The sequence below is a fragment of the Antechinus flavipes genome, chromosome 4 (assembly GCF_016432865.1).
Source record: "Antechinus flavipes isolate AdamAnt ecotype Samford, QLD, Australia chromosome 4, AdamAnt_v2, whole genome shotgun sequence".
NCBI classification, from domain to species: Eukaryota; Metazoa; Chordata; class Mammalia; order Dasyuromorphia; family Dasyuridae; genus Antechinus; species Antechinus flavipes.
Window position 1 is genome coordinate 193,808,632 of NC_067401.1, and position 288,358 is coordinate 194,096,989.

The window sequence follows — 288,358 nt, forward strand, 5'->3', positions numbered from 1 at the left end:
ACATATTGAGTCATGTCCAAGGAAATGGGGTCTACATATTAGAGATCAAATAATGAAAAAAAAGTACATCTATGTAAAAAAATATTTATTGCAACTCTTACAGTGGTAGCAAAGAATTGGAAAGTGAGGAGGTGCTCAATCATAATAGAAAAAGTTATGGCACTTTATAATAAGAGAAATCTGCATAAACTAAAGCAGAGTAAGGTAACCAGAATCAGGAAAAAATATATAATAACCATATTGTAAAGATAAACAGCTTTGAAAGAGTTAGGAACTTTGATCAACATGAGACCAATCACAATTCCAGAGGATTTATGAAATATGCTGGCCCCTTCATGATAAAAAGGTCATGGACTCTAGAGTACAGATTAAAAGATTTTTATGGAGTTGGTCAATCAAGAATTTATTCTGCTTGACTAATGCATGTTTATAACAGAAGGGGGGGGGAAGCAGAAGGATAGAGTGGCTCTTCCTTTGAAAATAAAATAAAATTGAATTTAAAAAAAAGAGGAAGTATCCTGATCCCAAATTTGATTAGCATCCTTAATCCAGTTTCTTATAAATAGGCCATTTGTTCTTGACTTAACCTATCAAAGATAAAACTCTAGAAAGAGTTTTAAGCTGGAGAAATATTTATTTTTAAAACCTTTAGAAAACTTTAAAAAAGTATATTAAAATATACTTACATAGATATCAATGAACACTTACATCTGAACAGAATCTCTTCTACAATATTGCTTTTTATTTCTATTCCATTTGGTTCCTAATTCTGGTTTTGGCTTGCTTTTTTCTAGCCCCAAAGAAAGTGGTCCAAAAAAAAAAAAAAAAAGCATCAGATAGTGGTACTTTGTGAGGTCAAATCAGAGGAACTGAGTAGTGAAAGTTAAATTTATTTCTATTGTTCATCTATTTGATAAACCAAACTATTAATCATTCTGAGTTCTACACAATTTAAAAAATGTTCTCTCAGGTCCTCTTATACGCAAAGATCACAGGACAACTCTTAGTCAAGAACCTAAGTTCAGAGGCCATATTCTACCAGTAATGTGATTCTGGACAGTTTCACTTAATCTGAACTTGATTCCTCGATTATACAATAGGAGTAATAAAACTTGTCACTCCTTAACTCACAGGATTATTGTAAGGAAATCTTAAAGTGCCAGAGAAATGTGAGTTTTTATTAATACTGCCAGAAGTGAAATTCAGTCAGTGACTAAAATTCCAATCCACATTTTCTGACTCAATTTAATTCTCCCTTTGAATGATCCATAGCTTCTAGAGAAGGAACACACTCGGTCATTTTACAGGCCGCTTTTGATTTCCTTGGTCAGTGAAACTTCAACACAACAGGAGAAAGAAAGCTCACCTGACCCCAACTACTCTTTCCTAATAGCAGCTATCATTTATATAGGCCTTGAAAGTTTGCAAAGTGCTTTATGAACATGATCTTATTTTATTCTCACAGTCTCTCAAGGGAGGTAGGTGCTACTATTACCTCCCCTCACCCCTTACAGATGAAGAAACTGAAGCAGACAGAATATAAGACTTGCACAGAATCGCATAACTAGTAAGGAAATGTAATCTTAGTTCTTCCTGTCTCTAGGTCTAGCATTCTAGTTTCCAGACAGCTTTCACGAATTGTCAGGTGTTTCAACCAGTATTTTTAAAAAATTACTTATTTGGCTTTACCATCCACTAACTTCCTTCGTGGTCAAATTATTTCCTCTCTAAAGAGTCTTGATTTCTCATCCATAAAATTAGTTTGGACCAGATGATTCCTTCTAGCCCTGAATACTAGAAGCCACTTTTGGTGGTACAGTTGGTCCAATTCCGTTTCACTAAACATTTATTACAAAATATGTTATAAAAGGAACATTTATTAAGCACCTACTATATGCCAGGCATTGTGCTACAAAGAAGGAAACTGAGGATCATATAGATTAAGACCTGCCCAAGATCGCGCATGAACTAAGAGGCAGAATTTCAATTTGAGCCCCTTGTGTCCCAACTCTATTGCTTATTTCTGGGTTTTTGAAATCCAAGGTGGGAGGAGGTAGAATGAGCATATCCAAGAGTGCCTCTCAGCACCAAAGTGGGAAGAGAATGATCACACCATTTCTTCAGCTTAGGGCAGCAATCTCTAGGAAGTATTTCGCCTGGTCCTTACTCCTAAACCACGCCCCTCTTGCGGACCCAGCCACACATCTCCCGCTCGTATTGTACTTTCCCGCTTAGGTAGGATAAGGGGCGGGACGTCCGTCAGGTCCGCGATTAGAGAGAGGGAGGGGCGCAGTGACGTGAGACTCCGGATGCCGGAAGTGACGCGTTCTCGGGAGGCGGGGTGGGGGGAAGGGGAGGGAACGGGTAGGGGGAGGGAAAGGTGGCATCCCCGGCGGTTGGGGGGGGGGGTGCGTTGCCCGGAGACAGAAAGTTTGGGATCAGGAGCGGCCGCAGTGGCCCCGGAGCGGGGTCCGGGGGTCCGGGGAGGAGGACGGCGGACCCAGTAGAATGGGGAAGGAGCAGGAGTTGCTGGAGGCGGCCCGCACCGGGCACCTCCCGGCGGTCGAGAAGCTGCTGTCCGGGAAGCGACTCTCTTCGGGCTTTGGCGGCGGCTCTGGCTCTGGCTCTGGCGGCAACTCTGGAGGCAGCTCCGGAGGAGGTGGCGGTGGCGGCGGCCTGGGCTCCTCCAGTCACCCCCTCTCCAGTCTCCTCAGGTGGGTGTGAGTCTTGCGGTAAAGGGGGGTGGTGCGCGGCGGGCCTCCTCCTTCCCTCTTTCCTTCCCCACCCCCCGCGCCAGAGGGAGAGGGAACACCAGGGAGGCCGGAGTACCTGAGGTGAGGGGAAGGCGAAGGTACTCTAACCTCCTTCTCCCACGCACACCTTCCCGGGAGCCGAGGCGCCCGAACCCAGCGGGACAGGGTGAGAATAGCGGGCTCGAGTCCAGCCCGAAAAGCTGCGTGGTCCAGTGCATGACCACCGTGCATGCCAGGAGTGGCAGTCTGGGTCTTCCCGGGTGTGTGCGTGGAGAGGGGATGCACTTAATTTCTCTGTGACCTTGGGCAAGTTTCTCATTCATTCCTCGGGCAGGGTAACTCATTTTCCTTAACTGTCATGTAACAGTCTGAGGTCGGTCCTTCTCTGCTCTAAACAGCATATTTGGATCGAGTATCCGAGCCTCACTTTTCCCATTTAGGGAAACCGGTGATGATAATTACGTTATTTCTACCATGTTGGGTTGTTGTGAGAAGAGGATTTGGAAACCTTGAAATACTAATAACGTGAAAGCTTATCTGACCCCAGGTCTACGTTTCTATCAATTTGATGCCACTGGTGAGATTAAAGTTGTGCTCAGGTGGCATCCACCACCTCATAGCACGACTAACTCTATGTCAGTTGTGGGTCATCAGCTGTCACATTTATCAAGCTACTTCCTTTGCTTCCCAGATGCTGACTCTCTTTTTTCCTCCCAATGGGAATTTTGTTGATTTTGTTCTCTTAGGAGGACTTACCACCTGTCTCCTCCTTATCTAGCTCAATATGATTTGGTTTATGTTGCTTGCTTATGTGCATATTGTGAAATTGAATCCATCAAGTTTCATATTTTTTCTTTTAACTCACTTTAAACATAAAACATTTTGAATCCCCAAATTGAACCACAATTTAAGGATTAATTCCTGAGCTCACTTATTAAGGAGACAAATTGAAAGATGTTTAGAAAAAAGGAAAACTTTCACTGAGATTGTTTTAAAGTGTAAGTGTATGATAGTTGGAACAAGTGTTTAAAAAACTTTTTGTGACTAGAAGACAATTTGGAGTGCTTTGTCATCGTGTGTAGAATTTGATAGTGATTCAGCAACTTTCTTTTACAGTTTAGCTTCTTTTCCTTCCCTGGTTTGTTGTTGTTGTTGTTGTTGAGATTTTGAAGAAGTGGAAGTTCATTTAGAAATGACTTTTTGTTAACATTTGTTTCCTCATTAGGCCTTTTGTTCTAGTTGTTTGAGTTTATTTCATATGTTCCAGTTTCCCTTATTCTAATAAACTATTTATTGAGTACCTTCTGTGCCTACCATCATACTAGGTACTTTGGGGATATAAAAGTATAATTTCACTCTGTCCTTTTTTGAGACAAGAGGAGCAAGTGAAGAACAAAAGGGTACTAAATAAAACTCCATTGAACTTCCAGTTGCCTTTAGTTATATAATAAAGTCCACAGGTATTTAAAGCTCTTTACAATCTGGCTTCAGTCTACCTTTCCAAACTTAATACACATTACACTTTCACACGTTAATTTTCCATGCAAATCTCCTGCCTCCATACTTTACTTTTGCATGTATTCTTTTCCACCTTCCTCATCCTTGCCTCTTTGAATCTCTTGTTATTTCATCTTTCAATTCCTGATGCCTTCCACAGTATCTGGACTATAGTATAAGCTATGTTCAAAAGAGAAAAAGATATACTGGGCTGAAATGGCCAGGGGAATCTTCACAGTAAATGGGGGACTTAGGTAGAACCTTACTGGATAGGTAGGATTTGGATAGATAATGGGGAAAGATTATGGCATTCCAAGTGCTATTAATAGTAAATAGTAAAGGGAAGCCCTATAAAACCCAAAATGAGGCCATAAAGAGTCAGATACAGCACCAGCAGCAATTGGTGATAACATGAGGGAAGGGATGTTAGTTAAAAAGACAGGCATAATTGGATTGGAAGGTATGATTTATTTATACAAAGTTGGATAAACAGGTGTCCAAGATAAGTGAACCCTTACTCCAAATGAATCATGAAATATTAAGGTGTTTGGCAGTGACATCAATAATATGAGATGTAACAGAGTTTCATAAGATTTTCAGCTTCTGGGTGGTTGGTTGGTTTTTATCCTTTCTTCCACAATGACATCACTATGTTAGAGTTGAGTTACTATGTGTTCAGCTGTGCCTGATCAGACCAATTCAAACTCTGCTACAGTCAGACACAAGCACATCTTGAGTTTTCTGAGCTAATTCAATTCTGCTTTGCTCACAGAGGATAGCACCTTCTCTGATGAGAGCACCATGCTAGGTGCCCCTGTGCCAGTGTCTCTTATGTCATACATTCATTCTAAAATTCTTAAGAGAGATCTTGAGGATATCCTTGTATCCCTTTTTCTGACCACCTTGTGAGTGCTTGCTCTTTGTGAGTTCTTCATAAAAGTTTTTTTGGTAAGCATGTGTTTGGCATTCAAATAATGTGGCCAGCCCAACAAAGTTGTGCTCTCTGCGGTAGAGTTGGAATGCTTGGCAGTTTAGTTCAAGAAAGATATTGGTGTCTGGTATCTTATCCTGTCAAGTGATTTTTCAGGCTCTTCCTGAGTTTCAAGTAGAGATACATGATACTACCTGGTTATTGATATTTTATGAAAATTCAGCTTCCAATGATACAAAAAGACTATGAAATTATAGTTAATTTTGTGCTATTGTGGTGGGCATTTTTTTTTTTTTTTTATTAAAAGGCGGGTATTACCGTCTTTATTCTTCTAGTGTAAGATTGGGTTTACTTGCTCATTCTTCTGTTGATATGATAATAGAGATGCTTAAGTGTTGTTCCAGACTCTTGTTCCCATGGCTCCTGGGGACAGGCAGGATGATACCTTAGTTGCAAATTATTCCAGGTGTGTCATTAATAATGACCTTAGAAATATCTCTGATTAAAAGTATTGAAAGATTTCTTACCAAATGAGAACATAAATATTACTTAGGTCAATGATTCTTTCTCTTTTGTGTAGGAGTTTTTAGAGGGTGTTCTTTTTCAAAACACTTGAATGTACCACATAAAGAACTGTACTTTTATTTATTTATTTTTTTCATAATTTCTTCTACATCTTCTTTTATTCCTAGACTCCCACATTCCACTGTCCCCTTATATAACCTTTGGACCTATAATTTCTTCTTTCTACACTCCTCCTTCCTCTCCCCTCCCCAGCATCCATCCATTTATCTATCTCTAGCTACTGATATACAATCCATGTGCATATGTTGAAAAAGTCCCAGTGAAGAAATTTTTTTTTAAAATAAAGAAAATTGGAACCTCTTCTGCCTTGTCTTTAGTAGTTACCAGGTGACTCTGAGAAACTAAGTTTTTTATTTTAACAACACTGATCTAGTATGTAGCAAGAAGCCACACTTGAACCCAAGCCTTATTAACTTTGAATTTGGCGTTCTGTCTACTCTGCTGTGCTGCCTCATACACAAATAACGAAATGCTATTTATCTGTCTGAAATAAGACTGTAGATCCGACTGAAATCTGTGACTATAATATATATATATTTAGAAATTGATATAACTAATGCTTAAGATACATTTGGTTTATAAGTCTGTGTTCTAATTCCTTATTTATATATTTGAGTGCTTCAAGACCCTATTGAAGACTTCAGGGTAACATTAATACTGTCTTTAACTTCTTTTGCATATCTTGACAATAGTACTCCACTTGCACTTTAAAAAATTTTTTTTGTGCTGAGGCAATTGGAGTTAAGTGACTTGCCCAGGTCATACAGCTAGGAAGTGTTAAGTGTCTGAGAACAGATTTGAACTCAGGTCTTCTTGACTGCAGAGCTGGTGGTCTATCCACTGCGTTACCTAGCTGCCCTCCACCTGAACATTTTAAAATTGTGTGTGTGTTTGTGTGTGTGTATTCTAATTGTGCTATGTAATTTATTTATTCTAAATTTACAAAACATATGCATGGGTAATTTTCCAACACTGACCCTTGCAAAACCTTTTGTTCCAATTTTTCCTCTCCTCCCCTAGATGGCAGGTAGTCCAATGCATGTTAAATATGTTAAAGTATATATTAAATCCAATATATGTATACATATTTATACGATTATCTTGCGCATAAGAAAAATAGGAGCTAGAAAGAAAGAAAAAAACTTGAAAAGGAAAACAAAAATGCAAGCAAACAATAATAGAAAGAGTAGAAATGCTATGTTGTGGTCCACACTCAGTTCCCATAGTCCTCTCACTGGGTGTAGCTGATTCTCTTCGTTACTGAACAATTGTAACTGGTTTGAATCATCTCATTGTTGAAGAGAGCCATGTCCATCAGAATTGATCATGGTATAATTTTGTTGTTGCCGTGTATAATGATTTCCTGATTCTGCTCATTTCACACAGCATCAGTTCATGTAACTCTCTCCAAGCCTCTCTGAAATCACCCAGCTGGTCATTTCTTACAGAACAATAATATTCCATAACATTCATATACCATAATTTATTCAGCCATTCTCCAATTGATGGGCATCCATTCAATTTCCACTTTCTAGCCACTACAAAAAGGGCTGCTACAAACATTTTTGCACATGTGGATCCCTTTCCCTTCTTTAAGATATCTTTGAGTATAAGCCCAGTAGTAACATTGCTGAATCAAAGATTATGCAGAGTTTGATAACTTTTTGAGCATAGTTCCAAATTGCTCTTCAGAATGGTTGGATTTGTTCACCAACTATTCCACCAACAATATCTCAGTGTCCCAGTTTTCCCACATTCATTCCTTCCATCATTCATCATTATCTTTTCCTGTCATCTTAGCCAATCTGAGAGGTGTGTGGTGGTATCTCAAAGTTGTCTTAATTTGCATTTCTCTGATCAGTAATGATTTGGAGTACCTTTTCATGTGACTAGAAATAGTTTCAATTTCTTCATATGAAAATTGTCTGTTCATATCCTTTGACCATGTATCAATTGGAGGATGGCTTGATTTCTTATAAATTTGAGTCCATTCTCTATATATTTTGGAAATGAGGCCTTTATCAGAATCTTTGAATGTAAAAATGTTTTCCTAGTTTATTGCTTCCCTTTTAATCTTGTCTGCATTAGTTTTGTTTGTATAAAAACTTTTTAACTTAATATACTCAAAATGAATAATGATTTCTAGTTCTTTGTTTACAAATTCCTTCCTCCTCCACAGATCTTAGAGGTAAATTATCCTATGTTCTTTTAATTTATTTATAATCTCATTCTTTATGTCTAAATCATGAACCCAATAATATTCCATCATACTCATATACTCAAACTTATTCAGCCATTCTGTAATTGATGGACATCCTCTCAGTTTCCAATTCCTTGCCACTACAAAAAGGACTGTTACAAACATTTTTAGACATGTGGATTCTTTTCTCTTTTTTTATGTTCTCTTTGAGATGCAGACCCAATAGAGACATTGTTGCATCAAAGGGTATGCACAGTTTGATAGCCCTTTGGGCATAGTTCCAAATGGTTCTCCCAAATGATTAGATCATTTCACAACTCCATCAGCAATGTATTAGTGTTCCAATTTTCCCACATCCCCTCCATCATTATCTTTTCCTGTCATCTTGGCCAATCTGAGAGGTGTGTAGTGTTACCTCAGAGTTGCATTTCACTGATCTGTAGTGATTTAGAGCACATTTTCATATGACTAGAAATGGTTTTAATTTCTGAAAATTATCTGTTCATATCCTTTGACCATTTACCAATTGGGGAATGCCTTATATTCATGTAAATTTGAGTCATGTTTTCTGTAATAATTTAGAAATGAGACCTTGATCAGAGACACTGGATATAGATTATTTCCCCAGCTTTTTGTTTCCCTTCTAATCTTGGCTACATTGGTTCTATTTGTATAAAACCTTTTTAACTTAATGTAATCAAAATTATCCATTTTGCATTTTATAATGTTCTCTAGTTCATCTTTGGCCATAAATTCCTTCCTTCTCCACAGATCTGAGAGATGTAGATTATTTCTTCTCCTAATTTGTTTATAGAACACCTTTTAAGTCTAAATCATGAGCTCATTTGTATCTTATTTTGCTGTTGGATGTTAGATGTTGATTAGTACTTGGTTTCTGCCATAACTGTTTTCCAATTTTCCCAACAATTTTTGTCAAATAGTGAGTTTTTATCCTAGAAGATAGAGTCTCTGGGTTTATCAAATACTAGATTACTATAGTCATTAACTATTGTGTATAACTTGTTCAACTGATCAACTATTCTATTTCTTAGCTGGTACCAAATGGTTTTGATGACCACTACTTTATAATATAGTTTGAAGTCTGGTACAGCCAGGCCACCTTGGTTTGCTTTTTTTTTTTTTTTTTTCCTTTCATTAATTCCCTTGAAATTCTTGACCTTTTGTTTTTCCAGATGCATTTTGTTGAAATGAATCTCTTGTTGCTGGACTTTGTTGGTAATATATAAAAATGATGATGATTTCTGCTAAACTTGTTAATTGTTTCTAGTAGTTCTTTAGTTTTTCTCTAGGATTCTCTAAGTATATCATTTGTGAAGAGTGATAATTTTATTTCCTCATTACCTATTCTTTTTCTTTTTGCTAAAGCTAACATTTCTGATACAATAGTGAGTAGTAATGGTGATAGTAGACAACCTTATTTCATCCCTGATCCTATTGGGAATGCTTCTAGTTTATTCCCATTACATTTGATGCTTTTAGATAGTTTTAGATGATGGTTTTAGATTGATATAACTTATCATTTTAAGGAATACTCCATTTATTCCTATGTTCTCTAGCGTTTTTAATTGAAATGGGTGTTGGATTTTGTCAAATGTTTTTCCTCATCTACTGATGTAATCATATTTCTTTAATTTTTGTTATTGATATAGTCAATATACTAATAGTTTTTCTAATACTGAACTAGCCTTGCATTCCTGGTATAAATGCTACTTGGTTATAGTGTATTATCTTGGTTATAAGTTGCTGTCATCTCTTTGCTAATTTTTTATTTAAGATTTTTGCATTTGTGTGGTCTGTAATTTTCTTCTTTTTTCTTTCTCCTCTGGTCATGGTAGGAGAATTTACTAATTTCAGATTTTCTCTTTGCGTAGCAATTTTCTTTTGAGATTTATGCAATCCATATTTACCACTCAATCCAGATTCTGATAGCTATTATTTGCTGATCCTTCAGAATTCTCTCCCTACTTTCTTTTTCTTCTTCTTCTTCTTCTTTTTTTTAAAATAGCTTTTTATTTACAAGTTATGCATAGGTAATTTTACAGCATTGACAATTGACAAGCCTTTTGTTCCAATTTTTCTCCTCCTTCCCCCTGTTCCCTCCCCCCATGGCAGGTTGACCAATACATGTTAAATGTGTTAAAGTATAAATTAAATACAATATAAGTATACATGTCTTAACAGTTATTTTGCTGTACAGAAAGAATAAGACTTGAAAGTGTACTATTAGCCTGGGAAGGAAATCAAATTATTTCTGAAGGAATCTCATTTTCAGAAATATTTGCATCTCTGGGACATTTGTTTCTGTTTCTGATTAGTATTCTCCTTTATAAATATCAATGGCAAAAATAAATTATCATAAGTCACATTTACTTCTTACAGTCTGAATTCTTTATTTAAGAACTGCCTTACCAGCCAAAACAAACAAAGGAAAGGGACCTGTATGTGCAAGAATGTTTGTGGCAGTTCTCTTTGTAGTGGCCAGAAACTGGAAACTGAGTGAATACCCATCAATTGGAGAATGACTGAATAAATTGTGGTATATGAATATTATGGAATATTATTATTTGGTAAAAAATGACCAGCAGGATGATTTCAGAAAGGCCTGGAGAGACTTACATCAAAAAGAGCTAAAAATATTTTTATACATCTTAGAATTTATTTTACTTAGAGTTAATCCATCCCTATAATTCCTCTTTCCCACTTTTTCCCTTTCCCTTCTATTTTATTGTTGAGTCACATGTATTTCTGAACCTGACCTTCTGTGTGTATGTTTCTTTTCCATTTTTTCTATAGTGCCTTGATCAATGAATAAAAAAAATTTTTTTTAAACTCTTGCATGATAATTTTGAAAGTATGTATAGAAGAATTATATAGGTTTAACATATATTGGATTACTTGCCATCTAAGAGAGGAAGTAGGGGGAAGAGAAGGAGAAAAAAATTTGGAGCACAAGGTTTTGTAAAAGTGAATGTTGAAAATTTATCTATGCTTAGGTTTTGAAAATAAAAAACTTTAAAAATTAAAAAAAAGAACCCCAAACCCCTCTTGCTTCAGCTTTTCATGAATTCTATTGAGGTGGTGATGGGACAGGCCTATAACATATGAACAGAAAAGTAAATATCAGGTAAGTTATAGAAGAATTGTTGAGCTAGATGCTTTTGGAGAGGTATTTTTTGTGTGTGCAAATATATTTAATATCTTGAATAAGAATAGCACATATAATTTAAGTGGCAGAATATCCTGGAAACTGATATGAATAGCATTTGTAAGCTTTTTGAGTTTAACATTTCCTGCCTTTAAAGATTGCAAAGTCAGTCATGCATACTATGCCTGTGGTATCCTGATTCTTCTACGTAACTAACTTACCTGCTAAAATGTTTTGGAGAACTTACTAAAATATTTTGGTATAATTTTGCTGAATTGATAGTTATTTTTCTTCATTTTACATCTGTTTTAGGTTTTTGCTCTTAAAAATACACATTTTCTTAAATTTTTAAAAATGGAAATGACTAATTTTTTGGTTACTTTATATGTAAATATAATAGATGTTTTACTTTTTATAAAAGGAAACCCCAGTAGTGTATACATTATGGTTTTCTCTTTGCTAAATACTATAACTGAAATTTAGAATTTTTTCACTTAACTTATAAATTTGGAAGTAGGAAACTGAAACAATACAGTAGTAAAGAATTTTATTTGTGTCCAGTTAGTTTCAGCATGTTGATTTGTTTAGGAGTGGTTATGATTACAATCCCAGTAAAAGTTGCATCCTTGACCAAAAACCAAACATCAACATTCCTCCCCCTAAAATAATCTTCCCTTAAACTCATTCTTCCTGATATATACACACTAAATATGTGTTAAGATTAGTTTACAAAAAAAAAAAGTCAAATCTATTTTTATTTGGCGTATAGAAAACAAATTAATAGGTTTTATACCCCAGTGACACTGAGAAAATCCGGATGTAGATCCAACTTTCTTTTTTGCACCAAATGGATCTTATTGTGGGTATTTCTCTACCAAAGATAAAACAGCAAGTCAGAAAGATGGATTCAAATCCTACTTCTGACAATAATTGTTACAGGCATGTCACTCATTTTTTCTAAATATATATGATTTCTGAAAATTACATTATATGGTCACATATTCTCAATTGACATGCACATCAAATTTGTTTATCTTAGAGAACAAAATATTTTTAAAGCACTTTTGTTTTATGATAATGCTATTAATAAAGGGTGCAAAGGCAAAATAACTATGGACATGTATACATATATTGTATTTAACATATGCTTTAAATATTTAACATGTATTGATCTACCTGCCATCTGGAGGAGGGGGTGAGAGGAAGGAGGGGAAAAGTTGGAACAGAAGGTTTTGCAAGGGTCAATGCTGAAAAATTACCCATGCATATATCATGTAAATAAAAAGCTATAATAAAAAATAAAATAAAATAAAGAGTGCAGAGATAATGGTGCAGGAATAATGACCATTTACATTGGTGATATAATCTCACGAGAACTACCTAATTATAGAAGTTATTTGGAAATACTTGTGCATCTTGCAAAATGAAGTGATCAGAACTAAAACATTATGCACAATAATAGCAATGTTGTAATTATTATTAACTGTGAAAGACTTAGCTATTCTGATCATTATAGTGATCTATAATTTATTTTTATTATTATAGCTTTTTATTTTCAAAACATATGCATGGGTAGTTTTTCAACATTGACCCTTGCAAAACCTTGTGTTCAACTTTTCCTCTCCTCCCTACCCCTTCCCTTAGATGGCCGGTAGTCTAATATATGTTAAATATGTTAAAGTATATGTTAAATCCAATATGTGCATACATATTTATACAGTTATCTTGCTGCACAAGAAAAATTAGATCTAGAAAGAAAGAAAAAAAAAACCTGAGAAGGAAAACAAAAATGTAAGCAAACAATAATAGAAAAAGTAGAAATGCTATGTTGTGGTCCACACTTATTTCCCATAGTTCTCTCTCTGGGTATAGCTGATTCTCTTCATTACTGAACAATTGGAATTGGTTTGAGTCAAGTGATCTACAATTTCAAAAGATTTATGATGAAAAAATGTAATCTGCCTTCACAGAGACTCTGAATAGATTGAAATGTATTGAAATGTTTTTTTATTTTTCTTGCTGCCATTCCCACCCTCCTAACAAGGCAGCCATAATGTAGAAATATTTTCTATGACCTCAAATGTATAATGGGTATTGTATTTTTTTGCCTTCTCAATGGGTGGGAAAGGAGTTGTAAATGAAAAATTTTTTTTAAATTATGCTTTTTGTTTGTACTTTGCTTTCTTTTATAATATCCACTGATTTTGCTCTTTTATTGTTTTTAGAAAGGATATGGCATTCTCCTTTAGCTCCATTCTATAATTTTCCAAATGGAAATTTTTTTTTATCTTCTTATTAAAATATAAACTCCTTGAGCGTGAGGCCTAACTTTTTTATTTTCATGCTCTGTTATTCATTCATTCATTCATTCATTCATTTATTTATTTTACATTATCTTTTTTTAATTGAAGTTTTTTATTTTCAAAACATATGCAAGGATAATTTTTTCAACATTGACCCTTCAAAAACTTTGTGTTCCATTTTTTTCCCCCTCTTCTTTCCATCCCACTCCCTTAGATGACATGTAATCCAATATATGTTAAACATGGTAAAAAATATATGTTAAATCCAATATAAGCATACATATTTATACAATTATCTTGCTGCATGAGAAAAATCAGATCAAAAAGTTAAAAAAAAAAAAAGAGAGAGAAAGAAAATAAAATTCAAGCAGACCACAACAAAGAGTAAAAAATGCTATGTTGTGATCCACCCTCAGTCCTCCCTCTGGGTGTAGATGGCTCTCTTTATCACAGGATCATTGGAACAGGCCTGAGTCATCTTGTTGAAAAAAGCCATGTCCATCGTAATTGATCATTGTATAATCTTCTTGTTGCCATGTACAATGATCTCCTGGTCCTGCTCATTTCACTTAGCATCAGTTCATGTAAGTCTCTCCAGGCCTTTCTGAAATCTTCCTGCTGATTGTTTATTACAGAATAATATTCCATAACATAAATATACTATAACTTACTCAGCCATTCTCCAATTGATGTGGGCAACTGCTTAGTTTCCAGTTTCTTGCCATTACAAAAAGGGCTGCTACAAACATATTTGCACATGTGAGTCTCTTTTTCACTCCTTTAAGATCTCTTTGGGATACAGGCCTATAGAAACACTGCTGGATCAAAGGGTATGCATGGTTTCAAATTGCTCTCCAGAATGGTTGGATCATTTCACAGTTCTACCAACAATGTATCAATATTCCAGTTTTCCCACATCCTAACATTTTTTATTATCTTTTCCTATCATCTTAGCCAATCTGAGAGGTGTGTGGTGATATCTCAGTTGTCTTAATTTGCATTTCTCTAATCAATAGTGATTTAGAGTACCTTTTCATGTGACTAGAAATGGTTTTAATTTCTTCATCTTCCTGTTCTTATCCTTTGACCATTTATCATTTGGAGAATGGATTGAATTCTTACAAATTTGAGTCAGTTCTCTATATATTTTAGAACTAAGGCCTTTATCAGAACTCTTGAATGTGAAAATGTTTTCCCAGGTTATTGATTTCCTTCTAATCTTTGTATAAAATCAAAATTATTTATTTTCTGTTCAGTAATGATCTCTGGTTCTTCTTTGGTCACAAATTCCTTCCTTCTTCACAGATTTGAGAGATTAATTATCCTATGTTCTTCTAATTTATGTGCCCTGTTATTTAACACAGTGCTTGCATTTAACAAAGTGCTGAATTTGGATCAGGAGAACCTGAGTTCAAATCCAACTTTAAACAGTTAAGTGTGACTCTTGGGCAAGGTACTTAACCCAGTTTGCCTTAGTTTCCTCATTTGTAAAATGAGCTGGAAAGGAAATGGCAAACAATTCCAATATCTTTGCCTCCAAAAAACCAAACAGGATCATGAAAACTTGGACACGACTAATGGATTAAAAAAACAAAAAAACCCCAACAGAATATCCATTTTTTAAAAATAATTTTTTATTGATAGGACCCATGCCAGGGTAATTTTTTAGAGCATTATCCCTTGCATTCACTTCTGTTCCGATTTTTCCCCTCCCTCTCTCCACCCCCTCCCCCAGATGGCAAGCAGTCCTTTACATGTTGAATAGGTTGCAGTATATCCTAGATACAATATATGTGTGCAGAACCGGACAGTTTTCTTGTTGCACAGGGAGAATTGAATTCAGAAGGTATAAATAACCCGGGAAGAAAAACAAAAATGCAAGCAGTTTATAGAATATCCAAATTTGGAAAGTCATTTAGGTTCATTGGAAATTGGAGGTGCAAAACACCATTAGTAATGCAAATGTGAAATTATCTTTGACTTTTCATAACCAAAATAAACAGTTCATTAAAAAATACTTATGAAGCTTTCTTTGAATATCACCTGCATCATATTAAGTAAGATAACTTGTTCTAATATATATAGTGTGTCATTTAAATGGAAGAGGGACAAATGGAGAGCTCAAGTGCTATAAGGATGATCATGAAATATGAACCCTAAAGGAAGGCCTTTATCATGTTGAGTAGATTATCTGTGGAAGAGCCTGAAAAAGAATTGCATGAAATGAGAATGGGTACCTGTGACTGGAGAAGTACTTTACTTTGACTATAGTGAGGACTAGAATTCTTGGGTAAGAATTTTACATTGTTTCATAGATCAAATAAGTGTTAGCATCACTTTTAAATGGTCTTCCATTAATTTGGACTGAGTTTGTGTGATTGGGGTATGTCTAGATGGTATACATATATGCAAATAACCATGTACTAATAACTAAAAGTCCTTAAATGTGATTCTAGAGTGATCATCATATGTTCTCTAGTAAATAACTTAGGAAGAGGCCAGTATGATAAATATCGTAGACATATTTTAAATTTTTAATGTAAATTATGAGGACTTTTTTATGGAATTATTTTTTATTCAGTTGATGGTACTACCTGAGTAAATAAATACTTTCCTCTGCTAATTTTTTCCTGTTTATCTTGTTTATTTAACTTGCTTTATATTGGTTTGCATGTTGTTTCCTCTATTGAATTATAAGCTTCTTGAGAACAGGGATTGTCTTTTGCTTCTTTTTGTATCCTCATTACTTTTAATAATAATACCTAGAATAAGTGATGATGATGGTGATAGCAAAAATTTATATATTGCCATGTGCCAGGCACTTTGCTGAGTACTTTACATTTATTTGATCCTCATACGAATCATGGCTATTATTATCCTCATTTTAAAGATGAGAAAACTGAGACAAATGGATTGTGACTTGCCCAAAGTCAGATAGAATCTGAGATTGCATTTGACACCTCCCCTGTCTTGTTTTTCTGACTCTAGGCCCAGTGCTCCATCCATTGCTTCTTTAATCGGCACTTAATAATGTTTGTTGATTTACTGATTGATATAATCTAATACATGTCAAATAGAAAATAGTAATGCTCTATTCAGTGTTTTAGGCACAAGTGTGCCAGAAATAATTTTATTTAATATCATTTTAAATTCAGGCATTCCTACTTTAGAGATAAAAAATGTCCATGAACTCAGGCATGTTTCTTTAACTCAAGATGATTTGAGATAGCATCGATAGCATCTGTAGGAATTTTAAACAAGGAAAAAGTTACAATATGTTAAAATATAGTTTGGGATTAACAATTCAGAATTTATCATCACTAAAAATTATTACTTAATCTTCAGTAAGACTATTACCACTAGCATTTTGAAGAGTTTCTTTTCTGAATATTAAAGTTAGGCACTTTTTCATAGTGGAAAAGAGGGCATTTTCTTTGGTGGATAGTGATTTTTTTTTAACAAGATTTTGCTTCTAACTCATTAATGCCTTTTTCCCCCCCAAATGAAGGTCTTTTGTTCAAACAGGGAATAGTCTGGATGGTTTTAAAGGTAGAAAAAGGAATATTTCTTTCTAAGGAAGTAGAAAAAGGAGATTTTTAATATGTTTCTGTGTATATAAAGAATGTTATATTATTTTATAAGTAAGAATTTTGATTTTTTTTGTAGTACATTCAGCTTTTTGTGATTTTTGCCAGGTCCCAGATATAATTCAAGATTGGCACCCTGGAAAATTTAAATCTCTTTTGATTATTTTTCAAGTAAACTATTTTATTCTAGTGGGGAAAAATACTACCACCAAGACACTTTAATTGTTAAATTTTGAACCCAGCTACCATCTAAATAAAGATTACATCTGCCCAATAATTTTTTATTTTATAATTTGGTCTTAGAATGGCTTAATAGAAAATAGCTTTTATTCATTCGTTAAACAAGCATTTAAGTACCTATTAGTATGTGTAAAGTATACTAGCTATACAAAGACAAAAACAAAATAGCCAATCCTTAAGGAAGGACCTGATATAAGCCAAGAGAATCTAGTGATGAATAGGAATGTTAAGAAAAATATAGAGGCAAAAAGAAAAATCTTCCAGAACTATTTTTCTTTGTATGTAGATTGGATTTCATTTCATTTTTGCCTAAAATTGTTTTCCTAGACATCTGCAGAACTGTCATTAGAGAAGAAACAAATGTCCCCAAATGTCGGTACAAAACATATAATCATGAAGTAGCTTGGAGGACAACAAGATACTAACAACTCATGAAAATTAGGAATGGCCTTGTTTAAGATGAGGAATTACTTTAATTCATCCTTAAGGAATATAGGGAACCTTTACTGGAAATAAGGAAAGAATTCATTTTAGGCATGGGGCTGATCTATGCAAGCTGCGAGATGGAATGTTCTATATGGTGAAAAGGAAAAGTAGTCCAGTTTATTTGAAACATAGAATGCATAACAAATGTGAAAGTTTAACAAATTTAAGTTTATGTTAAATTGTGAAGATCTCTAAATGCTGAAGTTTTTATTTTTTCCTAGTAATAACACTCCTAGTAGTAGTAGATCTGAAGTTTTTAGAGCTAAGACACGATCATTTTTCTGCTTTAGGAATATCAGTTTGATATGTGGGGGATAGATTGGAGAGATGAGAAACTAGAAGTAGGGTGTTAATTAGAGAGAAGATTTAATGAGGGCCTAAACTTTGGAAGTTGGGTAGGAGGAGTTGAAGTTGACTTGAGGTTATAACCTGGGTGACTGAAAGGATGGTAGTGCTGATGAGGTTTGGCTCTCCTCAATTCCTGGTCAGGGAACCAAAAATGATGATGTTTGGCGCATGGCAGGGAGTTGTGGGAACCCCCTTCTGGTTGGCGCAAGTCCTTGATAAATGAATTTACGAACTCAAAAAGTTAGTCTGGCAAAAGAAGTTTATTGACACTGGGAAGTCAGCTTTTGCAGGCTGACTTCTTTAGTGGCAAGATTAGGACAGAGAGGTAAAGGGGTAAGGTCCTGTTAGGGAAATAGGTGAGAGAGATAGAGAGGAATTAACGCTGAAAAGAGAATGTCCTCTCAGTGGGCAGAGTCCCACTATAACTTGTAAATAAAAAGCTATGAAATTAAAAAAAATAAAATAAAAGAAATAATTATCAGAAATCTTCCTCAGTACTGTCATTCCAAGAGTCAGGTTTTAGCCGGGTGAGGTTAATATTAACAGAAGACAGGCCAGTCAGCCAAATAATAAGATTTAATAAAAATAATTTTAAAAATCTTTTAATAAAGATGATAGCTTGGGAAAGACTCTCAAAAATAACAATTAAAAATTATTAGAAATTTTAAAGGGAATATTTTTAATTAAATAAAGATGTTAGATGTTTAGAATGTTTAGAAGCAAGTGAAGAAGAGGAGAGGAAGCAAAAGACTTCTCTTTTCTTTCTTTTTTTTTTTTTTAATAGCTTTTTATTTACAAGTTATATGTATGGGTAATTTTACAGCATTGACAATTGCCAAACCTTTTGTACCAGTTTTTCCCCTCCTTCCCCACCACCCCCTCCCCTAGATGGCAGGATGACCAGTAGATATATTAAAGTATAAATTAGATACACAATAAGTATACATGACCAAACCATTATTTTGCTATACAAAAAGAATTGGACTCTGAAATATTATACAATTAGCCTATGAAGGAAACCCAAAATGCAGGCAGGCAAAAATATAGGGATTGGGAATTCAATGTAATGGTTCTTAGTCATCTCCTAGAGTTCTTTCGCTGGGTGTTGCTGGTTCAGTTCATTACTGCTCCATTGAAACTGATTTGGTTCATCTCATTGCTGAAAATGGCCAGGTCCATCAGAACTGATCATCATATAGTATTGCTGTTGAAGTATATAATGCTCTCCTAGCCCTGCTCGTTTCACTCAGTGTCAGTTCGTGTAAGTCTCTCCAGGCCTTTCTGAAATCATCCTGCTGGTCATTTTTTACTGAACAATAATATTCCGTAATAGTCATATACCACAATTTATTCAGCCATTCTCCAATTGATGGGCATCCACTCAGTTTCCAGTTTCTGGCCACTACAAACAGGGCTGCCACAAACATTCTTGCACATACAGGTCCCTTTCCCTTCTTTAAGATCTCTTTGGAATATAAGCCCAGTCGTAGCACTGCTGGATCAAAGGGTATGCACAGTTTGATAACTTTTTGAGCATAGTTCCAAATTGCTCTCCAGAGTGGTTGGATGTATTCACAATTCCACCAACAGTGTATTAGTGTTCCTGTTTTCCCACATCCCCTCCAGGATTCCGCATTATCTTTCCCTGTCATTCTAGCCAATCTGACAGGTGTGTGTAGTGGTATCTCAGAGTTGAAAGACTTCTCTTAAGACACTTTCTTAGTCTTTTTTTGTGTCAGGGATTTGTCTTTGTTGAAACCTTATCAAAACAATGTTTTTAAATTTACAACATGTAATCATTTATGCATTTAAATACTTTCATTGTGGTTGGTTATCTTTGTAATTATATTAAAATGCAGTTATCAAAATATTTTTAAAACAAGTTCACTATTATTGTTTTGAAGACTGGTAAAGAGATGAAAGATAAAAGCAATAGCTTCAGGGGATAGGAGGGAGAAAAGGATGGGAACTAGCACTTATTTAAGTGCATGTTTTGTGCTTGGCACTGTTTTAAGCACTTTACAAATATTATTTCATTGATTCTCACATTTGAGACAGTGGTTAATGAACTTGCCCAGTGTCACCTACCTAAGAAAATAGGGCCAGATTTGAACTCAGAACTTTCTGATTCATGGTCCAGCACTCTGTCCAAAAGATTTAGCTGCTTAAGTAGGGTCTAGTGATGAATTTTTTTCTTTTTTTGTATATGATAACTTTATTATAAATTTAAAAGTTAAGTTGTATGTAATAGATTTGCAGTTTCATGTGCAAACATTTTAAAATTATTATCATTATGATGAAATGTTTGTTTTTAATCTCTAAAGTAAAAATAAATAAAAAATTTAAAAAATTGTTTATAGGCTTTCATAAATTGGACTCTCTACCTTTTCAGTCTCTTTACACCTTATTTCTCTTCATTTACTCCATGATTCAGTGGCAATGACACTTCATCAACTAAAACCTAGTCTTTTCACTGATGATCTTCTGTGCTTGGAATGCTTTTCCTTCTCATATTTGTCTATCTGATTTTGTTTTTTTGAGAGTCTGAGAGAGAGGTAGCTAAGTGGCATAGTGTATGGAGCACCAGCATTGAAGTCACTAGGACTTGAGTTCGAATGTGGCCTCAGACACTCAACACTTACTAGCTGTGTGACCTTGGGCAAGTCACTTAACCCCAATTGCCTTTTTCACACTCTCTTGCAGAGCTTCTCTTTCCTTTCCCCATTTTTCTTCTAGTTCTCTTTTAAGATCTTTTATAATTTCTTCTGGGAGAGCTTTGTGTGAAAGGGACCAGGCTCTATATATCCCTCTTTGGGGTTTTGTCTGGAGACTGTCTACTATTAGTGTCTTCAGGGTTGGAAACCTGCTCTCTTTCAGTATAGAAGCTATCTATAGTTAGTATTCTATTGGCTTTTTAAATCATTTTTTTAAAAGCCCTTAGGTTCTGCCTTCAGGGCAAGGAGGTTACCAGCTTCCTCTACAGAGCAGGGATAGATGGACAGTAGCTGTCTTGCAAACAAGCTGCAAAGATCGCCTGAACTGTGGAAGTGCCACTGCCCTGGGAACAGCCTTACCAGTGCCCTAGGGCTCTGCCCTCCTCCCTTCTTCCCCTCCCCCCAGAAGTGTGGCTATAGCGGTCTGTATACAACTGTCTTGGTCTGATTGCAATTAGAATACTATCATCAGGCTTAGAATATAATTTTTTAGTATGGACATGAAAAGTTTATAAATAACCAGGATGGTGAAAGATCTCAAGATCATGCCATGTGATAATTGCTTTAAGGAGCTGAGTATATTTAGATCAGAGAAGAGAAACATGGAGTTTTCTTGTAATTGTTTGAAGGGTTGACTTGTGGAATAGAATATTATACTTATTCCATTTTGTTTCAGAGGGCAGAAAAGTTTTGAAGTTTTAAAAAGGCAAATTAAGGCTTGGTATAATAGAAAATTTGCTAACCATTAGACTTATCCAAAACTGGAATGAGCTGTTTTGAAGAGTTTTGGGCTCTTCTCCTTCTTTGAGTGTTTTCAAGCAAAGACTGGATTCCTCACCTGTTACATGTGTTCTGGGTGGCACTTTTGGTCTAGAATGGGTTGGATTAGGTATTTCTTGAAGTTACTTCCATTTTAGATTCTATAATACTATATGCAAGGCACTAGCAGTAGATTAAAACTATTTAATTTCATTTTGTCTGTATAATTTGGGAGTGAAAAATACTTAACTTTCCCTTCCCCATTCTATTATAGAGTATTGCTATATCCTTTGTATATTTTTCAACCTAAGATAAATGGATCAAAATTAAAGGGATATTATTTAGTTTTAAGATGTCACAGTAATATATATGATGGATTGTAAAACTTGATATAATGTTGTAGAAAAGATGGTACAATCTGATACTAGTTTTGTGAAATTCACTTATCTTTTTAGCACTAGTTTTCTCATCTGTAAAATTGCTGTAATTCTTGAACTACATACGTAGTTAATAGAGTTGAGGAACACACTTTCTAAATATTAATGCTGTATTTAAATTTTAGTTCCTATTTATTACTAGATTCTAAGCTTCAAAACAAGGGGAGCTCTTTTTTCAACAATATGGTGATCTACCAAAGAATCTATGATGGAAAATGCTATCTACCTCTAGAGAAAGAACTGATGGACTCTGAATAGATCTCAAAGCATACTATTTTTACACGTGTGTGTGTGTGTGTGTGTGTGTGTATGTGTGTGTGTGTGTGTTTGTTTTTGGCCTCTTTTCACAACATGATTAATATGGAAATGTTTTATGTAATTGTTCATATATAACCTATATCAAATTGCTTACTATCTTAAAGGTCAAAAAGGGAAAGGGGGAAATTTGGAACGCAAAACTTTTTTTTTAAATGAATGTTAAAAATTGTAAAAAATTACATGTAATGTAATTGGAAAAAATAAAATGTTATTTTTTTTTAAAGGAGATATCATGTCTTAGCTAATCTTTTTATCTTTCCCCTGGCAAAATGTTCTGTACACAGTAAGCACTTAATAAATGATGGTGGTTGTTTAACAAATAATATGACATCTTTTCCTAGGAATAATATTATCTGTCTGTAAGATTCAGAAACCTTATGCTGATGAGTCAGAGAAGTTGGACTTAAATTCACATTCTGTTACTTAAGTGTGTGACTTAGGCAAATCAGGTCTTCATAGTGAACCTTTTCATTAATTGGTAAAATGAGGCCTTTAGGCATATGTTAATTCCATCTAAATCCTATTTGGATCTAAATTAAAACTAATGTAGTGATCTCTGAAATATGTTTATGGTGTTTTCTTAGTTTTTGTTTTTTTGTTAGAAGTAATCTTGTTTGTTAGTCTATATAGTTCAGGATGCTGATTTGAATTCAACAGATTTCTTGGTGTTGTAAGAAACTTAAGGTACGTGAACACATGAACTAATTTCCTTATTAGACATTTTTTATTTTTAGTTATGTTCTCCTTTCATCATCAACCCCCCAGCCCCTCAAATCCCTCCTCCCTCCCCCACCAGAATAAATGTCAAATGAAATTGTCTTACCAGGTCTTCTTCACCTTCTCCCTTTTCCTGTTAAGGAAATAAATTCATAGTTGATTTTTTTTTTTTTTTTTTTGGTATTAGATTTAGCTACAACAGCTCTTAAGTTTGACTGAATTACTAAGTTTTTCTTTGAATATTTATCTTTACTGTGAATTACAGTGTGTTCCAAAGTCTTAGTATAACTTTAAGCTTTTATAGCTAAGATTTTTGGGACACTTGGATTTGGGAGTTTACCGACTTTCTCATCGGCATTATTACTAAGTGCTTTGAATTTGTCATTCTCTAGCTGTAACATGCTTCCAGCTTACAGGATTCAAAGAATTAAGAAATATTTTAGTACATATAAAATAAGGGAAAAGGACAAGATATTCTCACAGATCCTTTTCATAGAAACTTTCTTAAACATTGATTATTTTACTTTGCAGATGAGGCATACAATAGGCAATTAATTGATAGTGTCCATAAAGTTGTAGTCTCTACTAAATCTTAACTATTTTTAACCATGCTGAACTGCTTCTTTGTTCACCATATTCTTTGCTGCTGTTTTTAAGTCAAGTCTTCTCACTGAATAGAGTAACTTAATTGTTCTTTTAATTCATTAGGTTATGGAATTTTTTTATGGCACAGTTTAGATTCCCAAACAGGGAATCTTAGTTTTAGTTTGATTTCTGGATCTTGCTCATTAATGATCCTACATATTTGTAGAGCATTTGTAGATCACAAAATAATTAATAAGGATGAAAATTTTGTTTAGAATTGTAGGATTTTCAGAATTTCTGTTCAAAATATCCAAAGGTATAAAATATTCATTCTGGAGTTGATCTTGTGTAGCACCGAGTGTACATACTGACTTAATTATGAAATATTTCTTAAAGAAATAAAGCACAAGGGCAGAAGTGTAACTTAGTGGATAGAGTACTGGCCCTGAAGTTTGGAGGACTTTAGTTCAAATCCAGCCTTAGACACTTAACATTTTCTAACTGTGTGACACTGAGTAATCCACTTAATCCTATTTGCCTTTTAAAAAAAAAAAAAAGGAAAAAAAAGAAATGAAACAAAGATTAAATAATTGTTGGCCTTGGTTAATATATGCCAATATCATAAAAATCATACTAAGATTAGTTAGTTTACAGTTTTTACGATATTGAATCAAAACTACCTGAGGGATGCTTTGCAAAACTTGATGATTTCAAGATTAATAGAATTCTTTTGGAGGAGTAGAAGTTCTGGAATATCAAGGAATGAAGGGGAAATAGCACTTTGAAAATTCAAATTATTGGAAAGCAGTAATCAGCAAATCTACATGGTTTTTGTTAAATGATAATAAAGTAGATCCATGAAAACAAGGATCAGAATCAGAAATAACAAAGCTCAGTAAGCCAGTGTTTTTTGATGAACATGAAAACAAATTATTTTAGAAAGTACTTCGCATTTGATAACACCTGGGGAGGATATTACTAGAATATAGTATGCCAGAAATTAGAAGCAGATTCTATATCTCCTATCACTGTGGATAGGAGATTAATTCTTATCTAAACAAATTACAATTTTTATTGTAATTACAATAATTACAAAAGATAAAATAGATAATTTTTATTGGATGAAACTGAAAAATTTTTACATTAATACAATGTATGTAGTATACGAAGAAAAGTAGTCAATTGAGGAAAAATCTTAATATAAAAAATTTTCATATTAGGGTTTAGCACCCAAGATATAAACAACAGAAATATGTAAAACCAAAAGTCATTGTCCAGTAAGGTTAGTCAAAGGATGTAAACAATTGATTTATTTTTAAAATTTATTCAGTAGAATATTTAAAAATGATTAACAACCATATAAAAGAATGCTCTAAAACAAATCAAAACAAGCCTGAAGGTTCACTTTACTTTTAGCAAGTAGGCAAAAATGACAGATGGAAATTGTCAGTGTTGGAGTGGTTGTGAAAAGATAGGCAAACTAATGCCTTGTTTCTGAAGCTGTGAAATAGTGTTGCCATTCTGATAGGCAGTTTAGAATTATGCATATGATATGGCTAAAGTTATTATGCTCTTTTACCACAAGAGTCCTCTGCTAAGTGGATATCTCAAGGAAATTATTGATAAAACAAAAAGTTCCATATATTTCAAAATATTTAAAGAGGCATGTTTTATGAATTGGAAATAAAATTTTAAATAAAGGTTAAATAAATTTTATGTGAATGTAATGGAATATTTTGTGCTATAAGAAACGATGACTGTGGTAACTATGTAATGATAAAAAGTGGAGTAAATAGAACCAAGGAAACAACATGTACAATGACAATATAAATGAAAAGAAAAATAAAAACAAAATAGCCAAAGATGAGAATTTCTAAAGAACAAAATATAATATTAATCCCATAGAAAAGATAAGAAAAGATATTTCTTCCTACTCCTTTGCAGATTGGTTTGAAGGGAAGGAGGTCAGTGGATTTGGAATATTTCAATTATTGCCAGATTTACTGATTTTTTTTTTTTTTCGTTTTTCCTCTTTTTCTTTTTAAAAAAATTCTTTTTCATAAGGATGTTCTGAGAGAGGGCAGTGGGAGAGAAATGGAGAGGTTAGTGATGTAAAAGAAAATAATTAATTTATTTTTTAATGTATTGATTCAAAAAGTTGTACATTCATAATCAACACAATTCCTGAATTAGGGCTGAGAGATTCTTGTAGTTAATTGAAGACACAAATACATATGGTACTGAGTTTAACTGCTTATCAAATATTTGATTGTTAGACTTCCTAAATTTCTTAGCCACATGATATCAAATTTTTGCTTTTTCTCCTTGTTTTTAAAAATTTCAATTTAATATAATAAATTAACATAATATATAACTATAATATATTATTATATGTATAATTATATATAATTAATATAATAAATTAAAATAATAAAATCTACTTTCTCTACTATACCAGGTACTTTCGAAAAATAAAACATTTCTTTGAACTCTATTTGAAAGATAAGTAATTAAATATATGCTGTTATATATTAATTTCATTAGCAATTGACAAAACCAAGTGCTAAGTGAAGACTTAAGGAGGAAGATTCTTAATAATGAAAGAAGCCCTTGATTCATGGAAAGATTTTTGGAAGCCACTTGGCTTTTGATCTGTGCAGTAAAACATTCATCAGGCTGAGTGGATTCCCATCAATTGGAGAATGGCTGAATAAATTGTGGTATATGAATATTATGGAATATTATTGTTCTGTAAGAAATGACCAGCAGGATGACTTCAGAAAGGCCTGGAGAGACGTATGTGAACTGATGCTGAGTGAAATGAGCAGGACCAGGAGATCATTACATACTTCAACAACAATACTATATGATGCTCAATTCTGATGGATGTAGCCCTCTTCAACATGAACCAAATCAGTTCCAATAGAGCAGTAATGAATTGAACCAGCTACATACAGCAAAAGAACTCTGGGAGATGACTATGAATCACTACATAGAATTCCCAATCCCTATATTTTTGTCCACCTGAATTTTTGATTTCCTTCACAGGTTAATTGTACACTGTTTCAAAGTCCGATTCTTTTTGTACAGCAAAATAACTGTATGGTCATGTATACTTATATTGTATTTAACTTATGCTTTAACGTGTTTAACATGTATTGGTCAACCTGCCATCTGGGGGAGGCGGTAGGGGGAAAGGAAGGGAAAAATTGGAACAAAGGGTTTTGCAATTGTGAATGCTGAAAAATGCATATATCTTGTAAATAAAAAGCTGTTAAAAAAAAAAAACATTCATCAGGGCTAGAGATGGGAGGAAAATCATTCCATATATAGTGCATATTAAATAAAATCATGAAGATAGAAATGTTCAGGGCATATTCAGGTAATTCAGAATCCATTTTTTTCTGGGCTATTGAGAATGTGTATTATTTGGGTAAGTGGGAGCATGGGTGTTTTTGAGAGTAGAAAATTAACTGTTGAGATCTAGGTTTTAAACTTTAAAAAGCAAAAAAGTTAAAGTTAATTTTCTTTTAAAACAAGCTTTTGTTACTGTTTCCTATTTCTTGTATCATCATACTACCTCATATATGCCTCCCTGTTCCCTTCCCAGAGAATATGTTTTTGAAGTTGAAAAATAAGTCATTATAACTGGTGGATACTTTGAAAAAATCCCAAATATGTGCAGTGTGTAGACAACTGTGGATCTCCCACCTTCATAAAGGAGTAGGTTATAGTTATTTTCTTAAATCTCATCACTTGCATCTTTTTTTCTATATTTGCTTTTAATTTTTATTGGGGGGGATTATGTGTTATTTACATTGTTGTAATTATTGTGTATATTGTTTTCTTGGTTCTGCTTTATTTTTACATCAGTTCATATAGATTTTCTATTCATTTATCACACATTTTCTTGCAGAACAGTAATATTCCATTATATTCATTTACATATCAGAGTTTGTTTAGCCATTCCTCAATCAGTGGACATTGACTTTGTTCTCAAGGTGTCATAGTTATTTTTGGGAATAAAGAACAAAAAGAACAATTTTTAGGTATTACAGAAAAAGTGCTACTATATTTTTAAGTATGTGGGCATGTTTTTTTTTTTTTTTTCTTCCTTATCTCAGACTTTCTTGGGACTATCATCTAGTAATAGAACCTCTTGTTCAAAGGGTTTGGATATTTTAGTTCACACTATTCAGTCACCATTTCACTCCTGTGCCAACAGTATAGTAATTCTTCCAACCATCATATTGTTAGCAGACAGGGACAGTTTATTCTTTAGTCAGAATTAATTTATAATGAAGGATTTTTTCCCTTGGAGCATTTTTTTTTTCTTTAGTGAGATCTTAAGCACAAACAAATCTCTTGTTCCTTTAATAAAGTGCTATAAGTCCTTGATCATCATTAAGATATTTGCTTAAGTTTTTAGTTATTTAGAAAAGGCATAAAGCCTGGGTATTAGATGTTTTAAAAAAGAGTTTGTTTAGAACAGTTATTTAGACACAAAAGATACTTGCTGAAAATTACCCAAATACTTAAAGTATATTCTAAGAAAACTGTTAGTTATGTGATTTGGAAATAAGCTGTTGGAGATAGTTTAAAAAACAAAACAAAACATTTCTCTCCTACTTCTGTAAAGGAACCATTGTTCATAGTGTATTGATCAGAATTTTTCCCCCTTCACATTTTGACATATTATTGGAGTCATGTAATTTTTTTTTCTCCTGTCTTTATTTGCATTACTTTGTTCAATTCTTCTCTTATTTTTCAAATTTTTTCTTCTTTCTCATTCCTTTTAGTGTAACGATATTCTATCATATTGTTATACTAGAATTCCTTCAGCTATTCTTTGGTCATGTGTTTTGCTTCCCAACTTTTTGCTAATATATATAATGCTGCTCAGAATATTTTTGAACACAGATCTTCTCTTTTGATGTCAGTATTCTCTTTGGATTATAGTCTTGGTAGTGAAATATTAGAGTAAGAGGATATGAATTATATAGTGACTTTTTCTACATAATTACTGATTGCCTTTTCAGAAAACAAAATGAGTAGTATGGGGAATGGAAAGAAAAGTTGTAAGGAGTATTTAGCCACTTGACTAAATTTATGAAGGACCATTAAACTGAGCTGAGTAGAGTTGTTGAGTCCGGGTTTATAATTAAACATGCCATATAAAAGAAAAGTAACTTGAGAAAACTTTGGAATTGTTGATTGGAAATTATTAAGTGGGTGTAATATTCATTATATCATGAGAAAATACATGAACATATTTTTTTGTCTCAAGTTAGCTAAAGAATGTAAAACAACACAAAAATGGACTTCCATAAAAGGGCTTTTTTTTTTTTTTTTTTTTTTTTTTTTTTTTTTTTGCTTATGTGGGTCGTTTCTCTCCTTTATGATCTTTTTGGGATATAAGTATCATAGAGACACTGCTGGATGAAAGGATATGCACAGTTTTTAAACTCTGTGGGCATAGTTCCAAATGCCTCTTCAGAATGGTTGGATCATTTTACAATTCCACCAACAATGTATTAGTGTCCCAGTTTTTCCCACATCCCCTCCAACAGTTATCACTATCTTTTCCAGTCATGGTAGCCCATCTGAAAGGTAAAGTGGTAATGCAGAGTTGTCTTAATTTACATTTCTCTAATCGATAGTGATTTAAACATTTTTAATAAGACTAGAAATAGCTTTATTTCTTCATCTGAAAATTGTCAGTTCATATCCTTTGACCTATCTATTGGGGAATGGCTTGTATTTTTATAAATTTGAGTCAATTCTCTATATAATTTAGAAATGAGACCTTTATCAGAAACACTGGATATAAATTTTTTGCTCCCAGCTTTTTTGCTTCCCTTCTTATCTTGGCTGCATTAGTTTTTGTTTGTGCAAAATGATTAATGTAATCAAAATTATCCATTGTGTATTTCATATCATTGTGTATATTCATGACCATAAATTCCTCCCTTCTTTACAGGTGTTAGAAGTAGACTATCCCTTATTCTCCTAAAAACTCCTGAATTTTTGTACTATGCAATTACAAAGATTGCAAATAATGTGCATAGTCAGAAAACAACCAAATAAGCATATAAAGAAATAGGCACCAGCTTATTTGTATTCCTATGCTTACCACACTTACTTTTAAAAGTCATCCATTTATATGGTAAGAATGAGAGCATTAGGACATGAAATTTGAATCTCATTTCTTATTATTTTCATATCAGTGCTGAGCTTCCTTAGCTTCATTGACTCTAAAACTGTTAATGCATTTCAAAAGTAAAAAACAATTTCTTCTGTTTTTTTTTTAAGGTTAAAAAAAACAAACAATTTTTTTCCTGTACTTACAAGTATACATATCTTATATCCCCTCCATTTATTGATTTATTTACAAGTTTTCCCCAGTTATAGTAAAGTTTTTTTTTTTTTTTAACTTTTGTTTTTGTAATTTTGGAGTTCTAGGTTCTCTCCTTTATCCCCACTTCCAATTAAGAAACCACATGTGAAATTATGCAAAACATATCCATAAAAGTCATGTTGTGAAAGAAACCGGAGATCTCTCATCCTAATGAAAAAAAAAAAAAGCCCTCAAGAAAAGTAAAATTTAAAAAAGAGAGAGAGAAAGCATATGCTTCAATATGTATTGAGACACAATCAGTTCCTACTCTGGATCTGGAGAGGATTTTTTATCATTAAGGCCTTCAGACTTTCTTCAGAGTAGTTATGGATCATTGTACTGCTGATAATAACAAAGTCATTTACAGCTGGTCATCCCAGAACATTGCTATTACTTTGTATTCAGTGCATTTTACTTTGCTTGAGTTCAATCAGGAACCCATTTTAACCTTTTTTAGGGTGTTAGGTGTTGGTCAATATCTAGTTTCTGCCATATTGTTTTCCAGTTTTCCCAGCAATTCTTGTCAAATAGTGAGTTGTTATCCCAGAAACTGGAGTCTTTGGGTTTATCAACACTAGATTACTGTAGTCATTGACTATTGTGTCTTGTGAACCTAACACATTCCATTGATCAACTACTATTTTTTTAGCCAGTATCCAATAGTTTTGATAATCGCTGCCTTATAATATAGTTTTAGGAATGGTATAGCTAGGTCACATGCATTTGCATTTTAAAAATTCTTTCTCTTGAAATTCTTGACCTTTTGTTCTTCCAGATGAATCTTATTTTATTTTTTAACTCTATATAATTTCTTGGCAGCTTGATTGGTATTTCCTGCTTGGGTCTAAAATTAATATAGGAATGAAACGAAATATTACAAAAACATTAAAATTAAAAAATTTCAGCCTACTCCTACCTAGATTCAAAGACTTAGCTTGCTGAGATCACATAGTTCATTGAACAAATATAAAAAAAATGAAAAGGTTTTATTAGATCAAAACCTTCCAAACTGGACTTTCTCTAATAGGTTGATTTCCTAGATCTTTGAGTGTAGGGAAGTATTTTCCTGGTTATACTCCTTTCTTTCTCATGGAACATAATTAAGGGAAAGAGGTCAGCATATTAGAAACAAGAAAATGAAAAGATGATGAGGAAAATAAATTTTCCAGACCATAATGGGATTCAAAAATTCTGGATTTTTATTTCCTTGTCCACTCTGTACTTCACTTTCCTTGCTCTAGGCCAATTTCTATTTGGTTCTATTTCTGGTCTTTTGTGCCTTTCTCTGAGCTCAAATTTGTAGTCCTTTGTTTTAGGAAGACACTGAAGCAAGTCCTTGCCTCCTTTCCAGTTGTGCCTTCCCACCCTCGAGTGAAATAGGATCAGAATAACCTCCACTGCCCTGTCTCTGTTCTAGAGAGGATAGGGATCAAACAAAAAGTGGTGTGTCTTTCAAATTCTTTCTTTCATTGAAAGACTTCTGGGACCCCTAGTTTCTCCACAGAGATGAAAAAGGTATTGGTTGTAGAAACATTGGCTGCTAGTGCTTCTTAAACTTTTACTAACCTAGAGATTACTGATTTCTTTGATCTCTTTCCCAAGAGCATTTAGGATAGATATTTACTTTTCAGATAGGATATATTAGACATCACTAAGAAACAATATAGTAATTGAATAAATTATTACTTTTTCCAGGGAAAGAGAGGAAGTAAAAGAGTCTTTTAATGCACGCTGAATCCAGAAATAAATTAACCCAGAATCTCTCCTTTATTATCTTTAGGAACCTAGAGGCAGGTAGAGAGGCAACTAAGACATAATATAGGAATTAACTTGATACTACAGGGATTTTTTGCTTTTGACCTTTTCTTAAAAGAAAGCAAGACAGACTTTTTTTTTTTTTTTTTTTTTGGCTGAGGCAATTGGGGTTAAGTGACTTGCCCAGGGTCACACAGCTAGGAAGTATTAAATGTCTTGAGGTTGGATTTGAATTCAGGTCCTCCTGACTTTAGGACTAGTGCTCTATCCACTGTGCCATCTAGCTGCCCTTTTATTTTCAAAACGTATACATAGATAATTTTCAGTATTTACCCTTGCAAAATCTTGTGTTTCAAATTTTTTTCCCTCCTTTTCCCCACCTCAACTTTTATTCCAACTTTTACATATGAGTCTTGAGTCCCAGAGCAAGGCTATATCTTTGCCTCATGGTTCTAGGTAATCAGGTTGCTGGAGATTCTTTTATAATTGACTTGATCCCTCATCCTCCTGTACTTGAGGTTGTACCATGATGCTATGCTTTTACTATTGGATACATGTCTGACCTGGATGATTGTGGTCCTCTTTTTTTTTTTTTTTTTAATTAAAGCTTTTTATTTATAAAATATATGCATGGGTAATTTTTCAACACTGATCCTTGCACAATGTTTTGTTCCAAATTTTTACCTCCTTCCCCCCACTGCCTCCCTTAGATGGCAGATAGTCCAATACATGTTAAATATGTTAAATCCAAGATACACAAACACAAACACACACACACACACATTTATACAGTTATCTTGTTGCACAAGAAAAATCAGATCAAGAAGGAAAAAAAACTGAGAAAGAAAACAAAATGCAAGCAAACAACAGAAAGAGTGAAAATGCTATGTTGTGGTCCACAGTTCTCTGGGTATAGATGGCTCTCTTCATCACTGAACAATTGGAACTGGTTTGAATCATCTCTTGTTGAAGAGAGCCACGTCCATCAGAATTGATCATTGTATAGTTTTCTGGTTGGCATATATAGTGCTCCTGATTCTGCTCATTTAAATTAGCATCATTCATTTAAGTCTCTTCAGGCCTCTCTGAAATCAGCCTGCTGGTCATTTCTTACAGAACAATAACATTCCATAACATTCATATACCATAATTTATTCAGCCATTCTTCAATTGATGGGCATATAGTTTCCAGTTTCTAGCCACTACAAAAAGGGCTGCCACAAACATTTTTGCATATGTGGATTCTTTCCCTCCTTTAAAATCTCTTTGGGAGATAAGCCCAGTAGAATGTGGTCTTCATCTTGATTTTCCTCATCATGATTTTGATATATCATGGGTCAACATAAGAAATTAAATAGGAATTTTAGGGAAGTTTTGTGGAAGTCACAGATGATGTATAATGGCTAGCAGATGCCACATCCTGTGACTACATACTTAACCCAGATTTTATAAGTTACTGTAAATAACCCATAAAAGAAAAAGAAAAAATTCAGATCTGGTAAGAAGAGAGAGCCAAATTTTTATGCAGATTTCTAAGATCTTGTGGGTGTCATATCTCTCACCTCACCCCTTTCCTCCCAGCTATTTAGCTCTGGAGTTATACTTCTATTTCCAAGCTTTGATGGGCAATTAGGTGGCATAGTTAGATAGAGTGCCAAGTCTGGAATTATGAAGACTCCTTGTCTTGAGTTCAAATGTGGCTTCAGATATTTACTAGCTGTGGGGACCCTTAGGTATGTCACATTATCCCTGTTTCCCTTGGTTTTTCCCATCTGTAAAATGAGCTGGAGAAGGAAATGGCAAACCACTCCAGTATCTTTGCCAAATAGATCCTAAATGGGGTCTAGAAAAGTTGTACATGCCTGAAGCAGCTAAATACCAGCCCAAACCTTTGGTGCCTACACAGTATAGCCATAGGAGGATTGACTTCTTTATAAGCTCAACTCAGATTCCGTATCCTAAATAAGGCCTTTCCCTTGTCTCACTTCCATCCCTTTTTTTCAATTAGTCAAAAAATCATTAAGCTCCTACCAAAGGTCATGCACTGTGCTGGGGTTTGTAAAGGAGACAGAAGACAATTTCTGCCCTCAAGGGACTCACTGAAAATGATTACTTTTGTATTTTCTTGGCACATATCCTTTATATATTTCTGTATCTATGCATATCTTGTATCCCCTGCTAGAATATATTCTCAAGGAGAGAGACTGTTTAATTTTTGACTTAAAACCCTTTGCATTTTAGGATAGTGACTTGGCACATAAGTAAGAACTTAAGTGCTTATTGATTTTAGATGGGTAGTGTCCTATCAGCAGGATAGCTGACAAAGTCTGTACTCCTTATGAATACAATAGAGAAATATGAGCTGATTAGAATATGATTAAGTGGATTTCAGTTATTTTTAAAATAAATTGATAACCTGTAGGGAAGTCTTCAGTGGTATGAGTCTTATCAACAAGTATTTATTAAATGCCTTTGATGATAGATTCTGTGCTAGATGGAAGATGCAAGGATAAAAGTTATCAGATCTCATTATTATGGAATTGTTTTTCAAATTCTTTGACAAACATGTTTATAAAATTCTTTAAATATTTGGAGGATTGTGATCAAATAACTTAAAACTAGAAGAAATCTTATAAATCATCTGATTTAAAAGACCCCAGCTTTTGGGATAAGAACTCACTATTTGATAAAAACTGCTGGGAAAATAGGAAACTAGTATGGAAGAAATTAGGACTTAACCCACGCCTAATACCACATACCAAGATAAGATTTAAATGATTTAGACATAAAGAGTGATATTATAAACAAATTAGAAGAAAATAGGGTAATTTACCTCTCAGATCTGTACAGAAGGAAGGAATTTATGTTCAAAGAAAAACTGGAACTCATAATTGAACACCAAATAGATAATTTTGATTATATTAAATTAAAAAGTTTTTGTACAAACAAAACTAATGCAGAAAGATCAGAAAGGAAGCAATAAATTGGGAAATCATTTTACATTTAAGGGTTCTGATAAAGGCCTCATTTCTAAAATATATAGAGAATTGACTCAAATTTATAAAAATTCAAGCCATTCTCCAATTGATAAATGGTCAAAGGATATGAATAGACAATTTTCAGATGAAGAAATTAAAACTATTTCTAATCATATGAGAAGATGCTCTAAATCACTATTGATGAGAGAAATGCAAATTAAGACAACCCTGATATATCACTACACACTTCTCAGATTGGCTAAGATGACAGGAAAAGGTAACAAGGAATGTGGGAGGAAATGTGGGATAACTGGGACACTAATCCCATGTTTATGGATCACAGTTGATGGAGCTGTGAACAGATCCAGCCATTCTGGAAAGCAATTTGGAATTATGTTCAAAAAGTTATCAAACTGTGCATATCCTTTGACCCACCAGTGTTTCTGTTGGGCCTATATCACAAAGATATCTTAAAGAAAGGAAAAGGACCCATATGTGCAAAAATGTTTGTGGCAGCCCTTTTTTTAAAAAATATTTTATTTTATAATAACTTTATATTGACAGAATCCATGCCAGGGTAATTTTTTTACAACATTATCCCTTGCACTCACTTCTGTTCCGATTTTTCCCCTCCCTCCCTCCCTCTCCCCTCTCCTCTAGATGGCAAGCAGTCCTATATATGTTAGATAGTTGCAGTATATCCTAGATACAATATATGTTTGCAGAACCGAACAGTTCTCTTGTTGCACAGGGAGAATTGGATTCAGAAGGTAAAAATAACCCGGGAAGAAAAACAAAAATGCAAATAGTTCACATTCGTTTCCCAGTGTTCTTTCTTTGGGTGTAGCTGCTTCTGTCCATCATTTATCAATTGAAACTCAGGTCTCTGTCAGAGAAATCCACTTCCATCAGAATACATCTTCATACAGTATTATTGTTGAAGTATATAATGGTGAATGGATGTCTATCAGTTGGAGAATGGCTGAATCAAGTTATGGTATATGAGTGTTATGGAATCTATAAGAAATGATCAAGAGGATGATTTTAGAAAGAGACTTACATGAACTGATGCTAAGTGAAATGAGCAGAACCGGGACATCATTGTACATGGCAACATCAGATTTACATGATGATCAATGCTGATGATAGTGACTCTTTCCAACAATAAGATGATTGAGGAAAGTTCCAATGATCTTGTGATAAAGAGAACCATCTACACCCAGAGAGGGGACTGTGGGAGTTGAATGTGGATCACAATTTAACATTCTCACTTTTTGTTATTGTTCACTTGCATTTTATTTTCTTACTCATTTACTTTCTTTGATCTGATTTTTTTGGGTGCAACAAGAGAATTGTATAAATATGTTTATTCAAATTTCAAATTACTTATTTATTTATTTACAAAACATATGCATAGGTAATTTTTCCAACATTGACCTTTGCAAAACTATTTGTTCCAAAATTTCCTCTCCTTCCCCCTACCTCTTCCCCTAGCTGGCAGGTAGTCCAATACATGTTAAATATGTTGTAATACATGTTAAATCCAACGTATGTATAAATATTTATACAATTATTTTGTTGAACAAGAAAAGTCAGATCAAGAAGGAAGGAAAAAAAAACTGAGAACGAAAACAAAATGCAAGCAGATAACAGAGAGAGTGAGAATGCTGTGTTGTGTTCCACTCAGTTCTCACAGTCTTCTCTCTGGGTATAGATGGTTCTCTTCATCACTGAACAAGTGGAACTGGTTTGAATCTTCTTATTGTTGAAGAGAGCCATATCCATCAGAATTGATCATGGTATAGTCTTCTTGTTGCCATGTATAATGATCATTCTGCTCATTTCACTTAGCATCAGTTCATGTAAGTCTCTTCAGGCCTCTCTAAAATCATCCTGTTGGTCGTTTCTTACAGAACAATAATAGTATTCCATAGCTTTCATATATCATAATTTATTAAGCCATTCTTCAATTGACCGGCATCCCCTCAGTTTCCAGTTTCTTGCTACTACAAAGAGGGCTACCACAAACATTTTTTCCCATGTGGATCCTTTTCTTTCCTTTAAGATCTCTTTGGGATATAATCCCAGAGTAACACGTCTGGATCAAAAGATATGCACAGTTTGATAACATTTTGAACATATTTCCAAAATGCTCTTCAGAATGGTTGGATCCATTCACAGTTCCACCAACAATGTATCAGTGTCCCAGTTTTCCCACATCCTCTCCAACATTTGTCATTCTTTTCCTGTCATCGTAGCCAATATGACAGATGTGTAATGGTATCTCAGGGTTGTCTTAATTTGCATTTCTCTGATGAATAGTGATTTGGAGTAGCTATGTGACTACATATAATTTAAATTTCTTCATCTAAACTTTGACCATTTTTGGAGAATGGCTTGAACTATTATAAATTTGAGCCAATTCTCTATATTTTAGAAATGAGACTTTTATCAGATCATTTGGATGTAAAAGTGTTTTGCCAGTTTATTGCTTCCCCTCTAATCTTGTCTGCATTAGTTTTGTTTTTACAAAAACCTTTTAACTTAATATAATCAAAATTATCTATTTTCTGATCAGTAATGGCCTCTAGTTCTTCTTTGGTCACAAAATCCTTCCTCCTCCACAAATCTAAGAGGTAATTTATCCTATATTCTTCTAATTTGTTTATAATAACATTCTTTATGTCTAGATCATGAACCCATTTCGACCTTATCATGGTATATGGTGTTAGTTGCCTACTAACTATGCCTACTTTTTGCCATACTAGTTTTCAGTTTTCCCAGCAGTTTTTGTCAAATAGTGAATTCTTATCCCAAAGTTGGGGCCTTTAGGTTTGTCAAATACTAGATTGCTAAAGTCATTGACTTTTTTTTTTTTTTTTCTGTGAACCTAATCTATTACACTGATCAACTAATCTATTTCTTAGTCAGTACCAAATGGTTTTGGTGACAGCTGCTTTATAATATAGTTTTAGATCTGGTACAGCTAAGCCACCTTCATTTGCTTTTCTCTTCATTAATTCCTTTGAAATTCTTGACTTTTTGTTCTTCTAGATGAATTTTGTTGTGATTTTTTCTAGGTCAGTAAAATAGTTTCTTGGGAGTTTAATTGGTAAGGCACTAAATAAATAAATTAAGATGACTTATCGTTCGACCTATCCAAGAATACTTGATATTTTTCCAATTACTTAGATCTGACTTTGTGTGGAAAGTATTTTGTAGTTTTGCTCATATAGTTCCTGACTTTTCCTTGGCAGATAGATTCCCAAATACTTTACACTATATAACAGTTATTTTTAAAGGAATTTCTCTTTGTATTTCTTGCTGTTGGATTTTGTTAGTGATATATAAAAATGCTGAGGATTTATGTGTATTTATTTTGCATCCTGCAACTTTGTTAAAGTTATGCATTATTTCTTTAGAGTGTGTGTGTATTATTTCTAATAGTTTTTTAGTTGATTCTCTAAGGTTCTTTAAGTATACCATCATATCATCTGTACAGAGTGTCATTATCTACTCTAATTCCTTAGCATTTCTAATACAATTTTGAATAGTAATGGTAATAATGGGCAACCTTGGATTTATCATATATTTTATCATATTTAATATATATTGGATTGCTTATCATCTGGAGGAGGGAATGGGGGGAAAGATAGAAAAATTTGAAACACAAGGCTATGCAAGGGTCAATGTTGTCAAATGCATATATTTTGAAAATAAAAAGCTTTATTAAAAAAATCATCTTTTTCCTTGGCAGATGAGGAAGTTATCTCAACTCAAGAAAACTAATAGGAACTATATTTATTTCTAATTCTCTGATTCCAAATCCAGAACTTAGGTAGCTTGACCCCTTCAGTATAGTGCTAAGAAAGAGCTTTGGATTTGAGTTGAAAGAAAACTCAGTAGGCATCCAGTCCAAACTATACCAGAAAAATAACTCCTTTTACAACATACCAGCTTTTAGTTAAAAATCTCCAATGAGATAGACTCTTCTTGTATAGTTCTGATGTATGTTTCATTTGTATTGTCTGCATTTGTTTCTTTGCTACTTTTCAAACACTGCTTTAGTTTTTCTTTTGGGGTACAAATAGAACACTTTTCCTTTTACACGTGATATTGCTTGTTATTGTATGCAATATCACTTTTAAGACAGTTATTTTTCCTTCTTATTATTACTATATCCTTCAATTGGGTCCTCATGTGTCATGAACTTGAGATCAATACTGTTCCAACCAAAAATTTGTAAATTTTGATCATATCCTTTTTCATCATCTTATCCGTATTTTATTTGTAATCACACCTAAAACAACAACAATAATAAATTATCTGGCCCAAGCAGAAAAATTTTTATACTTTTCATGTTTTTTTTTGTTGTCTTTAGACTTTTTTCAGTTCTGTTATGTTTATATTAAGATTTAGTAACCAGAATTCCATGTAGTCTTCCAGATGTTTTGTCTTAAGATAAGCTAAGGTTTCCTTCCTTTATTTCTTCCTCCTTCTATATCTTTTGCCCTTCTTGATCATAGTCCTATTCTACCTACCATCTGTTCTGTGCCAGGTATTTAATTTAAGCAATAGAGATGTTAAGAAAGGCAAAAGATATTTTGCCCACAGAAAATTGGGAGTAGTCTCATCGGGAAGGCATTAAGATTAAGTAAGAAGTGGGGAAAGGCCCTTTACAAAGGTAGATTTTTAGCTGAGATTTGAAGGAAGCCAGAGAAACAAGGAAACAGATGAGGAGGAAGAGCATTGTAGTTATGGGCACCATCCAGTGAAAATACTGGGAATTCAAAGTGAATTGTCATGTTCAAGGAAGAAAAAAGAAGCCAGTGCTTCTGGATCTCAGAGTATGAGATGTTGGAATGCACGGGAGAGCTTCTGGAATACATGGGAGCCACCTGACAGTGGCTGCGGAGATCCAACCAAGAATGGATCTTCTCTTGTGAGAGGATGATACAAGAAAACTGAGAGGCAGTTGCTGTTTTCTGACCTCTCTGATTGAGAGGCCGTTGCGTTGTCTGACCTCTCTCCTCTTCCCTCTGCCTCCAACTTATCTCATTCCTAGTCCAAAAGACCTGTGTCAGCAAAGGCTACCCTGCAGTTCCTTCAGATGTTATGATCCACAGCTGTGGAGGCTTTCGGAGAATCGACCTGCCCCTTAACAATGAGGGAATTAGATATAACAAGATTTGAAAGGTAGGAAGAGGCCATATCAATCTGAGAGGTATGTAATGGTACTGCAAAGTTGTCTTAATTTGCATTTCTGTAATCAATAGTGATTTAGATCACTTTTTCATATGATTAGAAATGGTTTTAATTTCTTCATCTGACAACTTCATATTTCAGGTTTTTTTTTTTTTTAATCTGTTCTTGTCATCTCATACATCCTTGTATAAAAATCTATTTGGCTTTCATTATTTTTATCTGGTAAACCATTCTTATTGATCAGGAAGGCTTCTGATATTGATGATTAAAAGGCCCTCTAATAATGGCAAAACAAATACACTAGGCACTTTGTATTTTCTGAATGCCTATTATCAGGACCCTCACAAAATGAAGTGATGAAATTGAATCTAGAGGGAGGGCTATTTCCTGCTTAATAAGTGGTAAAGACTTTAGGAAACAGTTTGGATTTCCTTTACATCTCATGTTTCCCTGAGGTGATCTCTAAATGGTCTTGTGATATGCCCCATTGACCAGGCAGTGCTATAGTTCTCCTTAATTCTGGCATGCCATTTGGAACTCAATGGCTTCTGCTGTTCTGTGTCTGGTCTCTGCTACTTCTCAGCTGATGATCAGAACAATCCCATAAGTATTGAAGAAAAAAGTAGACGTTCTAGAACTGTGGCAGGGAAACTTTTTTTTCTGCCAAGGGCCAGTTGGATTTTTATAACATCATTCACAGATTATACAAAATTATCAACTTACAGAATTCAAGCTCAATGGGAATTTGCTCTATATAGCTTTTCATCCTCACTTGTGATTGCCTTAGTAAATGCTTTCACAAGCTTTTTATAAAATGTATATGGCCAGACATTCCCCATCCTTGTTTTAGAACATGCTTACCTAGCTGAAAAATATATGTTCTTGACCTGATGAACTCATGTTAGAGGTTAGAGCCAAGTGATGGCTGCATTCAGAAAATTTTCCCTATCGTTGATATTTGGATGATTGCTATGCTGTTAAGTAAAATTAAAATTAAAGAATTTGAAGGAACTGTGAAAAATCATTTAATTTAGATGTCATAATTGTGTCAAAAAAATAAACAGTAATAAACATGGATCTTTTAGTGGCTACCCAGAAGATATCATGCTAAAGGAAAAAGATATGTAAACAGGATGATGATGGACTCTAAATAGCAAAGCAATTGGGTTATAACCTTTACCTTTTTTTTTTAATACTATCAGTGGCCTTCTTTATCTAAAATTTTTGTCATAAATGGGACCTTAAACTGCTGATTTTAAGGAATCAGCCATCTCTTAGTTTTTTGTTAGTTTATGGGAAATGCTGTAAGATTTGGGAACAGAAGACGCTATCAGCATTATCAGAAAATAAAGAAAATTGTTGTTTTCTGGACTTAGTGTTCTTCACCTATCAAGTAGATAAGTAGAAAGCATTCATTTTTAAAAGAGGAAAAAGAGGAGAAAAAGAACTTTAATAATTTTTAAATACAGCTTCTACTGCAAAGAATATTGCCTCATGTATATTTAATTTGATTTTTTTTTTTTTTTTTTTTTTTTGCTAAATCATGGGTTTTTTTTTTCTTTCTGCAGAATAAATTGCAATGTGGAAATGCTTTTGTGTGTTTGAGGCCAGTCTCAACATTTTGCTGAAAGGGAAAAAAGAAAAATATAATTTAGTGATGTTAGCTTGGCACACACAGATTTTGTGTGGCCCTCAAAGGTAACTATAATCTATATTCCACTCCCAAAATTGGCATAAATTTTCTAAAAATCAAAACAATAGATTATTAGTTCAGTTGTTTTATGTAGGTTATAACAAAGGCTAATCTAGCTAAATATGTTCATCTTAATAACTTAATCTTTTGAATTCAGTTTCAGTTTGTTTTTAAGAAATATAATAGTATCTATATTTTGACCTTTGTCTTGTGATACTTATTTTCTTCCCAAGTTTTATCTCAAACTTTTATTTATGAAACCTGTTAAGATTATAGGATCCTGTCAGACGAAAACCAACAAAGTGGATTGTATGTATCTGTTTATTCTTTATTTGCATTTCTCAGTCTTAACAATGTAATACTGAGGATGCCTAAATTCTATTTAGATGTTCCAGTCAAGCAGAATTGCCTTTTAGTTTTCCTGATTCCCACAAACCTCTTCTTTTTGTAAGCTAGGAAAGCGTTAAGCACTCATTTCTGCTCTATATGGGTTTTACCTTGAGATTCTTCTTGGTAGGATTTCACAGGCCTGAGTTCTGATGACAAAGTTACAGGCTCCATTGCTTATAGGAGTTTTTAAAATAATAGTAATGTGATTAGTGGTAGTGCAGAAAATTGTGTGAACCCCCTCTGGTTGATGCAGGTCCAATTTAAAAGAATTCACAAACTCAAAAAGTTTGAATGGCAAAAAGGAAGTTTATTCTGTTGGCACTGAGAAGCCAGCTTTGCTAGGAAGATAGACTTCTTAGTGATAAGGGCCTGGCAGAGAAATAACAAGAGGTTATCACTAAGAAGAAAGCTTCTTCATAGCTGGGCAGGAGTCCTGGTAAGCAGCTGTGCCAAGAGGAAAGGTCCCTTGACAAAGCAAAATTCCTACTTTGGAATTCTGCAAAGATTTGGAGTTTAAAATTGTCTTTTATAGGAAATCTGAGACAGGAGTATCAATTGAATGAGATTCCTTCAATGTCACTGTCCCCAGGCCTAGATTTCCAGTTGAATGAGATCACTTAAGTTTGAGCTAAGTAGGAGTGGTCCTGGACTGATTTTCAACTTAATAGAGGGTGTAGCTAGTCACCATCCATATAACAGAATGAAGCCTCTTATCTTGATTTCCTGAGGTGGGCCTCTCCTACAGGAGAGTTTCTCAGAGTTCATCCCCATGGCTTCCCCTCCAAAATCAGGGAGGACAGTTTCAGGGTTCCCCCTGTCAGTAGCACACTGGTTTTCCATTTTCCCAAAGTTTCCTAAACTGTCTAATTTTCAGTCTATGCTCTTCTCATTCATACATACTTAAACTTTCTCACTAACCTTTCTATATACATATATTTCTTTTCTTTTAGCTTGCTTTTTTCATCTTCACTGCATTAAATATGTATTCCTCTTCTTTTTCCCATCTTCTGCAAAGCTGAGTCAGCCAGACTCAGGGGATAGAAAGAAAAGGTTCTCTTTCCTTGGGCTAAGGACCCCAGAATTAGCTCCTAAATTACCTTACCAAGATCAAAAACCAATACATTGAAGCATCCAGAGTGATTTCAATTAAAGATCTTATCTTGAGCAACTCTGAAAGAATTATTACTTTGAATTCTAGCAATTCCACCAATTCAGCCTGATCTTTGCCAAACCAGCAAAACAGGCTGAATCTTTAGCTATCATAGGCTTGCTAACTTTTAACTCAGAACACAGAATGTAAAGCAGACATACCCACAAGAAATCTATTTTATATATAGATTTAAGCAGGACCTACTCAGCCTTAGGAGAGTCCTGCCATATAGAGCAACAATATTTAATAATTTTCTTTTTACTTTTTTGCCCTTATATTTTCCCAAGGGACTATCTACCAATATCTCTTTTCTTTTCTGTGGAGAGAGGCTTGGGCCTGAGGCACAGCCGATTTTCATTCCATTTTTAGAACATTATCTTCATCTTGCAAGATATATTTCACAGATCACTTCATATTCTTGCAAAAAGGTAGCTCCTAGATGGAGAGAGTCCTTCAGAGCTAGAGATTACCAGCTGTTGCATCTTGACCTGCATCAAACTGAGTACTGTTTGAATGGGACCAGGTAAAGATTTCTCAGAGACTGGTAGGACCTTATGCCTAAATTTCAGGAAGTCACATGACTCCTAGGAAGTAGACAGCATTGCTGACCATTGGTCAATGGTTACTTCCTTTTCAATCCATCCAATGAATTTTAAAATCAACAGGAAGGTGGAGGGTATACCCACCTCTTTTCTGCTATATAATCCATTCTCTGTTTCTGCATCTTCTACACAATCATTTGATGTGCTTGGACCACTTCTTGCAAGGACTAAATAAATGCTTTCTGTTTGTATCTGGAGATGCCTCCAAGTCATCAATTTGGGTAAGGGGGAGTCTAGCACCCCGTTCTATCATGTTGAAGATCTTACTTAAGCCAAGGTCTGCCTTTGCATCCAGGGCCATCTCTAGTCGTCTTGATCTGTATCTTGCCACTGGACCCTGATGGCTCTGGAGAGGAAAGTGAGGCAGGTGACCTTGCATACAGCCTTCCCTCATTTAAATCCATTTCACTTGCTTGTCATGGCATCAGCTCCCTGATGTCATGGTCCTATTTGATAAGGAAGGACAAACAACAACAATCACCTCATAAACTTTAAATACAAGATGCAAGATGAAATCAACTCTGAAACTCTTACCTTGTCAGCTACCCCAGCCCCTCCCTAACCCTCCTCCATTGAAGAGAATAGAACGTGGGCATTAGAAAGCTCCTCCCAAATTCTCTACCTTTTAAGGAGTACCTAAGACATACACCTCATCATTTCTGCCCTGAATGGTTTCCAAAAACTCATTATGGTCCACAGTGAAGTCAGCTTTCTAATTCATACATTCTTCGAGTATTTCCCGCCCTGGCTGCAGAAATTTAATATGTCCCCATACATAGTTCTCCTCTCAGTTTTTGTTTTTCAGCTTTTTTTTTTTTTTTTTTTTTTATGCTTTGCTTTCTGCCATTAGATTGTGAATGAACTCTTTGAGACCTGGGGCTATCTTATGGCCTTTATTTGTATCCCCAGAGTTTACCACAATGTCTGGCATGTAGTAAATAAATATTTATTGACTCTGACTCACCCTAAAGAGAGACAGTGTTATTTTATGCATCCTTCTTTTTATCAGTTTTTTCTCTTGATGCAGAGAGTGTCTTTCTTCATATGTCCATTGTAGTTAATTTGGGTGTTTATAATAGACTTCTATTAACTTATTTGCTCATAGTTATTCTTAAAACAGTACTGTATACAGTGTTCTCTTGCTTCTGCTCATCTCAGTCTTTATTTTTTCCTGCAAGTCTTTCCATGTTTTTCTAAAATCATTGAGTACATCATTTCTTATAGCACAGTAATATTTCATCACAATCATGTACCATAACTTGTTCTGCCATGTACCAGTTCAGCATCCCTTCAATATCTACTTCTTTGCCATCACAAAAAAAGCAGATATAACATTTTACAATATATAGACTCTTTGGGCATAATTTCAGATTATTCTCCAAAATGGTTGGATCATTTTACAGTTACACAAATAAAAAATCAATGCCCAATTTTTCCACATCCTCTCTTAACATTTGTTATTTTCAATTATATTGGCTAATCTAGTAGGTGTAAAATGATATCTCAAAGTTGTTTTATTCTGCATATCTCTAATCTGTAATGATTTTAGAGCATTTTTTAATATAACTATAAATTGTTTAGATGACTTCATTGGAAAACTGTTTATATCCTTTGACCATTTATCAATTGGAGAATGATTTGTATTCTCTCTAGAAGTTCATATTCTTTTTTGGATGTACAGTAAAGAATTTTAATGATTCCATGACTTGTAAATTAAAAATTTTCTCTGCAAAAATGAAGATTCAATTAATAGTTTGTTTGCAGAATTGTATTTTTGCTTTATAAATGGATTAACTAGTTTTGCTATTTTGCTTAATATTTGTCTTTTATCAGCTCCAATTAATCATTGAAATCCTCTTTTATATGATTGCACATCAGAAAACACAAGTGGTGCTAAAATATCCAGAGTATTTAATAACTGTTTTGAATCTGATAGTTTATTCCTTATACCATTTAAAAGCAATGTTTGGTAAAACTACTGGTATGTGGCATGAATCAAGGCAATGGTACCACAAGATGCTAGTAGTCATCATTCACAATCAAGATAATGCCAGTTTTATTTAAGAATATCCTTTATGAACCCATAGAAATATTTCTTTTATTGAATTTTGGCTTATCAGTGTGACAAAACAGCAAGTACACACAAAATATTTATGTTGTACACAGTAATATGGTGGGTGTCTCCAGAAGAGGAGAATTGTTGGAGTTGTAAACTGACCAGACCACTCTTTTCATAAAACAACATGTTTACTTGAAAGACAAAGTATGTTGAAACTTGGTTATTTGACTCTCAAAAATGGAGTATCTGTCACTTCACAGAAAAAAACCTGACAGGCTTTCTAATGATAAAATTCAAGCTTTCAAGTGAAAATTAGAATTTTAGGAAATTTGTATTTGTGACTTAGTTTGTCAGCCTTCCCATACTTAACAACTTTTCTAATAAGATTGGTGGTGATAGTAACACATGTGTTTTAAAATATATATACATACATGCATATATAATATGTAAGCATTTGGAATACCTGCATAATTCAGTGAACCAGTATTTTCCAGATGGCCAATGTATGATATTAAAAAATCATTTAATAGTATGAGAAGTCATTGCTTTGCTTTCAGATTTCACATTGAAACTAATAATCAAGAAGCTGCCATTTATTGAGTTTCAGTAAAGTATCAAAGAATATCTATAGTTTTCTGAAAAAGCTCCTAAGATACTCATTCATTTCCCAGATATATATATCTATTTGAGGCCTGGTTACATTATGTACTTCAGCCAAAACAATATTTCATAACCTTTTGAATACAGAAACAGATATGAGCATTGTCTTCTGTTAAGCCATATATTAGACATTTGCAAAAATGTAAAGCAGTGGGTTTTTTTGCTTAGTTAAGTAAATTTTATTTTGTTTCATATTTTATTTTCTTAGTTACATGTAAAACACTTTTTTAACATTTGTTTTTAAAACTTTGCATTCTAGAGTTCCTCCCTTCCTCCCACCCCATTTCCTCCTCACTCCCTCTCCACTCTCTCCTATTGATAAGGCACATATGAAGATATGCAAAGCATTTCCATAAAAGTCATGTTGTGAAAGAAAATAGATTTCCCCTAAACAACTCCCTCCCCCCCAAACAAAACAAAACAAAACAAAACCTCTTAAGAAAAATAAAGTAAAACAGAAATTGTGTTTTAATCTGTATTCAGACAACTGTTACTTCTTTCTCAGGATATGGATAGCATTTTTCATCATAAAACCTTCAGAGTAGTTTTGGGATCATTGTATGTCTGAGAATAGCAAAATCATTCATACCTGATCATTCCAACAATATTGCTAATTACTTTGAACACAATACATTTCGTTTTGTATGAGCTCATGGAGGACTTTCCAAATTTTTCTGAGAAACATCTCCCTTCCTCCTTTCCTTCCTCCTCCCTTCTTTCCTCCCCCCTCCTTCCTTTCTTCTCTCTTCCCTCCTTTCCTCCCCCCCTCCTCCCTCAGGGTCTTATTAGAAACAGGTATGCACAAACCCATCAGCATGGGAGGTATTACACAAGCACATAGCAATAATACAGAGGCTATTAGTGATGACTTTCCCCACAGTCAGTGCAGGTTTGATGTGGTGTAACAGACATGAATTGTACACGCAAGTAATGGTATAACAAACAATATAAATCAACATGGTGTTGTAAAAGATTGCCAGAAGTCCTAGAAGGAGAGTATGTAAACAGCAGTCACACATATGCCTTCTTCAGCAGCCAAGAGATAGTCCAAAACCAATCTATTGTCCATTGCTTCACATATCAGGGAATCCAGTGATCCCCCCAAGTTTTTGAAGTCTTGTAAAAGTCTTTTTATGTGTTAGGGAATCCAATGATTCCAGCAGATTTTGAAGTCCTCCAACAGTCTTATCATTTCTCAGAAAATCCAATGATTCCTGAGGGCTTTCAAGTCCTACAAAAATCTTATGTCTCAGAGAATTCAATGATTCCTGAGGGTTTTCAAGTCCTACAACAATCTTATCATGTCTCAGAGAATCCAATGATTCCTGAGGGTTTTGAAGTCCAACAATTTTCTATGTCCATGAGTCGAACGCCATAACTGCCACGCCCAAGCGTGGGAACCAAGGACCCTACTTTCACTGAAGAAGTCTCCAGTGACCAGGAACTTAGGTGGGTATAATAGACAAACAGGAAACTTATTTTCTTAAAGACTAAACTAGTAACCTTTTTTGGCTGAAATGGGACAGATGCTAGCTAAAGATTCTCCATCCTCCATCCCCACCCAGGAGTGGCACTATAGAAAGCTTGCTTAAGCTGATAGAAGATCAAGGGCTAACTTATAACTTGGGAACAGACAGCTAGGCTTCTGGGTACATTAAAACGCACTTCCCCATGGTTCTTAGAGGAAGAGCAAATCTCTCCAGATAATTGGACATTAATTGGGTAACAGCTCTCTACATATTACAACAAAAACAGTCCTCATTCAATTTCCATTGAGGCATTCTATTTATGCAATATAATACAGTTGGCCTTAAGAAATCGTGTAAGTTATAGAAGAAAGAATAGGAACAGCCAAATGGGGAAGCCTGAGATAAAGGAGGAAGACAATGAACATATTAATGACCGTATCCCCACAAGGCATGGAGACTTAAGTGAGGCTCAAGGGTATGGTGAATCTGAGGCAACTTCAGCCCCACCGTTGGGCGCCAAATGTGATGACCGTGTAGTTAAAATTAGTCAGAGTCAGGAATTCAGGTTAAGGGAAAAATCTTCAATCTTTATTCTTTTTGAGGTGAAGGGGGATTGCAATAGCAATATGGGCAGCTGCGACAGGAAGCCAGCCAGCAGAGGTGAAGGGGGATTGCAGGTGAAGGGGGGTCGCGATAGCAATGCAAGCAGCTGTGTCAAGACGCCAGCCAGCAGTCTCTCTTTGTGCTTGCCTTTCCACTCCCCTGCCTCCACCCACCAAAATCGTCATTTCCTATACAACACATCAGGACTTGCACGAAGAGCGGGTGAGGGCCATTTTTTCTCCAAGCATATATATTAATAGAGTATGGTCCAATTACTATTTAGCCTCACGTGCTTGGGACCTCAGTGCATCAACTCAAGCCTCAGGCCATCACAACCAGAGGGTTTTTGTTGTTGTTGTTGTGGTTTTTGTTTGTTGGTTTGTTTTTTGTTCTGTTCACTTATAGTTGAGTTATACCAGTTATCCAGATCTTTGTGTCTCTGACTTGTTTTGAGAACATGGTAGTGCCAAAAAAGAGACAGCATATGGGAAAATGCACCCATGTATTTGTCCTTATGGCTGGTGGTATGTGTTTTTTGGGAATGTGTGCTAGTTGTTGGTAATTTTTACCTGAATTATTTTTATCTTATTGGTAGGTTTCAGTGGCAGGAATCTCAGATGAGAGAATAATGAAATTAGTTGTTAAGAAGGTGATAGCTAAACAGTTCCATTATGACTTGGCATTTGTCTTCTTGTTGAGGGAAATATTTGTAACCTAAATAACCACAAGTTGCTAGAGTTAATTGCTTTTGGATTTTGTCACCAGCAGCTTAAAAAAGAGAATAGATTTGCTTAAAGACTTGATCAGTCTTGTTTTCTTCTTGCTAACTGCCTTTAAATTTGGTCTGTGATTTTTTTTGGTTTTTGTCTTTACTACAGCATTTGGAGAGGACCTAACGTGAATTGTGTTGATAGCACTGGTTATACCCCTCTGCACCATGCAGCTCTGAACGGCCACAAGTAAGTATTTAATTATATGTCATAATACTATCACACCCTTCAGAGCTCCAATTCTTTCAGTGCTTCTCATTTATGCCTCTATTTCCAAATTGTGAATAGTAGTAACAGATGAGTAAGGAAGTAAGGATTAAATTCATCTAAAATCCAAAAACTTCATTTTGATTAAACTCTACATTTCTTTCAGGAACCTTTAGTCAGTGATTCTAACAGATGGATATGTTTAATTTAGCATATTATATAGTAGGAGGCATTTTGGCACTGTGGTAAGAAGTCCTGGATTCAGATCTTGCCTCTGATATTTAAATAATGTGTGTCTTCTTGTTAATTGTTGGTGGAACTGTGAACAGATCCAACCATTCTGGAGAGCATTTTGGAACTATGCTTAAAGTGTTATCAAACTGTGCATATCCTTTGACGCAGCAGTGTTTCTACTGGGCTTATATCCCAAAGAGATCTTAAAGGAGGGAAGGGACCCAGATGTGCAAAAATGTTTCTGGCAGCCCTTTTTGTAGTGGCAAGAAAATAGAAACTGAGTAGATACCCATCAGTTGGAGAATGGCTGAATAAATTATGGTATATCAGTGCTATGAAATACTATTGTTCTGTAAGAAATGATCAGCAGGATGATTTTAGAGAGGCTCAGAAAGATCTACTTGAACTGATGCTAAGTGGAATGAGCAGAACCAGGAGCTCATTATACACGGCAACAAGATCAATTCTGATGGATGTGGCTCTCTTCAACAATGAGATGATTCAAACCAGTTCTTCCTGTTTAGTGATGAAGAGAGCCATCTACGCTCAGAGAAAGAACCATGGGAACAGATGTGGAACACAACATAATATTCTCACTTTCTCTGTTATTATTTGCTTGCATTTTATTTTCTTTCTCAGTTTTTCTTTTTCTTTCTTCTTGATCTGATTTTTCTTTTGCAGCAAGATAATTGTATAAATATGTATACATATATTGTATTTAAAATGTATTTCAACATATTTTTTAAAAATAACTATGTCTTTAGGCAAATCACTCAGTCTCCTTGGACCTTAGCTGTCTCATCTTTAAAAGTTAGGGCTAAGGGCAGCTAGATAGTGTAGTGGATAGAGCACTAGCTCTAGAGTCAGGAGGACCTGAGTTCAAATTTGTCCTCAACCACTTAATGCTTCCTAGCTGTGTGACTCTAGGCAAGTCACTTAACCCCTATTGCCCCAGCAAAAAATAAAATAATAATAATAAGAGTTAGGATCTCTGAAGGTCTCTTCCAGCTCTACATCTATGATCTTACATGTGTAACAGAAAATACTTCACAGTTATTTTTACTTGATTTCTGTCCCCCATCTCTTTCCCTTTCATTCTGTATTAAGTATAGCAATAGGTTTCCTGAAACATTCCTTCCACATAGAGACTACTCTGAACCTTTTATTCTCATTCTTTAGTTTTTACTTTCCGTGATCATTCCCTTCTAATCAGTTGTCACATCCTAGTGATTCTCTGACAATGTCTCATATATTCTCTCTTTTCTCTACTCATACCACAGCTATCATCATTCAATCTTCATCCTCTCTTGCCTGGGTTATTTAATAGTTTTCTCTTCTTAACCTTTTTTCAGTCTCCCTCTCATAACAATACCCATACAGCTTTCAAAGTAAAATTCCTGAAATACAAGTTTGACCATGTAACTTCTAGACAAAACAATTGCAGTGACTCCCTCTTGCCTCTGGATTAAAATGCAGACTTTTTTGTTTGCCCTTTTACGTCCCTTACAATTTGGCTCCAACTTACTTTTCCAAGGTGATAATACGTTATTCCCCTTCATATATTCTTAATTCAGCTAGACTTCTGACTCTCATACACAACATTCCATCTGTCATCATCATCCCATTGCACAGGCTATTCCTCATCCCTGGAACACACTCCTCATGTCTGCCACTTCAATCCCTGACTGCATTTGAAACTCACTTTAAGCACCACTTGTGTGAAGTCTTTCTTTTTTTTTTTTTTTTTTTAATTTTTTATTTAATAATTACTTTATATTGACACTCGTTTCTGTTCCGATTTTTTTTTTCCCCTCCCTCCCTCCACCCCCTCCCCTAGATGGCAAGCAGTCCTTTATATGTTGGATATGTTGCAGTATATCCTAGATACAATATATGTTTGCAGAACCGAACAGTTCTCTTGTTGCTTAGGGAGAATTGGATTCAGAAGGTATAAATAACCCGGGAAGAAAAACAAAAATGCAGATAGTTTACATTCGTTTCCCAGTGTTCTTTCTTTGGGTGTAGCTGCTTTTGTCTGTCATTTATCAATTGAAACTCAGGTCTCTTTGTCAAAGAAATCCACTTCCATCAAAATATGTCCTCATACAACATCGTTGTCGAAGTGTATAATGATCTCCTGGTTCTGCTCATTTCACTTAGCATCAGTTCATGTAAGTCTCGCCAGTCCTCTCTGTATTCATCCTGCTGGTCATTTCTTACAGAACAATAATATTCCATAACATTCATATACCACAATTTACCCAGCCATTCTCCAATTGATGGGCATCCATTCATTTTCCAGTTTCTAGCCACTACAAACAGGGCTGCTACAAACATTTTGGCACATACAGGTCCCTTTCCCTTCTTTAGTATTTCTTTGGGATATAAGCCCAATAGAAACACTGCTGGATCAAAGGGTATGCACAATTTGATAATTTTTTGGGCATAATTCCAGATTGCTCTCCAGAATGGTTGGATTCGTTCACAACTCCACCAACAATGCATTAGTGTCCCAAGTTTTCCCGCATCCCCTCCAACATTCATCATTATTTTTTCCTGTCATCTTAGCCAATCTGACAGGTGTGTAGTGGTATCTCAGAGTTGTCTTAATTTGCATTTCTCTGATCAATAATGATTTGGAACACTCTTTCATATGAGTGGTAATAGTTTCAATCTCATCCTCTGAAAATTGTCTGTTCATATCCTTTGACCATTTATCAATTGGAGAATGGCTTGATTTCTTATAAATTTGAGTCAGTTCTCTATATATTTTGGAAATGAGGCCTTTATCAGAACCTTTAACTGTGAAAATGTTTTCCCAGTTTGTTGCTTCCCTTCTAATCTTGTTTGCATTAGTTTTATTTGTACAAAGGCTTTTTAATTTGATGTAATCGAAATTTGTGTGAAGTCTTTCTTGACTCATCCAGTTGCTAGTGTTGTTTCCTTCTTCCCTGTTAAGTTAGTTGCTTTGTATTACAGTTTATATTTAGCTATAGGGACATATTTTCTGTAATAGGATGTGCAACTTTTTAAAGCAGATATATTTCCTTTTTGTCTTTGTATTCTCAGTACTAAGTGCTTGACAAATAGGCACTTTATAAATATTAGTTGATTGATTTAATACCTCAAATCATTCAGTCACAAAGATTTATTTAGGATTTACTATGCTCAGTATTGGATTCATGAACCTTTTGAGTTGTTAGTCTATGCCTTAAAACTTTTCAATATTTTTTCCATTTTCTTCTCTCCTGTGATGAGAAAATTCCTTATTAAGGAATCTTTTTACCAACTCTAGATATACTTAGGAAATGTACTAGACCAAATCATATTGAGATAGTTGAAGAAAAAGTGAAATTGGATCCATTTTCTGGCATAGAGAGACTGAGAGATTTGCAGTTACTAGGAAGATCTTCATTGCAGGGAGAAGCTATGCTCTAGGGCCTGTAGTAGTCCCAGACCCATCCTGGGGCATTTTGGTGAGGATAGGTACCAATTGACAGCTCTACTGTTGATTACTCAAATATGGATCTTAGAATAAATGTGAAATGAGGAAGAGCCCTGCCCTGCCTTCTTCCTCCCACAGCTTAGGTCTTGTGTTGTATACCAAGAAGAAAGCAGGTTCAGAAGCAAGCAATAAGCAGTGTGGCTCAGCTCCTGAAAGCAGAGCAGGATCTAATTTTCAGCCCCAGTCTTGAAGACTAAAGAGAAATAACTAGCCAGGAATTCCAGAGCAGAGGGAAGCCTGCAGCTGCATCACTCTGAAAGAGCATAGCTTCCTAACTATCTGATAACAGTTGAGTCTAACAGCAAACCTGTCATTGCTTAGATACAAACCCAGGAACTTTCAAAGTGTAGACAATGGGACAGCAGTCCTATTTTATTTTGGGTTAAACTGCTTTGGGTACAATGACAGCTTGAAGATCTACAGCCTGAGATAGCTGTCCCTGAGATGCTAAAACAAAACAATACTCAATATTCCAAAGAAATAACATCCTAGACCTTCCCTCTAGAAATATTGGCTGTAACGTCAAGTCCAATGTCAGGAAATAGAATGGAGTAATGATTTTTTTAAAAAATTTCACATTGCTAAGTGATATGAGCAGAACCAGGAGATCATTATATACTTCAACAATGATACTGTATGAGGATGTATTCTGATGGAAGTGGATTTCTTTGACAAAGAGAAGATCTAACTCAGTTCCAACTGATCAATGATGGATAGAAGCAGCTACACCCAAAGAAAGAACACTGGGAAATGAATTGTTAACTGTTTGCATTTTTGTTTTTCTTCCCGGGTTATTTCTACCTTCTGAATGCAATTCTTCCTGTGCAACAAGAGAACTGTTCAGTTCTGCATACATATATTGTGTCTAGAATATACTGTGACATATTTAACATGTATAGGACTGCTTGCCATCTGGGAGAAGGAGTAGAGGGAAGGAGTGGGAAAAATTGGAACAGATGTGAGTGCAAAGGATAACGTTGTAAAAAATTACCCTGGCATGGCTTCTGTCAATAAAAAGTTATTTTAAAAAATGTCATCATTAAAAGCTATTACAGATAGAACCCAGAAGAAAATGACTGGAAAACATGTATAAGAAAAGCCTTAAAGAAAAACACAGCTTTGAGCACAATTCAAACAGAATTTCAGACTGAGATGAACAGAATTAAGAAAGAGTTGTAAAAAATTTTAGTCAATGAGAGCACTGGGGGGTGGGGGCAAAATAGAAAATAATTGAGAAGTATGGAAGAAAGAATTAAAAGGAAATTACATCTCCGTACAAAAGATACAAACCTTTGCTCAGGCAACAAATTCCCTGAGAATAAGAATGGACCAAATGGACCAGTGACTCCACGAGATAGTAAAAGTCAAAAAAGTCAAAAGACTGAAAAAGAAAAAAAAAGAAGAAGAAATGTTAGGTATCTCATAGCAAAAAATGATTGACCTGAAAACAGATCAAGGAGAGATCACTAATAATCATCAGACTACCTGAGTCCTGACCAAAAAAAAAGAAAGAAGGAAAATAGAAAAAAGAGGGCAAAGTAGAAATACAATCCACTTGTCACGTTTTAAAAGAAACTTGTAGATGAAAATTTTGAGCCACAATTCAGAACTTCTAAGTTATAGAAGAAGTTAAAGAAAAAATATTTCAGAAAGAAATAAATCAAGTCCTGAAAGTAACCACAATTGAGGCTCATATTCAATTGAGCAGAAAGCTTGAAGTGTATTATTTTAGAAGGCAAAGGATAAAGACTTATAATCAAGGATAATTTACCCAACAAAACTGAGTGTAATGCTATAGGGGGAAAAATGGATCTTCAGTGAAATAGACTTCCACATATTCCTGATGAAAAGGCTGAAGTTCAAACAGAGCAATAAAGGAAAACTTCAAAAGATAAACGAGTGAACAATGATAAAAGACTAAACAAGGATAAATAGCTTACATTCAAATATGGGAGATGATACCTGTTCCCACTGAACCTTATCAGGGCTTGCAAAAGGAGTCTAATTAAATAGAAATCTTAGGAGTAATTTTGTTAATGATTTAAAAAGAAGAATGAAAAGAGAGGAGAGGAATACAGTGAGGGGGGAAGGGAGGAAAGTTAGTGAAAATGATCTCATCTCAAGGTGCAGAAATGGATATTTATAAAAATGAGGATTTGAACCTTTCAGCTGAACTGGTTAAAAGAAGGAAGAATACATATAAACAGAGTTGGGTATGTAAATACAGAATGAAAATGGGAGAAATGGGAAAGAGGGAAGATTAAAGGAAGGATTAGTATAAAAATGGTATTTTTTTGACATAATAAAGAATGGGATTCTGAGGGGGTGCCCATAAATTGGGGAATAGTTGAATGAGTTGTATTTTATGAATATGATGGAATAATGTTGTATGGTAAGAAATTATATAGTTTAAGAAAGACTTGAGAACACGTGAACTGATGCAGAGTGAAATGAACAAAACCAGGAGAACATTTATGCAATGAAAGCAATATTATAAAATCAAGTGTCTTGAAAAGATTTAGGGATTATTTTCATTATAAATCACCAACTATGATTACAGAGGACTATGATGAACATAGTTTATCTCCTGATAGAGAAGTGAATTATTTTTGCTTGAATTTTGTATATGTTTGTAATTGTATGTTTACAATTGGAGTTTTGTTTTTCTTTCATTCTTGCTTGGGGGGAAGGATTTGTGGTGGGAAGAAGAAAAGATGAATTTTGCTTTTTGAAAATATGTGTTTGCATGTGTGTACACATGTGCATGCTCACATGCATTTTTAGTGAGCAAATGTTACTTAGTTGTAATTGAAAAAAGACCTTCCTTTGACTTGTTCCCCACAGGTAATCTCATCTCTATAATTCCTCTTGCCAACAAAGTTTTTAGGAAAAATAGTTTATAATACTCAATGCATTCATTTCTTTACCACATAGTTAATCCTTAACTTCTTTGTAATCTAGTTTCTCTTTCTTATCATTGTACTAAAATTACTTTCTTAAAAGTGATCAAATCTAATATCTTTTTCTGAATTCTCATCTTTTTTCACATCTCTATAGCCTGTGACACTGTAGATGTGATCCTCAATCTTTTTGTTCTCAAGTCCCCTCTTAAAAATTATTGAGATCTCCTCGCCCCCACCTTTTGTATCATATCCATTGTTCTTTAGTGATTACAGATTTTAATGTCTTCGTACTTTTATGAAAATAAAGGATCTCAGGTATCTTCAAAAGTTCCTGCTCTACACGTTGAGAATTGCTTCTATGTAAATTCTTTCTCTTTTAGTTTAGCTACTAGGACATCACATTCTGGTTATTTTCTTATCTCTCATTGTAGTTTCTCTTCTCCTTTACTGCTTCCTGTTTCTAACTCTTAATGTTTGTGTTCTTCAAAGTTCTGTCATTGGCTTTCTCCATCTTGCTAAATTCTCTTAGAAGTCTTATTTACATGCACAGTTTAATTATTTTTACAGAAAAATCTATTTATACTGAATTTTTTCCTTGAACTTATCCATTCCCATGTCCACAATTATCTATAGGGCTTCTCTACTATACAGGTTCTGTCAGCACCGCAACTGTAATGTGTGTAATACTAAATTCTCCTTTCCCCATAGTTTCCCCATGTTTTCTATTTTGGCACTTACCACTCAATCATGTTCCATATCTCATTGTTACTTTTGCCTTTTTCTCATCTGACCTATTCAGTCTATTTCCAAGTCTTGTTGATTTTACTTTTACAATATCTCTGGCTTACCTCACTTCTTTTAGATTCTTTTGTTGCTATCTCAATATTAACAGCACCCTCATATAGGACCTCATTACTGTTTGCTTTGACTAATCTAATAAATACTCGGTGCCACTCTGTGTATGTGTCTCTCTCCATTCTTCTCTCCCTCTCCCTCTTAACTGTCTCTGTCTCTGTCTCTGTCTGTCTCACTGTCTTTCTCCCCCTCTATTCTTCATAACTGCCACCAGATAGGTCTTCTGGATCACCATTCTCCTTTGCCCACATGTATAAAAATGAGAAGGGTGCCCTCCCTTTCTCTTCTTCCCGCTTTTCCTTGTGAACGAATTAAGCTATCTTCTGTTTTCTCTCTAAGAATGGTAAATGTTAATCTTAGACCTCTCTTATTTTTAACATAATGTTGGAGAGAACCTCAATGAAGTCTTTGCCAAAATATAAGCAGACTAAAACTCCACATATTGTGAGTTAGACTACTTCTAGAGACCTTTTCAATTCTGAGATTCTCTTCCTGAAGTTAATATAGTAATAGTCATCTTCTAATAACATATAGCCTTCATTCTACTGAATGTATTTGAAATATATTATTTTCATGTCATAAATTATAAAATTGTTCGAAGGAGCATTTTTTTTTCTTTTTTTGCAACTTGGTGCTGCTTGCTCAGATATCTGGTTATCCTGGATGTCAAAGTCATTGTGACTTTGTATCTTTTCCAGGTCTGTCAATGATACCCAATTGACTGAATAAAGTCTAAGCTCCCTAACTTAATTGTCCATTTTCTTTTCACATTAGGCACTAAATTGCCTTTTTAACCTGATTTCATCCTATCTCATACTTTGTACTCTATGACATAGCCAAATTGGACTCTTTCTGACTCTCATACACTTCATCTGTTATTCCTGGTATGTAGTTGAGGTAATTGTAGTTGAGAGAGGTTAAGTGATTTTCAGCTTGTAACTTCTGGAATCATATTCAGAACAGGATTTCTATCTGTAAGACTTGTATTCTTTTCTGCTATAGTGTGCTTCTTTCTCTCCCAAATTTCCCCCATTTATACCTGTTCATATCTCAAAACTCTGCTTCAAGAGGACAATATTTTAGGCAGTTATAAAAAAGGATTTTGACTCTGAAAAGGAAGCAAGAAAATCATGTTTGGAAGATAATGGGTAAGTGTTTTCTACTAAGTTGCCAAGTACAAACAGTATAATAGGAAATGAAAGTATTTAAATATTGGTGGTGATCCAATTAGCGTAGAGCCTTGGAGTACTTGATAAAAAAATTAGGTTTTATTAACTATGAATATTTTTGTCCATACTTTATTAGACTTTTGCTTAGAATCCTTTCCGTCTTTTTTACTTCCCTTCCTCCTCCACTGTTGAGTGAAATGTACTTCTGTATCCAACTCTGTGTGTGTGCGTGCACTTACATGCATGTGTGCATATATGTATGTCTGTGTGCATATGTGTATGTTCTTCTGTCCTATGACTTAAATCAGAGGAGGTTCGAGAATCAACTCCTCTCATTCCTTTTTTATATAGGTTTCTGTATCTTCATTCTGATTACATGAGATAATTTCCTCTAACCTTCCTTTCTCCCTTTCCTCTCTTTCTATTCTTTTTTTTTTTAATCAAGATACAACAGAACCTCTATTGAGCCTTCTGTCTAAATAGACTATATGCCCCTCCCCCGCAATTGGATGAGAGGGGACACATGTATCATCTCTCCATTTTAGAACATAGTTTATCCTTGTTTAGTTCCTTAGGATTGTTCATTTATGTCATGCTTTGTGTTAATGTTGGTGGTTTTTACTTACAGCGAAGACTTTATCTGATTTAATGTGTATGGTGGATAATTATACATTTGTATTTACTTAATTAATAGTGTCACCAAGAAGAAAGCTAACTTCCCCTTTCCAAGTATTCAAATTATGCCATATGTGTTTAGCTTGTATTTGAATTAATTCCTACTCCTAGCCTTCTGCATTCAACACAAGGGGATAATTGCCTTGAAGAATATATTAAATTGTACCAAGGGTTTTTACATTACTTCCTTTATGTAAATTCTATTCTAGAGTGCTTTTAAAGTATCACAAGCGAGGGGTGGTTTCAAGGCACAGACAAGGAAACATATCTGAAACATTTTCAGATGAGTAGAAATGAGATTGTGTTAAAAAAGGCCAAGATAAATGGGAGGAGTGATTCAGACAATATGGTTCCAGAAAATTAGATTATCCTATCTACATCTGTGTGAGTAGTTTGTTTGAATGAAAGGGAAATGAAGGCGATTGTGTCAACTAAATATTGGTAATACAGGAAAGACAGTTTTGAATTATGTAAGCTTATCAGATATTGTTGCCTTCCAGGGACGTGGTGGAGGTTCTTCTAAGGAATGATGCATTGACCAATGTGGCTGATTGTAAAGGCTGTTACCCTCTTCACCTGGCAGCCTGGAAAGGGGATGCTCAGATAGTTCGATTACTCATCCACCAAGGACCCTCCCACACCAAAGTCAATGAACAGGTCAGAAGAAGACTTTTCATGTAATCTGACTATACGATAATGTGGTAGTGGTGGGGCGCCATTTTATTTCTATAGCCTTAGTCTTGGTTTATTCTTCCTGGACACATTGTTTTCTTTTTAACTCCCTTTTCTCCCATGCTACTTCTTGTTGGTAAATCTTATCCTAGTAGCAGTTTGCAGTTATGCAGGCATATGTATAAATTGGGAGAAAGGAGTGCCCTTTTGGCATGTGGATCTTTTTGACATCTCTTTCTTTATCTACTCTTCTTGCCTTTTCTCTATTTCATGAAACTGTTTGAAAGAGGATATTATTGCTCTTGGTTATTGAGAATTTAAATAAAACTGTTTCCAATTACTGAGATACATTCATCCCCATTTTCCCAAGTCCCTCAACTGAACTAAGAAATTGTTAATCAGTAGCATTTAAGTTGATATTGTTCCTCACAAATAAGCTACCCAAGCTGACAGAGGCTCATCCTGCGTAGGACCAAACTTACAAGACACTGTCTTCCAAATATGGCCTTATAGGGTTATACTAAGCTGTTAGGGATGTGGTATAATTTATAAGAAGGAATCTTAGCCCATAGGCACATGAAAATTTAAAAGTGTTTTCAGTTTTCTTTATATTGAAATAATAATATATATTGACATGTTATTTTGATCCCCACAACAATCCTGTAGATACTATAATGATCTCCATTTCACAGATGAGGACACTGAGACTGAGTGGTGTTACGTGACTTGTTCAGGGTCACATAGCTAGTGTCTGAGGCAAGATTTGAATTTGGATGACTCCAAGCCCAGCACTATCTTCTGGGTCATCTAGCTGTTTCTTTGATGCCTATATGTGGTTAATAGTTTCCCATTCCCTTTGAGAGTACAGTATCTAGGTGGGTCATCAATATTTATTTAATCCTTGTTTTCTTTTTTAACATTTAAGAAATGACTGTGGTTAACAAAAGCATAACTTTCATTATGCTGCTTTAGCCCCTGTGGCTGATTGTTGCCAAAAGACACTGAGGAGAAAGTTTGTTTTTAATTGTTCTTTTTCAACTTTTAAAGGGCTACGCGAATAATGCCTCTAATTTAAGAAATGTTCTTAACTTTGCATTCCTTTTGTGTCCTGATTTTTATCTTGAAATTTGGATCCTGGTAAAGTTAACTGAGTTTGAAATCCTGATCTATGTCACAGCCTCATCCTACTTTGATCATCCATGGTGGGTAGTAATGAGAGGTGCTGGTGGAATATCTTGGAAGAATGAGACTCCAGTTCCACGTTATGAAAATCTGTCAGGCAGATCGGCACTAGAGTAGGATTGGTATTTAAGAGAAATTTCTACCATTCCTTGGGGAATGTGATAGATTTAGATAATCTTTGCAAATGCAAAAAGTCAATTAAGTGGTTGTTACTTTGATTTGTTTAGAACTTTTAATGTGATGGTTTCAGTTAACTGCCTATTCAGATGGGGTAATTAGTAGTGAGGTGAAGTACTGTAAAGGTTTAGTTGCTGTGCCACAAGTGATTTCTTTTCAAGGTACTTTGGTGAATGTGGTTTCCCTTTTGGGGCTACATATTGCTTTATTGCTGTATTTCATCCATTTTATCATCCATTTTATCATCACTTTTTTTTTTTCCCTCTCCTTTTTGTAGAATGCTCTTGAGATCAAAGAACTCAAAAAGTATGGCCCCTTTGATCCTTATATCAATGCAAAGGTGTGTACTTAACTGACAGGATTTCTCTGCATCATTGCTCCGAGCTGCACCCAATCTTACGCTCTCTTGCTCCCACTCTCAGGCAATTTTCATCGTCCTGACTGATGACTGCTCTGGTCCTGTCTATTTCTATATTGTTTCTGGGGATAGTAAAACAATTTTTAAAATTCAAACCATCACCAGTAAAATTGTCTACTTTTAAAGAAAAATCTGAAAAGCTTAAAATCAATACAGGTTGGGGAAGAGTCAGGGCACAGACTCTTTAATTTGATGCTATGTTTCTAAAATTACTGTTAGAAACATCCATGTACTTCAAGGGATAATTAGGCAAATTAATGTTCTTAATAAGCACAAATAGTGGGAAGCTTTTACTTGCTGGAACATGAGTACATTTTTCTTCATGTCCTTTTGGGATCTGATTGCCATATTTCTTTCCAAAGTGAGAGATGCTTTATCTGTGGCTCTTGGTGGGGATAGGAGAAAAAGGCCATGTATATTTCTTTCGAAGATCTTGCCCGCTTGCTACTTCGATCTTGTTTTATTAAGTGTACATTTGTGTCTGGTTTTAAGACTCAATCTTCTGTCCCTATTCTTTGTTTTCTTTTTGCTTAGTCATTCTTGACCCACAAAAAAAGCACAAAAATAGCTTACAAATCGCCATTAAAGCTGAACAGTTGATGAGGTAGATCAAAAAAATTTCTTAAGTTACTTGATCAGGCTATCAGCAGACAGAAAATAAATGAAGAGAAAGTATCTTTCTCAGACACTTACCATATTTAATTGAGTTTATTGTCGGACTATAAGCAAGTAATGAGTCTACTGATTTATGATGGGATGTGGTTTTAAGAGTGTCACGCTCAGCTGACTATCTTTTTACCATTTGGAGTCTCTCTGGCTTTTTCCTTTTGAGCCTCAGCTTCTTCAGTCATAGCAATTCTGCTTGACCAAAGATTTTATTTCACATGAGATTTATTGTGTAAAAGAAAAAAACCAAACTCTGGTTGAGTCATAATGTTACCTATGTAGCTATCTTCTATTTTTTCCCTATTAATTTTCTGAAGGGAAAGCAAGCAACAAATAATTTTTATAATTCAAAGGAGATAATAGTAAATTTCATGTTTTCATTTCCTTAAGGAGTAATTCAATATTGATGATCCCTCTCTCTCTCTCTCCTCTTTCTTGATACCCATTAAGGGTGCTGAAATTTTGCTCAAAATTTATGATCAAGACTGTTATGAAGATTATTAGGATATGTAGATTTTTTTCTTACACATACACACGAGTTACAACTTTGGAAAGACACTTCCATTTTCAAAATGGAAAGGACCTACTGTTTTAACTATTTTTGAGATTTGGCCTTACAATTTGGACATAAAGTGTCATTTCTCATAAGAATCTGGGAATGTAGTAATTTTCATGGCAGAACTTTGTTAAAATGGTACACTTAAATGAGAAAACCTTATTCCAGGGATAGAAAAACGGGATTTAGAAGTATTTCCTTTTTTAGCTTTATTGGCTACTAATGCATATGATTGAAGGCAAGTTTTAAAAATTTTGTTTTTGAAAATACTTTCTCCTGTGACTTTGATTTGGCCTGCACAACTAAAGAAGAGCCTAGTTAATGAAAAACTAAGAGTTAGAGCATGTCCTTGACTAAAACCTTATCACACTTAAGAAGCAATTTTTTACTTATTATATATACTTATTAAAAATTGCACTTTGAAAGATAGAATACTACCTATTGGTTTTAGGGCAATAAATCTAGATGGATTTGCTACCTACACGATATTAAGCTGGCTCATAAACATAACTTTCTTGCCTTATGCCTGTGTTTTTTTTCAGTGACCCATTTGATCTTATTGGGAATCAATTTGCTATTTTGTATAGAGCAGAGGTGTCAGACATGTAGCTCACATGAGTGAGATACAAACCTGATTAAAATGTAATGGGAAATAGTTAACAAAATAAAGAAAACTACAATAAAACAGCTGACATTACATTTTAAAACATGATCCACAGGGATGCTTATGTATAATTTAGTGGTTTCTATTTCTCTTTGAGTTTGACACTGCTGCTCTAGATATTTGCCTGTAAAGATGAAGATGCTAATTTTTTCTTGAAGCAAATGGAATTTTTATTAACATTAATGTTGTGCTCAACATTAATTTTTTTTGCAAATTTTTTTGCCTGTTTTGCAAATATCCAGAAGAAAACTTTTTAACAATGATAATAACTATGTGAAGCTAGAACTGATTTTTAAGCAATGCTATCATGACTAGAATGTCTTAAAATTATCATCTAGAGGAACTATGTTTTTAAAATAACAGATTATTAAGGATTGGAAGGTATCTTCAAAATTATTTCCTCCATCTCCCACATGATTTAGGAATCCTGGTCATAGGTAATCATTTGACTTACTTTTGAATCTCTTATTGATGGGGAATTTACCTCTTCAAGAGGTAGCTTTTTCCATTTTGGGGTATTTTAATTATTTGAAAGTTCATTATGTTGAACTGAAATCTGTCTTCTAGTAATCTATCAATCCTAATTGTGTTCCCTAGAGCAATATGTAAAAATCATCTTTCTCTACAGGACAGCCCCTCAGATTTTTTACCTTGCCTTCTCTATGGTAAACCTCTCTTCTTCCCTAGTTATTTTCATCACTGTTTTAGTGACAAATTGCCCCTCAATATTTTGATTGCAGAAAGCTTTGCCTAAATGTGACACTAATTTGTAAGTTTAGTCATACTTTATGTGCTCAAAAGAGAAGAGATCCTGTTAATGTATATTCTTCTATGAATGACTACTGTGATAATGCCCTCACATAATTCTTAGCTACATATGTTATTTGTATTTTATGTTTCCTCTCTTGATCAGTAAGCAGAGACAACTAATTTTGACCTGTTTTTGTTTTAAATTTGAGTTTGTCATGTATAGAATTTATATTTTGAGGGAAAAGGGTTCATCAAATGCTAAGATGCATGGTTTTTTATACCATGCATCTATACAGTTCATGTTATCTTATCTATTTTTTCCAAATACCGAGTTACAGTTAGGCAGATAAAAAGGTGGTCTTCAGGTGGTTGATGGGTAGAAATAGGAAGTTTATAATGAATAATTTAGAAATTATGGTGCTTTACTTTCTTTTTGATCCCATGTTAAAACTTCTATTTCTAGTTTTTTATTTGCTGATTCTTTGATTGTCTTAGAGTATGAAGTTAGTACTTAGGATGTGACCTTTAGTGGTTTTTGAGCATGCTTATTTTTAGGGAACAGATCCTTCACACGCCTATATTTTTTATTAATTCTCATTGGGTTCTTGGTGCTTGACTGACTTAAATGGTTTGCTGACTCTTTTATTCCAAAGGAGAAACTGTATTACTAATGTGAGGGATGTAGAAGACCCTTACCCAAAATGATTACTCAGAGATCACTCAGTAGAAGGCAGAAAAGTTGTTTATTGAAAACCTCCGGAGGATGAGCCATCCCATTGCAAGATAAGAAAGAGAAAGCGTGTGGTAGGAGGGCTAAAGAAGTAGTAAAGATACATAGCCTTTATACAAGAGATTACATCACAAGTAAGAGAGCATTGAGAAGGGGAGGGGGGGTATCTAATTGGTTGTTGCTATTTGGGGAGATTAGAATGGAAGGTTTCTGAGATTTCTGGGAAACAAAATCAGGCCTTCAGGCTTAATCAAGCAGATAATGGTCCTGCTAATAGACTAAATATCGATAAATGTCAATACCAATAAATGTTATCAGCTCAGGTTAAGTAAATATGTTTATAGCTGGCCAAGGCTCAAGTAAATATGAGCCTGCACATATTATACAGGTCATAGGGGAAACACAGAAATAATGAAAATAAAATACAGAAAAAGAATTTATACATTCCTGTAAGTGCTTCACCTTATCTCTCTCTATTCCACACACTAACAAGGACATTCCGATTCAGATATAAAGAGAGCAGAGAAAGAATGAGCATTTGATCAGAGGTATCAGGTATCTCCTTTTTACTGGAGGATGAGAATATTGCTTTATATCTTGTAAGAAAAGAGCTGTTATTGCTTGTCTCATTGACTGGTATTGAAGGAGAAAATGCAAGTTGCTTTCTACCTGTGGTAAATAAGACCTGGTTGTTGTTTGGCAGTCTTGAGGCAACTTGGGTGAGTACTGAGGGTTAAGAAAAAGGTAGCATCAGTTCATCTGCAAACAATGGTAGAAGAGAGATTTTAGTTTTCTTTGCTGAATGATTTTATACTATACTTGCCTTGAATTGATTGGCAATTGACATGTGTTTAACCAAACAAAAATTAATTCAGTAAATAAAAGAGCCCTGTTTCCTCTAGAATGTATGGACTTTCCTTGATGAAAGTCTCCCTAGTCAAGCTATATAAAGTTTGTGTTTATTTTGTTTTGATGAAAGAGAAGTCATGTGATACAAGTTACATGAAGATTGTACTTTCTCTTTGTAAAAGAGGACTTTGTATTTGCCAATTTGAAGAAGAGTGATCCAGGAAATAGATTTCATTATAAAGTCATGAAGTCAAAATTACTGTCTATGACTGGAGACGTGAACTGCCAGGCATGGTAAGGCAGGGACAGCTGATGGATAGAAAGAAGCAATAAAGGAACTTGGGTGGGCTTTAGAAAGATTAGGGCCTTCCTATAAGTCTTATTCTGAGTGGCACATGATGAGTGAGCAGAAATAAGTCAGATGGGCCCGTAGTTGCTGTGTCTGAAGGCAGGTGTGCTGCTGCCATTAGTAGTTAAACACACACACACACACACACACACATACACACACACAGTCACAGTTTCTGCGTTTTCTCCCTCTCTCTCTCTTTCCCCCCTCCCTCTCTCCTTATCCTTCCCCTCCCTCCCCTCCCACTTTGGACTTTGGAGCACTCATGTACTGAGAGGAAGACTATTTTTGTCATTGACAGAGATTGGTAATGATGATCGAAGTATGTGTCCAACAGCAACCTCACTTGAGCCCTGTTTAAGCTTAATGTTTTGCTTTCTCTGCACCTTATATTTATCTGTGTGCATTTACTTCTGCTTATGGCTGCTTTTACTGTTTCTTCCTTTCTGATTTTCTTATTGTAGATTATTAGTGAATTTTAGTCACAGTGGCCCTGTTCCTAGCAGCTCCAGATGCTTCTGGGTGATAATGCAGCAGGAAAAAATGATGCAGTCAAATACCAGATCAAAATCAGATGGAGTTGCATGCATGGTTTTGGATAATCCCTAGAATAAAATTTAACATTATTAATAGAATTAAAGCAATTGTAGAAAGCTTTAATTTTATACTTTGAAAGGTGCAAAATATTGATGTTTTTAGCCATACTCTCTTTTCTAAAGTTTTGCCTGTCTCACAGAGTTGGAAAGCCCCTAGATAAAATTTTTAAATTCTTCCTAAATCAATCCAAAGACTTTGCTAAATGTTCCTAAAAAGTTACATGGAAATTCCTTTTCTCCACATCTTAAGTTATGCAATGTATGTTTGTGTATTTTTTTATTGTAAGAAAATAGAAAAGTTGCAACACATTTGGAACAAATAATGTTTTCTGAATATAGTAGCCAATAAATGCTTCTGAACCCTCTTCCTTTTTCCTTTGATTATGCTCTTTCATTAAAATAAAAGTCAAATTGGAGTTGAGGGATCAGTCTGGATTTGAATTGATAGAGAAACATTTTATTTGTATATTTTGCACCTTGCAAATAATTTTGAAAAGTATGATTGTATCTTCTATATAAACTGTTTTTTGCACTGCTATTTTAATTACAGATATTGCATGTCTTAATTGATTTAGGCATTTCCAGTAGAAGCAGTACAGTAGTCAGGGGTCTCCTGAGTTCCTTTTACATTTAGCATCATTTCCTGTCATCATCCCCCATTTTGGGTGTCTCCCTCCCCTCTCTCTTTGATGGGAGGTGGGGGAAGGATGTTGGCTGATATGTAAAATGATTGAGGCTGTTTTCCTAGGTGGTTTCTATCCTTGACATTCATAATTGGTTTGCATGCTAGAAGCCATATGAAAATGCCTTTTTATAAAAGCTGGTGATTAAGATAAATGGGATGGCTGACAAATTGAGAATCCAAATTTTGTCATTAGATAAGTATTGTATTGTAAAGCTGATTGAAGTTTAAATTGAACTGATAGTTATGATTTTATTGTGCTTGACCTATACCAGATTTCTGTAGAATTCCTTTTTTGTGTATGCTATCTTCTTGATTCTGCACAAAATATGAGAAAGAGATGGTTCGTCATACCCATCAATGTGAAAATACTTAGTAGGCAATTGTTTTTCTTTTGCACTAGGGCATTTGTAATTTAGGTAAGAGTGTCTCCCATTAGAGTGGTCAGTATGCTTTAAGGAGTTCATGAGAAACTGATATCTGCCTACTCATTAGGAACTGATACATTCCCCAGGCCACACTGACCACTTTAATGGGTAACACTCTTATCTAAATTATAAATTTATTATGCAGAAGAAGAGCAGTCACCTACTAAATATTTTCAAATCAATGTGTTACAGAAATATTTTTGCCATTTCTTCATTTAAACTTCAATAGTTTTACTGTTATTTCCATCTGATGCTTTTTTGTCCATGTATTAAGTCTACCTGATTATGCTGCTCTCCTTTTTTACTTTAGAATAATGACAACGAGACAGCCCTCCACTGTGCAGCTCAATATGGCCACACGGAGGTGGTGAAGGTCCTCTTGGAGGAACTAACTGATCCCACCATGCGCAATAACAAATTTGAGACACCACTGGATTTGGCTGCATTATATGGGAGGCTGGAGGTGGTGAAGATGCTGCTCAATGCTCACCCCAACCTCTTAAGCTGCAACACTAAGAAACACACTCCTCTGCACCTGGCTGCGCGAAATGGCCACAAAGCTGTGGTCCGTGTTCTTCTGGATGCTGGGATGGATAGCAACTATCAGGTAACCATGATAATATAGCTTCAAGTTTTGTGGGGTTTTTTTCTACTTCAGAACTCTCCATTCTTGGCAAATTCATGTTGTTACTATGTAACATAGCAAAGTATCTTCAAAGCTTCTCTACACGTCAGTGTGCAATAAAACTCCAAATTTATTTCTATATACTCCTCTTTCAGACTACTAATGCCAATGTCGTAGTTTTTACATGGATCAAATTACAGCTGAAGAGGAGGTGACTTCACTTCTCTGCACCCAAATCTTCCTTGAGCACTTTTCTCCCTCATGATCCTTATACTGTGGACGTTAGAGATATATGTAGCTAGACAAGTGAGTGGAGCTGATGGATCTCACATGTGACCAACTGCTGTATTTTCTCACAGGACCAAAGATATAAATAAAAATATTGTAAATTTTTACAATAAATATTGTAAAAAGAGAAAACTACAAGAGATGATTATAAAAAGGGTGTGTGTGTGTGTGTTTGGTGTATTTTCTTTTGTGTCCCCTTTGTTGGCTTTAATCATTTGGAATTTCTGTTTCTCATATAAACCCATGCTAATCTCTAGGATCACAATTTCTGACTAGGTTCTGCACTGAGTTCTTGTTTGCTTTACAGACGGAGAAGGGCAGTGCTTTGCATGAGGCTGCTTTGTTTGGCAAGACAGATGTGGTTCAAATCCTGCTGGCTGCAGGTGAGAGGTCGGCAGTGCTCTTATATTCGGCATGTCAGGGTCGGGACTGAACAGCATCTCAGGAGGGGGTTGATTTCCACTGGCTGCAGTTGAACCCAGTACATGTATGTCTGCATTTGTTTGACTGTGTAAGTGTAAGATCTGGTTTTTGATAGCTGGATTAAGTGGTTTTAGAAGATAACTATATTTCTGCTGGAAGTTTGATGTAAGTGACCTCAAATCTGGCTGTGTCTGAAGTTGTCTTGAAAATTCTCATTCTACTGCTTCTTTCTGTGTACATCTCTAGGAATTGATGTGAATATAAAAGATAATCGGGGGCTAACTGCACTAGACACTGTACGGGAGCTTCCTTCCCAGAAGAGTCAGCAGATAGCAGCATTTATTGAAGGTCAGTTTGTGGGGAAGGAGGAGAAGGAAGTACTCCTGGTACGGCTACTGAGGATAGAACAGAGTGGTAAATAGAGAAGCCTATATGTCCCAACTTTTTTGTTTTTGTTGTTTTTTTTCCCTATATTTGTAGAACACATGATTGGGAAAAGAAGTACAAAAGAAGAAGACAGACCTATCAGAGCACAGCCATCTTTCATCCCTCATTTGGACTCATCATCCCTGAAGTCTCAAGGTGAGCATGGCTCTATCTTCCAGATGAGGCTGCCTAGGGTGAACTGAATATAAAATTTCTCTCTCTGGTTTGGAATCCCCAGGTCTATACAGTAGGAATAGGTTTTTGGTGACCAGTATTCATTCTATTAAGGAACTGTTAATTATGCTTTATTTAGTTTCAGGATACATTTCTTAATGTATAGTTTATCTGAACTTATACTGAGCAGATTTGTTGCTGTGTGAGGTTGGAACAGTTCTTCAGGCACTCTCTCTTTTGCCCACTTTGTTTCCCAAAATTAATATATGATCTACTTACTTCCATTTATTCTAGGATGGATGTTTGTGTTCAGTCAAGCTTGGGGTAGGGGAATAGGGAGAAGTTGCTGGGGAAGGAAGGGTTAGAAAGACAATATAACAAAATCCAAGTGTTTGAGGTTGGATTGCACTTGAGGAAAATTATGTTTGAAAAGTTAGCTAATACTTCTTGCTGTCATCAGTGCTACTAAGAAGAAGTAACTTTACAAGTTATTAGGCCATATCCCTGTATTCAGATAGGTAGATTTTCAAAAAAGGATAATACATATCTCCCATTGCCAGGCCATTCTATCAACTAATTATTGTTAATTGTTTTAGAATATCAAGCTTATGATTGTATTTGCTTAAAATATTCTGAGCAATTATGATTACGGAAGTACCTGATTGATTTCAAATTGAACAGTCTAGTGGCTATGGCAATTATAAATCTGTGAAGATAGCTGTATAATTACCAAGCCACTTGACTTATAAGTATTTCTAAAAACAAACTATTGCTACATCTCTTAAATAAGTTAAGGCTTTGTATTGTAATACAGAAAATTCTACCTCTCCACCATTATCGGGATAATTCTTTTTTATAAGGATAATTACTTAGGTGACATTGAAATGTCACTTAAGACAAAGACAAAGCTTTCATAAATGGAAGACAAGCATTTAATTCAAATGTAAATACTTTATGTGTGCCCTTATTATATTTTTTTTGTTTTGTTCTAGTCTGTTGATTTTTTGTGTCTAAATTCTTCTGTCCAACATAATATTGATCATGCCTAGCTTTGTAAATCCACAAATCTGATAAATGTTACCTATTCTTATTAAGACAGCATACAATGGAAATGCAGATTTGGACTCAGAGGACCTGGGTTCAAATCTTAGTTCTGGGTTATTTCTGTTATCTAGATGGACAAGCCTCATAACTTTTCTGAGTCTTGATGTCCTCATCTGTAAAATGAAAGGTTTTTTTGTTGTTTTGTTTTTTTAACTAGCTAGCTTTTAAAGTCCCTTCTAGCTCTAAATTTATGACCTTATGTTGAATAGAAAAGCAAAAATAAAGGATACTTCACTAATAGTACTCTTCCATCTGTCACCTATCTTTTGATTCGGCTCTTCAACCAGTCTCAGAACTACCTAACTCTGTTATTATCTAGCCCACACATCTCTGTTTTGCCTAAATGATATTTAAAAATGCCTTGATAAATGATTTTTTAAAAGATGCCTTGTTGGATTCAAGAGTTATTATGTAGTATTCAGAATTCTGCTGATCTAGCAGGTAGTCTAAAAAAAAGGAAAAGCAACTAATCTAGTCCTAATGAACGACCTATAACAAGGGCCCTACCTAGTTGAAATTTCACAACTACCCACTGAAGCAAGCAGGAAGGAGCTTTAACAGGTTCATCTTATATTTTTTTTGTGGAATTCATTGCATTGACAAAATTATCACGACCCACAGTTAACTGTGTGCAATCAGTTATGATGTTAACTTCCTATAAAATAACCTACAAGTACCCTACTTCTTTGCAGGTTCATTAGGAAACTTATGGCAGTAAATTCTCTAGGAACTTTGCCTGCCTTATGTGTCTTTCCTCTTCTTATAGCTAGTTCATTAGGACTTAGCTTGTATTTTGGCATCCCTTTATTAATGGCATGTTTCACTAGGGAGTTCAGCCCAAATCTTTCCCTTTGTTAATGACTAAAATTCCTATTTGGAACTAGGCCTGCCAGCCAATATGTAATAAATAATAAGATCTTTGCTTCTTGATTTGGAGATGATCTAGGCCTACAAATTCTTTTGAGACACTTTGTGACACTGGCCTGTAACCCTAATAAATTTGGGGGGGTTCAACTTCTACCACAACATTTGATAGACCATATAGGAGAGTCCTGGAACCCCAGTATATATTTTGGAGGTTCAGTGCTTCTGTATTCTATATCCTATCACTAATGTTGTTGGGACTCTTATTATATTTCAAAGGGAAAGGTAGTGTGATTTAATAACAAAATCCCCAAATTATATTAATAACCTGCTATTTAATTTCTCCAGGAATCCAATATTAGAACTAATTTATGTTAGCTGGATGTTTCTTATTATTTCATTTATTTGGGGTTTCGGTTCTTTATTAACATTTTTTGGTTCTAGGAATTATAGAACTATAGGAATTATAGGAACTATAATTCCTAGTTTAGTGATCATTCTCCTTAGAGAAAACAGCTCAATTCCATGAAGATTTATTAAATAATACTATATGCAAAGTCTTGGAGGACAAGATAAAAATTATGTCTGATCTCAGGGAGCTTACTTTCTATCATAAAACAAAATGATAGATGTGTAGTTCTGTCTTCTTTTCATATATATATATATATATATATATATGACTGATGACAGTCTATGCCTGAAATTCAATACTTCAAGCATTTGTGAAATATCTGACTCATCAGAAAAAGTGCTGGATTTAAAGTTTAGATTTTTATATTCTCTCTGTCACTATTTATATAACTTTGGGTAAGTCAATGCAACTTCTTTTGGTCTTTGCTGTAGTATAGAAATGATGTAAACTTTAACCAGTCCATCTCATCTCTATTGTCTAGGATAATGTAAATTTTAAAGGAGCCTCTCCTGTTCTCATTGTCAGCCTTTATCACACATCCCAAGGCCAAATTCCTAAGACTGTCTTTTTAGCATATCTATGACATATTCAACTGTTTCATCAAGTTGCTCAGATAGACATAATGTGCACACCATTCTTCATTAGGTCTGTCCATAACTTCTAAATCTCTAGATTCCTCCCTTCCCTCTAACCTTAAAAAAAAAAAAAAAAAAAAAAAAAGCCTTTATTCATAGCCTGTTGCTAAATCATTTTTTATGTTGTCTGTGATCCTTTAACATTAATAAAGGCATCTTTTGGCCTGTTTTAAATTTTTCACATTTTGAACTGCTCTCCCACAGTCTGCTACTTCTTCAGTTTTAGTTCTTCATGTGTGAAATTAGGAAGTCAGAGTTCGTTTCTACAGTCCTTTTTATCTATGATCCCATGATCCCTCTGCTTATATAAATCATATAGTTTCTATGTCCAAAAATATTCATCATCTGATCAATTAATGATCAACAAACATTTATTAAGTGCCTATTAAGTGGCTGCCACTGAGTTAAATGTGGAAGATACATATAAGAAAAGGAAAGACATTCCTAACTTTCAAAGAGCTTACCATCTAATGGAAGTGGGAGAGGAAATAGTGCTGGGTAGCAGTTTGGGAAGAAGGACTGGAAATTCTGAGGCTTTGATCTTCCAATACCAAATCCACTTTTCTGTTCAGCATTAAGAGTTAGTTAGATAGAGGAACACATAATGAGAAAAATGGAGAAGTAAAAGACAAAAATAATTTCCTGTGTCAGAGAGATGAGTAAAGATACAAGAGACTCAACAGTATCTTTTCCATGAACTTCTAATAAGAAGTTTACTATATTGAACTGGTTAAGAATTTCTTCAGCTAATTTAAAAGAATTGTAGGTGTTAGGCGTGGAAAAGAGAAATCCGAAGGGGCAAACATGATAATTCAGGTATGTTTAGTACTTTCCTGTGGAAGAGGGTTTTGATTTATTTTACTTAACCCCAGAAAGAAGGAGGAATAATCAATTGAAGTTCCATGTAAAAAAGAATTTCTGAATAACCAGACCTACCCAAAATGGGGAGTGAGTTACCTGGGAAAAGCCTTGAGTTTGCTATCACTGAACAATTTCAAGTTGAAGCAAAATGACCATTTGTTAACAGTTTTGTAGAGATGGTTTCTGGTCATGAATAGTTTGAAATATATTGTATTTCTGACATCCCATCTCTGAGTTTTGAACCCTCTGATTTTAAAGTAAACACTCTTTTGCTTTTAGTCCTAAGGACCAGAATGGTTAACTGGCATCAAAATTATGTAGCTTTTTCAAGATCAGAATTCTTCATTTGGAGGCATTGCAGTTCTTAATTTTGTGTTTTCTTCTTCTTTCCTTTTTCTGTTCTCTTTTTCCTCATCAGGTGATGTGGAGAAAGCAGTAAATGAGCTGATCATTGATTTTGACATGAACTCACAGGAGGAAGGTCCCTATGAAGCTCTGTATAATGCCATTTCCTGCCACTCATTAGATAGCATGACCAGTGGAAAGTCTTCTGACCGAGAATCTATGACCAAGGAGGCAGAAGCAACCGTTGTGAAAGCATCTGGAGTGAGGCCTGTGTGTACCTATTTTGTTTTGTTTTTAAACCCAAAGAAAGTGGGAGGGTGGTTGGAAAAAGCAGAGAGATGGGCCAGGGTAGAAAGTCTTCCTGTCTACTTGTTGCCCTTATTGGAAATCCAAGCTTGGTATTCTTGAGAGTTACGAAAGAGTAATTTGGGAGAAAGCTTTTCTCAAAATCCAGCACATTTGCACACAATAAATGTTTTAATAAAATCTTATAGTATTAAAATTAAACTTCAAGTGACATTTCTCCCCCAATATGATTTGTCTCCTCTATTTCATTCTAAGGACTCCTGGGTCTTGCCATTTTCCCTAGAACTGATCTCCTTTATGTCTATTATCTCCGTTAAAATGTGTGAGTCTTCTTCATTTATAAATCTCTTTTGTAGTGACAATTCCTGCTCTGATTGGAACTTTCATGGTTATATCAAGAGGTGGAATGTTCCTGATTTCAATCCAATGAGATAACTTCTTAACGTTTTGCCATTTTCCCCCTAAAACAAGGAAGGAACAAAATGAAAATAGTTTTTATTCTAACAAGAATTTGAGTTCTTTGCTAATGTTTTTTACTTTTTTGTCTAGAGGGTTTCTAGAGTCATTTCTACATCAAGAAACAACAAAAAGTCCACTGGAATTAATTCCAGCCTGTATGGAGTATCCTGTCTTAGGCTCCATCTGCTCTTAGGGATTACCCATGTGGTTGGGATTTGTGTTAAGCTGAACTATCTTGAGACTTCATTGATACTGTTAGGATGCTTACATGGATGCTTATGTTTTCGTTTATCTAGTGTTGTCCCTCACATTCTGGCTAAAAAAGTTGTGTTTTCTCTGTTCTCATCTTGGAACTCTGGAGTAAAGAAATCAAGAATGCAGTTTATTTTCTATCTTGTTTTCCTTGTTCATTGTTGCCTTCATTGTTACCATTGCTTTTACCTCTTTGTATTACTCGAAATTGAATCCTGTTGCTATTCTTAAAATTTCTTTCCATATTATTTCTTCTAGGGTGGTTTGCCATTTGTGGGGTATTTCCAAGATCACATTGTTGATCCTGGAATTAAATGCATTTTTTTCTTGCTGTTGAGGATGGCTTGAATAGTGCCCAAAGATATCACCTTAGACACCCTCCTTCTTTGAGTATATTCCAGAGTAATAGGCCTTCTGTGGTTTCGTGGGAGAAAGAGGTTTGCCATAATGAAATAGACTCTTCTTTCTTTGCCCTCCAATTGCAAACTCACAAACCTAAGATTTGAGTTTAGAATGATCTGGCTTTGTGGTGGCTCCCAAGCTGGAGTTGGATGAGTTGACCATCTCAGACCTACAGACCCTGCCTAGGTCCAGACTTTTTTCTAAATCTGACTTGAGTCTGGGGAACTGGGATTAGAGATGAGATATTGATTAATAGGATACCTATTTAATTTAGATAGATAGATAGATAGATAGATAGATAGATAGATAGATAGATATTGATTAATAGGACACCTATTTAATTTAGATAGATAGATAGATAGATAGATAGATAGATAGATAGAACGAGCTAGCATTTTACCCCCTTCTAAATAGCTGGCTATAGCCATATTGAGTTTTCTTCTCTGTATTTGTACACAAAGCCAGTAGGGGGAGCTGGAACCATTGAAAGAATGGTAATGAAAATGGGTCAGTGAAAAGCTAAGTCACTATTTGTTACATTATTTCTTAAAGTATAAGTAATTACATAGCAGCTTAAAGACTTTTGGCTGTTTGGTAGTTAATGTTGCATCTGAAGGATTTTTTTTCTTTTAATTTCTCACATTATTATTTACATATGTTTTGCTCTTTGTGCTTGTCAATGTCACTTCTATTTCCATGTGTTGCTTAGGCATTTTCTTTACATTTACTTTTCTTATGCATTTATCTTAAATGATATATGTTAGAAGAAAGTGAATTCTTTACTGATTCAGGTTTCAATTCACAATGTTACTGTAGCTCTTTCTTGTGTTAGAGTTCTCAGATCTTTTAACTCTTACATTTTTTTAAAATTAAAAACTGTTTTTCATCCCAAATTCTCTTCCTTCCCCCACCCTTCTCCCTCTCATTTAGAAGGCAAAAAATTTAGATAGGTTTTTGATAGGTTCCGATTTTTTTTCTTCCATAAACATGGTCTTGAAGGAGGTTTACTGGAGGAGAATGACTACATACCAGCTTTTTATTCTCTCTGAATCTTAACACACATTGATTAAATGCTTGGTTTATAATTGACATTATTCTAGGTGACAGTAATATACAGTCAGATATATTTTTAAAGGGTTTATATTCTGTCATATATTAGACAGTTTAGTACAGGGGAATGAGTACTGGTTCTGAAGTTGTAGGACCTGAGTTCAAAATTCAGCTTCTGATATTGACTCCTTTGTGACCTTGGGCAAATCACTTGGTCTTGTTAGGCCCCAATTTCCTAATCTGTAAAATGTGGAGATTAAAATTTAAGAACCTTTCAATCTTTAGGTCTATAGTCTATCCTTCTGGTCCCATTCATTCCATTCCATTCATATATATATGCAAAATAAATCAAAGATACACATGCACATACAAACACACATGCATATTTATTTTATTTTTCTGGAAGTCATTCTAGAAAAGCAAGATTAAAAAAGCCCTCATGTAGGAACAGCTATACTTCTGTGATCATCCTATAAAAGTCTGCTTCCCAATGGACTTTTCCAATCAGAACAATAGCTGGTGAAACACGAATGATTCTTTGGAATGAAAGGGGTAGTGAATTAAGTAGCTTCTGCTCTATAGTTGCAAAACTATTTTTCATATTTTTTAAGTGTGCAGGGTCCTTTATCAAGAATAATATCATGTGTTAAGTGAAATGAGCAGAACCAGGAGATCATTATATACTGCAACAAAAAGATTATACAATGATCAATTCTGATGGACAGGGCTTTCTTCAACAATAAGATGATTCAAACCAGTTCCAATTGTTCAGTGATGGAAGAGAGTCATCTACACTTGAAGAGAGGACTATGGGAACTGAGTGTGGTTCACAATTCTTTTTGTTGTTGTTTGCTTGTATTTTGTTTTGCTTCACTTTTATTCTTGTGTGGCACAATAATTGTATAAATATGTATGCATATATTGGATTTAACATATTTCTACCATGTTTAACATATATTGGACTACTTGTCATCTAGGGGAAGGCGTGGGGGGAAGGCGGAAAATTATAACATGGGGTTTTGCAAGGAGTAATGTTGAAGAATTGTCCACACATATATTTTGAAAAATGAAAAGCTTTAATAATTAAAAAAAGAATAATATGTATCTCCAGAATTGCATAGACTCAGGGACTTCACAGATTAATGCCTGTGGCTCCCTTGTTTTACTTGTAAAGCATTTCTTTTAGTTTCTTACTTTCCTCAAGTAGAACAATATGTAGCATACTTATTTCTTTATATAGACTTAAATGAAATAAGATTTAATGAATAAGAAGAGTTATCTCTGTGGGTTAAGATGATCAAAAGTGAGAGGCTATTTTTTAGCTTTTACAAAATTTTTTATGAGGAGCATTGAAGTTTGAGTAAAAACTACTGTTTTGACCATTGAGTCTTAGGTCATGAACATTGATTTTAGTCTATCTGTTAAAGTAGATAAGAGTTTTCATAGTTTCAGAAAATCTAGATTTAACATAACAGCCAAAGTAGACAACAGTGTTTTAGATTTTTAAATTTTGTATCTTTGGGATTTCTTTGATGATTATTCACTTTGTACTATTATAGCAGTAGGAGAGCCTAGTAGAAGTAGGCTCAGTAGGAGAGCCTAGTAGAAGTAGGCTCAGTAGGAAGCTCTTCGTCTCAACCTTCCTGATAATGTTCTTTTAACTTTTCCTTTCTCCCTACCACCACAAGAGGAACCCCAGAGCTTCTAGTGCACGCTTATCCTTGAGCCCATTCCCCCTTTCTCAAGCATAGTGTCAGATCTCTCCAACCTTTTTGATTTACTACCTCTTAAGACAACTTGAAGAAAGAGGGAGATACGAACTATTGTCTTTCTGATAAGATGAAGTGCCACATTTTCCCTTATAATATATATTATGGTAGATTATTATAATTTCCACACTGCAGTTTACCAACTAACCTGCTTACTCTTCTAAAGGACCCTTGGGCCTTGCCATTTGTCTCTTTTATATGTATTTATATCTTGTCTTCCCCATTTAGAATGTTAAGCTCCTTGCAGTCAGGAAGTCTCATTTTTCTAGTTATATCTCTAGCACTTACCATAGTGCTTGATACATGGTAAGCACCTACTAAATGTTTTTTTTCATTTATTTTTCACTCAGTAGTAGGAAAATTTTCTAATCTCAGCTTTCCTATTACTATTAAGCTCACAACTTTAGTGTCCTCAACTTTTTAGTTTTACTCAATCCATGTATGTAATCTGGTGACAAATCTTTGGCATTTCTACCTTGACAGTATGCTCTCAACTCACTTTTACTTCCATAATGCAAGCTTCATTACTTCCCAACTAGACACTTTCTATGCTTTCTAATTGGTCTGCATGTCTCAAATATTTTCCTACTTCATTTTCCATTTAATTGCCAAAATTATTTTCCTAAAGTTTAAAGCTAGGTCTGACCATGTCACCCCTTTACTCCGTAAACTGATTTGCTATTACTTTTAGGATAGAATGTAAAAATCCTCTGTTTAGTATCAAAAGGTCTTTAAAATCTAGTTCTTCTCCTATTTTTTCCCTTTCCTATTCTTGTGCACATACTCTACAATTCAGTTCTATTTCCAGACTTGCTGTGCTTTATATAGTCTTAACTTTGTGCATTTCTACTCGCTATCCCCCTGTCTGAAAATGATTTCCCTCCTCACTACTAACTTTAAACTTTTCTGGTTTCCTTCAGGACTCAGATAAATCCCTCTTGTACAGGAAGCCTTTTCTGGTCCAATTTTTCTCTCTCTATATATATCATACCTAAAGCTTCTCTCCCCATACCCTTGAAGAGCACGCTTTTCCTGGTCCCTACCCCCTAAATTACTCAGTGTCTTTTCTCAGACATTTTGGATTTTCTAGATAGTATCTATCTTCTGTGTACATAATTATTTGTTGTCTCCTTTATAAGATTTGATTTCTTTTAAATCAGGAAACTGTGTTTTAGTCTTTCTTTGTATCTTGATCACTTAACACAGTGACTGGCTACTTAGTAAATCATTTATCTTTACAGCTGGTTAGTATATGATAGAATTTCTCATCCCTTTGTTTTAAGAAATGAAGAGGATAATTACATAGTACAGAATGAAAGAAATCTCTGTTAAGGGAATAATTCTGACCTTTTATTTGACATCTTAAAGGCCAGTATTTAGCAATGGCTAAATTTAAAGTAGACCAAAAATGACAAATATTTAAGATGAGACATGCTAAAATTCTTGAGTTGTTTTTTTTTTTAATCCTATAGAGAGAACGTCCACCCCCACCAGCAAAACCACCACCAGAAGAAGAGGAAGAAGAAGACACAGAAATAGAACTTTGTCCTCATATATCATCTGAGGTATGTGTGTGTGTGTGTGTGTGTGTGTGTGTGTGTGTGTGTGAGAGAGAGAGAGAGAGAGAGAAAGAGAGAGAGAAGATATACAATTTGTCATGATGATTTTTTTTTTAATTTTTTGATTTAATGGCCAGAGAGAATACTTCATCTAGATCTTTAACTCTTAAATCTTTCTCATACAGAGTAAAAAAGCATGCAGTTTTTTTTATCCACTAGTTGATCTCATTTTTGCTTGAAATTGAGTCTTTAACTCTTTCCTTTTGATACACATATAAAGGAAATTTCTCTCATTATCCTTATACCCTCTATTATGATAAAGTAGCAACAATTGGCATTGCTAACTTAGATCTTTTGATTTTTCACGTTTCCTTATTGTTTTCATACAAGAAACAAAAAAATGAATTGAAAGAACATACTTTTAATGAATGTTCAATTTGAAAAGAAATAAAAGTATTAGTTTTTGAAAACAAAAATCACAAAAGCTTTTGGGAAAAGGACAGTCAAGCTTTTTTTTTTTTTAAATTAGCATTTGCCATACATGCCAGTCGTAGTACACAGATATGTGAAGAAAAGTCACATTTGTGTTGGTCTTTCATCTCCAGAATATTTCTTTATTATTAGTGACAATTAATATATGGATAACTGACTTTGAATTTAGAAGAATTACCTGGGTTCAACTCCTGCTTTTGATATATTCTAGCTTTGTGACCTGAGGAAATATCTTAACTTCTCAGTGCCCAAGCTAACTGTGTAAGACAATAAATTTTAGCATACATGTTACTCTGTAGATGAGATCCTTCATTGGGATCTCCATATATTGATAAAATCACAGGTCTGGTTAAAAAAAAAGAAACAACTCCAAACCTTCTTAAGTTAATAGCTATCTATTAAAAAATATTTTTAGGTGAATTTTTAATTATTTATTTTATTAATTTTTATTTCTTTTGTATCCATATTACTTTTTTTTTAAAGTATACCTTTTCCTTTATTTCCTCTTACCCTGCCTGTCATTTCCCCCCACCCCCTCAAGAGAGTCCTCCTTTATAAAGGAGATGTAAACACTTGATTGGTGAGCCTCATGAGTTGAGTCCCCAAGCAGATTAAAATGTAATTTGGAAATATTTAACAAAATAAGAAAAAATGCAATAAAATATAGATAATATTACATTTTAAAACTAAGCCAAAAATGCAGCCTGAAAGAATCCTTCATTATGGTTTAGTAGATAAGTTTAACACTATTGCTCTATAACAATGAATAAGAAAGATTAAAAATGATTATGCAAAATTAGCATATTAATCATCTCACCTTGTTATTTAATAAAATAAGTTATTTTTACATGTTAATTTAGTCACTCTTCTTATTGTTGAATTATTTTGTGAAGGTTTTACTATGTCAGAGCCTAAGATGAGATATTTATGTACCTGAGAGAAGTTCTGAAATCAAATTATTCCTCAACACATTGGAAAAGTAATTCCTCTTGTCTAATAGAGGCTTTGATTGTTCGCCGTAACACACATAGCCCATCATAATAAAAATAGAGCAGTTCTATGCCCAAAGAGTTATAAAACTGAGCATATGCTTTAACCCAACAATACCACTACTAGTTCTGTATTCCAAAGAAATCATAGAAGAGGGAAAAAGACCCACATGTGCAAAAATGTTTGTAACAGCCCTTTTTGTGATGGCGAGGAATTGGAAAATGAGTAGATGTCCATCAGTTGGGAAATAACTTAATAAGTTGTGGTTTATGAAGATAATAGAATATTATTGTTCTATTAAAATGATGAATAGGATGATTTTAGAAAGGTCTGGAAAGATTTATGTGAATTGATGCTGAGAGAAGCAAGCAGAACCAGGAAAACATTTTTCATAACAATAGTGGGATTGTGTGATGATCAACAATGACAGAATAGGTTCTTTTTAGCAGTTTGGTGATCCAAGACAATCCCAATAAATTTTGGATGGAAAACACCATCTGTATCCAGAGAAACCTAGGGAGACTGAATGTAGATCAACACATAATATTTTCATCTTTGTTTTCCCCCTTCTGTTTTTTTCTCTTGTGTGTTTTCTTTTTGTTTTGTTTTTTTTTCTCCCAGCATGATTCATATGGAAGTATCAAAAAATGAATGTACTATAGTATAACCTCCCCCAAAAATGTTTTTACATATATAATTGGGGAAAACAAGACAAAAATAATTTTTAAAAAGATTAAAAAATAGAGCAGTTCTGGCAAAGGATTATGACTAAACTTAGGCCCTCTGTACTATCTCAATAATAAGTGTACCAAATCAAAGAATTATGAAAAAGGGGAGAATCAAATATAAAACCTTCCAACAAAACTGTAAGGCAGAAGGTCATAAATAAGAAATAAGCCTCCAGTACTATGAGTCACTTGGATCTTGGGGAACATAGAAGAAATAACTAGAAAGAAAAAGGATAACAGCAATAGCTTTAACTTCAGAAGGAAGATTGGACATGTCATAAGAACTCTATAAGAGTGATTTGGAGTCATGATACACTGATTTTTCTTGTGCATCACTATAAATGTGGAAATATGTTTAGAAGTGCATATGTTTAAGCTATATTGAAATACTTGCTGTCTTAGGGAGGAGGAAAGGAAGGGAGAAAAATTTGGAAATCAAGGTTTTGCAAAGGGTGAATGTTGAAAACTATCTTTGCATGTATTTTGAAAAATAAAAGGCTAGTGTTATAAAAAATGACAAACAAATAGAATCATGATACCTATTACCAAAGAAAATCTGTTATCTGAAATATATTGGGCTATTATTGTAAGCTGAGATTTAGGTACAATGAAAAAATATGCAGAGATTTGAGAATTACTGATCTCTGTGAAAAATATGAAAGAATTAGAATTTGAATCTTGTACTCCAGGAAATAACACAAGAAAGTCAAGCAGTCAAGAGGAAACAATTAATCTGTAAGGACAGTGTATATTTCTCTCTCTTTCTCTCTCTCTCTCTCTCTCTCTTTTTTTGGTGAAGCAATTAGGGTTAAGTGACTTGTGAGGGTCAAGCAGCTAGGAAGTATTAAGTGTCTGAGGTCATATTTGAATTCAGGTTCTCTTGATTTCAGGGCTGGTGTTTTATCCACTGTGCCACCTAACTGCCCTTTCTGTCAAATTTTTATTGAAGTTTCACTGTATCAGGGCCTAGGACAAGGTAAAGTTATGTCTCATAAGGAAAATTTAAAAATTACATTGTCTTACTCCTTGCCTTCTGCATGTTGGAAGATTGTTCCTTCTGTGTATTGTATTGTCTGCTGGAGGCTTTGAATCTTCACTGTGATATTTGTAACTTATAATAAAAATAGAAGAATTTTAGCAAAATGATGGAATTAAGCACATTCAGATTGCACAATGATAATGAAATAAAAGATGGCAATATGACATACCAAAAGGTTATGGAAATTGACCCATACCCATTCCTCCAAAAACTGAGCATATTCAGTCATCATGAGAAAAAAAAACCTAAATGAGGTGGACAGAACTGGGCATGTTATAGTAAATGAAGCTAGAATAAATCAAGCAATTGTGCTGACCATTACAAATTCATATTATCCAATCTCAACTGTTGTAACAGAATAATTCTTTTTATTCCTCTTGTATTGATCCTGTATTCTATTTCCCATAACAACTGTTTCATGGTTCTTTTCTTAAGGTGCCTGTGTTCCAAATCTTTCAACTGAAGATTTCACCTTATACTTTGAGAAAATAAAGAATATTGATTGCATGCTCCTTTTTCTGTATCTCACATTGTCTTAATATCATACCCAGGTCTACTTCTTCATTGTTGTCCTTCATGATGATATGGCCCTTTTTCTTGTGAAAGCCTTCTGTATACTCTTCTTTTACTGTCTCTTTTTTTTTCCCCAGCAGATTGCCCTCTCAGTTATTTTTTCTTTCTCTAATCATCAACTTCTTCCTCTCTGCTGCTTCCTTGTTATCTTCAAATATTCTCAAGTCCCTTATGTCCCTAAAAATCCTTCCTAGATCCTACTATCTCCTAAAATTGTTGTATCTTCCCTCCTTTTCTCAGTTAAACTCATATAGTAGAAAGAGTATTAACTCTATAATTAAGAAAACCTGTGTTCAAATCTTTTGATACTACTGCTTGTATGATCTTATACTAGTCATTTATTACCTCTGGATTTCAGTTTCCTAAACTAAAATGAGGAGGTTGAACTAGATGCCCTTTGAGGGTCCTTGTAGTTCTGTGATCCTAGAGCCTTATCTCTGCTAACTGCTTTTAGTTCTTCTCTTCTCACTTCTCAGTCTTTTATAATCTGACTTCCAAATTTTTTGTCCACTGGAAGCTGCTGTATTCAGTTATTAAATTGTCAAAAATGGTGGGTGGCCTGTTCTTATTCTTCATCTTTCTTGATTTCTTTATAACATTTGATACTGACCACCATCTCTTCCTGGATACTTTCCTCCCTGGGCTTCCAGGAACTGCTTTGTTTTGGTTCTTTTTCCAGTTTTTTTGATCTATCTTTCTTATCTCCTTCACTGGTTCAATCAAAACATTTATTAATCATTCCATATGTGCCAGACACTAACGTGTGCTGGGAAAATGGATTCAAAGAATAAAACAATCCTTATTTTTAAGGATTTCTGACATTAGTCATGTCTCATGACTGTGGATATATGCTTCTGTCCTGTCCTTACTTTCCTTCTTTCCATATGTTTTCATTTGGTGAATAATTCTCAAGAGATGTAATTTGTATGTCTTATGTATATCTTGTATGTTCTAAAGCTATGTATCTAGACCTAGTTTCTCTCTTCAACTCCATTTCTACACCAACTTAAGACATTAAAAAAAAATGTGGTTTGTATTTTATTTTTACATTACTTTCAATTTGCAGTGTATTCATGTCAATTTGTCCAAATTCAAAGGGTTGTCCCTCCACTTCTGTGAAGAAGCAAGGTAAGAGTCTACTCAGGGTTCCACATGTAATAAAAACTTATTTCTCTCTTTCTCCTAAACATCCTCCTCCCAAAACACACACACCACCAGTCTTAAACAAGGGTCAAAAGAAACTATAAAACAACCATCATTCTGTGACATTTCAAGAGTTATGTTAAAATCCTAAAACTGCATAACCTTCTTGCCCAAAATCATCAGTTAAACATTTATTGAGGTGATACAAAAGTTCTGATTGATACAAAACAGGCAAAAAAAAAAAAAAAGACAAAAAACAAGAAAAAACAGTCCCTGCCCAATGAGGCACATAGATGGGTCTCAAACCTATCTACTTTGGTTAAAGTTAATTCTAACTACCCCTAAACTGTTATCTGTCCTGTTTCATTGGTACTATAGGAATATGAAGGTTAACTCAATTTTCCCCATTCTACCAATGTACTGGCTAATAACAGTAATATTTCTTTAGAGCCAAACTTATTATAATTTATCACATTCATTTTCAAACCTTTTGTTGTTATTATTCTTTCTATTTATATTATGGTATTGAATAGGTATAGTATTTTTCAGTTTTTGCTTGTTTTACTTTGGAGTCTCTTCATTTAAGTGTTCCTATCTATATATCCATCATATTTTTAAAATAGAGTAATATTCATTAGATTCATATACCAAATTTATTTAACCATTCACCGTCTGATAGGCATTTTTTTGTTGTTTGCAGTTCTTTGTTACCAAAAAAAAATGGTACTGCTATAAATAATTGGGTATCTGAACCTTAAAAAAAAAAAAAAACCTTTACTTGGAGTAAATGCTTAATAATAGAATCTCTGGGTGAGAGTGTAAGGGCATTTAAGCCAATTTATTTACTTTTTACATTACATTTACATACATTACAATTAATTCTAAATTGCTTTCCAGAATTATAGAACCAATTTGAAGCTTTACTAACAGTATGTTAACATGTTTGTCTTGCCACAACTTTTCCAACATTGACTATTTTCATCTTTTGACATCTTTGCCAATTTTCTTCTTTCACATGACATCTCAAGAGTTATTTTCCAGAATAATAAATATTTATTAACTATCTGCTGTGTGCCAAACACTGCTAATCTCTGGGGAGATAGGAAAAATAAAACCAGTCCCTGCCCTCAAGATGTTCAAAAGCTAATGGAAGGAGGCAACACCCCAAAAGAAGTCAGAAAAGTGTAGAAGGGGAAACGATAGGACACCAGGGAATACCTGGCATGGTGCTGTCTTGTTTGTGGATATAAAGCCACAAAGAGAAGAGTCAAGTGAGCTGGAAATCTAGTTTCTTCCTTGTATAAAGGAAGTCCCTGGGAGTATTTTGTTACTCTCTAATGATAGGAGGGTAAAAGAGGTGATATCAATCAAGGCTTGAATTGGTAGCACAGGGATGAGATTTGAAGTGATGATCTTTACCTGGGAGAGAGCATCTGTCTGGAAATTGAGCAGAGAGTTTTTTTTTTTAATAACTTTTTATTGATAGAACTCTTGCCAGGGTAATTTTTTACAGCATTATCCCTTGCATTCACTTCTGTTCCGATTTTTCCCCTCCCTCCCTCCACCACCTCGCCCAGATGGCAAGCAGTCCTTTACATGTTGAATAGGTTACAGTATATCCTAGATACAATATATGTGTGCAGAACCAAACAGTTCTCTTGTTGCACAGGGAGAATTGGATTCAGAAGGTATAAATAACCTGGGAAGAAAAACAAAAATGCAAACAGTTTATATTCATCTCCCAGTGTTCTTTCTTTGGGTGTAGCTGCTTCTGCCCATCTTTGATCAATTGAAACTGAATTAGCTCTTTTTATCAAAGAGATCCACTTCCATCAGAATACATCCTCAAACGATATCATTGTTGAGGTATATAATGCTCTCCTGGTTCTGCTCATTTCACTTAGCATCAGTTCATGTAAGTCTCGCCAGTCCTCTCTGTATTCATCCTGCTGGTCATTCCTTACAGAACAATAATATTCCATTAACGTTCATATACCACAATTTACTCAACCATTCTCCAATTGATGGGCATCCATTCATTTTCCAGCTTCTAGCCACTACAAACAGGGCTGCCACAAACATTTTGGCACATACAGGTCCCTTTCCCTTCTTTAGTATCTCTTTGGAGTATAAGCCCAGTAGAGACACTGCTGGATCAAAGGGTATGCACAATTTGATAACTTTTTGAGCATAGTTCCAAATGAGCAGAAAGTTTTGAGTTGCATTTTTGTTATGTATGTATTTTCCCCTCTTTTTTACCTGTGGAAAAGAAAATGAGACTTGAATGTTACCTGATCCCTTCACCCTTTTCTCCTTATTTGTATATTCTGAAACTTGCATACACAAGTTATTTCAGATGATTTCCCACCTTTCTCTTCCATTTTCACCTTTAGTATATTTTTTCCCTTTCCTTTTCCGATCATTAAAACAACAACAGCTTCCAGATCCTCTGTCTTATTAAACTACCTTTGGGACCCTTGATGATTATAGCATTCTGAGGGAATACTTTTATTATCTTACCTACTGGAATGTAAACAGTTCATCCTTGTTTAGTTACTTATGATTGTTTTCTTGTATTTACCTTTTTATTTCTTTTTCCTTGCCTCTTGTGTTTCCAAGTTTGTATTAGGACTTGAAATTACTTTATTTCTTTAAAAGACTATCCTTCCAGCCCTTTGTAGGATTATATTCAGTTGTGCTGAATAAGTTATTTTCGATGGCAAGATGTGATATCTTTTGCCTTCTGGAATATTTTTCTGAACTTTCCCGGTCTTTATGGTGATGGCTGCTAAATTTCCAAGGTCTTGAATTCTTTCTATCTGCTTGTATTCTTTCTTTGATCTGGAAGGATTATGTTTTAGCTTTAATGTTTCTGGACTTTTTAATTTTGGGATTTCTTTGAGGAGATGATCAGTGGATTCTTTGTATTTCTTTTCCACTTGGTTTTAAAAGAGCTGGGCAGTTTTATTGTAAGATTCCTTAAAATATAATGTCTAGACTCCCTTTTTTTTTTTTTTTTTTGATGATATCTTTCAGGTAGTGCAATGATTTTCTTTTTTTTTAAGCCCATAGACATTTTTTCACCAGTTACATGTAAAAACACTTTATTGTTCATTCCAAATTCTCGTTCTTTCCTCTCTCCCCTCCCTGAGATGGTACATTTGATAGAGGCACATTCATATGCAATCATGCAAAACATATTTCCACATTAGTCATGTTTTGAAACAAAACTCGGATCAAAAGAAACATAAGAAAAGTTGTTATTGTTGTTTTAAAGTAAAGGATGCTTCAGTCTGCATTCAATCTTCAGTTTTTTCTCTGGATCTAGATAGCATTTGGATCTTGGTACTGCTAAAGATAGCTAAGTCATTCACAGTAAATCTTCATACAATATTGCTGTAACTGTGTACATAGTTTGATGATTCTTAAGTTTTTTTTTCTCTTCAATCTGTTTTCTAGGTTATTTGTTTTTACTATAAGATAACATATTTTCTTCTATTTTTCCTATGTATTGACTTTTAACAAGTATTTCTAGTTGTCTCATGGAGTGATTAAAATTCATTTGATCCATTCTAATTTTCAAGGAGCTGGCTAGATAGCTCAGCAGATAAAATGTTGAGCTAGATTCAAGAAGATCTGTGTTCATATTTTTTTTCACCTTTATTAAAGCTTTTTATTTATTTTCTTCTTCTTTTTTTAATTATAGCTTTTTATTTACAAGACATATGCATGGGTAATTTTTCAGCATTGACCCTTGCAAAACCTTCTGTTCCAACTTTTCCCTTCCTTCCCCCTACCCTCTCCCTCAGATGGCAGGTAGACCAATGCATGTTAAATATGTTAAAGTATATGTTAAATACAATATATGTATACATATCCATACAGTTATTTTGCTGCACAAGAAAAATTGGACTTAGAAATAAAGTAACAATAACCTGAGAAGGAAAACAAAAATGCAAGCAGAAAAAAAGCAGAGGGAGTGGAAATGCTGTGTTGTAGTTCATACTCATTTCCCAGAGTTCTTTCGCTGGCTGTAGCTGGTCCAATTCATTACTGCTCTATTGGAACTGATTTGGTTGTTGAAGTATATAATGATCTCCTGGTCCTGCTCATTTCACTCAGCATCAGTTCATGTAAGTCTCTCCAGGCCTTTCTGAAATCATCCTGTAAAGCTTTTTATTTACAAAGCATATGCATGGGTAATTTTTCCAACATTGACCCTTGCATAACCTTTTGTTGCAAATTTTTCCTCCTTCCCCCACCCTCTCCTCTAGCTGGTAGGTAGTCCAATACATGTTAAATATGTTGAAATACATGTTAGATCCAATATATGTATACATATTTATAAAGTTATCTTGTTGCGCAAGAAAAATCAGACAAAGAAGGAAGAAAAAGAAAAACTGAGAAAGAAAACAAAATGCAAGAAAATGATAACAGAGAGAGTGACAATGCTATGCTATGTTCTACCCTCTGTTCCCAGGATTCTCTCTCTGGGTGTAGATGGCTCTCTTCATCACTGCACAAGTGGAACTGGTTTGAATCATCTCAATGTTGAAGAGAGCCACGTCCCATCAGAATTGATCATCATATAGTCTTGCTGTCTATAATGATCTCCTGGTTCTTCTCATTTCACTTAGTATCAGTTCCTGTTAGTCTCTTCAGGCTTCTCTGAAATCATCCTGTTGGTCGTTTCTTATAGAACTATAATATTCCATAATATTCATATACCATAACTTATTCAGCCATTCTCCAACTGATGGGTATTCACTCGGTTTCCAGTTTCTGGCCACTACAAAGAGGGCTGCCACAAACATTCTTGCACATACAGGTCCCTTTCCCTTCTTTAAAATCTCTTTAGGGTACAAGCCCAGTAGTAACACTGCTGGGTCAAAGGGTATGCACAGTTTGATAACTTTTTGAGCATAGTTCCAAATTGCTCTCCGGAATGGTTAGATGTGTTCATATTTAGCTCAGACATTATTAGTGCTATCTTGGGCAAGTCGCTTAACCTCTATTTGTCTTAATCCTCTGGAGAACGAAATAACTACTTCGTTATCTTTCCCAAAAAAAACCCCATGGACAGTATTGGCAAGCTGTGGTTTACAGGGTCATGAAGAATCAGACACAACTTAATGACTGAACAATAAGAATTTTCAAAGAATCTCATTGGCTGTTTTATATCCCTTATTTCCAAGTTATTAATATCCTTTTAAAATTATTTTATAGCTCTCAATTCTTTTCCAATTGCCCTTTGGCATTCTCATTTTCTTTATAAATTCATTTTGTTCTCTTTAAAACAAAACAAAACTATGTTTCACCTCTTCTAGGAATTTAATTAAACTTGTGCCCAAATTATGTTTTACCTTGATCCCTTGCTTATAGGTGCTTTTTAGTTGTCAGCTCATTTTACAAATAAGGAAACTGAGGGATACAGGGACCACACAATAAGTGTCTGAGACCAGATTTGCTCTCCAGGTCCAGTGCTCTTCACACTATACCACATAGCTGCCTATTTTCTATGACAAACTCATTTAAAAAAAATTTTCCGTTAAACCTATTATTATTATTTGCAATTAATAGAAATGTTAAAATTAGGGAAAAAATTAAGAATAATAAGTTTGCAAATCCCCATGTATATGTATTTATATATATGATTAAGCAAAACAAATTCCCACATTGGTAATGGCCCTAAAATTTCTATTCTGAGTCCTTCATCTCTCTGTCAGCAGGTGGATAGCATGCTTCCTCTTCCATTTTCTGGAATTCTGCTTGGTCATTGCTTTGATCAGAATTTTTATTACTTTGAAAGTTATTTTCACAGTGCTGTTGTTGTATAAATTGTTCTCCCGGTTTTCACTTCACTCTACTAATTAAAAATCAATGGAAATGATAATTTCAGCAATATTTCAGGATGTAAAATTTATCCACCCAAACAATAAATATTGTTGTATATTTCCAATGAAATTGAACAGGAAAAGATAAGAGAAATTTATTTAACCCTCTCCTCCCCCACAAAATGTATAGAATATTTAGGTTTTAAATCACACACATACAAGCACAAACCTATGTGAATATAACTGCAAAATACTCTTTATGAAATTAAAGAAAACCTAAATAATTGGAGAAATAGTAATTACTCTAGGGACAAGCTGAGCCAACATAAATAAAAAGTTACAATACAAACTAAGTTCATTTACTTATTCAGTGTTGTATTAATCAAATAACCAAAGAATTACTTTGAGCTAAAGAAAATAACAATGAAATTCATCTAGTGAAAAGGGGAAAAAAAGGATAAAAAATTCAAAATAATGAAAAAATATAGTAAAGAAGGGAGCTTTAACAATACCATATTCCAAATTAAACTACAAAACAATAAAAGTCATTTCTGTTGTCTCTTAGATTAGCAAAAAAAGATCACAGTGACGTTTCAAATTCCTGGAAGATTGGAATTATTATGAACCCATTGAAAGACCTTGGAAATTCCACCCAAAAACTTGTGCAACCCTGTAATTCATAGAAGTCTTTTGATAAAGCACCATTAGAGCAGGGTCCCAGAGTCTGGAGAGACATATCAGAAGGGTGGATAGGCTGAACCACACAGGAACACACTGCTATTGTTTGTTTACAGTTGCTCTTTGTTAAGCATTGTAAGGCTGCATAGTTAGCATGCCACCCTGGCATAAAAGATAGTGCAGTGCATAAAAACCTAAACTGCCCATATTGTTTCCTCTCTGTTGCTGATTCCTTCCTATATTTTCTTCTTTTCGTTTTGATTACCTAGTTGAAGATGACTTTACTTTAGACTTTAGACAACTACTTAATTCCTAGTTGGGACATATGTAGATAGAGTTCCAATGCTTCCCTCTACCTCTAACCTATCCCTCAATTTATGTCCCTATTATTCTTGATGTTTGTCATTTATTAGTTGACCTGTTTTGCATATGGAAATGAGATGATATATTTTGTCACCTGGAGTTTATCAGATTAATGACCAGATCATAATGTAGATATACATTTTTAAGAGGAAATTTTTTAGGGAGGGAAGATCAAATGGACTATTAGATTCTTTAAGGCCAATTTAGAGAGTTCACTTAGCATTTATGTGCTTACAAGTAGGCCAGTTAGGTTTGGTCATGTATACTTATTGTGTATCTAATTTATACTTTAATATATTTAACATCTACTGGTCATCCTGCCATCTGGGGGAGGGGGAGGAGGGGAAAAATTGGAACAAAAGATTTGGCAATTGTCAATGCTGTAAAACTACCCATACATATAACTTGTAAATAAAAAGCTATTAAAAAAAAAAAAAAACCAAGTAGGCCAATTAGCACTAGAGTAAATTAATTATTTTCTTCACTGAAACTTGTTTCTCTTTTCCTTCCCCCTGTTCTTTTTGCCAATGGTCAAAATTGTGTGTTAAAATTTTTTATAGCAAAGGTAATCTTTCTATTCAACACAAAATAAGGTTCCCTCCCTCCCCCCAGCCTTCCTTTGTTGTTAACTGTGGAAGAAAACAAAAAGATTAAGAAAGAATTTATTAAAGGGCAACATCTACTCAGTTAAACTTTTTCCTTGTTTATCTCTATGGCATACACATTTCCTGAGTGAGAGTGAGGCAGGAAGAGTAACTTACTGCATTGTTGTGTGTTGTATGTGTAGAATATTTAATCCTGCAAAGTGACCATCGAGTTTATGTAGTCCATTTTACCAATGAAGTGATTGATACCTAGATAAGGATTAGAATAGAGGGGAAAGACTTGTTTCTTTTTTTTTTCTTTTTCTTTCTTTCTTTCTTTCTTTCTTTTTTTTTTTGTCTTAGGAAAGAAAGAACTTTTTATTTGCTTTACACCAGGGGTGGGGAACCTTTTTTCTGCCAAGGGTCCCTTTGATATTTATACCATTATTCCTTGGGCCATACAAAATTGTCAATTTATAGAACTTAAGCAATGGAAGGTTGTTGTACTTAGCTTTAAGTTCAACATCCCCTGAGGTTGCCTTAACTTATGATTTCTTGGGCCTTATTGTGCCTGAAGGCAGGACTTTTTCTGCCCTGCTTTAGACAAACTGTTTTCTAGTATAAATGAGGCAGTGGAATGTAACTGATAAAATTTGGGATTATGTGATTACTAAGTAAAAAAACTTGAGCAAGTATTTGATTTTTCTTTTTTTTTTCTTTTTTTTTTTAAATTATAACTTTTTATTGACAGAACCCTTGTCTGAATAATTTTTTACAACATTATCCCTTGCACTCATTTCTGTTCTGACTTTTCCCCTCCCTCTCTTCACCCCCTCCCCCAGATGGCAAGCAGTCTTATACATGTTAAATATGTCACAGTATATCCTAGATATAATATATGTGTGCAGAACCGAACAGTTCTCTTGTTGCACAGGAAGAATTAGATTCAGAAGGTAGAAAACCCGGCAATAAAAACAAAAATGCAAACAGTTTACATTCATTTCCCAGTATTCTTTCTTTGGGTATAGCTGCTTCTGTCCATCATTGATCAGTTGAAACTGAATTAGATCTCTTTGTTGAAGAAGTCCACTTCCATCAGAATACATCTTCATACAGTATTGTTGTTGAAGTGTATAATGATTTGGTTCTGCTTATTTCACTTAGCATCAGTTCATGTAAGTCTCTCCAAGCCTCTTTGTATTCATCCTGCTGATCATTTCTTACAGAACAATAATATTCCATAACATTCATATACCACAATTTACCAAGCCATTCTCCAATTGATGGGCATCCATTCATTTTCCTGTTTCTACCATTACAAACAGGGCTGCCACAAACATTTTGGCACATACAGGTCCTTTTCCCGTTCTTTCTTTGGGGTATAAGCCCAGTAGTAGCATTGCTGGATCAAAGGGTATGCACAGTTTGATAACTTTTGAGCATAGTTCCAAATTGTTCTCTAGAATGGCTGAATGTATTCACAATTCTACCAACAGTGTATTAGTGTCCCTGTTTTCCCACATCCCCTCCAACATTCTGCATTATCTTTCCCTGTCATCCTAGCCAATCTGACAGGTGTGTAGTGGTATCTCAGAGTTGTCTTAATTTGCATTTCTCTGATTAATAATGACTTGGATCATCTTTTCATAATAAATAGTTTCAATTTCTTTAAGAATTGTCTGTTCATATCCTTTGACCATTTATCAATTGGAGAATGGCTTGATTTTTTCATAAATTAGAGTCACTTCTCTATATATTTTGAAATGAGGCCTTAAGTATTTGGTTTTTCTTTTCTTTCCTATACATGAGGATGGAGTACTGAAATAAAAGTGTGTGATGATTCAGTGTTTCTTAGCATTTTTTTTATGAATGCCAGGCAGGTATACAATGAAAAGAAGCCCTGTTGTCCTGATAGCCCAGATGGAAGTTATGAGCTCTATCTTTTGATCTTGAAAGAAAATTTAATACAGGGTAATCAGTCTTCGCTGTCACAGAAAGACAGATGGCAGGAGTCCTTTACTATTCTGCCTCTTGGGCCTAAATTGTTGACCAGGTGGTCTAATTATCAATTTGGAGCCAGAAGTTAAATAGAAGGAAATCTGAATGACTTGAGAGAGTGGGGGGGTGGGAGCGGTGTGTGGATGTGGTTGTATTTGATAGTGAATACAAAATAAGACATCCATAGGTCATTCAATAGTTAGCAAAAAGGGATTTAGTTAGCAAAAGCAGGAGAATATTCAATAGAATAGACATTGGAAACAACTTGAATTTGATCCAGCTGAAGGAAAATTCTTATCATAAATATCATAAATAAATAAAAACAGATGGAAATAGTTCCATCTGTCAGCCAAGTATCTGAGACGCTCTTTGTATCATTCCTCTTCCTTCAGGTGGTTTTTATACTGAGGTTTTGAGGAAATAATGTTAGCATTCTGAGCCCATAGTCCCCTGAGCTAGTCAAATTTTGAAGAATGTTTCATTCCTTTAAAGAAAAAAACTAATATTGATATTGCTCCAATTAATATTGATAACAATTTCAGTAACATATAGATACTGTCTCTACTGCCTTTCTCTATCTCTTATCTCTTTGTTTCCTTTATCTGTATGTATGTGTATCTGCCTGTCTGTCTCTCTCTATAGTATTCTAGATTTATTTTAGACTGAATCTATGGTATAAAGATTAACTCAGGTCATTAGGTCCACAATTGGCAAAAACACTTTAGACTAAAGTTCTAGAATGTGGCTTTTAAGTTAATCAGAAATGACTTCCTCAGGTCACACAAGTCTTTTAAAAATCTTTTCTCTTTTATTTGTCTCCCTTTATCCTTTTAAATGATGTTAAATAAAGATGCTAAGTGGAAGAAGTGAGACTTAGGTCTGTACTTTTATGCAAAAGAGAAAATTGGCTCTTGGAAAGTTTTTTCCCTTGTCCAGTGGGATTCCCAAGGATAGGTGAAAAAATGGATCATAATTTCTATAAATATTTGGAAAGAAAGGGCCACAGAACACTACTCTATTTTTAATAAATGCCAAGATTTAATGCAAAGGTCAGTTGTATTCCAAACTGGGAAGATTTCAGTCCATTGAATAATATGTCTGTATATCAGGTTTTGAGCTTGGAGGAAAATGACCTGAATAATGCATCATGGCCAGAAGCTCTCATAATTTTTAGATAAACACACAGGAAAAAACAAAATCTCTATATCATACTTGAAATAGTGAGAAATAGTGAAGGAACTTTTATTTTCTCCATGTTTTACATTTGTAAATTGATGCAAAGTCAAAATGGAATCTATGTAAAGCCATAGATAGATTGATGTAAGTTGACTACTAATGATTCCTAATTATATATTCATATCATCTCTCAATGTCTCCCTCTTTCCCTCATATGAAAAAAGAGGACCATTAGAATTCTTCATTTTTGCTTTACATGACTGTACAAGAAGTGAAGTTCATTATGATGTTGTTCTTCATTAGGTCCCAGTTATGAGAAGTAGGACCCAGGGGAGTGCATCCAAGGAGGAAGATGAGCATCCTTATGAGCTGTTGCTAACAGCAGAAACCAAGAAGCTAGTACCATTGGAAGGAAAGCCAAAAGGTAATAAAAGAGTTTAATTTTTAAAAAATTTTTCATGGGAGGAATGTAATAAAATAGTTTTTTGAGTATGTGACAAGCATAGAAGAAAAGCATGAAGGTTATAATATTTTTTGGGACAGAGCAGCTGGTTTATGGAAGGATGTCCTATGATATGACGTGACAGCAGAGTCTGCTATTATGCCTTGCCATGGCTTTTATTTTAAAATCCTGTGTTATATAACCCTCAGGCTTCTTGACTTTTCAAAAATTAAATAAGGAAAAATTAGCTAAATCCTTTACAGAATAGAGGTCAATACAAAAGGAAAGACCTTATCAAAAAGACAAAACAGGGCATGGACTGATTTGAGGTATCTCTACTTGAGCTATAAATTAATTCTATTAAAAAACAACAACAACAAATCCCAGCTTTTCTGCTCTTTTGGATTTATACTGACCAGATAGCCATTGATTTTGAGTCTTGACCTCAGCCAAGTTGACACATGCCTCAGGAGGAAATTTTCATTTGGCTGTCTCTCAGTAACTAAAGTACTCTGCAGTCGTGTTCTACTTTGCTTCTGCTGAATTCAATTTCCCTGGCAAGTAAACACTGCAGAATTGAAAGACAGGCAATTGATACAAATACATCATAGGAGAGATAGTCCAGCTTGAAAATTTCAGCTTCTTCATAAATAAAGCTTAAGGTCTTTCTAGGGGAAAATAAGTAGTGAGTATATGTTTCTTTCCTATAACCTAGAAGGAACCTGGCTCCTCATTTCCTACTCATCCATTAAATTTCTAGTTCTTAACAGCTCATGGGTACATGACAGAACTCATCATGCGGTTTTGAAGATTACTTTCTGTTCTATCATACAAGCAGTTTTAGGTGAGGAGAGTAGAAGTAGCTGTTGTTTGCTGTGGCAGTGTATTCAGTTGCATATGTGATTTATAAAGGTTCTTATGTAAAGGATGCTCCATTATGAGAGATTATATGCTTTTTTTTTCCTCACACAAACTTGTTAAGTTTTGTTAGGTTTTGGAACTTAGCCAAAATATTTGTAGCGTTTGTTCTGGAGCTATTTCCTGTCATTTGATAAGTCATTGTGGAATTTTCCCTTGAGGAGCAGTTTCATGAATTTAGTAGTTCATCTTACCCAAATACTATTACATCCATGTGTGATAAAACCTAAATATGATCACACTTAAATTTTATTCAAGAGATTTCCCTAGATTTTCATGATGGGGACAAGAGTCATAGAGAGAAACTTATCCTTTGGGGTCAGCCTCCTGAATGGGACCTCATTCATGAATCCCAGAATCTTTGGGAGCTCCTGATCTCACAGCTGACATCTATAAAATAAGGGGAGGTGAACCAAATAATCATTAAGATAGTATAGTGATCTCATGGTATTTCTATGGTACATTTGTGGTACAGATGACTAGATAAAGCATAATTTAAAGCTATTATTTGTTTGGTTTCTGCCTGTCTTTCCAGAGTTTTCGTAAATTTTTATTTCCTTTCACACTAGATTTCAACCAAACTGGCCTTGTCTCTGTTCCTTACATAAATTTTATTTTTGGTACTGATTATCTCCAGTTCTTAAAATGTATTGCCTTCTATCTTTCATCTCTTAGAATTCCTAAGTCCCCTCAATACTGCTTTTATATAAGGCCTTGTTTGATTTCCTCCCAAGTGACTAGTATCTCCCAAAATTACTTTGTAACTGCCTGTATATAGTCTGTATTTACTTATATATGTTTTTGTTATTTTCTCATAAGGCACTTCAAGTTCTTTGAAGTTCTTGAATATTTCAATTTACTCATTTTCCAAATGCTTAATACAGGACTTCAATCAATCAATATTTATTAAGTGCCCACTCCCTGTTAAGCACATTAAGTGCAGGGGATACAAAAAGAGGCAAAAGACGGTCCCTGTCCCCAAAGATCTTACAGTCTATTGGGGGAAACAACATGTAAACGAATATATAGAAAGCAAATTATATATAGGATTAAAAAATAACAGAAGGAAGGCTTTGAAATTAAGAAGACTCTAGAAGGGGTTCTTGTAGAAGGTGGGATTTGAATTAGGAATTAAAGAAAACCAGAAAGGTCAGTAGATAAGAGCATTAGTCAGTAGACAGAGGAGGGAGAGTCAGGAGACAGAGGCATGGGGGACAGCCAGAAAGAATGTCTGGAACTGAGAGATAAGTGTCTTGTTTGTATAACAGCCATCACTATGGTGCCACTGGATGGAAGAATGTATGTTGGGGTATAAAGTATAAGAAGACAGGAAAGATAGAAGGGAGCTAGATTATGAAGGGTTTTGAATGCCCAACTGAATATTTTATAGTAGATGCTATAGGTGATAGAGAGCCACTGGCATTTATTGAGTTTGGGGATAACCTTAGTTGACATAGTGGGGCTTGCACGTTAAGGAAAATCATTTTAGGAGCTGAATGAGGAGAGACATGAATTAGCCAAAACCAGTAGGCTGTTATACTAATCAAGGTGTGAGGTGATGAGGGCCTGCTTATTGTTTGTCCTTCATTTTTAAAAATTTAATTTAATTTAATTATTATAACTTTTTATTGACAGAGTCTATGCCTGGGTAATTTTTTTTTTTTACAACATTATCCCTTACACTCACTTCTGTTCCAACTTTTCCCCTCTCTCCTTTTACCTCCTCTCCCAGATGGCAAGCAGTATATCACTGTATATCTTAGATACAATATATGTGTGCAGAACCGAACAGTTCTCTTGTTACACAGGAAGAATTGGATTCAGAAGGTAAAAAATAACCTGGGAAGAAAAACAAAAATGCAAACAGTTTACATTCATTTCCCAGTGTTCTTTCTTTGGTGTAGCTGCTTCTGTCCATCCTTGATCCATTAAAACTGAGTTAGATCTCTTTGTCTATGAAATCCAAGTCCATCAGAATACATCCTCATAAAGTATCGTGGTTGAGGTATATAATGATCTCCTGGTTCTGCTCATTTCACTGAACGTCAGTTCATGTAAGTCTCTCCAAGCCTCTCTGTATTCATCCTGCTGGTCATTCCTTACAGAACAATAATATTCCATAACATTCATATACCACAGTGTTGGAATCTTTACAAACTGTTAAGTCATTAGAGTTGACAGAGACAATAATTATCTAATTTAGCATGGTTCAGTATTATTGATCTGATCATACAAGGAGATGTTATGGGCCAGAAAAAACAAGGTACTAAGTGGAACTGAGAAACAATGTTTGTGTTCACACCTTTACTCATTGGAGTTCACACGTTTGGGAGATTTCAGGGTTTAGTATGAAATATCCGAATTCACACCTCCCTTAATCCCTGCCTCCAGAAGTAGGAGTTAACCTTTGGGAGATCATATATAAAGAGGCTCTTAACTTCTGGTTAGGGAGTTACTTCAGAACATTGCCAGGGGGTGGGGAGGAGCACTCTGGGAGGAAGCCCACAAGCCCTCTCTCAGAAGCAAGAGAGATTCATTCCATTTTCCACCTGGCTGGCTGGAGGCTGAAAGACAAACCTTTGGATTTGGAGACATTCGTGGGGAGCTCTTGGAACCAAGCAGAAAGATAGGCCACTAAGAAAACCTAACCGGGCTATTTTGGAGGAAGCAATAAAAGATCTGAACTTTTAGCACCTGGCTACATTTGGGTGATCTATTACTTGTAATTGAAACTAAGGCTGCCTCCAGAAGCTCCCCAGGAAACCTGCTCCCAGAGAGAACCATTTTATTATTTTACAGAAGAGAAGAACACCACACCACAGTTTACCCAACCATTCTCCAATTGATGAGCATCCATTCATTTTCCAGTTTCTGGCCACTACAAAGAGGGCTGCCACAAACATTCATGCACATACAGGTCCCTTTCCCTTCTTTAGTATCTCTTTGGGATATAAGCCCAGTAGAAACACTACTGGATCAAAGGCTATGCACAGTTTGATAACTTTTTGAGCATAGTTCCAAATTGCTCTCCAGAATGGCTGGATGTTTTCACAATTTTACCAACAATGCATCAGTGTCCCTGTTTTCCCACATCCCCTCCAAGATTCCACATTATCTTTCCCTGTCATTCTAGCCAATCTGACAGGTATATAGTTGTCCTTCATTCTTGAAAACAACTATGACATCAGGGAGGTGATGCCATGACACGCAAGTGAATTGGATATAAATGAGAGAGGGCTGTGCAAAGTTACCTGCTTCACTTTCTCTTCTGGAGCCATATATGTCCAGTGGCCAGATAGAGATCAGGACAACTGAAGATGCCTTGGCCTTTTTAAGCTAAAGTTTTTAATAGTCCTCAGTTTGACTGAGGCAGTCACCCATCTGTTCAGTAATTCTGACTAGGTAATCAAGGAAGGAAGCGAAGAATGGACACTTTTATCTAATTAAGAAAAACAAACAAACAAAACTTAAAAACAGGGGAGGGGAAGACTCTCTGGGATTCTGGCCAAAACAATCTTTCACTCTGAGTCAATATCTAGGTCCAAACAATGACCAAGAAGAGATTGATTTGGGACCTATTGTTGGTCTGTCTGTAAGAGCCTGAGTGATTTGCTTGTCGGGCTTAATCCTAGTCAGTAAAATCCTAGATATCTTGAGAAGTTTCAGTGATCACACGTTTACATATATATTTACAGTCATAAACATACTTCCCTACATATATCCACCAAAACAGACTGGAATTATATGAAAGTGAGGCTGAGAGTCTGCAGCTGACTGGTGAGAATGTCAAAGGAGAGAAAGGAATGTATTTAAAAGATGTTGCAAAGGTAAAAAATTGACAGGCTTTGGCAGCAGATTGGATATGGGTGGGTTGACAGATAATGAGGAATCTAGGATGATTCCTAGGTTGTGAGAGTGAGAGACTTGGGAGGATGATATTGCCTTCAACAATAATTGGGAAGGTAGGATTTTTTATTTTGAAAATATGGAATTCAAGATATATGCTACATATCCATTTGGAGATGTCTGAAAGGCTTTGGAGATGTGAGATTTCAGGTCTGCAGAGTTTAGGGCAGGATTAGTAGATTTTCAAATCACCAGTATAGAAATGGTAATTAAAGTGAAGTAGTAGAGAGGGAATAGAGAAGAAGACTCAGACAGAATCCTAAAGAATACTATTTTAGATGGCATGATGAAGAAGAAGGTCTATCAAAGGAGATAGAAAGTGAGTAGCCAGATAGATAGGAAGAAAACCAGGAGAGAACTAGAGAAAAGAGAATATCAAAAAGAAAGTGGTCATGAAATCAGAAGCTGCAGACATGAAAGAAAAAGCCACTGGATTTGACAAGTAAGGCTTTGGATCTTTCCAGTGCCCAAGCTTAGATCATTAAAGAAATGGTAGTTTTTTGGGGGCAGCTAGATGGTGCAGTGAATAGAGCATTGATCCTAATGTCAGGAGGACCCAAGTTCAAATGTGGCCCAAGACCCTTCATATTTGGTGTGTGACCCTGGGAAAGTAACATAATCCCAAATGCCTTGCCAAAAAAAATTAATTTTTTAAAAAAGTGATAGTTTTTAACCCCTAAAAGAAGTCAACTTAAATAAAGATCATTAAGTAATGTTTAGATTGTAAGCAGTTTTGAGACTGAGTAACTTTGAGAAGTAATTAAAAGATCATTAGTAACTTTGGAAAGAGAAGTTTAAGTGGAATGATAAAGTGCGGTTTTCTAAATAAAAAGAGTGGGAGGAAAAAAAGCAAAATATCTATTGTAGACAACTTTTTTGAGGAATTTAGCTACAGAGGGAAGAAGAGATAACAGCAGGGATAGAGAGGGGTCAAGTGAGGGTTTTTTCAATACAGGAGAGACATGGGAGAATTTGTAGGCAGTTGAAAATGAGCCAGTAGAGTTTGAAAATAATTGTAAGAGTGGGAATGACAGGATAGGATCACTAACAAATAAAGGGATTAGTCTTAGGCAGTAAGACTACTTTGTCATGTAAGACTGGTGGAAGACAAGAGAGTGGCAAAAGACACCTGAATGATAAGAGGATGAGGAATTGAATAAAGGGGAGTTCATGGCAAATGACCTCATTTTTTTTTTTTTCTGTAAAATATGAAGCAAGTTTCTCTGCTTAGAGGATGGGAGGAAGAGGAGCCATAGGAGGTTTGAGGAAGGATGAAAAGATTTGAAAGAACTTCTGTGGAGAGTGGAATAGCAAATTGATAAAAGATTATTAAGAAGGATTGCTTAACAAAAGGGAGGGCCCAGTTAAGATTGTATAACATATATCCCCCACCTCAGCTGAGAAGAATGACTATAGGGGCAGTTAGTACAAAAGAGTCTTCAGTGAAGAACCACATTTTAGTAAGTATTAGTAGATGGAAAGAGTGGGAGAATAAAAGAATTAAGATGAAAGAAAGTTTGTTGCCTATAGAACAGGTCTTCCAGAGGACAAAATGAAAGGGCTGGTTGGAATTAGGTTAAATGTTTTGGGGGATAAGGGGGCAGAGAAAGAAAGGTTGAAGGGAATAAGGATCAGATGATGAGTGGTGAAGAATAAAATTTGGATGTAGAAGAATTTGGAATCATTGTGATGTGAAGGATATGACCAGCTGTGATAATGTAAATAAAAGAAGAATTTAGGTTTTTAATAAACATTCCATACACTTATTATCATGTGACTGTAGATAGTTGTGTCCAGTATTTTAATGATTCTGAGATCATTAAAATAGTGGTACTTTTAACTCCTAAAAGAAGTCATCTCAAATGAAGTCATTTTATTCAATCATGTCCAAAATGTTTTTGAGGTTTTCTTGGTAAAGATATTTGAAGTCGTTTTCCATTTCCTTCTTTAGTTCATTTTATAGTTTAGAAATTGAGGCAAACAGGGGTAAGTGATTTGCCTAAGGTCCTACTACTAGTAAATGTCTGATACCAGGTTTGAAATCAATCTTCTGACTTTTGGCCTGGCACTCTGTTTGCTATGCCATCTAACTGCCTTATTGGCTATGGAGCCTATGCACAGTCCCTTAGTGGTTGAAGGAAAACCCCTTTTCTCAATCCCTTTTTTTAAAAGTCTTTTTATTTTTACTACTAGCTCTGTGCTTTGTAGTCATTATGCTTTCTATTGGGTTGCTACTACTCTTAGAGTGAAGAAAAATGTCGATATGGAAAGGAAATTTATCTATTAATTTTCACTTATATTCTATTTGTACCTCCTGCTTCCTTTATTAGCTGCTTAGATTACACAAAGAAGTTTTGGAATAAAAGATTGAAGTGGTAATGAAGCTTAAATGAATATGCAAAATTATTCTTCTTATTAATCTTTAGTTTGTTCCCTTCTGCTGATTCCTTCCCTCTCATGAATAAACATACCTAAATTTTCCATCTTTAAAAGAAAAACAAAAAATAAAACAAAAGCACAAAACATCTTTTGATCTTAACTTTTGAACTACTACTTCCAAAACAGTTATGTAATGCTTCATGGTTTAAAGTTGAGGGCTTTAAATTGTTTTTATTTTTTCCAAATAAGTGATTTTATTTAATCCTTAAAACGATTTTATGTAGTAGATAGGACAGTTATTGTCATTGTTTAATAGGTGAAGAAATTGAGGTTTTGTATTAAATAACTTATGTGAGGCCATATAGTTAGCACATGCTGTGGCAGGGGAATAAAAACTACATTTAAGAGTTGACTGCTTAACTATTCATGTATTTCTCAAACACTTGCAGTCTAGCATCTACCCTTACCAATGGAATTGTTCTTTCAAAGGTCACAAGTGATTTCGTAATTATCAATTCTGGTGGTTCTTTTTCTTCCAAGTCATCTTTCTCATTGACATTTCTGCTGCATTTTCTAAATGTTGACTACCTTTCTCTTTGTCACACTTTATCTTCCCTTTGTAATTTCTGTGGTGCACCTCTTTCCTAATTCTCTTCCTGTTTTTCTGATTATTCCTTTTCTGCTTCCCCTTTCCCTTTTTTTTTTCCTTCAAGAGACAGGGTAGTATAGGAGATAATATGCTAAATTTGAAATTGGGAAGCTCTGTGTTCAAATTGGGTCTCTGATATTTATTAGCCGTGACTAGATCATGAGCTTAATCTTTTTGACCTTCAGGTTTCTCATTTTTAAAAATGGGACTAATAATAATTGAAATATTTGCCTTATAGGTTTTTGTTGATAATCAAGAGATCATTTTTGCATACTTTAAAATGTTGCATAAATAACAGTTATTGCCATTATCATCATTATTGTAGGCCTTATCCCAAATCTATCCACCTTCTTTGCTTTCTTCCTTCATTTCCTATAATGTTCTTTGGTTTTCTTGGGGTCTTTGAGCAGCCTTCCTTTCAGCAAAGTGATAACCACAAGAATAGCCAGGTGTTAAAGTCCAAAAGTCTTTATTGTCTCCTTCACCTGGTGCTCAGCTAGCTTTCTTATGGCTTTCAGAGGGGACTTGATTTCAGTGGAGAAATGAAGGAGGAGAGCCTGCCACCACAGGGTGTGAGATGGGATGAATGAATCTTAGTCCAAGGGCTTGTGCTTCAGCCTCCAATCTGCTTGTCTTCTCTAGTTCTCAGAACCTGCTTATATGCTTCATACTGAGTATAAACCAATCATTATATCACTAGGAAACCATGATTTGTTGTAAGATTAAATCAATCATACTGAACTTAGAGAACTATTAAGCAAAATGCTAATTAGATAACCATTGCTAAACTAGATAACCATTGTCTCAACAATTCCACTGTCTTAACACTTTGTAAGAATCTTTGTTTCAGAGTTCTGGCCCATAACATCTCCTGCTTTCTTTTGTTTTAGAACATAGGTGGTCATGACCTCCCTGACTTCTCAAGGAGGTGAGAACCCCCAAAAAAGGAGGTGATTACGCCTTCCCTGACTCCTCAAAAAAGGGGTGAAAACATCATAAAAGGAGGTGATCACGCCCTCCCTGACGTCTCAGGAAGGGAGATGAAAACCAAAGGAAAATGGGGTATTAAACCAGATTAGTGGGTTTCTGAAGGGTCTCACTTGAAACAGATAAACATAAATTCATCAACATGGGAGGTATTACATAAGCACATAACAATATAACACAGGCTAGTAGTGATATAACAAATAACGTGAGGAATTATACATATCCATAAATCCTAGAAATAGTCCAAAACCAATCTATTGTCTTTTACTTCATATGTCAGGAATCCAATGATTCCTGCAAGTTTTGAAGTCCTGTATCAGTCTTATCATGTCTCAAGGAATCCAATGATTCCTGTGGGTTTTGAAGTTCTGTGACAGTCTCATTATCAGCCATCTCTTTCAGTATCAGATGTTTCTTAGGTCTTCTTTGTTTCGAGGTTTTTCTCTTTTTCTGTCTCTCTCAAGGTGCTCCTTGGCACCCATCTGATTCCTTCTCCATCTGTACAGAAACAAGCAAACTCTTTCCCTCAAGCATTAAACCTTTATAGTCCCTTCCATTCACTACTTTCTAAATCTCTCCTCATCACCTGGCACTTACATTAGAGTTGCTTGCACTTGACACTGCCCTTCTGTTGGGTTAAAAAGCCAATTCTCCCCAATTGTAATCCCTTTCTTCCATCTGATTGTTTCTCTGCTGATTGATCATATCAGAGAGATTGAGCTTTTAAAGACTCTCTTTGTGTAAACTTGGCTGCCATCATGCCCATCTGTTTTTTGTTTGAGGTTTTAGAGTTAAAGCCTCCTCCCCCCCCCCCCCCAGTGCCTTTCCCTGGGTCAGTTGAAGCCTCTGTTGCATTTTAGACATGGGGTTTTGGGTCTTGTTCTCCCACCCTGTCCTCTCACTTTATCTCTATGCCTATATTGAGCTTTCAGATGCCCTATTAAAGTGTGGTAAACATTGAAAGCATCGATGAGTCTCTGGAAGTCCCTTGCCAAGAAAGACCTTGTCTTGTGCTTACTGTAGCACAGCATCTTATGATCTCCTCTAAAGGAGCATCTTTGTGTAGTCCCCATATAATTCTTCTACAAACCTCATTAGCATTTTCCTTAGCCAGTTGTCTTATCATAATTCCTGTAGCTGCATTTTCTCCAATGGTTCTTGTGACAGCTGTTTGCAGATGTCCCACATAATCAGCAAAGGATTCATTGGGACCTTGCTCAATTTTTGTGAAGGCTTCACTTCCATCTTTTCCTAGGAGGGAGCCCCATGCTTTGATAGAAGCAGCAGCAATTTATTCATATGCTATCAAAGGGTAATTAATCTGTGCTGAAGTGTCTGCATACTGACCTTCACCTGCTATTTGGTCACAGGTGATTGGTATATTAACCCCAGTTTGCCTATTTCGTTGGACTTGTATTCTACAAAGTTCACTATACTCCGAAAGCCACAACAAGTTTTGTTCAGGTTTTAAACATGTCCTTGCTGTATAGATTTCCAATCACTAGGGGTTAAGATTTCATAAGCCAAATTCTCTAATATCATCTTTTTTGTTGTTGTTTTGTTTTGTTTTTTTTTTTGGAAAGCTTTGTTGTCAGACATTTATATCGATTTTTTTTTCTAATTTAAAAAATAATAATTATAACTTTTTATCGACAAAACCCATGCCTGGGTAATTTTTTGCAACATTATCCCTTGCACTCACTTCTGTTCCGACTTTTTCCCTCCCTCCCTCCAACCCCTCCCTCAGATGGCAAGCAGTCTTCTACATGTTAAATATGTCACAGTATATTCTAGGTACAATATATGTGTGCAGAACCGAACAGTTCTCTTGTTGCACAGGAAGAATTGGATTCAGAAGGTAAAAATAACATAAGATGATGTAGCCCCATAAAGAAAGAGTGCAACTTTTTTTCAAACCTTTGATAATTTCCACATCAAAAGTAGCGTATCTTCTCCTTTGTTGACCTGAAGAATCAAATTCTTCAATCACAGGGTATGCTTTTATTAAATCCTTGATATAATTTTCTTAACAATTTTTGTTTAACAGGAAGTCCTTACTCCAGTAGTAGTTAACCTAAGATTTATTGAACACCACGTTATTGCTATGTTTGATTACTTTTAGATCTTGCTTACTTAGGCTATAAGAATTGATCAACTTTGCTGTTTTTCAATCAATAACAAATAATTTTGATCATTACTGCTTCATAAGAGAATGTCAAATCCTCTTGAGAACTTTTTCAGATATATTTAGATCTTTTTTAAAGGGAACATCTTGGTAGATTCTAAATTTATGAAAACATATAGCATGTCCTTTCCATCTCATACATACATTCCTCTACTCTATAAAAAGTATTTGTGGTTAACTTTTACAACAGTCTTATTGATGAGGTCTAGATTTGGGTTACCTAAATGAAATTAGGGTTTAGTTGAGATCTAGTAGCAGATTTGGTACAGGGAATCAAACAAAGCTCCTCTGCCAACCCCCTTTGGATTCCGTGCAAGGATTATAACTTTTTATCGACAAAGCCCATGCCTGGGTAATGAGGTCAAGTAGCTTGCGAGTCCCCAGTAAAGGCATTTATCAGCCCAAAAGCTAGATTGATAAAAGAGGTTTATTATTGGGTTTGAAAGTAAGATTAAAGCATAGTTAAGGAAATCGGTGCCCTCCTTATCTCTACCTTCACAGAGGATCCAGTGGACAGAGTCCTGACATGGCTAGCATGTTTGGGACCTCTGCAAAGAGGGGTCCCAGCACGTCCCTTTTCTAATGGGAGATTTAGCTAGAGGGGCTTTTGGGTGTAGCCCCAAAGTTGGTTCAGATCCGGATGGGGGCTGGGACAGGTCCGAATCTTCTATCAGAATACAAAGGGACCAGGATTTGGGAGTTAAAGGATAATTACATTAACTAGGTGGGGTTGGGAATCACAAAGAAAGGAATCTTTCCTGCATCATTATGGCCTACAGAAATTCCTCTTCTCATCCAATTCCTGTCTTCCATACACATTTTCTTTTTTTCCATCCTATAAACTTCCTCCTTTGCATCTGTGTGGTTTTGAGATCTTGGCATCTCTTTCTCTTTCTTCATTAATAAGACTTGAATGTGTGGCTATGGGACAGAGCTATCCTTGTTAGTGTACAGAGTAAGCATCAGCAGTGGCCCTGTTGGTAAAATTCTGGGCCCACCTAGAGGGCATGATCATTGCTTAACTGCTTTGCTGCACAGCACCAGAAAAACTAATGAGCTTTTTCAGTTGTAGAAACATGGAGGAAGAAGTAAACTAAGAACTGGAAGATGATAAAGAGAAATGAGAGCCATGCTTCTGTGACCAAAAATGCTTTTATTGTTGAACAGCATTTAGTTGATAGAATAGTAATAACTATAGCTGGCATTTTGATAAAACTTTGTAGATAACAAAGTTTGCAGAGCACTTTATAAGTATCTCATTTTATTCTCACAAAGATTCTGGGAGGTAGATGCTATCATAGATAGCATCTTAATATATTAAAAGAAAACCCTAAGGCAGATAGTTAAGTGACTTGTTTGGGGGTCAAAGACTTAAAGTCAAAGGCTGGATTTGGATTCATGTCCACAATTCTATCTACTATGCCACCTGGTTCAGTGACTTGTAAATGTCACTTATCTGTAAGCAATAGGAAGTTCCTGTGAAATATGGAGAAAGGTAGTTTTCAGCATTTAACTCTTCTGGCCAATCTCCAGTTATTTATGACTTCCTGTTTCCTCCTTATTCTGAATTTTTCTGTTAGCCCCAGAGCAAAAATGTTCTTCCTTCATTAGCCATGCATCATTGTGCAACTTAACTTAAAAGTTTGACCCATTTTAGTTTAGAGTTTTGTGGAACCCAATCAATTATGAAACATATATGGCAGTTCTTTATTGTGAACCAACAACTTTTAGGGATTAAGACATTTTAGAATAGTGATCAAAGATTTTTTTTTTTAAATCTCTAGAGATTGTATACTTATTGGGTATCTAATTTATACGTTAACATATTTAACATGTATTGGTCATCCTGCCATCTAGGGGAGGGGGGTGGAGAAGGGGGGGAAAATTGGAACAAAAGGTTTGGCAATTATCAATGCTGTAAAATTACCCATACATATAACTTGTAAATAAAAAGCTATTAAAAAATTAAAAAAATTAAAATTAAAAATAAAATCTCTAGAGATGTGTTATTCATACTTACGTACAAATCTTCTAACTTTTCTCCATGAGGGAGACTTTTGTCAGTCTGAAATGATGTAACAGGCATTCTAGAAAAGTTCACGTCTTTCATGCAGGCAAAGACAGAATATATATTTGTGGGTAACTTTGAATGAGTAGAATATAAGTGGAACTAATTGACTGGCCCTTTTTATTAGCCTTGTAGACTTGCCAAAAACTTAGTGATTCACAGAAGACAAAATTATTTATTTTTAGTTTTTTATTTTCAAAATATATGCATAGATGGTTTTCAACATTCACCCTTCCAAAACCTTGTGTTCCAGATTTTTTCTTCTTATCTTCCCTCTATCCCCCCTCCCTTAGATAACAAGTAATCCAATATATGTTAAACATGTGCAACAGAATTGCCTTTCTTGGGAGTGTGGGGATTAACAGGGTTGTCTTGAGTATTCAGATTTCAAGGATAATAGCTCAAGTTTTCCATCCTAATTCATTAATTTTTATTCAAAGTGATCCCTAGTATTTTTCTGATAAAGGTTGATTTGGAAAAACTGTAGCTTGTGAGTGGTCTAGCTTGAGGTGTCAGCCCTTCTTCCTATGCATTGGGATTCTGTTTTTATAAGAGATGCTACTTACTTTGTAATTTTTCTTATCTATTCCTCAATTGTGAAATTCAAGACAAAGTGGATGGTTGAGATTGGGTTCTTTGGGTGGCATTGTGATGATGAGAATTGGAATTGTGGAAATAGTAACCATAGAGCCAGTTTGCATTGTGGGTATAATATCATAATATGTATGGTAGAAACAGAGTAACTCCAAATTCAATCCGGGCACCTGGGCATCTGATTCTCCCAATTCCCCAGGAAGTATTGGACTTCACAAGGTCTGAATTGTAATTGCTATCATATAATCATAGGTTTTTAGACCTGAAGAGGAGTAACAAGAAGAGAGGACTGAGCAATGCAGAAAACTAGAAGAAAACAATAGAATGACAGATGTCTTTGAAAAAAATAAAGTCTGATCTAATCAATTGGAAATATATTAAATGCTCTTGGATAGGGCGAGCAAATATAATAAAGATGACAATACTACCTAAACTAATCTATTTGTTTAGCGCTATACCAATCAGACTCCCAAAAAACTATTTTAATGACCTAGAAAAAATAACTAAGTTCATATGGAAAAACAAAAGGTCAAGAATTTCAAGGGCATTAATGAAAAAAAAAAATGAAGGTGGCCTAGCTGTACCAGATCTAAAATTATATTAAAGCAGCGTTCACCAAAACCATTTGATATTGACTAAGAAATAGATTAGTTGATCAGTGGAATAGGTTGGGTTCAAAGGACAAAACAGTCAATAACCTTAATACTTTAATGTTTGACAAACCCAAAGACCCCAGCTTTTGGGATAAGAACTCACTGTTTGACAAAAATTGCTGAAAAAATTGGAAACTAGTATGGCAGAAACTAGGTATTGACCCACACTTAACACCGTACAACAAGATAAAGTCAAAATGGGTTCATGACCTAGGCATAAAGAATGAGATTACAAATAAATTAGAGGAAAACAGGATAGGTTACCTCTCAGACCTGTGGAAGAGGAAATAATTTATGACCAAAGAAGAACTAGAAATCATTACTGATCACAAAATAGAAAATTTTGATTATATCAAATTGAAAAGTTTTTGTACAAACAAAACTAATGCAGACAAGATTAGAAGGGGAGCAATAAACTGGGAAAACATTTTTGCAGTCAAAGGTTCTGATAAAGGCCTCATATCCAAAATATATAGAGAATTGACTCTAATTTATAAAAAAAATCAAGCCATTCTCCAATTTATGGTCAAAGGATATGAACAGACAATTCTTAGATGAAGAAATTGAAACTATATCGAGCCATATGAAAAGATGCTCCAAGTCATTATTAATCAGAGAAATACAAATTAAGACAACTCTGAGATACCACTACACACCTGCCAGAATGGCTAGAATGACAGGGAAAGATAATGCAGAATGTTAGAGGGGATGTGGGAAAACAGGGACATTAATACATTGTTGGTGGAATTGTGAATACATCCAGCCAGTCTGGAGAGTGATTTGGAACTATGCTCAAAAAGTTATCAAACTGTGCATAGCCTTTGCTCCAGCATTGTTACTACTGGGCTTATACCCCAAAAAGATCTTAAAGAAGGGAAAGGGACCTGTATGTGCAAGAATGTTTGTGGCAGGTCTCTTTGTAGTGGCCAGAAGCTGGAAACTGAGTAGATGCCCATCAATTGGAGAATGGCTGAGTAAATAGTAGTATATGAATAATATGGAATATTATTGTTTGGTAAGAAACGACCAACAGGATGATTTCAGAAAGGCCTGGAGAGACTTACACAAACTCATGCTGAGTGAAACGAGCAGGGCCAGGAGATCATTATGTACTTCAGCAACAGTACTTTATGATGATCAGTTCTGATGGACCTGGCCATCATCAGCAAATGAGATGAACCAAATCAGTTCTAATGGAGCAGTAATGAACTGAACCAGCTACACCCAGCGAAAGAACTCTGGGAGATGACTAAGAACCACTACATCGAATTCCCAATTCCTATATTTTTGCCTGCCTGCATTTTAGATTTCCTGTACAATATTTTGGAGTCCGATTCTTTTTATACAGCAAAATAATGTTTTTTATATAGCAAAAAACATATTTATTTTGTATTTAATATATACTCTAATATATTTAACATGTATTGGTCATCCTGACATCTAGGGTAGGGGATGGGGGGAAGAAGGGGAAAAATTGGAACAAAAGGTTTGGCAATTGTCAATGCTGTAAAATTACCCATGCATATAACTTGTAAATAAAAAGCTATTTAAAAAAAGAAAAAAATAGCATTTTCAAAGGAACATTTGATGCAAAAATGAGCATGATTAAAAATGAAATGAGTAGAAATTGAACAGAAGCAAAAGAGATTAAGAATTATATAAGAAAGATCCAGCAACCATGATGGTGTGGTTATTGATCTAGAGTCAGACATCCTGGAGAGTGAAATCAAGGGGACCATTGGAAACATTAACATTATGGATAGAACTAGTAATACAATTCTAGCTGAGCTATTTAAAACCAGAGATGGTGTTAAGTTTTCAATATGCCAACAAATTTCACAGCAGTGACCATTGGATTGGAAAAGATCAATTTACATCCCATTCCTAAAGAAAAGCAATGCCAAGGGATGTTTAAATTATTTATTTATTAATTATTTAAAATATTTATCAAATGTTGGAGAAATCAAGAGAGTTCCAGAAAAACATCTACTTCTGCTTTATTGACTACACTAAAGTCTTTGACTATGTGGATCACAACAAATGTGGCAAGTCCTCAAAGAGATGAGAGTATCAGATCATCTTACTTGTCTCCTGAAAAACTTGTGTATGGTTCGAGAAGCAATAGTCAGAACCAAACATGGTAAAGTTTATTGGTTTAAGATTGAAAAAGAAATACAACAAGGCTGTGTATTGTCATTTTATTTAACTTATTTGCAGAGTACATCATGTGAAATTCTGGAATGAATGAATTAAAGATAGGATTTTAAAATTGCCAGGAGAAATATTAATCATCTAAGATATGCAGATGATACTACTCAGATGATACTCTACTAAGGAGGAATTGAGAAGCTCTTAATGAGAGTAAAAGAGAAGAGTATAAAGGCTGGCTTAAAGCTTAATGTAAAAAAACCTAGAAATTTTGACAACTGCAAAATTTGATGCCAAATGCAAATTTGACATCACAGGCAAAGAGATGGAGAAGAAATGGAATTAGTGTCAGATTTATATTCTTGGGCTCAGATCACTGCAGCCATGAAATTAAAAGATGCTTGCTTCTTGGAAGGAAAGCAATGGCAAACCTGGATAGTATACTAAAAAGCAGAGACATCACCTTACCAACAAAGGTGTAGTCAAAGCTGTGGTTTTTTTCATTAGCAATATATGACTGTGAGAGTTGGACTGTAAGGAATAGACTGCAGAATTGATGCTTTCGAATTATGTTCTGGAGAAGGTTTATGAGAATCTCTTGGATAGCAAGGAAATTAAATCAGTCAATACTTAAAGAAATTAATTCAGGCTATTTATTGGAAGGTCAAATACTGAAGCTAAAGCTTAAATACTTTGACTATATAATGAGAAGACAGAAATCATTGGAAAAGACATTATAATGCTGGGAAAGATTGAAGACAAAATGAAAAAGAGATGGCAAAGAATAAGATAGATAGTCATGGAAACAATGAACACCAACTTGGACAGATTTTGAGAGATAGTGAAGGATAGAAAAGTCTGGTGTGCTGTGGTCCAAAGGGTCAGTCAGTTATGACTGCATAACAGCAGCAAAGTCTTTTTCAGCTCTAAATAATTTGATTTTACCTTTAAGTTTTTTCAGACTAGTTGATATTTACCCTGAAGGCTTGCTTTTTACTTTTTAAGTTTAGTAAACTTATGAGCATTAAAACACTCCTTTCAAATGTATATCATTTATGTCACTGATAACCATTTTAAGATCTGCCTTCTTGCCTGATATCCTTAATTCTTTTCTTCTGAAAACATTAAAATCTTATTTAGGCTCAAGTTAAGGTGGGGGAGGTCTTTGGGTGGTGGTGGTATTGCCAGCGTATTCCAGTTGGCAGTCTGAAACAGTTGGTATTTGATATCCTGTAGTACTTGACTGCATGAACTAATAGCATAGTGTTTCTGGGGCATGCAGGAGATGTTCAGAGGACAGCAAATGTGTCCTGGCATTGACAAATTAGACCATTTTGTTTTCAGTGGTATCAGTTAAGGTTAAACCTAAACAAATAGGAGCAACTGGGAGGATTTGAAGGGAGTGAAATACTCACATTCTTAAGTCTGTGCTTGCCGAGGAAGGATGAGGCGTGGAGTTCCCAATCCCTTGAGGAAGGAAATAGTTATTTCTCTGCTGTTTTGTTTTGAACATTTAGGTTGAGGCATTCCAGAAGTTGCAGGTTGTGTATCATGGCCTCCAACTTTTCTCTGACTTTCTTTGCCAAAGGAAGGGAGGGTGACTCTAAATAATACTTTTGCCTTTATGGAAATGTGTCAGATGTTCCAGGAGTCAGTGTTGCTAGTTAGCCAGTCCTAGTAAGAACTGCATTCTCCTCCCCTCAATCTCCCTCCTCTCCCTTCCTTCCCCCCCCTCCCCTCATACTTTCTCTCACACTCTTACTTTCATTCTCCCTCTCTCATGTTCTGATACTTTCATTTATATTTTCTCTGTAGGATATTGTTAGTACCTCTTCAGGCCTTATATAGCAAGGTCTGATTGTTAATGGTCACAGAAATAAAACAACAAGGAAAGCTTCCAGATTGCATAAATCAGGCCAGTGTTTGGAATTTCATAAATGCAGTGACTTTGGGTACAAATTGAACATTGAGAACAATACAGAACTGTTCTCTCTCTTTTTCTCCCTTTTCTTTGCTTTTTCTGCCTTTAAGTCTCCATCCTGTTTCCCTACCCCCTCTTACTGAGAAACTTGTGACTTCATTGTCTTTTGCTGAGTTTAATTTTTTTATTTCTCTTTCTTCATCTACTCTAGACCACGGGAGGAGCAGCAGCAGCCGGAGCCAGGACTCTGCAGAGGGACTAGACGGGCAGGTCCCAGAGCAGTTCTCAGGTCTGCTGCATGGCTCTTCTCCAGTGTGTGAAATCAGTGAGGACCCTTTCCAGCTTCTTTCCACTGTGAGCCAGGGTGATTCTGAAGGGTCATCCAGACAGGGCACAAGTTACAAAGCTGCTATGCAGTTGGAGGATGCTGCTTTGCACACTCCTGGATCCACCCAGCCCAGCCTTTCTGACCAAAATAAGAAACTGGGTTATTCAGCTGGCCTGCCCACCAGCCACAGCCAATTGGACCCTGAAACTTTGATGCATGAGATATCTCAACACCCTGGTGGTGCCGAGGAAGCAGGAGACTGGACTGGGACCAGGAGTTGGGCCCCTCCCTCTAGCAGACCAAAAGCTGAACTTAAACTCAGCCGCAGTTTGTCCAAGTCAGACTCTGATCTCCTGACCTGCTCACCAACAGAAGATACCACAATGGGGAGTAGGAGTGAGTCCTTGTCCAACTGCAGCATTGGGAAGAAGCGGCTAGAAAAGTCACCATCTTTTGCCTCAGAGTGGGATGAGGTAAGGCTGCCTTCGATTCATAATGTATTTGTCTCTAGAATACTTGGTTTATGTACTAGGTTAGTTGAAGTCTATGAGATAGCTCAATGCATTGACTTATGGGACTGGCAGGGAGTGGTTCTGCTGAAAGATATATTCTCTTCCTGTACTGAGTGTCTCCCCCAAGCCCATTCCCTATTCTCCCCTCCCTCTTACATTTTAGAGTTTCCTTACATATTGATGCAAGTCTAATCCATTAACAGTTAATTGTTAGGACTTCAGACTCCATTGGCACAAGACTTAAAGAGGCACATACAACTCATAAGTGACATGCTATTTCAAAATATTTGGATCCCTTCATCTCGTTGCAGTAATGACTATCTCATTCCCTGGGAATGTGAGAAGCATTAGTATATGTTCTCTAAGTCCTGGGGAGAAAGAGGAAAGACCTAGAATTTTGGAGCAGCTGTGTCCTATTGCTGGACCATATGTCAGATTGGGGATTGGGGGTGGAAAGAGTTTGGTAGAAGCATACTGACATAGGGGATGTTTCATCCCCCACCTGCCACATGAATGTATTTACTCTATTCTCATGAAAGAGCAAATCCTTCCTCTAGGGCATGAGTTCTGCCCATCCCACATTCTCAGGGTTTGTGAGAGTTTGTTGTTGAGAGAAAATAGGAGTGCTAAAGGAGGAGAAAGAATTTAGAGATTATGACATAGGATATTGGGATCTAATGACTTTCTAACAGAGCTGTTACAGAATTGTTGACAACTTGTACATGAATGTTTTCTGTGCCCCATGACTGGTTTCATAAAGTAGAAAAAAATTTATTTACCAAAGGCTGTTAAACACTTAAAGAATGTTAAAAGAGCTGCTTTTCATAGCGAGGAAACTGCCTTTGAAATGCCTCCTGGGCCTGCCTGCCAGTAGCATTTCTAAGAGATGAATTTAGCTTTCTGAGAGAAGAGGAACTGCACAGCTGACTTAGCCTGTTAAGGAGGCTAAGTGTATGATCCAACCAAGTTAGAGAAGGTGGCAGTTACAGCTTTCAAACCAAAATTATTTCCTTTCTAGGTATGGGAAAAAGAATATGTTTAAGCCTGGGGATTTGAAATCATAAATTTAGAACTAGTAGGGACCTTGAAAGCCATTTAGTCCAATCTTCTCTCTTTTTGTTTTAAAATTGTATTACTATCTTTTATTTTTATAGCACTTACATTTTCCTCTCCCTCCCACTTAGAGTGCCATCCTTTTTAACAATAACTAGAAGAAAAGAAAAACAAGGGAGGAAAAAATAAAAATTACCAAGATATCAACTAAATGTGATATATGTTCTACAACTCTGTTCCTTGCCTCTAGTCAAATGTTTTCCAAAGGGAGATAACTTCCCATATCTTTTTGTGAGGGCCAATCTTGGTCATTATAACCTTGCAGCATTCAATATAGATGGTTTTATTGTTGCTGTTCTTCCGGTTTGATCCAGTCATCATGTATATTGTTTTCCTTGTTTAGCTTATTTTATTTTGTCTCCATTGGCATAAGTTTTCCCACTCTTTTTTGTGTTTATCACTTCTTACTACATAGCAGTATTCCATTAGATGCATGTACCAAGACTTGTTTTTACCGATTCCCCAATTGATGAGCATCTACTGTGTTTCTAGTTCTTTACAACTACAAAAAAGTACTGCTATAAATTTTGGTGTATGAGGCTTTTTTATCATTTACCTACTAATGAAATTAATTTTTGGGTCAAAGAGTATAGATAGTTTAATCATTTCTTTACATAATTCCAATTTGCTTTTCAGAATGATTGGACCAATTCACAGCTCTACCAGTGGAGCATTATTATGTCTATCTTTCCATAAACAATTTCAACACTGACCACTCCCATTCTTGGTCATTTTTACTGATTGTAAAGTGAAAACTCAAAATTGTTTGGATTTTTATTTTTTCCAGTTCACTGTCCTATCTCTCATACTTTTCACTTACTTTTTCAACATTGTTATACATTATTCTCCTTTCCATAGTTTCTAGTCCAAGCAAACTAACCTTTCTGAGCTATCTTTGTCTCATGGCACGGTTCTATCTCCATGCCTTGGCACTGACTGTGCCCATGCTTGAAATGCACTCTCTTTTTGTCTCTTCAAATCCCTAGTTTCCTGTATCACTCAGCTCAGTCACCACCTTTATATGCAGTCTATACTGAGCCTTCCCTACTAAAATTACTTTGTATGTACATATATATGTATGTATTTTTATTAAAGCCTTTTATTTACAAAACATGCATGGGTAATTTTTCAACACTGACACTTGCAAAGCCATCTGTTCCAAATTTTCCTTCCTTCCTCCCACCCTCTCCCCTACATGGCAGGTAGTCCAATGTATGTTAAATATGTCAAAATATATGTTAAATCCTATATATATATATATATATATATATATATATATATATATTATATATATATATATATATATACACACATACATATTTATACAGTATCTTGCTTCACAAGAAAAAAATTGAGAAAGAAAACAAAATGCAAGCAGACATCAACAGAAAGAGTGAGAATGCTATGTTGTAGTCACACTCAATTCCCACAGGCTTCTCTCTGGGTGTATATGGCTCTCTTCATCACTGAACAATTGGAACTGGTTTGAATCATCTCATTGTTGAAGAGAGTCACATCCATCAGAATTGATCATCATATAATCTTTTTGTTGCCGTGTATAATAATCTCCTGGTTTTGCTCATTTCACCTAGCATCAGTTCATGTAAGTCTCTCCAGGCCTTTCTGAAATCATCCTGCTGGTCATTTCTTACAGAACATTCATATACCACAATTTACCCAGCCATTCTCCAACTGATGGGTATCCATTCATTTTCCAGTTTCTAGCCCCTACGAAAAGGGCTGCCACAAACATTTTTGCATATACAAGTCCCTTTCCCTTCTTTAATATCTCTTTGGGATATAAGCCCAGTAGTAGTACTTCTGGATCAAAGGGTATGCACAGTTGGATAACTTTTTGAGTATAGTTCCAAATTGCTCTCCAGAATTGCTGGATCCATTCACAGTTCCATAAACAATGTCTCAGTTTTCTCACATCCCCTCCAAAATTCATTATCTTTCCTATCATCTTATCACTACACATCTATCAGATTGGCTATCTCAGAGTTGTCTTAATTTGCATTTCTCTGATCAATAGTGATTTGGAGCACCTTTACATATGACTACAAATAATTTCAGTTTTTTCATCTGAAAAATGTCTGTTCATACCCTTTGACCATTTATCAGTTGGAGAGTGGTTTGAACTATTATAAATTTGAATCAGTTCTCTTATCTATTTTAGAAAATGAGGCCTTTATTAGAACCTTTGAAGGTAAAAATATTTTCCTAGTTTATTGCTTCCCTTCTAATCTTGTCTGCATTAGTTTTGTGTGTACAAAAACTTTTTAGCTTAATATAATCAAAATCTATTTTGTGATCAATAATGATCTCTAGTTGTTCTTTGATCACAAATTCCTTCCTCCTCCACAAATCTGAAAGGTAAACTATCCTATGTTCTTCTAGTTTGTTTATAGTATCATTCTTTATGTCTAGATCATGAACCCATTTTGACCTTATCTTGGTATATGATTAGATGTGGTCTATTCCTACTTTTAGCCATACCAGTTTCCAATTTTCCCAGCGGTTTTTGTCAAATAGTGAATTCTTATCCCAAAAGCTGGGGCCTTTGAGTTTGTCAAATACTAGGTTGCTATAGTCATTGACTATTTTGTTCTGTGAAGCTAACCTACTCCAGTGATCAACTTCTCTATTTCTTAACCAGTACCAAATGGTTTTGATTTGCTGCTTTATAATATAGTTTTAGATCTGGTACAGCTGGGCCACCTTCATTTGCTTTTTTCTTCATTAATACCTTTGAAATTCTTGACTTTTTGTTTTTCCAGATGAATTTTGTTGTCGTGTTTTCTAGGTCAGTAAAATAGTTTCTTGGGAGTTTGATTGGTATAGTACTAAATAGATTAGGTAGTATTGTCATCTTTATTATATTCACCCGATCTATTTTAAGAGCACTTGATATTTTTCCAGTTGTTTAGATCTGACTTTATTTGTGTGGAAAGTGTTTTGTAGTTTTGCTCATATAGTTCCTGACTTTCCCTTGGCAGATATATTCCCAAATATTTTATACTAGCAACATTTATTTTCATTGGAATTTCTCCTTTTTTTTTTTTTTTTTTTTTTAACTCTTGCTGTTGGATTTTGTTAGCAAAGTATAAAAATGCTGATGACTTATGTGGATTTATTTTGTATCTTGCAACTTTGCTAAAGTTGTGGATTATTTCTAATAATTTTTTAGTTGATTCTCAAGCATCCTCTAAGTATACCATCATATCATCTGCAAAGAGTGATAATTTAGTTTCCTCATTGCCTACTCTAATTCTTTTAATTTCTTTTCTTCTCTTAATTACCAAAGCTAGCATTTCTAATACAATATTGAATAGTAATGGTGATAGTGGGCAACCTTGTTTCACCCCTGATCTTATTGGGAATGGTTCCAGTTTATCCATTATCTGTGATGATTGTTGATGGTTTTAAATAGATGCTACTGACTATTTGAAGGAAAAGTCCATCTATTCCTATACTCTCAAGTGTTTTTAATAGGAATGGATGTTGGATTTTATCAAATGCTTTTTCTGCATCATCTGCATGAGATACTCATATGGTTTTTCTTAATTTGGTTATTGATGTAGTCAATTATGCTAATAGGTTTGGTTTTTTAAAAAATATTGAATCAGTCCTGCATTCCTGGTTAAACCTACTTGGTCATGGTGTATTATCCGGGAGGATGATTTTATGTAATCTCTTTGCTAACATTTTATTTAAGATTTTTACATCAACATTCATTAGGGAAATTGGTCAATAATTTTCTTTCTCTGTTTTCATCCTACCTGGTTTAGGTATTACTACCATGTTTGTTTCAAAAAAGGAATTCGGTAGGAATCCTTCATTCCCTATTTTTTCAAATAGTTACATAATATTGGAGTTAATTGTTCTTTAAATGTTTGGTAAAATTCACATATAAATCCATCTGATCCTGGGGATATTTTCTTAGGGAATTGATTAATAGCTTGTTCTATTTCTTTTTCTAAAATGGGACTATTTAAGTAATTTATTTCCCCTTCTAGTAATCTAGGTAATCTATATTTTTTGTAGGTATTTCTCCATTTCACTTAGGTTATCAAATTTATTGTCATAAAGTTGGGCAAAGTAACTCCTAATAATTGCTCTAATTTCCTCTTCATTGGTGGAAAGTTCTTCCTTTTCATTTCTGAGACTAACAATTTGATTTTCCTCTTTCCTTTTTCTAATCAAATTTGCCAAAAGTTTATCTATTTCATTGGTTTTTTCATAAAACTAACTCTTAGTTTTATTTATTAATTCAATAGTTTTTTTTTGTTTGTTTGTTTTTTGTTTGTTTCAATTTTATTGATCTTTTATTTTTAGAATTTCAAGTTTGGTGTTTGCCTGGGGGGGTGGGGGTGTGTGTGGTTAATTTGTTCTTTTTCTAGCTTTTTTAGTTGCAAGCCCAATTCATTGATCTTCTCTTTCTCTGTTTTATGCAAGTAAACATCTAGAGATATAAAATTTCCCCTTATTACCACTTTGGCTACATTCCACAAGTTTTAGTATATTGTCTTATTATTGTCATTCTCTTGAATGAAGCTGTTGTGTCTATGATTTGCTTTTTACCCATTCTTCTTTAGGATGAGATTATTTAGTTTCCAATTTCTTTTTGGTCTATTTTCCCCTGGCCTTTTATTGGATGTAATTTTTATTGTATGGTGATCTGAAAGAATGCATTTATTCATTCTGCCTTTCTGCATTTGATTTTGAGGTCTTTATGTCCTAATAGAGGGCCAGTTTTTGTATAGGTTCCATGAACTGCCAAGAAGAAAGTGTACTCCTTTCTGTCTCCATTCAGTTTTTTTCAAAGCTCTATTATATCTAGTTTTTCTAGTATTCTATTTACCTCTTTTACTTCTTTCTTATTTATTTTGTGGTTTTATTTACCTAGTTCTGCAAGAACAAGGTTGAGATCTCCCACTATTGTAGTTTTGCTGTGTATTTATTTTTGCAGCTCTCCTAACTTCTCCTTTAGGAATTTGGATGCTATATCACTTGGTGCATATATATTCAGTATTGATATTGCTTCATTATCTATGGCACCCTTTAGCAAGATATACTTTCCTTCCTTATCTCTTTTAATTAGGTCAATTTTTGCTTTTGCTTGATCTGAGATCATGATGGCTATCTCTGCTTTTTTTCCCTTCACCTGAAGCATAATAGATTCTGCTCCAGCCTTTTATCTTTACTCTGTATATATGACTCTGCTTTAAATGTGTTTCTTGTAAACAACATATTGATTCTGCCTTTTAATACAGACTGCTATATGCTTCCACTTTATGGGAGAATTCACCCCATTCATATTTATGGTTAAAACTACTAATTCTGTCTTTTCTGCCATCTTATTAACCCCAAATTATACTTTTCTCTTTCCTTTCCCCTTTCTCTCCTCCTCAGTATTTTATTTATTAGCACCACTTGCTAACCTCAAGCAGCCCTCTCCCTTTTGAGTCCCTCCCCCTTTCTTAGATCTTTCCCCTACTATTTCTGTCTCTTCTATTTAGACTACCCCTTCCTTTTTTCCCTTTCCCCTCCCACTTTTCTATAACATGAGAGAAGTTTCTCTATAAACCAAAAAATATTTTCTCTTTGAGCCGTATTTGATAAAAGTAAGATTCACACAATCTTCATCTTCCTCCCTTCTTTCCCTCAAATATAATAGGTTTCCTTTGCCTCTTTGTGAGATGTAATTTCCCTCATTTTACCTCCACTTTCCCCCTTTTCTGGTATAATCCCCTTTCTACCTCTAGTTTCTTTTTTGTATTATAATAGTAAATTCAAATTATACATGCGCTCTCTATGTATACCCATAACAGAAATATAGTTCTCAATAGTTTTTTTTAATCTTTTTATATTGCTCTTGAATTCTATATTGGAGGTCAGATTTTTTGTTTAACTCTGGTCTTTTCATCAGAAATAAATGGAATTCACCTGTTTCATTGAATGTCCATGTTCTTCCCTGGAAGAAAATGCTCAATTTAGCGGGGTAGTTTATTCTTGGCTACATTCCAACTTCCTTTACCTTTTAGAATATTAGATTCCAAGCCTTTTGATCCTTTGAGGTAGAAGCTGCTAGATGCTGAATGATCCTTATTGTGGCTCCATGGTATTTGAATTGTTTTTTTCTGACTGCTTGTAATATTTTTTCCTTGGTTCAGGTTCTGAAATTTAGCCACGATATTCCTTGGACTTTTAATTTTGGAGTCTCTTTCAGGAGGTGTTCGGTGAATCCTTTCAGTGACTATTTTACCTTCTATTGTGTAATATCTGGGCAGTTCTTTCTCTTTGTTGATTTCCTGAAAAATAGTGTCTTTGTTCCTTTTTTCATCATGGTTTTCAAGAAGTCCAATAATCCTTAGACTTTTTCTTCTAGATTTATTTTCCAGGTCAGTTGTCTTCCCAAATAGGTAGTTTACATTTTTTAAAATTTTTCATTTTTTTGGTTTTGCTTGACTGATTCTTGGATGTCTCCTTTGAGTCATTCATTTCCATTTGTTCAATTGTTCAGTTCTGATTTTTAGTGAATTATTTTCTTCATTTACTTTTCTTTTTTTTTCTTTTTTCTTTTTTTTTGCTGAGGCAATTGAGATTAAGTGACTCGCCTAGGGTCACATAGCTAGGAAGTCCAGATTTGAACTTAGATCTTCCTAACTTCAGGGCAGGTGCTCTATCCACTGTGCCACCTAACTGCCCCTCTTCATTTACTTTTTTTTACTTCTTTTTGTATTTGTCCAATTAAAATTTTAAATGAATTGTTTTGCTCTATGTAATTTCTATTTCACAAATTCTGTTTTTAAGAAATTATTTTCTTTTTCCCTTTCACAAATTCTGTTTTTCAGGGAGTTGTTTGGTTTTTAAATTTTGTCAAATCTATTTTTTTAAGAAGTTATATGCTTTTTCCATTTCACTATTTCATAGTGAATTTCCTTCAGATAATTTTTGTGTTTTTTTTCCAAAACCGTCTTGTAAAGTTCTCATTTCCTTTTCCCATTTTTCTTCTAGCTCTCTTTTAAGATCTTTTATAATTTCTTGTAGGAGAACCTTGTGTGATGGAGACCAATTTATATCACCCTTTGTGGCTTCATCTAGAGACAATTTGCGTTTAGTCTCTTCAGGGTTTGAAATCTGTTCCTCTCTTTCACCATAAAAACTATCTATGGTCAGAGCTCTCTTTGCTTTTTTACTCTTTTTTTTTTTTAAAGTTGAGAACTGCTTTTAGGGAAAGGGAAGTTGTCCAAGCTTCCTCTAGAAGCAGCAGTGGCTGTGCTGAACCCATGCTGACTCACTTCTAGTGTTGGGTGAGCATGGCAAGGTCTTATGGAATTCTTGTGTTTCGGGGTTCACTATTGACCGTTTGTGTTTGTGTTGGATGTTTTATAACTTCTCTGCTGTTCTACTTGCTTGCCACCAGGGCAGAGTAGCCAACACTGCTGCTGTAGATTCTTCCCTGTAGATTCTCTGGTGCATGGAGCCCTTACCATCCTGGGCCTGCACAACCTGCACTTGCTGTCTGTGCCCGGCCTGCTTGCGCTTATCCTGCCTTCCTCCGTGCCCAATTGTAACATTTTTTCTGGCGATCTTCGAAATTATCTTCTGCTGGTAATTTGTTACATTTCCAATATTCATGGATTCTGCCAAGTCTCAAGCTGATTCAGAGGCTGGATTTGGGTAATTAGTCTGAAGGTCATGGGAAGAGGTCAGAAAAAAAGTGTGTCCTCTCTGTCATTTTGGCTCCACTCCCTGCATTTATTTTTGAATATACTTGATTACATGTCTCCCTGGATAAGCTGTAAGTTCCTTCATGGTAGAGACTTTTGTGGTTTTGTTTTTATACAAAAGTACAGTGCTCAGCTATTTAGTAGAAACATACTTCGTTTTATTATGCTTTGCTTTATTGTACTTTGCAGATACTATGTAATTTACAAATTGCTTCAAGCAAATCTATTGGTACCATTTTCCAGCATATACACATATATGTAATTTTTCATTGAAGATATAATACTATTGCACACTTTACTATATAGTTAAAACATAATTTTTATAGGCACTAGAAAACCAAAAAATTTGTGTGAATTGCTTTATTGCAATATTCACTTTATTGCTGTGGTCTGAAGCCAAATCCATAATATCTCCAAGATATGTCTGTAAACATTTAATGAGTGCTTATTTTAATTGATTTTTCCTTTCTAGAAGATAATTAGCCTGGGACAAAGCAATCTTATGCAAAAGAAATTTTTCATTGGTGTTATTGAACCTGATAGCATTAAAAGAAAATTTTCCTCAAGAATTAGGAAATCTTTAAAATAATTTATATGACTTTCAGTGTCTGTGCTAATACTTTCTAGGAAAACAGTAACTCCCTTCCTTGTTGTTCTCTTCATCCCATTCTCTTCAATCATCATCTTATCTTTCTCTCCCAGGGAGCTAGTCTAATAAATTACTACATTTTTATAACCCCCATCCCTAAATGTTTTTTAATCTTTTAATGTTATCAACATTTCTGGGAATGGGACTTAAATCCTGAAGAAAAAAGCTAGTTAGTATCCAGGAGATATTTTCTGTAAAGTTGACTCTCCTAATTCTAGTTTGTGAACCTTACCTTTGCTCCACTGCTGTAGTATAAAATCCCAAAGAAGCTCAAAATTTTGGAGTAAGTTTTAGTTACTAGTAGAGAAATGATAGTGTAATGGCTTTGCAAAAATAGATTCATATGCTTATATTCTCCTCTGCAATTAGACACTAGTCGTGGGTCAGCATTGGACAGTGTTTGAATTCCATTTTGTTTCAGCAGACATTTAAAAATTGTGTGTGGAGAATTACTAGATTCTGGAGGTATATCAAGTTAGATAAGATATGATTGCTGCCTTTATTAAGCTTACAGTTTACATTAACGATTTAATTGTGTTTGAGAACTTGTTTTACTTCTGATAGTTCTATAGTGTGGCTGGTCTTGAATTTTTATTCAAGATTTCCCATTGTTTAAAAATTAGCTAGTTCATAACTCTCCACCCATCTCCTGTTTCTGTCTCTCTTTCTGTCTCTGTCTTTTTCACAGTGTGAATCTCCTGATGAGGGCTTTTAAATATGACCCCTGTATATATATCCTGTTATTTATTTATTTAGTAGCATTCATTTGAAAATTTTTTTGAGTTCCACATTCTTTCCCTCCTCTTTAGGCCCCTCTCTACCCATTGAGAAAGCAAACAATATGATATCAATTATGAAGTCATAAAATATTTCTACATTAGCCACATTAAAAAACTGAAGAAAAAGCAAGAAAAATAAAGTAAAAAAAAAAAAAAATGCTTCAGTCTGCATTCAGAGTTCATTGTTTCTCTCTCTGGAGGTGGATAGCATTTTTCATCTTAAGTCCTTTGAGATTGTATTAGATTATTGTGATAATCAGAATTGTTAAGTCTTTCATAATTGATTATTGTTATAGTATTGCTTTTACTATGTATGGTCTTTTCCTGGTTCTGTTGACTTCATCCTGCATTGATTCATACAAATATTCTTAGGTTTTTCTGAAACCATCCTCTTCATCATTTCTTATGGTACTATAATAATTTGTTACATTCATGTGCCTTAATTTGTTCAACTATTCACCAAGTGATGAGTATCCCCTCATTTTACAATTCTTTGCTACCACAAAAAGAACAGGTATAATTATTTTTGTACATATGAGTATTTTTTCTTTGATCTCTTTTGAGCTATAGACCTGGTATTGCTGGATCAAATGATATGCACAGTTTTAAAATCTTTTGTGCATAGTTCTAAATGATTGGACTAGTTCACAGTTCCTCTAGTGTATCTATTTTCCCACATTACCTTCTGCTTTTATCATTTTCCTTTTCTAGCCAATATGATGGGTATGAGGTATTTTGTCATTCATTGCTTCTGTGATGAACAAGTAGTGCCTACATTAAAAAGATATGTCAAAATCTACTGGGGGCTTTTTTTTTTTTTTTTTTTTTTTTTTTTGCACAAAATTTAATGATGTTTTCAGCCCTATTTTGTGATTTATAGAAATTAGTGTTAAAGTGAAAATAGTTTTCTGGTGTGAATTATTTTTCTTACAACTAAATAATGAGTCGAGTTCAAATATCCTGAGTCAACTAGTGTGCCTGGTTGCTTTAAGTGTCTATCATTATGCATTTTACATAGACAATTTGTATCTTATTATTGAATTATCTCAAAGGTTCTCTTTAGTCTAGGATTTTGTTTTGCTGGTATATTTTGGCCGTTTCCTCCTAAAGGCATATTCAGTTCTTCAAGTGGTTAATGCAGCTCTCACTGAATTAAGCTTGGCCAGACAATTTTGGACAGCTGGTCTGGTTAATGTAAACTCCTCCAAAATAAAATACATTAGTAAATGCAGAATCTTACTTGCCTTCTATTATTTTTATGGTGAAAGAGAACAATTACTCTGAGAAGATCCCTCCTTAAAAGTCATAGGCCTAATGTAGAATTTAGGCCTTTGAATTTAAAATAGGATCTGGAAAGACTAAAGAACCCATAGTGATGTATATGCTCTTGGAAGGGGAAAATAAATGTCATAAATACAGCAGAATTCAAATTGGGAGAAATGCGAGAATGAGAATAACTCACATTTCTGTAGCATGAAGGTTTACAAAAGACTTTCTTTATAGCAACTATGTAATGAAAAGATTATTGTCAAATTTTACAGATGGAGAAATTGAAGCCTCAGAAGAGTGGAATGATTTACCTTTGGCCAATTGATTGTTTGGAAGAATCAAGGCTCAGATCTAAGTCTTTTGACTCTGAGTTTGGTGTTCTTCCAGTTGTACCACATTACTTCTCTCATCATTTTCCACATGTCTAAGTAGGTTTTCAGAGCTGTAGAGAAAGGCAAGCAGAATTGGTAAATTAGATGGAAGGGGCTAGATTGAAAACCAGACACCTCTAGCATGGCAACTCTCTTAACCTAAAGTTATGGGGTCACTTTTAAGATATTCACAATTCACTTAGAATTATATAAAACATTACTGGATATGGCTTAAGAATATTAATTAAATTACCTAAATTTAATATATTTGAACTGAAAAGCTTGATTTCTCAAAACACTGTTAAGAAGGACACATTTCTCATTCACCTGCCATCTTTTGAAGAGAGAGAAATATTACTCTTACTTTCCCTCAGTCAAACTAATGATCAAATGTAGAATATCAGCAATGTCCTAAGCTCTGAAACATCTTCTCTAAATTTATATTTTATTTTCTGGTTCCTAGACTTTAAATATATTCCAATACATTGTAGCCATTGTTTTGAGAATAAACACAGTGTAAAAATAAACCAGTATCTGATCAGTGCAATTACCAACCATGTTTTCAAGGAACCAGTGATGAATATATAAATTGAGATATATATTTTCCAACATAGCCATTTTGGAAATTTGTTCTTCTTGATTCATCATATATGTCACAAAGGTTTGCTTTTACTTTTTTTCTCCCAGTGGGAATGGAGAAAATAAATGCTTATTGATTCTAAAACATTTAATTTAGGAAAATAAACTTTATGATGAGCAAGGAAAAAAAATGTTTTTTCAGTCAAAAGTGTATGGAAATGTACCAGTTTAAGGTGGAGAGACATTTTTGTCACTTTTTTCTATAGAATTGAAGGTTAAAACTACACAGAAGCAGATCAGTGTTGGTCCTTTAAAACTTAACTATAGGTTAAAATGATAAATGTGTTTTATAGTCTCTTCAATAAAGATTGAATAATTGAGAACTATGTATGAAACTGGATCATTTAATGCATTTTGCAAAGGCTAACAATGATTTCTAGGCAAGAGGTTTAAAGACCTTACCTTCTTGGTTACATGTGGAATGGCAGAGGCACTTTGAGAGATAATCATTTGATCAGAAGTGAACGAGTAGGAGATACCATCATTTCCATATGTTGTCCCAGATATAACTTATGAAGGCTATATAATTTAGAGAAAAAAATGATTGAATCATTTCTCAAACAGATTTAATTGATTTTTATACTTTAGGATTGTGTATCAACTGAAAAGAATTACATAGGTATGAATCTAGAAGCCTTAGAAGTGAGTTTGAACAGATTCTACAAATATCAGTCATGTGAGATATTCTTTACTGTTTCATGGAATAATCAGGATAGTTTGTCAGTGTTGAAATTTGTCTTTCCTATCTAAATCACACTTCCTATTCCCACAAACTATGTGACATTCTTTAATTTCAATTGAATTTTATGATTCCCTAGTCAAGGATGAATGTTCATACCACATCCTGGTCTAAAAGTGAATAAAACCTTTGGATAAAAAGTGAAGCATTTCTAAGAAATTGCCATTTGATTAACATAGTCTGATAGTAATCAGAGTGTTTTTCGTGTTAATAATAAGCTTATTCTGATTTTTATAGACCATATTGAATAAGGCATTTAATCTCATGTTCAAATCATTCCCAAATAATTTTTGTATCAAAAATTTATAAGACAAAAACACTCCCATTAAAATTAAAGATGAGGGATTGGTGCCATAGTGGAATGTAGCTGATTGAGAACCAGAAATAAAATTATCATTCTTGATTCAATTAAATAACTCTTTACAAATCATTTCACTTCTTTTAGAACTCAGTTCAATAAATTGGTTGGATTAGAGGTACTAAGGTAAAATAATTTTTGTGATCCTATGGAACTAGACCTTGGAAAAAAACCCATTCTTTTCACAATAAAAAAATCAAGTTTATTATGAACCTCTGTTGTAAAATTGAATTCTGAAATTGTGAAAGGGTACCCTCTGTTCTCTTCTACTTTTTAAATAATGTTATCTTTTCTATATACATGTCATATCCATTTGGAGTTTTGTCACATTGCTTTCCAGTTTTCCCAGCAGTTTTATTGAAAAAAAAAATCTCTCTCTCCCGTTTTAGTTCTTGGGTTTATTTAACACTCAACTGCTATTTTTTTTTTTTAATTAATTTTGGGTCTTGATTATCAGTTCTATTAGGGTTTGCTTCAATAAGCATTTATTGAGTACTTTTTATGTATTAAGGACTATTCTGGTCTAAGAGTAACCATGAACACTCTTTTCTGCCCTGGAATTGTAACAAGGGTGGTCACTACTCCACTATGGCTGCAAACTTTGGTGTGCTAGTGCTCCTTGCTCTGGGATTGCCATCCAGAATTTCAGTCCATATCTAAATGTGGACAAATAACAAAGTCCTGCTGCCAATTCCAGCAAAAAGACTGCCATCATCTTCTTCTGATCATTTGTTTGACTCCTTTATCATCTCTGGGCTGAAAGCTCTGGAAGCAGCTACTGCCACTGCTAATTAAGTGGCTTCTAAGGTTGCCTCCTGATTTGTTGAGCTGCTTTAGCAAGGCCTGTACTGGACTGAGCTCCTCTCCACACAGATGCTATAGACTTTTCCTGTTGACCTTCTGAGGTGTATTTCGCTGGAAAATTGTTCTATCCTGTCCTTTTGTGGGTTCTGCTATTTCAGGAATTATTTTATGGTATTATTTAAAGATTCTTGGAGGGGGTTTGCGTAGAGCTCAAGTGAGTTACTTACTGCCTTTTCTCTGCTTTCTGGCTCTGCTTCTTAACTATAATGAATTTTTAAAATATAGGCCTCATTTTAAGATTAAAAAAAAACAAAACAAAACAAGTTTTACTTCAGAACTTGCCTAGTGAAATTGAGCTATAATTCCTGTTCCTGACTTATTTTTCCCTGATTTGATTGGCAGGACCATATTTGTCTTTAAAAAGGAGTAGTGTGTGTATGTATATATATATATATATATATTTTTTTCCCCCAGTCATCAAGCCTGCTTTATTTATTTAGTTATTTTTGGGATAGTTAGATATTACTATTTCTCTAAACATTGGAGTGAATTTACCTGATCCAGGGTATTTCTAATAGTTCATTTGATTTGAGTATTTTCTATTTTTGTAGGAAATTATCCATTTCCTTTACAATTTAAATTCTGCTAGCATATATGATATTTTAGGATTTTTGTTTTCATATTTTTTCATCATGAATTCCCTATATATTTTAAAAATAGGATAAGTTGATGTTCTTCCCTCTTAAAAATCATATAGTAAAGTCAATTTTGATATTTTAAAAGCTAATTCTTATTTTTGGTTATTATTTTTATTTTTAATTTTGTTTTTTTCTAATAGTTTTTAAAATGTATTCTTTTGTCATGTTTTAGGTTTGTTTGTTGGTTTTTTCCCAAATCTTTATTTTTTGAATCTTTTTGCTATGCATTTTCATAAATTGCCATTACTAGGGATGGTGAATATGTATTAGATCTGAGTTTGTATTGGTGTAGGGAGTTCTATTGAAGAATATCTTCTGCTAATGTAGATCAGTACCTTTTCTGCAACTTACAGTCTTAGGAGAACCTCCTAGTGCAGAGACAGGTTAATTAATTCATTTGCCCAAGGTTACCCAGTCAGTACATGTAAGAGGCAAGATTTGGACCCTCCCAGATTGATTTTTTTTTTTTTTTTTAACTAAGGCCTTTCTTTGCCTCATTTTTTCCTACCTAGCCTTAATCACTGAATTAGTGGTTGCCTCAGTCAAACTAAGATCTCCTCTTGCATTTAGGGCCCATCTGCTTTACTCTTGATCTATATCTGACCACTGGACCCAGATGGCTCCAAAAGAAAAAAGTGAAGCCAGTGATTTTACACTTAAATCCAATTCACTTTCATGTTATGGCATCACCTTCTTGATGTCATGGTTGCCTTCAATAATGAAGGATTGTAATGACTGCGTATTTAAAATCAGCCGGAGTCAGGAATTCAGGTTAAGGGAAAAATCTTCAATCTTTATTGAAGTGAAGAGGTGAATAAGGATTGCGATAGCAATATGGGCAAGAAAGATTGCGATAGCAATATGGGCAACTGCGACAGGAAGCCAGCTAACAGAAGGAGATCTGAGCTGAGAGGGCCGTAGCAATGGCAAATGCAATCAGTCTCTTCTTCCCCTTCCTTTTCCACTCCCCTGCCTCCACCCACCAAAATCGTCATTTTCTATACAACACATCAGGACTTGCACAAAGAGTGGGCGGGGGCCATTCTTTCTCCAAGCATATATATTAATAGAGTATGGTCCAATTACTATTTAGCCTCATGTGCTTGGGACCTCGGTGCATCAGCTCAAGTCTCAGCCCATTACAAAGGACAAACAACAACATTTTCATAGATATGTAATTTTTATTTTAGCCACCTTCAATAATTTTTGTGTTTTATTATTTTCATCTTCTTAGTTCTTATTTGTTGTTTTTGTTTCTGTAACCAGTTATTTAATCCATTCATTTTTCAGTTTCCTATTACTTAATTTCTAGTTATCTTTTGCTTTATGTCTCCTGTACATAGAACCAAAACTAGCATGAGACAAGCAGGGATTTTTCCTATGTTTTTAAGTTCAGATAGGCACGACTTTTCCAATTAGACAATTTACTTAACTGGAATCAGATATAAATATAGCCATATTACCAAAGAGATTTTTTTTTTTTTTAATGTGAGTGGGGTTATGTTTTGCTTGATCTTAGGTATATCTGTTCTGAACATCAGTAAGCCTAGGTGGAAGGAATAGAAGCTGTGAAACTAAACTTGGTAGGAGACAAAACTAAATGCTGGGAACACATAGAATGGCAAAAACAAAAAATAAAAAATAAAAAAAACTAACAAAAACAAAAACAAAAAAAACAGTCCCTTATCTGCAGGAGATCAAAGCTAAATGGATAGAGACAGTACACAATTACACAGACAAGATCTATGTAGGATAAATTGCCAATATTCAACAGAGAAAATACAAATAGGACCACATATGCCACCTCCTATCTCCCTCATTTCTATATTTGTGGTAGTCTGTGACGTTCTTTATTATTTGGTTTTGGGGCAGCTAGATAATGCAATGGATAGAGTACTGGGTTTGGAGTCAGAAAGACTCATCTTATTGAATTCAGATCTGGTCTCAGACACTTAACTAGCAGTGTGATGCTAGGCAAGGCATTGAAGCCTATTTGCCTCAGTTCTTCATCTGTAAAATGAGCTGGAGAAGCAAGTGACAAACCATTTCAATATCTCTATTTTAAAAAACCCAAACCACCCAAAAATTTTTCAGAATTTGAAATGAATGAACAAAAATTTGGCTGTCTGAGGAATATTAGTCGCCTACATCTGTTGTGTTGCTCTTTATATTTTTGCAATTTTTTTCTATTTTTATTTTAGATAGATCTTATCTTTTCCTTTAGATAGATGTAGATGTTTAATTCATATATTTAATAAAGAAATTGTTTCATTGCCTATACTTTTCATAGTGTAGTTTCTTATGTAATTTTTATTATTCCTTTATCTGAAATCATGATTGAATTTCCTGATTTTTAAAAATTATTTGATACATATTACATTTTGTTTATGCCTTTCATTTTCATTATATACTTTTTTTAGGTTTTCTTTTTAAATTTCAAATCTGCAAATTCTTATATTTTTTCATTCATTCTGCCATTTTCTTGTTTTATTACAGTTTAATCAATTTGCCATTAAAGTTATAGTTGTAAGTTTTGTTTTCCTCTATTTCCTGCTGACCCATTCTTTTCCTTTCATCTCCAATCCTTCCCCTTCAAATCCCTTTTCTCTTTTACTATGTCATTATTCCTGGGCAGCTCATATAATTTGTGTTCTTGCTTTCATTTTTATAAAAGGTTTTAAGTCAAATTCTGTCACAATGTAACCTTTAATCATTTTTTTTCCTATGTTCTATATTCATTATTCCATCTTTCCTAATCAATTTCCCTGTAGCCTTTGCTGTTTGGATACAGGACTTTATCTCCATCCTTTTTCTGTAGGCTTTCTTGTTGCTTATTGTATCCTTTCTGATAGGCTGCATTGTAACAGGCCGAGATAGTATTTGGTTCTTTCCCCAGACATTAACACAGTATTTTATTTTTGATGTTTATTGTTGCCCTTTAAATTTTCTCACTGCACTCCCTCATCACCCCAGTCTCTCTCATAAACAAAGTTAAGCAACAACAATTCAATTCATTAGCCATGTCTGAAAAATGAGTACTCCATTCCACACCTGTACCCTGCCATTTCCTTGCTTAGAAACAGGAGCCAGATTTCACTATCAGTCTTGAGAAGTCACTGAAATGATCAGAGTGCTGAAGACTTTCAAATGTTATTTTCTGTTTCACTTTTGTAATCAGTATGTAAACTGTTCTTCTGGTTCCACTATCCAGAATTTTGGAAGCGTCACTCAAAAGAAACATTTTTAAAACGGTGTTTCCTGTAGCATTTCACGCAGATCTTCTAAATCCTTAATCTCTGTTATTTCTTATGACAATTTTTTAAAAAGTAGAACAAAATTATTGAAATTTTTTTCTCTCCTTAATCAAGAGATAGTGAACTGTATACAGGGTACTGTATGCCATATATATGTAAGACTGTGTGGGTATATGTTTTGATTTGTTCTAATGTTTCTTTGTTACAATAGCAGTTGTATTGAGAAGTGACAATGAGTGAATGAAAAGAAAGTCATTTATTAAGTAAATACTATGTACAAAACACTGTCCTAAGCACTGAGGATACAAATTAAAAAGCTATGTTTTGCCTGACCTCGAGGATCTTATGTTCTAAAAGGGGACATATATGGGAAGTTTTAGCTGTACAAAATATGGAAAGGATATGGTCTTCCCTCTTACCCTTCTTTCCTTTCTTCCTCACTTTTAAGACATGATATTTTCTTTACTCACACTTTCTGGGTATTCTACAATTCCTTCATACTGGGTACAGTAGCAGAGTAGATGATAATACATCTCTTTAATTTAGTTGATAATTAAACAATATTGTTTATTAATAAAACCAAAAAAATTTTTTTATATTGAGCCATTTGACAGAATAGAAGCAGGGTACCACCTCTGAGAGTAGTATTACTATTTCTAGGGTTTTGGGGCTTATTTATTGGTGGCAATTTTGATTTGTGGGTCTTTGGTTGTTTATGGTAGTGGTAGTGATAAAGATAGCTAATCCATTCTCCATTGGGGTTATTCTTCTCAATAATGTTTTTAAGAGCTGAGCTGGTTATGTGAAGGACATTGTTGCTCCTGAATTCTTGGGTTTAAGGTCCTGGGCTATCTTTGCTGGGCCTGAGAAGTACAGTACACACAGACTCATGTAGCTCCATAAGAACATATTTGTTTTCAAAAAAAAATTTACATATTTTTGTGTAGCAAAGAATTGAAAATTGAGGAAATGTCCTTTAATTGGGTAAAGGCTGAAAAAGTTGTGAAACGTGATTGTGGTAAAATACTGTTGTACTATAAGAAATGATGAGTGGATGGTTCAGAAAAACCTGAAAAGACTTACATAAATTAATACAAAGTGAGTAACCAGGAGACTTTATATATATATATATATATATATATATATATATATATATATATATATATATATATATACATACACACACACACACACACATACATACAGTAAAAACAGTATTATAAGGATGGTCAGCTATGAAAGATTATTCAGGTCTACACAGTGATCCAAGACAATTCAAAAGGATCCATGATGAAAGATGCCAACCCCCCCACAGAGAGAGAGAGAGAGAGAGAAATTATGAACTTTGAATTCAGATTGATAATGCTTCCTGCCTTCCCTCTTTCCCTAATTTTAAGACACAATATCTTTTCTACATATATTCTTTCTGTGTATTCTTTATATAATTTGCTCCTACTTCTCAGCTTCTCTAGACTTTTTCTGTGTCTGAATACTCATTTTTGCTTTTTCTCATCTTTGAAGGCACAGTTTAAATGCCACCAAGTCTTTGAAACCTGGTATTTCTATAGTTAGAAATAATGTTTTCTTGCTCAAATGTTTCCTTTTACTTTTTTTAAACATCTCTCCTATTTATTTATGTTTTGTGTTACAGTTTATTTATCTACAAATCTCTCTCCTACAAGGCTCCATCTAACATGGATACATTTTTGCTTCTCCCCAATGTTTTGTACCAGTAGGTACAATAATATACACATGGCATTTAGTAATGTTGAATTTGTTAAATTCCTAGGAGAAACAAATATTAATGGGACAGAGATTTGATATTGACATACCTCCCAAGGTGTCCTGCTTTTTCTAGCATAAATGCTAAATCAAGCTTTAATGACCTAGTCTCTGAGTATCCACCTGTCCATAACTCAAGGCAGCCTGTTTATTAGCCTAGACAGGTGGAAAACTGCCTTAACTCCCTAGGGTTCTGCAGATAACAATTTGTATGGCATTCTGCTCAGTACTTGGCTGTCCTTATTTAAACAATCCAGAGGTCATTGTCAGCTTATGGGAATCTTAACCCCCAAGCAAATGTTCAGGTTCCTTTTTATTTTGGAATCAGTTCTGTTTTCAACACAGCCACTCTAAAGAGGCTTTTCAAGTCATTTGGAATGACTCATATCTGTTAAGGGTATGGTGGTATGCTCTATAGTTGTGGACTTTATTTGTTAGGGAAGTCATCTGGTTGGAAATGACTTTTCCCTTAAGAAGTTGTTCATAGATTGAGTTGGAGTGGATCTTAGAGGCCATCACAGTTTTAGTTTTCTCATCTTACACATGAGAAGCTGAACTCCAAAAGATGAAATGACTGTCTTGACTTAGGACAATCCAGTGATTTAGATTTGGGTTTAGAATGAAATAAGATACTTGGTATCATTTAACAGTTAACAAAAGAAAATTTACTTATCCATCGAATAATAAGGATATTTGGCAAGTATTGGTTTAGTTGGGCACAGCTTCGCTACTTCAGCATTTGACATGGTAATGTGCTGGAGTTAAGGAGAATGCTTCTAATTCCTTGTGCATTGGTTTTTGTACTTGGAGCACCAGGAAACTACATCAAGCCTTAGTGCCTGGCCCAATTAAGTTTTAAAGCTGATCTTATTAGTTTTTTAAGAAAAATTAGTTTTTGCTTGGGATAGGGCCTTACCTCATGTAGATTTGTGGTCACTCATTTTTGGTAGGAACAAGAAGTAGCTGTGGCAAAACTTCATTTAATAAAAGTATTCAGGATTCAGAGGGAGAAATAGTGAGTATATTGTTTTCCAATCCAGATGGTGGTTCCTGTCCATATTAAGTACATTCTAGTTAAACAGGACTGGGGAAAAGCTTAGCACTGAATTTGGAATTAGAAGAACTAGGATCAAATTCTGGCTGTTTTTTTGTTTTTGTTTTTTAACTAACTTTGTAATCTAAATAGCTTATAAATTGTTTGCCCTCTGTAAGCCTTGTTTTCTTCTCTTTACTGGATAACTACCTATACTTGCTACTTCTGTATTTTGCTCTTTTCATCCCTTCTAGATCATCTGCATCTGGCTTCTGACCTTATGATTCAGCTGAAGCCATTCTTCCAAAGATTCCAGTGATCTTTTAATTGCTACCACTAATGCCCTTTTTCTCTCAATTCTCATTCTTCTTTGCCCTCTACAGTTTTAGGCAGTGTTGACTATCTTCTCTTGGATAGTCTTTTCTTACTGTATTTCTATGACACTGATCTCTTGTTTTTCCTTCTTCCTGACTAGTTTTACACTCATTTTCTGGTCCATTATTCAGTTCACTCCCTCTAATTGTAAATATTTCTTAAAAATTCATCCTGGACTTCCTTCTCATTTGGTGATCTCATCAGCTTTCATAGTTTTAGTTATAATTCTTTAACAGATGTCTATAAGACCTATATAGCTGTAGTCTCTCTCTTGAGCTCCAGACCCATACTACCAAGTTGTCCTTTGGAAATTTTGAACTGGATATTATTTAGAGATTTCAAACTCAGAATGTTTCACTGTCTTTCTCCTCAAACCCAAATGTCTATAGAAATTTTGTTACTGTTAAGGATTATATCATGACCTTACAATAACACAAGTCCTCAACCTTGATATCATCCTCAGCTTTTTATCCTCCTGGAATCCCACAGAGCTAATTGGTTGTCAGGTCTTTCAGAATTTCTTCCTATTTTCTTTACTATTAAGGTCATTACCCTAGTTCATACCCACATCACCTAACATTTAGACTATGACAATAGTCCCAGACCTAAGGTTTCCCTGTTTCACATCTCTCTCTTCTCCATTCCATTTTCTACGCATTTACCAGAGTGATTTTTTAAAAGCATAGTAGGTCTGTTCATGTTACTCTGTCATTCACTCAGTAATTCCTTTGATTTTTTCTTATAGAATCAAGATCTTTCTTGGCCTCTTCCTTAATTTTTTTTTTTCCTTTTTTAAAAAAATAATTATAACTTTTTATTGACAGAACCCATGCCTGGGGTTCTGTCTTTACTGGATAACTACCTATACTTGCTACTTCTATTTTTTGTTCTTTTCATCCCTTCTAGATCATCTGCATCTGGCTTCTGACCTTATGATTCAGCTAAAGCCATTCTTCCAAAGATTCCAGTGATCTTTTAATTGCTACCACTAGTGTCCTTTTTCTCTCAATTCTCATTCTTCCTTGCCCTCTACAGTTTTAGGCAGTGTTGACTATCTTCTCTTGGATAGTCTTTTCTTACTGTATTTCTATGACACTGATCCCTTGCACTCACTTCTGTTCCAACTTTTCCCCTCCCTCCCTCCACCCCTTCCCCCAAATGGCAAGCAATCCTATGCATGTTAAATATAACACAGTATATCCTAGATACAATATATGTGTGCAGAACCAAACAGTTCTCTTGTTGCACTTCCTTATCTTTCTAATCTTATTTTCCTTTCCTTTTCTCCATGATCCAGCCAAACTGCCCTATTAGTTCTTTACACATTACATTCCATTTCTTGATTCTGTATCCTTTTTGTGAGCTCTTCCCCATGCTCAGATTACTCTCTGATATCACTTCTGCCTCTTAGAATCCTTGGCTTCCTTTAAGACTCAGTTCAAATATCACTTTCTATAGGACACATTTTTCCTCAGTTCCATATGCCATCTCTTTTCCCCCTTGTTTGCTAGTTCCAACCCTTCATAATGCTATCTTCTATTTTCTCTGTATTGTATATAATTATATGTTTCTTTTATTAAAATGTAAGCTCCTTGAAAGAAGATAGTTTTTGCTTTTTCTTTGTATATCAAGAGCTTAACACAAAGGCTGAGAGTAAATGTCTTATAAATGCTTGTTGATTGATTGGTTGACATTAGCTTTAAGTTCCTTTCCAGCTCTAAATCTTGTGGTCCTAGTATAAGAAGTTTTTTGCACGTAGGTAGCTAAGTAGTGTAGTGGACAGAATACCCGAACAGGAGTCAGGAAGCCTCTTCATTTCAATTCTTCATCAATTAACCATGAATTGGAGAAGGAAATAGCAAACTATTGCAGTATTTTTATCAGGATAACCCTAAATGGAACAGTGAAGAGTCATCTACAAATGAAATGACTAAATAACACTAAGATCATATATTAAGGAAATATGAGAATTTTGGTCCATAAAAAGACCATAAAAAGAAGAAAAGGTTATGAAGACTTTAAAATCCCAAAACAGAGAACATCTAAAGGTAATTGGGAGCCTCTGAATTTTTTGTACATGTAGGTGACATGGTCAGAGCTAGGTTTTAGAAAAACCACTTTTGTAGCTGAATAGGATTTGGCAGTTGGATTGGTGGGGAGAAAGTGTTGAGGCAGGAGGACCTCTCTTTCTTCATTTAATAAAATGAATTAAATTAAATTAAATGCCATGAGAGTGCAGAAGTTAGCTGTTCCCCATATACCACCCCATCTCCTATCTCTATATTTTTGTGTTGACTATGGGCAGTTACAAGAGGGTAGAGTTCTAAGTTTCAGATTCCAGGCCATAGGATAGAACTGAAAAAGGACCTGAGGGCAGAGGCAAAATTCCCCCCACCATAGGACTAGAAATGATTACAGTAACTAACTCTTATTTAAAAAAAAAGAAAAAAGAAAAGGAAAAATAGTCCAACCATAGAAAAGTATAGTCTTAAACAAAAAAAAAATGGAAATTCAATGCATTGCTAGACTTTCAGGATTTTGTTGCAAAAAACCCTCAACTTAATAGAAAAGCTGACAAAAGTAAGAGCCAAGAAAAATATAAAGTAAATAACAAAGACTGATTTCAAGGAACTGAATAAAGACAAACTCTTTACGCTTTATGTGTGGAAATGCAAAATATAAGTCTAAAATTGTGATTAATAATTGGGTAATTATTAATTAGAAAGATTGGGAAAGAACTAAGTATTATGTAATTTTAAAAAATAAAATCATATAAAAAAAAGATAAAAAAATAACTATGTTACAGGAATGAGGTGTGAGAACAAGAACTGATAGAGGAATTAGATGGAAGAGGAGGATGGTAGTTCTGAAATCCTACTCACATTTTTCTGTTTTGTTATTAGATACATTTAAAAAAGAAAGAAAGAAAACACACAAGTAAAATGAAACAAAAAGGTAGACATGCATGAACAATCATAAAGGAGTAAAGAAAGATAAACTGCTTACATCTAAATATGGGGAGATGATAACATGTATCTCTTCTGAACCTTAATATTATCAAGGATAATAGAGGAAGCCCAATTAGCCAAGAACTGGGAATAATTCAGTTATGTCTTGATCTGAAGAATGAAAAGATATGGGAAAAGGAATATACTAAAATGAAAGAGAAAAGAAGGTTGGGGGAATGTTTTCATGTAATCAGGGAATGCAAGGATAATGTATATTACACATTATAATGTATACAGAAGAATGCATAAAATGTCTATCTTAAACTAATAAGGGTGGCCTGGATGGGGAGCAGTTGACATTTGAATTGGTCAAAAGAAGAAACACACACACACACACACACACACACACACACACACACACACACACACAGAATTGGATATAAAAATATATTTCATTTGTTGAAAAAGGAGAAAGAGGCAGGGTGACTATGGGGAAAATAGATTAAGGAAAAGATTCGTCGTAAGCAAACATTCTAAGGATGTATATAAATATGTGTGATTCTTTTTGAGGTGTCAAAGAATGGAAATACAAAGGGGAAGTGCCCCCAAACTGGAGAAAGGGTGAACATATTATAGTATATAGAAATGTGATGCTGAACTCTTATCAGTGTAATTACCTATCTTAAAAATCCAGAGGATTAATGATGTGTGAAGTCCGAGTTAGCTCCCTGTTGACCTCAGAATCAGCAAAAGTCCTTGGTCTTTATTCTTGGTTTTTAGGGGGAGAAGTGAAGGGAACGTACACAAGTTCTCCACAACCTTCCTTCTCTTTGTTCACTGCAAAAGTGACCCTGGCTTGTCTTACTCCACCCCCTAATCCTTCCTACAATGATCTGTATACACCAAAGGATCCAGCCAGAACAGAATAGTGGGAAGGGCCATTTTCCAAGCATATGATAATAGAGTATTGTCCAATGGGTAATTAGCCTTAAGTGCTCGGTTGTCTGATTCCAGTGCACCTACTCAGAGTTTAAGCCCTTTATAATGATGTAACAAGGTGAAAGACTCAGAATACAGAATGAGACAAATATTTTTTAGGACATGGACAATGTGGAAAGTTGTTTTGATTATATGTTATTCATAATTATTCTTGTGTTCTCAATTAGGGTGAAAGGTGAGAGGATGAAAAGGAAGATTGTGGCTGATTAAAGCAAATAAAATTTTTTTTGTTTGTTTTATTTTTAACCTAGTGCATCTAGATTAATGGAAGTGGTTGAATGAGAAAATATCTGAATTCTTTACGTTCATCATTATTTATAACACAATCATTCCATTATATTTATGTGTCACAGTTCATTCAGACATTCCTCAATTATTATACACAATTATTTGTTTCCAGCTTTTTGCTATTACAAAATAGTGCTGCTACAAATATTTTCATATATATGGAATCTTTTTTGTTATTGAACTGTTTGTGCTCTAAACTCAGTAGTGGGACCACTAAATCAATGGATATGAATTTGGTAGTCACTTTTCTTACAAAATTTCAAATTAGTTTCCAGAATGGTCCAAAGTAGAACTCCACCAGCAATGAATTTTGGAGGGCAACACATTATTAAAAAGAGAACTGGTACTCAATCAGACCCCAGCCCTCAATTATAGGCCCTGTAAAGTTAGGGTTCATTAATCCATAATTACTTAACTTTTATCTTTTCCTTGGATTACAAACTCTCTCTCATTTATTACTTCTTTTCTGTTCCTGGTGTCTCACCATCCTCATTTAGTCTTCATTAACTCATTCTTTAATTTTTTCAGTAGGCCTCTAATTGATCTCCTTGTCTTTTGAACTGTGAACCTTCTTTTGCTTTCATTGCCAGCTTCTTTTCTTTAAAAAAAAAAAAAAAAAACTATTCTGAAAACTTTTTTGTGAATATAAATTAATAATATTTTTTCTTTCTCTTTCTATAAATATTAGTTCCTTAAAAAGACTGTAAGAGATACAAAATTTCAGAAGATTCACTTTTTGTTGTTCTCTCACTGTTTTTCTTTTTTTTTTAATGCATTTTTTTCAACATTCATTTTTAATAGGATTTTGAGGTTAAAATATTTTCTCTCTCTTATCCCTCTTCCCCAAGAGGAAATGTTATATTATTAACGTAGGCTCTTTCATCAAGTTTTTAAAATATCCTCTATTTTTGCTTTATATCATTTACTTACAAAACCATAGTATTTTGGTTCAGTATCTAATAAGAAAAAGAAGTTCTGATTTCACCAAATTATATTTTAATATTAGCTATTTTAAATTAACTCTATTTACCATAAACCCTTCCCTCAAAGACATTCAGCATTTTATAGTACAGAATGTTATCAGTGGAGAAAAAAAGAGACTATGTAGTCTGAAAAGCATTGAACTTAGAAGATCATAATTCAGATTCTGGCTCCTCGATTTAGTGTTAACATAACCAATTAATTTCCCTTCTCTGAGGCTGTTTAATAATCTGTAATACGAAATATAAATGCTGTACAAAAAATAAAACACTATAGAAATGCGTGATGTTACAAAAATCATTTGAAATATGTCCGAAGATTTGTTGATTTCTTAGATTCAATTATGTATTTGGATGGAAGCTGAGACATATTTGGTCAGCCTTTTGCTCCATAATCTTATTTAAAAATTTGGTTTGAAAAACAAGAGAGATCCAAATAAAATTAAATATTGCTATTTCTGTATCAGCTCCTCTCCAAGTATTGTCAGTGTTTCTCAGCAGATCTTTTAAATGGTTTATTGCTGGGACTTAGATACTGAACCAAACAATTTCTCTGGATCCATGTATTTAAAACTATATTTAAATAGTGTTACTTGAGAGGGCAGATAAATTATGATTTATAACATTTTACTCAGTTAAATAATGAAAAATTTTAGCAGCTTTTTCTGTTAGTCATCTTCCTGCTGATTACCTGTGAGTTTATTGATTTAGTGTATTAACCTAAAGTTTTTCTTGTCTTTCTATAAATGTTAGTTCCTTGAAAAGACTGTAAGAGATACAAAATTTCAGAAGATTCACTTTTTGTTGTTCTCTCACTGGTTTTTTTTTTTTTTTTTGGTTGTTGTTGTTATTGTTGTTTTTATGCATCCTTTGTGCTAAATTCCCCTTTGGGCTCAATTGTATTTAGACCTTTTTCTAGATTCTCTTTCTGGACAGCTGCTGCATTGCTAATAGTTGACTGGAATACAGTGATGAATATATTCTGTACTGGCAAAGATCATGATATGAAATCTTCACATTTTTAGGATCAAAATTATGGCAATAATTATAAAGAGGAATGAGTAAATTGCTTCTTATTCAGAGATGATTCTGTAGGTTACTCTGAAAAGAGATTGTTTTATTCAGTGGAGCCTGAGTTGGCAGTATATGATCTCATCCTCTACAAGAAACTCTCATATTATGACACTTAAAATTTTTTCTTTCCACTATCTGTTTCCCTCTGAGAGCCATCTCGTATAACAAATAATATTTTTAAAAGAGGAAAAAATTAGCAAAACTAATCAATGAATCAAATTACAAGACTAGAATTGAATAACAAGAAAACATAGTAATTGCAGAAGACTTTAATGTTTTTTCAATTTTGTACCAATTTAACAGAAAGAGAAATAAAAAGGAAAATATGGAATTGAACAAATTGCTGGAGAAACTAGAGCTAAAAGACTTGAGTATCATTTGAATGGGACTACTAAAAAAATACATTTTAAGTACCATGAAATTTTTGTAAAAATTCATCAAGTATTAGGATACAGAAACACTTTGAAGAAATATGAAAAAGACAGCAATAGTAAACATGTTCATTAGAGATCACACAATAAAAATGATTCAGGCACCATAAGCAAAATGAACAACAATGAAATCCAAAATAATGAGTGGTTAGAGAGCTAATAATAGAAATAATTAATAATTGTGTAAAAGAAAATTATAATGATAGAACAATATACTACAATTCCTACAGAGCAACAAAAATAGTCCTTAAGGTAGAAATTATATCTCCATAAACTCAATTGGCTTCCTGTTGCCTCCAAGGCAACAGTTCAATTCAAAATTCAGAATTCAAAGTCTTTTATCACTTTTACTCCCCTCCTCCCCCCCAATATATTCTTTATTTCAGGGATGGTAGCTTCCTTCCTGTTTCTCAAACAAGATGCTAGTCAGAGCATTTTCTCTGGTTCGTTCCCATACCTGGAATGTTCTCCCTCCTCATCATTGTCTATTGGCTTCCCTTATTTCCTTCTAGTCTTAACTAAAATTCTACCTTCTACCAAAAGCCTTTTCTACCCTTCTTCCCTCTAATGCCTTCCCTCTGTAAATTATTTCTCATTTATATATATGGTTTGGTTATGCATAGTTGCTTGTTATCTCTTCTATTAGATTGTAAAGTCCTTGAAAGCAAGGGCTCTTTTCCTTTTTTTGTATCCTCAGTGCTTAGCAAATGCCTTCCATTTAACAGGTGTTTAATAAATGCTTACTGACTGGCCTCTTAGAAGAAGCTCCTCACATTGATAACTTTAAAAATTCTTTTTTCATTTATGTTGAAAACGCTATTAATTTGGCTTTTTTATTTGGATATGTTTGTTGTATATTTCATTTACTTTCCCTCTGAATGTTTGTTCCTCTGTCTGGAATCAAACTGCAAAACAAACTTGGAAAATAAATAGAATGGGAGCTAGTTGGCATATAGTTCCCTGATACAAGATCTATCTGAGTTTCCCAGGAGTTTGTTTCACAGAGGCAGAAAAAGTAAGCATGCCAGCATATCACTAACGAATAGTCAAATAATGATCTGAAATTAGTAACTGACACATTTCCTGGGTCTAGTCTAGGTCCAATATGTTGGCTCATATTACCTACTCATTGAGAAGATAATGTACCAATTATTGTTTGCTGTTGTTGTATTTAATGTTTTAGATAACTCCTACTTATATTAATTAGAATGACATTAGATTTTCACCAACACTGTATTTCTAAGATGTCATAACATTGCCAAATCTGTCATCATTGAATCCAATGTGTTTTTGGGGTTTTGTTTTGTTTTTTTACATTAATAAAAAGATAGCTGTGAATTGGTATTGTGTTTTCTGTATTTAATTTTGGGGTACATTTTGTTTTTAACAACTTTTTGATTTTTACTAATAAAACTTCTACAAAGTACATTCCTTAAAATTAAGCAAAACTGCCTGATAAAGTGATTGATTATGCATATTACTTTCCCTATCTATAGTTTACTAGTTGTTAATAGGATAAAAGTATGTATTCTTTAACTTAAATCATTTAGCCCAACTTTTTACTAACTCTAAAATATTACTGATTCTCATACACAGACTTTGTATTTAATAGATTGTAATTTAGGGGCAGCTAGGTGGCGCAGTGGATAGAGCATCTGCCTTGAAGCTACTTATTAAGGACCTGAGTTCAAATGTGATCTAAGATAACTTCCTGGCTGTGTGACCCTGGGCAAGTCACTTCACCCCAATTGCCTCAGGGGGGGAAATATATATACATATATATATATATATAATTTAATATTTAAAGTAACTTTCACTTATATAGTCCTTTTTAAAGTTATCAAAACATTTTTCCTTATAATAGTTCTGTAAAGTGTGTACTGTAAATATCACCATCCCCTTTTTACAGATAAAGAAACAAATATCCCAGAGAACTGAAATGATATCCCATGATCATACTAGCTAGTAAATATTGGCATTAGAAATCAAAATTCTTCCTCCTAATTCCAAATCCAGTATTCTTTATACTGCTCTATTAAGTCTCCTGATTTCAAGTTCAGGCCTCTATTTTGCTTCCCTACCCAATTAGAAGGTCATTGAAAGCATGGTCTGTCCTTAATGTATCTTTGTATGCCTAGTATACCTTTATCATTCTTAATGTGCCTTTTTACTTTCTTGGGCCTTCAGTTCCTTATTTGGAAACTTCTGGGTCACATGAACAACAAGATGACTAGGTATTTTATTTGCTCTCTACAACCCCTCAAAATTTCCCAAAACAGAAATTATGTGCCAAAGATCTGAAAAGAGAATATAAGACTCTGGGATTCTATAAAAGTTAGCAATGGGTCATTAAGGGCAAGTTAAGGATGTACAAAGTATTGTGTATTTCCTAGGTTAATTGACTTATAGATTTGAAGTTTGGAAAAAATTTGAGTGATTTAGTCTAGGTCCTCTCACTTTACAAGTGAGGAAACTGAGGTAAAGGAGTTTAAATGTTTTCATACAGGGAGATCCGGGATTGAAATAAAAGTCCTCTGACTCCAAGCCAGAAGGTTTTGGGGTTTTTTTGCTTTTTTTTTTTTTTAATGTGCCACACCCTCTCAATAACTATTCCTAGCGCTGCCATCAGAATTTTGACCTTGATAGATAGTTGGCCTGATTTAGCATGAAATTCCTTCTTTTATAGAGATGGAATAGCAGATTCTTTTCTTAAATGCCAATTCCCAGAGTTCTGGAATTCATGCCTCATTATCTTTTTGTTTAACCCTAATATCACACTGCCCTTTTTTGCATTATTGACTACTTATTAAGACCTTTTTTTCTTTTTTTAAGTCCCACCCTGTGCCCCACTCAAGCCAGATATTACTGTCTTGATTCAGGAATTAGAAATCATTATCCTAAATTCCCAAAAATTTTGCTTACTTTCCTTAGCTTACTTGATATTAACCAAATCATGGCCATCTCTGGGTCTCAATTTCTCTATGTATACTTAAATCATTCTTTGTCCCTTCTAATCTTCTATGATGTCTGGAAGTTCAGTGATTTGAGCAAGAGATCTATTCAGAAACAAGGCCTTTCAGAAATATAAAGTAGTGCCATTAGTAATGCCCTTCACAGGTGGCTGGCCCCTGTCCTATCTTCACATTATTCTACTGTACACTTGGTACAGGGTTCATTTAAAAACCCCAGTTGAGATTATCACAGCATCCTTAATGCTAGGGAACTACTGTGGTTCTCCCTTTAAGCATTTGCAGTAACTAAATGCTATAGACAGAAAGTGCTGATTATGAGAGTTATTCATGCTTGGTTCTTTTGCCAGTAGTAGGTTAGCATTGTAATAATAGTAATCTAGGAGGTCATTGGTGTAACCTCTGTGAGTACCTTCCAGTTTTGAGAATTCTGCAAATCTATCCTGAAGATTCAAAGGCAGGACCTATACTTTGTTTTACCTGTTTTAGTCAGGAATCTCAACTGCATTTCCCAAATTGCTTTTTTTTGGTATTGAAGTTAGAAAGTTGTGCCCTGATGGCTCCTTTCTGACTTATAGCCTTTTTGAGATGGAAGGGATCTAATCCAGCCCCCTTTTCAGACAGAAGAAAATCACAGAACTTTTGATGAACAGAGCTGAGATTTGGATCTAGGTCTCCTGGTTTGTTTGTTTTTTTTTAATTTTATTTAATAATTACTTTATATTGACAGAATCCATGCCCCGGTAATTTTTTTTTTTTTTTACAACATTATCCCTTGCACTCGTTTCTGTTCCGATTTTTCCCCTCCCTCCCTCCACCCCCTCCCCTAGATGGCAAGCAGTTTTATATATGTTAGATATGTTGCAGTATATCCTAGATACAATATATGTTTGCAGAACCGAACAGTTCTCTTGTTGCACAGGGAGAATTGGTTTCAGAAGGTAAAAATAACCCGGGAAGAAAAACAAAAATGCAGATAGTTCACATTCATTTCCCAGTGTTCTTTCTTTGGGTGTAGCTGCTTCTGTCCGTCATTTATCAATTGAAACTCAGTTAGGTCTCTTTGTCAAAGAAATCCACTTCCATCAAAATATGTCCTCATACAATATCGTTGTCGAAGTGTATAATGATCTCCTGGTTCTGCTCATTTCACTTAGCATCAGTTCATATAAGTCTTGCCAGTCCTCTCTGTATTCATCCTGCTGGTCATTTCTTACAGAACAATAATATTCCATAACATTCATATACCACAATTTACCCAGCCATTCTCCAATTGATGGGCATCCATTCATTTTCCAGTTTCTAGCCACTAGAAACAGGGCTGCCACAAACATTTTGGCACATACAGGTCCCTTTCCCTTCTTTAGTATTTCTTTGGGGTATAAGCCCAATAGAAACACTGCTGGATCAAGGGGTATGCACAATTTGATAACTTTTGGGGCATAATTCCAGATTGCTCTCCAGAATGGTTGGATTCGTTCACAACTCCACCAACAATGCATCAGTGTCCCAGTTTTCCCGCATCCCCTCCAACATTCATCATTATTTTTTCCTGTCATCTTAGCCAATCTGACAGGTGTGTAGTGGTATCTCAGAGTTGTCTTAATTTGCATTTCTCTGATCAATAATGATTTGGAACACTCTTTCATATAAGTGGTAATAGTTTCAATTTCATCCTCTGAAAATTGTCTGTTCATATCCTTTGACCATTTATCAATTGGAGAATGGCTTGATTTCTTATAAATTTGAGTCAGTTCTCTATATATTTTAGAAATGAGGCCTTTATCAGAACCTTTAACTGTGAAGATGTTTTCCCAGTTTGTTGCTTCCCTTCTAATCTTGTTTGCATTAGTTTTATTTGTACAAAGGTTTTTTAATTTGATGTAATCAAAATTTTCTATTTTGTGATCAGTAATGATCTCTAGTTCATCTTTGGTCACAAATTTCTTTCTCCTCCACAAGTCTGAGAGATAAACTATCCTATGTTCCTCTAATTTATTTATAATCTTGTTCTTTATGCCTAGGTCATGGACCCATTTTGATCTTATCTTGGTATATGGTGTTAAGTGTGGGTCCATGCCTAATTTCTGCCATACTAATTTCCAATTATCCCAGCAGTTTTTTATCAAATAATGAATTCTTATCCCAGAAGTTAGGGTCTTTGGGTTTGTCAAACACTAGATTGCTATAGTTGACTATTCTGTCTTGCGAACCTAATCTTTTCCACTAATCCACTAATCTATTTCTTAGCCAATACCAAATGGTTTTGGTGACTGCTGCTTTATAATATAATTTTAGATCAGGTACAGCTAGGCCACCTTCATTTGATTTTTTTTTTCATTAATTCCCTTGAGATTCTCGACTTTTTATTGTTCCATATGAATTTTGTTGTTATTTTTTCTAGATCATTAAAATATTTTCTTGGAAGTCTGATTGGTATAGCACTAAATAAATAGATTAGTTTAGAGAGTATTGTCATCTTTATTATGTTCGCTCGGCCAATCCAAGAGCACTTAATATTTTTCCAATTCTTTAAGTCTGACTTTATTTGTGTGGAGACTTTTTTATAATTTTGCTCATATAATTCCTGACTTTCCTTTGGTAGATAGATCCCCAAATATTTTATGGTATCAACAGTTATTCTGAATGGAATTTCTCTTATACAAAGAGAATTCTCTTGCTGTTGGGTTTTGTTGGTGATGTATAAAAATGCTGAGGATTTATGGGGATTTAATTTGTAGCCAGCTACTTTGCTAAAATTATGAATTATTTCTAATAGCTTTTTAGTAGAATCTCTGAGATTCTCTAGGTATGCCATCATATCATCTGCAAAGAGTGATAGTTTGGTTTCCTCATTGTCTACTCTAATTCCTTTAATATCTTTCTCGACTATTATTGCCGAGGCTAGTGTTTCTAATACGATATTAAATAATAATGGTGATAGTGGGCAACCTTGCTTCACTCCAGATCTTACCAGGAAGTGTTCCAGTTTTTCCCCATTGCATATGATGCTTACTGATGGTTTTAAATATATGCTCCTGACTATTTTAAGGAAAAGTCCATTTATTCCTATGCTCTCAAGTGTTTTTATTAGGAATGGATGTTGGATTTTATCAAATGCTTTTTCTGCATCTATTGAGATGATCATATGGTTTTTGTTTGTTTGGTTATTGATATAGTCAATTATGCTAATAGTTTTCCTAATATTGAACCAGCCCTGCATTCCTGGTATAAATCCTACTTGGTCATAGTGTATTATCCTGGGGATGATTTTCTGTAATCTTTTTGCTAATATTTTATTTAAGATTTTAGCATCAATATTCATTAGGGAGATTGGTCTATAATTTTCTTTCTCTGTTTTCAGCCTACCTGGTTTAGGTAGCAGTACCATATCTGTGTCATAAAAGGAGTTTGGTAGGACTCCTTCAATCCCTATTTTTTCAAATAGTTTATTTAGCATTGGAGTTAATTGTTCTTTAAATGTTTGGTAGAATTCACATGTAAATCCATCTGGTCCTGGGATTTTTTCTTAGGGAGTTGATTGATAGTTTGTTCTATTTCTTTTTCTGAGATGGGACTGTTTAGGATATTTACTTCTTCCTCTGTTAGTTTGGGCAAGCTATATTTTTGGAGGTATTCTTCTATTTCATTTAAGTTGTCGAATTTATTGGCATAAAGTTGGGCAAAGTAACTCCTAATTATTGCTCTAATTTCCTCTTCGTTAGTGGCGAGTTCTCCCTTTTCATTTTTAAGACTTAACAATTTGATTTTCCTCTTTCCTTTTTTTAATCAGATTTACTAAGGGTTTGTCTATTTTGTTGGTTTTTTCATAGAACCAACTCTTAGTTTTATTAATTAATTCAATAGTTTTTTTTTTACTTTCAATTTTATTGATCTCTCCTTTTATTTTTAGAATTTCAAGTTTAGTGTTTGACTGGGGGTTTTTAATTTGTTTCTTTTCTAGCATTTTTAGTTGCAAGCCCAATTCATTGACCTTCTCTTTCTCTATTTTATACAAATAGGCCTCTAGAGATATGAAATTTCCCCTTATTACCGCTTTGGCTGCATCCCATACATTTTGGTATGATGTCTCATTATCGTTTTCTTGGGTGAAGTTATTAATTATGTCTATGATTTGCTGTTTCACCCAATCATTCTTTAGTATGAGATTATTTAGTTTCCAATTATTTTTTGGTCTACTTTCCCCTGGCTTTTTATTGAATGTAATTTTCAATGCATCATGGTCTGAAAAGGATGCATTCACTATTTCTGCCTTACTGCATTTGAGTTTGAGGTTTTTATATCCTAATATATGGTCAACTTTTGTATAGGTTCCATGAACTGCTGAAAAGAAAGTGTATTCCTTTCTGTCTCCATTAAATTTTCTCCAGAGATCTATCATATCTAACTTTTCTAGTATTCTATTTACCTCTTTGACTTCTTTCTTATTTATTTTGTGGTTTGATTTATCTAATTCTGAGAGTGCAAGGTTAAGATCTCCCACTATTATAGTTTTACTGTCTATTTCTTCTTCCTGGGCTTTTTTATTTGATATACATTTTTCTTCTTCTTTTTTTTTAATTTATTTATTTATTTTTTATTTAATAATAACTTTGTATTGACAGAATCCATGCCAGGATAATTTTTACACAGCATTATCCCTTGCAATCACTTATGTTTCGTTTTTTCCCCTCCCTCCCTCCTCCCCCCCCCAAGATGGCAAGCAGTCCTATATATGTTAAATATGTAGCAGTATATCCTAGATACAATACATATTTGCAGAACCGAACAGTTCTCCCACTGCACAGGGAGAGTTGAATTCAGAAGGTAAAAATAACTCGGGAAGAAAAATTTGATATACATTCTTAACTGTGACAATTGTATAGCAAGTCCAGAAGTTCTTTAGGGGATATCAGAGAAGTTGGAAGCAGTTAAATACAAGGTGGTTTGCACTAACTGCCTTATTTTATAGATGAGGAAACTGACACCAAGCTATTAAGTGGCAGAGCTAAGTTTTGAATACAGAACTTTTCAGATTCAGCACTTTCTTTCTTTCTCTCCTTCTTTCTTTCTTTCTCCTTTCCTTCCTTCCTTCCTTCCTTCCTTCCTTCCTTCCTTCCTTCCTGCCTGCCTTCCTGCCTGCCTGCCTTCCTCCTTCCTTCCCTGTTCCCTCCCCTCCCTTCCTTCTTTTCTTTCCTTTTCTGTTCTTTTCTTTGTGAGTACTGCCCCTCTGAGCCTTACTTTTCTTTTTTTATTAGGACATTAATGGTTATTAGCAAATGTGAACTTTTCAGTAGCCCTGCTTTTTCATAATAAAAACTAGACATGAACTGACTCCCTGAAGTCCTGTCCTGTTTCCTGATAGTTTTAGAAGGAGTCTGGCAGCACCTAGTGCCTGGTCCCTGGTACAAATCTTTATATCACCTTCTTGCTCCCGTAAATACATTCCCCTTAAAACAGACTTGAGAACAAAAAAAGGGAACACTTATTAATAATGCTAATAATAATACTAACATATTTGTTGTATTGTTTTACCTCTATTCCATTTCAGTACTCACATGTGCAGGAACACAAGGGTATTTATACACACACACACACATATATCCCTCACTCTCCCTCATACCTGACCCTCTCATTTCTTCCTCCTCCTCCCTCCCACTACTGCTTTTAAGCTACACGTTTTCATTTTTTTCAATGTAATTACCTCTGTCTGGGAATCTTGTCCAATCCCTCCCTGCTGTGATACTCAAAATCCCTAAAGAAATACTTTTGCCACTTTCTTACCACTGCAAGTGTTTCTTGGCTTGGGGACTGATCTGAATGTATGCAGAAAGAATAACTTTCTCTCTTTTTTCTCCAACTTTGTTTATTTTCCACTTGTTCCCCAAAGTTACACTTGAGGCTTCAAAGGAACAGGTTGCAAACCATAGATCCTACCCTTTCAGGATTTTAAGTTAGTTTAGAATCTATATGAAATCACAGGTGAATCATTCAAGGTATCATTTAAGTAAAGCACAGCAAGTAACATCAGACAGTGGGAAGAGTATCAGACTGTGAATTTGGACATCAGATCTTAAGTCCCAGATTTGCTACTTACTTCTCCTATGAGTTTGATCCCATCATTTTTATCTTAGTTTTAGATGAAATGAGGGTTTTGAACTAAGTGATCTTTAAAGTCCTTTTAGTTGTATCAGTCCCCAGTTCTTTGCCATAAAAGCTCAATGTGAAGTAGAATTAGTCTGGTAAGGGAAGAGGATGGAGTTCAAAGTTAGACCTTGAAGGAAACACCAGTGGCTTCCCAACTAGAAGTCAGTTATCTAGTTCTTTTGTTTTTCTTTTCCCGGTCTTCCCCATATCCCATATGCTGATTTTCTTGCTATTTTCCCAGAAAAAATCTATACACTATAATTGGAATTTGCAAGCAGTTCCTTATGCAGACACAGGGACTTAATCCAGTCCTTGCAGTATGTCCTCAAGCTTTATATTTCTTCCTTAAAACTTGAGTTGAGTTTTTTTTTTTCCCCTGTTATGAGTTGTGTATTTTTAACATCAGTTTTAGCCTGTGCCTTTTGCATTTTGTTGCCTATGTAGGGAATGGGTTTCATTCAGCAATCCCAGGAGATAGTAGTTAAACTTGCACTGCCAGCTGGAGGAGTAATATAGTGTTGATCTCAAATTACAAATGCTGTTTCCTCATTTGCTAGTACACACAGTTTCCTCGGTTACTGTTTCCTCCCCTGGGTTCTTTACCAGCCTCCTTGGCATAGTGTCTGAAAAATGCCTGAATCTGATCCCTGGCCCTCTCCTAAGGATCTGGTTCTTAATAGCCATTTGGGTCTCATCCAGATACATCCTGTTCTTCTACTTGGTAGAAAATAACTCGCAAAGAAGAGGTGGGAACCACAGTCTCCTTGGAAGGCTACAGTAAAAAGGGCAGGGTGGGCTAGAGGGGAGTGAAAAGGAGGGTGAATAGAGCAAACAATCCCAGAAACTCTTTACATTAAAGGAAAAGGAAGATTTCTTTATTTTTTTTTAATGAGAAAACAAGAAAGGTCCTTTTCTGAACCCCTGTTGATAAGCATATGTTATTTTTTTATCCTGTGACAATACTGTGAAGAAAATACGATATGTATTAATATTTTTTGGAAAAAGCAAAGAAACATAGGAACTTAGTGGGAGAGAAAATAGAAAAGACTTATAAATAGGAAGATGGACTATGGAAATAAATATAGTGATTCTGTTAGTCAGATAGTTCAGTTCTTCCCTTATTCCTTCCTTCTTCCCTTCCTTTTTTCCCCTTTTCCTTTCCCCCCCCTCTTCTCTTCTTTGCTTTCTCCTTTCTCTCAGATATTTTTTGAATTCAGTTACAATATGACCTCTTTAATAATTATATTTCTATTGAATAATGTGTACATTTCAGTACTAACATTTATATAGTATTTTAGAGTTTCCAAGTGCTATCTTACTCATTAACAAGCATTTACTCAATACCCAATTTTATTCTTTGAAGCACTTTGAGGGACACAGTAGAAATAAAATATACTTTATTCTCTCAAGGGACCTTTATTGAAATTGTGGAGACAGATATACATAGGAAAGAACCAGGTAAACCTGAAGTGTCTACAAACAAAACACTAAGCAGAGTATGACTGAAGATTTGGTCTGGTGAAAAGTATGCACCTATCCTGAGAATGTGTGCAAATATTTGGGGAGTGGAGATGTGGGTATATGGGGGAGTCTGCAGTTCAGTACCATTGAAACCTCCTAGCTTAAAAGTCTCAAATTAGATTATAGAATCTTCTGCCCAAGGTTAGAAAATTCACCTTAGTCACGTGAGTACCATTTCTGAGTTTTGTGATAGTTTTTCATTTGTAAAGCACTTTGAACCTTCTTATCTCATCTTGCTATGATTTCCTTTCCTGGAGCTTGGGAAGGTAGGGTAAAGGAAAATAAAAAAAGGAACTTTTATAGTTTTTATCTTTTTTAATCTATTAGACCTAGAACCAGTTCACTAATAACACTTTAAATCCAATTTAATAGCAGTTTGTTAATGATATACTTTGTGCAAAGCAATATTGTAAGATGCTGACAATGTAGAGACAAAAGAAAGGGAAAAAAAAAAAAAAACTTTGGCCTTAAGGAGCTTACATTCAAATAAAAGGTGCAAAATATTAACATGAAACTATTTATGTAAAATTTGATGAAGGGAAAGAGAACACTAAATCTAAAGGGCTCAAGAAAGATATACCATTAGTGGTTAGTACATGAGCTAAAACTTTATGGAAACCAGGAATTCTGAAACATGTAGATATTCATGGAATGTTTTATCATAGAGACAATGGGAGTTATTGAATTTTCTTGAACAAGAAATGACATGGTCATATTGTGTTTTTGGAATATTATTTTGCTGTATGTATGAAGGTTGGCAAGAAGTGGGTTTGAAAATAAGGAGTTTAAATTGGAAACTCTTCAAATAGTCCTGATAGGAGATAATGATGTCCTTAAGGAAAGCATTGGCCATCTTGGCTACTGTTTGGATATATGATGGTTAGAAGAGAAGGAAGAGTCAAGAATGACTGACTGTGAGGATGTGAAAGGTAGTGATGTCCTCAATTGAAACAGGGATGTTTGGAGGAGAAATAGGATGAGTTCCTGTTTACAGTGATTAAGAAATTCATGGGTCTTTATTATTTGGTGACCAAATCTTCTGGTGATCAGCTCCCTGATCCTAGAAGAGTTAGTTGATCGTTGGCTTATCATTAAGACAAAAGAATTGTAAATTCTTTTCATCTCAAGTTCCATTGACATCCAGGGCCACCTCCTTTTGTAGAGATATTTGTGGCATTGGAATAGAGCCCTAATTGCTTCTGACCTTCTTGCCCTGTAGTAAGATATAGATCAGGATGAGTGGATGTGGCCCTGGATTCAGCGGGAAATCTTGGTCTTTTAAAGCTTTAACATTAATTTTAGGAGATCTAGTACTATAGCAAAGACCAATGAAAACATAAGCTGTTGTTAAAATGATAACCATAGTGAAACAGAAGGAAGTAAGGAAAGGGCTGAAGGAATTAAATTACCTGGCCATATTTTGGAGGTCACAACCAAATGGCCTTTTTGTAAATTGGTTCAGATTCAGGGGGTGAATGGAGGTAAGGAGGGTGTAGTTTGTTGAATAGAATTGTGAAACTGATGTGGGGAATTTGACTATTTGGTCCCTGTGGGGTCCTCTCTAGATCATTTCCTAAGCTGAATAATAGGCTTCTATAGTTTATCTCCACCCCCTCCAAACCTATACAGTAAAGAAGTCAGAATAAGAGTTTGGACTACTTTTGTGTTCTCTTGAATCTGTGTTCTGCCCAGGGACTGAAGAGTCTTTGTGGAAACTTACAACCTCTGATAACTCTGAGGCCAGCTTTTGAAGAATATCCAGAAATTGGTCATTCACTCTTCACACATAATTTTTTTCCCTTTTAAATAAAGGGGATTCTGAGTTTTTATATAACTTTTTTTTTTGTTGTTTTTGTTTTGTTTTAAGATCTAATTCTGTTCGTTTGGGATTACTTGGTGCTTGTTTTGAATTATTAGTGCTTGTTTTTATGCTTTTGCAAACTGAAAAGAGCTAGGAAAAGTAAAGTAATGGTTATAGTTTTGTATTGGCCAGGCATTGCTAATTAAGAGGTTGAGCATGATGTATGAGAATGTGAAAGCATTTTAGTCGACTTTTCAAGCTCATTTTAAAATTAGAACTCTAGCACCTAATACTTCAACATCTAGAAGGTACTGGTTCAGATTCTATGGATGACATCAATAGCTGGTGCTTCAAGGAAAGGGTTTTGCTGCTGAATTGAAAAATCAGAGAATAATTTTGTAGCCTAAAGATTTCCATAACTTAACATATTTTGGCAGTGTAGATAGAATACAATATTGTGCTAATCTATCAATTCCACATATTTGGAATTTTTCTACATGAGGTTTCATCAAGCAAGATTTAAGGATTAGATGGTGATTTCTATAAAACTAAATAAGGGAGATATCAGGAACTTGATAAATTGTAAATCAGAAAGAACTTTGAAATCAATCTGAATCCATAGACCAGCTTTGAGATGAAAAATTGTTCCAGAAGTGAACATTAAAAAAAAAAAAAAAAAAAAAAAACTTTTCTTCCTTTTTTTGAGGGGATGAGCATGGTGATGATTGATTGACTTATCTAGAGGGTTGGACTAAACTGAACTACAACAAGAACTTTAAGGTTTGCAAAATATACATTATCTTTCAAAACTTTTAAAAGCTCTTGGGCATAGTAGGACTATAGATGTTATTCCCATTTTAAAGATAAAGGTTCCAAGTCAGAATTAGGTCCAGGAACTTGCCTGGGGTCAAATAGTCAGCAAGTTTGTCCATATTACTCTAAAACGAATTTTATCCTGGAGAAAATTAAAACAGTGGTTTTAAAGTAAGATTTTTGGCATGCTCTACTGATTTTAGGTCTAGGAGACCTAATATAGCATGAAAACATAAGCTCTTGTTAAAAGATACCATATTGAAGCAAAAAAAAAAAAAAAAAAAAAAAAAGTGAGGAAAGGATTAAAGGAATTAAATTACCTTAGACCAAATAGTTTATTCTATTCTCTAAGGCCAGAGATAATTGAGAGAAAGAGCTAAATTCATAGCACAGTACATAACTGCTTTAGTTTTAAATTTATTAAGTTTTAAATGTTCAGTGAATATTTTATTTAAATGTTACATTTAACATTTTCACCATAATTATTTGACATTGAGAAAAGAACACTAGACTGGAAATTAGATAACCTTTCCTCCCTGACACAGCTACCACCTTGATAAAGGCCTTCATCATCTTACACCTAGCCTTATTGCAGTAGTCTGCTAGTTTGATCTCCCTGCCATAAGTAGCTCCTCCAATCTATCCTGTTCTCTCACAGTTATCAAAGTTATCTTCTAAAGAATAGGTTTGACCATGTCAAACCCCCAAGTCAATAAACTCCTTCAGCTCCTTATTATTTTTAGAATCAAATGTAAATTAAAGTGGATTGAGTACCAGCCCAGTCAGGAGGACCTGAATTCAAATTTGACCTCAGACACTTAATACTCTGCTATGTGACTCTGGGCAAGTCACTTACCCCCAATTGCCTCTTTTTTTTGGGGGGGGGGGGAAGTACCAGTGATATTTATTTTTTCTTTCTCTTTGTTTCTTTTTCTTTCTTTTTTTTTTTTTTCAATAATTATAACTTTTTATTGATAGAACCCATGCCAGGGTAATTTTTTACAACATTATCCCTTATACTCACTTCTGTTCCGATTTTTTCCCTCCCTCCCTCTACCCCCTCCCCCAGATGGCAAGCAGTCTTATTATATGTTAAATATGTCACAGTATATTCTAGATACAATATTTGTGTGCAGAACCGAACAGTTCTCTTGTTGCACAGGAAGAATTGGATTCCAAAGGTAAAAATAACCCGGGAAGAAAAACAACAATGCAAGCAGTTTACATTCATTTCCCAGTGTTCTTTCTTTGGGTGTAGCTGCTTCTATCCATCATTGATCAATTGAAAATGAGTTAGATCTTCTCTTTGTAGAAGAAATCCACTTCTATCAGAATACATCCTCATACAATATCGTTGTTGAAGTATATAATGATCTTCTGGTTCTGCTCATTTCTCTTAGCATCAGTAAATGTAAGTCTCTCCAAGCCTCTTTGTATTCATCCTGCTGGTCATTACAGAACAATAATATTCCATAACATTCATATACCACAATTTATCCAACCATTCTCCAGTTGATGGGCATTCATTCAGTTTTCAGTTTCTAGCCACTACAAAAAGGGCTGCCACAAACATTTTGGCACATACATACTTTCCCTTCTTTAGTATCTTTTTGGGGTGTAAGCCCAGTAGTAACACTGCTGGATCAAAGGGTATGCACAGTTTGATAACTTTTTGGGCATAATTCCAGATTGCTCTCCAGAATGGTTGGACTCATTCACAACTCCACCAACAATGCATCAATATCTCAGTTTTCCCGCATCCCCTCCAACATTCATCATTTTTTCCTGTCATCTTAGCCAATCTGACAGGTGTGTAGTGGTATCTCAGAGTTGTCTTAATTTGCATTTCTCTGATCAATAGTGATTTGGAACACCCTTTCATATGAGTAGAAATAGTTTCAATTTCATCATCTGAAAATTGTTCAAATCCTTTCACCATTTATCAATTGGAGAATGGCTTGATTTCTTATAAATTAGAGTCAATTCTCTATATATTTAGGAAATGAGGCCTTTATCAGAACCTTTAACTGTGAAGATGTTTTCCCAGTTTGTTTCTTCCCTTCTAATCTTGTTTACATTAGTTTTGTTAGTAGAAAGGCTTTTTAATTTGATATAATCAAAATTTTCTATTTTGTGATCAATGATGATCTCTAGTTCATCTTTGGTCACAAATTCCTTCCTCCTCCACAAGTCTGAGAGGTAAACTATCCTATGTTCCTCTAGTTTATTTAAACTATTCAAATTTGACTCAGACACTTAATACTCTGCTATATGACTCTGGGCAAGTCACTTAACCCCCAATTGCCTCTTCAAAAAATAAAAAAGAATCGAGTATAAATTTTTAATTTGGCTTTTAAAAATGCTATAACGGTTCCTTCGTGAATTTCCAGTTTTTCTAACACTTTATTCACTTCCACATACTATAATACTGCCACCTAGCCTTCTTGCTATTCCTTAAATAAAATAGTCTTTCTCCTAATTCCATATATTTTTACTGGCTGCCCCCAATGTCTAGAAGACCTTTCTTTTTTCTACCTCCTGGTTTTTCTAGGTTCCATGTTCTGCAGGAAACCTTTCTTAGTATCTTTAAATGCTAATATCCTCCTTCTCAGACTTCAATTTATCATATATATATATATATTTTTTGTTGTTGTTGTTGTTGTTTGTTTGTTTGTACATAGTTGATTACATGTTGTCTCCCACTTTATGTTATACTCCTTGAGGGTAAAGACTCTTTTTGCCTTTGTATTCCCAGTACTTATGGACAGAGCCCATAGTAAGCACTACATAAATGTTTTACTTTTTAGTCCTGATTCCATTACAAATCATCAAGCAGTTTATCTTCCCTAGATTTTAATTTTATACATTGCAAAATGAGGAGTTTGAACCATACAAATGACTTCCTTAGTCTTTTCCAGCTCCAAATGTTTATATATCTTGAATTTGGAAACAGATTATCTGGGTAAAGACCCAGTCCCTGGCTATGAGTATGTTATTTAGAAAGGCTGATTGTTCATTAATTTTGCTTTCCTTTAAGGTGTTTTAATCCTAGGACCAAAATACTGTAGTGAAATCCAGGTCCTTGGAGGAGTGGGACCAGCAGAATGAAGGAGAAAAAAAATTGTTTTGAATTCAGAAAGTTAATTGAGCCAGCACAGGATGTGGAAGATGGGGCTAGGAAGTTCATGTGGGAGACTTCCATGATCTGTTGGACTACTAGTTCATAATCAGTGGGAGCCAGAAAAGCAAATACCATTTTAAGCTGCAGTCATAAAAGCGTCAAATACTGAAGATTCTATATTACTCAGAGCACATCTGAGCTCAGTTATGGATACCATCATTTTTAGAGACATTGACAAGGTGGAGGAGATGAGATGGCCTGGATGGAAACAAGATGAATGGTTGAAAGAATTTGTCATATTTCACCTGGAGACAAGATTTAGGGGCTATATAATAGTAACTTTCAGTATTTTGAGGTTTGACCACAAAAGGGAATAAGCTCTTTGCTTTGCTTCAAAAGGATAGAACCTAGGATGAATGGATAAATACAGTATAGCAAGACATATTGATGCTCAACATAATGAAAATTTTCTGAACGATTAAAGCTGACCCCAAATTGAAAAGATTGCCTCAGCTTTATCTTTGACTCATCACTCGACTTTAATGCCCTCATATTTAATTAGTTGCCAAGTCTTACCAGTATTTCTATATCCTGGTGTATCTATACACAATACCTCTAGGCACAACCTAGTTCAGGGCCTCATTATAAAAAGTATTGTAATAACATTCTAATTGATTTCCCTGACTCAAATCTGTTCCTATTTCATTTTCCACTTAGTTGCCAAAATGATATTCCTGAAACATTGGACTCTGTCACTTCCTTGCTCAAAAGATCCCAGTAGTTTTCTGTGCCTTTTATAATAAAATACAAACTCCCATGTTTACCATTTAAAGTCCTTCACCATCTGGCTCTAGACTTCCATTCCAGACTTATTAGATGTTGCTGTCCCTCATAATAGCTATACCTTAGCCAGATTGATCTACTTGGTATTCCTCATGTGGAACATTACATTCCGGTTTCTATGCTTTTGTATTAGTTGTCTCCCAAATCTGAATTGCACTTCCTCTCATATCCACCTTTTGGAATCCTGTAAGACTCACCTCAGGTGCCATCTCTTATTGATTGCTTTCCCCAATCTCTCCAATTGCTTGGTACAACTCTCCAAATTACTTTGTATTTACTTTGCATATGTTCACATGTTGTTTCCATCAATAGAAGATAAGTTTCTGGAAAGCAAGCTCAAACTGTTTTTGTCCTTGGTCTATAGTACCTAGTTTCTGGCACTTAGTTTCTGGTACCTAGTGTTTAATAAATATTTGTTGATTGTTTGAGTTTTATAGTCATGGAGTCATTCAAAATAGATGACTTGGGAATGTCATAGTCAAAATTCATAATGTGGGTAGTTATTAAACCATGCTACCTTTCAGCACATGTAATATGGGAAGATCACTGGATTTGGAGTGAAGAATTCTTCTAACCGTGAAGATCTATAATTCTAAAGTCAAGTTCATAGTATGCTGTGAAAGAGTAGCCAAGAAATAGATTGCCATTTTTATTTATATAATTCCTATGTTTTCTCAATCCCAATCTTTAGCCTCACTATTTAAAAGAGAAAATAAGAGTGGATAGAGTGGGGAAGAGGGAAAGGTAGAATTATTTGTATGAATCTCTGAGTCATAGACTACTAGACCTGATACTGTTTTAATTTATCTTTGAGACTCTTAACCTTCTTACTGAAGTGTGTAATTCATCCAGACTTAGTAACTAAGCTAATTAGAATCTACCCCTTGTTCTCCTTTAACATTTATTTCTTCATTTCTGTGAAGCTTAGTGTTGTCACTTTAAAAGAGACTGTTCTTTGTAAATAAAAAAGAGAGTACTTCTACAAATGATTATATTTAGATCTGCCTTTCATTTAGATCTGAATTTTCTTACTAGCTCTGTCAGTAGTTCTGTGTAACCTTGGACGGTATTTGTTTTGTATTGGGAAAAATTCTGCTCTCAGAAGTTCTGGGATTGAATTACAGCTCTGCTGCTAATTATCATTATCATTTAGGCAAACCATTTAACTCCTCAGGGCTTTAGGTTCCTACTCTGTAAAATGAAAGGGTTGTCCTGGATGATTTCTAGCGTCTCCACCAGCTCTAAGTACATTCTTGTGGACCTTAGCTTCCTTAGAAATATCAAAGTAGAGTAAAAAGATCTCCAGGGCCCCTTTTAGCTCTGGTCTACTATGATTCTGATAATCACTACTGAACCTCAAAAGTTCAGTAAAAGATTAAGTAAAGGAGTAAAGGAACAAGGATTAGACTAGCTTTTGCAGATGCTGGGTTTCCTGAATTAGTTGAAGTGATTCAGGGAATCACAACATGCCTGGAGTTCCAACTTAGAACCTAAAGTAAAGAAGAAAAGTATGGGAGAGCTAGCCAGCAGGACTAAACAAGTAAACCAACTTTCCTCCCTTCAACTCATTTGACAATTTATTAAGTACCTACTTTTTAAAGTCCAAGATTCTTATAATTGTCCTGTGCTTTAGAGAATTCCTTCATCAGCAGCAAATATCCAAATTGTCTATCTATCCATCCAAGTCAAAAGCAATTTCTTAGCAAAGAAGAAAAGCTTATACTCTTTGTCTTGTGGTGTTTTTCTTCTTTAAAATATAATGTTTCTCTCTGGGAGCAGGTTTTTTGGGGAGGTTTTCTGGAGGCAGTCTTTCAGTTGAAAGTAATAATCACCCAAATGCGGCCAGGTGTTAAAAGTTCAGATCTTTTATTGCTTCCTTCAAAATAGCCCGGTTAGTTTTTCTTAGAAGCTTATCTTTCTGCTTGGTTCCAAGAGCTCTTGCAGTTGTCCTTTGCCTCTGCTTTCTTCAGCCTCCAGCCAGCACCAAGGTGAAAGTTGGAATGAATCTGACTCCACCTTCCAGAGTGGGCTTGTGAGCTTCCTCCCAGAGTGCTCCTCTCCGACCCCTGGCAATGTCCCGAAGTAACTAACTTTAAGCTCTAAGAGCTTCTATATATATGATCTCCCAAAGGTTGACTTCTTCTGGAGCAGGGATTAAGGGAGGTGTGAATTCACAAAGTTACAAAGTTAACTTTCTGAATCTCCCATACTTGTGAACTCCAATGAGTACTTAAATATTTCTTGATTATATGAGCTCACTAAAGGTGTGAACCCAAGCATTGTTTCTATCAGTTTCACTTACCATGTTTCCCCGATAATAAGACCTATCCTGAAAATAAGCCCTCCCCTTACTGTGTAAGATTCCTCTAAAATAAGCCCTCCTCTGAAAATAAGCCCTATTGAGATTGCTACTTAGTGAAGGTGATCCCCTGCGCTACACGCTACATTACGGTACCCTCTGTATGCATCCCCCCCCTGTGAAACGCATGCCGCGCTCCAAGCTGCATCCAATCATAGCTGCAGCAGTGAGTGCGTCATCCTGTTCTTCCCCAGTGATTTGCTTGCTGGCACCATTGAGAGCATTAAAATAAGCCTTCTGGTGTTTTTTTCTGTCCAAAAAAATAATAAGACAGTGTCTTATTATCGGGGAAACACGGTAGTACCTTGTTTCTTCTGGCCCATAACATCTCCTTGTAAGATCAGATCAATCATACTGAACCATGCTAAATTAGATAATTATTGTCTCTATCAACTCTAATGACTTTACACTTTTTAAGGATTCCAACATTTGTTTCCCCGGAGTTGAAAGGAAAATAGAGAAAACTTTTTTGTTGATTGTTTTCTCAAAAAGAAATTATAAAGATTATACAGGTGGGGCTGCATGAGATATGAATAAAAATCAGCAGAACTTCCAAAGCCTCCCTGTGAGAGGAAGGAGGGAAGGGGAGGGAGAGAAGGATGGGGAAAGGAAGGGAAGGGAAGGGGCGGGGGAGAGAGAGAGAGAGAGAAAGAGAGATTGATTGATTTAAAAGGAAAGCCAGCAGTATATATAAATGCTCATTTTGCTTGGTGTTTAGCAAATTTAGAATAAATATTTAAACTATTTTTAGTCTGAGAGAAAATAAAGGGCCTACTGGAGGATAGGGTGACAATCATGCTAATTTCATTCTTGATATTTAGATTTAAAGCTAGTGGTGGGGGAGGGAGGAGTGTGCCAAGGCTTTTTACTTTCTTTTCCTCTTTCTACCAAAACTCCAAATAGAAAGGGAAAAAGGAAATTATTTTCTTTTATGTTTGAATTCCACGTCAAACCCTAACCTTCTGGAATCTGATAGGACTGATTCTCTTTCCTGAAATTCTGTGGGACTTCTGAGGTTTTAAACATTACTCTTGCTTGACCAAGAACTATGCTTTGGAGGAGTTTTCTCCTGTAACTAACAAGCTTATACTGTGAACAGAGTCTGACTTGTTTCCCCACGCAGCTCCTACAGGATCCAATGTCTTGGATTGAATCTCTCTGTGTTCACCCATGGTAGTAACTTAGGGGACTGCAACATTTCTATAGTGAGCACTTGTCTTTTTCCATTCTTTTCTCTGCAACTGTTTTGAAATTTTTATACTCTTTATCTGAAGCTCCCCGGCAGTGGGTGGGGATATTATAGATTGGGAATGGAATTCTTTACTTGGAAAACTGCCCTTTGTGTGCAGTGAAAAATCTTCCCACAGTAATGGAGCCAGGCCAGGATTGCACACTCCTCAGGAGTACAAAGAATCAAACAAGTTTTAGGGCTCTAATAAGAATCTATTAAATGTCTCCAGCAGTTTTCCTTCCACTTCTTTTCCATTCACATTGAAGGTGAAATATATTGGCAGTACCAGTACTGGAAGTTCACCAAATTCAGCAAGTTGTTGGTTTTTTGTTTTTGTTTTTTAAAATATCTCTTATATGCTGAGTGCTAGAGAAAAACAATCTTTTCGTTCAAGGAGCTTATAGTGAATCTACTAGCACCCATCAATCCCCTACTATATACTAGGTATTTTGTTGGGGGGGGGGGTCCTTTATAAAAACAAAAGCCAAATAGTTCTTGCCTTCAAGAAACTTACCATGTAGATGGGGCAAAAAAAAAAAAAAAAAAAAGAAAAGAAAAGAAAAGAAAAAGGAAAAAAAATACTTATATAGAGATATTTATAAAATATGAACAAAGTGATTTGAGGAGAAGGCCAGCACTGCTGTGGGAATCATATTGGAAGGTGGTGTTTAAACTAAACCGTGACAAAAAGTAGGAATCTTAAGATAGATGTGAAAGGTAAGGGCATTCCATCCATTGGAGTAAGCTATTGCAAAGATGTGGAAGCTGAAAGGAAAGTACCATGGATGAAGAACATCAAAAAGAAAAGTTGACTAGACCAGGATTTCTTAAACTTTTTCCACTTTGCAACTCTTATATTGACAGAAAAATTCTTATGTGACCTTAAGTATAGAGGTATGCAAATCAAACATTTACTGATAATAAATCATAAAAAAATTAATTTTAAAATCAGTCTTTGGTATATGTCTAATTTTACTATTAAAGACAAAAGCACATTTTCGTACTAAGGAAATGTATGTGCTTATTTATTTTTACATAAAAATTAAATCTTGGCAGAATAATCGATACCTTTTAATGTTGTTGCCAAATTTGTCACAGTCTCCACATTCAGTTAAATGACCCCATTTAGAGTTGTGACTTTTAGAGTTTTAAGAAGCTTTGGCCTAGACCACATTCTGTGTAGTAGGGAATAATATCTAAAACTGCTGGAAATGTGGTTTGTGGCCAGAATATGAAGAACTTTTAATGAAAACATGAAAAATATGAAAATCACCTGGCAAGATAAGATACCAAATACCGAGGTCCTCTTTCAGCTGAATTGCCAAGCATTCACCCTCCACTGCAAAGAAAGCAACTTTGATGGCTGGCCACATTATCGCATGCCAGACATACATTTCCCTAAAAGACTACTTTAGGCAAGTGCACATATGGAGGTCAGAAGAAGCAATACAAAGATTTTTTCAAAGTCTCTCTGAAACACTTTGGAATTGTGATAAATTGGAAATACTGGCAAAGAACTGCCCAGCATGGCATGCCCAATCAAAGAAAATACTGTGCTCTCTGAACAAAATAGAATTGCAATATCTCAAAAGAAACGTGATGCAGAAATTTAGAAATATCTCCAACTCCAAATATCTGTATGGACTATTTGGATCCAACCTGTTGTAGAGCTTTCCAATCTCTTATTGGTCTGATCAGCCTTAATGGGACACACCATTTCTTGACCCCAAGTAATGTCATTGTGGTGCCAACTTTAATCTCTGAGGATAGGGGTTCCACACTTATAGCTCTAAACAAATTGAAAAGTTCTTTAAATAATTTTGAAAAAAAATTATAGTTTCTGTAACTTGGATGTAGCAATTTGTAGAATACCTAATCAAAGCTTTCTGTTTAGCTATTGTAATTTAAAATGTCAAGAATCAACTACTCCTTAAGTTCTAGTCATTAAAGTGTCAAGAATCAACTACTCCCTAAGTTCTAGTCATCAAAAATCAGGATTGACATTCCCTAAATATTTGTTGTTGATGATGATAATCACCTTAATCTAGGCTGATACTCCTGGGACAGTCTGTAGAGAGCACACCAGTGTTGTTGAACTTCATTAATTCACACTCAAAAGATCCTCTGGCAGAAATTCATATGAGTTAAATTTGTTGACCTAGTTTAAGCAGCTGAGCTTCTATTGCAGGTGTTAAGTTGAAGTAATTTTTTTGTTTATTTACAAGGCAAAATGAGAACCCACAAATTCAGGAGGGAAGGTTGTGAAAAATATAGTTGGGTTCAATTAGTGTGAGTGATGTATCCTCTGATGTCATTGCACTTATCTGTAATTCACAGTGTTCAAAATTTTAAGTGTGTAAAATTTGGTAATTGGTTCCAATCCCCATTAGAAATATGCAGCGAAAATTTAAGGTGACCACTTCAGGAGTTTCAATATTTATACTAATCAGGGTCTCATTGGTACATGGAAAAGAAATTTTATCAGGTCCCCAACTAAATGGACCTTAGTTTCCCAATTTATCTTCTAAGCCATTCTAGTTCTCCCTTCACCATGCATAGCAACTAGCTATATAGTTACTTAGCAAAATGAATATCTTTACCACTTTCCCCACGTAGCAGAGAAGGCCACATGATCTGATGGAAAGGATTGCTGTCATTTAGAGTCTGAATGCCTAAGTTCAAATGTGAGCTCAAAATTTATTTTAGCAGAAGTGATTTTGGGTAAAAAAATCAATTTTTTTCTTCCAACTTCAGCTTTTTCCTCTAGAAAATGAGGGGTTTGGACTAAATTTCTAAGATTATTTCCATATTCTATTAGCATTTTTCATTACATGAAAAAAACAGTGTGCTGTTATACTTTCAGATATTCTTTCATTCTCCTTTCTTTCTATTTACCTTTCCCAAGCCAGTACAAGGCATTTAATTGTGTGTTTGAGGCAAGATTTTAAAATAACTTTGCCTTTGTGTTAGAGTTCGCCAGAAATTTTTGAGTCTGTAATATTTTACTTTACTGAAGAAAATTGAGATCATTCCCTGAGAACTCTGCCTTCTTTCCCCCTCATTTCATTTAATTGAGACATCTTCTCCTACTATTCTCTTCTTCACTCTATTCTCAAATGAAAAAGGTAGATCTTCTTTCTGCATGGCAAATTCTTCTACATGCACCCTTGATCCTACTCCCTTTTCTCTGCTCCTAGAGTCACCATTCTAGTTCAGCCCTCCTGATTATTACAATCATCTTCTACTTGTCTCCCTGCTCCTCCCCTTACTTCATTCCATCCATTCTTCAGTTGCCAAAATGATTTTTCTAAAGCTATTTCTGACTATGCCATTCTCATGAACTTAAAAGCAATTCCCTTGAATTCTTGAGAGCAGCCATAGACCTGGCTACCTTTCCTGCAGGTGGCCCAGCTACAGTAATGCTTGTTAATCAATTGGTTTAAGATTTTCTTGTTTGACTTATTGAAAAAATGTTACAGAAACATTCATTCTTTGCATGAATTCTTTTAAACTACCTTTTTTATCTGCCCCAGTCTAGAGATTCTTAGACTAGTGTTATGGATCCCCAAGGCCATAGATAGATTTGTGGAGGGTGAAATTCTGTGAATTTGAATCTAGTATGTAGGGAAAAAAATATTTTCCACAAATTTATAACTAAAAATATTTCCTTCAGTTATAAATTTTCAAAACCAAAATACTATTTTGAGAAGGGATTCTAGGCTTTACCTGGCTACCAAAAGGATCTGTGACACAAAACATAGTTAAGGACCCCTGCCCACCTATGTATTTCTTATACTCCCAATAGCAATCATATAGATACCTCCACTTTCCTGCTCTTCTCAGCCCTCCCTTCCTCTTCCCCCCTCCCAACCCCCACGTGTAATTAATAAAAATACTTATTAACCATTTTCTATTTATGTAGTACTGTGTTGGACATTTGAGGGCTGGGGAGGGAGCAGTGAGAAAGCATAAATGTTATTTAGTGAAAAGAGAAATGTGTAATGCTGGAATTATACAGATAGGGGCTAATCTCTGGTTTTTTGTTTTGTTTTGTTTTTTACTAGCTGTGGATTCTAATTAGTATAGTATTGTAGTGCTGGATTTAGAGTGAGAATCCTGGAGTTTAAATTCCAGGTCCAATGTTTTTATGACTTTGCGTAAATAACTTAATCTCCATTGGCCTCTATTTACTAATTTATAAAATTGGGCCAGATGATTTCCAAGGTCACTTCCAATTTCATTAGTCTATGACTGACAGTTGTCTCTACTTTTCTCAGAGTAACTGAGTAAACTTCTTTGTAAATTTAAAATACTATATATTTATTTCATATTGTAATATCATATTCTCTACCCTCAAGTTTTCAGTCTAGTTTAATAGACTAGGCTAACACACCTAAGGAATCCATTCAGTACTTGTTACAGTGTCAGATTATATGGGATAGATTGTAAGAGTTCAGAAATGTAAAGGAAACTTTGAATTAGAATTCTCAGAAAAAACTTCCCAAAGGGCATGTGAGAATTAAGCTGGATAGATGGGGTTAGGTGGTATTTCCGTATTATCCATCCTAAATGTCTTTGTTGCCTGCTTCAAGATTTAAAGCTGCCAAAAGGAAATTTTGTTTTCCTCAGAGATAAGATTTACACTGTTCATTTTTGCATTTTCAGAGTTTGAGCCATGATACTTGAATTTTAATCAGGACATCAAGTGATACATTGAGCAGAAAAATCTGTCTCTGTGGTTCTTGAGGAAATAGTTGCCAAATCTTCTGACTGCAAGGAGAAAGTGGTCATATATTTTCTTCTTAGGTGTTGTGTGCTGCATTTGTTTGCCAATCAAAGGTATATGAAACTGCTTCTCCCTTCGTCCACTGTTTCCCCTCCCCATGGGTGTTAGGCACAATCATTAAGGCCTTTTTGCTTCTGTTTAGGGGAGAAAATATTTAAGACTCTGTACAAAGGTTTCTCCTTTCATTTTTTTGAAAAGCACTGAGAGTTTTTTTTCTCCTCATCTCTAAGCAGCAGATTGGATTTCTTTTTGGAAGGAAGAGAGGAATTTGCATTGGCTTGTTCCTGCTACTCTCCAGGTTCCTAGGAGATAATTGACCTGGTTATGTTGGCTTCATCAGGGAAATCCTAAAGAGAGTGTGCATTTGGCTCATCCCAATAGTTCTGTTATCATAGGCTTCTTCCTCCATTGTCATTACCTGGTGAGAGCTCAGAGCACAGAAACAACAATTGTGAATGTTTCCCTTAAGTTGCATTTGATCCCTAAGAACAAAATCTCTAGGTCTGAGATTGTATTTACCCAGAAGATCTTCCTTGAAGTGGCATTATTGGTTTAAATAGACATAACCTATAGTGCCTAAGTTTTTTGATGAGCAATTCAAAGAGCATCAGATTGAGAACCAAGGAAAAGAAGATTCAAATTCTAGCTCTGTAACCAGTCATCAATTCTTCCTTCTCTCCTCCCTATTCCATATATAGTTGGTTGCCAAGTCCTGACAGAAAAAAACTGTTTCTTGAATCCAAATCTTTCATAATCTCATAATTCACATCCTTATCACTTCTAATCTGGAATGTGGTAATATTCTTCTAATTGGTCTCCCTACTTATGATTCCAACCTAACTTTACAGCTTGACTAACTGTAATCTGGGCACGCAATCTCTCACCTCTTTGTATGTATAGAAGCTGGTATCCATGCCTAAAATGCATTGCTTCTTCAGCTCTACCTCTCAGATATCACCTCTTCAGTGAAAACTTCCTCAATTTTCTCAGTTAATGCTGTCCCTCAAATTATTTTAGGATTGTCCATCTGTATTTACTCAGAAAACAAGCCTCCTGAAAGCAAAGACTATTTTTTTTTTTTGTGAAGTCCGAGTTAGCTCCCTTTTGACCTTTAGGGAGAGTCTTAGTCTTTAGGGAGAAAAGTAAAGGAGATGGATGAAACTCCACGAGGCTTACCACCAACCTCCCTTCTCTTTGTCCTCCTGCAAAGTGACTCTGGCTTGTCTTACTCCATCCCCTAATCCCTCCTACAATTCTGTACACACCAAAAGATTGAGTCAGCACAGAATAGTGGGAAGGGCCATTTTCCAAGCATATGCTAATAGAGTATTGTCCAATAGGTAATTAGCCATAAGTGCTCTGTTGTCTTATTCCAATGCACCTACTCAGAGTTTCAGCCCTTTACAGTTTTTAATCCTATATTTTGCTGTGAGCACAATGCTTTGTGATATAATAATTAGATATTTAATAATTGTTTGTTGAAATTGAAACTATGAACAAACCTCAGTTTCATTTGTGCAGTGAAGGAGATTGGACTATATCATCACCCTAGTCCTTAAGACTTCTTAGCTTCTGTCATTCACTTGATCTTTATAGTCCTGAGAAGTAAATTACATTAGTAGTGTAGCCTTCAAAGTTATAGGAACTGAAGTTTAAGGAGACAGAATGCCAAAGGTAACATAGGAAATAAACAGCAGAGCTGATTCTGGTACCTGGGTCTTCTCAATTCCAGTCCCATGCTTTTCAACTAAACCAAGCTGTCCTTGATAATATAGATATACTATCCTGGCCTGCAGGGTTCTCCCTTGATAGAGTGAGGATTTACTTGTGAGATGCAGCCCCATCTCCCATTAGCAACAAAAGCTTCTTACCCATTCTAACAAATTGCAGTATGACTGATTGCATATGTTATTGCATCTTTAGCCTCACTTTTTATTCTTCTTGTTTCTTAACTCCACTGTAGCTACCAGACTAGCTTTTTTGCTAAGGATCTGACAAGTCTAGGAGGAGAATTGGAAACAATCCTAATTTCTCTTATTCCAACCAATCTAGATCGCTTGGTGTGCTCTATCCCACCTATGTAAAACTACATGTGTGTAGACTGTCTCTTATTTCCTGATTTATAGGCCCTACCCATTTCCCTTCTCCTTCTTCAAAATCATTTTGGTTGCTGCTTCTGTTTATCAGTCGTTTCCTTGTTTCCCTGCAGCTTAATTGCAATCTTCATCCTCAGATTTTCCTAATGTACTTTGGCACTTTTTTTTTTGCCCCTTTTCCCATTTCACTTTTGTTATATTTATTTTTATACATGATCTCTCTCCTTTATGAGATTGAAAGCTTACCAAGAGCAAGAACTGTAACATTTTCCATTATTATATCTTTAGTACATAGTATTTTTAGATGTTTCTTAAGTTGAATTGAATCCATACCCCTTGCTGGCCATTTCTTTACTTCTTTGAAATTTCAAGCTTACTTCTTTGAAATTTCTGCCAGCAATTTGGTTTCTGGAACTGAGTTACTTATAAATTTAAAATTTATTTATAAATTACTAATGTGAGTTGTTTTATTGGAATTGATTCTAACCCTAGGGATATCCAGGCTTCACCTGGGTGGACGATGCAACTCTCTCTTGCAGCTGTAAGTACTCTAAAATATCATTCAAATCTAATGGCCTTTGTTCTCTTGTGTTTTTCTTTTTTTACATTTCAGATTGAAAAGATCATGAGCTCAATCGGGGAAGGCATAGACTTTTCTCAGGAACAGCAGAAGATCTCAGGTACCATTTTAATATGGTCACATGGTTTAGTTGGATAGAGCATTATGTCAGTAGGATCGGGGGCCAAAGGTTTTCTTTTGAATAGGCTTGCTGTGTTTATGAGAAAGCACATCATGGAAAGAATACTGGATTAGGGTTTGATTCTATACTCTGCTCCTGTAAGCATTTAATCTTCCCAGACCTCAGGTTCTTCCTTTTTCCCTATAAGACATGCAGCTAAATTTATTATAAAACAAATAGTTACATTGGCATGGCTAACTGAACAGCCCTTCCCTCTACGCAGTATTAGCCTTTCCTAATGATATATGACATTTTTGTCTAAATTTATCCTTTTAATCCAAAAGATTTCTGTGAATGAAGGAACAGCACAACTGATTCTTTTATCCTAAGGCAATCACTGCCATCAGCTTTGGGAATTTAGAGTCTAGTGTTGTTGTTATTCTGTATTCCAAATGCCCAGAATTATATGAGGAACTGTGTATTTTATATAATAGATGTGTTCCTAAAGATATGTGTGTAGATTTAATTTTGGTCAATCAAATTCTTTTCAAATGTACTATAATAAATGAGCTAACAGTCATCTTATTCATAAATTTGGGTTTTGATATGAATTTGTTAAAAGTTGGCATATCCTTGTGTCAAACACAAAAAGACTCTTACCTGGGTGAATTTGGTATTATTATTATTAGCTCATTATATGAGTAAGGACTTTATTTGGCAAATGTCAATCTTCTGTTATAATTAGACATCAAATAAAATGAAAGACTATATAGTACAGTAACAGGTACAATGAACTCAAAAGTCAGGAGATCAGTGTGCACTGGTTTTGACTCTAAACCTGTTTAACATTGTATAATCCACTTAACTTCTCTGAGCCTCAATTTTCTTATCTGTTAAATTAGGGTACTTCAAAGGATAATTGTCATCAAGTGCTTCAACATTTTAGAGAAGTGAGTTTTTGATAGCACCAACATCTGGACCATTGAAAATGTGATAGAACCTTCTTTCTCTTTCTTTTTTTCTTATCTTTTTTTAAAAAATCAATAGTATTTTGTTTTTTCAAATACACATAAAGATAGTTTTCAACATTTATTTTTGTAAGATTTTGTGTTCAAATTTTTTTCCTTCCCTTCCTCAAGATAGCAAGCAATCTAATGTATTTTAAACATGTGCAATCCTTTTAAACATATTTCCATATTTTTCATATAGAAGAAAAATCAGACCAAAAGGGGAAAAAATGAGAAAGAAAAAGCCAACAAACTAATAAAAGTTAAAATACTGTGTTTTGATCCACATTCAGTCTCCTTAGTTTTCTCTCCGGAGGTGTATGACATTTTCCATCACAAGTTTATTGGAATTTCCTTGAATCATCTCATTGTTGAAAAGAGCAAAGTCTATCACAATTGCTATCACACCATCTTGTTGTTACTGTATACAATGTTCTCTTGGTTCTGCTCACTTCATTCAGCATCAGTTCATGTAAGCCTTTCCAGACTTCTTTGAAATCAGCTTGCTCATCATTTCTTATAGAACAATAACATTCCATAACATTCATATAACATAATTTATTCTGCGATTCTCCAATTGATGGGCATCCATTCAGTTTCCAGTTCCTTGCTACCACAAAAAGAGCTGCTACATTTTTGCACATAGGTCCTTTTCCTTTTTTTATGATCTGTCTGGGATACAAAACTAGTAGTGAGACTGTTGGATCAAAAGATATGCATCTCTGGGCATCTAGAATCTCCTTAAGATATCTCAAAAAGAGGCAGTATACATACATACATGCATACATACACACGTATGTATGTATGTATGCATGTATGTATGTTCTTGTTTGGTTTTCTGGAGGTTTTGGGAGCAGCCTTTGCAGTAATCACCACAATTCACTTGGGGCTCGGCTAGTTTTCTTAGAGGCCTTCTGGAGTATTGATTTCAGTGGAGAAATGCAGGAAGCCAGGCCAGCGACCAGGAGCCTGACCGAAGATGGAATTGAATCTTTCTCCCCTTGACTCCAAGACCTTCCAGTGTGCTTGTCTTCTGTGGCTCTCTGTCCCTGCTTATATGCGCCACACTGAATATAAACCAATCATATCTCTAGGAAACCATTATTTATTGTAAGATTAAATCAATCATACTGAATCACCAGGCTAACCTAGATAATCATTGTCTCATCAATTCCACTGAATTAGCACCTTGTAAGAATCCTTGTTTCAATTTCAGAGTTCTGGCCCATAACACACACACACACACACACACACACACACACACACACACACACACACACCATATTGAACAGAATGATAAATCAAGCAAATCAAGGTTTGCTAATTTCTGAGATGCAAATGCTCACGTTGAAAATTTAACAATTGAGGGGCAGCTAAATGGCACAGTGGTAGAGCACCAGCCCTGAAGTCAGGAGGATCTGAGTTCAAATCTGGACTCAGTCACTTAACACTTCTAGCTGTGTTACCCTGGGCATGTCACTTAACCTCCCCTTCTCCCCCCCCCCCCCAAAAAAAAAAAAAAAGGAAAGAAAATTTAACAGTTGGCTCTTGTAAGTTGATCCTAACTGACTCTGTCATACCCCAATAGACACCTATTAAGTACATGATCCTGAGTAAATTACTTAATATCTTTAGCCTCAGTTTCTTCCTCTATTAAGTGAGACTTATCTTATAGTGTTTATTGCATAGATCTGTTATGAAAATTAAATGTGATAATGACCATAAAGCACTTAGTAAAACTCTAGGTGATATGTAAATTGCCTCTGTAAATGAAGGGCTCACTAAAATAGGATATATCTTTCAAAGGAGAAAGACTATTATTTGAAGGGTTTTATTCAAATCCCAAGAAACTTAGAGTGGTGACTTCCATCTTTGTGGCTGTATTTCTCTATTTGTTTCCTTTCCACTATTATTTTTCAGGTTTAGATTCTGGAGTTGTACTATTGACTCTATCTCTAGAGCAGCAGTGCTTTCTAGCGCTGTCTTGCAGAGAGATTAGAACTGGGATTAGAGAATTTTGGATTTGGAAGCTTGACTCCTACAGGAATCACTTTTAGTATATGTGACAAGTAGTCATCCAGCTTCCACTCGAAGATATATTGTGATTGGAAAGCTATCACTCTGGAAGTGAGGAATTTGTTCTTATATCATTCTGAAAGCTACCTCTTTAGCCATTTCTTTTCTTTGTTCTGTAGGTCCAAGCAAAAGTAATTAATTCCTTTTTTCTTAAGAATTCCCTTCAGATACCTGAAGATAGCTTTGTTATCCCCAAATTTTATCTTTGATTAATTTCCCTTTTCCTTCAACTACTCCACAAATGGCATGGTCCTTTTGTCTTTTTCCTATTCCAGCATCTTTGTTCTAGTTTTTCAATGTTTTTTCTAACTTGTAAACCAAATTTCATCTTTGGTTTCTCTTTATCATTCTTGGCACTATGAGACAATGAAGGCCTTATACCAGTCTAACTCTGAATTTTATGGATCCATTTTTTCTGAGAGGTCATTTCTTCTTGTTTGGCCAAGCCCTAATCATTAGTAAGTGATATTTCCTTAATTAGATTGCTCTTTTCCTAGGCTAAATGTACACACATTCTCTCTCTCTCTCTCTCTCTCTCTCTCTCTCTCTCTCTCTCTCTCTCTCTCTCTCTATATATATATATATATGTCTCCGTCTCTCACATACTTACAATTCACACTACCTTGTTTTGTCATCTCTTCCAATTACAAAGGCATTTATTTGCCCTATGAATAAAACAAGTGGTGTGTGGTGACAGATAAGAATTCTGGACTAGGAGTCAGAGCCCTGAGTTTCAGTCTTTGGGTCTGTCATTTAGTACTTGTGTGACTCCTGGGCAAGTGACTCTCTCTGGACCTCAGTTTCCTTCTTTATAAAATGAATAGTTATCCCTCTTTTAATTATTTCAAAAGCCTTTTTTTGAGGACCACAAGATTCATGTATGTATATATGTATAAACCTCTAGGATTATTTTTATTAAGCTGCTATTTTTTAATTTTACAAATATTAGCCACAGTTCAGCTATATCTATTTTCTACTTTTCTTCCCCACCACCAGTTTTCAGAAGAGGTAAATATGCTTGCCCTTAATCCCTAGTTTGAGAATATCTCAAAGCAAGAACTTTATTTCTCAGAGCCATTTTTCTTATATTAACTAAAAAGTTACTACCTCCTGAATCCTTTTCCAGATAAACCATGGTTACAGAATGATTCTTTGATAATAGAGCTTTATTTATTATTTTTAACACTTCCTTTTTTCCCCACTCTCTACAGTCTACAGGATTCTGCAATGAGAATTGACTACTTCACGGATAGCTCTAAGAGGGACAATACAGTCCCATTTGAGTACATGTTGATTTGTCCCCTATTTTCTTCTGTACTTGATCTCAACCTTTCTAGATTGGAAAAGCAGTATTGAGAAAAATGGCTGCTATAGCATTCATAGATTCTAGTATCTAATCCTCTGCACTAAGGTCTCCCGGACCCCTGGTGTCCCTTTGCTGTTAGGCTGTGATGGATGTGAGAATCCAGCACTGCTTGCTGACTATAACTGATTTACCAGGATTCATTTCTCTTCAGGGCCAGAGAAACAAAGATCCTCACCTCGAATAGAAGTGAAGAAGGTTTTTTTCTGTTGGTTTTGTTTTGTTTGTTTGTTTATTTTGTTTTGTTTTTGATGAGTAGTGGAATCCAGTTTAACACTAGCTTTTTGAAGAATTGAAAGAGAAAGATCTGAGACCTTCATATTTGTTGTTCTACAAAGGAGAGAGCGCTGCCTTTTGGATAATCAATTTGAATCTTGATGTTGCATCATAACTATTGCCGGTAACTGATGTGCTGAAGGCTGAGTGCATCCCTTTTTGTCTGAAGCAGCAGCATTTGCTTTATCACATTTCTTTGGACTGTAAGGCAGTCAGATTGCCAGAATGGAGAACTCTTCATTTGTAGAGCCTCTCTCATTTCTATTTCTTCACTTTTATTTGTTACTTTCCCATACCTCTAAGAAATTTTGCTTGGGTCCTCACATCTCCAGAAGACCAGTGAATTTTAATTTATCTCACTGGCATTACTGTGGGCCAGTTGTTTTTAAAGTAAATAATCCATGCAGCTCAAGAAGAAAGAAAATAATTTGTTCAAGCTTTTGCCAGACCTGGCCTATTCTGAGAGCTATTTCCTGGTATTTTCTTTTTTGGATCTTTCATGATTTATTTCTAGATTTTCTTCCTATATCTGGAATCCTATATTTACCAATTATTTCACTATATACAGTTTTCTCCTCTACAGATTACTTATAAAGCATTGAAGAGTTTGTAATGGTCCTGTGCTATGAAGTTGATTTGTAAAAATAAGTACTATAACCATCTCATTTCAGGTGCATATAAGCTTCATTCCCAGCTCCCTTTTAGTCTTTGCCAGGCCCGTTCCCAATTTTGAATGGTTTGATAACCTCTCTCACATTTTTTCCTGAATTTGTTTGATATTCCCACATGAATAACACTCATTGTGATTTATTGGTTTTATTGTCTTTTTATCACTCCCTATGGCCTATGGTTTTAAGCAACAAAAGGTACATACATTCCCTAAGTGGAGGGAATATTTACCTGTGGTAATTTACTCAGAGTAAATGATACAGGTTTTTTTAACCTTTTCCCCACTGCTTACCCCTTCCCTTGTTTTGTAAGGCTGTTCTCCTTGTCCCAGGAAACTCTTGGCAGGAGCTGCTGGCATCTTCTTTATTCCTTTCCACAGTTCATTTTGAAGTAATATCACCGTCTTTTGGCTTTTCATTCTTTAGAGATAGCAAACTTGCAAGCTCTTAGTTTTCATCTTCCTCTGTCATCCATCTCAGATGAGAAATCTGTCATTGCAATTTCATGACTATGATGCTTTCTTCTCTCCTTTCCTAGCAGCTGCAGCTTTTGCTCTGATCTATTCTGTATTTTACTGAGCTAGGAAGGGGAGGAGGAAAGGGAGGAGAAAGGGAAGGGGAGGGACAAGTCACTCCAGAGTGAGAAAGGACCAGGGAGCCAGCAGCAGGCAGAGTGAAGCCAGAGCTCTTAAACAAAGCATTCTGCTGCGCCCCTCAACAAGGACACCCATTCTGCTTGATAAAGGACCACAGCTGTGTAATTACAGAGAAGAAATGAATCAGCTGCTGGACAGGCAGACTCTGAAAGTATCCAGGGTTCTGCTAGTTAGCTTCCTGGATCTCATTTTTCCCTAGTGAGGGAATAGGCACATCCCCAGGCTCTGCATCTATCATCGCTGCAGTGTATAGCAGAGAGATCACCTAGAGCACAAGAGCTCTTTAGCCACCATCTGTTCAGCAAGAGGCAGATGAAGAGAGAGAAGAGGTTTGGGGGAAGGTTTTAGTCTCCAGGTTTTGGTGGCTCATCAAGCAAGTTGGCAGTGTCCCGAATCTGGGGGTAGAAAGTGCCCTGAAGTGTCAGGAATGGCTCTTGACATCCTGAGAGTTCGTTGGAGGTGATGATGATTTTGTAGTTGACTCCTTTTTCCTCTTCAGTTTCTTCTATTCCATTTCTATTGACATTTGCCTTTGGAAGCCAGATGCACTTAAACAGGCTAAGAAGCAAATAGATGTCTGTATATTTGTCGCCACAGGACTTCAAGGACTACCAGGAAAGTGAACTTTTTTCTCCCTTGTTCTGTTTACTTCTCCAGTTGTAGAAGAAGAGTAGCAAGTGACTATCTTCTCTTGTTGGCTCATTTCCATAGGAAAAAGGACAAGATCTGGGAATACTATGTGTAATATTTCCAAGGGGAGAGTTGGTCTCATTTATCTCTAAGCCAAAAAGATCAGCTACCAGCCATAATAGACTTGAACTACCACCTGTCAACAGACACTATTCCCCCCTTCTTTTCCTTTTCTTTGCTTTCCCTTAAACTGCTTGTTTTTTAGAAAGAACCAAATCTACCTCTTACTCTTGAGCTCTTTTCTGTCTGCTTGGGGTCAATCATAGAATCATTTGTATTTAGAGGAAGAAAATGAAGCTGGGCAAAGTCCATGTCCTAGAGAGTACTCTGGCAATATAGAAAGTGGACAGTGCTCCACTACTCCCTTCTCTCTAGACCTTGTAAGATGTTCTGTTTACCCGTAACCCAAATCTAGATGTTGAACTGGATTCTCACCTCAGTTAGTTGGGATGCTGTGCTGTGGGGGAAGTGGTTCCCTGCCTGAGCCAGGATCTATAAGCCCCAGTCTTTTGCTGTACTATATTGAATAACAGGAAGAAGTGGTGGCCATGGTTTGCTTATTTCAGCATTGCTGGGGGAAAAAAAGTAAAATCATTTTTGCTCCCGCTACCCTTTTCTGTGTGCTGCTTGACTTGCATGTGCTGGGCTTCCACAAATAGCTGATCATTAGCCGGGAGTGGCTGTGGCTGCTGTGGCTGCTGCTGCTTCCTCTCTTGAGTCCAGGCTATGTGTTTGTGTCTCTCCGCTGCATGAAGATGTCTTTTTTCTCTTGACTGATTTGTGCTGCAAGGTTATAGGACTTGTCCCTGACCCACAGGACAGGGTGGTGCTTCAGAAGTGGTGTGGATAAGGGGACTTGGCTTATGGGCTAGCAGCAGCTTCTCTTTCACCTTGAGCTCCTACTGGGACAGACTGTCCGGAATGCCCCAGGGCGAATGCCGGCCCCTCCCTGATGAGACAAAGAGTTGACAGACTTGAGCGTCCACTTGGGGATTGGATACCCCCCCCTCCCCATGTGTTTGCAGGAAAACCCAAAAATCAGTGCATATGCCACTGCAGTCCGAGCCACGTTCTAGCCTTTGGGGTTAGCTGCAACACCCCTTTAAGAAGAATAGTTTTAATAAAGCAACAGAAGCTCTGGTCCACGGTCCATATACAGAAGAGGAATTGTGGATTTGATGCTCTGTTGCACCTTTGTACTTAGTTTGGCTGCTTTATAGTAATGACTATGATGTGGCAATGCCATCTGTCTTCCTCTGAGTGCCGCTGCTACCGCCTTAATGGTTTTTCTCTTTTCAAGCGACTGCCAATTCCTCTCTCGTCAGGTTCACGGATGCTGGAGCAGAGTGTCGGGGAGTGGCTGGAGTCAGTTGGTTTGCAGCAATACGAAAGCAAGTTGCTTCTGAATGGCTTTGATGATGTTCGTTTCCTGGTGAGTCCTCTCCTCTTATTCTTTAGGAATAAGAATTCTACCTGAAGGAAACATAACAACACCCAATTTCTCATTCTGCCCCTTTATCTAGAGTCTCTCTGCTTTTTGACAAAAGGAATCGGCATGTAGCAGGTGCTTAATAAATTTTTATTGACTATCTTAAAAAAAAAATCTTAAGTACAATCATATTATAGGCACAGCAAACTGAAATCTTAGACATCTGAAAATCAACATGCATAAATGATTCTCCGAGCTGTGTGTCATCTTACTATGCTCTTTATCCCCTTCCTCTTATTCCAAAAAGTAATGGACTTAGAATTTTGGACTGTCTGCCAGACTCTTATCAAGAGGACATTACTAACTGTATTTTTGCCCTGGCTTCATATGCTGAGCCTCAGGTAGTTTGTCCCAAGTCAGTATCAGAACTTCTGACACAGATTGGAAGAAGTGGCAGGAGTTAGCACTCACCAGCAAATGCCTCAGTACTCTGCCTTGTCTAAATTGGGGTAGGTCCTTCTTCCTGAGATACTGTGGGATTGTTTAGCTCCTCATTTCTTTTCTTTTTTTCCTTTCTTTAGCTCCTCATTTCTTTTTTTTTTCTTTTCCTTCCTTCCTTCTATAATTGGGGTTAAGTGACTTGCCTAGGGTCACAGAGCTAGGAAGTGTTAAGTGTCTGAGGTCACATTTGAACTCAGCTCTTCCTGACTTCAGGGCTGGTGCTCTATCCACTGCACCACCTAGCTTCCCCTTAACTCCTCATTTCACCTGAGACTACATGCCAGGACTAGTTTGCCAGTACTAGTAATTAGTATTGAGAATTATCATTGATAATCTGATAATTAGTATTAATGTAATCCTCCATTCTCTTACCAAGAGACTTGGACAGTGTTCTAAAATTCCACATCCATGGAGCCCATAAGCAAATATAAATAGAAGCCTTGCAGAAGTTTTGGCATGTACAGTTTTAAAATGAGAAAACTGAGATGTGGTATGGTCACATAGTGAATTTTTTTTTATTGTTATAGAACCCACTTGTGGGTGCATACGTGCTGTATCCCCTCCTTCCTCCTCCCCACATACATGCCTACCAGTCAATGTGCCCTGAAGGTACACGCAAGCTTGCCATGGGTCTGCTGCCCAACTGAAATGACAGATTGGTTTTTATGCCCCCTCCCCCCCCTCCCACCTGAGAGTAGCTGTGTTACATGTCATGTCTGACTCTTAGTGACTCCATTTGAGGTTTTCTTAGTAAAGATACTAAGGGGTAGTTAGGTGTCTTCCCTGGGGTCACCCAGCTGGTAAGTGTCTGAGCCCACATCTGAATTCAAGTCTTCCTGACTCCAGGCCCAGCCAGCACTCTGTCCTCTGTTCCCTTATCTAACTGCTTCTTAGACAAGCAGGGTTAAATGGCTTGCCCCAGCTAAGTGACGGGGGTCAGATTTGAACCCAGGTCAGTCTAAGTTCTGAAAATTGAGAGGCAGCTAGTGGCATAGTGGAAAGAGCATCAAAAATGTTTGAGTTGATATTCAGCCTCAGGCCTCTCCTACTATGTGACCCTTGGTAAATAACTTGTCCTTTGTTTTCCTTAGTGTTCTCAACTGTAAAATTAGAACAATAATAGTACCTCCCTCCCACATTTTGTAAGAATCAGATGAGATAATATTTTTTAAAGCATTTAACCCCATGCCTGGAGGGTGGTAAGTACTATATAAACACTTACTCTCTTGTTTCTCTTTCCTTAATCTAGATCTTTAGACTCTCATTTTTCTTTTCATTAGATGTCAGTAGAAGCAGTGAGCTTCAGAATTAGTCCCTCTAATTAAGAGATAAAAAAGAGATTTAAAAAAAGGCTTAGAAGAGCAAAATCCTTAGCATTCAATTGGACATGGGGTATTCATGCTCTATCCTTCTGTACCAGAGGAGCCTCAAGAAGATGTCTGAGATGCTTATAACCTTGTAATTTTTCTATAACCACAACCAAATTGCTGCTGTTCTTGGGGTCATGTAGCAGATTTTTTTTTTCTTGGATTCTAGGATTATTCATGAAAAGAATCCAAAGTCTCTCTCACTAGTACTACCAACTTCATGTTAATAATGCCATCTTATTTATCTATTGCTTTATAATTTTTCAAAGCTTTTTCTTATACATTATTATTAGTTAAGAGTATGACATGAACCTCCAAAAGCCTTTTGGAACCTTTCCCACTTTTTATTGTTTTGCTGGTCATCAGGCTTCCCGAAATCTTTGATAATGTTATCATATACATAGTCATATATCATTGCCCAAAGCTACTCAGATGATGAAAACAGTGTGCTTTAGTCCACATTCAGACTCCATAGAACTCTGGATGCAGATGACATTTTGGATCACCGAGTTGCCGAGAAGAGCTAAGTCTGTCATAATTGATCATCACACAATCTTGCTGTTATTGTGTGCAATGATTCTGTTCATTTCAGCTCATGTAAGTTTTTCCAGGATTTTCTGAAATCTGCCTGCTCATCATATATAGAACAATAATATCCCATTACATTCATATACTATAATTTGTTCAGCCATTTTCCAACTGATGGACATCCATCCAATTCCCAGTTGCCACTGTAAAAAGCTGCTATAAATATTTTTGACATGTGGGTCCTTTTCTCTCTTTTATGACCTCTTTGGGATACAGACTCACTAGTGACACTGCTAGATCAAAGGGCATGCACAGTTTGATAGTCCTTTGGATATAGTTCCAAATTGCTCTCCAGAATGGTTGGATCAGTTCACAACTCCATCAACAATGCATTATTGATTGATGCTATTTTTAAAGGAGTCACCTAACCTCAACTTCTTTCCTCACTCGTCTCTGACAGTGAGAACTTCAAATGGATTGTTTGGTTCTGTTTGCTAAGGCAGATAACTTGTTTGTTTTCTAATTTTGAATGAGTAATAAGCTTTAACAGTGCTGGTAGATGTATGAATATTTATTAGTGTTACTCCTACTTCTTTAATAGTTTAGAGTATAGAAGTCATTGTTACTAAGTTGATCTTGAAAGACTAGTTCATTAGAGTGCTTCCAAGGGGACCACCTTTGTAGGTAGGGTAGATGCAAAAACTAATTTTGGTTATAGTCAAGAATCTTAGTAGCCAAGCAAATTACTGTGGATAATTGCATATACATTTCCAGATGAGTTTTAAGACTTAAGTTTTAGTAACCAGGAGAAAGAAAAGAAAAAAAAATCAACAAAATAGTGTTTTGATTATTGAGACATTCTTTATTTTCCATACTACTTTTTGCATCCCCTTATCCCATATGGTAAGCTCAAACTTGCATAGTTCAATTTTTGTTATGCTATATTGAAATGACCTGGTGCTTATTTATAAAATGCATACACAGAGTATCTCAGAACGATGTATTAGATGTTTCCAATTCAGTTATAAAATTTCCCTCTTAAAAGCACTCGGCTAGTTTACATTATAAAGAGTTTGTAAGTAAGGAATCATACTTTACAACGCTTGCTTTATTTGAGCCTAGAAGATATTATGTTGTTTCTGATACAGAAAGTTAGAGGCAATGCTCTACAATAAAGCTTGAGTGTGGCTTTCAAAAACACATAACTATCACTTCTTTTCTAATTTAGTTGCTTGGACATGTGTGACATTCTGTGACCCTGAAGTGCCATCAGCACTGATTCAGGGGCTGAGGATCTGGCTATCTTCACACTTTACATATTGATATCCTGAATGCCATGTAAACAAGCACAGATACAAATAATCCTGATGCCCATTGAGGCAAGTGTGAGGGAACATGCACGCTACTCTAATGATAAAATTAATAATTCATCTTTATGTTTTAACAAAGTACCTTTTTTTTTCAACAACTATTTTAGATAGCATAGATATTATTGTTCTCATGTTACAGATTAGGGAACTGAGGTCCAGATAGGTCAAATACCTTACCTGTCAGGGATCATGCAGGTCTCAGAGATGAACTCAAACCCAGGTCTTTGCATTCCAAGCCCATTATTATTCTCCATGGGCAGAATTGTCGGTGGGAGTTTGGAATTTGGGTGAGAAATTCTAATACCTGATTTTTCATATCAGCTCCTGGATTTTTTTCCCCGATCATACCTAAGCTAAGCTAAGAAGCTCCCCACACTTCCTAAGTTTTTAGGATCCTCTGCAACTCGGAAGGTCGTTCTTAAATCCTCTAATGCTATGTGAGGTAACTCACAGATTTTGCTACCGTGTCTTCCAACCCAGCAGTAAGTAGTGGATTCCTTTATATGGTCTAGCCATATTAGAGTTTATTTAGTCCAACTCTCAGTTTTTCAGATACGATAACAGGCCCAGAGAGATTAGATTTATCCAAAGCCCACATAGGAAAGTAAACAGTTTAGAGGGAATTTGAACCTTGGTTCTCTGATTCTATTTGCAACATCTTTTTTTTCTACTGGATTATGATATATTTCTGGACTAGAAGCCACTTAAACACACACTATTTGCAAATGGTACCATTAATAACAGACCGACATTGTGGTTGTTATATCATTGAAGCATTGGGAACCTCCCAAATCAATACAGAAAATACTCTCTTCCTATATATAATCAAAAACTTTCCTTCCTCCTTGTGTTGTAGCCAGTTAACTTCCTCACACTAATATATGTCAGTCTTTTTTGTATGTCTCCAATTGGATACTACTAAACCATTATAAATGAATGAAAACATTTATTTAGGGCTTACTTTTTGCCACACATAATACTAAATGATGAGGATAGAAATAGAAAAAATAAAACAATTCTTTTCAAAGGAGTTCACTCTCTAATTGAGAGAAGATAATACAGTCACAAAATAGAATGAAAGACCTAGAGTTTTAAAGCATACAGCTACAGTCTAGGTAGCAAGGACCAAGAATTCCCATGTTACACTGGGGTGTCTGCAACATAGGAGATGGGGAGTGCTGTTCAGCATGGAAAGAGTCTGGTCTAGCAAGGATGGGATTGGGGGAATCAGTGTCCAGTCTGGCGGGGACAGGGAACATTGGTAGGAATATGATGTGTGGGCTTTGGAGCAAAGGGAGGGTAAAACGGGATTCTGATAGGCACCAGTTCTTTCTGGGATCTTCTATGCTCCCTGGATCATAATCTGGGTACCACATCAGGGAGGGTAGGGGAAAGTGGAATTCTGAAAATAATTCCCTAAACTCTTATTGCCATAGTGGCACAAGGGAACATCACTGGCCATTTATAGAAAATGGCCTGGTCCTGGCTAGGAGGTCAGTCCCTGTGCACATAATTTAAATACTTGAACATGGAAAGAGATTTCCTAAAAATCAATTTCTCTGTCATTAGGAGGAAGCATCATAATGGAGTCATGGTATGACCTTGGACCCCACCCTTTTCACTTTCTAGTTGTCAGTTTTCTCATTTAAAATATTAAAATTAGATCTTCTCTAGCTCTAAGACTCTTTAAGGTGATAACATTTGATGACAGATTAGATTAGGAACCTTCAACCTTCTGGCTTTTCTGTATTAAGGGAGGTGTTTCTGATGGAAGAGAAAGCTCAATCAGAGAAAAAGAAAAGGGCTTTTTTTTCTGGAGGACTTTTAGGATTTCTGGATGAAATGAGCCAGGCTAGGCTCTTATTATCAGCAAACTGGCAGAATGAAGGATCAGCAGGAAGTGATTTGGCCTCTCTAGTTCCTCTCTGCTTTTGATGGTGTTGATTTTGTTGGTGCAACATCTTTTACATTTTATATAATCAAAATTGCTATGTACTAAATAATTGGTTCCCATTGAAATGATTTTTCTGAAAACTGCTAAGGCTAAAAATTCTTTGGGTTGGCTGTTTCATGGGAGGAGGCTAGGGAAAGGGGGTTCCCAGAAACATTGAGCACCAATTGCTACTGCCTAATGTCACTGACCAAGTGAGATCTGTATAAACCTCTAGTGAATTGCTGCTATCTCCTCTAATATCTCTAGATTAAGATAACTTTAGTTTATATACTACTACAACTACTGGTGACAAGGAATTAGTAAAGCAGGAATAAAGGAGAGAATTAGCTCTAGTCTTTCTCAGAAATCCACAGAATCACCATACTCACCTTCCCTTTCCAAGGAAACATGTCAATCTCTTGGGTTTTTTCTTTATTTTTTAAACTGACTTTTAAGTTTGTTCATGAAGGTCAGAAAAGTGATTAAATCATCTATATCCTTTGACTTAGCTGTCCCAGTAATGGGCATATCCTACCAAGTCAATCAGAGAGAAGGGAATCTCATATAAATCAAAATATTTGTAAGATTTATGATTGGTCAAATTATGATATGTGGAAAAAGTGGAATTAATTGCATCGTAGAAAGAATATTAGGAAATTCTTAAAAACAAAACTTTTGAAAACAAGTAGGACCAAGAAAATATACACAAAAACTACAGTAGTGTAAGCAAAAATACAAGAACAGCTGAATTCTGATGAATTGTTGTGATTAATGTCTTAGAGAAAAAATAATGAAAGACATTTCCTTTGCCTTTATAGAAAGGTAGGGGCTGCAGGTGTGGGATGTTGCATAAACTCTGAGGCAGTTGCTTTGTCAATCTGTTTTCTTGTATTATTACCTGAGAAGATTAGGAGTGGGGTGGAGAGGAGTTAGACTGCAGAGTGGGAAGAGAAGAAGCAGTGTATCAGAAACTAACTGTTGTTTTGAAAAAGCATCCCTAAAACTTTAAAATAAATAATATTTTAAAATTTCACGAGACTTGTGGTTAGTCCTTACAAACTAAATTGATTCAGATGTTCCTTCTATCCAACTCTGTCAGGAGCTTACCTTCCTAGAATTACAGGATGTCGGGTTTTAAATCCAGTTCTTTTCCTTTTATACTATACTTCCCACTGTCCATGAGCATCTATAAGCTCTGGGGGGCTTATAATTCAGGGAATTAAAGGAATCCCTTTACTTTTCTTAAAGGCAATTTTGGTTCAGCAATGGTATCACATGGGTCAAAAGGAAGAGGTCTGGCCCTAGTCATATTAGCACTAAAATGCAAAATTACATGTTCCTCAAACTCTTGACTTGCTATCTGTTAAAAAAAAAAAAAAAGGCTAATTGAAATCAATTCAGCTAATATGTCTTTAGACTTATCTGTGCATGAGATAGTGTTAGTCTGACAATGCTCTTCTGACTGGGTCATTCTTCAGTGTCCTTCCAGTAATTTGGAATATGGCTTCTTTTTCTGTCTTGGAGAAAAGTTTTTCCTCAAATGAAAAAGAATTTTCCTGTGGGTCAAATCCAAAGTACTTAGAGCGCTTTAGCAGCCCCTGTTGCTAGGGATTTTATACTGAAATAACAGTAACAATAATAATAACAACAATGATGATGGTACTATAGATAATTATATTTTACGTGTCATATATAATAATAATAATGTTACTGAAGAACAAGAACACTTTGATGTAGAACTTTACAAACATTATTTCATTTGATCCCAGTACCCCTGGGAAGGAGATATTACTATTATTATCCTCATTTTACACATGAAGAAATGGAGAACAAATAAGATTTAAGTAACATGCTAAGGGTCATAGCTAGTAAATGTCTGAGTCAGGATTCAGACTCAAGTCCTCCTTTGTCCAAATTGCCTTGGATTAAACTGTGTGGGGCTGGCCATGTGAGGAAATCAAGGAGATGATCTCAAGTATTCTCTTTGGTAAGGGAAGAAATTTAGAGCAGTCTCTTCAGTAGGGCTTTAACAATCAGGAAAGTAATGATTTCTATTAAAACCCCCTTGTTCTCTGTCTTCAGGGTAGTAATGTGATGGAAGATCAGGACCTTCGGGACATTGGGATTAGCGAACCCCAGCATCGGCGAAAGCTTCTGCAGGCTGCAAGGTCTTTGCCTAAGGTAAAAATACTTTTGGGTCCTTCATGCTTCATTTTGAGCCAAAACAAAGAGAAAAGGATGGTCACAAAGAGTTACTGAATCAATTAAAAGGGATCTCAGAGGCCATCCACTCTGGCTTTTACTGAAACAGGAATACTCTCTATAATAGCCCTGCAGTGCTTGAATACCTCCAATGAGGAGGAAACTCATTAATTCCAACAACAATTCATCAAATTTCTGAATAGCTTAAATCTTAAGAAATTTTTTCTTATGTGGAGCCTCAATCTTCTCTCCCCTTACCCACCCCACTTTTATATTCTGACTCTGACTCTGATTATCCTCCTTGATCCTCTTCTCCCTTTACATGATTTTGATTTGTAATTTTATCAGATTCCATGGATTCAATTATTATCTCTATTCAAATGATTGTCACATCTGTTTATCCAAATTTAACCTCTCTTCTAAACTCCAGACTTGCATCACCATCTGCCTATCCCTCATCACCTCATGCATGGACAATCCAGTTGCCTTCTGATTGATCTCCTTGGCTCAAGTCTATCCCTGTTCCAGTACATTCTCCAATGTGCTGCCATAGTGATCTTCCTGAAACACAGGTCTGACCATGGTACTCCTCTTCTTAGTAAACTACAGTGGTTTCCTGTTACCTCCAGGATCAAATGTTAAATTGTCCGTTTGACTTTTAAAGCCAAGTATTTTTACATGATGATAATAATCACCTACTACATGCCAGGCTCTGTACTAAACACTTTACAAATATTATCTAATCCTTACAATAACCCTAGGAAATAAGGGCTATTTGTTTATATTAATATCCCCACTTCATAAATGGGGAAACTGAGGCAAATGTTAAAGTGACTCACCCAGGGTCACACAGCTAGTACATGTCTGAGACTGGTTTTGTACTCTGGTATTCCTGACTCCAGGCCCAGTGGATCAAGCACCGTGCCAACAGTTGCCCCTGACATGCTCTGTAATCCAGCAGTACTGGCCTCCTTGCTGTTCCTTGCATATCATACTCCATTTCCCATTTCTTTTTTTTGTTTTGTTTTGTTTTGTTCTGTTTTTTGCTGAGGCAATTGGGGTTAAGTGACTTGCCCAGGGTCACACAGCTAGACAGTGTCTGAGACCAGATTTGAACTCGGGTCCTCCTGACTTCAGGGCTGGTGCTCTATCCACTGCGCCACCTAGCTGCCCCTCCATTTCCCATTTCTATGCTGTTTTGCCTCCAATCCCTATGCCTGAAATGCATTTCTACATCTTAGCTTCCTTCAGTCTTAAATCCCACCTTTTGCAAAAGGCTTTCATAATCCCTTCCTAGCCCCAACAAAATGCTTTGCTCTACAATTACCTTCTATTTATTCTGTCTGATGTCTATCTATCTATACACACATACATCCCACATTATAAAGAACTTCTCAGCCTCTTTAGCACATGGGGTCATAGTGACCTATCTCAGAATAGGCTCCTCTGGAAGTTCACTATGACTGATCCTTTAGCTTATAGAAAGTTATGATTTTGTATTGAATTGTGCAAGCCTATTAACAAGAGCCTTAAGCTTCTGTTTTTGTGCTAAAAATTCTTTGTAGGGGAGATGCTGATAATATTAGGGAAATATGTATGTGTGTGTATTTATCTTGTATATGATTGTATGTACATGTTGCTTGCATGTTTGCTCCTTTTTTATAATGTAAGTTCCTAGACAGTAAGAACTGTGTTTTGCCTTTTTTTTTTTTTTTTAATAACTCTAAAGCATTGCATGGTATCATATTAGGCACTTAACAAATTATTATTTGGCCAGTGCCTATGGGATTGGATAGCCAGATCTTTGGTTAATTCTTTTTTTTTTTTTTTTTTTGGTTAATTCTTAAAGATTTAGGGGATAAATCATCTCTTTATCCCCATTTCCTTCTCACAGATGTATCTAAGAACTATGCCCTGGATGGACTTCTTCCTTCCTAGACCTAGACGTAGCTCTTTTTTTTTGTTTTTTTGTTTGCAGCATTGCCTCCCCATCCAGACAGATGAGTAGCATAAGGCTCTTTTGAGTTCCTGGCTATATTTTAAACCCTCCTGGAAATCCAAGATACAGAGAAATTGTCTGGGCTCAGGAGAATCTGTGGGAGAGAGGATCTACCCATTACGAAAAATGTCTGATCATCTCAGAAGTCTATGATCCTACTCAGAATTGACCTTCACCTCATAGGGCTTACTCCCAGGACTCTCCTGATAGAGTTGCACAATTATATTTACATGTGACTCTTGGAGAGCCCAGCCTCCTAAAAGGAAATATAGACCCTATATTGAAAGCTGGAAAGAATCTTGAAAGCTATCAGGTTCAGCCCCTCATTTTACAGGGAAGGAAACTAAAACCCATACAAGTTAAGGTACTTGCCAGGATCATACAGCAATATCCAAGAGAGACCTGACTGTGAATCCAGCTTCTGTTATACAACAACATAGAACTTGTAGCTCTATGAATACTAGACCATGTGTTTCCATTTTTCTGACAAATTCATGCTTACAACCTGGAACCCAACATCAATGGTACTGGAGTTCCTGAATACAGAAAAAACTAGCATGACTGCTCCCCTGAGTGAGGGAGCCATGAGTTCAATTCAAGAATGAGATCAAGGGCCAACCAGCAACTTCTTTTGCCTCTTTAGACTAAAATGTAGATGACTATATTTGTTTAATTTTAAGTTTTTCTTTTCTTTTTGTTTTAAATTCTATTTTATTTTAAGGTTCACATTCCCTTCTTCCCTCAGCTCTCCTCAGTGAGAAAGCAAGGAAAACAAAATCTATTACAAAAATATATAGTCAAGCAAAATACATTACCACATTGACCATGTTTAAAAATTTCATCACCTCTTTATCTGGAGGTGGATAATATTTCATCATGAGGATTGCTATTTTTGAAAAGACCTCTGGTTTCTTGAAACTAAGGTAAAGTAAAAAGTGTTCTGTTCCTACATATACTATCTTTCTTCCTATATACCCAGAGAACCTGTATACCCCTAGAGCAAGACTTCTTAACCTGGAGTCTATAGATAGATTTCAAGAGGTTTGTGAACTTGTATGGAAGAAAAAAAATGCATCTTTATTTCAATATAATTGATTTTTTTTATTTTTTGCATTTCAAAACATTTTGAAAAGGAATCCATTGACTATACCAGATTGCCCATTGGGTGCATGATACACACACAAAAAAAAAAAGCTACAAGAATTTCAAAATCTGAAAAGTGTTAGCGGAAGTATTGAGCTGAATGTCACCTTTCTTCTCCTCCCATTCCATCTTCCCATGTCAACACAGCTCAAGCAGAATTATTTTCAGTTTCACAGGAATGATTATATTGTCTTCTATTTTCTATCAAATTCCTGGCCATGATGTTGGTTTTCAATGTTCTGGAATCATCTCTAAATTACTTTGCCCTCAAATGAATATAAGCTGCTTGCATTTTTGTTTATCTTCCCAGGTTATTTATATCTTCTGAATCCAATTCTCCCTGTGCAACAAGAGAACTGTTCAGTTCTGCACACATATATTGTATCTAGGATATACTGTAACCTATTTAACATGTATAGGACTGCTTGCATCTGGGGGAAGGGGTGGAGAGAAGGAGGGGAAAAATCGGAACAGAAGTAAGTGCAAGGGATAATGTTGCAAAAAATTACCCTGGCATGGGTTCTGTCAATAAAAAGTTATTAAGAAAGAAAGAGGGAAGGAAGAAGGGAGGGAGGAAGGAAGGAAAGAAGGAAGGAAGGAACGAAGGAAGGAAGGAAGGAAGGAAGGAAGGAAGGAAGGAGGGAAGGAAGGAATCCACAAATAAATAAATAAATTACTTTGCCCTCTCAAAGAGCCTCTCTTCCCCCAGCCCCAGGTGATTCTAGAGAAACATGTGCTTGAGCAGAGATGCTTGTCTAACTTTCTGGAGAGAGTCTTCATTGTAGCAACTACCTGCATTTTGATGTGGAGCTGATGTAGGCATGTCGGTGCCTCTACAGGAGGACATTTATCTTGTACCATCTGTTATCCATTACTTCCCTTTCCCTTTATCATAGGTAAAACCTCTGGGCTGTGATGGGAATGCCCAGCCATCTGTCCCATCCTGGCTTGACTCTCTGGGGCTGCAGGACTATATCCAGTCTTTCCTGTCAAGTGGCTACAGTTCTATTGACACTGTGAAAAACCTCTGGGAACTGGAGCTAGTTAATGTGAGTATAACAGACTGACTAAACTTTATTATCATTGGGCCAGTCTATTTATCTTTTTTAAGAAATGGTTACTATTAGTAGACAGAACATGGAAAAATCAGTCTCCTTTGGAACATCCTCAGGTCAAGCCTTAGGAGGCTTCAGTAATTCCTGAATTTCATTGCTTGAACTAAACCATTGTTGAATTGTGTTTTGGGGTGGGGAAGCTTCCTAAGCTTCTTTGGAAGGACATCCTTAAATGAAATGACCAAACCCCAGCCTCAGTGACCAGAGATTGTGGGAGAATATGGCAGGACAACTGCTAAGAGTTCCCAAGAAGGTTTAGTGTTGTGACCTTCAGCCTCAGGATTCTTGAGATTTGGATTTGGATTTGGACTGTTTGGTCCATGGCCAGGGCCTATGAGATTAGGCCTATGAACATTGGATTCAGTGAAAGGCACAGGCTCAGGGTCTTTAGAAACAGCATCTTCTTTCCTTGAGTTGAGGGAGCCAGACCAAAGGAACAGGGCCTGGGACCCAGAACTGGCTGTTGTAGGTCCACATCAGGGAGTTCGTGAAAAGCTGCTGAGGTAAGGTGAGGCAGAGGAGATGGCTCTACTGTCCACAAAGTACATTCTCAAGATTACACAATTCAGAGCTGGAAGAGACCTTAGAAGCTCCTTCATTTTACCAATAAGGAAATAGTCCCAAGATGGGGAAGTGACTACCAGGCTAGCATTTAAACTCAAGCCCCCTGACTCCAAGCCAAGTGTCTTCTGTGCTGATGCATGACCTATTGCTGCTACTTAAAGCTAACTCATTGTAGAGGATGAAGGAGGGTGTATCAAGCAAACCCATTTTTGTGGTCCTAACCTATTCCCTTTCCCATCTCTCAGGTGCTAAAAGTTCACCTCCTTGGCCACAGGAAGCGGATCATCGCCTCTCTTGCAGATCGGCCCTATGAAGAGCCCCCCCAGAAACCTCCTCGCTTCTCCCAGCTTCGAGTGAGTTATCAGTTTTGGAAGCTCTAGGGAAGATTGTAGGACAGAAGGAAAGAGGCATGTGTTTGTTTTTCACCTTTAGGCAGTAAGGAGATTGTCCTCAAAGAGAGACTAGGTTGTTACAAAGAAGACTCCTGCCTCAGCCATTTTTCCTTTTGGGATCTGCCATTAGCCCATGAGAAACAGGGCTTAGTCAACCGTCTTCCAAGTGCTGAGCCAAGGCCTAGAATAGGCCAAGATATAAACTCTCTCCTCATCTGAGTTTCCTGAGTTATTGTAAGCCACAAAATTCCAGTCTGTAACAAAAAGCAACTTAGGCAGAACTCCAAGCACCTATCAATTTGTTAAATAGACCAATGCTCACTAATTAGTTAATCCAAAACTTTCCTCTGTAATCAAGGACTCTTCTGCTTGTATTCATTGGGTTTTTATAGACATTGAAAGATTGCTAAAAATAGAACAAATCAGTAAAATCCATGATTGGTCAGTTCCAGTAGGGAGAAGAACTGGGAGGGGCAACAGACTCTACAAATGGCCATGGATAATGTTCATCAATCACCAGTGCTTAGTCACTAGAGATCTGGGATTGCCCCAAATACCTCACTTGAGAGACCCTAAATGGAGATATTTTCCTCTCCAGTTACCTAGGATGTACCTTCCATGGGGAAGATGAGTATGGTTGAATATTGCCATCTCCCTATCTCTGGGCCTCTACACATGTGTGTATTTAGAATGTTTCAGGAGTAGAGGAAAGAAACACTTAATAGGGAAAAATTCCTGATCTGTGCGATTACATGGAAAGTTGAAAAAGGGAGAGGGAGAAAAGAAGGATGGGTCATTAGATTTCCAAGCTGGCCCTAAGAGGCCTGAGCAGAGAAGAGAGACCACAGAACCCCAAATAGTAGGAGAGAGAGTATTGGAATGCCTATCCCTCTGGCATCTCGTTACCACATTACAAGTAGATTCTAGGTTTGCAAGGCTAAAGAGTTACTAGAATTTATATTTCTGGGTTGGCCTCAAGGAAGAATGGCCAGTGGAGAACTCAAAGAGGCTTTCAGTTTGGACTTCAGAGTGACTGAGGCAAGTACTCCAGTGTTGTTTATACTCTGAAAGCCAGCTCTGTATAATAAGCCTACAGTGCTAGTTGTCTTTGTAGCCTGGAAGGATTTTAACCTGCTCAAAAGAGTCCCTCTTCTATTTCCTTGAGAAGGATTGGCTATTCTATGAAGACACCAGACCTTGTTCAGCCCCCTTCTTCTCCTGCCCTCCACAGTCTGCTAAGAGGGAAACCCAGCTTTCCAGCATCTCCCTAGTTCAGACCTAGCTTTCACTGTATTGCTTAATTATCCCTGTCCACTGCTTTGTATCTATGCATCTTACTGAGGCAGAAAGATTAGAATTCTCCTCTTCTTTTCCCTTCACAGTACCAAGATCTGCTTTCCCAAACATCCTCTCCCCTGAGCCAGAATGATTCTTGCACTGGGCAGTCAGCAGACCTACTGCTGCCTTTGGGGGACACAGGCAGGAGGCGACATGACAGCTGCCATGATCCAACTGCCCACAGCCGAGCTGAGCACTTTAAGACACAGGTCAGAGTCTGGGGTATCTGAGACCATTTTTCCCTTCCTCTCCCCAGCTCAAGTCTTGTTTTTTTGCCTGGTCAAATTGTAACAAGGAGAGCATGTCGGGGCTTCTCAGAACATGACAGTGACTTCTTTGTGTCACTCTTTGGGCCTTACCCCTCCACTATTTAAACTTCTTTAGAAAATAGTTGTCTTAGTGGCAGAGTTTCACAAAGCACTGTTGGATGGGAAGGGTGAGCTGGCGCATTGGTCTTTTTCTCAGAAAAATCTTCCTCATTATACCTATTTCTTCTGAGATTGAAGATGTATACAGTGTTGGAGAGGAGGAGGAGACCTTGGGGAGGGGTTCACAGTGAGTAGGTTTGATGGGTTTTACTGGGCAGGGGCAAGGAGAAGCTTCCCTCTAACTGAGTGATTGTCTTGGCAGGAGGATCCCCGGGAGGCCAAACTGACCCTTCGTCCCCCTAGCTTGGCTGCTCCTTATGCTCCTGTGCAGAGCTGGCAGCATCAACCAGAGAAGCTCATCTTCGAATCTTGTGGTTATGAAGCCAATGTAAGTGTGGTGTTCCCTACCTTCCTTCAGACTCATACATGGGGGGCAACCTTGGGGTACCTGTTTTGGAGAAATGGAAGATTGTGGGATCTGGCCCTTTCTCTTCTAAGGTCCTATTCCATGTAGGCGAGTAGAGGGCCTATTGCCCTCTCTGACTCCCTTTGCAGAGGACAGACTAGAAAAGGATTTTAGGTAAGAGCTACCTGTGAAAAATGGGAGAATGTGATCAGAGATAAACTGTGAGGAAGTAGAAGGGAATGTAGTCAGAGTGCCTGCCTACAGAGAATAAGGAAAACACAGGCAGAGTCACTTTCTAGGTCTTGTGAAAGCCCTAACATGCTTGTCTGCCCAGGTTGCTGACCCTTTTCAATCTCAATCAGGCTGAATTAGTTGCCTGCAAGGTCAGAGATCCTTCTGACAGGACCAAGAGGAGTGAAAGGGCTTTTTATTGAGAAGAAATGTGAAGTTAGGGAGAACACCACAATAAATAAGGCTGAGTGCCCCCAAATAATGATTTCTAAAGTTCAAGTTTAGCCCAGTTATTTGTGAGGTAGCCTTAGATTGGGCAAATGACACATGAAAAATGAAGGCCAGGACCTCTGGGCCCTACAAAAGAATCTTTAATCTGGGAAAGATGGGTGTGAATTTGTATCCCCTCTCCATGTCCCAGACTAATTTCTGTCCTTGTCATCATCTTCACAGTATTTGGGCTCTATGCTTATTAAAGACCTTCGTGGGACAGAATCCACACAGGATGCCTGTGCCAAAATGCGGGTAGGTTATTAATTTTTTGCAGGAAGCAGGAAGAGCATGTTTATTGTAGATCCAGTTGAAGGGAGAGGCGCTTGGCCTGGCCAGAAACAAATAGCTATGGGGAGAAGCCTGTACCCTTGCCCGAGCTGCCTTTGCAGAAGCCTTAGGGATAACCCCAAGGCCTCAGCCAACCAAGTTTGGGAGCAAAAGCTCTACCTGCTCCAGGTCTCTCCCAGCCTCAAACCCCACCTTTCTTCTGAATAGAGGAGAATAAGAAAAAGTTAGAAACTTGTTCTTTGTGTGGTCCTGAAAATGAGAATACACTAAGATTTATTTATTTACTTATTTCCTACAGAAATCAACTGAGCAGATGAAGAAGATCCCAACCATAATTCTTTCCATCACCTACAAAGGGGTTAAATTCATCGATGCCTCTAACAAGGTGAGTTTCGAGTGAAGGCTTCTGGGAGATGTTGATCACTGCTAGGATTGGGAATCTAAATTCCCCCCAAAAAAGCAGCTTGTTCACCCAAAGGAGTTTAATATTTGGGAAGTGGATATGGGAGAATGAGGAGGAACCTCCCTTGAGGTTCTTTTTTCTTTTTAAAGTAAGTAAGTTTGCTGATAACATTGGTTTTTACATCAGTCACTTCTACATCTAGCCACCTTCCTAAGGACTAAAACTTCCCTGCTGTTTTAAAAAAAATCTCAAAACATTTAAACAGAAACAACTTCTCTAGTGACCATGCCCAGTGATGGAAGTAATGTCTTGCTCCTATTTTCTCTTATCTGTCTGCTGACAATATCCACTAAATATCAGGCCTCCTCACTTCTTCTTTAGAAGTATCTGTCTCCTACTAATCTATTTCTTTCGCCATTCCCTTTGCCTAACGACTTCAAACAGCCTCCTGAGTGGGTTCCTTAACTCCACTTTTTCCCAGTCCCAGTCTGTCTGTCATCAGCACTGTTACTATTTAGTTCAATCTAAACAATGTTTATTAGGCATCCCCTCTGTGCCAAGCACTGTTCTACCCACTGGAAGGGCAGAGACAAAAATGAAAGCAAGTCATTCCCTCAAGGACTTTACAATCCTTTTTTATTTTAATATAATAGCTTTTTATTTTTCAAAATACATGCAAAGATAATTTTTCAATATTCACCCTTGCAAAATCTTGTGTTCCATAATTTTCACCCTCCTTCCCCATTTCCCCCCTCCCCTAGAAAGCAAGCAATCCAATATAGGTTAAAAATGTGCAATTCTTCTAAACATAGTTACATATTTATCATGCTACACAAAGAATATTCAGATCAAAAAGGAAAAAAAAATGAGAAAAGAAAACAAGCAAATAAACAACAACAAAGGTGAAAGTACTATGTTGTATTCCATATTCAGTCCCCATAGTCCTTTAGATTCTGGTTGCAGATGGCTCTCTCTATCACAAGTCTGTTGGAATTGGCCTGAATCACCTCATAGGTGGAAAGAGCCAAGAAGGACTTTACATTCTATTGAGGGAAAGCAACAGGCACATACATAAATACAGAATATATACAAAATGACTTTGGTGTGAGGAGAGATCTTTCTAGGAGATACCATTGAAACTATCCTTGAGATGGAGTGGTTTACTAAGGCAAAGGTGAGAAGATGTAACCAATATGCTGCTTTACTTGAAATGAAGTGTGTGTTAAGAAGAGTGATGTGGAAAAGACTGGAAAAGATACATTGGAAACATCCTATAAAGAGACATCCTACTTCAAGAGTCAAAGAGAGCTAAAATGATCTTCCTAGCGTATCAGTTTCACCCTGCCACTCTTCTTTTCAAAAACTTCAGTTGCTGTCCATTGTCTACGTGCAGAGTTTCTTAAAACTTTTTTTACTTACTTTTTAACCAAGAAATTCTTACAAGACCCTAGGTGGGTATATAGGTATATAAAATAGATATATAAATCAAGCATTTGTTGATAATAAATCATAATAACACTTCAAGAAGCTGGGATCTTTAAGAGAAAATGCAGACTTTTCAAATTGCATGCAGTTCCTTTCATATCCCAAGCTTAGTCTATTCTCTAGCCTACTTGCCCACCTCCATCTCGGTCTCTTTCCTATCTTTGGAATATAGAGTGGAGAGGAAAGCAGATGGGAAGGAAGAAAAGAGGCGAGAAGAGGAAAGAAGCAGGAAAAGAGGAGAGGGGAAGAGTGGGGAAGGAAGAAATGAAGAAAGGAGAGAGTACAGGAGATGAATAGGCTTGGAGTCAAGAAGCACAAACTGAAATCTGCTCTGCAACTTGATAGCTTTGTGAACCAAAGCAAATGCCCTGGTGTCTCATCTATAAAATGGAATGATATTTCTACTTATTCCCATGATTACTGTGAGGGAAGGAAGTCCTCAGTAATCTTTAGAACACTGGATCAATAGGAATTATTTCCCTTACTTAGGCTGTTAAAATAATACACCTAGCACTGTAATGTTTGCAGAGGACTTTCCGTCATCTCATTGAAGCTTCAAGCCAATTCTTTGAGGTAGGTCCTATATTCCTCATTTTATAGAAAAGGAAACTGAAACTTGGGAAAGTGAAGTGGTGTGCTAGGGGTCCCACTATTTATTAAGTACCAAAGTTGCCATTAGAACAAAAAATTTCCTAACTCCAAGTTCAGCATCATATCCACCATGTCATGCTGTCTCTTGCCCCCTGCTTGAAATGTCCTTACACCTTTACTGTGATTACTAAGATCTTACCTTCAAGGCTTCTCTTTGACTCCTGTAGCTCATAGGGGTCTCCTTTTCTGAACTTCTCTAGCATGACTGCCAAGAGTTAATTCTATCACTTGCCCTACTCCTGCCTTTAATTGCCTCTCGATCATTTGTATATGCTTTAAAAAGGAGGGAGGGGAACAATAGCTAGGGGGTGCAGTGGATTGAGCACCAGCCCTGAAGTCAGGAGGACCTGAGTTCAAATTTGGTCTCAAACACTTAACACTTCCTAGCTGTGTGACCCTGGGCAAGTCACTTAACCCCAATTGCCTCAGCAAAAAAAAAAAAAAAAAAAAATTATTGATGCTTTTTTTTTCTAAATTTACTGTAATTTCCAGTAACCTTTCTCTATATACAACAGAATATGCATTGCTTTACTAATCTATATCAAAGCAAATATAGTCATTTCTCATTGTATTTGAAGATCCTAGGTCTTTTGGAAACTATTTAGTAAGTACTTCGAGGTATATTGACTGGTATGGTTTATTCTCCTTTTCTAACCAAATATTCTGATTCACACAAGAAGTCTAAGATTATCTAAAGGACTTCTAGAGAAAAATCAAAGCAGCTATCTATAACTGTACATCTTTCATTAAGGAAATCAAATTAGATTATGTATATATTTGGAAAAGAACACAAACCAGTGATCCATTTGTAAGAATCAGTCTTGGCAATTCAGTATCATAACCTCCTAGACTCCAGAGTAAGATGAAGGTGTTGAAATTTACAGAAAACCAACCAATTGCAAAATTATTACTTAGCTTTATTTCTGCAGTGTTCCTAGACTAGTTTAACCAATTGGAACATAGACAATTAATCTTGATTCTATAGTTGGTAGCTTGTTCTTGGCATAGTTACTTGAGCTGTAGTATTAAGACCTTTTATGTTCTATTTTGCTTATGAGTTTGAGACTGCAGTCTTTCTTCCTCAGTGCCATCCAGGAAAGTTAGGTATCTAGCAGATGCTTATTCAATACTTTTTGAATGAATAAATGGTCTTGTTGGGATGATAGCAATACTATCATTTCTACAGTAAACTCAGAAATAAATGAATGTAGCAACTAAAGTCTGTCCAAGAATTAAGGAATACCATATGGCTAGCACTGTGGAAGAACATCCTATTGTCTGAGGTTCCTGGATTTTCTTTTGGAATCCCTTTTTTTCCAAAATGTGGCTCTTGAATAGACTGAGGGACTGAGAACTTTTGTAAAAGTGAAATTCAGAGGAAAAGAATTTGAGGAGCAGCTGTTATTAGAGTAAGTTTTTCAAGGCAAAAGCAAAAAAAAAAAAAAACTATCCCCTAGTGGCCTGAGTTCACCAGATCAGAAAGAAGCTAAAACTTGAGGTGAAATTCATAGTTCAGTATTACATGTGACCATCCTAGAAGGCCTAGATCCTATTAGGTCTCCTCCAAATAAATGATCTTGAGGAGTCCTTGGTGGGCTGGATAGAGAGCCCATAGAGAAGAGGTTCTGGGTTTTCCAAACATATCTCTGTCTCCTAGGCACTGTTGCTAGGCCTAGGTCTGTTGAAAGAAGATAATTTTAAGTCATCAGTTTGCCTTCTGTTGACAAAAGAAATGGTCATATGGAAAAAATGCTAAATGGAAAAACTCCGAAGTCTGGAGTTTGAATCATGGCTTTCTTATTGCCCATCTGTTTCTCAATCTGTGATGCTAATCTAATCCCTATTATCCCTGAAGAGTAAATTCATGGAATCCTAGAATTTCAAACTAGAAGGAGCCCAGAATTTTTTCAGTCCATTCCCTTATTGTATAAAGGAAGCTGAAGTCCAAACAGAGAAAGTGAGCCACCTCATACTAGTCAATAAGTGAGTGATGAAAGTTGGGATTAAGGTTTGGATCTCCTGACTGACTCCCAGCACTACACTTTTTCCATTTTCCCATTGCAGGAGCAAAGAATGCCTTCTTTGTGTTGGGATAGGTGGGTGTGCAGTTGCATACTCATTGCCCCTTGCTGCATGACAATATTTCTTGTTCCTTTATTCTTGATCCACTCTTTTGTGTCCTGTCTTGGAGCTGAGGAGACGAAAGTAGACTTCAACTCAACTGAGTTGAAGATGGTAGTGAAGCTGATTGAGTGAGGAGGAAAGAGATGGGACAGCTTTTTAGGCCAGTCCACTCAGGTTTCTGGGGCCCAGGGCATCTGGGAGGCCTGTTAGTCCCCAATGGGATTGGCCTTACGTGTCTTTTGGTGCTTTCCTGTCATAGGCCAAGGTAGCAGAGTCAAGAGTCTTTTCTTCCATTAAAGACAGTGCTTCCTTTAACAAGCAATGTCCCCATGCGGACCTTTGTTTAAGGGCACAGGAATCCTTCTGGAGTTTTCTTGCTACATCGTAACTCAGCCTAATCTTTCCTTCCCTAAAGGTGAGTATCTGTAATTGAATTAAGATCTCATCTTCTCAAGCCCCATGACTGAAACTAAATGGCCTTTTAAACTTTGGTAGCCATCCCATCCTTTATCAGAATGCCATTAAGACCCGTGGAAAAGAGTAGGTATGGTCCAGAAGGAGAATTCTTGATGAGAAGTAGACAAAGAAAGGTGGCAGTAACAAGCAAAAACTAAACTCCTCTGAGCTCTATTGACAGTTGAATGCTCCAAAGGGAAGGCAGTAGGCAGCTCAGTCAGGCTTGTCACTTCTTTCTTGACAGAACATCATTGCAGAACATGAGATTCGAAACATCTCCTGTGCAGCCCAGGATCCCGAGGACCTCTGCACCTTTGCTTACATCACCAAGGACCTGCAGACAAGTCACCACTATTGCCATGTATTCAGCACTGTGGATGTGGTGAGTGGCAGGGTCTGAAGAGCAAGAATTAAACCGGCCTGTGTGGAGAGTGGGAGTACCTCAGCTGGAGTGTTTGGTGGGGAGCAGATAAATCATTGCCTTGCCTTAGTATTGTAGAATTTTAAAACTTTAGGGCTTAGGGAGAACTTGGAGCTTCTCTCTCCGGCCCCTTTATTTAATGCATAGAGAAGTGCCACCATTTGTATGGTCAGACAACTAAGTGAGGGTGCACGATAGAAAAGAACCATGTTTTCTAGCTCCTTTCCTTTGCAGTAGGATGCCTTTGGGGTACCATGTCTAGCTCGATGTACTCAAAGTTTAAGCCACATCTTTATTTCCCAAAGGACATTGCAGATTTCCCTATCTTCTATCAACAGAATCACTTCTTTGCTCCAAAATATTCTCAACTAATCTTTGGGGCTTTCCTTGGTTCCATTGGCATTTAGTTAGGAATGAAATGGAGTGCTATGCAAAATTGGCTATGCCCATAGAAAGGAGAAAAATGAGTTAAACCAGGGAAAATTGGACCCTCCCAAGGTCCTGGTACCAAGACTAAGGGCCAGCTCCTGCTGAAAACTCTGAAGAGTTGCCTCTCCCTTGAATATAGCTATTCCACTATTTCAAAAGTCTTGTAACTCCAAAGAGACCCAGAGTTTTCTGGCATAGTTAAGCCACTAAACATATCCAGGATCCCTAAAATTCTGCCTCATTTACTTTCAGCATAGGGACCTAGCTACTCCCTGTATGGAAAACTTTTCCATGCCAAAGTATGTGTGTGTGTGTGTGTGTGTGTGTGTGTATGTATATATATATATTTATGCTTGATTCCCTCCCAGAATCTAACCTATGAGATCATCCTGACACTGGGACAGGCGTTTGAGGTGGCCTATCAGCTGGCCCTGCAGGCCCAGAAAGCGAAGCCAAGTGGGGCATCAGCAGCTGAGATGATAGAAACAAAAGCTTCCAAACCAGTGCCAAAGCCTCGGGTTGGCATGAGGAAATCTGCAGTATGTATATCTTGGCTCCTGGGTTCCCTAGCCCTTGTCTGACCCTGGGAGGGGGGTTCTCTTCCATATACCAACCCATTCTCCTGGTCCTCAGTGGAAATTGCTGTCTTCAGGGGACAAATGTCCTATCCCTGAGTGGGCCCATGTCCCCTTGTCAAGCAGCAATTCTGGTCATCCGTCTTCCCTTTGCTCTTAGCAGCAGTACGGGGCAGGATCAGCAGAGGAGTCTCTTCCCACTCCCTCCTACCATTAATGTGGCCTCCTGTCTGTGTCTGCTTTGCCTCTACCTCCCCAGGGGCCGCTGCCACCTGATAATCGCTGTTGTTACTGTCACACCTGCACTACCCACCGTCCTTCTTACCTACCGCTGCCAGCTGTTAGTCCCGGAGTCAAGGTCTTTACATTTCTTGCCATCTTGTGTCTCTTTTCCCCTCCTCCTGGAGACTGTCCTCACCTGTCTGTGCTGCAGCCCTTGTCTTTTGTTTTGCTAAGTGTGTGCTTCCTAAGCCACAGAGGCATCTGTTCCTTCTTTGCTGCTGTTCTAGGGCATATCCCTGGCCTTGTCCAGAGCTTCCAGATCAGGTAGTTCCAATCTCTGTGGGCAGGGGTCAGTAGCCTATGAGGGTACTTTTGGCTGAGCGGTTCCAAATCCCCTAGTAGCAATGAGCTGCCCTAGCAGGGCTTTATGCACTGCTTCCTTATCCAGTCCCAAAAAGTAGGGACCTTTGTCCTCTTGGACTTCCCTTCTGATCTCAGGACTCACCTGAAGAGAAGGATCTTGATTCAGGTGAGGAAATTACCAGCATGGCCTAGGGGAGGTGATCTGAGGCTTATCCTGGACTCAGGTCAGCCCTGCTCTTGCCATACAATTGCTCTGATGCTTTGCCTTTCCCTCTCATATTCTCCAGTTGGAACCATCTGACATGGACCAAGATACCCAGTCTCATGCCAGTGTCTCCTGGGTAGTGGACCCAAAACCGGATTCCAAAAGGAGCCTCAACACTAAGTATGAGACCACTATCTTCTAAAACCAACCCAGTCCCTGTCTCCGTAGTCTCACTGTGCCTTTACCATCTGATCTGTCTGCTGTTTTCAAGCTCTTTCCTTCCAGCTGCTGATGGTGAGCCCCCTCCCCTCCCAGGGGCCTGCTCTCCTTCCTGACAGCAGCACTAAGACACTGTACACTAACAACTTTTGTACCTTATACCATCAAACACTGTGAATTATCCTCCCTTTGGCTGGGGACAGTGCAGTGGAAGGGGGGAGGTGCCTTCAAGGTAGGCATCAAAGAGTGCTGAGGGCCCTTTGAATGGACAGGCACTACAAATCCCTGGGGGATTGGCCTTAAAGCCAGTTCAAACAGTGATGGTAATATCACCCTGGGCTCAAGCCTAGGACACATGATCTGCTCTGGTCCAAACTTCTTTCTGAGCCATGACTGGGGAATTAATGCCAAGAACTAACTCACCTTTCTCAACACTAACCACTGTGACCACCCAGTGTGCCAGGAAACCTACTCCCATTCTAAACTCCAATCCTGCCTGCCAGCTCTATCCCTTCACCTCCCCTGATGTATGGTGCTGGATTCTCTGTCAGCTGACAACCTACCCATGGCTTCCATGGTTTTGAATGGGGAGGACTAAGCTACCGCAGATGGCCAGAGACAGGAGATGGAAAGGCATAAATACTGTTGGGTGGTTTAGACTGGGCAGAATTGTAGTCTCTGTGTGTTCAGGCTACATGCCAATTCTTTACATCTGTAGCTGACCCTCAGGAGGAGCTTTTAAAGGGTTGATCTCAGGGTTGACCAGAGTGTTGAAGATAAAATGGTGTCTCTATGTGGTCCCATCACCTTTGTCACTCCTATATTTATGAGAGTCCCAGAAGAGTTGGCAGGACTAGCTTTGAGTTCCAGAGGCCAGCTCACCAAATGGAAGGCTTCCTTCTTGGACAACTGAGGAGCGGGGCCCGTATTCTTCCCATGTGATGCCTAGTCATACTGTCTCAGAAAGGGGCTGCCATAAGCTAGGGGGCTAGTACCCCAAGCTATGTTAACTGCCATTATTTCCCAAATGTTTCCTTCTCTGTAACATGAGAATTCAGAGATCAAGCAGTGGCCTGTGCTTTGACTTCCCTTTTCCCAGGGAAGCTTTGACACCCTTTCTCTGGTGTGGCAGATGTTAGAAGAATGGATGCTTGTCATTTTCTATCCTTTCGAATCCTTTGAAAAAGGTGATGGGATTTAGACAAGCAAAATCAGCCCTGGTGTGGGGAGTTAGCTTAGTGACAGAATATGGGAAGGAAGCATCTCATTAGGAAATGGTTCAAGTATATATAGTTCAGTAGGAAGTTAAACATATATTTACTTGGGGGAGTTTCAGTATAAATTGATATAATTAGGGTGGGCCTCCCTGCCTACCTGGTCTTTGTACCTTTGTATCTTAAGAGCAGATATTCTCCCGGGCTGCTGGGTTTTCAAGAAGCTCTGGGGATTCTGCAAGGCACCTTCCCCTTCAAATTCAGTCGTCCTCTCCATACAATTTGCCTTTGGTTAACCCTTTCCCCTCCCCATTCTGTTTGCTTCTGCCAAGCTGAGCCACTGGGAAACCACACTGCTGCGGAAAAGTAAGTCCTGGGTGGCACAGACTGCTGCCACCACTGCCTCACCCACCATCATGAAGATCCAGGCTCAGCCTCTGCTTTTGGGATCGCCTTCCTGCTGTTCAGCACAGGCTTTCCACAATCAAGCTTCGAAAATAGATCCCTCTCCCCCATCCCTCCCTGCCCCTGACTGGAGAGCAGGAACTCAGGGTCTCTCTCTAGCAGATGAGATTGGGATTCCAGGGGGGCAAGAAGTGACTCTGGGTTTTTTAGCTTGTCCAGAAAAACTTTTTTTTTTAATGGAAAAAATGATTGCCCATGGCCTGGGCCCATAGGCAAGAATCTTCAACCAGAAAGTCGTGGGGATGAAGATTTTTGGGAAGTTAGAATTGGCAAAAAGGACAATCCATCTAGGCCTTACTTCTTCAGAATGAGACTCATGGACTAGCTTAGCAGGTTTGAAAGGAAAGTAATTGCTTATGGGAGATGGGTGAGTATAAGAGAACAGAACCAACAGGTTAACCTTAAGATAGCTTGTTGCGTTGTGATGTTCATACCCAGCTAAGTTCCTTTGTTCTGTTAAAGTGCACAAATTGCCCTTAGAACAAGATCATTTGAAGACAAATATCTCTGATATGAAAAACAAAAGATCTGGAGATACCTAAAATGCAGCAATCCTATTGCTAGGATTTTTAGATGTGAAGAGATGATGCCATTTCCATACATTGCTGTCCATGGTAAACTCTTAGAGCTTTGGTCCCTTCAGTGCCCCACCCACACCTCTTCAATCCATTAGTGACCAGGGATTTGGTCTCTCCTCCTTCCCTCCTCCCCGCCCCCCCAGCTCGGTAGTAGCTCCATATTTTCTAAAAGTTCCAAAAGAAAAGATAAAAAAGAAGTTTCATTTGGTGCATTAACAGAATCAACTGAAGTTAATACCCAGTGACTTGAGATTTGTCTAAGCAGGTCTTTGCAATTAGGTATCATTGTTAATTCTCTTGAGTCTTGACTATGTCTGTTTTGTTTTGATGTTCAGATCCTCTTGGCTCCAAATAAAACACACACACACACACACACACTCACACACACTTTAAAGCTGGTAGCTGACTTGATTTTTAACCATTCAGACAGTGCCCATTGTCTGCACCAGGATGATTTATTAGAACACTGCTGTTTTTGTACAACTCTCCAATTTGCTTCTCTTTTTAACTTCAGTTTTGTTTCTGGACTTAAAACCAGACCTTCTCCCTTATGAGACAGAAGGGCTAAGAACTAACTGTTCCTGTAACCTCTGGGATAGGGAGCAAAGAGAGGACCATACCCTTCCAAGTGCCCTTTAGCAAATCTAGTATTCTCTCACAATGCAGTTTATTCCTGTCCAAGTGCAAATATTTTAGGCTTTGGCAATACTGCTCTTTCCCAGCGAAAGGTGTTGATTGGATTTATGTGTTTAAGTATATGCAGGGAAGGTCCTTTTAGACTAAAACGCACAAATTCTATGGTTGACCAGAAGTTCCAGGTGGTGGTTTTGTTATCTCTGGCTGATTTGAGGCTTGGTCTTGCAGGTTTCCTCTTTCTTTGTCCATCATAGATTGCTGCAGTTCTTCAGCATTGGGAGCAGTTAATTCTGGTCATTCTGACCCTAACAGAAGAACTACATGTGCCAGAGCTCTTTTTGAAAACAGGAGTTAACCTCTGCTTTTCTGTCCTAGGAAAGCACCATGGTTCTTGTGGACCTGTTAGGGACTCCTAGCAACTTGCCGTTGTGCCGTATTCAGCCTCTTGTTTTTCCAAAAATTTCCCAAGGAAAATTAAGATCTTTTCAGTAAAGCTATGCTGTTCCTGCCATGGTTCTGGGTCTTTCTGCTCTGGGCCCAGTAACAGCATTTCTCCATCTTCCAGAGCTTCGCTTTCTTCCTTTTTTAAAGGAAGGTTGTTCCTTTTCAAGTAGTTATCTGTGGGTGGATGGTAGGTCCAAAAAGAAAATTCTGTGTGGACACTAAGATGAATTTCTCATTTAAAAAAAAATCATATTGTGATGTTTTTGTTTTTCTTAAAGCTGCTATGTCCTCTTTATTTATTCAGGATGTTTTCAGGTTGGGAAGATGGCTGGTCAGCTCTGGTTCTTAATTATGTTTTTAGATCAGTATATTTTTGGATATTGGAGATAGGAAAGTGACTAGATTTTTTTTTTTAATGGGGGTCAGGTACTATCCCTTTTCTAGAAAAGGGATATTGCAACTTTAGGTATAGGCTTTGAGTGGGAAAGCCCCTGCTATCACACTGTTCTCAGTGCAGGCCATGTAGCATAGTTGAACACATCCACTGTGTTTCTGAACTGTGAAGGAGCCCATTTAGGTGTGAAACTGTAGCTTTCTTGAAATGGGTTCAGTTACATTAAGCTGTCATCAGTTCCCAGCTCTCTGCTTGAATTTCCCCGTGTGCTTGCTGTTCTTAGGCAATAGGATTCTTTTTCCTAACAAGGCTTTATATTTGCAACTTTCCAGGTTCCTAGTGGGCCCTCTAGTACTAAAGATCAGGGGTAGTTATTCAAAGACAGGTTGGAACAGTAAAGCAAGCACATTTGTGGTTTGTGAAAGTTAATCAGACCTTAGTCTGGCTTGAAGGCTCATCTGATATTGCCCAGACTTGCAAAGTGACTGTCAAATTGAGTTTGCAAAAGGGTGATTTTGCTAATTGTGGTGTGTGGCAATGGAACTGATTTGTAATAAAAAAAATGTTATTTAATCTTTGTCTCTGTATTTTGATACTTGAATGATTTTCCTTTTATTTTCCTGTATATATAATTGTTAATCTGTCCAGTTTTGTCAGAATTATAAATACCTTGTGGTACCAAACGTAACCAATCTGTGCAACGAAATAGACTGACCTCACTACACAGAGAGATTGTAAATATTCCTGGGCTTCCAGCATTGGTTTTGTTATTTTGATAACTGTACAACTTAGAACAGACTGAATAAATGAAAAGTGACTTAGAATTTTGACTCCGGCTTCATTTCTACATTGGTAACCTTCTCTGAGGTCTTTAACTGAATTAGAAAAGTCTCATTTAAACCAGGAATGGGGCCTTGTCATTTCTGAATTTTGCTGTGTTTTCCTCATACCAGTAGTAATGTTTGAAAATTGTGCTGCCTATGTCAATTACACTTTATGGCCAAGGTGTTATCTGGGTGCTTGTAAATAGATGTTCTTTGTACAACGATTGTGCCTTCTATATAGATGTTTTTGTACATTGTTCCTTTAGAATTCCTATATTGAACACCTGTATTGAATCAGCCAGTTGGATCTTACTTTTTCCTAATATCTCTAGAACTTTACTAGTACTATGCTAGGCATTGTAGGGAATCAGAGGGAGCAAAGAAGGCAGGCCCCATGTAAGGACTTTATAGTAAGGAGGACTTACCAACCAACCAAGATAACTTGAGCTGGATGATGAATGGGGGGCATAGGTATGGGACATGGGCTACTCCAGTCAAATGCCAGCTGGTACTTGGTGAGGACACGATTGGTGCTTTCAAATATCTGAAGGACTCGTTTGGAAAAGGAATTAAGATTTATTCTGGGTTCACCTCAGAGAGAATGGGTAGCATTTATATGGAAGACTGGATTCAGCTCAATGTAAGAATTAGTCTCTACCCTGGAAAAGACACTCTTAGGAGCAAGAAGGGGGAGATCACAGTGGCTTCATTTTAATTCTGGTTATTCTGTGACCTAGGCCACTTTTCCGTTTTCCAGCAACATAGAAATTGAAGACAGTAGAGTGCTGGAACTGGAGTCAGAAGACCAAAGTTCAAATCTGGTCTTGGACATTAGCTGTGTGGCTTTGGGCAAGTCACTGAACTGTTTTGCCTCATTGTATACAAATACATATCTTTGCCAAGAAAATCCCAGTCTGTCGGATGTAACAAAAATGTGATCCAAAACAGTGGGCAAGGTGGCTGTAATACCAGCTCTGGCATTCTTCTGAATCGTGATACCTGGACCCCAGAAGATGACTATACACTTTAAACTTTGTTTGGAAAGGGTCTAAATGATCCTCTCTGTGCGCATCCTTCCCTTACAATATAGTACCTACCTCTCCTATCTTTTCTCCCTTCTACTCATTTCAGTCTTCAATAATTTCCTTAGTTTTGTGTACAATATAAAATGAAATCTTTTTGAGCAGTGTGTATTCTCTGTGATTTATGGTTAAAGCTTAAGGTTAAGTAAGAGTGCCTTGGAGCCCAAGTCTAATTCTGCAGATTGTCCTCTATCAATGACAATAGTGAAATAAAGACAGACCTGAAACAATGTTCTCTCGTCTGAAGTAATGATAGGCTGAAGGGGCCTCCGAGTGATCAGGCTATTCAACAAGATGCATGCATAAAAATTAAAATAACCTCTAAAGCACCATATTCTATGGCTCCCATCTGTATGAAATACAATTCTTAAAAAGCTATGGAGAGCAATAATAAATGTTAATTCAGTAATCCCTGCAGTTGTAAGGGATTTTGTTTATTTTTATCTTGTGATGAACAAAAAAAGGCCTGATTTTTAAAAAATATTTGGAATTTAACCCGACAGCCCTAACATACTATTTTGGAGTGTACTGAATGAAGTTCTTATGCGTTTTTAAAGTAGGTGTCAAAATTTTAAATTGTTACCAGGAAATGTTTTAAGCAAAATGCTGACTACTTACCTTATAAAGTCTTTAACCTGCAGGGAATCCATTTCTATTTTAGTATTAAAACATGGATAAGAAGTCATGATGCCTTCCCTTCCCCCACCAGTTCAGGATTTGCCATAATTATATGAACTCAGTTCTTCTGTGAAATGGAGAGGTTACACTCAGTGATCTGCAAGGTCCCTTACTGCTCTATGATCTTCCCTCATCCATCCATATGGACACATAAGAGGATCAACTCAAAAACTCAAATTCATTCCAGGTTTTAATTAGAAATGGCAGAATGTTCATTTCACTCCTCACCAATCATACTCCTCACAAGAATCAACTTTCCTGGGATAAAAACTCGTTTCCCCTTTCTATACTCCCTTTCCCCCTGACTGACCAAGACTGAATAATTTCCATTCTCTAGAGGCTGCCCATTTCAAAAAGATGCCCCATTTGAACTCCTTAATGTTATCCAGTTGTAGATATGGTTAGAGGTGGTTTGTCATCAGGTGGGACCATGATACACACTCAGGATACTAGCCTGAGGGCCCCTCACCAGCACCAATTTTATCCTTATGTCCTAATGAGAGCCTCAGATTCCAGAGATTTAATTCAAATCAAAAGGATAAGGAATGGGAACTATCTCAATGCTGACTCCTTTCACAAGGAAAAGTCACAATTTGAGATTTCCTTAGCCTTATAATACCCTTCCCATTGTTTTTCCAGACCACCCAATGAAACAAAGATGGAAAAAGTTCTTGCTATCTAGTATGTAGCATCCATCTATGACCTTAACTGGGTGGTTAGTTTTGGGGAAAACATTTCCTCAATTTTTAAAAAATGTGTTCCATTTTCTACCCACAATTTAAGAGACTGTGAAGTCATGATCTTTATAGACGCCAATGAAATGCTTTTCCCCTTAGGATAGACCACCCTGTCATCCAGGATGACATCTAGGAACAGAATCTTGGTGTTCTGGCTATTATGGGCCAGAACTCTGAATTTAAACAAAGGATTCTTATAAGGTGCTAAGTCAGTGGAATTGATAGAGATAATGGTTATCTAGTTTAGTATATTAGGTTCGGTATGATTGATTTAGTCTTACAACAAATAATGGTTTCCTAGTGATATGATTGGTTTCTACTCGGTGTGGAGCATATAAGCAGGGATTGAGAGCCACGGAGGAGAAATGCACAAGAAGCTCTCTGAGGTAGATTAGACAAAGAACTAGAGGCAGGAGCTTAAGCTTTCGGAACCAAGGGGAGAAATTCCATTCAATCTTCGATCTTCCTGGTGGCTGGCCTGGACTCCTGTACTTCCCCCACTAAGACAAAGGCCAGACTGAAAGGCTCTCCAGAAAGCTGTCCAGCTTCAGGCAGAGAGATAATAAAGGATTGACTTTAACACCTGGCTACTCTTCTGTTGATTATTAAACTGAAATGAAGGCTGCTCCCAGAGACCTCCAGGAAAACCGAACAAGAGAACATTACATTTTGGCTTCTGAACATGGGACCAAGAACCTTCATCTATGACGCAGAAATTAGGTGAGTACAAGAAGGAAACTTTATAAAGAGCTAAACTAGTGCTTCAGTTGAAATGGACAGAGTTTAGAAAGGAGCCTTTTCCACTTCAAGGAAAATGTGTAGAGAGTATGGTTAAACGCATTAAAAGCCAAGGTTTGATTGTAACTTGGGAGCAGATCATTGAACTTTTAGAATACACATCTCCTTGGTTCTTTAAGGAAAAAGAATTAGATCCAAAGCCAATTGTATTAAGTTATAGAATAAGAAAAAAGAAGAGCGAGCAGGAGGGAGAGGATCCAGACAAACTAAGGGAAAAGCATAAATAATTAGACAAGAGTGGAGATTAAGTACAATTCTGATGAAATTAAGGAGTGTGGTTGATGCTTCACAGCAGGAGCCAGAGGAGGGGGAAGGGGCAGTAACACAATCAACACTAACACCCCCATGACAAGATTACAAAAGACATTAGTTAAAGCAAAAAAAGGACAGGATATATCTGATTTAATAGAAGCATACCCTGTGATTGAAGAATTTCATTCTTCAGGTCAACAAAGGAGAAGATACACTCCTTTTGATCTGGAAAAAATTAAGGATTTGAAAAGGGGTTGCACTCTTTATGGGGATACATCGTCTTATGTTAAGATGGTATTAGAGAATTTGGCTTATGAAATTTTAACCCCTAATGATTGGAAATCTATAGCAAGGACATGTTTAGAACCTGGACAAAACTTGTTGTGGCTTTTGGAGTATAGTGAATTATGCTTATCCTTCAAACCAGAGTTAATATACAAATCACCTTTGAAAAGGTAAAGGTCAGTATACAGATGCTTTAAGCACAGATTAATTACCCTTTGATAGCATATGAGCAAATTGCTGCTGCTATCAAAGGTTGGGGCTCCCTTTACAGGGAAAAATGGAGGTAAAGCCTTCACAAAAATAGAGCAAGATCCCAGTGAACCCTTTGCTGATTTTGTGGGGTGTTTGCAGACAGCTGTCACAAGAACCATTGGAGAAAATGCAGCTATAGGAATTGTAAGACAACTGGCTAAGGAAAATGCTAATGAGGTTTGCAGAAGAATTATATGGAGACTCCACAAAGATGCTCCTTTAGAGATGATCATAAGACGCTGTGCCATGGTGGGCACAAATGCTTATTATACCCAGACTGTGATGAACATGAGAAGACAGGATTCCTCATGGCAAGGAACTTCTAGAGAAACTTATCGATGCTTTCTGTCAGTGTGAAAAAATAGGGCATTGAAAGCCCAGTGTAGATATATAGAGTAAGAGGACAGAGTGAGAGAAGACCTAATACCCCATGTCCAAAATGTAGCCAAGGCTTCCACTGGGCCTCAGAATCTAATTGACCCAGGGAAATGAGAGGCAGGGCCCAGCTCCAAGACCTCAAACAAAAAACAGGTGGGGTATGATGGCAGGGGAGGTTACACCCAAAGAGTCTTTAGAAATTCAGGATTCTGATATGATCAGTCAGCAGAGAAGCAATCTGAGAGAAGAAAGGGATTACAATTGGGGAGAAAAAGGCTTTTTAACCCAACAGAAGAGCAGTGTCCAGTGCGAGCAGCTCCAATATAATTACCAAATGATGAGGAGAGATTTAGAAAGTGATGAATAGAAGGGACCAGATAGATTAACTGCCTGGGAGAAAGAGTTTGCTTGTATTTCTACAGATGGAGAAGGAAATCAGATGGGTGCCAATGAGCCATATTCGTCTTGTCCATCGGAGAGAGACAGAAAAAGAGAAAAACCTCAAAACAAAAGAGAAGACCTAAGAAACATCTGACACTGAAAGAGCATGGCTGAGGAGACTATTACAGAATTTTTAAACCAACAAGAATCATTGTATTTTATGAGATGAAAAATTGTTGATAAGACTGCAGAACTTCAAAACTAGAAGGAATTATTGGATTCTGTGAGACATGATAAAACTGATATAGGACTTCAAAATTTGCAGGAATCATTGCATTCCCTACACATATGAAGTAATGGACAGCAAGATTCCTTTTGGACTATTTCTAGGACTTATGGATGTGTATATAATTCCTCATGTTGATTCATGTTATTTGTTGTATCACTTCTAGCCTGTTATCATGTGCTTCTGTAATTTATGTAATCATGTGTAATGCACCTCTAATGTTGATGAATTTATGTATACCTGTTTCAAGTGAGACCCTTCAGAAACCTACTAATCTGGTTTGATTCCCCATTTCCTTTGGTGTTTTCACCTCCCTTCCTGAGACAGCAGGGAGAACATGATCACCTCCTTTTTTGGGGTTCTCACCACCTTGAAAAGTCAGGGAGGTCATGATCACCTATGTTCTAAAACAAAAGAAAGCGGGAGATATTATGGGCCAGAACTCTGAACTTGAAACAAAGGATTCTTACAAGGTGCTAAGTCAGTGGAATTGATAGAGACAATGGTTATCTAGTTTAGCATGGTTCAGTATTATTGATTTAATCTTACAACAAATAATGGTTTCCTAGTGATATAATGATTGGTTTATACTCAATGTGGAGCATATAAGCAGGGGTTGAGAGCCACAGAGGACAAGTGCACTAGAAGCTCTCAGAGGCTGAGACAGATTCATTCCATCATCCACCTCTGTGGTGGCTGGAGGCTGAAGCACAAACCTTTGGACTCAGAGAGATTCATTCACTTCACCTCACACCACCTTGGTGGCAGGCTCTCCTCCGCTTCTTCACTGAAACCAAGACTCCAGAAAAGCCTCCCAAGTGAAGGAGATAGGACTTTGAGGAGACAATAAAGGAGTTGGACTTTTAACACCTGGCTATTGTTATGGTGATTACTCTGAACTGAAACAAAGGCTGCTCCCAGAGACCTCAAGGAAACCGAACCAGAGAACATTACACTGGCTACCAGAAGTTAACAAAATAACAATATCTTTAGATTTCCCAAGTTGCTATGGAAAGCTGTCCAGACCCTTTAGCTTCTCAACTAACCAACCAATAGGTGGGGTGGAGCCCAGCAGCTAAGCCTAAAGCTCCAGCACAGGAGCAAATGATTCTTGCAGCTCAGAAATTTATTGGTAAAAAGGGCTCAGGCAGCTTGGTGTTCACATGCAGCCTTGGTGTTCTGGCTGCAGTGGGGGGAAGAGGAGATGTGGCTGTCATGCCAACCACAGGCAACGGACAAAGAGCTCTCTTCTCTTCCCCGCCCCACATCAGGGCGTTCCCCTCGAGATGTCAGATAGAATCCACGCTTGCTTCCGACTCTTGTGGAGAGTAGAGCACTTTTTTTAAGATGCCAGCATAGTAGGGCCCAAACACTTGTTGGTTGTGATGTATCAGGCAGGAAAACCTTTGGCCCATTTCTGCCAGCTCTTCTTCAATAGGAGTAATGCCTCCAGGGAGGTCCCTCAGAGAAGGCTGCACTCCCCGGATCAAGCAGCATTTGAGAAACAAACGGATCCGTTGATCTGCGAATATTGACAGACGGTAGCAGAGTTAAAGGAAGGAAATTGTGTTTGACTTTTACCCTCCTGTTCACAGAAGGATAGATATAGAAGCATGAGCATCAAGTGTTCACTTAACCCACTCATCTGCTTAGGCAGTTAAGACATGCAATTTGATTGATTGGGGTATTTCAGTTTTGTTTTAATATATAAATCCCAAAGATAGAGCAAATTTAAAAGATAGCAAAAATTTTCAATTATTTGAAGGACTGATTTAGGGGGACACCAAATGAACACTGGTGTAACAGGAGCTCTCTGTTGCTAGTGAGTCCATCCAACATTTTTTACTTGTGTTATTTATTATTTAACAATGTGCTAAAAGCACTAAAGATACAAAGGCCAAAAATGAGGACTTATTCCCTCTCCTTAACAGAGTGGGGGAAATAACATAAGCAACTGGATATATACTGAATACATATGAAGGCTATGTGTTTATGAATATAATCTGAAAAGGGAAGGTATTAGAACGTGGGGTATAGGGGACAGGAAAGGAAGGCTTAATGTAGTTTGAGCAGAGCCTTGTAGGAAGTCAGGAGATGGCCTCTGACTGGCCTCATATTTAGCACTTTTTCTACTATGTGGCATGTTATACTTTCATTTAGGGCTAGAGCACATAAGCTGAGGTGCAATTGAGGTTAGGTAAAAATCTGAGGGAATTTCACTGCTAGACTTGGGGAGGTGTGTCCACCAGGAGAACAAATCCTTCAGCAAAATAACACTAGATTTGTACCAGAGATGAGTGATGAGTTTGCAGAAAGGATGGGCTTGTAAGTTGAAATAAATGGCCCCAAATCACTTTAATAGTTGGGTCCCTGAAGTACAATAAAAATGTTTTTAAAAGATTGCAACAACCAGACTCTGACCTTCCATAAAGAACTGGAGTTAATAAACAATTTCCCATACTAGCAAGCAGTCTGTCTAAATTAATTTCTAGGTGCTGAATTTGGAAAAGAGCTGGGAAGATCAAAAGTAATCCAAAGAATAAGACAAAGTATCTCACTTGTAGTGAGCACCATACTAATTGAAAAGCCTTGATGTCCACAGAGAATTATCCTCTGTGGGAAGCCTCAGCTTTGAATCTGATGATTTGGTCAAAGCAGCACTTCCAAGAACACTGAGTCTTAGAAACTTTAAATGGTTCTACATCTGTTTGCTACAGATAGAATATCTGCCTTTGCCCACAAGTGTCTCACCAATGATGCTGCGGACGCAGTTGTCCTCCTTGGCCACACTGTGGATCTGGCCTGACAGGGAAGCCGCATTTTCTTTGCTTAGGGCAGGAAGATTCAGGTCCACAAGGGCCTGCTGTATTTCCTGAAGCACTTGGTCACTTATACTCAGCAAGGCCTCATTGAGCCTGAATCACAGGAAACAAAAAGCCAACAATTTCTAATTCAGTGCATTGTGTAAGTAAGGCATCTTATGTAGGAAGAGGAACCTGATGAAAAAAAACACACCAATCCCTCCCATCCAAAGAACAGCAGATACTGACAAATAAGTATAATGCATTAATTTCAAGGTTGCAATCAAGATAACTGCTTCATCGATGGGGACAATTTGGCAGAGACTTTTGTCCAGTGCCCCTCCTTTATAAAGAGGAAGTTAGTACAGAGTGGTTAAGTGCTGTATCTCAGGTAATGCAGCTGGTCAGTGATGGAGCCAATTATTATTGCACATGATATTTTGTTGCATTTCTCCTAAAAATAAAATACTAGCAACATTTACTTCTAACTACACCAGTAACTGCTATAGGAATGCTCATCAACTCTTCTGACTAGTTCCACAAATCTTGTTTCTAGGTTTCCTTTTTATAGTATTCTTGAGTGGTTTCTACATAGAGGGGAGCATAAGTAGTACTATTACCTTACTGACAACCCACACCCTGAGTAATCAGCTCTGTCGAGACTGGCCCAATACTATTCACTGAACAAAGGTGAATCCTTTAGACCTTTATACTCAAAGATGTTTTTTTTAAAAAACACCAATGGTAATTTTAAATATCTCCCAAAAATATTTATGTGATGAAAAAACTATTTGTCAAGTTCCTGCTTTCCAGATACATCCCAACTCCAGAAAAGATCAAGATTGATATTACTCACCTTGACTGATTTCCCTCCAAGAGGACTTTGATTATTTGTTTCAGTCTGTCTACAAATTGAGGTGAACCCAATAACTTGGGGCCACAGTAACTGTTGGCTACTAGCAATACGGAGGCCAAAATGGTCAGCTGATTTAACTGGCACTGAATCTCCTGCAGCCGGGTTCTGTCCATCATCACAGTCTAAGATAAAAAATAGCCTGTAGTCAGCATGGAAAGGACCCCATCTGAAGACCTTGACACCAGAAGAAATGTCCCCACCAACAGCCATACCTCAGGAAATTCCTCATTGTCAGGATCCCAGTGAAGAAGATTCATGTAACCCTGATTTAACACCATTGAGGGGCTTATAGGATTGTCTTTCATTGTCTCATCTGCAGGTGAAGTGATTTGTTCGGGAGGGTCATAGGGGGGTGGAGGGGGCATCATAACTTCAGCAGCTGCTTGGCTTAGCCACTTTGTGGTGTGATCCAGGAAGTCTATAAGGAAATGAGATTTATAAGACCTCACCTTCTGTACACTCCAAATACATCATCAATAAAGAAATGATTTGTGAAACTTTTTGCTTTAAGTGCTCAAGTAAGTGACTGCCATCTACTCTGCTGCCGGGGGAGCGAGAAGCTTTTTTCCTACTGTTTGTAAAAATGGTAGTCATAGTCCCTCCCCACAAGCATAAAAAACACCAGCAGTCATTTGCTAGTGCTCCTGTCTTGCCCCCCATTCCTGTACATACTAGGCATCCTCTGAAGAAGCTCCTGGAATTTGGCCCGTTCATATTGGATTGAATGCTCCTGCAGATGTGGTCGTATGCTCTGGATGGTGAAGTTCACCATGTCCATTTTCATCAGGCCTAGAACGTGGAATATTTCCCTGCCAGAGGAGGAAATAAAAAATTAAACACTGAGAAAAAGCATGGAAGACTGAAGCCCCGGTGCTAGGTGTCAGGAAATTTTAGAACTTAAAAAGCAACTTTAAAACTTATCCAGTCCTAAATTTTCAATTTACAGGTGAGGAAACTAAGGGCCAAAGAGGTGAGATGAATTGTCTCTTCTGGAGTCACACAGTAAATCTTCAAATGTATGTAACTTAATAATTACAAATAAAAACCATAAACCTACCCCAAACAACTTGGAACTAAATGAATTAAGCAAAGCAAAGTACTTCTTAAGAAGAGCTTTTACATTACATCATAACAACTTCTCATAAAGTCGTGTTTCTTTTTTTTTTAATTTTAATTTTATTTTATTTAATAATAACTTTGTATTAAAGTCATGTTTCTATTTGGATTGTTGGTTGCTGTTATTCAGCTCTTTTTTAGTCATGTCTGACTCTTCATGCCGTAGTTAGGTTTTCTTGGCAAAGATACTAGAGTAGTAGTTGGCCATTTTCTTCAGCTCAATTTACAAATAAGGAAACTGAGGCAAATAGGATTAAGTGACTTGCCAGGTCACACAGCTAGTGTCTGAGGCCAGATGTGAACTCAGGAAGATGGGCCTCAAGCCACAGGACCACCTAGCTGCCCCATCATTAGATTCTCTTCTGGATGTACTGAAAATATGAACTTTTAGTTTTGTCACTTGTAGGAGTCCTTGTTTTTTTTCCATACACAAAGTAGGGATAATTGTTATTCCTATCTAGTTATAGGACTTGTGTTTGCATAAAGTAGGTTGTGAATAAAAAATGACTATCTGGAAGAAAGGCATTAATGGATTCCATTATAATCACAAATTGTACATATAGAGAGAGCTAAATTGATTTTCAGGAATCAATGCTTTTGTCCATATAGGTACTCTATCAACATAGATCATAGTCCCTGGATATCTTAATGGATGAGAGTTGCTACAGGTGAAAAATTAATCATTCTCATCAATCTATAGGTTAAGTCTTTCTCAATTTAGCTGGACTGGTCCTCAAAAATCTTAGTGACCTATGGGTCCATCAGTGTGCCCATAACTTGAAAATATTTTAGGACCTGCCTTGAGCTGCCATAGCAAGGGTCACTTTTCCCACAAGGCAGAGAACTTGAGTGCAAGATCTATCAAACTAAGGGTGAGAAAAGAACAGAAGATTAACTCTATTATACTTAGGGGGAAAAAAGCCAGCAGACATTAGAAGGAACTTTAACATACTGGTCCTTTAAATGTTTCATTTTGTTTCTGAGATAATAGTGCTGGTGTAAGCGTTTCATTACTATTTTATGTTAGGAACTTTGGGGTTCTTTCTATTTAGGCACAGAGAAATACATTTTAATTGGGTCTGGAAAAGCTAGAGAATATAATTAGTATGACCTCAGAAAATTTTCCTGGCACAGAAGTTAGGCTGGTTTCTGAGGCCAATGGCTCTAATTTCTCACCTCAGTAATTGCACGGGGTCTGATATGCTCTCAAGTTTCTGAACCTCTTCATCTCGAACTGGTGCACAAAGCATTGTCATCATGCTCAGGATGTAGGTGGACAGATGAGACACATCCAATGCTCCATGATCAGCTTCCTGCTTAAGAAGCTCCATATCCATCACTTCTTCAATCTGACTTTTTAGGCGGTTCTGGCGAGGAAGGAGCAGCGATAACAAAATCTACCCAGGAAAGAAAATCCATTGCCTGCATTATTGCTTAGCAAAATAACACTTCTCCAAAGAACCATCAATCTTTATAGCTAAATCTTTCCTGGATCTAATTCGGGAAACTTAGGCTCTGGACTTCCTGGCCTGCTCTGTAACATTCTATTTAGAGCATGACATCTTTTGTGCCATGGAACCCCTCAGATAGCCTGGCAAAGCATTTGAGGGCTTTATGCAAATTTTAAATTCATAAACCAAAATATGCAGGATTACAAAAGAAACCAATTACACTGAAATAGTTACAAAAAAAAATTTTAAACATATTTGAAGACCACAGGTTAAGGCCTAATAAATGTTCCTGTCAGTAATCAGCAGGTATTTAGCAAAGCTTAGTATGGGCCAGGTGCTGTAGAAACAAAGGTTAAAATTTTTTTTTTCCTTGTAACTTTCTTCTTAGTGATGGTCTATGTGAAAAGCTATATACATACAAGATACATACAAATAGATAGAAGAATCTAATCTAATAGAATTTCAGAGAAGGCGGCACTACTAGCAACTAGGGAGAACTGCCAAGGTGGAGTGTGGGGGTGTTATGTAGCCAAGAGAGTTGGGAGGTACTTAATCCTGCTACAGCAATGGTGTTTATACCCACTGTCTCCTATAAAGGCTACAGGAGAAGAGAATGGCAAATTCAGAACATGCCCCATGATGTATTGTCCTTATTAAAGAAGTTTTTTTTTTTTTTTTGAGATGCCAACTGACAGGAATAACACTCAAATAGGTAAATGAGGATTCCTGATTATTCACTCAAAATAGTCTACTGAACTTTTTATTGTTATAATAAATAAAATGAATATAAATTGATATATAAATAATAAACATTGTCCTAATAAATATTCTATTCTTTCCTAGGAAATGGAAAAATAAAGAAGGCATCTGTTTCAGATGTGGTCTAAAGAAAACCCTAAGCCCAGTACTTGTCCTCTCAGCAATCATTGCTTAAAGTCCCAATTTTTCAAAAAGGCTTTCAAAGGCCTTCGGCAATCTGGCTGCAACAGAATGAATTATTCTCCCTTCAACCCAGACGTATTCTCTTCCCACCTTTATACTCGGCTTTAGATTTCTATTTAAATTCTACAAGTGAAGTACCTTGTCCAAGGTTACATAGCTAGTTGGTGCCAGAATAATGTATATCCCAGGCTCCTGATCCTAGACCAATGTTCTTTTAATTACACCATTAGATATCAAATCTCCTGTAATATATAGGCCAGTCTGATGAGACCACTCTGTACGTAATCAAATGCCACCTTTCTTAAAGGCTTTTCCTGAATCTTCTAACTGATTGGCTTTTTCTGTCTCCTCTGAAATCCCGCTGGAAGTCTCTTGGAATTTGTGGTCGTACTGTGGACAATGGCACACTTGACTTATATTAACTACAAAATTATGAAGTCAGGGTCTCATTTACATTCAAAGAACTTAGAGCAATCCCTTGCACTTTATAGGCCATCATTAAATATTTGTTCATTTTTTGAACAGAAAATATACTGGTTGTATAAATATCAACTGAGATTCCACTAGACTAAGAACTCCATCCCCAAATCCTTGAGCTGAAGCAAACAATGACCCAGTACCATCTTTAGAGGGGCTCACCTCTTTGATTTCTTTTAGAAGCTGTAGAGCATAAGTATAATCCGGAGGAACAGCTGACAGCTGTTCTCGAAGATGGTCCCAGAAAGCATTGTGCATTGTCTCCTTAATCTTGCTTTCCAGACTAGAAGAGGATAAATGAACAGTTCAGACTTTTTCATCATTCAGTAGGCAAGAACTTATTAGGTACAACTATGTGTCATGCACATAGTCTGAGGCAGCTGGATGGTTCAGTGGGTAGAGTGCTGCTCCTCCAGTCAGGATGACCTCAAGTCAAAGCCAATCTTCAATACTCTTACTGGGTGACTGTCACTTAACCTTTGCCTAATTCAATAGTACATCACACTCCAGTGTCTTTGCCAAGAAAACCCCAGGGACTGTATGGTCTACAGAGTCATTGAGAGTCAGACATGACTGAACCACAATCACAAAAGGTTAACAGGCGCCGCTGTGGTACCAAAAGAAAAACACTAAATAGCCTCTGCCCTCAAGGAGCTAGCTCTCTGTCCTGACTTACAGTGGTTAAAGGGCTACAATATCCACATCTTTGTTTAGGGGAGTAAAACCAACAGGAAAAGGAGAGGGTCTGTATTTGGCATTATATTTAGATCTGGGGATAGGCATGGGCCCAAGCTCTACAAATTAGCTTTACACTTAAGACAGCCCCTTGAGGATGGCCGACTTGTGAAGGAAAGTCCCTCAGAGAGAAAGGGCACAACCATGATTCTTATGAACACCCTTCAAAAGTATGCACATATTTCAAATGAAGACAACTGAAACGGTTCTTTTTTTAATTGGCCTTTGTCCTCTTTTTAGAAAAACACAACTGTCATCAGAATTGGCAGTTTTTAACTTTTTTCTTACTCAACCTTTACATCATTAACACTCTTGTTGAGGGGTTAACAAAAGAAAACCTGGTGTCACCGTTTTGCTCTGACTTACCTCTAACCCCTGCAACCTCCCCACAATCCTCAAACATAAACCTGTCTAGGATTTCAAGTCAGAGCCACCCTTTCTTCTGGCCGCTCGCTCCCTCAGTCTGGCTCTTGGCTGACTAGTGAGTGACAGCTTCCTGGTTCTAGGATTGACTTGGAACTCCAGGGACAGTGAAAGAGGGGAGGCCGAGGGTACAGAGGAACTGAAGGTGCCAAACTGGATATTTCAATAAAGCCTTACTTAGTGCTCCAGGGGAATCAAGTTTGGCACACTCCTCTCACACATGTCCAATGTGACCTACATTAATCTGGGCAATTCAGTCATTCACTTTCTTGCAAAGACCTTAAAAGGGCCAAAAGGCAGGCAAAATGAAGAGATCTACAAATTTGCTAATATTTCGATATCAAATAGGGAAAATGGAAAATACTTTTTAAAAAAATCTTTAAGTGTGTCAAAAGTCAATGCTCTTTGACTCTTATTTGCATTGGAGAGTTAACTAAAAGAAGGACCCTTTCTGGAGGTATACAGCCATTGTTTACTATCAAAATTCTGATTTACAAGATCATTACTTAGGGTAATTTATGAAAGTGTTTCTTAGAACTTAAGTAGAGTTGGCAATACCACTGTTGAAAAAATAATCTTTCAATAGGTGCTTGTTTGATCTATAGTAAATTAAAAAAGGAAATATCAAACTGCTAGGGGCTACTTCCTCAGGCTCTGTCTGAGAAGATCTGAAGCCTACATATTCTATTAACTAGTAACTGAAATTCCAAAATGCAAACTTCCACAGTAATAACATCAATTTGATCTTGGTTAATATTTCTTCAACACTTCAATACCAATAATTACACATAACCATTAAGGATATCTTTTCTTGTTTGAATAAAACTTAAAAGTTCATGCTATGAAATAAAGAAACTTTCAATTTGGTCAAAGCCTGTTCTCTAGATGTATCTGTGCCAGGGAGAGAAATGAATGAACTTTGAGAAGCATCTACCTATCTGGAGATAAGGCCATCTCTTCCATATGGAAATCCTGGTTCACCACAATTTCATGTGCAATGCTCATCTTGGAAACTCCATTAACTGTCTCCATCAGCTCTGTGACAGAAAGACCTTGTGGAGGGCTACCTGGAAAAAGGAGCAGTAGCAATCCACAGTGGATTTTACACAACATTAAAATATTATTCATAGAACCACTCAGTCCTTTAAGGTCCCAAATTTAGATTGAGAAAAGGGATCTTCCACAAGCTAACTGAATGACAATACTATATTAAAAAAATTCTGTAAAAATTGAGACCTTTCTCAACTCTAATGCTCTGTCAATGTTGACAACTTCAAGTTGTCAAGTTGAGAATGATGCTAACTAATGTTCAGTCTCTAAAGACAGAATCATAGAATTTTAGTTCAAAGGGACCCAAGAGGTCCATTCCATATCTGAAAATGAATCTCCACAATATCATAGCTGCTAAACAATGATCCAAAATTAACAGGTTCTGAGAGAAAAAAACTCTCTACCTTCAAAGGCATTCTACCTTGGGATAGTTTTAATTATTAAAAAGGTTTTCCTTTCACCAATAACAAGTCTAAAACCTCCACAATGATATGACAGCTTTTCAAACCCTTAAAGACAGCTAGTATGTTTCTCCCCCTTCCAACCCCCAGAGCATTCTCTTCTTCAGGCTACACATCCCTGATTCCTCCAACCACTTCTCAGAGGACAATGGTCTTTCATACTGCCCGGGTGAGTCTCCTCTAGAATCCTCCAACTTTATCAATGCCTTGCTAAAATGCAGGGCCCAAACCGGACTATATCACCACAGCTGTGTTCTGACCACATCTAGGATAGTTTTCTGCTTCTTTCTGATATCCTACACCACAATAAGGATAAACATGATTCCACCAGAAGAAATTATTATCGCCCTTCCCAACTGACAGCCAGGTGATGCATGGAGATTGGGTGCTGAATGTGACATCAGGAAGACCTGTCCAAGATAACACTTCACCTGTCTTAGACTCAATTTCTTCTTCTGTAAAATGAAGATAATAGCACTCATTTCCCAAGATCAAATAGGACAATATACATAAAATACTTTGCAAAATTTAAGGTTCTCTAAAAATCTTAGCTATTATTATCATCTACTCATTTCTTCCTAAATCTGATGCTACATAGTGGTTTTTTGGTTTGTTTTATTTTTTGCAGTAGGGACAACTGGTATTGGATATGATCCAAGCTTAACTTCTTTATATACATATGATGAAACCTTGAAAAGTTGAGTGCAAAGCCAAAAAACATATATTGAATGATGTCTTGTATTAAAATTTCATAAATTTGCTAAGAATTAGGATTATTCTGCCTTTGTCATTCACTATGTACAATTAATTCTCTTATAAGCCTTTGCATTGAAAATTAGTGGAATCAATCCAAATGATCTTTTTACTGGCAGCTAAGTAGTACAGTAGGAAGAATGGCAAGCATGGAGTCAGGAAGACCTAAGTTTAAAGTCAATCTCAAGATACTTACATGCTATGTGATTCTTGACAAGTTAGTTAGCCTCTGGCTACTTAAATTTTCTCAAGTGCAAAAGCAAACCAAATCAAATAATATTCACAGAGCACTTAGCACAGAATCTGACACACAACAAATGCTTATAAGGTTTCCTTTCTTTCAAAATACCCAATATTTATATATCACTGAAAAAAGAAGATATATATGATCTCCTTTATCATAGAAAAAAATACAATTTTATAACCATTTGATCCTATGACCACCCTAAGAATTGTGCAGGGTGTTATTATCTCTATTTTATAAATAAAGAAATTGAGATTCAGATAAATGTTTTTTGTTGTAACAAGGAAAAAAGGAGGCTAAAAGGGAAACTTAGATTAGACAGGGAAATGATAACATGGTGATACTTTACAAATTTATTTTGTTTTTCTCTGCAAAGAGCATAACGTTTAATTTGTGGAGAATACAAATAGCTAATAGATACTGGATAGTAATAATTGATACCCAAGATAAATAGGGAGAGAATAATCAGGTATTCAAAAGCATAGGCACTAAGTGCAAAATCAAAACAAAGACAGTCCTGCCCTTAAGGAATCTTATTTTATTTAAAAATGGAGGAAGGAAACATGCACAAATAAGTAAATACATACAAAATAAATTCAAATTCAAAATAAATTTGGAGGAAGGGGAATCAGAAAAGACCTCAAAGGATATTTTGCTGGTAAGCTGGACCTAAAAGGGAGTCAGAAGTAAAGGTAAGAAAAGACAGCATTACAGGCCTAAGAACTAACCCAGGCCCAAGGGCAGATGTGCTGAAAAGGGAGAGGAAAGATTATAGAGGAGAAGCAAAAAGTAAACCAATCAGGCCAGAACAGAGTGAAGAAAAGAAAATTGTCATTAACTTTTGAAAGATGTACTGAAGCCAGGCAGTGACTTTTAATTGCATGTTACTCTTGTGGCTTCGAGCTGGTCAGATTTGTGCTCTAAGAAGCAGTGAGGGAAACGGAACAATGATCATATACTTGATTGAAAGAGGGAAATTTGGAGACTACCTGATTTGGAAGAGAAATTGCATTTTGAAAATGATCCTAGAGCAAATTTCAGATGCCTATAGGACATTTAAGTACAAGCAAATGGGCAGAACATTTAAAGGAAGATCAGGAGACGTGGATTGCATGTTTAGATTCGAAAGTCATCTTCACAGAATTGAGAGTTAAATTCATAGGAACAGATGAGACTGGCAAGGAAGAATATAATAGAAGAAAAAAAAAGCAGGTGTTACAACACTTAGCCACATCTTGCACATGAAGAATCGGGACGGATGGAATGGATGAGTATCTTGCAAAAGTGAGTGAAGAGGATTAGTCAGACAGTAGGAAGTATCAGAAGAGAGCAGTGGCACAAAAACCTGGGGAGGAAGAAAGAGGAGGTAATCAGCAAAGGTAAATGCTAAAGGAATTCCAAGTCGAGGAAAAAGTATTGGATTTAGCAAAAAGAGTTAGCTGGTGACTTTTATAAAGAGTCATTTCAACAGGCAGTTGTCAGAGGAAGAAATCAAAGCTATCAACATTTACATTAAAAAATGCTCTAAATCACTAAATTAGAGAAATGTAAATTAAAATAAAAAATATTAGCACATCTAAGATGCTTCAGGGGATGTGGAAAAATTGGGATGCTGATGTACTACTATTCGTGAAAGAGTGAACTGGTCCACCTATTCTGGAGAACAATTTGGAATAGTGCCCAAATGGCTATAAAACCTGACCCTGCAATACATCATTATTAGGCCTGTATCCCAAAGAGATCAAAGGAAAAGGAAAAGGACCTATTTGGGTTGGGTTTTTTAAGATCAAGCATTTTTTATAACTATATTTCCTAATACATGCAAAGATAGTTCCCAACATTCATCTTTGCAAAATCTTGTGCTCCAAGTTTTTCTCCCTCCCTTCCTTCACCTCTCTCTCCAATAAATAACAAGCAATCCAACATAGATTAAACATGTGCAATTCTTCTAAACATATTTTCATATTAAGAAAATGACCTATTTTTGCAAAAAATATTTATAGCAGCGTTTTTTTTGTGTGGTGGCAAAGAATTAAGACTATAGAGATACATCCAGTGATGATTGATAAATTAGATTGGGGGGGTGGGGAGAAAGGAAAAGAACATCTATCAATTTGCATTGGGCAACTTTAGGCCGGGAACAGGGCATTAGCATTCTGGATACTGGATTCATGCCAATTATCTAAGGAGATAGCAGAAACTGTTTCAAAGTACAGTCTTAAGATCTGGGCTCAGATGAGGGCCACATTAGCTTAGCCCAGGTTGGAAACAGAAAAGACTACCTTGTGATCTGTGCATTGATAGGAAGAGGAGAAGCAGCCCTCTGCTGCAGCTCTCCTCATGGAGAAGGCAAAATCACATTGCCTGAAAAAGAGAAGGCATCAGTCAAAGGAATTCTAAGTAATACTAGTGCAAAATACAACAGTATTTGGAATAGTGCCCAAATGGCTATAAAACCTGACCCTGCAATACATCATTATTAGGTCTGTATCCCAAAGAGATCAAAGGAAAAGGAAAAGGACCTATTTGGGTTGGGTTTTTTTAGATCAAGCATTTTTTTAAAACTATATTTCCTAATACATGCAAAGATAGTTCCCAACATTCATCTTTGCAAAATCTTGTGCTCCCAGTTTTTCTCCCTGGAGTGTTCAGCTCACAGATGATTTAAAAAAAAAAAAGTCACACAATGGTCTGCAGGTGATTACAGGGTACCCTTTGGCTAGTACTATTGTGCAGTTGTATTGACCCTGGATGTCACAATTATAGTGTGAGGAGGAAGACTAATACACTCAAGCAGACGGACACCATGTAGTTCCAGAGCAGAAAAGAGTTTGTAGTCTTTGAAAGACCAGAGCATAGGTCAGGAGAGCAATGACTACAACTTTCCTTAAACCCTACTATCTTGAAAGAACTGAAAACTTATAGACACCCCCCCACCCCAGAACTTTATGTGAAAACAAAAAATCTGAAGCTTCAGACCTTAACAAAATTAAAAGTTAAGAACAGCCTAATAAATTAGCAAGCAAAAGCAACCTGATCGTAGAATGTTTCCATAGTGATAGTAAGAAACCAGCTATGAGCAAAACTTCAAAGAAAAATGTGAATTGGTCTCAGGCCCCAAAAGAATTCCTAGAAAAGCTCAAAAAAGATTTTAAAAAATCAACCAAGAGAAGTAGAGGAAAAAATTGTGAGTCGTTAAAAATAATGAAAAAGAAGAATCAACAGCTTGGTAAAGGCAGTACCAAAATTAACTAAAGAAAACTTCCTAAACAAAAGCAGAATTGGCCATATTTAAAAAGAGGTACAAAAATTCACTTAAGAACTCCTTAAAAAGTAGAAGTGACCAAATGGAAAAGGAGGTGGGTACAAAAATTCATTGAAGAGATTCCTTCAAATCAGAAGTGGAAAACTAAAGCTAAAGAAGCTAATGATTCCATGAGACATTAAGAAATAATAAAACAAAAATCAAAAGAATGAAAAAAAAAACAGAAGAAAATATGAAATGTATTATTGGAAAAACAAGGAAAAATATTTTAATACAGACCCAAGAAAGATAAATCTAAGAATTACTGTACTATCTAAAAATCATGTCATTTTTCTTTCTTTCCTTTTTTTTTTTTTGTTTTTTTTTTCCCCCAAGAAATCATTATAATTTAGTAAGGAGACAAAAATCAATCAAACCTTTTAAAAACCTTTTAGTTAAAAACCTAGTTGAACCTAATTAGGTTCAAATTTTAAGATTCAGTTAAATTTTATGCCTATATATATTTTATTATAGCTTTTTATTTATAAGATATATGTATGGGAAATTTTTCAGCATTGACCCTTGCAAAAGCTTCTGTTCCAACTTTTTCCCTCCTTCCCCCCACTCTCTCCCCCAGATGGCAGGTAGACCAATACATGTTAAATACAATATATGTATACATTTTTTTTCGAGCATGTCATTTTTCAAGAATATTTCAAGAAACTGTCCAAAAAAACCTGTCCTGATATCTTAGGACCAAAGGCTAAACTAGAAATTGAAAAAGAATACATCAACCACCACCAAAAATGATTCCAAAATAAAAACTCCCAGAAATATTACAGCCAAATTCTAGAGCACCCAGATCAGAGAAGATATTGCAAGCAGCCAGAAAAATAAACAAACAAAAATTCAACTATTGTGGAGACAGAGTCAGGATAACACAAGATTTAGCAGCACATATTAAAGGAGGAGAGGTCTTAGAAATGATATTCCTGAGGGGCAAAAGAGCTAGGATTACAAACAAGAATCACTTACTCCGCAAAACTGAGTACAATTGATTCTTCAGAGGGAAAAATGGATATTTCATGAAACAGAGGGTTTTCAAAAATTTTTGATAAAAACACCAGAACTAAATAAAAAATATAAATTTTTTCAAAAACAAGACAAAGAAGCATAAAAAGATAAACAGGAAAGAGAAATCATACAGTATTGAAGATGATACTTGTAACTCCTAAGAACTTTATCATTATTAAGGCAATTAGAAGGAATATGCCTACTCAGAGAGCATCTGTATAAGCTATGATTAAGGATATCTAAAAAACTAAAATTAAAATTAAGAGGTATGAAAGAGGGATGCACTGAGAAAAAAAGGAAGGGAGAAATAGAATGAGATAAATTATCTCAAATAAAAGAAACGCAAAAGAACTTTCACAATGGAGGAGAAGATGGGGGGTAGACAATGTTTGTTCTTATTGGAATTGGCTCAGATGAACATGCAGACTCAGTTGAATATAGAAATTTGTGTCACTCTAGGAGGAAGTAAGAGGGAAAGGAGATAAGGGGAGGAAGCTGATAGAAGAGAGGACAGATTGGGGGAGGCTGTAGTCAGAAGCAAAACATTTTTGAGGAAAGTTAAAATGAAAGTATAAGAGGAGAAGGATATGAGGGAAATAGAAGAGAAATACATAATCATAATTGCAAAAAAATTTTTACAGCAGACTTCTCTGATAAAAGCCTCATTTCTCAAAAATAAAATTTAGTCAAATTTATAAGAATATAAATAATTCTCCAATTGATAGATGGTCAAAGAAAATGAACAGGCAACTTTCAAAAGAAGAAATCAAAGCTATCTATAGTCATTTTTAAAAATGCTCTGAATCAGTATTGACTACAGATACACTAACTAATCAAAACAACCCCGAGCATTTCACACTTATCAGGCTAACTAATATGAAAGAAAAGAAAAATGACAAATGCTGGAGGGGGGTGGGAAAACTGGGACACTAAGGCACTATTGGTAGAATTGTGAATGAGTCCAACCATTCTAGAGAACATTTGAAATTACATCTGAAGGGCTATAAAACATATCCTTTGACCCAGCAATACTACTACTAGGTCTGTACCCCAGAGATTAAAAAAAAGGGAAAAAGACCTTTATGTACAAAAATATAGCATTTCTTTTTGTCATAGCAAAGAAATGAAAATTTAGGGGATCATCCTCCATCAATAGGGGAATGACTGAACTGTTTAAATATGTGATTGTGATGGAATACTATTATGCTAGAAGAAATGAGCTTTCAGAAAAACCTGGACTTACATGAACTCAATACAAAATGAAGTGAGCAGATTCAGAAAACTATACACAGTAACATTAATACTGTATGATCAATCAGCTGTGAGTGCTATTCTCAACAATGCAATTATCCTAAAAGACTTGTGATGAAAAATGCTATCCATTTCCAGAAAAAGAATTGATAGAATCTGTTTCAAATTGAAAAAAAAAATTTTAACTTTTTCTTGATTTTTTGGTCTGTCATACCAGACTTGTTCATCCAATATTTCCATTAAAAAGTGATGTGTGACTCTTTCTCCTTTTGGATACTCTTCTCTTTCCTGGGTTTGAATAGCACTGCTCTCTCAATTCTCCTTCCAACTGTCTAACCACTCCTTTCTCTAAGTTCTTTGCTGGATCTTTCTACTTCTACTTTCTAACTGTGTTGGGTTCTCAGAGAAAGGAAATAGTAAACTATAGCAATTATCTTTGTCAAGAAACTCCCAAAGAGGGTCACAAAGAGTTAGATACAATTGAAATGACTGAACAATAACAACAAAAGGGCCCTCTCCCCTTCTGAATTTTAGTTCCCTATCTCCAGCTGCCTATTGGACACGAGAACTATGTCCATAGATATTTCAAATTCAGCACATCCACAACATTCTTTCCTCAAATACCAAACTCTCCCTATAATGCTGAGAACATTGTTTATCCTCTCAGTCTCTCCCAGCTTTATAACCTTGACTCATCTCTCTATTCCCATATCCACTTCATTGACCAATCTTGTTTTTACCTTCCTATCTTCCCCTTTTTTCTCCATTCCCACAACCACCCTGCTCATCACCTTTCTCAATATCTTAGATGCCACTTTTTAAAGGAGACTTCTTATTCCTCCCCAGTCTCAGTCATGTCCTTCTATTTATATCATTTATATACCTATTTATTCCCATCTCTCCTTTAGTAGATATGCTCCTAAGAGCAGGGGTTCTGTGCTTTAGTCTTCTTTAGATGCCCAAAGCTTAGCAGTTTCAAGCACATAGTAAGTACTTAATAGATGTGTTTTGATTGCCTAATTGCTGTCCTTTCTGCTTTTGGATAGCTCTGATTGTCAGAAAGTTTTCCTTACATCAAACTTAATTGCTCTTTTCCCTTATTCTTTATTCTGCCTCCTGGCCAGCACCAAACTGATCAAGTCATTTGCCTTTTTCCAAACCTCTAAATATCATAAGCATTTGGAATACAGGTCTTCTCTGAACTAAAGCGCTACAATTCCCTCAGCTGATTCTCGTATAGGAAGAACTTGCATCACTACTTTATCATCTTAAGTGCCCATCTCTGAATATTCAACAATATCCTTCCCAAATGTAGTTCCTAAAACTGAAGGTAACATTCCAGATATGTCTGAGAGGATAGTGTTAAGGCAGTGAGGTAGCACAATGGATAGAATGCTGGGCCTGGAGTCAGGAAGACTCATATTCATGAGTTCAAATCTGGCTTCAAATATACTAGGTGTATAACTGTGGAAAAGCCTCAGTTTCTTTATCTGGAGAAGAAAATAGCAAATCACTCCAGTACCTTTGCTAAGAAAACCCCAAATGATGCCATAAAGAATTGAACATAACTGAATAAACACTGGGACTATTACTAGCTTTGTTCCTTTCTTAATGCAAGCAAAAAATCTCATTTTTTTGGCTGCCACATGTCAACTGACATTGAGTTTGTTGACCACTAAAATGCCCCTTGGTTGCATCCTGTACTTATAAAGGTTTGTTTTTTTTAATCCAAACATAAAGACTTTCTATTTATTCCTATTGCATTACATCTTATTAAATCTGACACCTTGTTATAATGTCAAGATCTTTCTGGATCCTGAATCAGTTATCCAACGTGTCAGCTATCTCTCCCAGCTATATGTCATCAGAAAATTGAATTTAAGTATGTCATTAGTGCTGAATCATGATAAAAATGCCAAACAGCAAAGGGCCAACAATAGATCCTGATCCTCAAGGTACTCGCCTGGAGATCACTCTTTGTGATATCAGAGCTTAGTGAGTACTCTTAGCGTCTGGCCACTTAACCAGCTTTGAGTAAATTTAGAAGCATTGATGTCTATGCCCACAACCTTTTTCTGTCTGATGATAGACTTCACAAATGTTTGAGTGAAAAAGCATTTACTATGTGCAGAGATCAAAAGTCCCCATTCTCAAGGAGTTTGTGCTCTAGAAAGTAGAAACAACACGTGGAAGCCTCAGCTGCTAGTGAATCTTAGGGTACAGCAGCAAAGCAAATGATAATGCCCCTTCCTTAAAAGTCAATTCCATTTATAAAGCTACATGTGTTTCTGGTGTTGGACCCCCCAAGGATGCCAAGGGCTTTGGTAATGAGGCTAGCGCTCCAGAGGTGGGCGCAGGCCGCAGCACACATCCATGAAGGTTTCTCCTGTCTGTGATGGCTGGGGGACCCGACTACAAATGGTGACTGAGGTCTGGTGGGGGGAGAAAAGCGGATACCTCTATTTCTGGGGCTCCTGAACTCTGAGTCCTGAACTGTCTCCACCACAATCAAAGAGGATGTGGCGATGGTGGCTTAAGCCACTTGGCACAGGCCACTTCCCACAGGATGTCCCGCTGTTTCAGCAAAGGCTGGCTTGCCCGCTCAGATGGTAGCAGCTGGTGATGGTAGATTCCCTGCTCCCCTGGATGGTGGCTGCAGGGCTAAGGAGAAAGAGGACTTGGAAGCTTTGCTAACATCTAAGTCAATTACATCAACAGTATTCCCCTGAGCTACTAGCCTAGTAATTTTATCAAAAGGAGGAAATGAAATTAGTCTGGCATGATCTGTTCTATGTAATTCTGTGCTAGTTCTCTGTGGTCACTGTTTCCTTTTCTAAATATTTACTAAATCTCCCCAGTCATATTTAAGACATTTAAGAATTTTGCCCAGAATTGAAGGGCCAACTCATTGGTCTAAATTCCACAGGCTCTATTATCTCACCTCTTTTCCAATCATATAATACACCTCTCCCATTTTTCAGTCTTTCAGATATCACTGATAATGGCTTCCAAGTGAAGTTTTTAAGCAGAGGAACCACTTAATAATTACAGCTATTTCCAAGGAATATCCTTCTCAGTGGTGTGAAGAAATTTGAGGGGACAGAGGATGCAGGAGGGAAGACTCCATGAAGACAACATTGAATTATCTACATGGTACTGAGGAGGCCTGAATTATAGCAGTGTGAGAATGGAGTACAGACAGAAGGGAAGTTGGGCAAAGTAAAGAGGCTGAGAGGGGGTACAGAGTTAAAGACAATTCTGAGTCTCTGACACTGAAGAAGTGGAGAAATCAGGAGTTAAGGTTCTAATATAGCAGGACTTCTTAAACTGTTTCCACTCACAACCCCTTTTCAATCAAGAAATTTTGACGTGACTCCTGCTGTGTAGATAGAGGTATACAAATCAAACATTTACTGATAATCAAAATTTTGTGACCCCCACATTCAGTTATGAGACTTCACATAGGGTTGTGAGTTTTAAAATCAGAGTTTTAAGAAGTTGGGAAATAGAGGATGGGGGAGATGTGGTTCAACAATGTTTCTTGTGAAAATCCAGGCAGTCAATTTTGGTAAGCAACCAAATTTGTCCTCCTGGGTTACGTGAGAAGCGTGCCTTTCTGAGTTCAAACCTGACACCAGACACTCAATACTGTGTGACCCTGAGCAAGTCCCTTAACTCCGTTTGCCTCAGTTTCCTCATCTATGGCTCCATATATGTAACATGAGCAATGGCCACAAAGTAAACTAGCAGCTAGGCTAAAAACCAGGTTGAAGGTAGTCAAGACTTTTTAAACACTTTGGTGAGTTAGGAGAAGGCCTTACCACCCGAGCAGATAGATTTCTCCCAATGGAATGGCTGGATGAGAACACTTTGTTCCAAAGGCCATGAAAGTAACTAGAGAGGACACTGGGAAGCACTTAGAGCTTGGTAAAACATCCAAGATGCTAAGATCATCCACTGTGTCCGAGGCCTCTGCCAGGTGTCCTGCCTTGTTTTGCCACTAGACTTCAATGACTCTGTAAGAGAGGCTGGTGTTTTATGCTACTCCACTTAAACCAAATTCATATATAAGTAGATGCATCACTCATTTATGATATCATTGGTGTTTTATGAAAATAAGAAATGAATAACAGAATGAAATGGGATTAGGAAATGGCAAACCACTTCAGTATCTTTGCCAAGAAAACCCCAAATGGAGTCACAAAGAGTCCAACAACTAAATAACAAAGTTTGCTCTATTTTCCTTTGTTCAAGCCATATTTGAAGTATTCTGTTCACTTCCAAAATTGACATATTAGGAAAGGTATGAGTAGAGATGACTGAAATGTCCTCTTCTTCACTTCTATTCCTTTAAAGCCCAAATTAAATGTGACTTCATCTATTAAGTTTTTCCTGATTCTCCCAATGGTAACAATTTTTCTTAGGACCTCATCTAAAACTTCATTATCCCTTGTCAATATCATGTATTGTTTTCCACTAGTTGTCTTTGCATGTCATGTTCCCTTACTGGACTTTAAACTTCAGATGCCCATCACCTAGGAAATGGCTAAAAAATGGCACATGAAAGGAAAGAAATAATAATGGAGAAATATTTGAATTGATACAAAGTAAGGCAGGCAGCACTGGGAAAACTATACATATGACCACAACAATGTAAATGATAACGGATAGAGAGGTTAATAGGAACTAGACACCTCCATCAATGCAGATTGGCTCCTTCTCTGCCAGCTTCATAGTTACTATTTCCTAGAGCCTAACTTTTAATTTTTCAAAATATATACAAAGATAGTTTTAAACATTCACCCTTGCAAAACTTTGCATTCCAAATTTTTCTCCCTCCTCTCCCCTAGACAGCAAGTCACCCAATATAGAGACCAGCTTCTTAAATTGTCAATTGCAATACCATATGGGATTCTCATAATTGAATGGTCATGAAATTATTTTTTATTATCGGTAAACGTCTGATTTGTATACCTATTATACATATATACTTGTATATATACATATATAATTATCATACATATATATATTATATATCCATTTGTATATCTTGTGTGTGTTTTTTCTCAGGTAGAAAAGAGTCACAAGTAGGAAAAAATTTTAAGAATTCTTGGCCTAGAGTCCTCAGAGGTTGTGACCTGCCTGGTAACACTGTAAGGATGGGTCTTCCTAGTTCCAAAATCAGAAACAAAAAAGTTGAACACTGTGTAACTATAATGTCTAAGCCATGCCTTGATAAAGAGATGAAAAAAATATATTTATAGCTGCCCTTTCTCTACAGAAAAGCACCCTGGATGTGGAACACTGTATATGCTGTCAGACTTGGCTGATTTGTTTCTTCAGTGGCTTAACAGAGAAAGCAGTAAAGAACCTTAGAGGTTGTCTAATCTCCATCCCACCCTCAACTTTATAGATGAGGAAATAGAGACCCAGAGAAGTACCTTGCCTAAAGTTGCACAGGCATGCCCTTTCCACATGATGACTCTCAAGCTTTACTTGCTATTTGTCTTTTCTTTTAAAATTCTTTGCTATAAGAGATGGCTTTCTATTTAGAAGGATATTCTCTATGTATATGTGTGTATATATATATATCATATATATATAAGTACATATAAATATATACACAGATATTCACTTATATAGATATATGTATAATGTAATGTAGGTGTGTGCAAACATGCATATTTTCTCTTTCCTTTAGCATTGTTTCCTCTTTTTCTCATTTTCAATTTCTCAGAACCTAACACTTGACTGAAATTGCTCTCCAAGACTGACAATCTTTTTTTTTAACATTAATTTTTAATAAATTTTGAGTTCCAAATTTTAACCTTGCCCCATCAAACAGTAAGAAATTTGACTTAGGTTATATTTGTTCAATCATGTAAAACATATTTCCATATTAATCATGTTGTAAAAGAAGAAACAAAAAAAAAACATGAAAAAATAAAGTGAAAATAGTATCCTTCAATCTTCATTCTACCTCCATCAGTTCTTTTTCTGGATGAGAATAGCATTTTCTACCATGGGTCCTTTGGATTTGTTTTGGGTCATTGTATTGCCTGAAAAAAGCTAAGCTAGTGACAGTTTATCATTGCATAGTGTTTCTGTTATTTCTCTTGGTTCTGGCTCACTTTATTCAGTGTCAGTCCATGTAAGTGTTTCTAGGTTTTTCTGAAATCTGCCTGTTCCTAACAATCTGAACCATTAAATCTAATCTAAACCACTAAATCTTAATCTAATTTCAGCCCTCATTCTTCTGGGCCCCCCAGTGGCTTCTGATACTGAAGAACAGTCCTATCTATCTCTTGGATACTCTCTCACTTTAGAATCTAGAGCACTCCTTTGCCCTGGTTTACTACTCATTTTACCCCTTTTTCTCAGTCTCCTTCTGGATCATCATCCATGTCCTGTCCATTAAATGTGAATGTTATTTTGAGGTAATGTCTTGATCCTTCTTTTCTCCCAGAACTTTCTCCCTCAAAAATATAATAAACTCATAATCAACCAATCAAATATACATACAATTCCAATGCAAATTCTATATACGTATATAAAACATATATGTGAATATATGGACATATGTGTGTGCACATACATGCATTTATTTATTGATTTGGATAGTCATAATCTTTCCAATGAATTTCAGTCGTACATCTGCTAGATACCTCGACTTGAATGTCCTAGTTCTGTCAGCATCTCAAATTCAAAATAAAGGATTACAGAATTTTAGAGCTCAGAAAAGACCTTATAAGCCATTTTATAGATGAGGAAGTAAGGCACAGGGAGTCATTTTAAAATGACCTGTTCCCAATCGCACAGCTACTTACTTTAGAAAGGTTTGAACCTAGGTTCTCAGATTCCAAATTCACTGCTTGTTCGACTGTCATGTAAGAATTCAAACTTGTCCCTAAACCCATCATTTCTCCATACATTTTTTTTCCCTTTATAACCTCTCCGACATCAGTCTCCTCTCTACACACAGCGCCACAAGCCTCGGTATTCATCCTAATCACTTCTAGCATAGACTACAACAGCCTTCTAAATGGTCCTCCTGGCTCCTAATCTAATTCCCTCTCCAATCCAACTTCATACAACAGCCAAATTAATATTGCTACAGCACCACAAATGTAACTTATCTTACTCTCCTTTTCAAAAATCTTCAGTGCCTCTCTAATTGTCTTTAGAATAAAATATCCACTCCCATCCCAGCATTTAAAGCCCCATTACAGTCTGGCCCCTGTGTATCTTTCCAGACTTATTTCCTATTACTTTGCCTTCATGCATTCTATATTCCAAACTTAGCTACTTCCCAATATTGACATTCCATTGCTTCTTTCTATGCTTTTGCATAGGCTGTCCCTCCTTCCCCAATCCTTGGAATATATTCAGTCCTTACCTCCCCCTTTGAATCCTTCACTTCCTGCAAGGTTCTGCTATCTTAAAGTCTGTTTTCATCACTTCTATGATTTTTAGGGCTCCCTTTCTCCTGATATTATTTTGCATTTCCATATATATGTGTGTGTGTGTGTGTGTATAATTGTGTACTATATTATTCCCAATCCCCATTAGAATGTAAATTCCTTGAGGCAGGCATTATTTCATATTTGTTTTGCATGTAGTAGGCATTAAATGTCTGATGAATTGAATTTGAATCTAATAAGGACAAACATAACATCCTACACTGGATAAAAGAAATAGATTTCATCAATGTAAGATGAGAATGAGCATGAGGGAATATTAAGTTTCAAAAAGATTAAGAGAAAATTCAATCAAAGTCAATAGCATTATATGGCTACCAAGAAACATCTCCAATCATAGGCTTCATTGATCCAAAGGTAGGTGAGAGTCCTGCTGTACTTATGGTGGCAATATCATAGTCTTTTCTGGGTGCTATACTTAGCAAAAGAATTTGACCAGGGATCTCATCCGTTGAAGAGACTAAGGAAGATTAGCCTCCTCTTTAGAAGAGAAAACTCCAGTTACCTTCAAGTTTGTAAACAATTATTATCTAAAAGCTGATTAGCCTTGTACTGCTGAACCATGAAGAGAAGAACTAGGAATAATGGACAGAATGAGAATGGAATGAACTCACTCATAAAACAGTGTGATTTAAAAACCAGAATCCTCAAGGCCACTCCAATAGACTTGGGATAGAAACTGCTATTCATAGAGAGAACTATGGAGACTGAATGTGAATCAAAGAATAATATTTTTACCTTTTGTTGTTGTTTGCTTGCTTGTATTTTTTTCTTTCTTGTTGATTTTTCCTTTTTGATCTGATTTTTCTTGTATGGCATATGAGTAACATGGAAATATGTTTAGAACAATTGCACATTTTTGCATTTAACTGCACTTATTATTCTTGGGGAAAAGTGAGGTGGGGAAGGGAGAAAATTTTGGAACACAAAGTTTTGCAAAGGTGGATATTGAAAACTATCTTTCCATGTATTTGGTAAAATAAAATAAACTACTAAAAAAACGGAATCCTATAATACATTGTATTATAGCAACACTCTTGAAGCAGTACAGGTAAGGGGATGGAATGGAATTTAGTATTCTTCAGCTGTTATTAAAAAGGGAGGGGTGGGGAGAAGGCCAATGATGGTTTCAGATAAAGCAAAAGCAAAAAGATTTAATTAAGAGAGATAACCAGGGAAACTAAATTTTGCTTAAAAAAAAAAAAGGTACTACAGACAATGAAATAATAGCAATATTAAATATATAGGCATGAAATGGCATAGCATCTAGATTCTTAAAGAAAAAAGTTAAATTAGTTTCAGGATGAAATGGACAGTAAAGCTACATTAGTAATGAATCTTTCCCTCTCAGAATTAGCTAAATCTAATCAAAAAATAAACTTTTTAAAAAGATGAATAGAATTTTAGAAAAGTTAGAAAGCCCTCTGGAGAAAACTCAACGGGCATAGAAAGGAAAATACTTCTCAGTAGTACATGACAATTAGAAAACACATACATACACACATACCAACCACCACCACCACACCCATAATTAAATGCAGAAAATCAGAAATATTAAATGCATTCTGTTCAGATAAAATTATGTTCAATAAAGGGCTATGCATATGTTGATATATTAATCGATATATTTTTATTATTTTATATATTTACATAAATATAAATTTTATATATTAATTGGAAACTAAATATAATTCTAAAGAATGAGCAGGTCAAAAAACAAATCATAGAAACAATCAACTTCATTAAAGAGAACAATGAGACAACATACCAACGTTTAGGGAATGCAGCCAAAGCTGCATTAATTTCACTTGGGGAAATTTTTTCTCTCTAAATGTTTAAATCAATAAACTTAGAGAAAGAGCATATAATGAATTGGGTATGCATTTTAAAACCCAGAAAAGTAAAAAGTAAAAATTCCCAAACACCAAATTGGAAATCCTGAAAATCAAGAGAGAGATCAATAAAATTGAAAATTTTTTAATTGAACTAATTAAAAAAAGAGGAGCTGGTTTAAAGGGGGGGTTGTCATAAAACAATAAAACTGGTAAAGCATTGGTTAATTTGATTTTTTAAAAAAAGAAAGCAGAAAGCCCAATTACCAGTATCAAAAATAAAAAGGGTGAATTCACCACTAATGAAGAGGAAATTAAAGCAATTATATTTATTTTGCCCAATCATATGCCAATTAATCTAAGAGTCTAAGTGAAACAGATGAATGTTTATAAAAATATAAATTGCCCAGATTAGGAGGATATAAAATACTTAAATAATCCTATTTTAGAAAAAAGAAATCGAACAAGCCATGGATGAGCTTCCTAATAAATAAATCTCTATAATCAGTTAAGATTCATGAATTTTACCAAACAGTTGAAGAACAATTAATTAGTTCCAATAGTATATATATTATTTGGAGAAATATGCAAAGAAGGAGTCCTATCAAATTTCTTTTACAACACAAATATAATGCTAATAATACTCATACCAGATAGGATAAAAATAGAAAAAGAAAACTACAGATCAACTTCTCTAATGAATATTGATGCAAAACTTTTTTTAAATTAAGTATTATTTTATTTTTCCAATTTACAAATAGATTTCAACATTCATCTTTGTTCCAATTTTTTTTCTCCTTCTCTCCCTCCTCCCCAAGACTGCAATCCAATATAAGAGTTATAGTTGTCATTTTAAACATTTCCATATTAGTGTCTCTCCCTCCCTCTCTGTCTCTCTCTGTGTGTTTCTGTCTCTGTCTTTCTCCCTTCCTCTCTCTCGTTAAGTAACTTGCCCAAGGTCACACAATTAAGAAGTGTTAAAGTTTTGGTAGTCTGATTTGAACTCAGGTCCTCCTCACTTCAGGGTGGGTGCTCTGTCCATTGCGCCATCTAAACACCCCTATTAGTCATTTTGTTCAAGAAAATAAAAGGAAAAACCATGAAAAAGAGAAGACAAATAAACAAAAAAGGTGAAAATAGTTTTCTTTGATCCACATTCAATTCAGCCTCCTTGGTTTTCTCTGGATGATGCAAAAAATTTAAATAAAATACTAGCAAGAAGATTATAGAAATATGTCATTAAGATCACACACTATAACCATGTGAGAGTTATACCAAGAATGCAGGGATAGTTCAATATTAGAAAAAACTTCAACTGACCACATCAATAACAAAAACAACAAAAATCACATTATCTCAAGAGATAAAGAAAAAGCTTTGGACAATACCAATTTCTATTAAAAACATTGGAAAGCATAGGAATGAATGGACTTCTCTTTAAAATAGGTACTATTTATTTAAAAACCAAGAGTAAGCATTATTTGTAATAGGGATTAGTTATAAGCCTTTTCAATAAGATAAATGGCAAAGCAAGGATGTCTATTTTATCACTAATATTATTCAATATTGTACTAGAAATGCTAGTTATAACATTAAGACAAGAGAAAAAATTAAAGGAATAAAAATAGGCAATGACAAAACACAACTATGACTCTTTGTTGATGATACAATGGTATATTTAGTGAATCTCAGAGAATCAACTAAAAAACTAGATGAAATAATCAACAACTTCAGCAAAGTTGCAGAATATAAAATAAACCCACTTAATTTATCAGCATTTCTATATATTACCAACAAAACTCAGCAGCAAGAAATAAAAATTCCACTTAAAATAATGACAGAAAATATAGAATACTTATACGAACATAATTACAAAATTTTCAGAGAAATAAAGAGATCTAAACAAACTGCTTTGGGGGCAAGAACTCAATCTGATACAAACTGCTGGAAAAACTGGAAAGCAATTTGGCAAACCCAGCCACAGACTAACATCTCATATTATCTACTAAGATAAGTCAAAATAGGTATTCATTTTAGACATAGAGGGTGATATTGTAAACAAATTAAGGGATCACGGAATATTTTGTCAGTTCTAGATAAGAAGATTTTGTGACAAAAGCAAGAGAAAAGAGCAATATGGGATGTAAGAGCAATAATTTCAATTACATTACATTATAACTTTTTGCACAAACAAATCCAATGCAGTCAAGATTAGAAAAACAGAAAACTAGGGAAGGAAATGAATTTTATTTCAAGTTTCTCTGAAAAAGGCCTCATTTCTCAAATATATAGAGAACTGAGTTGGTAAGAATGAGTCATTCTTCAAATGATAAGTGGTCAAAGGATATAAACAGGCAGTTTTCAGAAAAAGAAACCAAAGATATCTCTAGTCATATGAAAAAAATGCTTTAAATCACTTTCATAGAGAAATGCAAATTAAAACAATTCTGAGGTACTATTTCACACTTATCAAATTAACTAAAATGATAGAAAAAAAATGACGTATGTGTATGTGTGTGTGTTGGAGGGATAAGCAGAAAATTTGAGATGAACTGATCCAATCACTCTGGATAATAAATCAACACTAAGCCCAAAAAGCTATAAAATTGTGCATACCCTTTAACACTTACCATTATCATTTACATTGTCTGTATCTCAAAGAAATCAAAGAAAAAAGGAAAAGGACCTTTATGTACAAAAATATTTATAGCAACTCTTGCTATGGTGGCACAGAATTGGAAATTGAGGAGATGTCCATCAATTGGGGAATGGCTGAACAAGCTCTGATACATGACTGTGATGGAACACTATTGAATAAGAAATGAGCAGAATGCTTTCCAAAAAAAATCTCATGCAAAATGAAGTAACCAAAATAGGATAACGGTATATAAAGATCCCTATAGTATGATAATCAACTATGAATGATTTAGCTATACTCAGCAATACAATGATCCAAGGCAATTCTGAAAGACATGATGAAAAATGATATTCCTCTCCGGACAAAGAACTGATGGAATCTGAATGCAGATTGAAGCATATTTTATTTTTCTTGGGGATGGTTTTTTGGGGAGAGTCTGTATTTTCCTGTGCAACATGGCTAATATGGAAATGTGTTGGTTGTGACTGCACAGATATAATCTACATTAAATTGTTTATCTTCTCAAGGAGCAGGGAAGAGTGAGGAAAAGGGAGAGGACTCAAAATTTTTTTTAAAATGTTAAAAATTATTTTATATGTAATTGGGGATATCCGTGTGTGTGTGTGTGTGTATATGTATGTATGTGTGTATATATGTATGTGTGTATATATGTATTGTATATAAAGGATGGGATGAGATGACTTCTGTGATCCTCCCTTTTAACTTGAGATTCTATGAAATATATGAAATACAGCAGAACTCAGTAACGCCAGAAAGTAATTCTCCAAATACAAGATAAAGTGGTGATTAAATGGAAATTAGTACCATAATGTGGCAAAATCAAATATATACATTATAAATAATTTAAGGAATGAAATGATGCCTAGCAATATGACAAGAACATAATAAAAACCATCAATAAATACATCAAGCTACATTATAGATAAGAGAACTCCCTTATCACAGAAGTCTAAATTTGGAGCACCTCTTTATATATGTCCCTAATTTCCTTTTTATAGGATTTTTATAGGGATTTAATAGTATATAAAGAAGGGCAGCATGGTGTAGTGAATAGAAGGCTGGTTTTAGGAAGACCTGGATTCAGGACCTCTCTTTAAGCATATTGACTATGTGACCCTTGACAAATAAATGACATGAACTCACTGAGCTCTGAGCAATTAACTCCCTAAGACCACAAATTAAAAATGAGTTGACAGTTTGCATCAGTGAAGAAAATTTCTATATAGGATGTTTCCTATAATGATGAAATCTAGGTCCAGCAGACCAAAATAAGTTTGTATATACATGTAAACACACACACATAATTATATATGTGTGTGTGTCTATGTGTGCATACACACATACACACATACATATATAAAACAGGGTAAAGGAGAACTAATGATAAACATTTTTTAAGCACATAAAAAATTAACCTTCCTATTTTAGTCACAAGTGCATAGAATATTCATTTGGAAATAGAAAAATCTAAAAATTCAGGGTTGGACCTATACTTGCCACAATAGAAGTACATTTATGTTCCATAGCTGCTCTCAATTTTAGCTATATTTTTTAACACTTTGACTTTAGCTGCAGACCAGAAACTGGCTATGTAATTAGCCACTAGAGCTGGTATAGAAATTAAGTCTAATCTGAGGCTTGAAATATTATCTATCAAATACTATGCTGGGTAATCAAAGTACAATAATAATACTGATAACATTATACTAGAATCATTGAAATTGAAAGCATTTTAGAGCCAAAGTATTCAAAGGTCTAGAATTTTTTCTTTACATTTTTGCTCTCTGGAGAGTCCTTGCCTTGTGAATAGTATTTTCACTATGCATCATGCCCTCCAAGTCTTCTACATCACAAATAGTCTGATAGACATTTTTAAGTCCTTTAGTTACTAATTTCCATTCATGCAATAGTATAATCTTTATGGGGGCAAAAGCAGCTAATTAAAAACACAAGTTCCCCCTAATGTGACAATGCTGCCCTTCATTCTTAATCATTTATTATCCTAGAATATGAAAATGCTTGTCCATTAAGTTCAGATATTAGTGTATTTTGATTTAAGCAAATCCAAATTAGACACATTTGGATTTAATTTTTTAAAAGGCCTAGTGAGTTTTATGAAATATATATATATATATGCTCACTAAAGACTTATCCTAGCGTGTTCATTTAGAAAGTAATTTTCGAGACACTTTCAGAAAACCACTATAATTCAAGAGCACACAACCCAATAAATACTGCTTTAGTTGTTTTCTATGATCTAGTAGTGACACCAAGTGGCCACCAAAGAAATGGAAGCATAATTCAACTTGTATGGGGAGACAATACTTTTGCTATTTCATGGATTCAAGTTTGCTTTTCTCAAGTTTTTACATTTTTAGCTCAGGTTCAGATATTTGATTCAGTTGGCAAACCTGACAGGCAGATCATAAGAGTCAATGAATTTGAAAGTTGGAAGGGACTACCTAGTAAACCATCACACACTAAAAAGGAAGATGTTCTGTTTTCATTTGGAGAAGCCTGAAGTTTTTAACCTGTCAAACAAAACAAAGCTACCTCAGTAACAAAAGATTTAGTTAGTTTTGGAGAGAAAGGAATATTTTCTAAGCTCTGAATCACCTGTATTGGGCTATCAATCTCAAATAAATTAGAGGTTAACATTTTTTCTCTAGAAAAGAAGATCAAAACTTTTTACACCTGTTCTAATCAATGAGCATTATAATACTCAAGCTAGGGGGGAAAAGAGGAAAAAACGGGAAATGCAGATAAAGGAAAACCAGGTTAAGAAGAAAGAAACTGAACGGGTTTAAGTGGTCATTGGCACAGGTGCCCCCTGGGAAAGGCAACCTTCCCTCCTTATCTCATTATAGGAATCACTTGAAGCACTGAGTCAGAGCTTTGACCAAGAAACCTCTGGTGATGGACAGAAATCCTAGACATACAAGCAGGCTGATCTGGGCAGACGCTGCTCTTTTCCCGTTTGGGGGCTGGTACTGCAGTGTTACAGGCCCCACCCTGGGCTCCTGTGATATCACTCTGCGAATTTTTCTGGACGTCTGGCATCCTAATGGTGTTATCTGGGGATGGAGAGAAGAGGGGAGGGGGGCTGTTTTCAGATAGCCACAGAGGGGCTACTTTCTCCACCCCTTGGCACTCCCACCCTCGATCCTCCCTTCCCCCCAGCGGTGGGACACTGAGAAACTGAGGAAATCCATCACAGAGGGGGAAAGGACTTAGCGGTCACCTAGTCCAACCCCCTCTTATTTTTTTTTTTTAAACCGAGACCCAGAAGGGTTTTAAGTGACTTCCCCAAGGTCACTAAAGTATTAAGGAGCACCCCAAACCGGGCACTCTCTGAACTACGGAAAGACGATGAGTCAGTCTTCATAAGTCCTCAAAGGGATGAGTTTGGGGTCCAGGGCTGGGTTGTTTCATTGCTCTTACTTTGCTGCTTACAGAAGAGTCTTGAGGATACTGCCCTCCCTCCACTACCCTACGTGGCTGCAGTTGTCCTCTCTGGCTCACTGTGTGATTCTGAACACGTCGTTCGCCCTCTCTGGGCCTCGGTTTCCTGCTTTAGGAAATATTTCCTCTCGTGACTTCTGATTTCTCCCGTCCCCTGGACCGCCAGCCCTCACCTCTCTCCCCACTTGGACAACCCGCCCCGCTGCTCGCTGAAGCTGCTTCTGCGGCCCAAACAGCCTCGCGCGTCAGTCGGGAGAGCGGACCGCACCACCGCTCCGCGGATCCGCTGCCAAAGGGGGGAGCAGTGGTCGAAAAGCCGGCCAGAGGCGGGCGGGGAAACTGGGCGGCCGGTCTCACGCCCCTACTTCAGGCCAGAGTGCCAAATGGGAGAGTCCGGAGTTTGAAAACAAACCGCCGCTCGTCGCTCGGGACAACGGGCTGATGATCACGTGGCCAAGAGGACCGGACCAGCAAGGCGCGACTGGACTGTTCCATTTGGGGGAGAAGATGGGAGGGGACAGACTGTTCCATTGGGCATCTGACGCAGGAGGGAAGCCGTTGCCGGAAGGACAGACGCGTGAGACAGGCAGACATATCTAAAACTCAACATGTTTATTATCTTTCCCTCTAAATCCCTTCCACATTGCTGTGGAGGTAACTCCATCCTCCGGGCCTTCAGGTTCTCAACCCAGGGAACAACTCTCACCTCAGCGTGGCCAACGCTGCCAGTTCCGTACGAGCAACGCCTCCTGTATTTTCTTCTCTGATACTGCCCTCACTCTGCCCGAAGCCTCAATTATTGTAATTGCAAGCGCTGGGTCTGCCGGCCTCAAATCGTTTCTCACCCCAATCTCTCCAACCGGGTCCCACCGCCGCTCTTGCCCCCTCCCCCACACCACACTCAGTAAACTCCCGAGGCTCCCTATCAGATAAAACTCAAAATTCTCCGTTGGCATTTAAAGCCCTTCATTATTTAGCTCCTCCTACCTTTCTAATCTTTTTACACTTTACTCCCACACTCACTCTTTTATCCGGCGATACTGGCCGCCTAGCTATTCCCTAAAGACGCTCCATCTCTGGGCTGCAGGCATTCTGTCGGCTATACCTGGAATGCTCTATTTCCTTTGTTCTCACTACTGACCTCTCTACTTTTAAGTCCTAATTAAAATCCACCTTACTTGACCTTTCCTCTGTTAATTATATCCTATTTATCCTGTAAATAGTTTGCTTTGTCTTTCCCAATAAAGTTTTTTAAAAATAATTATTTTAAATATTTATGTAGTTAAATATTTTCCATTTTCATGTAAAATTAACAAGCCTCCCCCTCCCCCCTCCAAATTTTGAGTTACAAATTGCTCAGGTCCTACTCTCCTTGAGAAGGCAAGCAATTTCTTCTTCTCTTCAGACTGGAATCTCCAAACTTCTTTTTGGATGTGTCAAACTGGATATCAAATAATCAAAATCCAAAGCTGACGTGGGAGTTCCAAATCTGGAAATGCAGAAGAGGTGTGGGTTTTGTGTAAAAGTGGTGAGTTCTGTTTTGGATATATATAATCCAAGGCCCCAAACCCATTGGAATGAATCTCTGTCCTTACTGATGAAGATCAATGTCCCATGGCAGGAATGGGGTAAAGAGTTGGTTGAGGAGAAGAGAAGAGAAGGCCGGGCTCTTCGAGTTTGTCTTTGAGTCTCGGCAGTCTCTTTGGCGGCTTCTGGCTTTGAGAAAAGGTAGACCATATGCCATCCAGCCTCAGGTTGCTTAAGAAAAAATCTGTGGGAAGATGATGAAATGAAAGGAGCTGGAAAATCTCCCCTCCCTATCCCCAGCTTTGCTCCACTAGAGACTCAGAAAAATGTCCTCTTGGATGAGATCTTGGTGGAATATAGTAATCTCATTCCCAGTGGGAGAGATCCTTCAATCTGTATTATCTGGTATGTGTTCTCTTATATATCCCTTCTCTGATTTCTGTTTTGCTATTGATTTGGTTTGGATAATTGCACACACATGTGTTCACTGTCAGGTTGGTATTTGTTTGGAAGGGAAAGAAGCTTGGGGTATCCTCCCTTCCTCATTAAATAAACAGTGATTAGAAATTTAGCTTGAATTTAGCATCTCTACATCAAAGGATTGGAGGGCTTGGAATATGTTATTCCACAGAGCAATGGAACTAGGGTTGTAACTAAGAATCTCCTACTCATCAAAACTGAGTATAATCCTTCAGGGGAAAAGATGGATATTAAATGAACTAGAGGAATTTCAAGCACTCATAATGAAAAGACCAGAGCTAAATAGAAAATTTGATTTTCAAATACATGACTCAAGAGAAGCATAAGGAAGTAATCAAGGAAGGGATATCACCAGAAACTTAATAAGGTTTATCTGTTTACATTCCTACATAGGAGGATGAAACTTAATAACTCATAAAAACTTTCTCATTATTTGGGCAGTTAGAAGGATTGTTTATGGACAGAGATCACAGATGTGAGTTGAATATGAAAAGACAATAGCTAAAAAATAAAATTAATGTGTGTGAATGGAATAGATTGGGAGAAAGAGAAAGGGAGAAATGGAATGGCATAACTTATTTGCCATAAAAGAGGCAAGGAAAAAGCTTTTATAGTGAAAGGGAAGAAGGAAAGGAAGGGGAGTGAGTGAACCTTATTCTCATCAAAATTGGCTCAAAGAAGCATAACATACATACTCAATATGGGTATAGAAATCTATCTTACCCTACAGGAAAGTAGGAGGGGAAGAGGATATATGTGAAGGGGAAAGGTGTTCAAGAGAGAGAACACATCGGGAGAAAGAGTGGTCAGAAGCAAAACATTTTTGAAGAGGGACAGAGGGACAGGAGAGATTAAAGAATAAACAGGGAAATACAGTTAACCAGACTAATTGTGGGAAGAATTTTGAAGCAAATTTTCCTAATGAAGGTCTCATTTCTCAAACATATAGTCAAATTGAGTCAAATTTATAAAAAATTAAGAGCCATCCTCCAATTGACAAATGATCAAAAGATATGAATAGTTTACAGATGAATTTATTGAGCTATTTATAGCCATATGAAAAAATACTCTAGCTTATTATTGATTGGAGAAATGCAATTAAAACAATTCTGAGGTACTACTTCATATCTATTAGATTGGCTAATGGACCAAAAAAGAAAAATAATAAATTTTGAAAGAAATGTGGAGAAAATGAGACATTATTGCATTTTTGATGGAATTTTGAACTAGTAATTTGGAACTATGCCCAAAGAACTATAAAATCATGTATGTATGTATGTATATATATATATATATATATATATATGTATGTATATATATATATCCTTTAACCTAACCATACCACTACTAAGCATGTATCCCAAAAGAGGATTTTTTTTTTTAAAGGAAAAAGACCTATGTGTACAAAAATATTTACAGTGGCTCTTTTTTTTCGGGGCAAATAATTGGAAAGTGAAAGGATGTCAATCAATTGGGGAATGGCTAAATACATTGTGCTATGTGGCTATAATAGAATACTGTTGTTCTATAAGAAATGATGAGCAGAATGCTCTTAGAAAAATTTGGAAAGTCCTCCATGAGCTCATGCAAAATGAAATGTACTGTGTACAAAGTAATAGCAATGTTATGAGATGATCAGCTGTGAATCACTTTGTTATTCTCAGCCATACAATGATCCAAGACTACTCTGAAGAACTTATGATAGAAAAATGCTATACATATCCAGAAAAAGAACTGATTATGTTTAAATGCAGATTGAAGCATACTTTTTTGAAAACTTTATTTTTCTTGAGGATTTTTCTGGGAGAATAAACCTATGCTTTCTTTTGCAACAGGACTTTTATTAAGTGTTTTACATAACTTCACATGTGCCTTCTCAATGGGGGCAGGGAATGGGAAGAGAGGAAAAAAGAGAATCTGGAACTCAAAATTTTAAAAACAAATGTTAAAAAATGTTTTACATGTAACTGGGGGAAATAAAATATTAAATAAAAGGAAAAAACCTAAAAACTACATCCCCTAGACTAATATTATTTACAGGAGCCCTAGTGCTCCTAGTTCTCTGAAGAGAGTAAATTGCCCAAAATTTACTTCAACTTCTTGCTTCCTTTCATGTTAGGAATTAAATTTCTCTCTTGGAAAAGGGTAAGGAATAAAAACACTACAGACATCTATTCTGCCTTCCTTTGAGTCACACAATGATGGCCCCATGCTATAAGTGTGGGACAGACCTCTATAGACATTTTTGAGATTGAATTTGAGATGTCTATGAACATCCTGTTAGAAATGCCTAATAAACATTTGAGGATGTTAATGTTAATTCTTAAAATGAAAGGATGGTTGGATACAAATAGCAGCATGCAATTTTTATCAACCATCTCTCTGAAAATTCACAACACCCTCATTTAATCTGTGTTATTGACACTGGTTCCTGCATGCTTTTAAGTCTAGACAAGCAACAAGATAATAAATCAAGTGCTGATTTGTAAAATTTGGTGATTTCTGAAGTACAAATGCTTACACTGAAAATTTAACAACTGGTGCTTGGGAAGCAATAGAAGCTGCCATCCCTAGATATACACATCTGGAATAATTTAACTCATGAGGTCAAGTGAAAGATTGAGGAGAGAGAAGAGGGCCCAGGGCAGAGCCTTGGGGCACACTTAATGATCCAGAAGAGGAAACTGAAGGGGAATGTGTCATTCTTCTTGTCAGTCAGAAAGAGAATTAATAGAGAACAATGTCCCCAAAATCCAAAGAATAGGGGACCAGAAGTGCTACAGAAAAAGCCTTGCCCTTTAGTTAGTTAGATGGTGAACATTCTCTTATCTCCCTTTTACTGATGAGGAAAATGAGATTCAAAGAGTGATATTTGTTGTTATTGAGTAGTTTTTAATTTGTGTTTGAGGACTTTCTTAGCAAAGACACTGGAGTTTTTTTTGCCATTTTCTTCTTCAGCTCATTTTACAGATGAGGAAACTGAGACAAACAGGGGTAAGTGACTTGCCTAGAGTTACATGGCAAGTAAATATCTGAGAATGGATTTAAACTCAGATCTTCCTAACTCCAGATCTGGCACTCTATTTACTATGCCACTTAGCTGCCAAAAGGGTGATATGACCATAGTCAAATGGCTAAAAGGCAAGCTATTCAGAGATAGTTACAGAATTGTAAAATTATAGAGATGATAGAGAAGTTGGAGATCATATAACCCAAAATCATCATTTTACAAAGGAAGAAATGTAGCCCCCCAAAATCATTTGAATGATTTCTATAAGGTCACCTGCTTTAAATTAAAAAAAAAAGGCAGAGGTGGACTTCTTGACTCTAATGCTGCCTCCTGGGAACCACCTGAGGCAATGTTATTAAACAAAAACAGAAGAACACAGAGTCCTGGTGCTATCTACTTCTCAGTCATTGGGAGGGCAATGCTTTGCAAACTGCCAACTGCTCTAAAAAGGTCACCATGAAACCCAGAACCATGGCAAGAATAAAAGTTAATACTATAAATAAATATTTACATTTTCTGAACAAGAGGGGAAAAATACACTAGAATGTTAGAATTTGGAGTAGAAAAAATAAGTGACTAAGTTAAACATTCTGGTGAGTTCCAGAAGACAAATTGCTAACTAAACTGACAAGAACTTGTAAATACAAGATGGGACATTTAAATGGAACCATCAGGAGTCATATAAACTAAGATTGACTTCATTAAAGTCTAGGACCGGTTCTCTTAAAGCAAAGATCACACACATCAAAATAATTTTCTTTTGCTTTTTGGCAAATATTTGATCTTGAGAGGCAGTGTAATAGAGCTGCAATGAAGTCAGGAGAATTTGGGTTCAAATTATGCCCCAAATTGTTGTTGTTCAGTTGTTGATGACTCTTCGTGGTCTGATTTTGAGAGGGTTTTTTTTGTTTGTTTTTGTTTTTTGACAAAGATGCTGGAGTGTTTTGCCATTTCCTTGTCCAACACATTTTATAGATGAAGAAACCGAAGCAAATAAGAATAGTAACAAGAAGGGAAATGTGACCTTGGATGATTTCTAGAGTTCCTTCTAGACCTACAATTATATGCTTCCATCAAAATAATTATTCTCTCTCATTTTCCTTAAAAATATAAAACAAATATTTAGACAAAATTTCCATTCTTTCCCTCCACCCCTCTATCCCCACCCCATTAATTAATGTTTCTTTTAATCCCTTTTAGCTATCTTCTCTTTAGTATTAGTCTCCTATCACTTAGTAATTGCTAAAGAAGTATTTCTAAGAATTCTCCTATTATTCTCAGTACTATACCTTTGGTTACACAAAAATAATTACAAATAACTAGTAAGTACCTTTATCAAAATAAGCAGTAAAGAGAAATAGGAAAACTAATACACAAAAGAAAAAAAAGAATATACAAGAGTTAAAAAGTTCTTTGGGAATGAGTTAAGATCTCAACGAAGAAGAGAAAGAATGACTAATCAGCTTTCCAATCTCAGGGGAGAATCTGCTTTTCGAAGTCTTGAGGATTACAGGTGCTAGAAATTAAGTGACATGTTTGGGGGTTTCTTCTCTCTATACATGAGATTTCCAGTCTTCTATTCAAAAGTTCCCACTTGCTTCTCTTAACTGTCTCTCTTGGGATTCCTCCTCTGAAAAGTTCTGATGCAAATTGAGTTGAGTATCTGGTGCTTCAGTGAATAGAACATCAGCCAGGAAGTTTCATCTTGCTGAGTTCAAATCTGGTCTTAAACAATAACTGTTATGATCCTAGGCAAGTCACTTACTCCTGTTTGCTTTAGTTTTCTCATCTATTGAGTGAGCTGGAGAAAATGGAGCCAACCACTCCATTATCTTTGCCAAGAAAATCCCAAATGAAACTACAAAGAGTGTGACAACTGAAATGACTAAATAATAATTCAAATGACCTGTGTCCACTCACTATTGCCAACTCAAACCTAAGCCATACATTAAATCTTGTCCTTTGTGATGACAAAGAGCAAGTAAATCAATTTCCCAAAAATCATCAAGACTTCTCACTATCACACTTCCTTTCCATCCTGGACCAACTCAGACCACTCTTCCCTTCCCACTCCAGTCTTAAGGTGGGAAAATAGGCATCCAGACTGGAGCCTTGGACACAGCTCCTCTTAACACTGGAAAGAGTATGGTAATCTTTTGTGCTATGATTTCAGGTGAAGTCAACAAACATTTATTAAGCACTTACTATGAGCCAGAGCTGTGTAAAAAGTCGCTAGTTACCCAGTATATTTAGCATACTTCTTTTGGGCCCTGTTTATCTAGGCAAAATCTTCTTTCTACTTTGACTTCTTGCTCTCTTATCTCCATCCATCTGTGTCCTTTTCTTACTGTGTTCTTCCCTTTGAGTAAGCCGTTGGGAACTGAATTCTTTTTTTTCATTTTAGACCTTTCCTTCTCATACTCCAATCATAGCATGCTACCTTCCTCCCAAGAAGATATCAAATCCCTGGTCACCTTCTCTTTTATTTGATATGTCTTCTTTCCTCTCCATCTCTCAATTATCCCTAACATACATATTAGATGAAGAGGAGAAGTAAGCATCCTGCAACTTCCAGACCCTTCTGCTATTTCTTCTACATCCTCTACTTCCTCCATTCAGCATCCTTTCCTCCTTCCAGGTTCACTCTTCCCAGATATATCACCTCCTAAAGATCTCAATGGCAGGTATCTATTGACCCCCCCAAGGTCATTTCCCTTCCTTTCTCAATGAGTTAAATACCTCTTCTCCGTTCCCACCCAAACCCTTGTATATGGGGATTCCAATATATGGTGCTGATGCTGCCTCCAACACCCTGACTTTCCAATTCATCAGCTTTCCCAACTATCTTGCACTGAACTTTCATTTTGCATTAGCCAGAGGAAAATCATGCCCTGCATCATCATCTACAAATTTTCTACCTGTGCTCTCATCTCCTAAAACTATTCTTTCTGCTTATTATAACTTTTAGTCATTCTACTCCAGCAATGCTTTCCCAGTCCATCACCCAGCTCTGACTTTCCTTATCTCCTTTTGAAATATTGATGATATTATGGTGGCCAGATGGTACATTGAATAGAGCACTGGTTCTGGAGTCAAAAAGATCTGAGTTCAAATGTGACCTCAGACCCTTACTATCTATATGACCCTAGACAAGTCCCTTAACCCTTATTGCCCCCCAAATTTTTAAAATTAATATTTAGTTAGTTTAACTTAATACAAATTCATTGTCCCCTTGTCTTATCATTCATCTCTTTCCAAATCCCAGTCTGAATTACCCATTTCTGTTCTTTCTGGCTAGTTGTTGTCCTTAATTTTCAAAGGAGATCAAAATGACATCACGATGTTAGAGACAAGTTACAGTGTGACTGTGGCTGATCAGACCAATACAAGCTTGGAATGCTCTGCCACAGGTTGGGCACAAATATTCCATATAAATATTTGGGTAGAGATGTTTCTAAATTTGTGTACCCCGTGTTTCTTTTGAGTTACTGCAATTCTGTTTTGCTCATAGAACACAGTACCTTCCAAAGTTCTTCATATAGACAATTGGAATGCTGCTGAAAACGGAGGAAGTCACAACTTGATATCGACTTAGTTCACCACAAATTTTTAATGTCTAATCTCAATGGGGAGGGTGCCTAGGTGGTGCAGTGGATAGAGCATTGGACTTGGAATCAGAAAGACTCATCTTCCTGAGTATCTAGTCTCAGATGCTATGCTGTATGACCTTGAGCAAGTCACTTAATACCGTTTGCCTCACTTCCTCATCTGTAAAATGAGCTAGAGAAGGAAATGGCAAACTACTTCAGCATCTTTGTCAAGAAAATCCAAAATGAGGTCACAAAAAGTTTGAAATGACTCAAAAAACAATAATCTCATTTGAGCCCATATGCTAATACATCAATTCTTCAAGCTTAATTGACTTTCTTTTTTTTTAGTTTAAAATTTTAATATCTATCAGGGAAAAAACTACTACAGCTATTATATTTATATGTGTATGCATACATATAAACACAAACACAAAGCACACATAAGATATATATATATATATATATATATATATATAAAATCAGAGCTCCCAAAATAACTGTATGTATATTCAAGGACATAACTCTACTTAATGGGAGCCCCACTCTTTATTTTTTCTTTTTTCCTTTTCTTTTTCTTCTTTTCAGTTTTTTTTTAATTTTATAGCTTTTTATTTACAAAACATATGCATGGGTAATTTTTCATCATTGACCTTTGCGAAACCTTCTATTCCAACTTTTTCCCTCTTTCCCCCCACCCCCTCCCCTAGATGGCAGGCAGTCGAATACATGTTAAATATGTTAAAGTATATGTTAAATACAATATATGTATACATATTTATGCAGTTATCTTGCTGCACAAGAAAAATTGGATTTAGAAAGAATGTAAAAATAACCTGAGAAGGAAAATAAAAATGCAAGCAGACAATAACAGATAGAGTGGAAAAGCTATGTTGTGGTTCACACTCATTTCCCATTGTTCTTTCACTGGGTATAGCTGGTTCTCTTCATTACTTAACAATTAGAACTGATTTGGATCATCTCATTGTTGAAGAGAGCCATGTCCATCAGAATTGATCATCATATAGTATTGTTGTCAAAGTATATAATGATCTCCCGGTTCTGCTCATTTCACTCAACATCAGTTCATGTAAGTCTCTCCAGGCCTTTCTGAGATCATCCTACTGGTCATTTCTTACTGAACAATAATATTCCATAACATTCATATACCACAATTTATTCAGCCATTCTCCAATTGATGGGCATCCATTCAATTTCCAGTTTCTAGTCACTACAAAAAGGGCTGCCACAAACATTTTTGCACATATGGGTCCCTTTCCCTTTATTAAGATCTCTTGGGGTATAAGCCCAGTAGTAACACTATCTTTTTGAGCATAGTTTCCAACAATGCACCAGTGTCCCAGTTTTCCCACATCCCCTCCAACATTCCTCATTATCTCTTCCTGTCATCTTAGCCAATCTGAGAGGTGTGTAGTGGTATCTCAGAGTTGTCTTAATTTGCATTTCTCTGATCAATAATGATTTGGAGCACCTTTTCATATGGCTAAAAATAGTTTCAATTTCTTCACCTGAAAATTGTCTCTTCATATCCTTTGACCATTTATCAATTGGAGAATGGCTTGATTTTTTATATTTTAGAGTCAATTCTCTATATATTTTGGAAATAAGAACCTTTGACTTTATCAGAACCTTTGACTGTAAAAATGTTTTCCCAGTTTATTGCTTCCATTCTAATCTTGTCTGCATTAGTTTTGTTTGTATAAAAACTTTTTAACTTGATATAATCAAAATTTTCTATTTTGTGATCAATAATGATTTCTAGTTCCTCTTTGGTCACAAATTCCTTCCTGTTCCACATGTCTGAGAAGTAAACTATCCTGTTTTTCTAATTTATTTATAATCTCATTCTTTATGCCTAGATCATGGACCCATTTTTACCTTATCTTGGTGTACAGTGTTAAGTGTGGGTCAATGCCTAGTTTCTGCCATACTAATTTCCGATTTTTGTCAAATAGTGAATTCTTATCCCAAAGCTTAATTGACTTTCTATATTAATCTGTTTAAAAATTTTCTCTCTTCAATACCATCTAGTTGCCCTATCAATGAGGAGAGAGTCTTATGCAAATGTTACAGGCTTTAAGTCAGGATTATTCTCTCCTCTGGAAATGTTGGCCCCTTGCTCCTAATTCTGTACCTCAAATATGCTCAATATCATCCCTTATTCTTTCTTATCTTGCTCCAGTCTAAAAGAAAAATAAAGAACTTCTCCTTGCCAAAGCCAACTTCTTTATTTGTGTCAATGTTTCTTGAATTAACCCCTCTCATTTATCTTCAATTTTCCCTATTCACTGACTCATTCCCAGCAGTTTTACCCACAAGTACCAGAAGCCATGCTCAGAGAGTATTTAATCCTTTCATGTTGAGAAAAATTTACCTTTTGGCTCCACTTTCCTAATTAGTAATTTCCTCTGTTTCCCACTGGCCTAGCCAGGCTTCCTTTTGCTTTGCACTTTGAGTATCCTTTCATCCCTTTACATCTTCCAACTTAGCTTTTGAATCATAATCAAACCAACTCTGTCATTGCTCTTAAAAAGAATGTGTCAATCTATTCCCTATCATTCCATTTATTATCTTGTAACTTTCCAAATGAACATTTTTCTTTCTAGACATAAATAGGGTGCCCTTATGTGTCTTATCTCCTAATAGAATGTGTTTGCTGAGGAAAGGGAATGCTTGCTTTTGTATTTACTTAACACAGTGTTTGGCACATAATAAATGCTATTTTAATTCAGACATCCCTTTATTCCAGACTTCCTACCTCTTCCATCTTTAAGAAATCTTTATTTGACCCTGTCATCTCTATAAATCTCTTCTTTTCTCTTTTATAGCCAAACTGCTAGAAAAATCATCTACACTTGTACTTTAAAAAAAATTCCACTTAATTTTATTTTTAAATTATGGAATAAAACAAAAATCTTTATAACATAGTATAAGTAAAACATGATTGCATATGAAACTGGAAACCTGTTATGTACAATTGCTATTCCTTTAAAATATAAAATAGTTATTTTGTAAATTTCTTTTTTTTTCTTTCTCCCCTCTCTTTCCTTTCCTCTCAATTTTGTATCTTACTTCTGTACTCACTAATAAACTGAAGCTGTTCTAAGGTTCTCAATTACCTAATTGCTAAATCCAATGATCTTCTTTCAGTTCTCATTTTTCTTGCAATGTTGACATTGCAATGTTGACAATCCTCTTTTTTCCAGATTCCTTTTTCTCCTTGAGTTTTCATAATACTACTCTCTCCTAATTCTCTTCCTGCTTTTCTGACCAGTCTTTCTCGATCTCCTTAGGTGCTGCCTCCACCCTCATTGTTTTCCAAACCATTAAAACAACAATAACAACACTTTACTCACCAGGACTCTACCATCCTGCTAATATCACTACTTCCCTTCTTGATTTAGCTCTTTAAGGATACTAGATACTTCCCCCCTTTCCTTTTAACCATCTCCAGTTTTGCTTTTCACCTCATCATTCTACTGGAACCTCCCTCTCTAAAGTTGCCAGTGATCTTTCAAATGCCGATCTTAATAGCCCTTTGTCAGTCCTCATCCCTCTTGATTTTGCAGATTTTGACTATTGCTGATCATGTTCTTCACATAAATAATAATCTCTTTTTTTAGCTTTTCATGACAGTACTTTTTAAAAATAGTATTTTATTTTTCCAAATACATGCAAAGTTAGTTTTCAACATTCACCTTTGCAAAACCTTGTGTTCCAAATTTTTCCCTACCTTCCCCCAACCCCTTCCCTAGAGACAAATAATCTAATATATGTTAAACATGTGCAATTCTTCTATACATAATTATCATGCTGCACAAGAAAAATCAGATCAAAAAGGGAATAAAAGAGAAAAAAATACAAGTAAAAACAATAAAAAGAGTTAAATGCTATGTTGTGATCCACACTCAGTTCTCACAATCCTCACTCTGTGTGCAGAAGGCTCTCTTCCTCACAAGACCATTGGAACTGGTCTGAATCATCTCATTGTTGAAAAGAGTCACGTCCATCAGAATTGATCATCATATAATCTTTTTTTTTAATAACTTTTTATTGACAGAACCCATGCCAGGGTAATTTTTTACAACATTATCCCTTGCACTCACTTTTGTTCTGATTTTTCCCCTCCCTCCCTCCACCCCCTCCCCCAGATGGCAAGCAGTCCTTTACGTGTTAAATATGTTGCAGTATATCCTTGATACAATGTATGTGTGCAGGACTGAACAGTTCTCTTATTGCACAGGGAGAATTGGATTCAGAAGGTAAAATTAACCTGGGAAGAAAAACAAAAATGCAAGCAGTTTATATTCATTTCCCAGTCTTCATTTTTGAGTGTAGCTGCTTCTGTCCATCCTTGATCAATTGAAACTGAATTAGATCTCTTTATCGAAGAGATCCACTTTCATCAGAATACATCCTCAAACAGTATCGTTGTTGAGGTATATAACTGATCATCATATAATCTTGCTATTGCCATGTCCAGTCATTTCCTGGTTCTGCTCATTTCACTCAGCATCAGTTCATGTAAGTCTCTCCAAGCCTCTCTGAAATCATCCTGCTGGTTCTTATAGAACAATATATTCCATAACATTCATGCACCCTAACTTACTCAGCCATTCCCCAACTGATGGGCATCCACTCAGTTTTTACCACTATAAAAAGTAGCCACATGTTTTGGAACTGGCTGGAATGTAAATTGAGTCACCTGATTCTGCAAAAGAAAAAGTGAATGCTCCTCTTTCAGAACTCCTGGTCCAAGAGTCAGTTCTGTTGGGAGGAGGAGAGAGCCCCTATTAGGAGTTGTGACTGCATTATTCTGAAACTTTCCTGATTTCTTTACCATCTCCCATTCCCCTCCCCCCAATCCTTACACTTTTTCCTTACACTTTTTTTAGACGTTCCCCCATTAGATTGTAAATTTCTTAATTTTCTTCTTTTTTTAGATTGTAAGTTTCTTAAGAGCAAGAACTGGTTTTTTTTGTACCCTTATAGTTTAAAGGCATTTTGCCTAGCACATAAGAGGTACTTAATACATTTTGATTATGGATTATTGAGAATAGGTGCAAGATTGAGTACAGGTGCAAGTGTCATGATTTGGAGGTGACCAGAAAGATTTTGCTTCTGAAGCCTCAAATATGAGGTTCTATGATTCCAGTCATTCATTTTAACATCATATAATTTATAAACTTGAAAATGCCACATATAGCTTCTAGAGAACTCCCAGCAATATGAAAAAAAAAAAAGTTTCTCCAGCCTATTCTTAAAGGCCCCCATTCCATCTTCTCCATGAATCCTTCCCCAGTATTCCTAGTTGTTAACAACTTTTCCCCCCAAGACTTTACATAGCATTTTTTTCCTTTTCCATAATGCACTCATTTATTATTTTGCGTTATTATTGTCAAAGTATATATTTCCTGCCAGGCTATAAACTCTAAGGCAGGCATTTTATAGTTTCCTCAGGACCTAGGACAGTGCTCTGCTCACAGAAAGTACTTAAAAGGCCATAGATTTACACTTAGAAGAGACCTTATGGGTCATATTGTCCAACCCCCAAATTTTTCAGATGAAAAAACTGAGGCATAAAGAGGTTAAGTGATTCATATGAGGTCATATAGATATAGGAATTAAATGTCAGAGGAGAGATTCAAACCCAGGACCTCTGACTCCAATCCATTGCTACGAGGCTTGACTATAGTTAATAAATATCTAGGGGATTCAGTTTCTTGAAAGAATCATGGTTTTGGATCTGGTTGTTCAACCAGTTATCAATCCACTGCCATCCAGTGTACATCTCTCCATTGTATTCACTAGGATACTGTAAGAGACGATCACATTTCTTGATGAAATCTCATCAGACATATCTATGATCTAATAGCCCAAGCTACTAAAGACTATCTAAGAAGGAAATTGGGTGAGTCTGGCATGACTCATTCTCAGTGAATGTACTTTGGCTCACAATGATGATCGTTCTCTTTCCAAATGTTCACAAATCATCTGACTCAGAATACACTCTAAAATGCTTGCCAAGGATGGACATCAAATTCACTAAGTGAATCTTTCAGAGATTACCAACAGTAGCTGAGTATTCACATTGACATTCTTCTTGTAACCTATTATTTTATTTGTTGTTGTGTGGTGATTTGCCCTTATTTAAAAAGGCTAGGTATTTCTTTACTATCTTCTCACTTACCTTGGGTTTCCATTCCTTTTTAAACATCATTATTCAAGGCTTTTCAGTCTGAGGATCATTTTCCTTGATAGAGAAGAATCCTTTTCTTCCTCTCTCCACCCTCCACCTTCTCTCTCTTCCTCCTCCAGTTTCTCTGTTTCTATTTGTTTGTCTCTGTCTTTATCTTTTCCTCCTTCCCCAGTCTGTCTGTCTGACTCTCTTTCTCTCTCTCTATCTCTGTCTCTATCTCTCTCTGTCTCCCTGCCTCTCTCTGTGTCTTTATGTCTCTCTGTTTCTCTATGTGTATGTGTGTTTCTTTCTGTCTCCATCTCTCTTTCCTTTTTGTCTGAATCAACAATCCTATGTCTTCCTTGTTATTTTTATAAAAATAAGACTTTTTTGTAATTCTGAATTTTTTTCTCAATCCTCAGATCATTAAAGGCTTTAGCTGCCCTATCTCTAACTACCCCTATAAGATATAACATTTGGTATACATCCTTTCTTATTTGCCTCTAGTTTGTTTTTTCCCCTAAATATTCTTTTTAAATAGTATGTATAAGGGACAGCTGGGGGTTTAGTGGATAGAGTGCCAGCCCTGAAATCAGGAGAACCTCAGTTCAAATCTGGTCTTAGACACATAACAACTTCCTGGCTGTGTGACGGCCGAGCAAATCACTTAACCACAATTGCTTCAGTCAAAAAAAAAAAATTAAAAAATAGCATGTACAAAAATTATATGGCTACCACAGAGTCTAGTACAGTGGTGTCAAATTCAAATAGAAAACAGATTATTGTATGCTTCATATTGACTTAAAAAATCACAAATGAACATTATCTAAATTGTATTTTTACTTAAGAAAAAACATTTTCAAATTATGTTTTAATTTAGTTTCCTTCCAAAAGCATTGGAGATTTTTTCTGGCCACAAGTTTGACTCCACAAAAAGTGGACAAAGCTCTAACTTTGTAGTCAGAGAAATTGGGTTCAACTTCAACCTTTGCCATTTATTACCTGTGTGATCTCAAACATGCCATGGTCTCTTTCTTTATCTGTAAAGTGAAGAAATTGCATTAAATTATCTCTGAGATCTGTTGAAGCTCCCATACTATGAATTCATGAGTCTATAAAAATCTGAGCACATCAGAAAGCTTCTCATGCATCCACAATCAACTTCTTTAACTATCTCTTTATTTTTCTTGACTTCTTATTTAATTTTACACTATTGACCAGTCCTTTTCTATTTAGAATTCTCTCTTTGTTTTGTGACATAAAATTGTTCTCTTAACTGACAGATATTTCTCTGTCTTTGCTAGTTTCACTCCTTCCTCTAGTCCCCAAATATTAGCATTCCCTAAGGTGTCTTAGTGATTTCATCTACTATCATGATTTCAACTATAAGCCCTATTCTTTTTTTTTCCATTTCTGCAAGATTCTTTTTTTTATTGAAGTTTTTTATTTTCAAAACATATGCAAAGATAATTTTTCAACACTGACTCCTGAAAAACCTTGTGTTCCAATTTTCCCTCCTTCCCCCCAACCCTTCTCCTAGATGGCAAGTAATCCAATATATGTTATAGTAAAATGCATGTTAAATCCAATATAGGTATACGTATTTATACAATTATTCTGATGCACAAGAAAAAATAAGATCAAAAAGGAAAAAATGAGAAAGAAAATAAAATTCAAGCAAATACAACAAAAAGAGTGAAAATATTATGTTGTGATTCTCACTCAGTTCCCACAGTTGTCTCTATGATGGGATGTAGATGGCTCTCATCATCACAAGATCATTGGAACTAGCATCAATCATCTCATTGTTGAAAAGAGCCATGCCCATCAGAATTGATCATTGTATAATCTTTTTGTTGCTGTGTACAATGATCTCCTGGTTTTGCTCATTTCATTTAGCATCAGTTCATGTAAGTTCACATCTCTCTGAAATCATCCTGCTGATTGTTTCTTACAGAACAATAATATTCCATAACATTCACATACCACAACTTATTCAGCCATTCTCCAACTGATGGGCATCCATTCCAGTTTCTGGCCACTACGAAAAGGGCTGCCACAAACATTTTTGCACATGTGGATCTCTTTCCCTCCTTTATGATCTCTTTGGGATATAAGCCCAATAGTAACACTGCTGGATCAAAGGGTATGCACAGTTTGATAGCCCTTTGGGCATAGTTCCAAATTGTTCTCTAGAATGGGTGGATGAGTTTACAACTCCATCAACAATGTATCAGTGTATCAGTTTTCCCACATCTTCTCCAATATTCATTATCTTTTCCTGTCATCTTAGCTAATCTGAGAGGTGTGTGGTAGTACCTCAGAGTTGTCTTAATTTGCATTTCTCTGAACAATAGTGATTTAGAGCATCGTTTCATATGACTAGAAATGGTTTCAATTTCCTTATCTGAAATTGTCTGTTCATATCCTTTGACCATTATCAATTGGAGAATGCCTTGAATTCTTATAAATTAGGGTCAGTTCTCTATATATTTTGGAAATGAGGCTTTTATCAGAACCCTTGAATGTAAAAATGTTTTCCCAGTTTATTGCTTCCCTTCCATTTGTGTCTGCATTAGTTTTGTTTGTACAAAGACTTTAACTTAATATAATCAAAATTATCTATTTTTATGTTCAATAATCAACTCCAGTTTTTCTTTATAAGCCCTATTGTTATAGCGTGTAGATGATTCCTCTCATCTCATTCCATCTCATCATATCACCAGCTCTTACCTTTCTCAAGTTCTAATCCCACACATTTAGGTGTTTTTAAAAGATGAACATGTCTAAAACAAACTCACTTTATTAAAAATTTTACTATGCATTTATTAAATTTTTAAATATATTCCAGAGCCCGGAGCCCTCTTGGGCAGATGAGAACCAAGTCCAATCTCAGGGGCTGACCCCAAAAGGTCTTATTCTCTTTGGTTCATTATGCCTCAATACAGTAATATTTATAAAGCACATAGCACAGTGTCTGGCGTATGTTAGGCACTTAATAAATGATTCTCTTTTCTCCCTACCTCCTTACCCAATATCTCACTCTGAGAATCTCTGAATGTAGCTCATGTTTAGCTCATGCATAGGTTTTCACAAATATGTGTAAAGTGGTTCCATTTTCTGCTCAAGCACTTAAGGTGACAAATGTGTAATGGGGTAGAGGATAGCTTTTTATCTCACTCACACAGAAAATGTAAAGGATTCAAAGAACTCAGATAGGAAAAAATATATAATGTATTCACAGTTTCCCTCAGAAAGGAATTTAATTTAGAGTTGTAAATGGGGCAATACTTAACAATCTCAAGAAAGCCTTCTTTCCTACAGGTCCTACACAAATCTCTCTCAGACTTACAGGACCACCCTATGATTTGGACCACCCCTAGAAAACAAATTTGGTGTTGTTGAAAAGATAACTTTCCATTGCAGGGAGCAAAATATAATTTGTTTGTTTTGTGAGGCAATCAGGGTTAAGTGATTAGCACAGCTAGTAAGTTTCAAGTGTCAAAACTTGACTCAGGTCCTCCTGACTGCAGGGCCGGTGTTCTATCTATCTACTTGCCACCCAGATGTCCCAAAGTATAGAATTTTTGCTCCCACATTGTTGTTGTTGTTTGTCTTTTGTTCTTGAAGAGGACGGCGACATCAGGGAGGTGATGCCATGACTGCAAGTGAGTTGGATTTAAGTGAGGGAGGGCTGGGCAAGGTCACCTACCTCATTTCCTCTTTTGGAGTCATTTGAGTCCAGTGGCCAGATATAGATCAGGATGACTGGAGATGGTGTTAGATGCCAAGGTCAAGGAGGCCTTGATCCTTTTTTATGCTCCCAAATAAGAAAAATTTAAAGATCTTCTCCAAGGGGAGAGGGAGAGGAGGAAGTAGTTCATGGATCATCCTCTTCTTTATCCAGTTGAGTATGCTAAACTACTCAAGAAATCCCTTTATTCTACAAGTAGCTAGCATTTATATAGTATTTTAAGGTTTTCAAAGTGCTGCCTATTTACCTATTTTAGCTAATTTGGTGTTTACAACTGTGTGTTAAGGTGCAATATAGGGGAAACTGAGACACAGAGTCCTTATGTGACTTCCCCAGAGTCACACAACTAGTAGGTACCTGAGGCAGGGATTCCTGACTACAGGCCCAGAACTCTATCCACTACATCACCTACCCACCTCTTAGTAAGGTAGGGAATTTAAAATCTAGGACTTCAGGTCAGCTGAGCAGGTACACGTATCTCACCTTTCATTCACTATTTGCTTCTGATTTCTACCAAAAGGTGGTCATTACTAGTTGATTCTTGAAGAAAAATACTCCCTTCCCTACTCCTGCCACTGAGATCTAGAAGAAAGGACCAAGTGAGAGTCATCTGTCAGCTCTTTCATAATCCAACACAGAGGAAATCCTCCTCTGCCTGAATTGTTTTCCCTCCCAATCCCCTCCTACCTCCACTTGTTCAATTTCTACTAAAAGGTCAAGCTCAAATTCCATCTCCTCCAGTCTTTAAAACTGTGAGTTAAAAGTAATAGCTCCTTTCTCTGAACTACCATAGTAGTTTATATTTCTTTTATTGCCTACTAAGTGCTTAGTAAATATTTCTCTTATGGTCATTTTTGTATATGTCCTCTCTCTTATGTTGGTCTTTCCAAGATGAAAGACGGCTTCCTCTCCTTTGTATTCCTCAAAGCAACTAGTAGAGTGCCTGGTCCACAGTATGTGGTTGTTAATAGTAATAACAATAAGGGGCAACTAAGTGGGGCAGTGTATAGTGCACCAGTCCTGAAGTCCTGAAGGAACCGAGTTCAAATCTGGTCTCAGAAGCTTAACACTTCCTAGCTGTGTGACCCTGGGCAAGTCACTTAGCCCCAATTGTTTCAGCAAAAAGCAAATAATAATGGTAACAATAATAACAATAGATAGTGTGTATATATATATGTATATATAATATCACTTTAATATTTGCAAAGTACTTAACATATATTATCTCATTTGATTTTTAAGGAGAACCCTATTTTACAGATGAAAAAATTGAGACTGAGAGGAGTTAAGGTACTTGCCCAGAGTTACACAGCTAGTTAGTGACTGAAAGATGATTGAAATTCAGGTCTTGATTTCAAGTCCAGTACTCTGTTACCTTCCCTGTATTACTTTGCTTCCCAAATTCCCATCATTTAAAAGAAAGGAAACTGAGTCTTATTGAAATTTAAGTGACTTGCCTACTAGCTAGTAGCATGATTGGAATTTAAAGGCCTCCTGATTGCCACTGGCTCTTCCACAATTTCACTCCCGTAGTGGTATGGTGAGGGACAGCAGCCGGGCTTAGTGGACAGAATTCTGGGCAGAGAGTAAAGAAGACCTACATTCAAATGCAGCTTCAGACACTTATTGTATGGATTCGGGCAAGTCAGTTAAGGAGGAGACACCAGGGAAAGAAATTCTCCAGTATCTTTGCCAAGAAAACCCCACGGGGTCACAGAGTCAGACACGACTAAGCAGACTGACAACAACAAAAGTTGTGTTGGGGACTGGAAAATTGTTCTTTGGATTTGAGCCTAAGGATAGTGATCATCAGCAGCAGTTTGTCTCTAATTAAAGGAAAAACCAAGAGGCATTGAGGCCTTGAAGAAAACCAGGAAGACTTGAGTTCAAGTCTTACCTCAGACATGTGCTAGCTGCCCCCGACCATGGACTCTATGATCTAGGACCAACCATATCTAGTCATAGGACTAGGTGAGTCATCCAAGTGCCCCGAGGCAGCTCCCCGAGGTTGGTGGAGTCTCTGTACCAGGATGTCCCCTCAGATGGAATTGCAGGCTGCCGCAGAGGCTGGGGAGAAGGGCTGGGAGAATTCCATCCGACTGAGGAAGATGAGGAGGGGAAAAGGGATGTCACCTGAGACAACCAAAGGGAGCCTGAAGAAGATGCTGGCTGCATAGAATGTGGGCATCTGTTTGCTAGGAAGCTGTCATAATATACAGCCAGGGATGGCGGGAGAGCAGCAATCAAGTAAGCTTAGGTCGATTGATTAAGTTTTAATCTGTCTCTCCAATCATTTATTTTATTTGTGACTTTGGTGAAGCCGTTTTTTCTCCTGGTTTTGATCCTCATCATTATAACAACGGGACTGAGCCAGGTGAGCTCAGACCTTCCTGGCCCCTTGACTAGATCACTGCCTCGGCCCCCCGATAGTGCTCTCCCCCAGCCCAGGCCGCCCCACTCTGCCGTGGTCGCCGCCATTTCCCTTCCTCACAGAGCTAACCATTTGACTTCAGTGGCTTTCTGTTTTCTCCTCCAGGATAAGGCAGAAACGACTGCCTTTAGTTTTTAAATCCTTAAACAACTGTCTCCAAAAAAGGCACATGTATTTGGGTTGATATTTATTATTACATGCAATATATGCTGAATAGATTTATACATATATCACCTCCCCCAAATAAGAAAAGCAGAGCAAATTGTGTTTTGGGCCAGTTCCTAGTGATTCTGTCTACTTCCTTCAAAAATTTCCCATATCTCTTTTTACCCTTTACTTCAAATACACAACAAACAATCAAAAAAAACCTTGTAATGTTTCCCAGTGAGTGAGGACTGGGGCGTGCTGGAGCTAGAGGAGTGCTGGGGCGCGTTCCCTCCTGGCCTTGTCCCCCTCCTGCGAGGCTGTGATTTCTTGGGAAATGAGTGGCTGGCAGCAGCAGAGGGCAGCAGCCGTTCATCCTTCGCTCACGCCCAAGTGGCCCGAGGGATGGAGGGGAAGGGAGAGAGGGAGGCAGCGCTCCCCGAGCGATGGGGGTCAAACGCAGCATGAGCCCAGACCCACAGAGGCCGATTTGTAAAAGTCCTCCTAAGAGTTTCATCCTCAGTCCCCAAAACAATCGTGCTTTGTGCCCAGGGACGGAGAGCAAGCTGCACTCAAAACAGTTTCCACAAAACTCCATCCAGTTGCTTTTCAGCTTTGGGGAAAGTTGGCAGCCCTGCTGTGGGTATATTTTAAAAACGGGTCAGAGGGACAATTAAACCTTTGTGGATCCTAGAATATACCTATACAGACATAAGCAAATACCATCCTTCGTCACAAAAGAATCTCCTTTCTGGTCAGCACTGTGAATTGTCCTTGTCCAGGAACAAGGAAGCTCCATTTGGAAGGCCCTCCGAATGACAGCAGGTAATGGAGGGTTACCCTGGCGGTTTGGCAAGGGCCCCTTGTCTAAACGGGCAGGCGCAGCACAAGCTCTGGGGTTCCGCCAGGCCCAGGAAAAGTCAGACAATCTCCCATAGACTGGGCCCCCCAGCAGCCTTGAGGTTAAGGATGAAGAAGTTCCGCTTCCTCCCTCTTTGTATGACTTTGCCCCAAAATGGCGAACTTGTCACAATGCCTAGATATTCCCATCTTGGGTCCTATGGAACTATAATAAATGGGGCTCCTTCTTTTGTGCAATGGGTGTGTTCTCAAGAGGGTGGGTATAAAAAATTTTTAAACAAATTGAATCACATTATTAAAGGTGGAGTGGGCTCAAGGGTAATGTCAACTATTTAAAAGAAATTTTTGTTTCTTTTGTTAAAGTAATAGTTGGTAAAGCAAATTATTTTGTAAGGCTAGGTGAGACTTTTTTAAAAATGAAAAAAACATTTATTAAGTGCTATATGCCAAGTACCATGCTGAATAAAGCACTGGTGATAGGGTGATGATTTCTTGGGTATGCTGTAGCAAAGATTCTTTTTCTGGTATGAGTTGGATTAGAAGACCGCTGAGGTTCTTTGATTCTGTGAAATATTATTTCTTTTCTAAAATTTTGTTTTTTAAATGAAAAAAGTTATTTTTCTCTCCCTATTGAAAGAAAAAGACAAAAGAAAAGTCAATAAAAATCTCTTTAAATAAAATGTGTATATATTTGTGTATACATATACATACATACATATAGGTATATACAGATCCACATACATATATAGTCAAGCATAATAAATTCCCTCATTGACCATGCCCAAATATACATGTTTCATTCTGCATTTTGAGTCCATCATCTTTTGAAATAATCATTTTGCTAATTTATCTGCTTTGCATTCTAGAGAGAGGAGATGAAAACAACACTGGGTCTGAACTCAAAAAGGTTTATATTCAAACTCCAGCTCTTCCACCTGTGGGCCCTCATCAAGTCACTTTACTTGCTATCTTCCTCACTTGTAAAATGAAAATATTGCCATGTCTCTTTTAGCTTTAAAGCTGAGATCTTATGTAAATTCATACATGTGGTTTCCTGGAAGCAGGATTTTCCTGTGAATTTTGTCCAAAAGATTTCTTCCTCACTTCAGGAAGGACCAAAACTTCTTCAAACTCTACTAGGATTTCCCTATGCTGACATGATTGTGAGATAAAGTGGAAATAATGTTGGAGAAGAATCATTATCATCTGCTTTGCCACTGTTCCCTAATATAATATGGAAAGATCTGTCCCTTACATCTGAAAATTCCTACTTATGTTGTCCCCCTTTTTGAGAAAATGAACTCTTCAAGAACAGAAAAACATAGGTTTTGTAACCCCAATGCTTAGCAGATAATCAGTATTTAATATAATTCTTTTTTCCCCAATCACTCAAATGACCCAAACTTTTTAGAAATAAACTAATTTGATCACTTTTTTACTCAACTACTTAGCTCTTGTTCATGAGCTCCTGAAAGGGTCTTCAGAGGATTTAACAGATAGTCTTTTGACCCAAGCTATTATAATTCATTAACCCATATCAGGCTCTAAATATTTCTAATAATAGATTAGATTCCATATTTCTCTAAAAATATTTTAGGTTCTGGAGCAGCTAAGTTGTTCAGTGGCTGGAGCATGAGACCTCTCTCTGACTCTCACATTCCTCAACTATGAAATTATCATGCCTATCTCCCAAGTTTGTAGTGAAAATAAAAGGAGATACTATTTGTAAAATGTCTTGCAAACTTTAAAAGCACAAATTAAATGCTAGCTATCATTATTCTATTTTCACTGATTAGATTTTGTATCTAGATAGATATTATCTATTCTCTATCTATTACATAATAGATTAGATTTTAAATCTATTTAGAGTCTAAATCTATTTAGAATCTATTTAGGGTCTGATTTCAACCTGAGAGGTAGCCCAATCCTTCCTAATCCCTCAGTGGAAAAAACTGAAGTCCAGAGGAGTTGCACAGTCTGCCCAATGTCACAAAGTTAAAAAGTGATAAGAGTACGCATCAGAACCCTTCTTCATTGATCAGAATGAGGAGAATTAGTTTATTTGAAATGAATCAAAAAAAGAATCCTTAAGAGATTTATCTCAGAGCTTTCCTTTTCCATCTTGCCCCAGTTTCTTTTTATGTACATTGGTTGAATTTGTAGCCAGCCATTTTTTGGGGGGGGCAGCTCAAAGAGTCCATTTGCAATGCCCCCTCATGGCCCTGCCCCCCTTTCCATTAACAGTGTCTCTGAGATGAAGTTTCAGTGCTTCTGGAAGGTTTCGACTTGCAGAGGGGGCTACAATCCCCTCCTATCAAGAACAAAAGAAGGTCCTCGAGTCTAGGTCTCTGTTACATGCTCAGGAATGGCAGGAATTTTCTGAGTTCTATAGTCAGAGGAAATAACCATGCTATGGGCAGCATGATTGGTTTTGTGTCTCAAGCCCATGCATGGCCCCAATTTAGTGCCTGTCAGCTCCAGCCAGGGCATTAACCTTAGATCTGTCAGGGCTAATGGAGAACAATAATGCAAGAAGACACATGAAGTGTAAACTTGGGGACTTCCAAATTCTATGGTGGGGGAGTTTCTCACATTCCACCCTAGGCACCCTCCTAGAAAAGCAAAAAGCAAGAGTGCTGGACCTATCATTTACAACCCCTGCAGAATTTACATTTCTCTGACCAATTTGTGGCCGGGTCACATGGACTCGGAATTACACACGACATCTAGTTTTGTTTTAACCTTGGTCACGGTGCTTGGAACCCCTGAATACACTCAGTCATCCTAGGAACTAAGGCTAAGAGACATCTAATCTAAATCAGATCTGTGGTGGTTTTAAGATTTAACTTGATAACACTCCACTGACAGGCCAGGCCGGCCTCAGGGCTCTGCGACTGCTCAGTCCCTTCAGCCAATGAAAACACTAATAATGATAGCTAGCATTTAATCAGTGCTTTTAAGGTTTGCAAGGCGTTTTACAAATATTATCTCATTTTATCCTCACCATGACCTTGGGAGGTAGGCACGATAATTTCATAGCCGGGGAATTTGAGAGGCAGAGAAGTTCGGTAATAATGATGGCTAACCCTGTGTCCCAGGCACTCTGCTAAGTGCGCATACAATTATCTCATTCGATGCTCACAGCATCCCTGGGAAGCAGGCGCTGGTATCATCCTCATTCTACAGATGAGGAAACAGACAAGCCAAGGTGGTAACTTGCCCACAGCCACACGGCTCCTAAGTGTCTGAAGCTGTATTCGAACTCGGCTCTCTGGACTTCCTCCAGTCCTCGGCTTGCCGCCGGCCTCGCTGTCTCACAACCCACTTCTACCTCACAGCAAGTAAGTGAGAAGGAGTGCTGGACATGATGCCAGAAAGAGCTCAATCCAAATTCTGTCTCAGACACTTGTGAAGTGGAACAAGTCATTTCACCTCTCATCCCCACTTCCCTGGTCTGTAAAATGAGGAGGTTCGGGGTTGAGGTAATATTTGTAAAGCTCTTTGTAAACCTTAAAACACCATATAAATGCTAAACATCATCTTTATTATTTTTCACATTGCTTTTGGTGCAGGAACTTCTTGGATACCAACAAGAAACTGAGCAACCAAAGGACTCTGTCCAGAGAGCCTGGATAGGTGAGTCCTGAGTTTGGTTCACACATATTCTGAAAGAAAAACATTCTTTTTGTCTTGAACCGTTGAAGGATGGTGGTGGAACTCCCAGCCTAGAGGATCACAGACCAGGAAAAATCTGAGGGTTGGATTTCTTTGGGGTGGGGACGTGAGTGGGGAAGTGGAGAGTGTTGGATGGAACCTGCAATTTCTTTGTTGTAGGGCCCTCTCAGTGAGGAAATTCCTTCTATCAATGCAGATAGATCATGGAATTGGTTGGGGACATTGAGAGATTAAGTGACCACTGATGTCTGAGGGAGGATTTGAATCCACATCTTCCTGTCCTGCCTTTCTACCTGCAAGGACCACAGAACTGCCATCAACATCATCATCATCTCATCATCATTTAGAGAGTGCTATCAGGTCTTACAAAGTGCTTTTCCTTGTCAACTCCAGAAAGTTAATAGTATAACTTCATCCTTTTTTTCACTTTTGAGGAAACAGAGGACAAGGTGGGATTGAGCAATTTACCCAGAGTCTAGGGTAGCTTAGAAAATTTAGAACCATCTAGGAGAAATTATTTTATAGAGTATGCACTTCACAGTCACCTGTTGATTCTTTTCTGAAGTTATTTATATTCCTTCCCCTCAGGAATAAATCTAAAGCACTATCCTGTGATTTGAAATGTGGAGAAACAGAATTAAAAGTTTAAAAAAAAAAAGAAAGGAGGGGAGCAAACAATGAAATAGGAAGTGATTTTAAAGATAATGTCTGATCTTGGAGTGAGCAAGATCAGAGTTTGAATTCTGTGTCAGACACTGGTTTTGTGACTTTGGACAAGTCATTTAATATTTGTCAATATTCAGTTTCCTTGCCTGTAAAATAGGGATAAGTTCACAACAATTTCTAATGAAATTTTTAAAATGCAGTACAGAGGCAGGTAGGTAGATAGAGCACCAGTCCTGAAGTCAGGAGGACCAGAGTTCAAATTTGACCTCAGACACTTAATACGTCCTAGCTGTGTGATCCTGGGCAAGTCACTTAACCCCAATTGCCTCCGCAAATTTAAAAACAAAACAAAAAAAATGGAATACACTTTGCAAATCTTACTACATTAGACAAGGGCACCCAGAGATGGTGTTAGCGTCAAAGTTGAGCAGCCAGCCAAAAGCTTCCAGGACAGATGGATAGCATCTGTTCAGGGATAATTCTTTCCCTGCCCCATTCTGCCCACTTAGCAGTAACAGCAAGGAGAAAAAGGAAGTTTCCATGAAAGAGATGGACCTTGAAGAACAGGTAGGATTTCAGAAGGCAAAGAGAAGTAAGAAGGTCATTGCAAATGAAAGAGGAGCCTAAGTAAAGTCCCAGCACTGAGAAAGCTGACAGAATGTTTGGAGACTAGTAAAATAATTCAGGTTGACTGCAATTTAATGAGTATGAAGAAAGAAGAAGAAGAGAGAAGCAGGGATGTGCTGGAGGCAGCTCTTGAGAGCTGCTTGTTAAATTTTCAGTCAGCTTTTATACCTCAGAAATGGGGCGTACATTTTTCCCCTGGACAGTCAGCTGTTTACCAGAAGACTAATGTAGATGAGAAGGAATAAGTTTAGAAGTCTAAGAGTAAAATCAAGCTTAATCTGTACTGATTATTCCTTCAATGAAAGTCCCTTTAAATCTCCATTCAAATACCATATTTCAACTTTAGTCAAAATGCTGTTGAAGAATATTGTAATGACAATCATCTGTGAAAAACTTAGCTACCCTGATCAACCCAATGATCCAAGAAGGAGCCTCCATGAAAAATTCCATGCACTAGCATAGGGAGATCTGATGAACTTTGAATGCAGATTGAAGCACATTTACCCCACCACCATTACCACCACAACATGGCTAACGTGGAAAGATGTTTTACATGATTTCACATATAGATTAGGTATCATATTTTTTTTTGCCTTCTCAGTGGATGAGGGAAGGTAGAAGGAGGGAGAAAATTTGGAAATGAAAATAATTTTTTTAAAGTTATATCTGTAGGGGGGAAATGCTTTGGTGAAGTATATGATCCTTTAATTAGACAGCTGGTAACCAAAGCCATTATCTGAAGCTAAACAGTTCCCAAGTGGGATCATACAACTGACAAATTTTTTTCATACTTAACCTACATCTAGAGTAGACTAGGAATGTACCTATTGATTTTTGATAGGGGGGAAGAAGAACCAAAGGAGAGTTTTTAGGATTTCTGGCATTACATCATTACAAAACTCTCTCTGTCTCTCTCATTCTCTCTCTCTGTCTGTCTCTCTGTGTCTGTGTCTGTCCCTTTTTTTCTCTCCCTCTTCTCTCTCCATCCATCCAGACACTAACAGATAAGCAGCCCAGAACTACTTTGAAGTCAAGCCAAGCTGAAGGTTGAGGATGAAAATCATTGACTTTTAAGCTAAGAATTCAAAGTAAGTTAACAAAGGAAGTTAAGGATTTATTGACAAAGGTACCGATTATTCTCCTGGCATTTGGTTCTTTAAAAGTTGCTCTAAAATATCATCTTTGAAGCTATTAGTTGATTCATGTTAAATACAGCTGTTTTAATTAAGAGCAATATATTTTGATAAATCATGAGGAAATGCATGGTTCTAAGTCTGTAGGAGCTTGAGCAGAAAGCCCCATCTGAAAAACATGGCCAAGCCAAAGCATGTTTGGACCATGTGACTGAGACATCAAAGACCTCTTGGTATGTAGAGAACTTTGCAAACCCTAAAGCACTACATAAAATCAGCTCTTATTGCTATTCTTGTCAAATGGTAAGTTTGACTTTTGAAAGGTCAATCAACCAATTTTAAAAGCTGAAAAGTTTTTTTTAAATCTGATCGGTAAATTTTCTGTTTTTACATCACCCACATTTTCCCAATAATATTCCTTCTTTTCTCCTTCCTAGAATTACCCTTAAAACAAATAATTTTTTTAAATTAAAAAAAAAAACACCTCAGCCAAACTAGCCACCACATCAACCAACATTATATGCATTGCTATGAACCCATAATCTTCTACTCCACTACTCTACCCCCAACCAAGAAGGAAGGGAAGTCCATTCTCATAATTCTTCTTTGGAGCTATTCTTGATCATTATAATTTCATAGAGAACTGAAAAATTAAATTAAATTATAAAGTGTCAACATATTTTGGAATTCCTTTCCTTTGTCTTCCCATGGTACTTGTGATATCAATTATATTATTTTTTAGTTTTTTTTTTCTCACCCATCCAAATTAATGAGGAATATAGTATAGAAGAAAAATACCCGAATTTGGAGATAGGAGACCCTTCCCGAGTCCTTATTAGTAGTGTTATGTAGGCATATCACTAAACCTCTCAAGTCTCAGTTTCTTGATTTGTAAAATTAATGATAATCCTTTTTTAATCCCACAAGGTTACTGTGAGAATAAAATATGACAGTGAAAATTCATCTATGACCCAATCAGAATACTATACAAACACAATGGCTTCTAACTCTTATTTACCCTGGTAGATTATAAGCACCAAAAAAGCAGAGGAGCATTCTGCTTTTGAAAATCCTCCTCCTCTGTCCACAATGTTTTACAAATGCTTTTTGTTGGATCATAGAATCATAGGTTGAGAGTGAGAAGGGAATTTAGAGATAAATAGTCTAACTTCATTTTGCAGATGAGAAAAGTGAGAATAAGGTCACATGGTAGAAAGGTACAGTTGGAAATCAAACTCAGGTCTTCCACCTCTCTAGAAGACTCTTTTTGTGTGTGTACCAAAGCTTTTAAAATTTATATAACATTTATGTAAATTTAATAAAATTAAATTTTTATTTTGTGCATATGAATCCTTTTCCATTTTCCTTCCTCTCTTTGGGAGTATTATCCTAGTATCATTGAGTCAAAGGGTATGCACAGTTTTACAGCCCTTTGAGCATAGTTCCAAGTTGTTATTTAGATGGATTTAGTTTACTACTTTACCTACTATATATTAGTGTCTTAATTTTTCCACAGTCTCTCCTACAGGGCTCTTTCCACTATACCAGTATTCTTTTCTTGAATTGAATTTACAAATTCACAAATGTGAATTACACAAAGATATTGCCGCCTCCTCCTCTTTCTAACATTTCCAGATAAGTGGTATACACATGAGCAGGTATAAGAGATAATTGTTATTGTTTTTAAGAGAACAATAATTCTGAATTTCTGTTACAACATTGGAAATTTTTTTAGTCAAATGAATAAAGCATTTATTAGTCACTCATTATGTATAAAGCATTGTATTAAGCATTTGGGATTCAGATTGACACATAAGATAGTCTCCAATCTCAAGGAGCTCATATTCTGATGGGAAGACAGCACCTATGCAGTAGCAAAGCCAATTTTAATGTCCTTTTTAAAATGGATCATTTCCAACCACTGTTTCTGATGTTGAACCATTTGATAATGCCAAGGTATCTGGGGGAAATAACTTCTTTTTCCTGATTTTCAGTAGCTGTGCACTGTAGGAGTGGTTGCCAGGCTGCATCTTCACAAAGATTTCTTCCCAAGATGATCCCTGAGGGTGCCACGCTAGAAGCATTATTATTCCCAACGCTCCTGAGTTTAAGGTCTTGGATTATGTCCTTTGAGGTCTGAAAGAAAATGGTGGTCAATGTGGGAGTGGCTCGATTGCTTGGTAAATACTGCTTCCTTTCTCTCTCTCTTTTGGAGCGACTTACTACTTCATCCAGACTTGGCTTATCTCTCAACATGTGTATGGTAGATGTTGCTGGGGGTAACAAGAAAGGTGAGCTCTCTTCTCCACACTGATTTCTCACCTCGGGAGAGTTGGTCAGGAAACAGATCTAGTGATTTGGAGACACTACTACTATTCTCAAGGCCCTTGGGCTTGGAATTGGAGACTTCATCCTCGAGATTTTTTAAAAATTAATTACATATTTGCAGTGTAAGAGATTCTTCAGGCATCCATGATTTTGTCTGTGTTTGTATTGTTTTCATAATGTACTCTTCAAGTTCCCTTAGTTTCTGAGTTTCAGCTGTCCTGTCAATAGATTTAGCCAAGTTGTTCCTCTGGTGACAGGTGGATTGTCCTTCCTCTGGACTGTTCTTGAAGTCTCTTCAGCTTGGTAAAAGTTTGTGCTCGAGCTTCTTTGAGAAACCAGGTCATCTCTTTCCAACAACAGCTACAGTTATAAATAAAGACCAGATTTCATCTGAGAAACTGTGTGAACATGCAATATGAAGGAGGGAAAAAATCTGTTTGGGGTTAAACAATATTGCAGAACAATATATATGTTATATCTACCTGGTCTTAATCATGAATGTCTTTGTTCATTTTTAACAACTACTTTTATGTTATTTATTTTATTTCATTTCAAATATAGCTACTTTCTTTTTTAAGAATTTAATAGTATTTTATTTTTCCAAATACATACAAAGATAGTTTTTAACATTCACCTTTGTAAAACCTTGTGTTCCAAATTTTACTCCTTCTTTCCCCCTCTCTCTCCTCTCTAAGACAGCAAGCAATCTGATACAGGTTAAACATGTTAACAATCACTTTTAGGAAATTTCAGGTATAACATTAACATTCCTTGTCTTGGCTCTTGTAGTTTGCTGTCTCATTTGTGGGTATTCTGTAAGCTGTGTGGGATGTGTTTATGATTCTCTATAATGTTTTATCCTATGTTGTTTTTCTTACTACAGAGTAGGCAGTTAGATAGTAGCAGTGCTGATCTGAAGTCAGGAAGACCAGAGTTCAAATTACCCTCACACATTCACTAGCTGTGTGACCCTAGGTAAGTTATTTAATTTGTCTACCTTAACTTCCTTATCTGTAAAATGGGGATACTAATTATATTTGTTTTCCAGGCTTCTTGCAAAGCTGAAACAAGATATCTGAAGTCTTGTAAAACTTTAAGACCTCTATAAATGCCAGCTATTACTATACAATATTACTTTCCCTGTCTTATAGATGAGGAAACTGAATCTGTAGAGGTTAAGCCAGTGATAGAAGCTTAGATTTAGAGTTAGGAGAGATCTTACAGGCAATCCAATACAACATTCTTATTTTACAGATAAGGAAGAGGAGGCACTAGGAGGTTTATTAAAGTTTTCCCGGGGTTACACAGCTATTAAGTGTCAGAAACATGATTTGAACCCAGCCTTTGCCTTCCAGGGCTGTAACTACTATGTCACCCCGGGGCCTCGGCAGACAGATGCTCCAATCCATATCCAAAAGCAACCAAAACAAGAGGTGGTCCAACCTCTCCTTCAAGACATTCAATGCGAAGTCTACTAGGTGGCGCCATAGTGCAAAGAGCACCAGGCCATGAATTCAAATTCAGCCTCAGACACTTAGCAGCTGTGTGGCTCTGGGCAAGTCACTGAGCCTTGTTTGCCTCAGTTTTTTCATCTTTTAAATGAATTGCAGAAGTAAATGGCAAACCACTCCAGTAACTCTGCTAAGAAAACCTCAAATGGGGTCACAAAGAGTCAGACATGAGTGAAAAGCCACTGAACAACAACAAAATATGAAGGAACTAGAAGCAGTCCAATCTGTTTTAAATGGAATTGATTTGGGGTATTATTCATTTATTAGTGATAACAGCTGATAATTAAATAGCATTTTAATTTGTTTCTTAGAACAATCTTATAAAATAACAGTAAAACATTTTACTTTTCTTTACAAATGAGGAAAATGAGACTTTGAGAAAGGGAAGTGACTTTTCCAAAAATTATATAGGTTAATGGAAGTCCTGGACTTGATCTGATTTTCTTCTACTTTGCCAGCTCTAATTGTGAGGAAATTTTTCTTAACATCAAGCCTAGATTTACCTCTTTACAAAATTCGATCATTTTTACTATGTTCCAAAAACAGAAATGAAGAGCCCTTGCCTATAAAACAAAGTCACATATAAGGAAATCAGTGTGGTGAAAATAGACAATGAGTGATGGAGAATTAGGAGAAACATAGAGCACTTTGCAGTCCTTGTTAGTATCATTATTATCAATATTTTTTTAATTATTATCATTACAATACAAAGATATTGCCGCCTCCTCCTCTTTCTAACATTTCCAGATAAGTGGTACACACATGAGCAGGTGTAAGAGCTCCTTGAAAGTGCATAGCATTGTAGTATTTGAGAATCTTTATTTTAGAAAAAAAGTGGGCCTTGAAGGATGCAAAGAATCTGGGTGTTTGGTTTATATCAAACTCTTAGAACCCCTCAACATCCTCAAAAATCTTCCCTCCTTTCTCCCTATTGGATATCTTGAAACATCCTTGGATAAGATGTCCCATCTTCCCTCCAGCCTTCACAGCCCACTTCACACTGGATGGAAGGACCCATTTTCCTCTCAATGTTGATCTCACTTTCTGAATTCCCTTAGCACTGATGATGAGGTAGCTTTATTAATAGCTGATATAATCCTTTAAGCCCTTTACAAACATCATCTCATTTGATCCTAAGAACAATCTTATAAGATACTAGTGCAAACATTTTTCCCCTTTTGCAAATGAGGAAACAGAATTGAGGGAAAGGAAGCGACTTATGCAAGGTGGTACAGGTAGTAAATGGCATGGTTGGTCTTGATTTGGTTTTCACCTCTCCTCCTGGACTATCATTGAACTTTTTGGGGTATTCAGCTGGGTTTGAAGCAGCTTGAAAGCAAGGATAGGTTACTTTCTGGGTGTACCTGGGCACCTAGTACAGATTTCTCCACACATACTAATCACTTATTTGTGACACAGACCGTATGGTCCAGTAGCAGAACGTGACCTCTAGAGTCAAAGGAGGTGAGTTTGACCTACTTGTGTGAGCTCGGACCAGTTGTGTAACTTCTTTTTGAAAGGGGAGTTGGGCCCAAATGACCTCTCTGAGGTCACTTCCTGTTCCCTCCAGTGGAGGCCTGGCCTTAAGCAAAGATGTTATCATGAGAGGCCCTGCTGTTTTCCTCGGTGCTCCTGCTGTACCCAGACCAAAGAAAGCTCCCTCTGTACTCCCACGGGACAGAACACGGGATGCTTGAAACTGCTTTCCTTCCAGCTTCCTCAGGAGCTGGGCTCCATACCCAAGCAGCCCCTAGGGGCCCTTCCCCCCTTATTGTCACCCCCGTGGTCCCACAGACAGCTAATGAGTTGTAAAATAGTGAGAGCAAGAAAGGAAGCCATTGGTCCTGAACACCGGCCCCCCAGGCCCCTCTCCTCCAAAGGCACATTCTGCTCAACCGGATGTTCCTTTAGCTCAGTGGAATTTGGACTGATTTACAAAGATAAGATCAATCTGACCCCTAATTCCTAAAATGCAATTTATGGGCTTGCCTCTTATGTGCCACAACACGTCTGCTTATAGCAAATCTGGTAATTATTTATGTAAACACAGCACATTGCTCTGTGGATTATAATTGGAGATGCTTTGCTGGAACAGGAAACGGGAGTGGGGGACGAAAGCAGCTGGTACAGGAGCTGAAACCTCCCCTTTGAAAATTCTCACCTGTGTCTTTGAAATCTTCCCTGTGTCCTATTTCTAGATGTCAAACTAGAAGGGGTTTCTCGCCTTCCTTCTCCCCAGATATGTCTGGGCAAGTTGCTTTCCAAAGCCCCCCAGTTTCCCAGACAGTTCACTGATTTCTCACCTTTCCTCACCAAAAAGTCAAGGTCCTGGCCTCCCCCTTCTGGCCTAACCAAACGGGAGAACATGATCTTGGGGGTCGTGTACCAGGACTCTCCATGCATTGTTTGATGCAACATGAATTTCACAGCCACACTAAGAATCCCCAGGATTAGGAATTGAATGCTGCTTGGCAAAGGGCAAGAGATGACAACTGGGTAAAGGGAAGGGTCTTGCTGTTTCTAACACTGCTATCTACTCTCACATCACAGTTATGAATGAGGATTAGAGAAGAAAGAAAACAGGATGGCTTGAGCCAGCTGGTGTTTCAGGCACTGCCAACAGGCAGCTGTGGGAGATGACTCTGAATCTTTAAATCACACTAATTTTCGAACTCTTTCAACTGTTATCTATTTTGGAAGCTCTCCTGGTGGACAGGCTGGGAGCCATATTGGAAGGGGCCGAATGCATAGCAATGGGGAGAGACTAATAGTCAGCAGTGGAGAAGTGATATTAAGTGCCTACTATGTTCCTGGAGCTGAAGCTTAAATATTTCGGTCACATAATGAGAAGATGGGACTCACTGAAAAAGACCCTCATGTTGGGGGAAAATTGAAGGCAAAAGAGAACAGAAGATGAGATGGAGAGATAGTGTCGTGGAAACAATGAACGTGAATTTGGACAGACTTTGAGAGAGAGTGGAGAAGAGAAGGACCTAGTGTGCTGTGGTCAGTGGGACCATGAAGAACTGGACACAACTGAAGGACTCAATAACCACCAAAAACGTTTCAGGCACTGTGCTAAGCCCCGGGGGTACGAAGAAAGGCAAACCTGTGGTCCCTGATTTGAAGGAGTAGCTAACAGGGAAATAATTAGTTCCTTACCGGATAAATTCAGAGTAAATGGAAGGTAATCTCAGAAGAGAAGTAGGAGCTACAAGGACCAATAAAAGCCTTTTGCTGAAGGTAGACTGAGAAGTGTTTTGAAGTCAGGAATTCTAGAAAAAAGAGCATTTCAGGCCAAAGGCCTGGGCAAGGCAGGGAGATAGGAGAGGACATCAGCCTTCCTTCTCAAAGACAACCAATGATGTCACTATGATGATGGCTTGACTTGGTCATGCACTGGATTTAAGTGAGTCAGAGCTGGGCAAAGTCAGCTTCACTCTGTCCTCCAGTGTCATGGAAGCCCAGTGGCGAGACCCCAGTCAGAAGGACTGGGGATGGCTCGGGATGCAGCGCGAGAAGGAAGGGGCCAAATTAGAAAGAGCTTTAAATCTGGACAGAGGAGCTTCTCTAGAATTCAATGTGAGTCCCTTGAGGGCAGGCACTGTGTTTACCTTTCCTGGTATCCTCAAAGCTTAACAGTGCCTGAAGCTTAGTAAGCATTTAACAAATACTTGTTTTTTGACCTTCAAGGTTCCAGAGAACCAACGCAGTCGGGATGTACTATTTAAAAAACCCTTTGGCAGATGGATGGCGATTGCATTGGATTGGGAGTGAGAGAAACAAATCAGAAGGCTGTTAAAATAGTCCGAGCCAGAGCTGAAGTAGGTAAAGAATGGATGTCCTCTGTAAGGAAAATGCTCAAAAAGAAAGATGTTTTTAAGGCTGGATAACATGAAAAAAACTGTCCCTGGAACTTGCCTGGCCTGTTGGCTCCAGCTTAATACACCCTTCATTTGAATGCCAGCTGTGACACTCATTTCCTCAGTAGCCTGGGGCATGCCATTTAACCTCAGTTTCCCCATCTGTAAAATGGGGTTAATAATCCGTACCTGCTGCTGGAGCGTGGTAAGGTTTTAATTGGGTAATGGCTGTGCAAGGCTTTGATGTAGTCAGTTTTATTAACTTGCAAGGGATTCCCTGAGGCCAGAGAAAGCAGTTAAAACCCAGGAGAGAAGAAAGGCCTCAAAAAACGAAAAGCTCAGCTAAGCATTTCACTTCCAGCTCTAATTTCAGAGGCTTATATTGTCTTCTTCAGCGTGGGTGGAAGGGGTGGATGGAGACGAGAGACAGAAAGAAGGAAGAGAGGGGAGGAGAGAATAAGAGAAAGAAACAGAGACAGAGACATAGAGAGACAAAAGAGACACAGAGAGACAGAGAGGCAGAGACAGAATAGAAAGACAATGAGAGAGAAAAATAGAGAAAAGGAGACAGAGAGAGAGAGAGAGAGAGAGAGAGAGAGAGAGAGAGAGAGAGAGAGAGAGGAGAGAGAGAGAGAGAAAGAGAAGGAGAGGGAGAGAGACAGAGAGAGAGAGACAAATGAGACACAGAGAGGCAGAGAGAGAAAAGAGAGAGAGAGAGAGAGAGAGAGAGAGGAGAGAGAGAGAGAGAGAGAAGAGAGAGACTGAGAGAGAGGAGAGAGAGAGAGCCAGAGACAGAGATAGACAGAGACAGACAGAGACAGAAAGAGAGACAGAGACAGAGACAGAGACAGAGAGAGAGACAGAGAGAGAGACAAAGACAGAGAAAAAGAGAGACAGAGACAGAAAGAGAGAGAGAGACAGAAAGAGAGAGAGAGAGACAAAGACAGAGAGAGAGAGACAAAGAGAGAGAAAAAGAGAGACAGAGACAGAGACAAAGACAGAGACAGAGAGAAGAGAGAGACAGACAGACAGACAGACAGACAAAGAGAGAGAGAGAAAGAAAGAGAGAGACTGAGAGAGAGAAGGAGAGGGAGAGAGACAGAGAGAGAGAGCCAGAGACAGAGACAGAGATAGACAGAGACAGACAGAGACAGAAAGAGAGACAGAGAGAGAGAGACAGAGAGAGAGAGAGAAGAGAGAGAGAGAGAGAGAGAGAGAGAGAGAGAGAGAGAGAGAGACAAAGACAGAGAGAGAGAGAGACAGAAAGAGAAAGAGAGAGAGAGAGAGACAGACAGACAGACAAAGAGAGAGAGAAGAGAGAGAGAGAGATGGCAGAGCTTGGGAGTCCATTAATGGCAGCTGGCATCTGGGCCAAGTGGCTGCTAGGTATCAGATTGTACAGGGCAAAACTAAATTAGTCATTAGACTAGTGAATGAGTGTTATTCTTTGGCCCCACCAAAGTTCATTCCCCAGAGCTTGACTCTAGTCAGAGAATTATTTTGGTGTGAATCCAAGTTCCTGAAATTGAGCTTAAAAAAAAACAATGCAGCCCCCATTCCTCTCTTCCTCAACAAGCTAGCATAAAGGAAAGACCAATGTCCAGGCACTGCACATTTATTCATTCAAATATTTATTAGCTACTGATAGACAGAGGATTATTGGGATTGCCTTGGATCACTGAACCCCTGAGAAGAACCAAGTCTTTCATACTTGATCATCGCACACTTTTGTGACTATGTACACTGCATTCCTAGCTACTTTCCAAATAGAGGTAGCTAGTGATGCAGGTTCAGTGGATACTTGAAAAATATGGACCTAAGCATCCTCCCCACCATTTTTTTCTAAATTAAAACATACACATACAATTATTTAAATAATTGCACAGCTGTGAATCTCTCAACTTAATTGTATAGTAGCTAGCATTCATATAGAGTTTTAGTGTATACAAAGCACTTTACAAACATCTCATTTTACTCTCACAACAACCCTGGGAGGGAAGGTACTATTAATAAATGTCCCAGACCAGATTTGAACTCCTGATCTAGCTTTGGTCCTATACCTTATAGCTGATCAATGCTAATTAATGAATCAATCCCTTTAGTTGCCAAGTTTAATATAATTTTTTTTGATGAGGCAATTGGAGTTAAATGACTTACCCAGGGTCACCCAGTAGTGGTTAAATGTCCAAGGTCAGATTTAAACTCAAGTCCTTCTGACTCCAAGGTTGGTATCAAATTTAATATAAAGAATCATATTCCTGGGACACTAGTGCATTGTTGGTGGAATTGTGAAATGATCCAGTCATTCTGGAGAGCAATTTGGAGCTATGAAACTGTGCATACCCCTTTGATCCACCAGTGTCACCACTGAGTGGCATCCCAAGGAAATCATAAAAAAGGGGAAAATGTTTGTAGCAGCTCTTTTTATAAGGACAAAGAACTGGAAAATGAGTGGATGCCCATCAGTTGGGGAATGGCTGAATAAATTATGGTATAAAGTAATGGAATATTATTGTTCTAAAAAAAATTATGGGCAAGCTGATTTTAGAAAGGGCTGGGAAGATTTATACAAAGTGATATCGAGCAAAACAAGTAGAACCAGGAATGCAGTGTACACAGGCACAAAAGTGTGCGATGATCAAGTATGAAAGACTTGGTTCTTCTCAGGGGTTCAGTGATCCAAGGCAATCCCAATAAACTTTGGATAGAAAATGCCAGAAGCATGGAAAATAAATGTAAATCAAACCATACTATGTTCACTTTTCCCCCCTTTTTTTCTCTCATGGTTTTTTCCTTTTGTTTTGATTTTTCTATCCCAATATAATTCATAAAGAAATGTGTATTTTAAAAAAATTAATGTACATGTATAACCAGAAAAAAGAAAACAATAAAGGAAATTGGAAATGAAAAACAAACAAAATAAAACCAAGAATTGCACTGGTTTTTTCTTCAAGCTGAGGAAGCAAATTTGCATTGGGGGATGGGAAGGATATGTTTTAAGTACCATTTCTGGTCTTCCTTGGCTTTGCAGGGTTTTTTCTGGGAGGTGGTAGAATGGGGAGAAATTGGCGCTGCATGGTGATGGATTGTCACTAGTGGAGGGATGAGGGCAGATTGCCTGTGGCTCTGTTGGTGATACCACATGTTACCTTGTTCATACAATTCCCAATGGATCAAGAAAGAAGCATTTCCAATTCTATGAGCATATACCATTTGCAAACATTCTGGAAGGAAGGACTTTCAAGGGAGTTTCTGTGGCTATCTAGGACATAGTCTTTGATTTTTTCTTCTCATCCAAATCTAAAGTTTTGAAATTTAGGTTCGAGGGCAAGAATAGATCACAGAAACTGAAAAGCTTTTGCATGAACAAAACCAATGCAACTAGAATAAGAAAGGAAGCTGTTGATTAGAGAGGAAATCTTTGCATCAAATATTTTTGCTATCCAAGATATATAAGGAACTCACACAAATAAATATAAGACAAAAAAAATTCCCCAATGTATAAATGATTATAGAAGATAGAAATGGCTAGATAGACATATAGATAAACAGACAGAGCATTTAAGTGCTTATTATGTCAGACCCTGCATTAAATGGTCAAGATCCAAGACAAAAATTGTCCCTGTCCTCAAGGAGGTTATAACCTCACAGTTTGTTGAAAGTGAGTGGAGAGCATGATGAATAGCCTACTGGAAAGGAGCACAGGGACCTGGTCTTCAGCGGGATAAATTGAAAGCTCATCTATCAGACCAAGAAGTAGATTCCAAGATTTGGATGGGAGGAAAATGAGAATGATAAGTGCAGAATAAATAGCATGCTGTGGAGAATAGCTCTGAGGAAGAATCAAAAACTATTAAAAATTTTATTAAAGAGTAATCCAACTCATTAATAATACAAATAGAAATCAAAATAATTGTTAATGATGACAAAACTAGGAATAGATGATATTCAAGGGACTGTACAAAGATAAGCACAGTTGGTAAAACTGTATTCTGTTCTAACCATTTTGAAAAGAAATTTATTATTTCTTATTAATGTTGAATTATTGTTTTTTTTTTAAAAATTGACTAAAAAGCCCATACTCCTTGACTTAGAGATTTTAATTCTAGGTCTATTTCCCAAGAAGGTTGAAGACAGAAAAAAAGGTCTTATACATCAAAATAGTAGTACTCCTTTGCAAAATAGCAAAGAATTGGAAACAAAGTAGATGCCCATTGATTGGGAAATGATAAAACAAACTTTGGTACATAAACATAATTGAATATTGAATATTATTAAATCATAGAAAAAATATGAAGAATTCAAGCATGGGAATATATGGAGTATTTTCAAATAAAGTGAACAGAATCAGGAAGACAATTCAATAACTACAACAATTTAAATGAAAAGGACCAAAAAAACCCCACAACTAAATACTGAAAAATAACAGCCAGCATTGTATATAGTGCTTTAAATTTTGTGTTGTCTCATTTGATTCTCACAATAGCCCTATGAGATAGGTGCTATTATTATCCCCATTGTGCAAATGAGAAAACTGAGGTTGAGGAAGGTTCACACAATTGATAAGTCACACAACTAGTCTCATTTGTCCAAATCCATAACTCTATCCATTGCCCTACCTAGTTATCTACTTGGTATAATCGCAATCCATTATTATAATGACCACAATGTCAGACTCATTTGATTAATCAGTTGATTTTGCTGAATTGGTTTCTTTCTGTTTTCAGAAATTTTTATTTTTTGTTACAAGGGATGGCTAGGTAGGGGAGAAAAGAGAGATGGATTCAGGGGTCCTCAAACTTTTTAAATAGGGGGCCAGTTCACTGTCCCTCAGACTGTTGGAGGGCCGGGCTATAGTAAAAACAAAAACTTTGTTTTGTGGGCCTTTCATACCCCTGAGTGAGGGGTATAAACATCCTCAGCTGCCGCATCTGGCCCTCGGGCTGTAGTTTGAGGACCCCTGGCAGAAGATGAAGATGATGTAAGAACAAAAGATATCAATATTTTTTAAAAAATGAATCCTAGGATCCAGAGCTGAAAGGGAATTTAAAATTTATCTAATCCAAGCCACTAATTTGGGGAATAATGAAGTTGCAAGTGAGAGATTGCCCAAGGTCACACAAAAAACTAAATAAGCAAAGCTTAGACTTAAACCCACCTCCTCTAACTCCCAAACAAGCACTCTTCCCCCTGTAGTAACACCCAGAATTCAAAGCCATGGCTCTGAAACATACACTAATGCAGTGATGTAAAGTCTTCGCCAATGATCCACTGATCTTTCATTATTTAGAGTGTAAAGTCAAAACAAAGGATTCTGGGGTTCTCAGAATCAGGAACGTGGATGAAGCTGGAGGCAGCTTAGTAGAAAGGATAGTGCAGTGTCCTGGAAATCTCAAAATGTGAGTCCTCATCCTGGCATTGCTTAAAACCTTCTATGTGACTTTGAGCAATCACTGAGTCCCTGGAACTCAGTTTCCTCCTTTGTAACATGAAGGCCCTGGGCGCTGATCTCTTTCATTTCTGGCTGTCATTCTCAGGAAATAACTCTCATTTCTCTTCCCCACACACACACACATTAAAAGGAGAACAACACAGACATTCCAGGAGGGCCAGGGTTGGGGCAGTGGAAATACTTTATTGCATGATTGTGATGAGGAAGATTAATAGCTAAGAACCTAAGTCTGACCTCTGCTCATTGCATTGGGATGTTTTGTTTCTTGAAGGCAAAATTTACTTCCAGGTCCTAATTTAAAACATCATTTGCCTTAATCAGCCAGGGTGTACAGAGCACTCATCTGTGAGCACCTGTGAACAGAGCTAATGTTAGTGTGTGCCCCAAGCTTCCCTGACCAATCCCCTCCAGTGGGGGGGGGGATTTGATACGGCCCCCTCCTCGTTTGAAGTTTGACTTTTGGTAGACTGAGTCAGCCAGATTTGACAAAATGGGGAAAAAGCACTTAAATGCACATTCTGCCGATTCCCCAGGTGAGCCATCAATCAAGTCACACCGTTACTTTCTCTGTATAGATGGGAAATCAAAGCCATGACTAGGAATTTTTGACCCTGGGTCAATTGGAGATGGGAAGGAAAAGAGGTATCATAAAAGACAGTGATGTATTTGGGCTGAGAGAGAAAATGACTTATCCCAAAGGATCATGACCAGAGAAAGGAGTCAACTGGCTATGGAGAGGAGGAGGGAGGGGTAGGACTCTCCGACCCCGGTCACCACAGGCTGGAAGTCGCCTCCTCACGTTGGTGCCCTGAGCTACTTGCCTGGTACTCTGCTAATGATGTGCTCAGGATTTAATGAATTGGTTTGGGGTGCCAAACCCCAAAAAACATTTTGTTTTTTAAAGGTATCTTTAAATCTTTGTGTGGATTTTTTTCAAAATGCCCCCTGACAATAGCCCACCTTAATGAATTCAGTTTCCATGCTACAAACCAGAGCCCCGTCTTAGGAACATTTCAAAAATTATTTACATTGAGAATAAATGGGAAGCAATGATTGAATCAATTCGGATGACCTCTCCCCCCCCCCCCACCGGCCCCAGCCTGAAACCAGCCCTGTTTCCATTTCAGCCCAGAGCTCAGCACGCCTAGTTCCAGACGTCCAGACCTCGCACTCTATAAATCCTCTCTGCCCTTGCCCCAGAGTTGCTGACTACATGTATTTTGGGCCCTGACTTTAATTCCCTCATCCTTGGCTGGTGACATTAAGATTTGTAACTGATAGAATGTGTTTTTAATGTATTTCCTGCAGGTTGCTATTAAAGAAATCTAATTCTTCTGAACTTTCAAAAGCCTTCTTTTCATAAAAGAGCAGAGAGGATAAGGTCATGTAATGGAAAGGAGGGGGGGACTTTGGAATCTGAAGGAAGACCTAAACCGGGGGCTCTGCTCCTTGTTACCTGTGGGTGACCTTGGCCCTCCCCCACAGCCAGAGTGTTCCCTCCTTTTCCAGTTTTCTTAGAAAACTGCCCAGCTTTCTGCTTTGCCTCCATCCCTCTCTACCTTGTGTTCTATCTAGTTGTGCCGGCATTCTCAACCCTCCTTTCTCTCATAGAGAAAGAGGGACTATCTGATTTTTTATCTTTGTACTCCTAGTGATCCACAGGGGCCCTAGGGACACAGCTGTCGAGCGAGACAGGCCCTCCAGAGACCATCCAGACCACCTTACAGAGGAGACAACAGGAGCCCGAGCGTTTCCCCATTTTAACTTGC

At 36.4% G+C, this 288,358-nt stretch overlaps 2 protein-coding genes across 10 annotated transcripts; one reads left to right on the forward strand and one right to left on the reverse strand.

Annotated features, from left to right (window-relative positions):
* Window positions 1-2,374: 2,374 nt before the first annotated feature.
* Window positions 2,375-207,843, forward strand: ANKS1A (ankyrin repeat and sterile alpha motif domain containing 1A). Of its 6 annotated transcripts, none has more exons than XR_007953469.1 (26): window positions 2,375-2,714; window positions 49,466-49,546; window positions 59,406-59,562; window positions 61,214-61,276; window positions 67,935-68,231; window positions 68,845-68,920; window positions 69,207-69,308; window positions 69,441-69,542; window positions 73,855-74,051; window positions 79,492-79,584; window positions 95,480-95,600; window positions 114,238-114,827; window positions 171,486-171,552; window positions 179,614-179,720; window positions 187,499-187,597; window positions 191,657-191,809; window positions 192,685-192,792; window positions 194,214-194,378; window positions 194,800-194,925; window positions 195,628-195,699; window positions 196,034-196,120; window positions 201,099-201,236; window positions 202,073-202,243; window positions 202,539-202,637; window positions 203,152-203,363; window positions 204,835-207,843. XR_007953469.1 is itself a non-coding variant. In XM_051996444.1 (26 exons), exons 1-26 carry the CDS (start codon window positions 2,509-2,511, stop codon window positions 204,836-204,838), a joined length of 3,579 nt encoding a protein of 1,192 aa, XP_051852404.1. In that variant the 5' UTR covers window positions 2,376-2,508; the 3' UTR covers window positions 204,839-207,843. The 6 variants fall into 6 exon arrangements, 1 of the variants encoding a protein (XP_051852404.1); XM_051996444.1 differs by having other exon boundaries at window positions 2,376-2,714; window positions 203,152-203,249; XR_007953470.1 differs by lacking the exon at window positions 61,214-61,276 and having other exon boundaries at window positions 2,376-2,714.
* Window positions 207,844-214,080: 6,237 nt separating this feature from the next.
* Window positions 214,081-245,605, reverse strand: TCP11 (t-complex 11). Of its 4 annotated transcripts, none has more exons than XM_051996449.1 (8): window positions 245,515-245,605; window positions 220,838-220,958; window positions 218,982-219,202; window positions 217,362-217,498; window positions 216,902-217,107; window positions 216,630-216,811; window positions 215,724-215,887; window positions 214,081-214,494 (listed from the first exon to the last, which is right to left on the reverse strand). In XM_051996449.1, the coding sequence occupies exons 2-8, from the start codon at window positions 220,931-220,933 to the stop codon at window positions 214,262-214,264; spliced, it is 1,239 nt and encodes a 412-aa protein (XP_051852409.1). In that variant the 5' UTR covers window positions 220,934-220,958; window positions 245,515-245,605; the 3' UTR covers window positions 214,081-214,261. The 4 variants fall into 4 exon arrangements, with proteins under 4 accessions (XP_051852409.1, XP_051852407.1, XP_051852408.1 ...); XM_051996447.1 differs by lacking the exon at window positions 245,515-245,605 and adding an exon at window positions 245,321-245,508; XM_051996448.1 differs by lacking the exon at window positions 245,515-245,605 and adding an exon at window positions 244,819-244,897.
* Window positions 245,606-288,358: the final 42,753 nt, after the last annotated feature.

Coding starts and splice junctions, on each gene's coding strand:
- ANKS1A (XM_051996444.1), top strand. CDS start 2,509: ATGGGGAAGGAGCAGGAGTTGCTGGAGGCGGCCCGCACCGGGCACCTC. Junction 69,543..73,854: donor ATCATCCCTGAAGTCTCAAG/GTGAGCATGGCT, acceptor TTTCCTCATCAG/GTGATGTGGAGAAAGCAGTA. Junction 196,121..201,098: donor TCATCGATGCCTCTAACAAG/GTGAGTTTCGAG, acceptor CTTTCTTGACAG/AACATCATTGCAGAACATGA.
- TCP11 (XM_051996446.1), bottom strand. CDS start 222,865: ATGGAGACAGTTAATGGAGTTTCCAAGATGAGCATTGCACATGAAATT. Junction 219,203..220,837: donor TTCTAAAAGAAATCAAAGAG/GTGAGCCCCTCT, acceptor TTTCCTGGGTAG/ATTTTGTTATCGCTGCTCCT. Junction 216,812..216,901: donor ACAATGAGGAATTTCCTGAG/GTATGGCTGTTG, acceptor TTTTTATCTTAG/ACTGTGATGATGGACAGAAC.